This window comes from Loxodonta africana, chromosome X (assembly GCF_030014295.1).
Source record: "Loxodonta africana isolate mLoxAfr1 chromosome X, mLoxAfr1.hap2, whole genome shotgun sequence".
NCBI lineage: Eukaryota > Metazoa > Chordata > Mammalia > Proboscidea > Elephantidae > Loxodonta > Loxodonta africana.
Window position 1 is genome coordinate 140909522 of NC_087369.1, and position 273625 is coordinate 141183146.

General features: G+C 42.7%; 4 protein-coding genes, 1 non-coding gene and 1 pseudogene across 16 annotated transcripts; 5 read left to right on the forward strand and 1 right to left on the reverse strand.

The window, feature by feature from the left end:
- Window positions 1-12828: 12828 nt before the first annotated feature.
- PGRMC1 (progesterone receptor membrane component 1) lies at window positions 12829-22790 on the forward strand. Its single transcript, XM_064277534.1, has 3 exons — window positions 12829-13251; window positions 18243-18398; window positions 21547-22790. Exons 1-3 carry the CDS (start codon window positions 12924-12926, stop codon window positions 21648-21650), a joined length of 588 nt encoding a protein of 195 aa, XP_064133604.1. The 5' UTR covers window positions 12829-12923; the 3' UTR covers window positions 21651-22790.
- An 813-nt stretch (window positions 22791-23603) lies between these two features.
- Window positions 23604-147478, reverse strand: LOC100659932 (A-kinase anchor protein 17B). Of its 4 annotated transcripts, none has more exons than XM_064277531.1 (8): window positions 147308-147478; window positions 104178-104317; window positions 99234-99333; window positions 38971-39113; window positions 37075-37843; window positions 33404-33534; window positions 31331-31565; window positions 23604-29046 (listed from the first exon to the last, which is right to left on the reverse strand). In XM_064277531.1, exons 5-8 carry the CDS (start codon window positions 37825-37827, stop codon window positions 27400-27402), a joined length of 2766 nt encoding a protein of 921 aa, XP_064133601.1. In that variant the 5' UTR covers window positions 37828-37843; window positions 38971-39113; window positions 99234-99333; window positions 104178-104317; window positions 147308-147478; the 3' UTR covers window positions 23604-27399. The 4 variants fall into 4 exon arrangements, with proteins under 4 accessions (XP_064133601.1, XP_010592970.1, XP_064133602.1 ...); XM_010594668.3 differs by lacking the exon at window positions 147308-147478 and adding an exon at window positions 137925-139329; XM_064277532.1 differs by lacking the exon at window positions 147308-147478 and having other exon boundaries at window positions 104178-107325.
- TRNAT-AGU (transfer RNA threonine (anticodon AGU)) lies at window positions 139723-139796 on the forward strand. Its single transcript has one exon. It is a non-coding gene; the product is annotated as a tRNA-Thr (tRNA).
- A 167-nt stretch (window positions 147479-147645) lies between the features above and the next one.
- Window positions 147646-210492, forward strand: SLC25A43 (solute carrier family 25 member 43). Of its 9 annotated transcripts, none has more exons than XR_010319634.1 (6): window positions 147646-147920; window positions 156998-157239; window positions 161596-161768; window positions 162111-162199; window positions 190356-190490; window positions 191622-191732. XR_010319634.1 is itself a non-coding variant. In XM_064277535.1 (6 exons), the coding sequence occupies exons 2-6, from the start codon at window positions 156130-156132 to the stop codon at window positions 191820-191822; spliced, it is 837 nt and encodes a 278-aa protein (XP_064133605.1). In that variant the 5' UTR covers window positions 147973-148909; window positions 156076-156129; the 3' UTR covers window positions 191823-210492. The 9 variants fall into 9 exon arrangements, 7 of the variants coding, with proteins under 7 accessions (XP_003414834.1, XP_010592969.1, XP_064133606.1 ...); XR_010319635.1 differs by lacking the exon at window positions 191622-191732 and adding an exon at window positions 170468-170583 and having other exon boundaries at window positions 190356-190467; XM_064277535.1 differs by lacking the exons at window positions 147646-147920; window positions 162111-162199 and adding exons at window positions 147973-148909; window positions 156076-156215 and having other exon boundaries at window positions 191622-210492.
- A 720-nt stretch (window positions 210493-211212) lies between these two features.
- On the forward strand, window positions 211213-214065 carry SLC25A5 (solute carrier family 25 member 5). Its single transcript, XM_003414785.4, has 4 exons — window positions 211213-211434; window positions 212426-212912; window positions 213127-213267; window positions 213661-214065. Exons 1-4 carry the CDS (start codon window positions 211324-211326, stop codon window positions 213816-213818), a joined length of 897 nt encoding a protein of 298 aa, XP_003414833.1. The 5' UTR covers window positions 211213-211323; the 3' UTR covers window positions 213819-214065.
- A 26538-nt stretch (window positions 214066-240603) lies between these two features.
- Window positions 240604-241908, forward strand: LOC100659647 (small ribosomal subunit protein uS10-like; annotated as a pseudogene).
- Window positions 241909-273625: the final 31717 nt, after the last annotated feature.

Below are 273625 nucleotides of genomic sequence, written 5' to 3' on the forward strand. Positions count from 1 at the left end.
TTTTTTGGAAGTAGAGTGCCAGACCTTTCTTCCAAGGCACCTTGAGTGGACTCGAACTTTCAACCTTTTGGTTAGCAGCCCAGCAGGTTAACTGTTTACATTACCCAGGGACTCCTCTTAATCATATCTATGTGCAAGTAAACATGCTCTAGTGTTTGTTCTCTTTTAAAACCCCCTCCTTTGACCCCAAATCTTCCTTCTAGCTACTGTCACATTTTGCTGCTCCCCTATAAAACCAAACTTCTCAAAAGCATTGTTTATATGTATCCTTGCTTCCTACTCTCTCCCCCTAGGAAAATAAGCCACCCACCATTGGGCTTTTGCCCAGAACCACTCCTTCAAAACCATTCTTGTTAATGAGAGGGCTAATTTGCCCTATCCACCACAGCCCATACTCCTTTGGCTACTAAACATTCACCCGTACCCTTTTACCCAGTGTTACGGATTGAATTGTGTCCCCCAAAAAGATATCATGACTTCCTAACCCCTGTATCTATGAATGCGACCTTGTTTGGAAGTAGGTTCTTTCCTTGAAGATGTTATTGGTTAGGTTAAAATGAGGTCATACTGGAGCAGAAAAAGGAAAAAAAAAAACCTGTTGCAGGCCAGTCAATTGTAACTCATAGCAACCGTATAGAACAGAGTAGAACTGCCCCCATAGGGTTTCCAAGGAGCAGCTGGTAGATTTAAACTGCTGATCTTTTTGTTAGCAGCTGAGCTCTTAACCGCTGTGCCACCAGGGCTCCTACTGGAGCAGGGTAGGTCCTAATTCCATCTGCGTGGTATCTTATAAAAGGGGTGAACAGACAAGGAGACAGCGTCACACAGGTGGGATCACCTATACACCTCCAGAGGTATGTGCATATGTGCGTGTGTGTGTCTGTGTATCTGTTTGTGTGTCTATGGACACACCACAAACACAAGTAAACAGGGAAAATTTGTCCTTGACACATTACTGCCTGCCTCTCATTGGATGGTCCCCCATTTTGTTTAAATCCCCTGTCCCTGGGCTACTCCTAATTTTCCTAGGCTACAGAGAGTGCCCACTGTGTGTCCTGTAGAGCAGAATTTTCTCTGCTTTCACCCCTACTCACCAGCTCTCTTTTAGGTGACAACAGAGATGAATGGGTTAATAAGATAAAAGCAACCTACTGTTTCTTTAGCAAGCCACTGCGTTTCCTAGGCAACATAATGCTCTTGTTTCTCCTGTTTCCAAAAGCCCCTTTGGAGGGAATGGTGAAAACATTAACCTTGGCCAGCACTCAAGTCCCTACCCTCCTCCTCCCCCTTATCACTCTACTCTTCCAGCAGTTGACCTTGCCTCCTGCTTCGCAGAAAACAGTGAGGCCGTCAGGGGTGAACTCCGTCAGCCTTGAGGTCTTCACATCTCTCTCCCTCTCCTCTCAAAGGATGAGGTATAATCCCTTTGCCTGACCTTTTGATTTTATCCTGTCCTGTCTCATTTCAAGCCACAGGATCAGTTAATACCCCTTCTTCCCTGTATTTTCAACCTACTGGCTATGTTGCTGCATCCTCAATCTATTAGAGCTTTCAGAAAAACAAAAATCCAAGTCAAGAAATCCAACTTCCCTCTGTCCTCCACCTCCCCTTCAGTAGATCTTCTCGAAGTAATTGTTTGATCAATAGGCTTCCCTGATTCTAACATCTCCCTCACCCCCTACCTGCTGCCTTCAAGTCCGTTCCAACTCATACTGACCCTATAGGACAAAGTAGAACTGCCCCGTCGGGTTTCCAAAGCTGTAATTTTTACGGAAGCAAACTGACACATCTTTCTCCCATGGAGCAGCTGGTGGGTTTGAACCACTGACTTTTGGGTTAGCAGCCCAGCGCTTAACCATTGCTCTACCAGGGCTCCTTCTCCTCACACCCTAGGCTTCCATCCTTCTCAAGCCACACTAAAAGGGCTCTAGTGTAGGTAACTGTGGACCTCCTAACTGCCCAGTCCAACTTACTCTTTAGTCGTCATCGTTCTTGATTCCTTGGTAGCACTCAACACTCTGAATGTCTCCCTCTGGGAAACTCTCTCTTCCCAAACCACACTCACCTGGTTATCCTCCTACCGCCTAGTTGGTTTATTCTCAATATCCTTGGTGAGTTCCTCTTTCTAGCCCTACAATGTTAATATCCCTGAGATTTTATCTTGGCCTTCTTTTTCTCTTCTCAACCAGGCAAGTAATAGGAATGAGTAATGCAAGTACAGAAGGAGCCCTGGTGGCACAACAGCTAAGCGCTGGGCTGTTAACCACAAGGTTGGCAATTCAAACCCACCCAGCAGCTCTGCAGGAGGAAAACCTGATGATCTGCTTCTGTGAAGATTACAGCCAAGAAAACTCTACGGGATAGTTATACTCTGTCACATGGGGTCACTATGAGTCAGAATTGACTTGAGGGCACTCAGCAACAATGCAAGTACAGTGGATGTGTAACAGTATAGTATGTGCTGAAAAGTCACAAAGAAATATGTTATTTCCCTTTTTTCTTGAAACAGCAACCCTCTTCTCCATCTTTCATTTTCCACATGGGTTCAAAAAAAGATTTGACTATTTTCTTAACTCTAAAAAAATCAAACTAGTTGCTATTGAGTCGATTCTGACTCATTGAGACCCCATATGTGTCAAAATAGAACTGAGTGTGCTCCACAGGGGTTTCAATGGCTATGACCATTTGGAATTAGATTGCCAGGCCTTTCTTCTGAGGTGCTTCTGGTTGGACTCAAGCCTTCAACCTTTCAGTTAGCAGCCAAGTGCATTAACCATTTGCGCTACCCAGGGGCTTCCCTCTTAACTCTACTATTAACAAAAACAGAGAAAATATGATAAGACAGCTGATACTTGGTCTCAGTGTTAGGAATACAGTAGGGAGAAATAGGTCTCCTTTAGATGTGCCCTCTAAAGGAGGAAGCTGCTTTTCAGCTCTGGCCAATCATTGCCATGCAGGAATGTGATGCTACATCTTCCAAGTATAAAAGCAGTCAGGAATATGGATTTTGTCTTCATGTAAAGTACAAATTAAAAAAAAAATTACAGCCTTGGAAATCTATGGGGCCATTCTACTCTGTCCTATAGGTTCACTATGAATTTGAATTGACTTGATGGCAATGGATTAGGGGTAGGTGGATGGGGGAAATAGATGAAAATATTGGAAAACAATACTGATGGTTACACAACACGGTGAGTGTAGTTAATGTCACTGAATTGTGCACATAAAAAGAGTTGACATGGCAAATGTTTGTTCTATGTATTTCATCACAATAAGATTTTTTTTTTAATTTGATGGATTAAAAAAAAGAAATGTGAGTTTTGTGTAAAAATCTTTTTTTTTTGAATGTTGACAAGTAATACTTTTAAAAAATGTAAAATAATGTGAGGGTCAAATAAACACGCCTCCAAGCCCTTTTCTAGTCACCAGGGCCAACAATTTTCAACCTTGGCTTAGCACATTGTGCAATAAGTCTTGGAAAGGCCTCTGTGTTCTAATCTCCCTGCTGATCTGATTCAACACCAGTGATTTCAGCTGCCACCCACAGGCTGATACCACTTGTCTTTGCCTCTCCAGTCCAGACTTCTCTCCTGAGCTCCAAGTCCAAATTTTCCAACTGGACATGTGTCTTATATTCTTAGTGCTGCTACAACAGAAATACCACAAGTGGGTGGCCTTAACAAACAAAAATTAATTTTCTCACAGATTAGGAAGCTTGAAGTCTAAATTCAGGGTGTTGGCTCTAGGGGAAGGCTTTTTCTCTCTGCCAGCTCTGGGGAAGAATCTTTGTCTCTTTTCAGCTTCTGTTCATCAGTTTCTTGGCGATCTTCATGTGGCGTGGCACCTATCTTCCCCCATCTGTGCTTCCTTGCTTCTGTGTCTAATCTGCTATTTTATATCTCAAAAGTAATTGTCTTAAAACACACCCTACACTGACATTGCCTCATTAACATAACAAAGAAAAACCTATTCCCAAATGGGAGAAACCAAACCCACTGCCGTTGGCTTCAAACTCATAGGGACCCTATAGGACAGAGTAGAACTGCCCCATAGAGTTTCCAAGGAGCGCCTGGTAAATTTGAAGTACCGACCTTTTGGTTAGGAGCCATAGCACTTAACTACTACACCACCAGGGTTTCCTTCCACAAGTATAGGAGTTAGGATTTACAACATATATTTTTGACGGACACAGTTGAATCCATAACACCCATGTATGCCTCCTCTCAGGAGCCCCGGTGGCCCAATGGTTAAGTGCTCATCAGCGAACCAAAAGTTCAGGGGTTCAAACCCACCAGCTGCTCCATGGGAAAAAGATGTGGCAGTCTGCTTCTGCAAAGATTTATAACCTTGGAAACCCTATGGGACAGTTCTACTCTGTCCTATAGGGCCACTATGAGTCAGAATCACCTCAACGGCAACCAATTTTTTATACCTTCTCTCAGTGAGTGATACACCGGTCACCCAAGCAAAGGTTTTAGGTATAAATTGGATGTAGAGGGGATGGGAGAAGTAGAGGAGGAATCCCAAGCCTGGTCCCTTCTATCTCCTGAACATATATCCATCCCAGGAGCTGATTAACCATTAAGCAAGGTACGCACGGGCTTACTTGTATTCACTTACTAATCTGTAGTGCACAATTTTACATTGAAAAACAGGTGAAATTGTGCACTACAGATTAATAAGTAAGCCCGTGTGTACCTTGCTTATTGGGTAATCAGTCCCTGGATCCCTCAACTATGCCCTCATTATCACGATCTTGGTTTAAGCTTTCATTTTCTACTGCGGTGAAGCTCCTCACTGGTGCCCTTGCTCCAGTGTCTATTCCTCCAATGCATCCTCAGTGCTTCTACCAGCATGGTGGAGCCCTGGTGGTGCAGTGGTTAAGAGCTGTGGCTGCTAACCAAAAGAAAGGTCAGCAGTTCAAATCCACCAGTCGCTCCTTGGAAACCCTGTGGGGCAGTTCTACTCTGTCCTATACGGTCGCTATGAGTTAGAATCAACTCGATCAATGGCAACCAGTTTGGTTTTTGGGTTTTGCCAGCGTGGTACACACCCTACACTGACATTGCCATATTAGCATAACAAGCTTCATGTTATGTTAATGAGGCAAATATTAACACATTAACAAAAAGCAAAACTGATCTCATGTAAAGCACAGACTCTAGAGCCAGACTACCTGAGTTTAAATCCCAGCACTGTCTCTTACTAACTTTGGGCAAGTCACTTAACCTGTCTGTGTATCAGTTCCAACATCTATAAAAGAGGATGAGTAAAGTGTTTAAGAACAGTGCCAGGTATATCAAAAAAAACCTATTGCCAACTCATAGCGGCCCTGTAGGACAGAGTAAAACTGTCCCGTAGGATAAAAAAAAAAAATTTTTTTTTTTTTTTAATCTTTACAGACTCAGATCGCCACATCTTTCTTCCACGGAGTGGCTGGTGGGTTCCAACTGCCGACCTTTTGGTTAGCAGCTGAGTGATAAACCACTGTGCCACCAGGGCACCTGGCCTGGTATATCCCAGAAACCACCCAGTGCCGTCGGGTTGATTCCGACTCATAGCGACTCTATAGGACAGAGTAGAACTGCCCCACAGAGCTTCCAAGGAGTGCCTGGCGGTGGATATATAGCACTCAATAAACAAACATGTTGGAGCCCTGGTGGCACAGTGGTTAAGAGCTTGGCTGCTAACCAAAAGGTTGGCAGTTTGAATCCACCAGCTGCTCCTTGGAACCCTATGGGGGAGTTCTACTCTGTCCTATGAGTGTCTATAAGTCGCTATGAGTTGGAATTGGCTAGACGGCAGTGGGTAGGGTTTGATTTTTTTGTAAATAAACATGTTAGCTGTGATGTTGGACATGTCATTCCTAGCTTCAGTATGACTGGAGTGCTACAGTCACAACACAGCCTCAGCCAAGCCCCCAGAGAGCTCTGAGGCTAGGATGGCCCCTCAGAGTTGTCTCCAGTTGGGGCAAGGGTTACAGCCTTTATACTCCTGTATTGACTAGCCATTACATACGGGCTACCCTAAGAAGGAAGGAGCCCCAGTAGTGCAATGGTTAAGCACTTGGCTGCTAACTGAAAGGTCGGTGGTTTAAACCCACCAGTCACTCCGAGGGAGAAAAGACCTGGCGATCTGCTTCTATAAAAATTACAGCCTAGGAAACCCTATGGGGCAGCTCTACCCTGTCCTACAGGGTGGCTATGAGTTGGAATCGACTCAACTGATGGCATACAACAACCCTAAGAAGGGGATGTGATTTGGGGCTAGGAAGCTCTCTTCAACCCAATGCAGTCTCCGGAGAGGGATTCAGTTGAAAGCGGTGAGTCATCAACACTTTCAGCAGCTGAGCAAATGAGTGTTTCAGTCCTGAAGTCAGGAGGGAGGGTGAAATGTGGGTGGCACACCACAGCATCCACCACAGTTAAGTAACCCTTATAAGGACTTTAGACTTGATTTTATTGACAATGAGGAGTCATTAAAAGGTTTTCCCAGAATGGGACAGGCTGTTTCCCACCTCAGTGTTTCTCACCAGGATTGGAATCACATGGGGTGCTTGATCACTTGTTGGAGAGGCGGTGACATAGCTAGGGAACAGCACAGCACTCAAGCCAGACACACTGTATTCTCATTTGAACATTGCCACTTCCCAGCTGTGTGACAGTGGGCAAGTTCCTTAACATCTCTGTACCTAAGTTTCCTCAGCTGCACTGTGGGGTTGATATAACCAGCTGCCTCCTGATGTTTTGTGAAAAATACATGAGTTAATCCATATAAAGGGTTTAGAACATTGCCTGGCATATAAAAGTGCTCAAACAATGTTGTTTTTATTACATGCCGTCGAGTAGATGTTCAACTCATAGCAACCCCATGTGACAGAGTAGAACTGCTTCATAGGGTTTTCTAATCTGTAATCTTTACAGGAGCAGATCACCAGGTCTTTCTCCCACAGAGCTGCTGCGTGGGTTTCAACCACCAACCTTTCAGTTAGGATCTGAGAGCGTAACCATTGCACCACCAGGGCTCCTGCAAACGATGTTAGCTATTTCTAAAAATGCAGACTTTCAGGCTTTACCTTAGCCCTGCTGGATCAGAATCTTTAGCGGCTGATCCTAAGAATAGATGTTTTAATAAGTACCTCACCCCTCTGGATTATTCAGATCTTCACTGACGTTTAAGAATCATTGGTTTCCATGGATAACTCATCCTCTTCCTTATCTAGTTGTTGAGCAATTTTTAAGACTCAGCTCAAATGTCACTTCCTGTACGTAACCTTCCTGTGTCTCACCTCTCAGCCCCCCTTGCCCACCTTCCCCTCAGTGTGTACAGACCCCAACCACAGCATCTATAACTTTTTGACTATCTCCCCTTGCTAGTCTATAAGCTCCTTCCTTGAAAGGCGGAGACTTTGCACCCTAGCACCCAACAAAGAATCTAGCACAGAGCAAAAGCTCAAAAAAGATTGGCAAAATGGATATTAGATGGGGAGGCTCCTTTTGGGTCTCTTTAAAATCTCAGCATTAAGCACTGTTTTTTTACTCTAGTCCGTGAAATTGAAAATGTGGAACAATCTATTGCTCAAGACATTTTTAAAACCTTTTATTGCTTTTTACAGTAATAAAGTAATTTAAGTTTAAAATCACTCATAATCTCAACTGCCCAGAGGTAACCACTATTAACTTTTGGGTGTATTTCCTTAATTTTTTTCCCCTGTGCATGTGTATTTAACGTAACAGGTGACCACATTCAAAGTAATTCAATTCTACAAATATTTATTGAGCACCGACTGTATGTTAGACTGTATTCTAAGGGCAGGGGATACACCAGTGAAGAAAATATATAAAATCTCTTTTCCCATTAGAAGAGATAAGCAATTTTTAAAATGAGTAAATGATATTGTATATTAAAAAAAAACCAGGAAGCAGCAAATGTGGTGGAGAAAAATAAAGCCGAGAAGGGGGACAGGGGGTAGGGCAGTGATAATGCAAGTCATGAAAAAGTAAGGGAACGATCCATGAGAATATCTGGAGAACAGATTTCCCAATAGGAAGAATCACCAGTGCAGAGGCCCTGAGTTGGATATAAGCCTGGTTGTTCAAGGGACAGCAAGGAGGCCACTGTGGCTGGAGTAGAGTGACCCAGAGTGGTAGATGAGTTCCTAAAGGTAAGGGTGGGGTAAGTGTGGGTTGGGGAACTGCAGATCCTGTAGGCCACTTGTAAGGACTTAGGCTTTTACTCTGAGTGAGATGAAGATCATCTTTGGACAGTTGGGTGGTTTTCAGTCTTTTTTGCTGACATATATCATGTTCTGTGATTTTTCGACACTTATCTCTGGTCACATCTCTGAATAAAAAAAAAAATTTTTTTTTCTCTTAATACTTCCCTAGAAAACATGCCCTTTGGCAATTCTTTGGTCACAGGTTACAAATAATTTGAGGCTCTTGTTGTATATTGCCAGAGAGTATTCTAGAAACACTGTACCCAGTCACAACACAATTTTATAAAATAATATTTTATTGTGTTTTCAGAGCAAATTAAGGTTCTCGTTTAACAATTACTACACAAATTGTTCTGTGACATTGGTTACATTTTTCACATGTGTCAACATTCTCATTAATTACATTCTGGATGTTTTATTTCCATAATAATCTTTTTTTTAAAACTTACACAGTTTATTGTTACCTAACTTTTTTTCTAAATTTTATTTATTTTTTATTGTTGAGAATATACACAGCAAAAAAAAAATAGCAAAGCATACACCAGTTCAACAGTTTCTACCTGTACAATTCAGCTACATTGATTACATTCTTCGAGTTGTGCAACCATTCTCACCTTCCTTTTCCAAGGGGTTCCTCCCTCATTAACATAAACTCACTGTCCCTCTAAAGTTCCCATCTAATCTTTCCAGTTGCTGTTGTCAATTCGATCTTGTATAGATAGTTCTTAAAAGAGCGTAATGCTCAAGACAGAGCTTTGTTACTAGTTAAGCTGAACTATTGTTTGGTTTTAAGAAGATTTCAGGGGATATTTTCTATTTAAGGTTTAAATATTATCTCAGGGCAATAATTTCAGGTGTTCATTCAGCCTCCATGGTTCTAGAAAGTCTAGAGTCCACGAGAATTTGAAATTCTGTTCAGTAATGGTAGCCGGACACCATCCAGTTCTTCTGGTCTCATGGCAAAGGAGACAGTTGTTCATGGAGGCCATTAGCCACACATTCCATAACCTCCTCCTATTCCTGACTCTCCTTCTTCCTCTGTTGCTCCAGGGGAATAGAAACCAATTGTTGTGCCTTAGATAACCACTTGCAAGTTATTAAGAGCCCAGGCACTATGCAACAAACTAGGAGGTGGAACGGAAGCACTAAACATGTTATTAGGCCAATTAACTGGGATGTCCCATGAAACCATGACCCTAAACCTCTAAACCAAGGAATCAAATCCCATGAGGTGTTTGGTTGTACATAAGCAGCCTCAGCAGCTGTTCTTTCTTGTTTTTGTCATTGTCGTAAATATATCTATCACACAATTTGCCAATTCAACTTTTTACAAGTGTACAGCTTATTGACAGCAATTATAATCATCAGCTGTGCAACCCTACCCTTAAGCAATGCAATTTTTCCATCACCGTTAACCCCCTCCCCCTCCTCCCCCTCCCTTCTGACTCTGGTAACCACTAATAAACTTTGGTCTCTGTACATTTGCCTTTTGTTGTGTTTTTATGTAAGTGAGGTCATACAATATTTGTCCTTTTGTGATGGGCTCATTTCACTTAGCATAATGTTTTCAAGCTCCATCCATACTGTAGCACATATCGAGAGTTCATTCTCCTACTCGCTGAGTAGTATTCCATTGTATATATGTACCACATTTTGTTTATCCACTCATCTGTTGATGGGCATTTAGGTTGTTTCCCTGTTTTTGCTATTGTGAATAGTGCTGCAATGAACATTGGTGTACAAGTCTCTTTTTGGGTCTCTGCTTTCAAGTCTTTTGGGTATACACCTAGGAGTGAAATTGCCAGGTTCATTTTCTTTTTTTTTTTTCAGTTTAAACAAAAACTTATGCACTTACAAATCAAGCTGGTTATAAAACCTGTTGCCGTCAAGTTGATCCCAGCTCATAGCAACCCTACAAGACAGAGTAGAACTGCCCCATAGGGTTTTCTAAGCTGTAATCTTCATGGGAGTAGATTGCTAAGTCTTTCTCCAGTGGAGTGGCTGGTGAGTTAGCAGCCAAGCACTTAACCACTGCAACACCAGGGATCCTTTTAAGTTTGCTATAAACCCATTGCTATATTTTTATACAGTGGATTCTGACTCATAGCGACCCTATAGGACAGAGTAGAACTGCCCCATAGGGTTTCCAAGGAGCAGCTGGGGGATTCGAATTGTTGATCATTTGATCAGCAGCCTGAGTGCTTAACCACTTCACCACGAGGGCTCCACAAGTTTGTTATCGTGAACATGTATTATGGTTCTACATTTTTCAGAAAAGAAATAATAAACCATTTTTTCCCAAGGCTAAAAGTGACATGTGCCAAGTATTGAAAATGTAGAAAAGTATAAAGAAACTAACAGTCACAACAGTTAACATTTTAGCATGTTTCCTTTCAGGCTTCCTTTTATGTATTTTTTTCTACATAGTTGAGTTCAGACTGTATATAGCTTTGTTTCCTGCTTTTCTCTCTTAAAATAAAAACATAAGTATTTTCCCAAAACATGATGATATCTGGATAGCTGAACCATATGCCATTTTATGGTTTTATTACAATTCAAATAGATTAATTAATTTGGTATTTCATTAAAGTCGAACATTTAGGCTGTTTCCAGTTTCACTATATTAAAAATGATTCTCTAATAAGCATCTTAGTATGAAATCATTGTCAGCATTTCTAAGTGTTTCCTTGAGATGGATTCCTACAAGTGGAATTACTGGGTCAAAGAGTAGATTTCAAGAAGTGAGATTAATGGATAGAAAATATTTTTTATGGACAACAAAAGGTTTTACCAAGTTCTCTTCCCAACGGTATAGGAGCATCTCATCACTCTTGTCAGCATTGTATGCTACCTTTTCTTTCATCTTTCCTACTCTGATAGGTGAACGTGGTATCTTGATTTTTTTTTTCTATTACTAGCGAGACTGAACATTTTTCATAGGCTTATTCATCATTGTTAATCCCCTCGTTTGTACACTACCTCTTCCTATTTTTGCCCATTTATTGATTAAAATCTTATGAATTTCCTTATCAATTAAAAAGAGCTCCTAAAGGATATTAATCCTGTGTCATATTAGTTGCAAACGAAAATATTTTTTGCAAGTTTTTTTTTAAGTGTCTTGGCCATATACATTTTTTTAAAAAGATAGTTAGATTGTAACTACCGATGAATGCTCTCAGTTTGAGCTCTAGTTTCCCCATTGTTAAAGAGTTTTGACAAAAGATCTTGGAAGGGCCATTTCAGGGAATCCTAAATTTAGCTCTGTGAGAAAAACGTGTGGGCCCAATTTAAAGACTGTTTTGTTCATATGCACTTTAAAATCATTTAAGAAGATTGGGGGTGGGGGAATGGAAGAGTTTGTGCCAGAAATCTTTGGCCAAGTCAGGTTTTAGAATTTTGAGGTAAGAAAAGCCAGTTCTCTCTCCTCAAGTCTCCTGCGTATTGGGAGGGGGGGAGCAAATTATGTGCAGGCGAACAGAATCCTTGATGGAAAAGTACTGCTCTGGGCAGCAGATGTGTGCATGGCTTGGTTTTAATTATTTTTCTCCCTCTCTCTAGCCTTTCTTCCGCTCCCCTCCCCCTTCCACAATAAAGAGCTCGGCCAGGTTAAGGCTTTGGAGGGTAGAGACAATCCTTCCTCCACGGAAGCCTACTCACGCAAAGCCTGCTAGCAGGGTGAAATACCTAGGAAAGAATAGGAGGCCAAACCTAGGGTATTTCCAAACTGCCGCTTTCGTCTGGCCTCCAGCTCAGGGTTATTGTGACTGCCAACTGCCAAGGGGTAGCTCGACAGACTTCAAACAGAAGAACGTTGCCAAACAAAGAAACTTCGAACATTATTCTGGGCCAAAAAAAATTTTTAAAAGTGCAACAAGAGAATGTTGCTTGCTGATGCCTAGTGACCCAGCAAATCAGAGACTGCAAAAGGGTTTAGTTTTTTGAGAACAATCCCGAAGTAAATCGGTGATCCTATCCTTTTCCCCAGATATTGTGAGAGTTGCCAGAGGCCTGGGTGCTTTCAGCTGTCCCATTGGTGTCTACCCGCAGCATCTGGGGGTTGGGGTGCGTTGCATTCGCTCTAGGAGAGGGAATAGGGATCCCCAAGGAAAGAATGGGTAGGCGGAGTCTTTAAGGTGGAAAAAAGGAGCTCAAATTCTTGTTTTTAACAGGGCCTCGTGGCCCCCAGGGGTGGACGGGGTCTTGCGGGGGGTGCTAAGTCTGAAGCAGGAGACAAGCAGTCGGTGACTGGCGCGCAGCAGGTGGGGGAGGGGGCCTCGGACAGTGCACTGCCAAGCCCAAGCGGGTCTGTCAGCGAGGAGCAATGAGGGTGGCCTAGGAGGGCCTAGCTAGTGGCTGGAGGGGGAATGGCGTGAGGCTGGCGCAGGGAACTGCAGGTAGAAGGGAGGGGTGGGCTGCGCTCCGCGGCTGGGGAGTCAGCACTGGGCGGGCGGGGTGCAGGGGGAGGCCAGAGCCAGACGCAACATGGGGGAGCGAGGCCGGCTGCGCCCGGCGGGAGGAGGACGCGGGGGCGGGGCCTGAAGGTTCCGCCCCGCCGGCCCCGCCTCGCCCCGCCGGCCCCGCCTCCTCCCGCCGGCTCGCCGTCCTGCCGGCTAGCTCCCGCCGCCACTCGCTGGCTGAGAGGGAGGAGGAAGCGGTGAGTTCCGGAGCCGTGCCTAATCCCGGCCCAACCTTTGCTCCAGAGATCATGGCTGCCGAGGATGTGGCGGCGATGGGCGCGGACCCGAGCGAGCTGGAGGGCGGCGGCCTGCTGCACGAGATCTTCACCTCGCCCCTCAACCTGCTGCTACTCGGCCTCTGCATCTTCCTGCTCTACAAGATCGTGCGCGGGGACCAGCCGGCGGCCGGCAGCGACAGCGACGACGACGAGCCGCCCCCGCTGCCCCGCCTCAAGCGGCGCGACTTCACCCCGGCCGAGCTGCGGCGCTTCGACGGCGTCCAGGACCCACGTATACTGATGGCCATCAACGGCAAGGTGTTTGACGTGACCAAGGGCCGCAAGTTCTACGGGCCCGGTATGGCCGTGGGCGACTGCGGCGCCGAGACAAAAGAAAGGGGGGCCTCAGCGCGGGGCTGGGCACAGGGGAGGCGAGGGGGGCGAAGAGGGGCCGGGGGCGGAGAGCCGGGGGCCGGTCATTCCGACAGCCCCGTGGTGGTGGCGGGGCTGCGGTGCTCGAGGAGGGCTGCGGGCCTGGGGGGGGGGCGCAGATCCCCGGCCTGCGCTACCCGGTCATCGATCCGGGACGGAGGAAGAAAGCCAAGGCGCTTAAACCCGGGGTGGGTGGGACTGCGGTGCTGAAATGGCGGGGGGGGCGGGTAGGGGGCACATCAGAGCCCGGAGTGCGGGGGCAGTTTTCAAAGGTATCATGTTTGACGGTTCCTGGAAGGGGTAGTGGTGTTCGGCTCGAGAAAAGAAATAAGGGTGTCTCGAGGGAGCATGAGGGGCGGGGGGAGCGAGCGGAGGGAAGTCCAGGCTTGGAGACTAAGTGAAGGCCAATGACGCCAGAAGTAGCCATGGTGGAATGTGGGGGTGTGGAAGAAGGAAAGCGGAGATGGGATTAGCAGCAGGTAGAAGCATTGTGCTTGATGGTGAGTGATGTGCGGGTGCGGTGTGTGCCTGTTGAGTGTATGTGGTTTATTAGGTGTCTGTCCACGCGCGCAGTGTGGCATGTGTCAAGTATGTGTGTGGCATGTGTTTGGTGTGTGTGTGTGTGTGCGCGCGCGCGCGTGTGTGCTATGCGTGGTGGATGGAAAGGCGAGAAACTGGACAAGGGCAACTGCGTTGGGGGAAGTGAGCTGTTGAGGGAAGAATAAAGGCTAAGATGTGGACCGTGGTTTTGTGGCAAGATGATAAGGTAATACAGTGTTTAGTCTGAAGCAGGAGAGAAAGGGCTGTAAAAAATGGAGGGAGGAAGAAGTGGGAGGACCCTGAGAAACAAAAGGGGTCGGGCTAGGGGGGCTAGGAAGGCTGCTGGGTGGAAGAATTTCAGGAGAAACCAACCAGAGGGAAAATGAGGGATGGATGACTGCTGGGCTGTTGGAGTGAGCAGGTTTGAAGGGTTTCTTAGAGGTAAGATTTTTCCAAACCTTGTTGCGCATCACAATTACTTGATGAAAAATACAGATTCCTGGCCTAACCACCGTAACCACAGAACAGCCTTTGTGGGCGAGGTCCAAGAATCTGCATTTTCGCAGGCTCTCCCAGGCAAATTTGAGAAGCAGCCAGATTTGGAAAGTTCTGATTTATTATTTACAGAGGAGGAAAAAAAGATACTAGCTACTCCATTTGGACTCCAAAAAACTAGGGCTTCAAACCGGTTCGTTCTGGCTCAAACTCCTGCTGATAATTTACATTTTCACCCCAGATGTATCTACAGTTTAACAAGATCCGCAGGTGGTTCATATGTATAATAAATGTTGATAACCACTGCTCTATTGTGGTTTTCAGAATTGGTCCCCAACCAACAGCATTAGCATCACCTGAGAACTTGTTAGAAATGCAAATTATCAGCAGGGGTTTGAACCGGAACAAACCAGTTCGAAGCCCTGCTGAAAACAGGAACAGGTATTTCCACTTGATAGTGCTCTCTCCCCACTGACCCCTTAGTCGCCCAATCAGCCAATTAAAATCAGATGTGTAAAGGTTCTTGCGACACTTCCCACTTAGTAATTTTTCCTTGTGGACAATTTAGAATACCTACGTCCACAAGGCATGTAACTGTCAAAATAATTTGAATGGCATTCCTATATTATGTGCCACCTTTAGTGGTGCACTTAGAGGCTTTATCAGTGAACAATTATGTAAATATCTGTTGTTACTGAGCTATACTATGAAGTAGTCAAAACATGTGCTTGGGGCACTCTCAGTGATTGTAGTTTGCAAAGTCATTGTGAGATATGTAGGCCTGTGCACAGAGCACAAGACTGGAAATCAGGCAACCTGGGTTCTAGTCCTGGTCTATTCACTAACCAGCTGTCTGACCTTGTACAAAGCATTGTTTGTTTCTCTAGGCCTTAGTTTTCCCTTGGAAAAAATGATAGGAATGGCCCATTATGAGTCCTCTAAGTCTCCATCCTGCACTGTCATCCAGTAAGCCTGTGACTATATGACATCATGGAAGTGATGCTTCACATTATAAAGGAGTCCTGAAAATTACTCATTCAAGTGCCTACTGTTTTATGCCAGCCACTGTTGTAGGTGCTGGAAATATAGCAGCGAACAAAACACACAAATCCCTGCTCACGAAGCTTACATTCTAGGGAATATACATTGTGGTGAATGCTATGTATTCTCCAAAGACGTAATGCTCCCCTATACCTTGTTTATGTATTCTGTGAGGTTTCACCACATAATGACTATAATTTCTGAAATGGTGGGTTGAAACCAGTACACGTCGCCTATTTTCAAGCACTAGGTGCTACTGTTTTCACTGGAGGCGTATGTTTGTGGAGTATGTGTGAAGGTTTCTTTTTTTTTTACCTTCTGTAATGGAAACAGTACCACTTAATGATAATTAAAAACAACCATTTTCCTTTGGAATCTTAAAATTGATCATAAAATTTGTCTAATTATTAAAATATTTCTGGTGGATTGAAGTTTCAGGTGACCAGGTCATATTGAAACTTGATCTATTCTCACACATGGTATAGTGGTTACCCATGATACCTGGAAACCCTGGTGACGTAGTCCTTAAGAGTGACAACTGCTAATGAAAAGATTGGCAGTTCGAATCCACCAGGCGCTCCTTGGAAACTATGGGGCGGTTCTACCCTGTCCTGTAGGGTCACTATGAGTTGGAATCGACTCTACGGCAAAGGGTTTGGTTTTTTGTTTGTTTGGTACTCAATATACCTTTGGGGAAAGAATACATTATTTAAAGTGCACTGGGTTTTCTTCATTTTCTGGTCCAATATTTAAATAAGCCTAAACATCTACTTTTTAAAAGGAGCCCCCTGGTGGCGTAGTGGTTAAGTGTTACAGCTGCTAACCAAAAGGTAGACAGTTCGAATCCACCAGGCGCTCCTTGGAAACTCTGTGGGGCAGTTCTACTCTGTCCTGTAGGGTCGCTATGAGTCAGAATCCACTCGACGGCAATGGGGATTTTTTTGTTTGTTTCTGGTAGCACAGTGGTTAAGCACTTGGCTGCTAACCGAAAGTTCAGCAGTTCAAACCCACCAGCTGCTCCGAGGGAGAAAGATGTGGCAGTCTGCTTCTGGAAAGGTTACAGCCTTGTAAACCCTGTGAGGCAGTTCTACTCTATCCCAGTCACTATGAGTCAGACTCCATGGCAATGGGTTAAACATCTACTTTAAGTATAGTAAGTCCCCAGGTTAGGAAAGTTCTTCCACAACTGTACTTGCCCTTTAATATTATATAAATGTGCCCTCACTTTGAAATAATTGAACCAGTCCCTACTGCCAACAAATTCTTTATCACAGTGGCCTTCACTTGCTGCAAGTGCAGCTTTGACATCATTGAAAAGGCTTGGAGCCTTGCACTAAACCAAACCCAAACCCACTGCTATTGAGTTGGTTCCGACTCATGGGGACCCTGTAGGACAGGGTAGAACTGCCCCGTAGGGCTTCCAAGGCTGTTAATGTTTACAGAAGCAGACTGCCACATCTTTCTCCTGTGGAGCAGCCGGTGGGTTCAAACCAGTTACCTTTCAGTTAGCAGCCAAGCACTTAACCACTGCACCACCGGGAATCCTTCTTGCACTAAACCAAAAAAAGAAACCAACCCCACGGCCGTCAAGTCGATTCCGACTCATAACGACCCTATGGGACAGAGTAGAACTGCTGCATAGGGTTTTCAAGGAGTGGCTGTTGGATTCGAACTGCCGACCTTTTGGTTAGCAGCCAAAAGCTTAACCACTGTGCCACCAGGGGTCCTCTTGCACTACAAACAAAGAAACCAAATCCACTGTCATCTATTTGATTCCAACTCAGTTACCCCCTAGGGCTTCCAAGGCTGTAAGTCTTTATGGAAGCAGACTGCCACATCTTTCTCCCATGGAGCCACTGGTGATTTTGAAGTGTCAACGTTTCGGTTAGCAGTTAATCACTTTAACCACTGCTCCACCAGGGCTCCTTAAGTAAGTCTAAGTAAGAACACCTGTTCCACTTACCTACAAATTCTTAAAAAGACACCTGGGAACTGATCTTGTTCATAACCCGGGGACTGACTGTACCTGCAGAATGATCTACTGCCCTTGCACACATTCAGTACAACGTCTTATATATAGTTGCATTCTAATATTTTATAGAATTATTTAGGAGTATTAATTTGGCCTTTTTTCCATGAAAGTTTTAGTATTTTCTCTTCAAGGCCACCTAAAAAACAGTGAAGGCGCTGATCTCCTGTGCGCTCTCTTATTTATTGATAGTGAAGGTTGTGTAACATGTGGACAGATTTCTGAACCACTGATAATCTTAAAAAGTGATTTCTCTTGCCCATGTTAATGTTTAATTGAGTCTCGCAATCAACAATATAAGATACCTTTGACTCACTTTTTAAGAAATCAATACGTTTATGAGGAAATATCTTCATTTACTCATTCGTGCTTATTTTAAGAAACCATAACTCAAAAAAAAGAAACCATAACTCTCACTGGTGTAGCTCCAGTGACTAGAACAGAGCCAGGTTCAACGTCTTCACATCAAATTCTGGCCCATAGACTCAGTGTTATCTTGGTAAATCCCACCCTCAGGGAATAATCATTTATGACTTTTTACTAGCTATTTGAAAATCACAGAAGATTGAAGAAAATGTATAGCATTTTGGTTTCTTTTTAGTTATTTAAAAGGTAAATAGCAGCAGGTCTTTAAATGTCCATTATGTAATGACTAAGGTTTCAGTATCACTTACGGTTTCCGAACAGAATTGGATATTCAAAAAGGGGACTTTCTGGGTTGATGGGTAGAGAACCCAATTTCTGTGTATGAACCACACGAAAATTCACTGCCTAATAAAGAATCGCTGTTTCGTTTGGTTTTGTTTTTAAAGATGGGCCATACGGGGTCTTTGCCGGAAGAGATGCATCCAGGGGCCTTGCCACATTTTGCCTGGATAAGGAAGCACTGAAGGACGAGTATGACGACCTGTCTGACCTCACTCCTGCCCAGCAGGAGACCCTGAGTGACTGGGACTCTCAGTTCACTTGTAAGCGTTTTTTAAATTGTTCCAGGATCAAATTTCTACCAGTAATGGGGATTCACGGCGGTACAATAGTTATTGCTAAGCAGCCTGAAACCTGGGAACATTTTGATAGGCTCCAGAATGTTAGATGGATCAAGTTCATGGCTTGAAGTAATTGCAGCAGTGCTGAGTCACTTGCTATGATTGCATACCAATTTTTAGCTAGTTCTGAATTGAAACTTCGGTTTCTGTTTTTGTTGGTTAAAATTTTGAAGGTTTATATGGATTCCACACTAGTATTTGGTGCTTGGCGTGTAGTGGAAAGGACAGTGGCCATCTTGACTACAGAAAGAGGAGTTTTCATAAGTCCTCTCTTGTAGAACTTGCCGTTTAAAAGCAGCCCACATTTTTGTGGAAGAATGGAGACTTGTATTCTACAAAACAGCTTCTCTTTGAATCAAATTGAGCCTAACTGTAGGCCTCATAAAAATGATGCTTATGATCTGCCCAGCAACAGTGTTGTCTGCATTTAAAGAAAGAAAAAAGGAGACACTTGTTTCATGGCTCATGCTGTGGGCTCAGGTCTTTGGGGGGAAGTAAGGATGGGAAGTTCAACTCTGGAGAATTCAGGAATTGACTTCTGTCAAAGCTAAGTGTATAATTATTGCTTTGGCAATATTTTACTGCCAAGAATTTGAATGAAAATCTTTCCCAGCTTTTATAAAACAGTGTCCAAAGACAATGACCATTTCTGGGGGGGAAATTTTTCATTTAAAATGTAGTTGTTTTTTTCTGTTTGCTATGATGAGTTAAATATTACTGGCTCTTTTGGCTAAATCCATCCATTTTCTTTGAAAATAATGCTGACTTCAGAGAGTTCTGGGTTAATCATTATCCAGATGTGGCTCTACCTTTAGAGTCTGGCTCTCAGGCAGACTAAGTATAACTTTTAAATCTTGAGGCAAGTCTTTGTACTTTGAAAACATAATCCAGCTACCTAGCATAGTCCCTCATTTTTTGCATCCTAAGGATGCCTTTATAACAATGGATTTTTCTATGTGAAATAAGTGAGTTTATAATGTGTGATTTACAAAGCTCCATTTGCTAGGGCTTGCCTGCATTAATGTGAGAAAAAGTGTTTTTTTTTTTTCTTGCCCCAAATACTGTTGTGACACCTCAGCTACGGTCAAAGCCAGTGTGGATTCCCCTAAAGGCTGATTTCCCAGGCACCACTCAGCTTTTTCTCTTATTTGTCTTGCACAGTCCCAAGCACCCTAGGGACCTTTATAATAAGTTCAAATAGGGAAGTTCCCATTGTTCCCAATGATTATTTCACACAAAAGCAGCTCTGGTTACCTGGCTAGACAGGTTGGTTACTGCTCTAGTTCCTGCCCATATTAGAAAGAGGAGGTTCAGTCCTCTTGGCCTCTGGCATTGAGATGTTTAACCCTGTATTAGCTTGGCTGCAATAATGTGGTGTTTGGCTTACTCCATCCCGTCTCAAGTCTTGGGAAAAAAAGCACTATGCTTTTGCACACTTATGTCTGTTTTCTCCAACATCTCCAGTTCTCACCTGGTTCCTTTACCACTTTTTTTTCACTCTGCATAGGTTTTCTCTGTGTTGGGAGGGAAATTCTGTCTCCTGCTATCCTCTCCATCCACTAGACTATCATCATCCCTTCACTATCAAACAAACTTGTAGTAAGTTGTCCATAATCACTGCTTTATTTCCTCTCTATACCTTCCCTCCTATTTCCTACAGTATGGCCTTTGTCCCTACAATTCTGTTGAACTTTCTTTCTCAAAGGTTTCCAGGGGCCTGCTTCTTGTCAACACTGACTTCACTTCTCCAGTCCTTATTGTGGCTCTTTTGTCATGTTCCTCTCTAAAGTAGCTCCTTCTATGGGATCCCCAATACTTTCTTTATACACAACTCCTTTCATGATGCTGGTTGTTATCCCCTCAATGTGTCAGCTCTCCCCACTTCCTCCCTGGGATCCCATTTCCATTCGCCCAGGTTTCCTGCCTTCTGAACTTTGCTTTTGGGCAAATGCTTCCCTTTTGGTCTCACATGGTTGATTGTTCTGAGAAGCATGTTCCTTATGCGTATTATTGTTCACTTCATAGGCCTGTCTATTGTTTGGCTGAAAGGTGATCTCCAGGAGTAGGTTCACTTTCAGGTTTGAAGGGTGTCTGTCTACAGGCCATAGTCTCGGGAGTTCCACCAGCCTCTATCAGACCAGTAGGTCTGGTCTTTTTTAGGAATCTGAATTTTGTTCTATGTTTTTCTCCCACTTTGTCCATGACTTTTCACTGTGATCCCAGTCAGAGCGGTCGGTAGGCTAGCCAGGCACCATTATAAGGTCCCCATTTCTGTCTGGAATCTCGTTTTCTAAGCACCTCATTATGTCAGTTTTCCAGTCTTACATCCTTCCCTTTCCATTCCCAATGGGCACCATCCTTCTCCTGGCTTTGTTCTTTCATACCTGGATCTGCACAGTAGCTTCCTGGTCATGCTGCTCCTAGTTTCTTACTGTAATTTGCCTTGTGCACCCTGTTTTACTGTGTCATTCCTTTGTTCAGTGCCCTTTGCCACCTATAGGATAATAAGTCCAAACTCCTTAGGCTTTCTTTTCAGATACCTCATAATATTTCTCCATATTACTTAGTCAACCTTATCTCCTACTACTTCCAAATGGCAACTCTGTTCCTGTCAACTTGGTCTCTTGATTGCTCCCCGGGTGGGTTCAATCTTACCTGTATTCCTTTATACATGGTGTTTTCATCTCCTACAGATCTCTCCCTCCCTGAATCCTACAGTTTGCAAAGCTCAGCCTTAGTACCTATCTTTCTTCCACGGAGTGCTCTGCAGTTCTTCTAACTCAGAATGAACCCTTGCTCTTCTAAACATTTCTACACACAAACACGATTCATTTTGACTCACTGTCCAACATTGCTGCCTGTTTTATAGTCTGTCTGCTAAACAAAACTAATCCCCTGTGGGCAAGGACTATGTCATAAACCATCTTTGAATTCTTCAAAAAGCCCAGCACATTGCTGAGTATGTTGTAGGTCTCCAATAAATGCTTTAGAATGAAATTACTTAGAAGTAATTTTCTATAAAGCATGCGAATGACCATTTGTGGTGTTTTTTTCTCCCCTCTACCTCCAGTCAAGTATCATCACGTGGGCAAGCTGCTGAAGGAGGGGGAGGAGCCCACTGTGTATTCAGATGAAGAAGAACCAAAAGATGAGAATGATCGGAAAAATGATTAAAGCATTCGGTGGAAGCATATCTATTTTTGTATTTTGCAAAATCATTTGTAACATTCCAGTCTGTCCTTAAAGCATTGTGATTTCAACATTTAGATAAGTTTTGAACTTGCTGTGAATTTTTTAATTATTCGTAACATCACTAGTGGCACTGATAAAAGTAAGTTCTGTCTTAGAATATGCATGATAATGTTGATGTGTCACAGATCCAGAAAGTGAACGGTAGTGCTGTAATAAAAATGTTAATATTCTTCTACCTGTAGTTAGTATAGGCTAAATTAAAAAAATTTTTTTGACAGGTAAGACTTTCATAGTCCCAAAACAGGTAAAAATGTTAAATGTGCAAAGTCCTTTAAACACCAAGGACAAAGGACCAACTTTTAGTCATGATGTTCTTTAAAGAACTGTATTTTTCGATTGATGTAAACTGCATGATTTCTGTTATATCTACCTCTGAAGCAAATCTGCAGTGTTCCAAAGAATTTGATGTCGGTTCCTGAGAGCTGTCTGGTAACAAAACGGTATCACAAAGCTGGACTTATTTGGCAAAAGATATTTACTGTGTTTCTGGACTGCTTTGTATTAAAACAGGATCTGAACATACAAAGGAAAAGCTTAAAAAAAAAAAGCTGGCTTGCCTGCAAACCTAAATTTGTGAAGATTGTAGCACTGTCTTCCCAATTCCTGTGTTCATAGCGAGGTACTGGTTATTTTACACAATTCGAAGTGAGGGGGAGGCATACAGAACAGAAGGAGCCAGGTAGGTGTTCGCTCTCCTAAGAACCGTCATACATGGCCCCAAAGAACGAGGAGAAAACTGGAAACGTCACTAGCCAAGTGATTTTTAAAAATTATTCATAAGGTAACAGTCATTGCATTGTTACCAGACTAGCCACTGCAAAAACTAGTAGTCAAGTGTCTAAGTGTTTCATAATGTTTTTTTGTGTGTTAATACTACACTTAGCTTAAGTAGACTGTACAGTTGTATAAATTAGCAAAAGTATTATATGAACTAGTGAGATTTCAAACTCTTGTAGTTAAATAATCATTGTATTTTCTTGTGAACTGTGTTTAGTGGTTTTACCTCAAATCAGAAAATAAATGATGTGCTTTGGTGAGTTAATAAAATGGTTTTACCCAGTATAGTGTGGTGGGTTGTTTTATTTATTTTTTTACTTTAATCTAAAGAACCAGATTCGGTCATTTTACATTAGCTTAATAGGGTTTCACTTTTGAATACAAATTTGTTTTATTCCAAAAGAGACAAGGGAAGGAGCAAAAATTTGGAAACCTTGTACCACAAACCAAGTACGAGGTTGTCACATTAGGAACTACTGATTTTTTTTTTGTTGTTACTTATCAAATTCTGTCTTAAAATTGTAAATGGCAAACCACCATCTTGAGGTCTATAGCAAGGTCATTGAGGAGTAATTGTACTGAAGGCACTGTTACCAAGTGCTAAGAAAGGGTTTTGTTGGTTTTGTTTTAATGTCATGTCGGATCAGGGAAGTATCCAGGAATCTATGTATTAGCAAAGTCAGTTCACCTCATAGCAAAGGAGGACATCAGATTTGCATATGCAGTCATATAAACACAAGCAGCCTATTACCCTGAATATTAGCGTTCTGTTGTTTTACTGTTGAAATTGGCAGTGTTTTGTTACAAGAGATGTACTCTGAACAAAAGAAAGCGCAGTTTTCCATTTTTCTTGCCATCAAACCATACTGCATATTTTTTTTAAGTGTGCCTTTCTTCCTCACTAGGTTTCATTCAACAAATACTTGAGTGCCTATTTTGTGCCAGGCAACCTGTTAGGCCTTATGCTTTGGGGAAGGGGTCGGGGAGGGAAGTTGGGCCTGGTTATAGCCTGAAGTCTCATTTAGATGTGAAGATTAGGCTACTTCTTTTACAAAGTTAAACAGGTTTGTTTGCTGCCAAGAAGAAACATCCAGAGCCTTGTTACAGTTTCACTCCCGATAGCCTGATACCCATCCATTCAGAGATGAATCAATACTGTACTGATTCCATGTAAAGGGATATTACTATAAGCCCGAGTTTTGCTCTAAGAACTTCTCAAAACTAGCTAGCATACTCCTAAGCCATATGATGTAAAAGGTGCCACGCAAGAAGAGGCGGCAGTAGCGGTAAAACCGCTATAGTAGGTGGGGGTGTTCAGGTTAACATCTGTTTGTTCCCCACCTGCTTTCATCCAACCAGCTGCAGAGGTATTTTGTTCTCAGTACCAGCATGTTGTTCATAAGCGGCATTTTGCTACATGTGTTTTAGTATGTCTCCATATTTGTGGCTTCTCTGCATAATTTAACATTCACCTTATCCCAGAGGGCCAAGTTTATGCAAATCATAGATCCAGAACAAATATCCATACATTCCTTGCTGTTACAGAAGGAGCTCTTTGAACCCAACAGGGACCCTTTCAGCTCTAAAGTAACGAGATTTTAGTCTAAGGCACAGTGTGCCTTTGTAATGTAATGCTTAGAGGCAGTTTGCTGTACATTTCATGTGAAAATACAGTTAACTCTTGTATGGTCAAAGACTATTGAGGGCCCTAGCTTCTTGGACTAGATTCCCTATCCCACACCCATACTTTTATTTTGAATATAGTATAACTTTTAACACCACCTGGTGCTGGAGGGATGAGATAAAATTCAATCGAGTCCAATTTTCTACATTTTAAATAGTTCTGATAAAGCATTTGCTGACGGGAGGATAATCTTAAACCTAAATATCATGATTTCATTTATCCAAAACAAAAACAGATCTTCAGTTGCATGAACTCTGACAAAGTCAGTTTCCACAAACTGGCATCATAAAGGACAAAGCTGCACAGAAATGTCATATTAAAACTAGACACCAATATTTTCACAGAAGCTGTTACTGTGGGTGTGCGACGCTCTAGCCAATACATCCTAGCAAATGAACAAAGACTCGATACTCACTATAACAATTTTATTTTAATCTCTCTGAAAATTAAATATGTATTGTTTCGCTACCAATGCAAATGAGAGGGATCAGCGACGTCAGTGCAAAGCAGCATACTACAGGGTAGAAACTTTCACCCAAAAGTGGAATTACCAGCATTTATTGAAAAGTTAACGTTTGGAACAATCTTTTTAACAAATAAAAATACATCTATTTGGTTCTCGTTTTCAAAATTATCAGGTTATGTGGGTGGCTTACTACCTGAGAAATTGAACAAAAATACATGGACAGGTTTTTAGCTTTCTTAAAACACTATCAGCAGCGCATACAAAGAAAAACATGGAAAATACTTCAAAAGACAAAGTTTGAAGTTGAGGCCCTTACTTAACAAGACATAGAAGAAAAATAGGAGAAATTACTTTGCACCACTAAAGTAACAGCACAACAAAGGATAAAGACATTAATTACTAGAAAGTGGTTATAATACATTCAGTGCTATTCTATTCTTTATTGAGCCAGTCAATTGGAAAGTACAGGATAAGTTGTTCTCTTCCCCACTTAAGGCCCACTCAAAAAGAGGTTTACTCAAATCTAGACTGCATTACCACAAAACAGACATAATAACCCAAGGCTGTACAGAAAGTAAACAAAAAACCGGTATTTTTACTTTCTTCTGGCTCCCAGGACAGTATTTATTAAACAAAACAAAATTGTTATATGGAAGTGACTTAGCACCAGTTCTATTATACAAAAAAAAAAAAAAATTTGCACATGCTGTATTCTGCAATTTATTTTTTAGATCTGGTTACTGAGCAGCAAATTGTTTTTGTGTCTATAAACTGCAAAGAAAAAAAATACCAAATTACAGAAGAAATTGAGATTTATTTTGTCAAAGCAAGCATAGCTGCTTTCCATTACAAACCCATAATGTCCTTTGTCTCAATGGCATGAAACATGAAAAAAATTAAGAGGCAGATCATCACTGGAGGAGAATAATACCTAGTTACCGAAAGTTGTCTGACCAAATACAAGCTGTTAGTAGTTTAAAAGGCTACTCCGGAAAACAGTACTTTGAACATTAATAGTCATTGCTAGTCTTGAGAAAAGGCACTCACCCTGTGAGTGATTTTTCAAATTTGACAAGCCAAACCTGGCTTCAATGACAGAGTCACTGGCTTGCAAGTAGAATCGAACACAAGAGAGCCAACAAGTCATTCATTGGTCACTATCTCATTAATAATAAACACGATCTCCTATGTTATGGTCATTTCTGAACTTTACGTGCACGAACAGACCTCTATTAAGATGTGATTAGAAGAGATCAGTGAAACAACGTGTGGCTCTTCAGACAAATGATGAGATTTTGTAGCCCCTTGAGATACCAGGTTGCACAGGAGGCTAGTTATGAGCACTTGTCGTGGGACTGACTGGCACCCTACCTGGCTCTACCAGCTGGTACTTTATGACAGAATATCTAGTTAAGACTGTTTGGAATGCACCATGTCATATGAAAATGGCGCTTTGCGCTACTTCTGTGGATTAAAATAATCTTTTTCTGCTACAGACAGTCTCTAATCTCATTGATGTGTCTTCAATTGTCAGGTCAGGTAATAGATAGCTTTGTTGCAGGTAGAAAAAAAAAAGGGTCATCTACTGCCCCTGAGGTCCTAAATCCTGTGTAAGGCAGAATGAATCAGCCAAGCTTTCTACAGAACATGTACCACACTAAGATGTAAGTCTTTAAGAATCTATAAAATATCTCCATTTAAAAACATATTTAAGAAGTCCAAAACCAGCAGGTAGAAAGATAAATTGCTTATGTTGAGAGTTTACAAATCCTACATACAATATTTTTTTCCCCAGCTAGAAAACTAACTATAAGCTTTGCCCTTGACTCTTCCTAGCCCCATGGCATTATTGAGAATTAAGGAGGCACTTGTTACTGTTTTATAAAAGTCAGCTTGGGGATATTCAGTGACTTTTTACCAACCGATGTCACCCAACCCTGAGTCAAAGGATTACATAACCCGAAATGGAATACTGTCATGTCCTCTCTTCCCAAGTGCCATTATTGGTGCCTGAGGATCTTTCAATATTTCCTTTTGCAAATCCCACTGGTTAAGTCACTTCAATCCTTTTGCTTTTCTAGGATGGGAAGACATTGGGTTCTTCAAAAAACAACTCTGCTAATGATCTGCTATACATTTAAGCCTCAAGACTTTGTTTTCAAAAGAATAACTCTTTGAGTACTACGAACATATTAATAGGATAATTTCCTTCCGGTGGATGCTCATGAGACACTCTAATGTCATGAAGAAGTCTATTATATGTTCTTCTCTTATCTATAATTATTTGTAGATAAAAGTCAGTTAGGAAAGTTTGTTGTCGCACATGGTGCCTCTGACCAAATCACGGAACATAGAAAAAGATCCGTATTCGTTGCTCCTGCTACTAAATGATGACGTTATGACAGCTAAGGAGTCAGAGGGCTATCAACAACCCTCTCAGTGTTAATTTGCTCCTTCGCTGGCACCAAATTAAAGTTGCAGTTGAACTGTAGAAACGACTGTCCTTGGATCAAGAAGTTTTGCAAGCACATTGTTTTACCAAGCTTCAGAATCTGGATGCTTTGTATTGCCAAAGCTTGCCAACACACCTGCAGTAATTTTGAGACAAGGCATTGCATTTAACCTTGCTCAAGCTTTTAAATGTTTCTCTTTTGCTCTGTAGTTGCTAGCTAGATATTTGGTTTTAAGTTTTCTTCTTGCAAATTGTTTACTATGAAGAAGAGTGTTCCTGACCTAAGTGACCATCAAAACATTTGGAAATATAAAGAACTAGTGTAGTTGTTTCGTAAATAGCTTCCATAGTCAATGTCTTCCTGACTGTTATGTCTAATATAATAATTGCCAGAATTCAGCATGAAATCTTCAGAATTTCCATGTCTTTTAAGCCTTCTTTCGTCCTGGTTATATTTTGACTTCCAAGGAGTCTCTCTTCTTGTGTAAAAATCTCTTAAATAGAAAGTGTTAGCACTTTCTGATGACATTATTGGCACATGAGAGGGTCTGTAGTTCACTTTCTGGTCAAACGTGGTACCATTAAATCTCCTTCTCTTTCTTGTAATGTCCTCTAATAGATTGCTAGAACTGGACTTAGCATAGTAGCCTTCATCAAACAAGTATTTGGAGGCTGGCTTTCTCTTTTTGCTGTCGCTTCTCTTGTCTCTAATGGAACTGTCTTCACCCTCAAGCCATGAGCATCTCAGTTCATTTTTAGACTGCTTGCCTGGTTTTCTAAGCTTATATTTAGAGTGTTTTTTCTCACCATCCTGTTTACATTTTGAATACGAGGTCTGACCTGACCTAGTTTCTTCACCATCAGTGATGATTTCATCAGGGTCAAGAAGTCCTTTTTCTGGGGAGCTATGATATGCAGCCACAGAATTCTCTTGCTCCTCTTTGTTTACGCTGCTAAGGGTTTCGTTGAAGCATTCGGAATCACTACTGATTTCCTCTAAGACATCTTTCAATTCCAAAGCTAAGCCTACTGACCTGCCGGGTGAAGAAACTTGGCTTTTCTTTCTGGATTTCAGATCTTCGATCTGGTGATCGTGGGTCTCTTCCAAAAGATGGCTCTCTCCATCAGCTGGTGAAAGCTGATCGCCAGCCTCACTGACTGTATCCTTGAGATGGTTTTTAAAGTCCTTGGAACATTCTTTGGCATAGTCCACTTTTTCTCTTTCTTGTGGTTTATGGTCAGGATCTTGAGTACAAATCTTTGTCCGGTAATCATCTTCTTGAGTATGTTCTCTCCATTCCAGGTCTTGCATTGAGCTGAAACTGGTTAAGTGATGTCTACGTTTTCTCAAACTGATCTGAAATCCATTTCCCTTGGGATGGACAACCCTCTGCCACTGACATGTGCTTGTTACGTGACCTGGTTTTAGGAAGATACGGGCATATTTTGGAGTCTGATAATAGTTTAATAGATAGTCGATAAATTCATCGGTTTCATAGATCTTCTGTTTTCTACCACAGTCTCTCTCAAGTAATCCGGAAGAATCAAATTTATCAGAACTGTGACAATCTTCTTTCTCGAAAGACTGAGCTTCAATTGTTGTAATCTGCAAAGAATTCTGGTCAGGGATTAAACTGTGACTGTATCTCTCAGTTAAGAATTTTCTGGTTCTCTCTTTTCTAGTTGAATACCTTAATTTTTTCTTCCCTAGGCGGTGGGAAGATTTACGTAAGTGAGTCCCAGTTTTTTTCTTCATTTTTTGTTTTCGTTTATTGTCTGACTTGGCAACCTGATATTTTGGCATTTCCTCCTGATTTTGAAGATACTGTGTGTTTAACTCTTCTTTCTCCAGAGTTTCCAGTGTGTTCCCCAGAGCACGATCTTTCTCTGCTTCAGGGCTTGCAACATCTACCACCTGTGGGTTAAATTGTGTGGATCCCTTTAAAGAAAAAGGTTAAAAATCTCACATGAAAAACTAAACACATTAAAATTTTTCGGAGGAAGTTGGGCTCTCTGATATTGTTCTGAAGAGATTTCTAATAACACCTGGGATAGATCCAAATTAGGAACAACATTAACCAAAAACCTGTTGCTGTCGAGTCGATTCCGACTCCTAGCGACCCTACGGGACAGGGTAAAACTGCCCCATAGAGTTTCCAAGGAGCAACTGGCGGGTTTAAACTGCTGACCTTTTGATTAGCAGCTGGGCTCTTAACCACTGAGCTACCAAGGCTCCAGGAATAATACTGTGCTAGGAAATGGGAGGCACACAATTAGATGTCTTAGTCTAATATGCGCTGCTTTTACTATGCCTGTGCCCATCCTTACGCTAGAAGGCACCATGCCTTACGTGGCCTTCAAAGTTCATGACCTTTTCTTCATTGGTTCAAAAACTTCTGAGATCCTAATGTCCCAGGTATTGTGCTAGGGGCTGAGGATATGAAGAGGAATAAGAAACGATCTCTAGCCCTTCCAGAAAATTCTCATACAAGACTGATGGGAGAAATGTGTGGCATATCAGATGGAGTTGTCTAAAAGGATCAACTGGCTTAAAAGATAAGACGTCTTTCTGTTTTTCACTCCAGTCTCTCACTATGGATTGCAGGTGAGGAGTCTCTGAGTTCCACCTCCCCTCCCCATCTCAGTAAGAAGCAAGGCAGCAAGGAGAAAACGTGGCCATGACAGTGGTGCTCTCTGCTCTGCGTAACTGCTGGGCATGTAAAAGGTGCTGCCCACAAGCCTCGCCCTGCGGAGAGAGTTTGCCCTGTGCACCCACTGACACCTGATACAAATCAGGGCAGTGTTTGCCGATTACCTGGGATTCAAACCTGCAGACTGTGTAACAGGTATATTACTGGTGCCAAGAGTTAGGTGGCGCATACATTTAGAGACAAATTCTTTAAAAAGGAGTCACCCCTGGCAGTCATTAAGGTAAACTATAAAAGATCCAGCCAGCCTTGTTAAAAATGTAATTGTAAGATTTTTCTGATCCTGATTTTACTAAGTTTGATCGTCCACACTAATGAGTGATTTGTGTGTAATGCTTGTCCACACTACAGGCCCAGACTGCAAATGTACATAAATATCCACAAACTCTCTATAATCTATTAACTATATATAATATTAATTAAGTATCTATTAACTACCTAATACGAATGCCCTTCACTCTTCATATTTGAAGACAGTGACTGTGGATTTTTTAAATTAACACTTTGGGAGCCTTTTTGGCTTTTAATCTGGGGCAGCTGCAGAGTCTGGCTATATTAAGGCGCTCACTCAGTGGAAAAAAAACACCTTTCAAAAATGAAACTCTCCAAAGCAAACAATTGCTCTGTAATATGAGAAATTCCTTATCAGATCGTTTACAACTAGACTAAGATGAGTTGCTACACAAAGGTATCTGCTCAAGGCTCTTCCTTCTTATCCAAACCTGCTGTAGATGAATGGACAAGTAAGGTTACAGTGTGACAAACCTAACACTCACACCATCCATTTCTTCCCCCTGCTATTTTCTATTCCATGGATCAGAAACAGAAAAGTAGATACACTAACTAACTGCTCTGGGTAATAGCATCCAGAAGTTTAGAAACATAAAGTGTATGTGTTGGATGGCAGGGATGAGACACAACTCCTTTAGAGAATTTGGATACCCCTTTTATAAATCCATAATTGGGGTTATTACAGATTAGATTAGCCTATTTTAAAATAATCCCATGAGTATAATGGGTTTTCTGTGACCCTGATTTTAAATTAAAAAAAAAAACCACTGCCGTCAAGTCTATTCTGACTCATAGCGACCCTGTAGGACAGAGTAGAACTGCCCCATAGAGTTTCCAAGGAGCGCCTGGCGGATTTGAACTGCTGACCTTTTGGTTCGCAGCTGCAGCACTTAACCACTACGCCACCAGGGTTTCCCGATTTTAAAGAAGCCACTCATTAAGTATAAAGGTAATGTCTCAGAATGATAAACCAACTGCCTTCGGGTCAACTTTGACTCGTGGCAACCCCATGTGTGTGACGGTAGAGCTGTGCACCACAGAGTTTTCAATGGCTGATTTTTCAGAAGTAGACTGTCAGGTCTTTCTTTCAAGAAGCCTCTGGGTAGACTTGGGCCTCAAACCTTGAGGTTAACAGCTGAGCACGTTAACCACTTGCACCACCCAGGGACTTCTCAGAAAGGTTATACCTACCCAAACTCAACAACAATTGGGAAATGGGCTTACTGCAATTTTCTTCAGGAGTATGCGTAGCAACCGAAGGGCCTCAACACGCCTCAGAGCCAGCAGGTACTTCCTCTCCTTCCACTCCTCTGAGGAGTCAGGTTCCTGAGACACCTCAGCTTTGGCTTTGTCCTTCTGTTTCTTTCTCCGATGTCTGTCTCTTTCCTTCAAGACTCGCCTCCTGACCCTGGCCTTCCTCCTCTTTTCCTGGGTTTTCCTCTCCTCGTCTTTTCTTTTTCTGGAGAATGATTATGATTACCATAAACTATTCAGATGGTATTTATTAGATATTTGACCTCCACCCCCACCTTCCCCCACCCCGGCACCAGGGGAGTAGAGATGGTTTAGGTCTCCAGGAATCGACCACTGCTAACCCCAGGGCCTGGGACAGACAACTTATGATTAAAAAAAAAAAAAGGCAAACAATTTATGAGCAGGCCCTTTGCATCAGTCAAGGGGGAAAGACATATAATCTGATTTGGGCAAACAGAAGCATGTAAAGGAGACCTTATGCTGCAATGTTGTTGTTGTTATCTGCCGTCAAGTCAGCCCCCGACTCATGGTGACCTCATGCACAACAGAAGGAAACACTGCCTGGTCCTGTGCCAGCTCCGTGATCAGTTGTGGATCAGACCATTGCAATTCATAGGGTCTGAATTTCAGAAGTAGATTGCCAGGCCATTCTTCCTAGTCCATCTTAGTGTGAAAGCTTCACTGGAACCTGTTCAGCATCATAGCAGCACACAACCCTCCACTGACAGACAGGTGGTGGCTGCACATGAGGTGCATTGGCTGGGAATCGAACCCAGGTCTCTTGCAGAGATAGAGTATCAAAAGAAGTCGGCTACAGAATTCAAAGGAAAGGGCCTCTAGCCCCCACTTTCTCAAGCCACAAGCAGGAACCATTGGATCCAGCTTTCAAAGTGGTGATTTTATTTATTTGTTTATTTGTTTCTTTATTTATTTATTGACATCAAAACCTTCCGTGGGTTGGTTTCACACAGGCAAATAAAGATAGTCAAAGCACTCAGAACCTCTTAAGGGTGAGAACTGGTCCTTGGCACACATTACTTAACACAGTGTACTATCATAAAAACATGCTGGCCTAAAAGAATATGGGCTTTTTTGCTGCTGTTTTCTGAAAACTATAACTGCTGTGGTTAGGCCCTTACAGGAACATGGGGAGAGGGAAAGAAGGAACAATTACGTGAGGAGTTAGGACTTTAGCCAAAAGCCGAATGATTACCTAAACTGCATGTTCAGCCTAGAATTTTGGAGGTAATAGTTGTCTTGACTGGGCTCAAGCTCTAGCCAAGTTTCACAGACATGAATCTCAGGTAATTCCTGTCACCCCACCAGGCAAAAAAGTGAGAGGCATATGTAAGGGTACCCTTTATCTCCTTTTTGGAATCACTACAATTTACATGGAAAACTAGAAGAATAAACATGGAAGGGGAGGGGCCAGAAGGTAAAATTGGTTTTCAGAACCCTATAATTCTGGCCCATTTATATCCTCTTGGTAAGCCTTTGGCAATCCAATAGTCTTTTCTAGGCTCAAACCCCTAAACTGGGAAACAACTATAAACTTAAGAAATAAAGATGGAAGCTCCTTAAATTCACAGAAAGAACACAGGCCAAAAATGAAAATGGTCCCAACAAATTCATGCCTTCTTGCCTATGGGTTAGTTTGATTATTGACCATTAATGGAACGGAATTTTTTCCAGACCTAAATTTTTTTTTTTTTTACAGTGGTAGGCTAGAATCTCCACTGTAAAAGTTCCTGGTGTTTTTATCATTTCTTCCCAGACATTTTCATCTAGTCCCATCATTCCTTACCACTTGTTCCTCTAACCAACATATTTTGTTTGAAGTCTGCTGTTTTCAACTGTTTTGTCACTTTGGTTTTATAACAGCACAGTTGAAAGACTGTATATTTCAATGGAGTTTTCCAGTCTGGGCCAATTCTTGCACCTACCTCAATGTTATCTATCAAGTCTAGTCATTTACCCAAAAGGATAAAGCCATAAACCAAAAGAAAAAAAAAAAAACCTCTTCATTAAAGTTGGTCTCCTTACCTTTCAGCTTCTTCCTCTTCTCTCTTCTTTTCTTTTTTCCTTTCTTCCTCCAGCTCTTGTAGTTTTAGCCTTTCCTGATTCCTCCTTCTTATAGCTCCTTCACTGAAGTGTTTGGTTGTATCAAACATAACCTGCTCCAAAACAATTCAAAGTTTCACTAGAAAAGTTTGTCAGCTGGCCAAGTGTGTCCTAGGCCAGAAGGATAAAATGAAGATGGTATATGTCATTTCAAAATCAAGCGAATTCAAAATATCTTCTCCATCCCAGTACCCATACTGCTCCGTTGCTCGTCAGCCTCCTGCTGAACAGCACTTGTGAGCTCCAGGATGTTCTCTGGCAGAATCCTTGAGAAGCTCACTTCACATACAATCACAGGCAGCTTCACAGTGCCCTTACAGGCACAGGCTCTGAGAGACCTGAGTAAATCACCCCTGGTTTGTTATAAAAATCAACTGCGTTAAAGCATTTTTTTTTAATCACCAGAGGCAAAAACAGCCTAAAAGGGGGTGGGAGGAAGCAAGATGCAAGAAGACTGACCTAATGAGACATAAGATCTGGCTATCATGATTATTAAGCTACTGTTCAAATCTTGAAATAAAGTGAACATCTGATTGAGAATTACAAATAGACTTGCTTAAAAAAAAAAAAGAAGCAGAAGTAGCTATTTAAACATGCGCGGGAATGATAAACAACAACTCTGTCATCACGGTTACCTTTGGGTGGAATGTGACCAAAGGAGGAGTACGTCAAGGGGCTGATTCTCATCTTACTGGTAATGTTTTACTTTTTAAGCTGGGCAGTTATACACAGATGGTCATTAGAGTGTTTGCCGTATCTTAGCTCTGACTGACTAGCTCATGACTTTAAAACAATATTTTAACATAAGGAGCGTGTCATATGGAGTCCCTGGGTGGTACAAATGGTTAACGCCCTTGGCTGCTAACAGAAAGGTTGCAGATTTGAGTCTACCCAGAGGCACCTCAGAAGAAAGTCCTGGCAATCTACTTCCAAAAAATCAGCCATTGAAAATCCCATGGAGCACAGCTCTACTTTGACACACACAGGGCTGCCATGAGTCAGAGTTGACTCGACAGCAACTGGCACTGTAACTGGAAACTTCACATTCACAGGAAGCTACTGAAGCTCAAAGTCCGAATTAATGCTAAAGACTGATTTAGAGAAAAGAGAGGGTTTAGCTGCATCTTTTTTTCCACTGCTGGATAAAGACTTCAAGGGGTGATGACCAAAGCATTCAGATCAATGAAGTGATATAACTGGGTAAAAAACCAAACCTGTTGTCATGGAGTCAGTTCTGACTCATGGCAATCCCATGTGACAGAGTAGAACTTCTCCATAGGATTTTCTTGGTTGTAATCATTACAGAAGCAGATCGCCAGGCCTTTCTTCCAAGGCACCTCTGGGTGGGTTTGAACCACCAATGTTAGTAGCCAAGTGCAAACTGCTTGTGTCACCTAGGGACCCCATGACTGGATAGACAGGCTGATTTTGAAAATAAAGGATCCAACTTTGTTGACATTATATTTTAGCAACTTATTTGACAGACCACCTGAAAATACAGACTGTGATCCAAAGAGTAAAGAGGGAGTAAACAGCTCTTCTTGTGGTTTCAAACTGCACAAATCCCACTCAGCAACGTGTCAAATAGAATCAGCATATGAAATAGTTCCATAGAGGTCATGAAGAATCCTTTAAAGTCTTCAAGAAGTTTCAGTCAAATATTTCACAGGTGGAATAACTAGGGCTGTAAGAGATGATCTGACCCATTCTTTGTTTCCTTCTCTCTGACTGGATTAGGACCCTTAATCACACGTAGGACACAGGCTATGTTGCTGGTGATACTGCCTGTTTTCCAAAGGCAGTATCAGTGATGGTTCTTCTATTCATTTCAACCACATTTATACAACATTTACTCTAGACAACATCCAGTGCTAAGTACTGTGGGGAATACGGACATACTCCTTTCCCTCAAGGGGCTCATAGTATAGGAGAGGAGTTCAGCCATGTATATCAATAGCTTTAATACAGTAGACAATGTGAGAAATGCTAAAGGATAAGTAGGGACAAAGTGCTTTGGGAACACAGGGAAGAACTGAAGGGGGCAGGATTTCATGAAGATGGTAGCCTTGGACAATGGATAGGATTTCACCATCTGGAGATTGGGGTAGTAGGGAGATTCCAGGAAGAGGAAATATCAGGTGTAAAGAAAGACACAGCAGAGAAAGCCTGAGAAGCATTTGGAGATTAGTCAGTAATTCCACTTAGCTGGAGACTAAGGGGTGGGAAGAGGAGGTTGGGAGGAGAAAGTTCGAAAGGTAGGTTGGGGTAAGATTGTGGAGGACCATAAGTGCCCTGCTAAGGAGTTTCGACTTTATTCTACAAGCACTGACAATCTTTCTAGCAGTGCTGTTTTCTCAACACAAGGGCTTCTGAGTTCTTAAAAATCTGTCTTTCAAGCAAAGTCTTCCCCCCTCTGCTAACCCATACCCCAGGTATCAAAACCTGAAGCCCGTATGTCTTTTCTTTAACAAGAAAAGTTCCAAATGAAGAAACCAAAGCCACGATAACCAAGATTCACATCTCAGAAACAGATAATATAAGAGCTCAAGATGGTTATTAATACCTTACTAGTTATTATGCAATAAAGATCACTCATATATTCATATTATTCCTGGGTGTAGGGACAGAATGAGAAGGAAAAAAGAACAATTGCCACAGTTTATCACCTGATCTGTGGCCCTAAGATAGTCACATGGGTTGTGACCCCAAAAGTAAAGAGGAGAGAAACTGCATGTACCCCTCTCTCTCAGCAACTTGTCAAATAGAATAAGCATATGAGATAGCTCCATAGGGGCCACGAAGAATCCTTTAGTGCCCTCAAGAAGTTGGGGCAGAGTCCCAGGTTATAACAACCATTACTTTAAAACCACAACTAGCAGCATGCCTAACTGCAGAAGAACAAGTACTCAAATCAGGATATTGTTTTTCTTCTTAAACACTTACTTACTGTCATGGATTGAATTGTGTCCCCCCAAAATATCTGTCAACTTAGCTGGGCCATGAGTCCCCGTATTGTGTGACTGTCCACCATCTGATGTGATTTCCCTATGTGTTGTAAACCCTATCACTAGGATGAAATGGAATGCATTAGTGGCAGTTACATTGATGAGATCTACAAGATTAGAGTGTCTTAAGCCAATCCCTTTTGAGCTATAAAAAGAGAAGTAAGCAGAGAGACAGAGGGACCTCATACCACCAAGAAAGCAGAGCCAGGAGCAGAGCACGTCCTTTGGACCTGAGGTTCCCACGTTGAGATGCTCCCAGACCAAGAGAAGATTGATGGGAAGGACCTTCCTCCAGAGCCAACAGAGAAAGCAAGCCTTCCCCTGGAGCTGACATTCTAACTTTGGACTTGCAGCCTACTAGACAGTGAGAGAATAAATTTCTCTTTGTTAAAGCCATCCACTTGTGGCATTTCTGTTATAGCAGCACTAGATGACTAAGACACTTACTAATGACAACCCAAATCTTTACATTACCTATAGATCAGAGCTTAGTGGGATCCAGGGAAATTTATTCTAGTAGTTCCCTTCCAGCTTTTACTCAGGACCACCTGAACAGTAAAAATAAAAGCAACTCTGGCCACTTCTTACCTTAATGTTACATGCCAGAGCTTTCCCATCATCCCCTTTAAGCATTAACTTCATTCCTCGAAGGGACTCCATGGCTTTTACAAAGTCAGTTGACTCTTGATATTGTATAAAGGCCTCGAATGTCTGCAAGCCAAAGCTAAAATTTCCAAAGCTCCCACCAGTCATTACTTCTCTGTAGGGGTCAAGCATAGGAATATCCACATTCTTGATCTTCCCAAAACTTTCAAAGACGACACGAAGAATCTCTTCACATGGCTTCTCCCCACTGGAACCTTTAGGTGCAAACCACTTACAGGGCAAGCCTTGGAAATATATAGAATCTGGGCTTTTATCATGGTCCTGCTCTTCAGTCCCATCACTCAAAGAGGTCTCCTTTGCCTTGGGGAAATGTTCCCATTCTCCCTGGGCATCTGTAGCCACTACTTTTAAGTCGGTTTTCAAACCGTTCAGCTTGATGATTTTCCCATGTAACTTTGCCTTCAGGATCTGAACCAAACTTCGGGTTTCAGCCTCACCCTCGAATCGAATGAAGTCCTTGGTACTCTTGGAGAGCCGAACTGTGGTAAACTGGTCAGGACAAATCAGGCTTTTGAGCTGATCAAGAACTTCCCAGTTAGAGAAGGGTCTCACAGGTTCTGTACTCTCTGGGAGCAACACATTGATCATCAATTTTGCTATGGGCTTGAGGTAGAGGTGCTGAGCTGCACAGAGCTCTGTTGCCTCAGAGTTATCATACACCACTGTGACCGTCATGGTGGCCTCAGGATCTCTTAGAGAGCAAAAGAGAAAAATTTGATATAAATGGAGCAAAACACAGATTTGAATTTTGAAATGGTGCTAACATTGCTGGACTTATGCCAAATTCGTAGGGAAAAAGTATACTATTGGTAGAATTAAATTAATCTCTTCCATTTGTTTTGTCTGTTTTAGAGTTTTCAAAGAGTTTCCATATACTATGCCTCAGTTTCCTCAACTGTAAAATAGAGATAGTAGGGTTTCTGGAAGGATTAAATGAGTGAATGTGTGTGAAATCCCTAGAACAGTGCCTGACACATAGGAAGTTCTCAATAAACATAAGCTATGACTATTATTATTAGCAGTAATAGTGTTACTTTATCTCATTTGATTGATGAAGCAACCTGTGCATAGGTAGTTTCATGCCTGTTTTATAGTTGGGGAAATTCAGATAGATTCAAGAAAATTAAATGACTTGTCCATACAATAAGACCCCAAGATTCCAAGCCCCCAATCAATTGTACAATTATTCTCAAATGTAAAGTCCTATAAAAACCTGCTGGAGTGGTACAGAAACAGGGCAACGGTAAAATACACGTAGCACATTCATGAACACGCACCCAACTGATAGTTCTAACCCAGGCATGTGATTTAGTATCTTTTGTCTAGGTTGTTTTCAAGTCTTACATGGAAATAAACATCTACTCCTATTCCTCCAGTCTGCTGACTTTAACTAAATTGAACTCTAAGTTCAAGTGAGGAGGGGACAACCTCTTCTACTGATGACAGTGAATTTGCCCTCTACTTTGGAACTGGGAAAACTTCAAAACATGAATGCTTACTGGCATTTCATACTAACAAACTCTTTTGAGCTGTTTCAAGGTGACTAAGATCATTAACAGTGGGAATAAGGGGTTTCTGTTCCTATTTGCTTACTTAAAATATCATTTCCCAATAATGGAGTTTTTTTCTAAAAGTGGGTTTTGTTCAGAGTATATGTCACCTAAGTTGTTAAATGTTGTTAACTTCAGATTTAGACCCAAATATGTATGGCCAGATGTTGGAAATTCTAACACAAAATTTACTACTAAATCTTGGGTAACTTTTTAGGCACAGAATTCTTTAATAGCTGTCCCTGAAGGACAACTCAAGTCAACTTACCTTCAGGAGACAAGGATTGTATAGGCTTTTTAAAAGGTTATCAAAAGCAGTATCCTTAGATATTAGGTTCCAGAAATCCTTATATGATAGCAACACTGAACTAGGATGAGAATAAATGGGTTTTCCTTCTCCAAAAATATTATCTAAATAGCAAAATAAAGAAAAAAATCCAATTAGTTTGGTGTACTGAGCAATATAAATACGAACCAACACTAAGCTCCTTTAGGAGAAAAATAAATTTGATATTCAATAATGATATACTGAACTGAACGATTTACTGCCCGTAGGTACTTATTTATACAACCTAACTTAAAGCAACATCTTTTTAAAAACAGTCCAGAAAAAAAAAATTTAAGAGATAGAGCTAGCCACTACAAAGTAATCAGGATGTCAAGTTCTCCATTTAGTCCAGTGATACTGTCTTTGTTTCAACATTTTAGAATGCATCTCTTGGGTTGATTTCAAAGCCTGGATTACATTCTTTTAATCGGCCTCGGCTGAGGTCAACTTGTAAATTCTTTTATCATAGATTTGATATTTAGAAATCACCCAAAAATATTTAGAATCATGAATGCTGGATAGAATGAACGACTATAAAGAACAAACTGGTTTTCTTAATTGACTTATTATCCTCCTTAGATGGAAATTCCAAGACAGAGTCTAATTATTTTTTTTAATAATTTTTATTGTGCTTTATGTGAAAGTTTACAAATCAAGTCAGTCTCTCACACAAAAACCCATATACTCTAATTATTTTTTAAGTGAGTGGGTACATCATTGGAATGAGAATAGAGCACTAAAAGATGACAACTTTGAAGGATGACATTCATTTGACTGTTGTGGTAGAAAGACTGCAAAAGTGACCCTGATTCTCCCCCTTTCCATGTATCCACATCCTTTGCAGTGTAGCTTTGAGATATTCCTATCATGAGCTAGAGTCTATCTTTCCCCAGCCCTTGAATCTGGTCTGGCTTTTTTACTTGCTTGGGCCAACAGAACGAGGCAGAAACAGCAGAGAGACAGTTCTAATCCTAGGTTTCAAGCACCCCCGCTCTCCCTTGGGACCTGCCCACACTACAAAAACAAACCTGGGATAGCCTGCTGGATGATGAGAGACCACATGAATAAGAGCCCACTTGTCACAGATGAGCCATCCTAGACTGGTCAGCCCCAATAAACCCACCAACTGACCACCGACACAGGAGCAAGTCCAGCCAAGATCAGCTGAAACTGGCCAGATCAGCAGAACAGCCCCACCAACCTTGGAAGAAATAATAAATGGTGGTTGCTTAATTCATTAAGTGTTGGGATGGTTTGTTACGCAACAAGGCGAACTGATACAAACATCTAAATTTTAATTAGTTTCAAGATATAAAATTCCAATTCAATCGGTTTTACAAAAACAAATGAGAATTATGAAAACCAATTTCTGGGAGAATTGAAAAAACATGGCACCTTCATATCTCGCTAGAGATCACGTAAAATTACATCTTTTTTCTAGAATAATTTGGCAAAACAAACCAAGAATCATAAAAATAGTCACCCTCTTTGATCCAGTAATTTGCTCCACAAATTTATCCTAGGGAAATAGCTTAAAATAAGAAAAAAAAATGTATGAAGCTGCTGATTGTAGTGCCATTTTAACTACAATCTTATCAAGACTAAGTATACCTTGGAAGAAAGTTCAGAGATTGTGTTATGATGTTTTTGCCAAGCAGTTTTAAAAAATTTTTTTACTGATTTAATCAAACTCTTAATAGATTCATTTTTTAATCATTTAAAATTATGATTGCTATAAATGCATCTTATTTAAAACTTCAGTTTCTTGTTCCACTTAAGATTAAATTCACAATTACTATTAAAAATCATCAACTTTTTAAAACTAAATCTATGCTTCATATGTGTCACAAACAGCTAACACTTTATGGTGATTTCTACACAGTAAAACAAGTTTCTATAATTTAGCCATGCTTTCCTGAACTGTAATAAAGATTACTGGCAAATTTGGAAAGCAGTGAGTCAAATAGTATTTTACAGTATTTGGTGCACTGTATTTCTGACATTTTTAAAAAACTGGCTATTGCTTCCGTCCTGCACTGAAGCAAAAACAAGCAGTAAATTCTATACCAGGGGTCACAACTCAGATGACTACAGCAGGCAACAAGATGGTATCAGTAAGCAAAGAATACTGGGCAGAGACTGGGGACCCAGACAGTACATGTTCAGTCTAAAAAGGGTAACTGCTACTTAGCACCAGCTGCCATGAGGGAAGGAGGTTCTAGGAAGGCCAGATACCCCTATTATTCAAGAGGAGTTGGAAACCCAACCAGAATGTTCCTTAGAAGTAGGGATGGCAAGGCTTCCACATTCTTACTCTGATCATGTCATCAACAAAGACAAAAAACTAGAAAAGGAAATCATGTTTGGTAAAGTAGAAAGTCAATGAAAACAAGGGAAACTCTCAATGAGGTGGACTGATACAACCCCTGCAACAATGGACTCAAACATACCAACAATCATGAAGACAGCACAGGACCAGACAACATTTAGTTCTGTTATACATGAAGTCACCACGAGTCGGAGCCCAGGTGACAGCAACTAACAACAATAATGTGAAATCTGAGTTTTAGATGTTGGCTATCAATTCAAAAAAATTGAAAGCACTATGCGGGCCCCATTTGGCTTGCCATTCTATGACCTCTGTTCTAGAGTCTATTTTTTCACTGGCGCCTCTCCGGTGTTAGGACTCTAAACCTTAATTATGAAGCATTCAAGCTCTTTTCTGACATTCCCAAGAGAAATTGTTTTTAAAATAAAAAACACTAGTCTCCTTTAAAATCCTCACAACTCAAAGTCCTGTTTCTCAATAACAAGAACAATAAACTGAGACATTTGTTCTTCTCCTATCTTCCCCAATTGTTCACAGGTTTTAGCTCTTAAAATTATTCGCTTATGATGAATCACTTAAGATGAAATATTTTTATCTTGAAATAATCTCCCAAAATAGACAGCTAATTTTCAAACCTTATTTTTGAAAAAATTATTGAACAATAGGTAAATGTATAGAGACCAATATTCATTGGTGGTTACCTGGGGCGGGAGGGAAGAGGAAAGGGGGAGCCATTGTTTAGGAAGCAGAGGGTGTTTATGGTGATGGAAACTTTGGCAGTGATTATGGGTGGTGTTGCATAACATGATTAATGTAATTGATACCACTAAATTGCACACCTGAAAATACTGAATTGGAATGTTGTGTTATATAATTTTTACAACAGTAAAAAAATTTTATTAAGGACCTAATGGGTACCAAGTAGAAGGTTTTTTACGTATGTTAGGTCCTCAATGCTACAGCAATGTCATTGGCAACTTCTTGCAGGTCACTGAAGATGAACTAGCACAGTGCCTGGCACATGGATGCACAGTTATTCATTCTTTTTGTGAAGCTTCTTAAGTTTTTCCTCAAGCAAAAAAACACTAACAAAAAAAAATGAAAGAAAGAAGGAGGAGGAGAGAAAGGAGAAGAGGAGGGAGGGAGGGAGCAAGGTAAGAAAGGAAGAAAGAAAGGACATAAAAGGTAGATTTGTGTCTACCATCCTCACTATCTGTGACATGGAAGAATGTCCATGATACTTTTTTGAGGAAGAAATAAAAAGCAAAAGTAAATTATAGAATAATAATGTACAATATAACCCTGTTTTGCAAAAGTAATATAATACAGGTAATATAAACGTGCACACATACACACCTGCCTCCATATATAAAATCTGGAAAGGATGTACATCAAATTGTTAAGAGTATTTCCCCTGGGAAGTGGATTGGGAGTGCAGGAGAGGAATGGGAAAAAAAAGGAAGAAAAAAGAGGAAACACACAATGATAATGACAAACTATTAAAAGGAAGCAATTGACAACTGCTGACACAAACTTGCCCAGGAAAAGGGTCAAAGCAAATTAACACAGTAACAACTCCTTTCCTGCCACCAAAGACACGACTCTATCTGCCAGACTCTATCTGCCATCGTTGTAAATGCATATAGGTGACAGAACCTATAATCAAAGTTTGTGACTGAAGCCTGGGAGATTACAATAGGGCTTTGAATAACAAAGAAGAGTTTGGCAACTTTAATGCTAGCTACTTTTTTACACCATAGGCTGCAGAATTTATTTTTTTAAAACCGCTTTATTGATTTATAATTGATATAAATAAATTCCACGTTTAAAGCGTTCATTTTGGTAAGTTTTGATATACATACTGTCATGGATTGAATTGTGTCCCCCAGAAATATCTGTCAACTTGGCTAGGTCATGACTCCTTTGTATGATTGTGTGATTGTCTACCATTTTGTCTTCTGCTGTGATTTCTCTGTGTGTTGTAAATCCTATCACTATGATGTAATACGATGGATTAGTGGCAGTTAGATTGATGAGGTCTAAAAGATTAGATAGTGTCTTAAGCCAATCTCTTTTGAGATATAAAAGGGAGAAGCGAGCAGAGAGACGTGGGAACCTCATACCCCCAAGAAAGCAGTGCCAGGAACAGAGTGCATCCTTTGGATCCAGCGTCCCTGCACCTAAGAAGCTCCTAGTCTGGGAGAAGATTGATGAGAAAGCTGACACAGAAAGCCTTCCCCTGGAGCTGACACTCTGAATTTGGACTTTTAGCCTACTTTACTGTGAAGAAATAAATTTCTCTTTGTTAAAGCCATCCACTTGTGGTATTTCTGTTATAGTAGCACTAGATGCCTTAGACAGAATTTGGTACCAACAGAGTAGGGTGCTGCTCTAACAGATACCTAAAATGCGGAAGCCATTTTGAAGCTGTGAATGGATAGAGGAGCGACAGCGGCAGAGGACCAGCACAGCAGAGAACCTGCAGTGGCAGAAAAGCAGCAGCAGCAGCAGAACCAGGAGACCAGTGCAAGATGGCACTGGAGCCGACCCACGGAGTGAGAGAGCTCAGTGCCTGTGCGCAGCAGGCTTACCGGCAGAGTGGGGTGCCTCCAGGAACTTATCGGTGGAGCTGCTGCGCTTTGGAACACTTGCCCCAGCAGGGCAGATGCAGGTGTGAGGCCCGAGGGCCAAGAGACCAAGGAACCAGGAAGCAGAAGCTGAAGAGACAAGGAACATAGGAAGCCGAGCTGCCTCAGTCTCAAAAGGTATGGCCAGGACCTCTGGGGTTTCAAAGGGTGGAGCCATGGCCTCTGATGTTTCTAAGGGTGGAGTCACCACTCAGATGGACCAGGAGAATGGTGTGTCTAAAGATGAGGGAGCAGAGTTGCCGTCCCAGTGGGCCTGGGAGGCGGAGCTGAAGCCCAAGCCAAGGGGCCTCCACTCAGAATCTGGAAAATGTGGCCAACACCTAGAGTCTAAAGGGCAGGGCCATTGTGTAAATGGTCTCAGAGGAGACAGGTATTTGCAAAGCCTTGAGGGCTAATGTAATGTGTTCTAACTGACTTGCTTGGTGCCTGTTATGCCTTCTTTCTTTCCAATTTCTCCCATTTGTAATGGAAATGTCTAGCTTGTGCCTGTTCCACTACTGTACTTTGGAAGCAGATAACTTATACTTTGCATTTCACAGATGAAGAAAAAGTTTTGGATTTTGGACTTGGAATTGAATTAAGACTTTTGTTATGATATGATGGAGTGAATATGTTTTATGTGTGGCAAGGATGTGAATTTTGGGGGCCAAAGTGTGAAATGTCATGGATTGAACTGTGTCCCCCCAAAATATCTGTCAACTTTGGCTAGGTCATAATTCCCTTGTATGATTCTCTACCATTTTGTCTTCTGCTGTGATTTCGCTGTGTGTTGTAAATCCCATCACTATGATGTAATACACTGGATTAGCAGCAGTTACAATGATGAGGTCTAAAAAATTAGATAGTGTCTTAAGCCAATCTCTTTTGAGATATAAAAGAGAGAAGCAAGCAGAGAGATACAGGAACCTCATACCACCAAGAAAGCAGTGCCAGGAACACAGGGCTTCCTTTGGACCTGGGGTTCCTGTGCAAAGAAGCTTCTAGACAGGGGGAAGACTGATGAGAAGGCCAACACAGAGAGAAAGCCTTCCCCTGGAGCTGACGCCCTGAATTTGGACTTGGCTGTGAGAAAATAAATTTCTCTTTGTTAAAGCCATCCACTTGTGGTATTTCTGTTATAGCAGCACTAGATGACTAAGACACATACCCACTGTAAAACCATTCCACAATCAAGATATTGAACATATTCATCAGCCAGAAATGTGTACTGTGCTACTTCAAATTCTCTCTCTGTCTGCTTTCCTACCCCCACCCCTAATCCAGCAACCACTGATCTAGCTGCAGAAATTTTAAGTTATAACTGATTTATTTCATAACATAGCAAAAACAGGCAGATATTTCTGGAAAATACTCATGATTACATCCAATATTAAACTTTAACAGGTTCTTTCCTCTCAGTTAAATGAAAATACTGTCTCAACAGAAAGAGCCACATGAACCAGAGACTATATCATCCCGAGACCAGAAGAATGAGATGGCGCCTGGCTACAACCCATGACTGCCCTGACAGGGAACACAACAGAGAATCCCTGAGGGAGCAGAAGAGCAGTGGGTACAGACCTCAAATTCTCATAAAAAGACCAGACTTAATGGTCTGACTGAGACTAGAAGGACCCCAAAGGTCACAGTCCCCAGACCTTCTGTTAGCCCAAGACAGAAACCATTCCCAAAGCCAACTCTTCAGACAGGAATTGGACTGGACAATGGGATAGAAAATGATACTGGTGAAGAATGAGCTTCTTGGATCAAATAGACACATGAGACTATGCGGGCAGCTTCTGTCTGGAGGGGAGATGAGAGGGTAGAGGGGTTCAGAAGCTGGTGAAATGGATACAAAAAGAGAGAGTGGAGGGAGGGAGCGGGCTGTATCATTAGGGGGAGAGTAATTGGGAGTGTGTAGCAAGGTGTATATAAGTTTTTATGTGAGAGACTGACTTAATTTGTAAACTTTCACTTAAAGCACAATAAAAATTATTAAAAAAATACTGTCTCAACTCTAAACTTGTATGTACCAATCCTTGAATCCAGTTAAATCTGTATGAGGCCCTACTTTCCTCTTGAAAATAGATCTGAAAAGATCTGTTTTCCCCCACACACGATCCTTGCTTTTAACTAAGCCAAATAAACATATCCAAAAATATAAACCAAAAACAAGTAGAAGCACTGAGATAAGTTAGTAGGCTATAACTTAAAATTGATTCTTTAGAACCACTTCACCCCCACTAGGATAGCTATTATCAGAAAAATGAAAAACAGCAAGTGTTGGTGAGGATGTGGAGAAATCAGATCCTTCATCCATTGCTGTGAGAATGTAAAGTGGTACAGCTGCTATGGAAAGTTTGGCAGCCCCTCAAAAAGTTAAACAAAAAAATTACCATATGACTCAGCAATTTCTTGCCTAGGTATATACACAAAAGAATTGAGAGCAGGAATACAAACAGAAACCTGCACACCAACGTTCATTGCAGCATTATTCACAATAGCCAAAAAGTGAAAACAACCTAACTTTCCATCAACAGAAGAACGGATAAACAAAATGTGTTACATACGTACAATGAAATATCATTCAGCCACTAACAGAAATGAAGTCCTGATACATGCTACCACATGGATGAACCTTGAAAACATCATGCTGAGTAAAATAAGTCAGACACAAAAGGACAAGTATTGTATGATTCTGCTTATATGAAATACCTAGAATAGGCAAAAATGTATAGGGGCCAAAGTTTATCAGTGGTTATCAGGGACTGGAAGGAGGGGCAAATGGGGAGTTATTGCTTAAGGGGCACTGAGTTTCTGTGTGGATGATGAAAAACATGTGGAGACAAATAGTGGTGATGGTTGAACAATATGGTGAATATAATTAATGTCACTGAGTTGTACACTTAAAAGGGGTTAAAAAGTCAAAAGTTTTGTTACATATATTTTACCACAATAAAATTTTAAAAATTGATTTTTTTGAACAACCAAATTTGCCCTATAAATTCCTTTTTAATAGGTCTGTGCTTCAATTGACAATAATGGCATAATTCATTAATAAGTTTCTCATCACCTTCATATGTATAGGTTAATTTACTCAATTAAGGTTTATTAAGAGCCTAGGATAAACCAGAGAAGCCCTGGTGGCGCACTGGTTAAACACTCAGCTGCTAACAGAAAGGTAGGCCATTGGAACCCATCAGCCACTCCTTGGAAGAAAGGTGTGGCAGTCTGCTTCCATAAAGATTTATGGCCTTGAAAACCTATGGGGCAGTGTTACTCTGTCCTATAGCGTTGCTATAAGTTGGAATAGACTCAACAGCAATGGGTTTGGTTTGGTTTCGGGTTTAGTGTAAACCAAGCCCTGATGGCAAAGAATGTCGTGATCATGACCTCCAAAAATTATTAAAAAGTTGAATTTTAATAAAGATTTTAACTATTCTCATGTTCTCTTCCACCACATCTCCAACACACACACACACACACACAACATACATCTTTCTTCTAGCCTTGTGATTAAAAGCAACGCTACTAAGATGACTTATTCTTTATAGCTTTGCAGAGGGAAATGAGAGTGCCTCTAACTTTAAAACATTAGTTATTCAATAATGTTTACACAGTGTGCATTCCAGCAATATCTTGTGTACATAGCTTTATGAAGGTATTTCACTCAACATGCTCCCCATGCCAGAACATTTCCAGTAGATTCTCAGAGGACGTGGCTACTTTCTTTAGTCATCTGGCCACCCCATCTTCTTTGCCTCTCTAAAAAAAAAATTTTTTTTTCTATCTAGTAACAAAGCTGACTGAATAACAGCAGAATAAGAGAATAGAGAAAAAGAATGGGCCTGAGATGTTCTCACAAGCCTGCAGTGCAGACTCAAGCAATTCTGCACTGTCCACACCTGAAGTCACCCCAACACCTTCCTTCTCTCACTTCAAAAAGAAGATACTAAAGAGATCCATCTTATACAGCTCCGGTTTTTTGATCAGAAATACAAACTTAAAAGTTTATGACTTGAGTCATAAAGTATCCATCCACGCATTCTCTCTTGCTCTTTCTCACTCTAACATTTGCTGTCAGAGTGCTAGCAAGGCCACTCAAATGAGGTTCACTTTTTAAAAACAGTGGAAGGAAAGACCATTTGCACAATTCGGTATCCTCTTTCGAAGTAGATCTTTGCTGCCTTTCTTTATTTTCCTCCAGGCATTTGAATATAAAAGTCAGTCATGTTGAAAACATTTAAGATGTATAAAATGATACCAACATATTTATGGAAGCCAACAGGGCAGCCACAATTTATGTGTCAGTCCAACCTAGCCAATTTCCAATTTTTTGGCTAGCGCAAAATCCCAGTAAATCTTGACCAAATAGAAATATTCCTCGGCTTTTCAGTCAAGATGCCACGGATGAACATTCATGTGTTCTGACACATCATTAACCAGAACAACATTTTAAAAATGAGGCTGACCATATGCTGTGATGTCGTATAATTTAAAAATCACATCATTAAAATGAGCGGCACTCATTGTTGCAACAGTAGGAATACAGCCAATAGATGACCTTCCAAAGGACCAAATTCCCAAATTAAGATAGTCCGAAAGAGCTTCTTGGGGCACTAGGGACTTTCTGGATAGAGAGGGGCTTTTGGAGGTCCATAGCCATTCAGCAATAATGAATTTGTGACAATGAAATATTAGAGTCCGCCGTGAGTCAGAACTGACTCGACGGCAACTAACAGCAACAGTGAAAAAAAAAATTTCTTCTACCACCACTCAAAGAAAATCTGCTCTGATAGAGTTTAGTTGGGGAGGATACTGATCTGGAAATGAAGAAACTGAATGCATGTTAGTTCATCTCTTTGTGCAACTTTTTCTTTTCCCTATGTTCAAAGATCATATTAATGCTTACTTTATGAGATAATGTTTGTGAAAGCGAAGTGTTTTGAGCGTTTCTGAGGCTGACACTAAAGAAATGACCCTGCAGAAAGGTTTGTGTTAGCCCTTACTATGCAAAGGCATTTACATAACTCCGCATGCTAGCGTGTACAGGAGCCATTCCATAATTGCAAGGAAGGGAGCTATTTTCAAAATATGCACAGACCAGTCAGCAGACCCGTTTGACCAGTCTTTTGGGTTTTTGCCCCTTTTGCAGCACCAGGAACATTTTTAGTACAGCTCACCTCTCCTCAGATACTTCTGACCCCAACTAACCCAGGAAGGCTGCTTTATACTTTGGATCAATTTACCACAAAAAACCCACTGCCGTCGAGTCGATTCCAACTCCTAGTGACCCTATAGGACAGAGTAGAACTGCCCCATAGAGTTTCCAAGGAGCATCTGGCAGATTCAAACTGCCAACCCTTTGGTTAGCAGCCATAACACTTAACCACTATGCCACCAGGGTTTCCAATTTACCACGAGGCTACTAAATTATACTCACTGCTTCTTCTTCATAATATTAAAAAAAAAAAAAAAACTATCAGGGAGGGATTTAAAGGACTATATGGCTGAGTATCTTTCTTACTTTTGCCTCACTCATTGTATAATCAGAGTATTATTTGTGGGGAATGGATATCACGAAATCACCAGTGTTTTGTTGCTGAGTTTTATCTTCATGATATAAAAATTACGAGCAGAATTCCTGCCCACAAGTCGCCACCTACAGGGGAAAAGCAACCCTCACATGGGGCTGTGCTTTGCAATACTAAACAATTTCTGAGAGTAGCAGCATTCTTTTAAAAACCCCAAGGCAAACTTATTTGAATACATGCTGGCAGAATAGGATATTACCCAATACCTTATGCTGAAACTGAGATCAAGGGAGGCAAGATTAGAGAAACCACAATTTATGTAAACTCTTCATGATGGACCACTGTGGTGTTCCTACCCAGGAACGTTCTGCCAGAGAGAAAGAGGCACAAAATCAGAAGAAGATGTAATGATTAACAAAAAAAATAAAACAACTGTAAATGTAAATTTTTCAGCATGAGCAGCATGTGAACATTATACAGTTGTACTTATATACCATCATGATCTGGTTTTTCACCTGTTTTAATAATATTGGGAGTACCTGGGTGGTGCAAATGATTAACGCACTCAGCTGCTAACCAAAAGGTTGGAGGTTCGAGTCCACCCAGAGGTGTCTCAGAAGAAAGGCCTGGTGATCTACTTCCAAAAAATCAGCCACTGAAAACCCTATAGAGCCCAGTTCTACTCTGATACACGTGGCGTCATCATGAGTCGAAGTCAACTCAACGGCAATTGCTTTTGTTTTCGTCGTAATAATAATTCCAGATATTGATATGGTCAACATAGTTCTCATTTTCCATGGCTATTGCTTATAGAGAATTGCACTGTTACTATACACTTAGTTAGCTATTCCTCCTCTTTGGGCATTTGGGTTTTCCAAGTATTATTGGAAAGAGTACTATTCTTTCCAAAAGAGGAGTACTACTGCTCTATATTACTACTATAAGAAAGAGCGCTGCTGTGAAAATCTTTGTACAGAAATTTTATAATTATTTTCTCAACGTATATCACCAGTATGGTTCATTACATATCATCAAATTGTTCCCCTGAAAGGTTAAGTCAATATATCACGCCATCAGCACTACCAACACGCCTGATTCCCCGGCAGCCCTGCTCACATTGGGTCTTTACCATTTTTATTTAGTTCTGCTACTTTTATTAGTATATAATGGCAACTTAAAGTAGCTTTAATTTGCATTTAATTTTTATGTAGGCTGAAACTTCAGCCAAGCCTTACATTGATATCCAGCTTCTTATTCAACATCTCCAGTTGAATGTTTCATTGGTATCTCAACCTGAGAAGTGTACAAATGCAGCCCCCTAAATTTCTCCACCTCAATCTCGACCCCCAACCCCAGTGTTTCCCATCTCCCTAAGTAGAATCATCCTTCACACGACTGTTCAGGCTCAAAACCTAGGAGTTATTCCTCCCTTGCCCTCAGATTCGATCCTTCAGCCAGCCTTTCTGATTCCACCTCTACAACGCATTCCAAATCCATCCACTTCTCTCCATCTTCACTGCCGTCACCCAAGTCCAAGCCACCATCATCTCTTGCCCCGATTATTGCAACAGTCTCCTAACTAGTTAGTGTCTCTTCTTCCATCCCTGCCTCCATAAAATCTCTTCTACACAGTAGCCAGAGTGATTTTGTTTTTACCTTAAGTCAGGTCATATCACTCCTCTGTTCAAAACCTTCCAGTGGCTTCTATCGTGCTTTGAATAAAAACCTTCCAGTGGTTTCTATCATGCTTTGAATAAAATCCAAACTGCTTACCCTCAAAATATAGCCCGTGCCCACCTCTTTCATCTCACATTGTACTCTTCTGCCTTTGCTCTCACCATCTCCAGTCACACTGGCCTTTCAGCTGTTCCTCAAATATATCAGGTTCACTCCTACCTCAGGGCCTTTGCATTTGTGGTTCCCCCCTGTCTGGAGAGTCCTTCCCTCCCTAATCCCCCCCCCCCCCGCCCAGATATTCTCATGCGTGGCTCCTTCTCATTTTTCAAATTTAGCTTGAATGTCACCTCCTCAAAGAAGCTTTCTCTGAACACTCTCTGAGTAGCACTGTTCCCACCCGTTACTTTTCGGCATATCACCCTGCTTTACTTTTGCTGTAACACTGAAATTATCGTGCGTATTTCTTAACCTGTTCATTATCTGCCCCCTCCCCTACTAGTCTGTAAATTCCAAGAGGGCAGGGACTGCATCTATCAGGTTCACCGTTTTCTTTTCAGTGCCTAGAACAGTGACTGGTACACAGTAAAACCAAACCAAACCCGTTGCCAACGAGTCGATCTGACACAGTAAGAACTTAATAATGTCAAATCTTACCTAAAACAGGATTTGCTCATTAACTACAGTTAAAAGGTGTTGCTTGCATATTTAAAATACCAATAATAGCTTCTAAAGGCCAATACTGAAGTATTGATGACACAGATTTGCTTGTTCTTTGGACTCCTGGAGCTATTAACATTTATTAACTCAAGCACATCTATCAAGCCCCTACTTCCTTTAAGGCATATTGGGAGTTACAGTGATGAGTTACTCTGAAAGAACTGAGTTGAGAAAGAGAAAGAGTTTAAGACAACTAGCTGAAATCCAAGGAAGAAAATGGTGAATGCCATAAGGGAGGCATAGGATACTTGAGGCCACAAACAATAGTGATGTTAACATCCTTTCACTTGGAGTGTTCAAATTCCTGGAAATATGTTTCAGTGGCTTTCAAGTGTACCAAGACTACTCCCTTTGGGGATGTTGGGACATGCACAGGGACATTTGTAGTTGTCACAATAACTGGTGTAGGGGAGGGGCACGACAGCCATTTGGTAACCAGAGGGCCAGAGATGCTAAACATCTTGCAATGCCTAGACAGACCTTCCCACCCCAAATGCCAACACAGAAATGGCTTATACCTGCCCTTCTAGAACATATGGAGTGCTCGAAGGGATTTCCAGATTAACATTTTTAAAATGCTACTTTTTAGGTAGCCATTTCTGAGTTGTTTTGTCCATCATTTTGACCTAGATTTTATATCCACCAAGTATTCAGCAGAAAGAAAATCTGAGTCCAAGTGAAAGATGAAGGATGGAGAACAGCAAGGCCCACCAGAACGTCTCTTTTGGGCCCTAGCATAGCGGGCTTCAGAACTCCAGTCTAGAAGGAAGCTGCCACCTATGGATGATGCCCAGTCCCTGGCAATCAGCTCTTCCTTCCACAATGGTGTCCACGGCATCCCTGTGGGGTAAGATCATGTACATTCCCCAGACTTTCTGGGGCCATGAAAGCTGGATGAACCTCTGAAACTACTGCCCTGAGATAATCTTTAAACCTTAAACCTTCAATCCAAAATATCCCCTGAAGTTTTCTTTAAACCAGACAATAGTTTAGCTTAATTAGCAAAGACTATCTGGCTTGAGCTTTGTGCACAAATTGACAACAGCAACTTGAAAAGATTAGATAAGAAACTTAGGGGACAGTGAGTATGTTAATGGCAGAAGAACAATTCGGAAAAGGAGGGTAAGACTGAATTGTACATGCAGAAATTGTCGAATTGGTGTACGTTCTGCTGTATATATTGTTACTGCAGCGACAAAAAAATAAGATAATTATGTTTTTGAAAAGATTATTTGCATTCCACAGAAATGGTTCTGCTGCATGTCCAACAACCCCCTGGCTACATGGTAAGACCAGTAGCTGATCATGAAGTAGACTCTTCCCAGATGGTGGCTCGTTTCCCTAGAGGAGGGGCCAGGGGCCGATAGCATCAGGTAGGTCACAGGAATGAGGGCTGGAGGCTGGGCAGGACTGCGGGGAAGTGAAGCACGCAGACCCCAGCTAAAGGAGTCTGCGCTGCAAGGCATTGCCTTCCTCAGGTAGAACCCAGACCAGATCTTCTAACATTTCAAAAGAAGCTGGAAATCCTGATTTTTATTGAGATCTTCGTTGGCCCCTAATTCAGTTGCCTTTTCAAATATTGTGCAAGCTGAAATGCACCCACCTAGGGCAGAATTTGACCCAGGGTCCCTAGTTTGCTCCTTCTGCACACTAGACCCAGGAATCTGTTTGGTCACGTGCCTCTAGTGCTCCCTAAGGGTTCAGGCAATTCAAAAACAGAAGTTAAATATGCTGACAACTGGGCAAGGTTATCAAGGAAGAGTGAAACACCCACAGGAATGTCATGGATTGAATTGTGTCCCTCCAAAAATATGCGTCAACTTGGTTAGGCCAAGATTCCCAGTATCGTGTGGTTGTCCTCCATTTTGTGATTGTAATTTTACGTTAAGAGGATTAGGGTGGGGTTGTAACACCACCCTTACTCAGGTCACCTCCCTGACCCAATGTAAAGAGGGTTTCCCTGGGGTGCGGCCTGCACCACCTTTTACCTGAAGAGATAAAAGGAAAGAGAAGCAAGCAGAGAAATGGGGACCCTATACCACCAAGAAAGCAGCACCAGGAGCAGAGCACATCCTTTCGACACAGGGTTCTTGCACCTGAGAAGCTCCTCCACCAGGGGAAGACTGAGGACAAGGAATCTTCCTCCAGAGCAGACAGAGACAGAAAGCCGTCCCCTGGAGCCAACACCCTGAATTCGGACCTCTAGCCTACTAAAAAAAAAAATTTTTTTATAATGAGAAAATAAATTTCTCTTTGTTAAAGCCATCCACTTGTGGTATTTCTGTTGTAGCAGCACTAGATGACTAAAGACAGGCTCAGCAATTTGTATTGCTTTTATCATGCTCTTCCTTACCCCACAATTCTATTTATTGCTGCACCAAGTCACAAGTTCCCTTCAAGGCCCTCTGAACTATGATCCTACCCCACCTCATCATCAGCCTTATTTTTTCATCATGCCCCTGGGTCCTTGCCCTATTCTAGCTGGGTCTTCCTCGAGTTCCTTCAAACATATGACACCCTCAGCTAAATGCCCTCTCTCCCCATTTAAATTCTACCCATCCTTCAAGGCCTTGCTAACATCCCACCTTTTTTATGAAAACTCTGTGATAGTAAAAACCAAAGTGTTTTTGAGCTCAAGATCTGGTGTCAAGCAGACTTGGGTTCAAATCCCACCTCAGCCATTTACCAACTGGGCTTGTTACCCAACCTCTCTGAGCTTCAGAAGATGATAGTAGTGCCTATCTTAAAGAATTTTTGAGAGATTAAATGAAATGATTATGATAAAGCACTTAACCCCCAGTAAGTGCTCAATTAATGGGAGCTCAAAAAAAATTTTTTTTTTCATATTAGCAGTATGGCTACTCGATTTTCACTAACCTTCCTCTTCTGTAAGTGTTCCAGCCCTGACACTGTCTCTTCTGAGCAAAGCCCTACTGGATTCCACAGTGTGCACGGTGTGTTAGTCTGCCCCACCCCCCACTTGGCTTTAAAGCTTCTTAAAGTGCCAGGAGCATACTGGATACAACATAGAACCCACAGACCCAAGTGGACACTGTAGCAGAGAGTATGACAATTAACAGCACCTTGGCTCTGAAACAACACAGCAAAAGTCCCTCTCTCCACAAAGGTAGGAATGCAGACTGGAAGATAAAATGTATCCGCTCCGAGTGGCAGAGAGATGCCTCCAAGTGTGGAACAAGTCTTTCTCTGTCTCTGTCTCTCTCTCACTCACACATGCACACACACCACCTCCACTTTCCCTAACTTCTGTACCTCACCTTGCCTTCTGATGCTGAAGATGACACATGAAGCCACTCAAAGGCCACTGTTTTGCATGAGTATATGATGGGGAACCTGAAGAAATGGGCTACACTGCAGGTAGGATTGTTGGCTGGGATTAAATGGCAAGCCTGTGACTCATCACAGGAGCCTAGATGGTGTCTGCAAGCCCTGTCTCTCTCAGTGTTACTCTGCCTCAAGTCAGCCCTACCCATCTTCTGATGTGCTTGATTTCTGGATCCCCTAAGCCCCAGAGCCAGCAGGGCTTTTCCATTTGTCATTTAACAAGTGCCAAACAAGAGCCTTAGGAAAAAAAAAAAAAAAAAGAAACCTTTGTGGAGGTTACTCCATGTGCGAGGGCTCCTCCCCCCCACACACAAAAAATTAGGGCATACAAAAATGACTACTGGAATGCCACATTCCTTAAAAACCAAACGAACAAACAAACGAAAAACCAGAACTTGAGATGTCCCAACTATAACATCCCAAAGAGTGGTTTTCTCAGCATGAAGACCGAGTCCTACCAGCTGTGCTGTACAAGTGCACACTCTAAGTATAAGGTTTCAAGTTTGATCAGAGGCAGGCTGGAAAACAGGGCAAAATGAGCATGATCTTTGAGACCTTGTTCTCAATGTAGAAAAGACACAGAAAATGACAGGCCCAAGAGTTAATCAATCCTCCCATGCTGTGACCCAACCTTCCAATACAAGTCACCCCTCAGAGTTAGCATTCAAAAGTTCACCGGAAGAGGTGGGCGCAGGTGATGAGCTTTTAAGAAAATCTCAAAAAGCAGACCAAAAGTCAAGAAGGAGCGGGTTCCCAGAACCAAGTCTAAGCGATTACCCCGTGGGGACTGCAGATTCACTTACAGCACGAGACTCTCCAACTTGCTTCTTCCCCTCCCTCCGCTGCCCAACAACCCCAGTTCAGGACCCCGCGCCCCTCAAGAATTCTGGGTAAGCCCTGCTCTCCCAGTTAAACTGGAAATGGTCTTATTCAGCCGCGCTGAAAAACAGACCAGATTTACCTCAAGTAGAGACTACAGTCTCCTGACAAGTCCCCTAAGCCAAGGACAGGGTCACCGGGAGGCCAGGGCGGGGGGAACCGTGCTAATGATTAATTGGACGCGCAGCAGCCACAGCAGTGAGGAAGTCAACCGCCCGGGGCCCTTGGCGTGAGGATCAAGCACGAAAGGGCACCTCCAGTTCCCATTAGTAGGATGTCACCGCCAGCATACCCCAGGGGAATGCTTCGAGTGACCTCCGCCCGGAGCAGCTTCCAGTGAGTCCTCGAGCGGGTGACAGAGCGCCCCCTAGTGTGGCGTCAGGCCCGAAGGAGGCGTGTGGGGTCCAGGGTGAAAGGAGAGGACCTGGGAAGAGTCGAGGCGCATCTCTGGAAAACCTGATTCTGCTGGGGCTGACGGGGCGACCCGGGTCTACAGCGCATCCGCTCCCCAATGCCACCGAGGGAGCCGCGTGCCCCTCTGCGAGGCACCCACAGCTTCCGTAGGCCGGGGCGGGCAGCCCGCCGGTCGAGACGCAGCGGGACGTGGCTGCCTTCTCTGAGGGCAGAACGGAGGGCATTTACCGGGAGCCGAAGGCACCGTGGCGTCCCCACTCCAGGCTCCCCCCGCTGAGGTAGCGGAGATGCTGCCGCCGCCGCCGCCGCCGCCGCCTCCTCCTCCTCCTCAGCCGCCGCCGCCGCCTCCCTACAGCAGCCGCAGTCCTAACCCTCAGAGCTCCCTGTCGCTCCCTGCGACTGCTGCCCGTGAGGCGAGCTGTTGAACTGCTCGCGTTGAGCACACGGGGCGCAGAAGCGTCCCCACAGCATCCAAATCGCCGACGCAGGCGCGCACCCGGGCGCCCACGCCCGGTGCACCCCTGGCCTGCTGCGGCCCTGGCGAGCTCGCCGCGGCGGCCTTCGGGATCCTGGCTCGGGCTCCTGCTCACCCGCCCGCTCCCCGCGGTGGGCTCACGCCCGCCAATACCTCCCCCGTGGCTCCGCCCCCCTCGCTGCCATCCTTCAACTCGCCCGCAGGACCAATGGCAACAATGGGTTAGTCCCGCCCCCTGAATTTCCCCAGGGCCAATCGTCTTCTCCCGAGGAACCATTCAAATAACCCCGCCCCTCGCGTGCGCCAGAGCCCCGCCAAAGTTTTTCTGGCTGTTGTGGTCCTTCTTGACGATTCCAAGGCTCTGCCCCCTGACGAAGTTACAATGATTTAAAGACTGCAACTTACCTGATCTACCGACCTTCGTAGTACCTACTTCCGTTGGATGTTGTTGTTTTGTGCCATCGAGTGTATTCTAGTGACCTCAGGGGAGAGAGTAGAACTGCCCCATAGGGTTTCCTAGGCTGAATAATGAAGACTGAAGAATTGACGCCTTTGAATTATGGTGTTGGAGAAGAATATTGAATATACAATGGACTGCCAGAAGAACGAATAAATCTGTCTTGGGAGAAGTACAGCCACAATGCTCCTTAGAAGCAAGGATGGCGAGACTAAGTGTCGCATACTTTGGACATGTTATCAGGAGGGACCAGTCCCTGGAGAAGGACATCACTCTTGGTAAAGTAAAGGGTCAGCGAAGAAGAGGAAGACCCTCAGTGAGATGGATTGACAGTGGCTGCAGCAATGGGCTCAAACATAGCAACGATTGTGAGGTTGGCGCAGGACAGGACAGTGTTTCGTTGTTGTACTTGGGGTCCCTATGAGGCAGAATCTAACATGAACAACAATCTTTACAGGAGCAGATTACCAGGTCTTTCTCCTGAGGAGCTCCTGGGTGGGTTTGAACTGCCGACTTTTCTGTTAGCAACCAAGCACTTAACCTTTGCACACCAGGGCTCTTTTACTTTGCATAAATAGGTATTAAAAGGCCAAGGAGAGAGGTACAGTTGTCCCTCTCATCCCTGAGGCCAGACTGCTAAGAAATGCTCTCCCCCCCACCTCCAGCCAGAACATAGACATCACAGGGTCAGCAAGAACTTCCGAGGTCATCAACTGACTCTATCCATGCACTGGTTATTCGAGTCCCCTGTATAGGGTCCCTAAATAGGCTGAGTAGGCTAAGGCAATTTCCAGCAACAGGGACTCACTGACTCCTCTAAACGACCCTTAGGTCTCTACCTCTTGGCTTGAGGCTGAATGAAATCTGCCCCCTGGTAACTTCTGCCCCCTCGAGATCACACAAAGTCAGCTTTGTCCATCGTCCCCATGGTGGTCCAATGATTTGAAGACAACTCTTCTGGCCCCGCTGTTCACCCAAGCTCTGTTCTTCCAAAGACCTGGGTTCAAGGCTCTCCTCTGAGTTTACACCATTTCTTTTATATCCTTTGAAAGTAGAAGTCAGGATCTGAGTCTATCTCTTCTCCCCACTGGGGCTCAGACCATTCTGCACAGAGCAGACCAGGGCTGTTGTGTCCCTTGTCTAGATGCTAGGCTTTTCTATTCAAGCTCCCTAAGGTGCCATTTGCTTTCTTGACTGCCATATCACAGGCTGACTCATATTGGATTTACTGTCAACTCACCCCTGGGGTTATTTCTCACTGCTGCTGCTATCACAGACCCTGTTTTCTGTTTGGAGTCCCTGGGTAGCACAAACAGTTAAGAGCTGGGCTACTAACCAAAAGGTTGGCAGTTTGAATCCACTCAGAGGCACCTCAGAAGAAAGGCCTGGCAATCTGCTTTCAAAAGGTCACAGCCTTGAAAACCCTACAGAGCATCAATGGGGTCATCACGACTTGGAATCAACTCTGCGGCAACTGATTCATTGTTTTTTGTTTTGTTTTTACTTTCTATTTGTTTAGCTGGTAAGTTTCTTGTGTGTGTGTGTGAGTGTCCACACATACACCAGGTCACCTGGCCTACCTACACCCCCTCCTCATCCATTTTACACCAGAATCCAGAATTATCTTTAAAACACAAATATAATCATGTCACCACACCCCAGCAGCAAAGCCCACTCCAGCTGCAAATCCTTCTCTAACCTCCCCCACCCCCATTGCTTTCATGATAAGATCCAAAACTCATGACAGTGCATAGGAAGCCCTTGGTGATCTGGCCTCACCTGTCCAACCTCATTTCTGGCTGTTCCACCTCTATTACAGAACACACTACACTTCGTAAACTGACCTTCCTGTTTTTTCTCAAATGAGCATGGTCTCAGACACTTCCATGCCTCTTAGACAAAGTCTGAAATAACCTTCTTCTTAAACCCTCCTGGCCTAACTTACAAAGCACTAATATATTCATTTATTGAACAAGTATGTCATGAAAACTACTATGTGTCGAGTACTGGGGGTAAAAAAAATGTGTAAGATTTGACCCCTCCATCGAGGTGCTTCAGAGTGGGGATGTAATGATCCTGTTTCCATGCATATTGCCACACAGACATCAAGGCAGCTCATTGGAATCATTGGTTTGGATTTCAGATTCCTCCAAATAACTGATGGGAGAGGAGAAACTGAGACAGGGATTTTCTCCCTTGCTGAGTATCATTAAATAATATTCAAACCCATTCCATTAAGGTTGGCAGTTTGAAGGCCAGAGGTCATGACCGTTTTCCTTCATGTTTTGTTGTTGTTGTTGGGTGTCACCAAGTCCATTCCAACTCATAGCGACCCCATGCGACAGAGTAGAACTGCCCCATAGGGTTTCCTAGGTTGTAATCTGGACAGAAGCAGGTTGCCAGGTTTTTCTTCCGCAGAGCTGCTAAGTGGGTTTGAAACGCCAACCTTTCAGTTAACCAACTGAGCAACTCACCATCCTTCATGTTGACTTTAAAAAAGAGAAAACCAACTTTTTAAAGTGTACCATGTATGCGGGAGTATGTGCTTATTAGTGAGTGTGTTGGATTCTTTTTCCCTTTTAGTTTTCTTTTTTTAACGTCAGGATAGCAATCTGTAACATACTACAGGTAGTCCCTAACTTAGGAAGTCTTCAAGTTACAACAAACCACACTTACTATTATTTCTTTTACATCTTATCATTAGTAATACATACTATGTACAATGTTAAAATATATCTGTAAGTTTACATGTAATATTTCCAACCCCAAAAGACAAACACCAGATTTATAAAGGTACAGAAAATAAAAGGCAATAATAATGAAAAGTAAAAAAAAAAAAATGAGGTCTTCGATTTCCATCAGAAGCATATCATGACAGAGTCTTCGGAACGGAACCCTGTCATAATTTGGGGGCTACCTGTATATGTGTTGTTTCTGAGACTGAAGAGGATGCACATGGACAGGTCTGTATGTTGTAAAAATGAAGCAACTGGAATCACAATCACGGAATTTCAGTGTTAAAGGGGTCTTTTAAGTTAATTTAGTCAAACCCCACCCTAGATGCTTGAACTACTGTTTGGGCAGTTTTTCAGATTCTTTACAATGTTCTCAGCTCCCTGGCTCTACAAGGCTAAGTTCACTCCCTCCGGAGTGATTTGAGGGATGATCAGAATGCTTTCCTCCCCATTTTTTTTCTCTAGAGTTAGATCCTATCTCTTCAGGACCTCCTCTTTCAAAATGCAAATCCCACTTGGAAGAGCCTCATGTTAACATTTATTAGTTATTAACACCTAGCATAAGGAAAGCAGCATGAGTTAATGGGAACGTCTTTAAATCCCACTTGGAAGAGCCACATGTTAACATTTATTAGTTATTAACACCCAGCATAAGGAAAGCAGCATGAGTTAATGGGAACGTTTTTTAAGGTACCTGTGCCAAATTGCAGTTTTCAATGTGTTTTCACTAATTTTGTCATATTTAATCCTCACAGTAACCTGAGTTGTTGTTGTTAGATGCTGTCAAGTCCCGACTCTTGCAGACCCATTCACAACAGAACTAAACATTGCCCAGTCCTGCATCATTCCGATGATTGGTTGTGTTTTTCAATGCCTGATTTTTAGCAGTAGATTGCCAGGCCTTTCTTCCTGGTCTGTCATAGTCTGGAAGCTCTGCTGAAAGCTGTTCAGCATCATAGCAACACACAAGCCTCCACTGACAGACGGCTGGTAGCTGTACTTGAGGTGCATTGGCTGGAAATTGAACCCGGGTCTCCCGCACGGAAGGGCGAGAAGTCTACCACTGAACCACCACTGCCTCATGGTAACCTGAATAAATATCCTGATTTCCATTTTACAGGAGAGGAAGCTAAGACTCATCTAGGTGAAATCATTCCTTAGAATATTTGAATTCCAACCCTGCCATGAACCTTGGACAACTGACCATGCCACTCTAGGTCTCGGTTTCCCCATCAATAAAATCAGATGAGATGTTCTTCAAGGTTCCTTTCAACCCTGTCCATAACCCCTCCGCTCCTACTGGCTGATATCACGGCACCGGGGGGCTGGGCCTTCTAATGATGTCAGGAAACCACTCCGGCACTAGAGGTACTTTTTGGAAAAGACAAACTGATAGAATGCCAAAGCAGACAGCATGAAAACAGTGAATAGTAGAAGGAGGAAAATACGAGAAAGGAAAGACAAGAAGTCCTGAACCCCAAGCTCATCTACTCCCTAGGTCTATACTACAACCACTTTAATTCAAATTTTGAACTAAGAATTCCAACTTGTTTGCTTTAATGATTAGAGTCTTCTATGCAAATCTTAATTAAGGTCTGCTTTGGCAAAGTATTCGATCATAGTCAGACAATGATTATTGCAATAAATTCCATAAAGAAACTATTGTGTGTTTCCTGCCTGCTCCATATAGCAAAGTAGGCAGATAAGAAATTGCAGCCTAAGGAAGTCATTAGGAAGGAACGCCAACAGAGGAATGGATGCACTCTGATCATTTATGCCAGTCCAGAAGTGATATGCTCCCTCTCTGCCATTCAGTGATTGGAGGAGCACTGAGATACAGCTAATCTAATAACTATGCATTTGCTTAATCTTACTAAGAAAATACAGGATTTATGCCTAATATAAAAGGAATTTAAGATGCCAGGTGAAAAGTGGTGATCTTCAAACTGGTACACAAGAAACTGAAAGCTAATTCCTCAGATGATAAGCCTACTTAATAGTCTGTTCTTTTTGGAGTGATTAAAAGCATGTTTAATTACAGTAGGATCCGTTTTGGCTTACAGACATCTAATCAGTTTTTCAGTAAATGGCTGTAAAGTCTGAATAAATAACACTAACCTACTTCACCAAGTTCTTACAGGGATTAACTAATTGATTATAAAGGGCTTCAGGAAGTTTCTAAAACATTGGCCTAGGAATCTGGAGACCTAGATTTTAGTCCAGATTCTGCCTTCCATAGCTGTGTGGCCTTGAGTGATTCATCTAACTTCTCTGGGGCTCAGTTTCTCCATCTTTAAAATGAGGAGAAAATTAGCTAGATAATCTTTTTAAATAATATTTTATTGTGTTTTCGGTGAAGGTTTACACAGCAGCTTAAGTTCTCATTCAGTAATTTCTATACAAGTTGTTCAGTGACATTGGTTACAGTCTTCACAATGCGTGAACATTCTCATTATTTCCCTTCTGGTTATTTCATTTCCATTAATCTAGTTTCCCTGCCCCCTTACAGTCTCATCTTTGTTTTAAAATAATTGTTGATCATTTGGTCTCATAAAGGTAATTTTTCAAGGAAGCACAGTACTTACGGGTGATATTCATTATTTTTTTGAGCCAATGTGTTATTTAGCTACAAGGTGCCTGACCTCAGGTGTTTGTTTCAGTTCAAGGTTTGAAGAGTATCTCAGGGCAATAGTCTCTGGGAGTCCTCCAGTATCAATCAGTCCAGTAGATCTATTTTTCTGTTTTGTTTTGTTTTGGGAATTTGAGGTTCTGTTCCACATTTTTGTCTCATTCTACCAGGGTCCATCTATTGTGACCCTGATTAGAACAGTCGGCAGTGGTAGCTGGGCACCATCTAGTTCTTCTGGCATTGGGCTGCAGTTCACATAGACTATCTGTCCTGTAGACCATTTTCTTCTTTGAGTCTTTGATTTCCTTCTTTCTCTTTTGCTCCAGTGGGCTAGATAATCTTTAAATTAAAGGAGCCCTGGTGGCACAATGATTAAGTACTCAGCTGCTAACTGAAAGGTCAGCGGTTCGAACCCACCAGCCACTCTTTGGGGAAAATACCTGATGGTCTGCTCCTGCAAAGATTACAGCCTAGAAAACCCTATGCGGCAGTTCTACTTTGTCACATGGGGTCGTTATGAGTCAGAGTGGACTCAATTGCACCTAACAACAACAATCTTTAAATTATAATTTGGGTCTAACACTCTAATACTCTAGGACTCACTGTCATCTTATTCCTTTTTGTAGTAGCTTAAAAGAGTAATAATCTACTTTTGGTTTTCCTAAATTTATATTCCTGGAGAAGTTTCCAGAATGTTCTGCTGTTCCCCAGACTTGGCCATCCATTTAAGCATACCAACCCCAACAAAACTGTCCAAATATGAATAGAGCAAAATGTAATAAAGATACAAAAAGATAGAAAGAAAGTGGAATCTAGACTTTCATATTCGTGAACAAGTAAATGGAAGCCATTTCTTAGTAATTGCAGGCCTATACTTTCTTTTTCCCATCTTTTCTCCATGTTTTTCTTTTCTAAGGATTTCATTACTCTGCCTCTTCTCTAAAATGAATATGGGACCCTCATCACCAGCTCTAAAACACTATGACTATTTATAAGAGGACTTGAAAGAGACATTTTAAAAGGAAAAATGGTATTATATGAAAAGCAAAAAAAAAAAAAGGATACAAAATTGTATATACAATACAATCTCAACTAGGTTAAGAATACTAAAGACTGGATGGACATCTACCAAAAGGTTAAAAGTGCTGATCTCTGACTGGTAGGCTTAAGGGTGAGGTTTCCCCCTTCACTTTAGCTTTTTTTTTGTGTGTGTATGGTAAGATATATATAACAAAACATTTGCCATTTCAACTACTTTTACCTATACAGTTCAGTGACATTAATTATATTCATCATGTTGTTCAACCATCTCCATTATGTTTCAGAATTTTTCCATTACCCTTAACAGAAGCTCAGTGTCTCCTAAGCAATGAGTCCCCGTTTCACCCTCCCTCTAGCCCATTCCTGGTAACCATTAATAAACTTTGGTCTCTATGCATTTGCCTGCTCTAGATATTTCATACAAGTGGGATCATATAATATTTGTCCTTTTGTGTCTGACTTCTTTCACTCAGCGTGCTTTCAAGTTTCATTCATGTTGTAGCATCTATCAGGATTTCATTTCCCTTTGTGGCTGAAGAACACTCCATTGTATGCATGTACCACATGTTCTGTTTATCCATTCATCTGTTGATGGACATGCTGTTTCCATCTTTTGGCTATTGTGAATAGTGCTGTAATGACATTGGTGTACAAGTATCTGTTTGTGTTCCTGCTTTCAGGTCTTTTGGGTATATACCTAGGTAGGAAATTGCTGAGTCATATGGAAATTTTGTTTGTTTGCTTGTTTAGCTTTTCTGAGGAACCTCCAAACTGTCTTCCGCAGTGGCTGCACCAACTTACAATCTCACCAACAATGGATGAGAGTTCCAATTTCTCTACATCCTCTCCAATACTCGTTGTTTTCGATTTTTCTGATAATGTTGTTGTTGGGTACCATCGAGTCAATTCCAACTCATAGCAAACCCCTGTGACAGAGTAGAACTGCTCCATAGGGTTTTCTTGGCTGTAATCTTTATGGGAGCAGATCTCCAGGTCTTCCTTCCTAGGAGCCACTGGGTGGGTTCGAACTGCAAACCTTTTGGTTAGCAGTCGAGTGCTTAACCATTCGATGCCAGTCCCTCACATGAGGCTGCCCTCCACAGGGACACCCTCTCCCCCTACTGGACCTCAGACACTCTAGTCTGGGCCCCCACACCCTCCACCCTGCGTGCCTACCTTACTCTGCCTCTCCCAATGGCTTTAGGACTGGATTGTTGAGGAAGGGGAGGGGGAAAGGCAGGGTATGTGCATTTTTAATTTTGACATATATATTGCCAAATTGCCCTGCATAAAGCCTGTATCAATTTGTACTCTAGTAGTGATCTCTCTCTCTCACGAAGTGCTGGTTGGTTTTTCCTAGTACTCTTTCTAGGTCTCCTCCTGATAAAATGTCAAATGGTCCAATTCTTTTGAAAAACATCTGCTCGGTTTCTCTGTATTGAGATATCTAAATAGAGAGCATTTTCCCCTTGAAATGCAAATCCTCTCTTGCATGCTCACTGACAGTTAGGAGCGCACATTGTTGGTCAGTGAGTTGTAATGGAGAGAGCTGTAAAGAAGGGAAAAGGAGGTATTCATTTATAAAAAAGAGCAGTATGGTTTCCAACAGTTTGTGACAAGGATGGACATTTAAATTGTAGACCTGCGGCAACTTTTTCAAAAAGGGCTACCTTGCTCATTGCTAAGTTCTGGAATAATAAATATCAAGCTAAAAGGGGGCCATTCCTTTCTCAGCCCACCTTTTAGCTCTAGGGTTACAATTTGTGCAAATATGGGTGTTTACCTGGAGCTCTAGTTATTCTGGTATTTTTTTTTTGTCTCTCTTCTTTCAGGTAATACTTACAATTAACATTTATAAAGCACTTCATGAAACTCTGTTAACTCATTTAATCTTTACAACAGCATTATGAGTTCAGTATTTCTGCCCCTATCTCACACATGGAAACCCTGGTGGTGTAGTGGTTAAATGCTATGGCTGCTAACCCAAGGGTCGGCAGTTCAAATCCACCAGGCGCTCCTTGGAAACTCTATGGGGCAGTTCTACTCTGTCCTATAGGGTCGCTATGAGTCCGAATCGACTCGACGGCACTGGGTTTGGTTTTGGTTTGGTTATTTCACACATGAGAAAAAGTTGAACCCTCAGCTAGTCAATGACCAAGCTGGGGCTGCCAATCAAATCTTCCGACTCCAAACCCTGAAATCTTTCACTCCATTCTACTAGCTCTTTGCCGCCTGAGCCTGAAGATGTAAAAACCCCTGCTCAGCCTGGAAGACTGTATGCACCAGGACAAATCAGCACTTCAGAAGGGATTTGTACTCGTTTCCCTGCTGCTGTTTATTACGTCATTAAAATACAATTTAAAAAATGTGCCGGGGACATTGAAATTATTACTCTTGATAAAAAATAAATAAATTGATATATTAAGCAAGATATATATATATTTTTAAATCTCTACCACTAACACTATATTGGGAACTGGTTTTGTTGTTCGGTGGTAAACTTTATCTAAGAAGATAACCAGATGGCACTGAAACAAAGGAAATGTCCTTCAAAGGGAAGCTGGTGAAGTAAATTGCAGTATAAGGAAATACACATATGTTGTTGGGGGGTGTCACATCAATTCCAGCTCATAGGAACCCTATGTGACAGAACAGAACTGCCCTATAGGGTTTTCTTGACTGTAATCTTTACGGAAGTAGATCGCCAGGTTTCCTGTGGAGCTGCTGGGTGGGTTCAAACTGACAACCCTTTGGTTAGCAGCCCAGTGCTTACAATTGCATCACCAAAAACCAAACCCATTGCCATCCAGTCAATTCCATCTCATAACTACCCTATAGGAGAGAGAACGGCCCCATAGGGTTTCCAAGAAGCAGCCGGTAGATTCAAACTACCTACCTTTTGGTTAGCTGCCAAGCTCTTAACCACTGTGCCAAAAAAAAGGGCTCCATATATATGAGTGTGTGTGTGTATGTGTGTGTGTACATACACAGGAGCCTTGGTGGCACAGTGGTTAAGTGCTCAACTGCTAACCAAAAGGTTGGTGGTTCGAACCCATTCTATGGGAGAAAGATGTGGCATTTTTTTTCATCTTTTTTTTTTGTGGTAAAAATGTAAATAAAAAAACATTTACCAATTCAACAATCTGTACATGGACAACTCGGTAACGTTGATTACAATTTTCATGTTGTGCAACAATTGCCACTATTTTTTTCCGATGATTCATTCCACCACCATTAACATAATCTCAGTGCCCCCAAAACAATACCTCCCCTTCCCGCTTCTTCCCACCCCTGGTAACCACCGACAAGCTTTGGTTTCTATATATTTGCCTATTGCACACAAGCGAGATCAGACAATATCTGTCCTTTTGCAACTGACTTATTTCACTCAGCCTAAGGTTTTTAAGGTTCATCCATGTTGCGGCATGCATCAGGAATTCATTTCTCTTTATGGCAATAATTTAATCTTTGAATGTTGATTTCTCCCTGGGAACTTGATAACGGGAAAGATTTTAAATTCCAGTTTGGTCCACAGAATATTATTATGTATCGTTTTGGGTATTCCAAGGCTGCCAATACAAGGCCGCATTTGTGTGCAGCAGGAATCCTTTTCTGCTGATGTTTGTGCCTGCAAGGCTTTGTTGCAGCTGCTTTCCTGTGCTGAGGATGGAGATTTGGTATTCTCCTTGTAAAAATAAAATAAAATGGATATATACTAATTTTGTTAGCTTTTTATTTTTGGCCATTTAGTTTACTCGCAGAACTTCTGGTGCTTTACAGCAGACAAGAGAGATGGACATAATTTGGGTCACAGAATAGGGTGGATTTTCAGCCTTGGGTAGAGCTTTGTTTAGGAGCTAATTTAGTTCACATACTGTCCTTATCCATTTCGGGGCCTTCCGGGGCTAGTTCTCCACTGCCCATCAGTAGGCTCTGACAATACAGGAACATGTCCCTGCACTTAGGAGGGATCAGAAAGATGTGGCAATTTTTAAAGCATTTTCACATATATGATTTTATTTAGGATACATACACGCAACCCAAGGTAGTAAATATTATGCCTTTCTCATAGAGACCTTCAAACTGGGTTCCAACCTTCAAGTTACTTTTCAGCTTGCCCACCCTCCACACCTCACGCACCACAGCCACACCTTGAAGAAGAATGATCTCCACTCTCTCTCCCTTCCTGCCAGCAGGGCCTCCAGCTCCACTCTCTCACTCCCTTCTAATTAATGTACCGGTAACTAGGCATTGTGTTCTATAATCACAGGGTTTGTCAGTGAAATCAATAGTTGCCTCCCTTGTGTCGATGACATTTTAGCTCCATCAATCTCCCCGGAGCCCGGCAGCTTCTCTGAGCCAACAAAACTCCCAAGGTTATTAACATGTCCCTTTGCTCTCACTCATTTCCATGCATGCAAGTAAATGCGCAGATCCTCGATTCACATGATTACGTACACCCTGTCTGTGATTGGGTTGGGAAAATAGAGAGAAAATGACAATCAAATGCATATTTTTAATGGCTTTATCCAGGTATAATTTGCATGCCACAAAATTCACCATTCTAAGTGTAGAGTTCTATGATTTTTGGTAAGTGTATAGAGTTGTGCAACCTCAAATGTATATTTTTGCAGGAGGATCTTAAAACTCTAACTGAAAATATCCTAGATCATAACAGGTTTCTGATATGACTCAGTGTTTCTATTCTGACCTCAACTCCCCAGTCTAGTTCCTCCCCCACTCCTTCATGGAAGATTTCTAATTCTATTATTTCCTTAGAATCATAGCATGTCAGAGTTGGAAGGTCCCTTAGAAATTAACTAGAAATGAGGAAACTGAGATCCAGAAACGGCTCATGATTTGCCCAAAGTCATCGAACAGGTTAAAGGCAGAATCAGGACTCTTGTTCTAAGCCCAATACACCTCCCATTATAATACATAGCCTCTTTCCTCCAGCACTGCTAAAATATCCTCGAGATCAATAAATCAACCACTATCAATCAATTTCCCAGGTAAACCTGAAGACTTGATGAGGAAGCAAGCGCTTGGGTTGAGGGTGGGTCTAGAAAACAGGTAGGAAATACAAGCTCTTTTCCTTCATGTTCCTTCTGGGTAGGGGCGGATTAAGCAGTAAGCAAGGTATGCACAGGCTTACTTGTGTTTATTTACTAATCTGTAGTGCACAATTTCACATGCATTTCCTTACGTCTTTGATGAATCATAGCATGTCATAGCATAGCTCTGATGCGGTGAAAAACAGGTGAAATTGTGCACCACAGATGAGTAAGCACAAGTAAGCTGGTATGTACCTTGCTTATTGTGTAATCCATCCCTGCTTCTGAGTGAATTCCTTTCTTAGTATTCAGCACAAGTAACCAAGAAGATAGGGTCTTTTCTGTCAAGAGAAGGGCCTTATGGTTGCTAGTCAATAGTATCTGTCATTATTACTATTGCTCTTATCATTTATTCTATTTTCTCCAGCATATGTTAGCAAGACGTGAAGGTGGTATGAACTGGAGTAGACGAAACCACTGCTTCCTGCTTTTGCCAAAAATTGTGCTAAAATTAGCCCCCAGTCCCCATGGATTTGAGCCAGGGAAAAGCAATTTAGCTTCTCATCTTGTTTTTCTAGCAATCAGCCTGTAACAATTAAACAACTGGTGATAGAGAGAGACATGCACTTTGTATTTTTGTGTGAAGAGAACTGAAAATGCTCTCTATCACCAACTATGGTAGCGCTTGGCATCACCATAATAGCATAGTAGAAGGGGCCAGACCAGCAATTTTGAGGTGCTAAAGATGGCATTCTGAATTTAATTAAAAAACTCCAAAATGTTCAGATCAACATGGAATTACTGTCAATTATTTTCATACTTTTATTAAAAATCACACCTCCTCCTTAAAAAATAATTTATTCCCTTCTCCCCCCAGTAGTAATTCTTCTAAGAATGTACCCTAAGGAAAAGCAGAGATTTACGTATAAAGATATTCATTTTCTTATGAATGAAACCTTGGAAATAACTAGAAGCAATGGGGGTGATTAAATAAAATATGGATACTTCCATAAAAGGGAATGCAGTCCTTGAAACCAACTTGTCGATTTTTTAAAATAGGTTTATTGAGATATAATTCACATGCTATAAAGTTCACTCATTTAAAATGTAAAATTCAATGTTTTCTAGTTATATTTACACAGTGTGGAACCAACACCATAATCTAATTTTAGAACACTTTCATTATCCCGAAAAGAAACCTTGTACCCATTAGCAGTAACTCCTCAACCCCTCAATCTCCCGTCCCCTCAGCCCTAAGTAATCACTAATCTACTTTTTTCTCTGTATATTTGCCTATTCTGGACATTTCATATAAATTGAATCATAAATAATTTTAATGACATGGGAAAATGCTCATACTATTATGTAAAATGAAAAGTATATATTGTGCAATCCCAATGTGTATGTGTGTGTATGTGTACAAAAAAAAGGCCAGATAAAATTACATAGGTAGAACAGAATGGAGTATCCAATAGATATTCAAATATGTAGGAATTTAAAAATGATAAATATTATCTTCAATGAATTAAGAAAATGCAGTATATTTATTAAATGGCACTGATGTTATTGTCTGTCTAGAAGAACACAAAATTTTTACATCCTAGCTCACACCATACACAAAAATAAATTCCAGATAAATTAAAAATATAAATGTAAAATACAAAAAATAAAATAAAATTTTGGATAAAATTTAAAAGATTATTTATATACCTTGGGCTGAGGAGAGATTTTCTTTAAGCAAATCATGAAACCCAGAAGTCATAAAGGAAAATATTCACAAATTTGACTACACAAAAATTGTATATGGCATCTAAGATACTCTACTGGTCTCACCCCTTTGGGAACAAGGAAGAATGAAGAAAACCAAAGACACAAGGGAAAGATCTGTCCAAAGCACTAATGGACTACAACTACCACATCCTCCACCAGACTAAGTCCAGTACAACTAGATGGTGCCCAGCTACCACCACTGACTACTCTGACAGGGCTCACAATTCAGGGCCCCAGACAGAGCTAGAGAAAACGTAGAACAAAATTCAAACTCACAATAAAAGACCAGACTTGCTGCCCTGACAGAGACTGCAGAAACCCTGAGAGTATGGCTCCCGGACACCCTTTTAACTCAGTAATGAAGTCACTCCTGAGGTTCACCCTTCAGCCAAAGATTGGACAGGCCCATAAAACAAAATGAGATTGAAGGGGCACACCAGCCCAGGGGCAAGGACTAGAAGGCAGGAGGGGATAGGAAAGCTAGTAATAGTGAATCCAAGGTCAAGAAGGAAGAGTGTTGACATGTGGGGTTGTTAACCAACGTCATAAAACAATATGTGTACTAACTGTTTAATGAGAAGCCAGTTTGTTTTGTAAACCATCATCTAAAGTACAATTAAAAAAAAGAAATTGTACACGTCTATAGGGTTGCTATGAGTCAGAATCTACCTGAGGGCAGTGGGTTTTTTTTTTTTTTTTTGGTTATATGGCAAAAGGTCTAATGCCAGATAATAAACTGGGAGAAAAATGTACAATGCATAATTCAAAGAGCTAATACATCTAACATAAAAGAGCTATAAATTGACAAAAAAAAAATACAAATGGCCCAAAAGAAGTTTGGACAAAGGAAAGGCAATACATAGAAGACATGCAAATGAATACTAGACGTATGAAAAGACATTCAACTTTACAAGTGATAAAGGAAATGGAAATCAACACAATGAGATACCATTTTCCCCCATCGGACTAGCAAAACTGAAAAAGACTGATAACATCTAGTACCGACAAGGAGCCCTAGTGTTGCAGTGGTTAAGAACTCAGCTGCTAACCAAAGAGTTGGCAGTTCAAATCCACCAGCCACTCCTTGGAAACCTATGGGGCAGTTCTACCCCCATCACTATGAGTTGGAACCAACTCAATGGCACCTAACGACAACAGCGACAGTACTGACAAGCATGTAAGGACACAGGCATTCTCATACATAGTTGGTAGGAGAGTGAATTGTTACAACTTTTAGAAAACAGCCAGGCACTATTTATTAGCTTTTTTTTTTTTAAGCACATACTATTGGGGCTAGTAACCCTACGTTGGGAATCCATTCTATAGAAATGAAAGGACCAGTATATAAGGATATATATATATAAATGATTTTTGCAGGGATAGTCATGAAATATTAAGTGGAAAAAGGTAAGTTGCAGGGTAATGTGTATAGTATGATCCCATCTTTGTGCCAGGCACTGATCTTGGTATAGGCAATCTATGCCTGCTTTCAGTACTCCCAGTAACCTTTTCCATTGAGCTATTATTCCCACTCTCCAGAGGGGAAGCTGGGGCTCAGGGAAGTGAAGCAACTTGCTTTAGGTCTTATACACAGCTATCAAGTAAAACAGCCAGCATTCACATCCAGGTCCACCTGGCCTCCAAACCAAGATATCTGCCAAAAGTGAGAGCTTTCTGATTAGAATCCCTGAAACATCCTCAGTGAAGGTGAGGCTAATACTTTGACACATCATATTTAAGAGTATAAGATGAATTTATGTCCCAATGTAGGCGTGGAAGTTTATGGTGGTAGTATCGGGTGATAGAATAGTGCGGGGACTGGGTTGGGGGAACATGTAAAATTCATTTATTCATTCATCCAACAAATATTTATTAGCATTTATTATGTGACAGGCAACTTTTTAAAGCACTAGGGGTTCATCAACAAATAAAACAAACAAAAATTCCTCTCCTTGTGGAATTTACATGGGAGGGGTAAGGCAGGCAATAAACAAATCATTAACATATACAGTATGTGAGATGGTGAATAGTGCTACAGAGAAAAATAAAGCAGGGAGACCCAACAGATGGGCCCTGATCAAAGGAGGACAAGCATGGAACAGAACTTCAAACTCACGTGGAAACCAGACTTAATGGATTCAATGAGACCGGGGGAACCCCCAAATCTAATGCCGGGAAATAATCTTTAAGCCTTGAACCAAAACCATCCCAAGAAGCCATCATTAAACTAAATAGCAGTTTATCCCAATTCATAAAGAATTTTGACTCAAGCATAAAGAATTATCTACATATGTGTAAACTGGCAACAGTTAATATAAAGCACAGGTGGGAAATTTAAGGGGCAGAGAGCCTAAGTTTATGGTGATGAAACTGTATGGGTAGAGACAGTGAGAATGGTGACACAAAGTGAAGTATGTAACCAATGTTATTGAACTGTTCATGTAAAAATTGTGAATGAATGTATGTTTGTGTGTACTGCCACCAAAAAAGAAATAAAATATTTAAAAAATAAAGAAGCGAAGGACAAAAGGAGTTTAGAGGGTGTATTAAAATTTCAGAAATGGTGGCTAAAGAAGTACTTATTGAAAAGGAAAAGTTTAAGTAAAGATCTGAAGGAGAGGAGCCACGAGGGTATCTGGAGCAAGAGCATTCTAGCAAAGGGAAAAGTACAAAAGACCAGAGGTGAAAGCATATCTGTCATGTTCAAGGAGGACCAAGGAGGCCAGCAGGGCTGGGACTGAAGGAAGGAGGGGGAAGAGTTGTAGATGTTGTGGATGTTGAGATCAGAGAAGGAACTGGGTGCCAGACTACGTAGCGGCTTGCAGGCTGTGACTTTACTTCATCCTCAGAATAAGATGAAGAGCCATTGGAGAGTTACAAGAAGAGAAGTGACTGATCTGAAGTACATTTTAAAAAGATCACTACAGCTTCTGTGTTGAAAATAAACTTAAGGGAGGCAAGGATGGATGCAGGAAGACCAAATGTAATGAGTAAGGAGACAGATGATGATGGCTTAGATCAGGGTGGTAGCAGTGGAAGTGATGAGAAGTGCTTAGACTCTAAATATATGTTATAGGTAGAGTCAACAGGATTTGCTGATGGATTAGATGTGGGATGTGAGAGAATGATGACCTCCAGGTGTTTGCATAAGTAACAGGAAAATTGGAGAACTGACATCTTTGAATTATGGTGTTGGTGAAGAATATTGACTATACCACGGAGTGCCAAAAGAACGAACAAATCTGTCTCGGAAGAAGTACAGCAGGCATGCTCCTTAGAAGCAAAGATGGCGAGACTTCGTCTCATATGCTTTAGACATGTTATCAGGAGGGATCAGTCCCTGGAGAAGGACATCATGCTTAGTAAAATAGAGGCTCAGCGAAAAAGAAGAAGACCGTCAACAAGATGGATTGACACAGTGACTGCAACAATGGACTCAGAAATAGCAACAATTGTGAGGATGGCGCAGGACCGGGCAGTGTTTCGTTCTGTTGTAAATAGGGTCCCTGTGAGTTGGAAGTGACTTGACGGCACCTGACAACAATAACAACATTGACTGAGATGGAGAGGACTGTGGGAGGGGCAAGCTGTAGGTGGGGGAGACTAAAGACATGATGTTGGACATGCTAAGTATGAGATGCCTATGCAATACCTATATTTGTTTTCTATTGCTGCTTTAAAAATTACCACAAACTTAGAGACTTAAAACAACGTATATTATCATCTCTTAGTTTTCCCTAAGACAGGAGTATGGGCATGGCTTAGCTTGGTCTTAGCTAGGCATTGCTCACCTGAGGCTCAAAGTCTTCTTCCAAGACCATGTTGTTGTTAGCAGAATTCATTTCCTTAAAACTGTAGAACTCATGGCAGCTTGCTTCTTCAAGACCAACAAGAGAGAGTGGATCTCTGACCTCTGGACCCCCTTTTAAAGGGCTGATAAAGTCAGGCTTGCCCAGGATAATCTCCCATTTGATTAACTCAAAATTAAAGGGAAGGAGATTATACAAGGCATGTACACCAGCAGGCAGGAATCAAGGGGTCAATACTGTAATTCTGTCTACCACAACATCTAAGAGCAGATGTCAATTAGGCCATTGGATGTATGAGTCTGGAGTTCAGGGCAGAGGTCTGGGTTGAACATATATTTTGGGTGTCATCAACACACATTATTATTGTTGTTGGGTGTCACTGAGTTGGTTCTAACTCACAGCAACCCTGTGTACAACAGAATGAAACACTGCCAGGTCCTGCGCCCTCCTCATGATCTTTGTCAAGCTTGGGCTCATTGTTGGGGCCACTGTGTCAATCCACCTCATTGAGGGTCTTCCTCTTTTTCACTGACCTCCTATTTTACCAAGCATGATGTCCTTCTCCAGGGACTGGTCCCTCCTGATAACATGTCCAAAATATGTGAGATGTAGTCTCGCCATCCTGGCTTCTAAGGAGCATGCTAGCTGTACTTCTCCCAAGACAGATTTGTTCGTTCTTCCGGCAGGCCATGGTATAGTCAATGCACTTTGCCAACACCATAATTCAAAGGCATCAACTCTCCTTTGGTCTTCCTTATTCATTGTCCAAGCTTTCACATGCAAATGAGGTAATTGAAAATACCATGGCTTGGGTCAGGTGCACCTTAGTCCTCAAACTGACATCTTTGCTTCTGAACACTTTAAAAAGGTCTTTGCAGCAGATTTGCCCAATGCAACACATCATTTGATTTCTTGACTGCCATTTCCATAGGTGTTGATTGTGGATCCAAGTAAAATGAAATCCTTGACAACTTCAATATTTTCTCCATTTATCATGATGTGGCTTATGGTCCAGTTGTGAGGATTTTTGTTTTTGTTTTTGAAAAGACAAACAAAAACATCAACACATAGATGGTATTTAAAGCTACGAGATTGGATGGGGCCCGCAAAAGAGTGACTTAATAGAAAAGAGGTCTGAGGCCTGAGCTCTGGAGAACTCCAATGTTCAGAGTTTGGGGAGATTAGGAGGAAACAACAACAAACACTGAGAAGAAGCAACCAATTAGGCAGGAGAAAAACCAAGAGGGTATGATGTCCTGGAAGCCAAGTGAAGAAGGTATTTCAAGGAAAAGGAAGTTATCAACTATGTTAAATGCTTCTGAGAAGTCATGTAAGAAGATGACCCAGTATTGCCTATATTTTATGGGTTTTTTTAAATTAAACTTAGCAATAGGAAGTAGCCTTGATAAAAGCAGTTTAGGTGGAATGTTTGATGAGTTCAAGAGAGAAACTGGACATAGGCTCCTTATGTTTGTTTCTTACACAATGTCAAGGATTTTTAGTTGTTCTTAGTGAGAGGAATGGTGAAAAGTATACGTAGTCTATCTTCTTAAAAAGCAAAGATGTCACTTTGAGGACTAAAGGTGCACCTGACCCAAGCCATAGTGTTTTCAATCGCCTGATATGCATGTGAAAGCTGGAAAATGAATAAGTGAGACCGAAGAAGAATTGATGTCTTTGAAATGTGGTGTTGGCAAAGAATATTGAATATACCATGGACTGCCAAAAGAACGAACAAATCTGTCTTAGAAGAAGTACAACCAGAATGCTCCTTAGAAGCAAGGATGGCGAGATTGCATCTTACATACTTTGGACATGTGGTCAGGAGGGATTAGTCCCTGAAGAAGGACTTCATGCTTGGCAGAGTACAGGGTCAGCGGAAAAGAGGAAGCCCCTCAACGAGGTGGATTGACACAGTGGCTGCAACAATGAGCTCAAGCATAACAACGATTGTGAGGATGGCTCAGGACTGGGCAGTGTTTCTTTGTGTTGTACATCATTCTGTTGTACATGGGGTCGCTATGAGTCAGAACTGACTCGACAGCACCTAATAACAACAACATTTTCTTAGAAGCAGAGGTCCTAGACTTCCTTTTAAAATAAATTAATTCAAACAATATATGCCAAAGGTAAAAATACCTTCTTGTTTCTCAGTATTATTCATAATCAAGAAAATAGGTCCCCCTTAGGGCATGGGGATCTCTCTCTCTCTTTAAGGAAATATTACCCTTGGCTTTACTATCCCTTAATCAATTAGGAAACCCCAAATACACACATTAAAAGTGTTTTGAGCTGCTTGGGCTAGTTCCTATTCAGCAGTGTTTTTCAAATTGAGCCCTGCAGGGCACCTTCCTCAGAATTCTCTTGAGATGCTTATTAAAAATGCAGACGAGCCCTGACAGGGAACACAACAGAGAACCCCTGAGGGAGCAGGAGAGCAGTGGGATGCAGACCCCAAATTCTCATAAAAAGACCAGACTTAATGGTCTGACTGAGACTAGAAGGACCCCAGTGGTCATGGCCCCCAGACCTTCTGTTGGCCCAGGACAGGGACCATTCCCAAAGCCAACTCTTCAGACATGGATTGGACTGGACAATGGGTTGGAGAGGGATGCTGGTGAGGAGTGAGCTTCTTGGATCAGGTGGACACTTGAGACTACGCTGGCATCTCCTGTCTGGAGGGGAGATGGGAGGACGGAGGGGGTTAGAAGCTGGCAAAATGGCCATGAAAAGAGAGACTGGAAGGAGAGAGCGGGCTGACTCATTAGGGGGAGAGTAATTGGGAGTGTGTAGTAAGGTGTATATGGGTTTTTGTGTGAGAGACTGACTTGATTTGTAAACTTTCACTTAAAGCACAATGAAAATGAAAAAAAGAAAAAATGCAGATGACTGTGTCCTGGTCCACATCTGTTGAATCAGAGCCCAAGTTTGGAGACTTGGAACCTACATTTTAACAAGCAATCCCCCATCCCCAAGAGATTCTGGTATACCCTAACATTTAAGAACTACTGATTTAAGCCACTGATAAAATTGCTGAAACCAACTAGGCAAAAGAAAAAGCCTTGTAACAGGCCTGGAGACTGTCCTTTGGGAGCTTTCGGTCATTAATCAGAGCCCTCTGGTCAGACTTGATCTACCAGTTATTAATACCCATAATTGTCCTAGCAGCCAGTCTCTATTGTGCTGTTTTGCACAAATAATGTGAAAGTCTTCAGCTAGTGTTTTTCTAAATTTCATTTTCTATCTATTGCACTTCCCTGACCTATCATTCTAGAAACCCTACCAAAGAAGATAATGAAACTAGTGTGACAGGTTTTGTTCCCAGTGAACACTAGGGCCAGAGAACATAAACCATCCTTTTAAATAACCCATTTTAGATTGTCTTCTGGAATCAACATCAACTTTACAGACCCATCATTACACTTTCTCTCTTGTTTCCCTTTTGAAATTCATGATCACATTTGCCTATCTTCAGGCTTCTAGTATCTCTCCTAGTCTCCAAAGTGATGAAAATAAAAATAACCCCAGGAGTGGCTTAGAGGTCTCATTTGCAAGTTCTCCGAATACTCTGAGACATGTATTTTGTCCGGAACAGAGACTGAAACCTCGTTAAAACAATGAGACACCTTTGACAATCAATCACTTTACCCATCCTGGACTTTTCCATCTTTACCAATGTTTGGCATAGACTCCTGCTATTCAAAGTGTGGTTCAAGGACTAGCAGCATCAGCCTCACCTGGGAGCTTGTTAGGAATATAATTTGTTGGGCTTCACTCAGATCTAATGATTCAGAATCTCCATTTTAACAAAATCCCTGGTGACACATACCCAGTAAAAAACCCAGTGGTGTCGAGTCGATTCCGACTCATAGCGACCCTATAGGACAGAGTAGAACTAACCCATAGAGTTTCCAAGAGCACCTGGCGGATTCAAACTGCCGACCCTTTGGTTAGCAGCTGTAGCACTTAACCGCTACGTGTGACACATAGGCATGTTAAAGTTTGAGAAGCACTGGCCTAGACTTTTCAGTATGAAAATTTCTCCTTGTCAAAATACATAGGCCAAAAGTGGGAATGGAGTTATGCTCTATCTTCACCATCTATCAGTATCTCATTGTCAATTGTATCCCTTTCTTGATTATTTGGCTCCAAACCTAACTTTTAAAAAAAGCTCTTTATGTAGCGTTTATCATTCCTTGAAGGCCTCAGGTCAACCACTGATGTCTAGCTTCCTGGTCACTGTTTATGCCAGCTTCCTGCACTTATCATTGACTTACAGGGCTCCTTTCCAAGTTTAATCTGATAACAACTGAAGGTAAGGGGCCTTTCTTGGTCAAAGATCAGCAAGGCACAGTAATTCTCTGCACAGGGAAATCTGTTGGAGTCCAAGCAACAGACTACTCAGAAGGAGTTGCCATATCTCCCTCTCTCTCTCTCTCTGCATGGGCCCCGAAAAAACGCTAAATTAGCAAGAGGGTGCCTACAACTGACCGCTGGAGAATGTTGTTACTTATTCCTTTTGCTCTACAGTAATTTATATATGCTTACTAGATAAGCATATGTGGAATAGTAAGACCACACATCACTTTAAAGTACCCCACCCCAAAAAATCATATTGATTAAGGGCAGGATTGCACAACCAATTATTGTAATTGCTGTCAATAAGTTGTACACATGTAAAAGTTGAATTGGCAAAAGTTGTACAACATATATTTACAACAATGACCGAAAAAAAAGAGTAGCTGCTGAGGCTGCTTATGTACAACCGAACACCTTATGGGATTTGGTTCCTTGGTTTGGAGGCGTAGGGTCATGGTTTCATGGGACATCCCAGTTAATTGGACTAATAACATGTTTAGTGCTTCTGTTCTACCTCCTCATTCATTGTGTAGTGCCTGGGGGTCTTAAAAGCTTGCCAAACAGCCATCTAAGGCACAACAAAAAAAATTGGTCTCTATTTACCCGGAGCAACAGAAGAAGAAGGGGAGTCAAGAATAGGAAGAGATATGGAATGTGTGGTTAATTCCCTCCTTTGACACGAGAGCAGAAGAACTGGGTGGTGCCCGGCTACCGTTATAATCAAAGACTCCATAGAAGAATCCTGATCAGAAAAGGGAAAACACAGACCAGAATTTCAAATTCTCAAGGACTCCAGACTTCCTGGACTCATGAAGAGTGAATAAACCCCTGAAACTATTGCCCTGAGATAATCTTTAAACCTTCAACCCAAAATATCCCCTGAAGTCATGTTAAAACCAACCAATAGTTCAGCTCAACTAGTAACAAAGGTCTGTCTTGAGCATTATGCTCTTTTAAGAACCATCTACAGGGATCAAATTGACAACAGCAACTGGAAAGTAGATAGGCACCTTAGGGGGCAGTGAGTTTACATTAATGGGGGAGGAATATCTCAGAAAAGGAGGGTGAGGATGATTGCACAACTCAAAGAATGTAATCAATGTCATTGAATTATACATGTATAAACTGTTGAACTGGTGTATGTTTTGCCGTGTATATTCTCAACAATGACAAAAATAGAATAAATTATTTGAGAAAATAAAAAGAGCCTCACTCCACACCATTTATTTCTGGAAGTCCCACCCTGTTTTTCATATACTGCTCCAGTTTCAACTTCTCTATATCTTCTGCTCGCAAAGCTACTTACAGAAATCTGAATGCTTAGTGTCCATAATGAGATGCTAATGTCCATGCTAACAGTGTTTTTTATAGATCTTCCCAAAGCTTGGAGTGCCCAAGTGGTTCTGTATTAAACCAAGCAAACGAATAAACAAAAAAACCAAACCCACTGCCATCAAGTCAATTCCTACTCATAGCAACCCTATAGGACAGAGTAGAACTGTCCCATAAGGTTTCCAAGGCTGTTTTGGTTTTTAATCTTTATGGAAGCAGACTGCCACATCTTTTTCCTGTGGAGTGGCTGGTGGGTTCAAACCAACCTTTCTGTTAGCAGCCGAGCACTTTAACCACCGCTCCACCAGGGCTCCTGCTTCTGTACTAACCCCAGCTCCATCACCTGGGCCTTGAAACAGCTCTGTTTTTGCTCAGTATCCCAAAGTCTCCCCTGGGCAGGTTCTGCAACTTATGGTTCTCATTTGTATAAACCAGAGGAATTAAAGGTCTGGAAAAGGAATAGGTGCCATATCCCCTTGAAGTTCCCCTAATCTTTTTCTAGCCCTTCTCAACATCAAAAATTCTCTTCTCTCATAATTACAAAGCAAACAACCCACAAACAAACGCTGATGTGTGTTTGGGAGATAGGGAGGAGGAATAGAGATTGTATACTTTAGCAGTGACTGGACTCCAGTTCAGCCTGTCGAAATGCCCAGTTACGGGCAAGCCAGCACAACTTGTCCAAGGCAAGGTCATGGTAGCTCCATAGACACATCCAAACTCCCTGAGGGACCGAATTACTGGGCTGAGGGCTGTGGGGACCATGGTCTAGGGGAATATCTAGCTCAATTGGCATAACATGGCTTATAAAAAAATGTTCTACATTTTCACTTTGGTGAGTAATGTCTGGGGTCTTAAAAGCCTGTGAGCAGCCATCTGAGATACTCCACTGGTCTCACCCCTTAAGGACGAAGGGAGAATGAAGAAAACTAAAGATATAAGGGAAAGATTAGTCCAAAGAACTAATGGACCACATCTACCACGGCCTCCACCAGACTGAGTTCAGTACAACTAGATGGTGCCCAAATACCACCACTGACTGCTCTGACAGGGATCACATTAGAGGGTCCACTACAGAGCTGGAGAAAAATGTAGAACAAAATTCTAACTCAGAAGAAAATGACCAGACTTGCGGCCTGACAGACACTGGAGAAACCCTGAGAGTATGGCCCCTGGACACCCTTTTAGCTCAGTACTGAAGTCATTCCTGAGGTTCACCCTTCATCCAAAGATTAGACAGGCCCATAAAACTAAAGGGGCACAACAGCCCAGGGGCAAGGATTAGAAGGCAGGAGGGAACAGGAAAGCTGGTAACAGGGAGGCCAAGATCGAGAAGAGAGAGTTGACATGTCGTGGGGTTGTTAACCAATGTCATAAAACAATATGTGTACTTCTTAATAAGAAACTAGTTTGTTTCTGTAAACCTTCATCTAAAGTACAATAAAAAAAAAAGCCCATTTACACTACATTTGGTTAATTTCTAAACACTTAGGGAATTTCCCAGGTATCTCTGTATTATTGATTTCTAATGTAATTCCCTTATGGTCAGTGAACATACACTGTATTATTATAATCTTTTACATTTATTGACACTTCCTTCATGGTCCAGCATATGATCTATAATAATGAATGTTCCTCAGGCACTTGAACAGAATACTGGGTGGAAAGAATGTCAACTAATGACTAGTATTTCTATTGATTACTGACAGAAGAGTGTTAAAGTCTCCAAATATAATCATGGATTTGTCTATTTCTCCTTTCAATTCTATCTGGTTTTGATTCACGTATTTTGCAACTCTATTTTTAGGTGAATACATGTTTACGACTACTATGTCTTCTTATGAATTGACCCTGTTATCATTATGAAATGTCCCTCTGTATTTCTGGTAATGCTTCTTGTCTTGAAGTCTACTTTGATGTTAATATAGTCACTCCAGATTTCTTACGATTAGTATTAGGGTGGTGTGTTTTCCATCATCCTAGGTCTTTATACTTAAGGTGGATTTCTTACAGGCAGCATATGATTGGTCTTGCCTTTAAAAAAATTTTTTTTTGCAAGTCTGATAACTTCTGCCTTTCATTTGGAGTGTTTAGTACATTTATATAATTACTGATGTGGTTGTTTCTCAGTCTCCCATTTTGGTATTTGTTTTCTACTTGTCCCATCTATTCTTTGTTCCTTTTTCTTCCTTTTTATCCTTTTTTAAGAGTACAAGAATATTTTATTTTGGTCTTTTAGCCATATTTCTTATTTTGTGTTTTAGTAGTTGGTCTAGGGATTACAATATGCATCCATACTTTGAATTAATAACCATTTCACATATAATGTAGGAACCTTCTAACTGTATTTCCTTTTACCCCTCTCATTTCCATTGTGCTATTGTTGTCATGAATTTTTACTTCTACATAGATTATAGACCTCTCAATACATTATTATTTTTGCTTTAAACAGTCAATTGTCTTTTCAATACCTTAAGAAATGAGAAAAAAGTCTTTAATATTTACCTAGATATTTATCATTTCCAGCGTTTTTCATTCCTTCATATAGATCAGAATTTCTATCTGGTTTAATTTCTCTTAAGCTTATAGAATATACTTTAACATTTCTTACAGGGCGAGTCAGCTAGGGATGAATTATTTTTTGTTTCTTTGAATATGTCTTTATTTTACCATCATTTTTGAAAGATATTTTCATTAGTATAGAATTCTAGATTGTTGTGTTTTTTGTTTGTTTTGTTTTGTTTCTTTCAGCAGTTCAGAAATGTTCCGTTGCCTTCTGGTTTACATACCTTCTGATGAGAAGTATGCAGTAACTGTTATCTTTCTGTCTCTTCATGAAATGCATACTTTTTCTCTGGCTGCTTTTGAGATTTTCTTTTTACCACTGATTTGCCAAACATGTGTGTGTATGTGTATGAAATATGGTGCCTTACTGTGGTTTTTCTTTGCATTTATTCTGCTTGTCATTTTTTGATATCCCTGGATCTGTGGGTTGATAAATTTTTTCAACAAACTTGGAAAATTTTTAGTCATTAAAAAAAATGTTTTCTTCTATTTTCTCTCTTCTTTTGAGGACTCCACATAAATGTATGTTAGACTGCTCGATATATTCCCACAGGTCACTGAGGCTTCTTTTTAAAATTTTTTCATAACCATTTTATTGAGCTATTATTCACATACCACAAAATTCACCCATTTAAGGTGTAAAATTCAATAGTTTTTAGTATATTCAGAGTTGTGCAACCATCGCTACAATCAATTTTAGAACATTTTCACCACATAGAAAAGTAGCCTGTCAAGGTCATGGAAGCTCCATAGACACATCCAAACTCCCTGAGGGACCGAATTGCTAGGCTGAGGGCTGTGGGACTACAGTCTTGGGGAACATCTAGTTCAATTGGCATAACACAGTTTATAAAGAAAATGTTCTAGATTCTACTTTGGTGAGTAGTGTCTGGGGTCTTAAAAGCCTGTGAGGGGCTATCTAGGATACTCCACTAGTCTCACCCCTTTGGGACCAAGGAAGAATGAAGAAAACTAAAGATACAAGGGAAAGATTAGTCCAAAGGACTAATGGACCACATCTGCCATGGGCTCCACCAGAGTGAGCCCAGTAAAACTAGATTGTGCCCGGTTACCATCACTGACTGCACTGACAGGGATCACAATAGAGGGTCCTAGACAGAGCTGGAGAAAAATGTGGAACAAAATTCTAACTTAAAAAGAAAGACCAGACTTGCTGGCCTGACAGAGACTGAAGAAACCGTGAGAGTATGGCCCCCCAGACACCCTTCCAGCTCAGTACTGAAGTCGGGCCTGAGGTTCACCCTTTAGCCAAAGAATGGACAGGCCCATAAAACAAAATGAGACTAAAGGGGCACACCAGCTCAGGGGCAAGGACTAGAAGGCAGGAGGGGACAGGAAAGCTGGTAATAGGGAACCCAAGGCTGAGAAGGGCAAGTATTGACATGTCATGGGGTTGTTGACCAATGTCATAAAACAATATGTGTACTGTTTAATGAGAAACTAGTTTGTTCTGTAAACCTTCATAGAAAGTACAATAAAAAAAGAAAAAAAGTAGCCTGTGCCCTTTATCTATCACCACCCAACCCCCTCTTTTCCTCTAGCCCCTGGCAACCACTAATCTACTTGCTGTCTCTATGGATTTACATATTCTAGAAATTTCATATAAATGGAATCATATGTGATCTTTTATGACTGGCTTCCTTCACTTAGCTTAATGTTTTCAAAGTTCATCCATGTTGTAGCATGAATCAGAACTTCATTACTTTTTATGGCTGAATAATATTCCATTGCATAGATATACCACATTTGTTTATCCATTCATCTGTTTATGAGCACTTGAGGTGTCTCTAGCATTGGGCTATTGTGAATAATGCTGCAAGGAATATTGGTGTACAAGTATCTGTGTTTCTGCTTTCAAGTCTTTTGAGTATATACCTAGGGGTGAGATTGCTGGGTCATAGGGTAATTCTATGTTTAGTTTTTTGAAAAACTGCCAAACTGTTTTCCACAGCAGCTGCACTATTTTACATTCCCACCAGCAATGCACAAGGTTCTGGTTTCTCCACATTCTTGCTGACACTTGCTATTCTCTCTTTTTCTGATAATAGCTATCCTAGTAGGTGTGAGGTGGTAGGTTGTTGGGGTTTTTATTTGCATTTCCCTAATGACTAATGGGTATCTTTTCATGTGCTTATTGGCCATTTGTATATCTTCTTTGGAGAAATGTCTATTCAAGTCCTTTGGCCATTTTTAAATTGGGTTGTTTTCCTTTTTGTTGTTGAGTTATAGGAGTTTTTATATATTCTGGGTACTAAACTCTTCTCAGATATATGATTTTCAGAATATTTTCTTCCATTCTTTTGGCTGACTTTTCACTTTCTTAATAATGCAAGGGCCATGGCTGCCATTAGCACATGATACCTTCGTGCTAATTTGAAAAAGACACTCCTTCTCCAGACTGATACAACTCTATACCAGGGTGCATGGTATGGTAAGAATAGTGACAACTAGATTTCAGACCCCACTGACCTTCTTAGTCAGATTCCCTAGTGCAGTGAACAATCTGCACAATTGTACACAGCAGGCTTATAGGGATTCAACAATAAAAAAAGGGTCTTGTCACTCTCTGGGAGCAGTATAGATTTCACTCCCCCACAAGGCCTATAGGATGTCCACATTTGCCAAAGATCTTATCTAGCTATCTTCCTACAGTGTCTGGTCCACCTGCCCCTGTTCCATAAGTAGGGACTACTCCCTGGGCCCAATCACCTTCTCAGAGATAATGAGCCCTGTCGCCTTCACCTCTATAGAAAAGAAAAAAATACCTTCCTGTTTTTCACGCACATGCACTTGGTCTTTCACTATTCCTTACTAGACCCACCTGGACTCAACCCCATCTAGGACTCCGCCCTGCACCCTACACCCTTAGGATCCAATGCTGAAAAATGAGAAACCTGAAGACAAGATACAAGAGATTTTGAATGATGCCATTACCCCAGTACTGATCTTACCCCACCCCTCTTAGCAGACAGGGAGTGAAAGGCCAGAGGGCCATGCCCAACCCAGCTCATTCTTAAACAAGCTACGCTTGAGTTGCTTCCAACTCATGGCAACCCCATGTGTTGCAGAGTAGAACTACACCCCACAGGGTTTTCAAGGCTGTGACCTTTCAGAAGTAGATCAATAGACCTTTCTTCCAAGATGCCTCTGGGTGGATTCAAACTGCTAACCATTTGGTTAATAGCCCAGCACTTAACTGTTGCACAAACCAGAGACTCCTTGCTAATTCTTAGGCTGATCATACCACCCCCAAATAGATGGTTAACATCTATGGAGAGTGGCTTCCACATCTCTCTGCCTTGGCCAAAGACTACTATGTTCTTTTCACCTCATCCCCAGCCAGCTAAAGCAAAACCCAGTGAAGACAACCTTTGACGTTATTAAATAAAATATATAAACTCCCAGTCTAAAGCATTAGCATTTCCACTTTCACCAGCATTCAAGGCTTCCCCCCAAGAGTATTGGCAGGTAGCTAACTAAAACATGACCAAAAGGGCTCAACGGAGCAGACACTACCAGAGAAACAGCAGGTTCCTCCCAAGACAAATCCCAGATCTTCTGCTTAGAGCTACAGGAAAGAAACGCTAACAGATGAAACAAAGTAACAACTACAACCCAGCAGTGTTTCATCCCCTCTAAATCTACAAAGTTTCAAAAGTATGTCTGTCATGAAAGGACCCCTAGGGGGTAGAACTACCTTATAGGGTTTTCTTAGATGTAATCTTTTTTTTTTTAAATAATATTTTATTGTATTTTCAGTGAAGGTTTACATAGCAGTTTAGGTTACCATTCAACAATTCCTACACAAGTTGTTTAGTGACATTGGTTACATTCTTCACAATGCATGAACATTCTGCTTGTTATTTCTGTTCTGGTTGTTCCGTTTCCATTAATCTAGTTTCCCTGCCCCCTTACATTCTCACCTATGTTTTAAAGTAATTGCTGACTGGTCTCATATAGATGATTTTTTAAAAGAAGCATAGTAAGCACAGTACTTATGGGTGATATTCATTACTTTGTGAGCCAATCTGCTATTTAGCTACTAGGTGGCCTCAAGGGTTAGTTATGACTCAAGGATTGAAGAGTATCTCAGGGAAATAGTCTCAGGGAGTGCCTCAGTCTCAACTAGTCCAGTAGGTCTGTTTTATTTGGTTTTTTTTTTTTTTATAATTTGAGGTTCTGTTTCACATTTTCTCTCATGCTATTAGGTTTATTTATTGTGGCCCCGATTAGAATGGCCAGAAGTAGTAGCTGGGCACGATCTAGTTCTTCTGGTCTCAAGGTAGACAAGGTCATGGTTCATGTAGACTACTTGTTCTGTAGACTAGTTTCTTCTCTGAGTCTTTGGTTTCCTTCTTTCTCTTTTGCACTGGACAAGTAGAGACCAATAGTTGTATCTTATTAGTCATTGTTATTATTAGTCCATTGTGAGTCTATTTCTCATTCTGAAAATGGGAAGGTAAATAAAGGGAAAACCCTATGGGGAAGTTCTACTCTGTAACATGGTGTCACTATGAGATGGAATCAGCTTGACAGCACCCAAAAACAACAAGTGTTTCTTAAATAAAAAATAAAGTTGGAATGACAGAAATGTGCGCTAAGCAATAAATAAAATCCTAAAAATTTACAGCTGGCCGGTAAGACTTTGTCTCCCCATTCAGGGGAGAGACATACTCCTGCTATGCCACACTAGTGTTCTGGCCACTAGGATGTGACCTCTAGCATACAGAAGAGGTCCAGGAGCCTCACTGCTTTTCAAGTTAAGCTCATGTTCCCACAGGGGACCAAACTCCACTGTGGTCTAATGCAGATTTGCTCACTATCTGGCCAGAATATGCAGCAGAGAGGTGATTCTAACCAGCAGTAAATAACTTCCTTCTTGAGAGAGCCATGCATGCATATCTGCACAAAGATGTGCGGACAAAGATGTTCACGGCCACATTTCTTGTATAGTGAAAAACAGGAGCCAATCTAAACGGCGATTAATAGAGACTGGCTAACTGATAAAGGTTCAACCAAATGATAAAATACTTGTAGTTATTTGAAAGAAAGAGGATCACCAATACGTGTGCTGATACTGCTCACTGAGAAGAAAAAAGCTAGGAGCACAATAGTACAAATAATATGATTTCATCTGTGTATGTGTGTGTGTGTGTTTAAAGGGTTGCACATCTCATATGCTTGTATATAAAGCAAAAATTTATGGAAGGATAAATAAGAAAATGGTAACAAATGAAACTGAGGGTGACAGTGAAGGGAAGGGAGATTTTGCTGGTCAATTTTGGAGGTTTATTTATATTTTGGCTTATTTTCACGGTAAAAATAATTGTTTTGTTTTTCTGATTATATAAACAATAGATGTTTATTCTTTTTTCATTTTTTAACTTTTTATTTTGAGATAGTCATGGACTTACAAAAAAGTTGCAAAAATGGTACAAAAATTTCTCCTATATTCCCAGCTTCCCCAAATATTAACATCTTACATGTTGTTGTTGTTAGGTGCCATCGAGCTGGTTCTGACTCATAGCAACCCTATCTACACCAGAACAAAACACTGCCTGGTCGTATACCATTCTCACAATTGTTGCTGTGTTCATGCCCATTGTTACAGCCACTGTGTCAGTTCTTCTCATTGAAGGTCTTCCACTTTATCACTGACCCTCTACTTTACCAAGCATGATGTCTTTCTCCAGGGACTGATCCATCCTGATAACATGTCCAAAGTACGTGAGATGAACTCTCACCACCCTCGCTTCTAAGGAGCATTCTGGCTGCACTTCTTTCAAGAGAGATATGTTCATTCTTCTGGCAGTCCATATTCAATATTCTGCGCCAACACCCTAATTCAAATACATCCATTCTTCTTCGGTCTTCCGTATTCATTGTCCAGCTTTCCCATGCATATGAGGTGATTGAAAATACCATGGCTTGGGTCAGGTGCACCTTAGTCCTCAAAGTGATATTGCTGCTTTTGAACACTTTAAAGAGGTCTTTTGCAGCAGATTTGTCCAATGCAGTATGTCATTTGATTTATTGACTGTAGCTTCCACGGGTGTTGACTGTGGATCCAAGTAAAACAATATCCTTGACAATTTCAGTATTTTCTCCATTTATCATGATGTTGCTTTTTGGTCCAGTTGTGAGGATTTCTGTTTTCCTTATGTTGAAGTGCAATCCATACTAAAGCCTGTAGTCCTTGATTTTCATCAGTAAGTGCTTCAGATCCTCTTCACTTTGGGCAAGCAAGGTTGTGTTATCTGCATATCATGGGTTGTTAATGAGTCTTCTTCCAATCCTGATGCCACATTCTTCTTCATATAGTCCAGCTTCTCGGATTATTTGCTGAGCATACGGATTGAATAAGTATGGAGTCTTAGTTATCTAGTGCTGCTGTAACAGAAACACCACAAGTGGATGGCTTTAACAAAGAGAAGTTTATTTTCTCACAGTAAAGTAGGCTAAAAGTCTGAATTCAGGGTATCAGCTCCAGGGGAAGTCTTTCTCTCTTTGTAGGCCTTCTCATCAATCTTCCCCCAGACTAGGAGCTTCTCTGCACAGGGACCCCGGGTCCAAAGGATGCCCTCTGCTCCTGGCACTGCTTTCTTGGTGGTATGAGGTCCTCCACTCTCTGCTTGCTTCCCTTTCCTTTTATCTCTTAAGAGATAAAAGGTGGTGCATACCACACCCTAGCCAAACTCCCTTTACTTGGATCAGGTATGCAGCCTGGTAAGGGTATTACAATCCCATCCTAATTCTCTTTAACATAAAATTATAATCACAAAATGGAGAACAACCACAGAATGCTGGGAATCATGGCTTAACCAAATTGATACACAAATTTGGGGGGGGGGACGTAATTCAATCCATGACATTCCACCCTTTGGCCCCAAAGAATCACATCCTTGCAACATGCAAAACATATTCATCCCATCATATCATAGCAAAAGTCTTAACTCCAAGTCAAAAATCCAAAAATTCCTCTTCATCTGTGAAATCTAGAATACAAGTTATCTGCTTCCAAAGGTGTAATGGCAGAATAGGCACAAGCTAGACATTTCCATTACAAATGGGAAAAACTGGAGAAAAAGAAGGGATAACAGGTGCCAAGCCAGTCAGCAGAACACATTACATTATCCCTCAAGGCTTGAAAATAGTCTTCTGTTCTCTGAGACAATTTACACAATAGCCCTGCCCTCCAGACTCTAGGTATTGGCCACACTCTCCAGATTTTGAGTGGAGTCCCCTCAGCCCTGGGCTTCAGCTCCGCCTTCCAGGCCCACTGGGACAGCAACTCTGCTCCCTCGGCTTTAGGCGCACAATTCTCCTAGTCCATCTGAGTGAAAACCCCACCCTTAAAAACATCAGAGGCCATGGCTCCACCCTTTGAAACCCCAGAGGTCCAGGCCATACCTTTTGAGACTGAGGTGGCTCAGCTTCCTGTGTACCTTGTCTCTTCAGCTTCTGCTTCCTGGTTTCTTGGCTTCTCAGCTCCTTGGGCCTCACGCCTGCATCTGCTCTGCTGGGGCAAGTGTTCCAAAGCTCTGAAGCTCCACCGATAAGTGCCTGGAGGCACCCTACTCTGCCAGGAAGCCTCTTGCACACAGGCACTCAGCTCTCTTGCTCCATGGGTCAGCTCCAGCCCTGTCTGGCACTGGTCTCCTGGTTCTGCTGCTGTCGGTTTGCTGCTACTGCCGCCGGTGCTTTGCTGCTGTTTCTCACCATCTGCACCTTCTCTGATGTTAACAGTTTTCCTCACTTCCTTCTGAGTCTTCTATCCATTCAGTTTCAAAATCGCTTCTACATTTTAGGTATCTGTTAGAGTAGCACACCACTCTCCCGGTACCAAAACTTGTCTTAGTTATCTAGTGCTGCTATAACAGAAATGCCACAAGTGGATGGCTTTAACAAAGAGAAGTTTATTTTCTCACAGTAAAGTAGACTAAAAGTACAAATTCAGGGTATCAGCTCCAGGGGAAGGCTTTCTCTCTCTGTAGACCTTCTCAACAATCTTCCCCCAGACTAGGAGTTTCTCTGCACAGCACCCCAAGTCCATAGGATGCGCTCTGCTCCTGGCAATGCTTTCTTGGTGGTATGATGTCCCCCACTCTCTGCTTGCTTCTCTTTCCTTTTATCTCTTAAGATAAAAGGTGGTACAGCCCACGCCCTAGCCAAACTCCCATTACAATGGATCAGGGGTGTGACCTGGGTAAGGGTGTTACAATCCCACACTAATTCTCTTTAACATAAAATTACAATCACAAAATGGGGGACAACCACACAATACTGGGAATCATGGCCTAACCAAGTTGATACACAAATTTTTAGGGGGATATATTTCAATCCATAACATATGGTAAAAGGATACAACCCTGACACACACCTTTCCTGACTTTAAACCACGCAATATCCCCTTGTTCTGTTCGAATGACTACCTCTTGGTCTATGTACAGGTTCCATATGAGCATAATTCAGTGTTCTGGAATTCCCATTCTTCGCAATGTTATCCATAATTTGTTATGATCCATTCAGTCAAATGCCTTTTTTTTTTTAATTATGCTTTAGATAAAGGTTTACAGAACAAACTAGTTTCTTATGGAACAGTACACACATTGTTCTATGACATTGGTTAACAACCCCATGACATGTCAACACTCTCCCTTCTCAACCCTGGGTTCCCTATCACCAGCTTTCCTGTTCTCTCCTGCCTTCCAGTCCCTGCCCCGGGGCTGGTGCACCCCTTTAGTCTTTTTTTATTCCATGGGCCCATTCAATCTTTGGCTGAAGGGTGAACCTCAGGAGTGGCCTCATTACTGAGCTGAAAAAGTGTCTAGGGTCCATACTCTCAGGGTTTCTCCAGTCTCTGTCAGGCCAGCAAGTCTGGTCTTTCTTTTTAAGTTAGAATTTTGTTCTACATTTTTCTCCAGCTCTGTCTGGGACCCTCTATTGTAATCCCTGTCAGAGCAGTCAGTGGCAGTAGCCAGGCACCATCTCGCTGTTCTGGACTCAATCTGATAGAGGCCATGGTAGATGTGGTCCATTCGTCCTTTGGATTAATCTTTCCCTTATGTCTTTAGTTTTCTTCATTCTTCCTTGCTCCCAAAGGGGTGAGACCAGAGTACCCTAGATGGCTGCTCACAGGCTTTTAAGACCCCAGACACTACTCACCAAAGTAGAATGTAGAACATATTCTTTATAAACTATGTTATGCCGGTTGAGCTAGACATTCCCCAAGATCATGGTCCCCACAGCCCTCAGCCCAGCAATTTGGTCCCTCAGGGAGTTTGGATGTGTCTATGGAAAAAAACCATGACCTTGCCTTGTACAAGTTGTGCTGGCATTCCCAGTATTGTGTACTGTATTACCCTTTACCAAAGTTTCCATTTATCTATTGTCTATTAAGTGTTTTTCCATTCCTCCCCCCCCCAAAACCATCAAAGATTGTTTCTTTCTGTATGTAAACCTTTTCATGAGTATTTACAGTAGTGGTCTCATACAATATTTGTCCTTTTGTGATTGGCTTATTTCACTTAGCATAATGTCCTCCAGATTCATCCATGTTATGAGATGCTTCACAGATTCATCATTGTTCTTTATTGTTGCGTAATACTCCACCATGTGTATGTACCACAGTTTGTTTATCCATTCATCTGTTGATGGCCATCTAGGTTGTTTCCATCTTTTTGTTAATTGTGAACAATGCTGCAACGAACATGGGTGTGGACATGTCTGTCTGTGTGATGACTCTTACTTCTCTAGGATGTATTCCTAGGAGTGGAATTGCTGGATCATATGGTATTTCTGTTTCTAGCTTTCTAAGGAAGCACCATATCATTTTCCAAAATGGTTGTATCATTTTGCATTCCCACCAGCAGTGCATAAGTGTTCGGATTTCCCCGCAGCCTCTCCAACATCTGTTATTTCCTGTTTTATTGATCGTGCCAGTAATGCCAGGGTCGGGTGCCATCTCACTGTGGTTTTGATTTGCAAGTCAAATGCTTTTGTATAGTTAATAAAACACAGGTAAACATCTTTCTGGTATTCCCTTCTTTCAGCCAAGATCCATCTGACATCAGCAATGACATCCCTCATTCCACATCCTTTTCTGAATCCAGCTTGAATTTCTGGCTATTTCCTGTCAATGTACTGCTATAAGTGTTTTTGAATGATCTTCAGCAAAATTTTACTTGCATGTGATATTAATGATCTTGTTCAATAATTTCTGCAATCTGTTAGATAACTTGTCTTTGGCATGGGCACAGATATGGATCTCTTCCAGTTGGTTAGCCAGGTAGCTGTCTTCCAAATTTCTTGGCATAGACAAGTGAGTGTTTTTTGCATAGCATCTGTTTGTTGAAACATCTCAATTGGTATTCCATTAATTCCTGGAGCCTTGTTTTTCGCCAGTGTCAACAGTGAAACTTCTTCCTTCAATAGCATCAGCTCTTGATCATATGCTATCTCTTGAAATGGCTGAATGTCGACCAATTCTTTTTGGTACAGTCATTCTGTGTATTCCTTTCATCTTTTTTTGATGCTTCCTGCATCATTCAATATTTTGCCCACAGAATCCTTCAGTATTGCAACTCGAGGCTTGAATTTTTTCTTCAGTTCTTTCAGCTTGAGAAATGCCGAGCGTGTTCTTCCCTTTTGGTTTTCTATCTCCAGGTCTTTGCATATTTCATTATAATACTTTACTTTGAAATCTTCTGTTCAGCTCTATTACTTCATCATTTCTTCCATTTGATTTAGCTACTCTCTGTTCAAGGGCAAGTTCCAGAGTCTCTTCTGACATCTATTTTGGTCTTTTCTTTCTTTCCTGTCCTTTTAATGACCTCTTGCTTTCTTCACGTTTGATGTCCTTGATGTCATCCCACAACTTATCTGGTCTTCAGTCATTAGTGTCCAATGCATCAAATCTATTCTTTCGATGGTCTCTAAATTCAGGTGGGATATACTCAAGGTTGTACTTTGGCTCTTGTGGACTTGTTCTAATTTTCTTCAGCTTCAACTTGAAATTGCATATGAGCAATTGATGGTCTGTTCCACAGTTGGCCTCTGGCTTTGTTCTGTCTGATGGTATTGAGCTTTTCCATTGTCTCTTTCCACAAATATAATCAATTTGATTCCTATGCATTCGATTTGGCAAGGTCCACATGTATAGTCATGGTTTATGTTGTTAAAAAAAGATATTTCCAATGAATAGGTCGTTGGTCTTGCAAAATTCTCTCATGTGATCTGTGGCAACATTTCTATCATCAAGGCCATATTTTCCAACTACCGGTCCTTTTTGTTTCCAACTTTCTCGTTCTAATCACCGGCAAATACCAATGCATCCTGATTGCATGTTTGATCAATTTCAGACAGCAAAAGTTGGTAGAAAAAATCTTCAGTTTGTTCCTCTTTGACACTTAGTGGTTGGTGCATAAATCTGAATAATAGTCACATTAACTGGTCTTCCTTGTAGGCGTATGGATATTATCCTATCACTGATTGCATTGTACTTCAGGATAGATCTTGAAATGTTCTTTTTGATGATGAATGGAATGCCATTCCTCTTCAGTTTGTCATTCCCAGCATAGAAGACCATATCATTGATTGATTCAAAATGGCCAATACCAGTCCATTTCAGCTCGCTAATGCCTAGGATATCTATCTTCGAGCATTTGATTTCTTCTTCTTCTTTTTTTTTTTTTGACAACTTCCAATTTTCCTAGATTCATACTTCATACATTCTACATTCTGATTATTAAAGTATGTTTGCAGTTATTTCATTTCATTTTGAGTCATGCCATATCAGCAAATAACGGCCCAGAAAGCTTTACTCCATCCACGTCATTAAGATTGGCTCTACTTTGAGGAGGCAGCTCTTCTCCAGTCATGTTTTGACCTGAGGGGCTCATCTTTTGGCACTATGTCAGATAATGTTCTACTGCTATTCATAAGGTTTTTACTGGGCATTTTCTAGAAGTTGATTAACAGGTCCCTCTTCCTATTCTGTCTTAGTCTGGAGGCTCAGCTGAAACCTGTCCACCCTGCTGGTATTTGAAAACCGGTGGCATAGCTTCCAGCATCACAGCAACACGTAAACCATCAGAGTACAACAAACAGATGGAGGAGTAGTGGACCATCTTACGCAACCACATACAATTATCAAAACCAAGAAGTTAACATTGACATGATACTACTGACCAAACGAGATACCTTATGCAAGTGTTGTCAATTGTCCCACTAATATTCTTTTTCTGGTCCATAATTCAATCCATAATTTCATATTGTATTTAATTGTCCCTTTACCTGTTGCTGTCAAGTTGATTTCAACTCATAGTGACCCTATAGGACAGAGTAGAACTGCCTCATAGCGTTTCTTCTCCAATCTGCAACAGTTCATTGGTCTTCCTTTTTCATGACCTTAACATTTTTGAAGAATAACACCCAGTTACTTGTAGAATGTCTCTCGATTTGAGTTTGTCTGGTGTTTCCTCATGGTCGAATTCAGGTTATGGGTTTTGGGGAAGAAAACCATAGGAGTGATGCCATGTTCTTCTCGGTGCATACCAGGAGGTTGATGTTTTGGTTAAGGGATGTCTGCTGGGTTACTCCACTGTAAAGTAATTACTTTTTTCCTTTTGCAATTAACCAGGTATCTAATGGAGAGATAGCTTGAGAGTATGTAAATAATCTATTTCTCATCATATCTTGTCCATTAATTGTACCATCCATTAATGATTCTTCCTAACAATTATTACTGTGATATTTGTCAAGAGGTGATTTTCCATTTCCATCATTCCTTCTGCATCTATTCATTGGAACTGTACTGTAAGAAAGGCCTTTCCCTTGTCCCCTTACATATTAATTCAATTATTTATTTATATCAGCATGGACCTGCCAACAGAATGTATTGTTATACTTTTTAATGATACTCTATTATAAAATGATATCTGCGTTTGCATTTATCTAATTATATGTAAACAACTTTTCATGTTTAAGGGCCAGGACAGATAGATAGATAGAGACAGAGAATTGTCTGTGAATGTGTTTTCCCAATTTTCTATTGGATTTTTGGTCCTTTGACCATCAATCTTTTTTTCTGTAACCATCTACCTACCTACCAGTTGCCATCAAGTTGATTTCAATTCATGGTGACCCCATGTGCATTTATTTCCAAAACTTTTTCATCAATCCAAACAGTTGATCATCAATTTTTAAGAGTTCTTTATATATTGATAATTTCAGCCCTTTATCTGTGATAAAAGTTGCAAATATTTACTTCCATTTTATCTTTTTTTTTACTTTGATTATGGTGATGAGGGGGTTGCCATGCAATTTTTTTTATGTAGTCAAATTTGTCAATTTTTTTCTTTTATTGTCTCTAATTTGAGTGATGTTTAAAGAGCATTTCCATAATCCAAGGTTAAAGAGGAATTAATTCACCATTTAATATTTGTATGGCTTCATATTTTACATTTTCTCAAAAATGTGGTCTTTGGAATTCAGTCAATTGGCATAATATAGTTCTTAAAGTTTATGTTCTACCTCCCAGTATGATGTGTAGTGTCTGGGGTCTTAAAAGCTTATGAGCAGCCATCTAAGATACAACTATTGGTCTTTATTTGTCTGGAACAAAAAAGAAGGCAACCCAAGAATCAGAGAAGGAACTGGACTAGAAGACTAATTTTCTACATGAACCACTGCCTCCTCCACCTTGAGACCAGAAAAACTAGATAGTTCCTGGCTACCACTACTGAACGTTCTGATCAGGAACACAATAGATGGATCTTGATAAAAAGGGAGAAAAATGTGGAACAGAACTTCAAATTCTTAAAGAATCCAGACTGACTGGACCTGCTGAGGCTAGAGGAGCCCCTGGGACTATGGCCCTGAGTTACTCTTCAAACCTTGAATTGAAACTATTCCCTGAAGGCACCTTTAAACTAAGTAACACTTTAGCCCAAAGAATGATTGTCATTCTTGAGTATTGCATTTTAAAAATTATCTAAGACCAAAGGGTAAACAGATATTTTAAAGCAGAAATGAGAAGGTTGGGGGGTAGGGAGATTAAGTATATAGAACTGAAACAACTAGAACAAAAATAAGAAGAATATTGACACAATGGAAGAATGTAACCAATGTCACTAATCATTATGTCTAGAAACCATGGAATGGGGGCAGGTTTTGCTGTGTATATTTTCACCAAAAATAAAATTAAACATAAAAAAATGGTCTTTGCTGCAACTACCACACTTTCCACCAGACTGAGTCCAGCACAACTAGATGGTGCCCAGCTACCACCACCAACTGCTCTGACGGGGATCACAATAGAGGGTCCCTGACAGAGCTGGAGAAAAATGTAGAACGAAATTCAAACTCACAAAAAAAGACCACTGGTCTGACAGAGACTAAAGAAACCCCGATACCCTTTCAGCCCCCGGATACCGTTTCAGCTCATTAATGAAGTCACAACTGAGGTTCACCCTTCAGCGAAAGATTAGACAGGTCCATAAAACAAACAATAATACATGTAGCTCAACTATGTAAAGCAAAATTTAAAAAGTTAATAAAATAAAATTAAGATAGCTTAGAAAAGACCATGAGTGATAGAGACAGGTTAAATTCTGTTATTTGCTTAGCCAAGTCCCTTACCCTCTTTGAACCTCAGTTGAGATAATGATGCCTCACTCATTGTTTATTAGGAAACAAAATAAAATAATATACAAAAATGATATCATATTGTGCCTGGAGGTAATAAGCATTCAAAATTTGTAATTTATATATAAAGAACTTCCAAAGCTCAACAGCCAAAAAAAAAAAAAGCACAAACGGTCCAGTTAGTACATAGGCAAAAGACATGAAGACACATTTCATAGAAAAAGATATACAAATGACATATAAGCACATGAAAAACGTTCAATATCCTTAGTCATTAAAAACCAAAATACCAAACCCAGTGCCGTCGAGTCGATTCCGACTCATAGCAACCCTATAGGACAGAGTAGAACTGCCCCACAGAGTTTCTAAGGAACGCCTGGTGGATTCAAACTCCCAACCCTTTGGTTAGCAGCCGTAACACTTAACCACTGCACCACCAGGGTTTCCCTTAGGCGAACGTAAATAAGACCACAATGAGCTATCACTACACATCCATCGTAGTGACCCTATAGGACAGAGTAGAACTGCCCCATAGAGTTTCCAAGGAGCTCCTGGTGGATTCGAACTGCCGCCCTTTTCGTTAGCAGCTGAAGCTCTTAACCATTACACCACCTGGGTTTCAATACATCCATCAGAATGGTTTTAAATAAAAAACAGTGAGAATATCAAATGGTGGTCAGGATGGGGATAAGCTGAGTCACTTATACATTGCTGGTAGAAATATAAAATGGCACAGCCACTTTGGGAAACAACGTGGCCATTTCATAAAAAAAAAAAAAACCTAAATATTCTAGTGCCATACTGCCCAGCCATTGTACTCCTGTGTGTTTATCCCAGAGAAAAGAATACTTATATTAACACAGAAACCTATACAAGAATGATTATGGTAACTTTATTTGTAATATCCTAAAACTATAAACAATCCAGATGGCCTTCAACAAGTGACTGGTTCAATTGCAGTATATCTACACCATGGAATACTGCCAGGCAAAGAAAAGGAACAAACTATTGACACATGCAACAACCTGATCAATCTCCAGAAAATTATACCAAGTGAAAAACACTAATCCCAAAGGTTACATACTGGATTATCCTATTTGCAAACTTTCTTGAAATGGCCAGTTTATAGACAACAGACTAGTGGTTACAAGGGTTATATACAACGTGAGACGCAGGTGAGAAGTTGGTGTGACTATAAAAGGCAACATGAGGGATCCTTGTGGTGATGGAAATGTTCTGTATCTTGACTGTATCAATGTCAATATCCTGGTTGTAACATTGCCATATACCTTTGCAAGCTGATATCATTAGGAGGAACTGGGTAAAGGGTTCATGGGATGTCACTGTATTATTTCTTACAACTGCATATTACAACTACAATTATATCAAAATTAACCATTTAATTAAAAATTATTGATAAGTAAATATACATATATACTCTTTGGACACCTACTCTCTCCAAAACCCTCACAGAGGATCCTCATGGTCAAAACCACGTTCATAATAATACTATGAGGCTATTTGTTTTTTTCACTATGTTGACATTTATACTGATGGTGCAAAACCAAAGGTGGATAAAACTTCTGGCGCCTTAGCACAAATCAAGGAAGTGGTACCAACTGTACAGGCATTCATTGCATTCCTCATCCCCACACACTCACAGTAAACAAAGTCCTTGACGGAACAGTAAAAAATCATTTTATTAAATCTCAACCCCTGAGTACATTTTAAAAACTACTCCCTGTGCGATGAAATAGGAAGCATACATAAAGCATGGCTCTTACATACCACTGTATGATGGTCGTCTTGAGGAAAAGTACTTGGTGATTGTTGTGAGCTGAACTATTTAGTTTTTTCATGGAACACCATTTTTTTCTTGAAAGAATGACTGAAAGACAAACCATGGTTATTCAAATTTAGGCATCTGGCAGACACCTTATAAAAATGAACAAAGAGAGTCTGTCACTTAATACTTGACAGTATTTGCTACCAATAATTAAATTTGGGCTTTCAAGTAAAAATTCAAATTTTGGAAATCTGTATCCACCGCCATGAACTTGACAGCTTCCTGATGCTTAAAGACTCTTTTTCTTTTTGTCTAAAAAATTGATTTTTTTACCTTTCACATGTAAATATGTGACCTATCTGTAACTGACTTTTGTGTTTGGTGAGAAGTTGGATCAAGTTCCTTTTTTTTTTTCCATTTTTAAAAAGAATTTCTTTTATTTTTGTTGCTGTTTAAAGAATTTTCTGACGAGATCTGTGGTGATACTAAGAAATGTGACTTTCTGATAACATGTAGTAAAACCTGTCAACATTTGGAAGATCTGCATACCTCAGCAAAACAATAATTTCCAAAAGACCAATGCACAATGTTAAAAAAAAAGTCTAGTAAGGCTAAAAGATCCATTTAAAGAGCCAAATAGATTAACGGCTTTTTAAACCATTGTATTAAGGAATAATTGACATACGATAAACTGCACATATTTAAAGTGTACAACTTGATAAATTTTGACAAAGGTGTGGGCTTGTGAAACCAGCACCATGATCAAGATATGAGCATATTTAAGACCCCCCAAAGTTAGCTCACACCCCTTTGTAATCTCAGTCACCTCTTTCTCTTCCCCACACCATTCCCAGGCAACTACTAATCTGCTTTTTGTCGCTATAGACTAGTTTGTATTTTCTAGAATTTTGTATAGATAGAATCCACATCTGTGGAAAGAGATGATGGAAAAGCTCAATATCATCAGTCAGAACAAGGCCAGGGGGACGACTGCGGAACAGACCATCAATTGCTCATATGCAAGTTCAAGCTGAAACTGAAGAAAATCAGAGCAAGTCCATGAGAGCCAAAATATGACCTTGAGTATATCCCACCTAAATTTAGAGACCATCTCAAGAATAGATTTGATGCACTGAACACTAGTGACCAAAGACCAGACAAGTTGTGGAAGGACATCAAGGACATCATCCATGAAGAAAGCAAGAGGTCACTGAAAAGACAGGAAAGAAAGAAAAGACCAAGATGGATGTCAGAGGAGACTCTGAAACTTGCTCTTGAGCGTGGAGCAGCTAAAGCAAAAGGAAGAATTGATGAAGTAAAAGAACTGAACAGAAGATTTCAAAGGGCCTCTCAAGAAGACAAAGTAAAGTATTATAATGACACGTGCAAAGAGCTGGAGATGGAAAACCAAAAGGGAAGAACACACTCGGTGTTTCTCAAGCTGAAAGAACTGAAGAAAAAATTCAAGCCTCAAGTTGCAATAGTGAAGGATTCTATGGGAAAAATATTAAATGATGCAGGAAGCATCAAAAGAAGATGGAAGGAATACACAGAGTCATTATACCAAAAAGAATTAGTCGATATTCAACCATTTCAAGAGGTGGCATATGGTCAGGAACCGATGGTACTGAAGGAAGAGGTCCAAGCTGCTCTGAAGGCATTGGAGAAAAACAAGGCTCCAGGAATTGATGGAATATCAACTGAGATGTTTCAACAAACAGATGCAGCGCCAGAGGTGCTCACTTGTCTATGCCAAGAAATATGGAAGACAGCTTCCTGGCCAACTGACTGGAAGAGATCCATATTTATGCCTATTCCCAAGAAAGGTGATCCAGCCGAATGCGGAAATTATAGAACCATATCATTAATATCACAAGCAAGCAAAATTTTGCTGAAGATCATTCAAAAACGGCTGCAGCAGTATATCGACAGGGAACTGCCAGAAATTCAGGCCTGTTTCAGAAGAGGATGTGGAACCAGGGATATCATTGCTGATGTCAGATGGATCCTGGCTGAAAGCAGAGAATACCAAAAGGATGTTTACCTGTGTTTTATTGACTATGCAAAGGCATTCGACTGTGTGGATCATAACAAACTATGGATAACACTGCGAAGAATAGGAATTCCAGAACACTTAATTGTAATCATGAGGAACCTTTAGATAGAACAAGAGGCAGTTGTTCGGACAGAACAAGGGAATATTGATTGTTTTAAAGTCAGGAAAGGTGTGTGTCAGGGTTGTTTTCTTTCACCATACCTATTCAATCTGAATGCTGAGCAAATAATACGAGAAGCTGGACTATATGAAGAAGAACGGGGCATCAGGATTGGAGGAAAACTCATTAACAACCTGCATATGCAGATGACACAACCTTGCTTGCTGAAAGTGAAGAGGACTTGAAGCACTTAGTAATGAAGATCAAAGACCACAGCCTTCAGTATGGATTGCACCTCAACATAAAGAAAACAAAAATCCTCACAGCTGGACCAATGAGCAACATCACGATAAACGGAGAAAAGACTGAAGTTGTCAAGGATTTCATTTTACTTGGATCCACAATCAACAGCCGTGGAAGCAGCAGTCAAGAAATCAAAAGACACATTGCATTGGGCAAATCTGCTGCAAAGGACCTCTTCAAAGTGTTAAAGAGCAAAGATGTCACCCTGAAGACTAAGGTGCACCTGACCCAGGCCATGGTATTTTCAATCATCATATGCGTGTGAAAGCTGGACAATGAATAAGGAAGACCAAAGAAGTGTTGACGCCTTTGAATTGCGGTGTTGGCGAAGAATATTGAATATACCATGGACTGCCAAAAGAACGAACAAATTTGACTTGGAAGAAGTACAACCAGAATGCTCCTTAGAAGCAAGGATGGCGAGGCTGCGTCTTACATACTTTGGACATGTTGTCAGGAGGGATCAGTCCCCAGAGAAGGACATCATGCTTGGCAGAGTACAGGGTCAGCGGAAAAGAGGAAGACCCTCAACAAGGTGGATTGACACAGTGGCTGCAACAAGGAGCTCAAGCATAATGATGACTGTAAGGATGGCGCGGGACCGGGCAGTGTTTCGTTCTGTTGTGCACAGGGTCACTAAGAGTCGGAACCGACTCGACGGCACCTAACAACAACAACAGAATCATACATTATGTACTCTTTTTATCTAGCTTCTTTCACTCAGCATAACTATCTGAAGATTCATCCATGAGAGCCAAAATATGACCTTGAGTATATCCCACCTAAATTTAGAGACCATCTCAAGAATAGATTTGATGCATTGAACACTAGTGACCAAAGACCAGACAAGTTGTGGAATGACATCAAGGACATCATCCATGAAGAAAGCAAGAGGTCACTGAAACCCATAGGGTTTCCAAGGAGCAGCTGATGGATTGGAACTGCTGATCTTTTGGTTAGCAGCTGAGCTCTTAACCACTACGCCACCAGGGCTCCTTGTAAAGATTACAGCCTTCGAAACCCTATGGGGCAGTTCTACCCTGTCCTATAGGGTCGCTGTGAGTTGGAATCGACTTGATGACAATGGGTTTGGTTTTTGGTTTATGATTGCTGAGGTGGGTTTGCAGCAGTGCTTAAATGGGATAGTTATTTCTCACTAATGAGGGACCTTCCTGAGGCATTATTCAATGCCTGGTGAATTTTGAATTTTTCTGGTCTGCCTAGTGGGAACAAGCACTATTTGGGGCCCTGTGTTTAAGTGTAAGGCACCAAAAATAAAAAAAACCAAACAGGTTGCTGTCGAGTCTATTCCAACTCATAGTGACCCTAAAGGACAGAGTAGAACTGCCCCATAGGGTTTCCAAGGAGCAGCTGATGGATTCGAACCGGTGTCCTTTTGGTTAGCAGCCATAGCTCTTAACCACTATGCTACCAGGGTTTCCAGCAACCCTATACAAATCCAAAATTGTAATGTGCCGCCACAGTTTCCTAAGTGCAAAGCACTAAAAAAAAAAAATGTGCTGCCACAGTTTCCTAAGTGCAAAGCACTAAAAAAAAAAAAAAAAAGGCACAGTGCCCTCTAATCATTTCAGGTGGTTCTTTCCCCAGCCTCAGAGCAGGCTGCAAAAGGAATGGTGAGGAGAGCTACTTGACATCTCCGCTTGGCATCTCCAACTTAAAATGGTCCAAGCTGTACGCTTGATCTTTCCTCTCCCCCTCCCACCTCCATCCACCTGCTCCTCCTGCCATCTTCACCATCTCAGTAATGGTAACATCTGCCATCCTTCTTACGCCTCAGGCCCCAAACTTTGGAATTGTCCTAATGCCTCTCTTTCTGCCACACCCCATACCCAGTGCCACTTTGCTGTTGTTTGCTGTCCAGTCGGTTCTGACTCATAGCGACCCTATAGGACAGAGTAGAACTGCCCCATAGTGTTTCCTAGGTTGTAATCTCCATGGAAGCAGACCACCAGGTCTTTTCTCCTGAGGAGACGCTGGTGGCTTAGAACTACTGATCTTTCGACCTTTTGGTTAGCAGCCCAGCATTTAACCATTGTACCACCAAGGTTCCTTGGTGCCAGCTTTACTTGAAGCTAATGAAACTTTTAGCTTCAGGTCTCCTCACATTCCAAAACTCCTTCCAAGTCCCTGTAAAGGTCCCTAGGAATGTGTTAACACAGTCCTATATTTTTATAAAATTTGGACAAGGAAGATCTTTCAACTGTGGTCAGTTCAACTGCAGTCTCTCTCCACTTCTTTCCTTCTATCATATTGCCCCTCGTGTTGGGTGGTATTGGAGTCTTCATGTGCATTTCTGGGATCCAACTAAGATAAAATGGAGTTGGGGATACATTTAGCTGGGCTTTGGTGAGATTTAGGTGGTTTTCAGTCACTTCCTGTCATGCTGCCTGCTGTCCCAGGGCAGCATGGTACAGGGAAGGCCTGGTTTCCCGGAACATTCCTTTACACCCCACTGTCCTGACTTACCTGGTGTTGTGACAGAACAGCAGAGGACCAGAAGTCATACTGTGATGTGAATCCGTCCGATGGTACCTGGCACTGGTAGTATACAGGCAATTTGAAATGTACACAGCCAGAAGCTGGTCTGTGGAAAATTCTTCCAAATTCTAGAAATATAAGCAGAGAATTCGGTTTTTGTTGTTGTTGAGCATAGACACAGCAAAACATACACAAATTCAACAGTTTCTACATGTACAATTCAGTGACACTGATTACATTCTTCAAGTTGTACAAGCATTCTCACCCTCCTTTTCCAAATTGTTCCTCCCCCATTGACATAAACTCACTTTTCCCTAGGTTCCTATCTAATCTTTCAAGTTGCTGTTGTCAGTTTGATCCTGAGGATTTGGTTCTTATTGATGCCTAGATAAAATAGATTTTCTCTCCTGTTAAGAATATACTTGATGATGTAGCATACACAATTATAAATGCAGCATTGTTCTTCTTTTTTGATGGAAATCCTATTAAATAGAAATGATCAAAATTCCTACATTTGTAGGGCACAAACCTGTAGTAGTTCTACAAGCAACAAGTATGTGTGTGAAATAGCATGTTTTATGAATCCCAGTGGATCAAATCATGTCTTAGAGCATTTGACCCATCTTGTTCTGGCAAAGTCTGACTGTTGTGATTTTTTTCTTACTTCAAATACATATCTTTGTACTTAGTTTTACATTCTTTTTCTTAATTTTCCTTAAACAAGACCCCATGAATTATATAAGCTTCAAGTCCTACATGTAAGGTATGCTGCTATATGTGACCCCTCCCACCCTATATCCAATTATCAAGTCCAGATGGCTATACTGTCAAAATACATCCAGAACCCAACCCCTTCTCACCACCTCAACTGCTCCAACTCTGGCCCAAGCCACCATCATCTCTCACTTTGATTACTGTAATAGCCTTCTGACCATTATTCTTGCCCCGTACCCTTTTTTCACTACAACCTATTCTCAACACAGCAGCCAGAGGGATCCTTTTATAATATAAAGTTGATTATATAACTGCCAGTAACCAGTTGCTGTAGAGTTGACTCCGAGTCGTGAGAACCCCATGTGTTTCGGAGTAGAACTGTGCTCCATAGGTTTACAATGGTTGTAATCTTTTGGAAGTAGATCTCTAGACCTTTCTTCCAAGGTGCTTCTGGGTGGACTCCATCCTTCAACTTTTCAGTTAGCAGCCAAGAACCACTCAGGGACTCCAAATTACATAACTACTCTGCTCAAAACCCTCTAATAGTTTCACAGCTCACTCAGAGAAAACATCAAACTCCTTAAAATGGCCCACAACGCCCTTCATGATCTAGCATCCAGCTGTATCTTCAGCACCATCTCCTACTGTACTTCCCCTCGCTCATTCTACTTCAGCCATACGATCCTCCTTGCTGGTCCTCAAACACACCATGCAGGATCCCACCTCATAGATTTGTACTGACTGCTTCTTCTCCCTAGAATGTACTTCACCCAGATATCCACGTGGCTTAGACCCTCATCTCCTTCAAGTCTTTGCTTAAATATCACCCTCTCAATGAGGCCTATCTTAACCTACCCATTAAAGATTTCACCCAGCTACCCTCCTCTGAACTTTTGACCCCTCTTACCTTGCTCTCTACTTTTTCTTTATCCCATAGCCCTTATCACTTTATAAAACACTATGCAGTCTACTTATTATATTTATAATTTTCGTCTCTCTACCTCTCATAAACTGCAAGCTCTGCAAGCACAGGAATCTTTATTTTGTCCCTGCTGTATCCCTAATACTTAGAGTGATGCCTAGGACCTTATAGACCTTCAACTGATATTTGTTGGATGAATGAATGAATAAATGAATAAACAGTGGTCCAGACAGAGGAAAGAGCATATGCAAAGATCCAGAGATGAAAGAGTGTGTGCTCAAGCACAAAGATCAAAAAGGAGAGTGACCCAAGCTGAGCTTGCCAGGGCAGGCAGGAACCAGGTGGTGAAAGGGGCCTGTAGGCTACAGTAAGAACACCGAACTTTGCTGTTGTTGTTGTTAGTTGCCGTTGAGTCCTATGCCATCTTCATAATCTTTGATACATTTGAGCCCATTGTTGTAGCTATTGTCTCATGGAGGATTTCCCTTGTTTTTGCTGACCCTCCACTTCACCAAACACAATATCATTTTCTAGTGATTGGTCTTTCCTGATGACATGTCCAAAGTAAGCAAGATGAAGTCTTGCAAGGGAAATCCATTGAGAAGTTACAACCAAGCCCAGTGGTGTGATCATAGTTGGAAAAGATCATTGTAGTTGTGTGGGAAATGGATGGGGGGTGAGGGGACTGGAGGCAAACAGGTCAGTTAAGAGGCTACAGCAGTAGCCCAGGCAAGAGGTGATAGTGGCCAAGACTAGCTAAAGTGATGACAGTGGATATGAAGAGACAATAAAAATGCTTAGGAAGTAGAATCCAAAAGCTCTGATGATAAGCCAAAGGAAGAAGGGGTTTGATAAGAAGGAGATGATCATCTGTACTGACTGCTGCTGGGAGGTCAAGCTAACAAAAGCTGTTGGAAATTAGTGACAGGGAAATCACTGATGACCTTGTCAAGAACGTTTTCCGTGAAATGAAGATGACGAAAGTCACCGTGGAGTGCACTGATGAGTGATTAGGATGTAAGGAAACGGAGGTCACTATACATGCTACATAGGAGACCTGGTGGCATAGTGGTTAAGCGCTCAGCTGCTAACTAAAAGGTCATTGGTTCAAATCCACCAGCCACTCTGTAGAAGAAAGATATGGCCATCTGCTTTTGTAAAGATTACAGCCTTAGAAACCCTATGGGGCAGTTCTACTCTGTCCTACAGGGTCACTATGAGTCAGAATTGACTTGACAACAATGGGTTTGGTTTTTTGTTTTGTACATGTCCACAAAGCACCTGATACTGCCTTGCTTCTCAATTCATGCCAATTTCTTTCCTCCCTCCCTTCCCTGTATTATGATGTCAAGAGCTGCAAAGTATGGTTAAATAGTCAAACTGTAAGTAAAGAAAAAAAAATGTTAACCAATTAAAATGATATCATAAGTGGTTAAATATTTACTATTCCTTTGGCATCAAATTTCTCAAGGTAAAATATTAAATTCACATATGAGTAAGGAAAACAGCTGGTACTGAATATTTAGGCTCCCAGGAGAACACACTAATGAATCATTTGAAAAGCTGGACAGCTTCACATTTAATCTGTTTGAGGAAGAGGAACACAGTCTTTTCTGAATTATTTTAGACAATGAATATAAATTTCTGAATAGTCTGTTCCCAAAATGGAAACGGCCTTTTAAAATTATAATAGTAAATATTGGTTGTAAGAAATTCAGGCATTAACTGAGCGTGTAAAGAAGAAAGAGATGTTCACCCTCTAACTCAAATACTTATGCTAGCAGATAGGATTCATTCTTCATCCATTAATTCAACAGATATTTACTGAATGCTTGCTATGGGCCAAGCACATGTCTAGGGGCCGAGTACACACTAGTGAACAAAATAAAGTCCTTCCCAGTATGGTGTTTACTTCTAACTGGGGGAGAAGGAAAGTAAACAAATAACCAAGGAGGTACATATTATGTTAAAAATTTTTTTTTTATGGGAATAAATGATACATATAAAAGTAAGGCAGGGAAAGGAGATAACGAGTGCTGGGGATGTTGTCATTTTATATAAGGAAGGCTTCACTGATAAGGCGACATTTGAGCAGAGACTAGAAAGAAGCAGCAAACAAGTCATACAGCTATGTGGAGAAAGATCATTCCAGGCAGGGGCCATAAAAAAAGCAATGCCAATGTCCCAAAGCAGGAATATGTTTGGCATGCTCAAGGAACAGCGAAAAAGCCAGAACGGCTGGAATGGAGTAAACTAGAGCAGAGAAGTAGGAAAGAAGGTTAGAGAGGTAAGGAGAAGCACGGATCACATAGGGCTTTGGAGGCCATAGAAAGGACTTTGGATTCTATACTGTGTGAGGATGGAAACCAGTGGACAGTTTTGAGCCAAGGAGGAACATGGCATGACTAAGTTTAAAAGGGTCACTCTGACTTCTGTGGTGAGATTAGACTGAAGGAGGGTAATACAAGAAGCAGGAAGCAAAACTAGGAGGCTTTTGCAATAATCGAGGTGACAGAGGATGGTGGCTGGGACCAGGGTGGTAGCAGTGAAGATGGGGAGAAGCATTGGGGTTCTGCACATACATTAAAGGTAGAGCCAGCAGTATTTGCTGAAGGACTGGATATAGGTCCAGGGAGAGCTAGGCTTTGCGGAGACTGAAGTTCATACAATTTGGGGCCATGTTAAGAAGAATACCAAATGAGATACAAAAATGAATATATATTTAAAATGAGAAAATAAATCACAGCATATTATAAACTTATAATATCTGACAAATAATACAACCAGAAAATCTTGGAAAATAATATTTTAAGTAATTAACTTCCTGACAAACCCTATAAAACCTTTTTCCTGTACTGTTGATTGCAAATTCTTCATTCATCTCCCCCCACGATGATTTTGTAATATTTTCTCCAGAGAGAATAGAAAATTCAATCTTCCTCAAGCTTGGTTGATCAAAATTAGTGTTTTATTATTGACACTTTTTATTGTTTTTCATCATCGATAGTTTTTAATTGCCTTTGTGATCTGAATAAGTGTGTTTTGACACACTAGTCTTTCAGTTTATACATTTGGCTTCCACTAGGGTCCTTCCTTCCTATCAGATTTAAAATTTTGGTTCAACAAAAATTCTGAAAAGCAAATACAAAATGAATTTGAAAATAAGACATTTATAAGAGCAATCAAATATATTTAAAATTGACAGTGCAGCATACTGAGTTATGTATGTATGTAATTGTATAATCAAATCACTCTTAACACTTCATACATTGAATTATTGATTAATACGCTTCAGCTTTTTGTGATTGGAACACTTGTTTCCTCAGGCGATTTTGCTGTAAATCTCTGACAATTTTATGTGCTGTTTCATCTGAAACTACCAGATTTCATCAGAAGATGAGTCAGATCTCCTAAAACATAATCCAACCTGTTGAGATGCATAAAACATGCAACTTCATACACAGACAAAGCCACTATTTGCAATACTGCTACAGGCTTGCGCTCTGCAAACACAAGATTTCTGATAAATTCTATTTCACAAGACTTTTATAAAAATATTTTGAAATTCATGGTGTATTTATAATTGTGCATGTTGCATTACCATGTATATTAGTGACAGAAGAAAAGTCCCATCTGACTAGGCAGTACTGAATTCTTCATGTATAGTTTTACATGTCCAGTGAATGGAAGAATTTTCCACAGACTAGTTTCTCGCCCAGTACATTCCAAATCTCATTTCTCTTTCACTACACATACTTCCAACTCTGAGTGCTGTCGGATGCGTTAGTATCAAGATACGATCTCTGGCCCTGCTCCATTGGTCAGCACTGGTAGGAGTTTTCCTGGAGGCTATTGCTACAGGGGTGGCTTATAATGGCTTAACTCTACATGAAAGTGACCACAAGCCATGTAAATATATCTGATCAAACCCAAACTAAATGTAACCTCAATTCAACTACCCCTTTGCGTGACCCCAGAACTGTCCGCAGCCACTCCAGTGCCAACCCCGACATGAGGACAAATATGACAGAGGGGAAGTTGGAGTGGAACAAGACTGTTGTCTTAACTGATTGCAATTGAAACATTTTACTTTTGCAAATATTACAAAAGCATGTGATCCCACTGCTAGGCCTTATAAGGGGCCACTGCAAGTGAGGGGCTCTAACACTTAAATTCCATTAGCTTCATAGTAAATTTGGTATTAGAGGTGGAGTGTGAGAAGAAGAAAATTGAGAATGTTGCCATGGGTTTTAGCCTGAGAACCTGGGTGAGGGGAGTTACCATTTGCTAGGATGTAGAAGACTGGAGAGAAGGTTCAGAGGTAAAAATCAGAAGTTCGGGTTGGGACATGAGAAGTTTAAGATGACGTTTACACTGCTGGAGGTGCCTGGGTAGTGCAAACGGTTTGCACTTGACTACTAGAAGGCCTGGGGACCTGCTTCTGTAAAGATCACAACCAAGAAAACCCTATGGAGCAGTTCTACTCTGTGACACAAGGGTCGCCAGCAGTTGGAACCAACTCGACTGCAACGAGTTTTGTGTGTGTTTTTTTAAAGACAGCTGGAGTCCCTGAGTGGTGCAAACAGTTAACACACTCAGTGGCTAACTTAAAGGTTGGCTGGAGGTTCGAATCTACCCAGAAGCATCTCAAAAGAGAGGCCTGGTGATCTACCTCCAAAAAATCAGCCATCGAAAATCCTATGGAGCACAGCTCTACTCTGACACACATGCGGTTGCCATGAGTCAGGGTCGACTAAACCAATGGCAACTGGTTGTTTAACTTTGTTTTTTATTTATGATTATTATTACACAGCTAAGAGGAAATACAAAGTAGGCAACTGGATATATAAGTCTAGAGTTCAGGAAAAAGGATCCTGGCTAAAGAAGTAAACCAGAGAATCAATAGTACATGGGTTGTATTTGAAACCATGAGATTGGATATGAAGCCAGTATACAGAGAGAAAAGGAAAGGACCAGGGGTGGAGCTCTGGGACACCGTAAAGTTTAGAGGTTGAGGAAAGGAAGAGGGATGAATAAAGGAGAATGAGAAAAGGCAACCAGTCAGGTCGAAAGAAACTAGAAGAGTGTGGAGAAGCCAAGTGAAAAAGATGTTTCCAGGTGGAAGGGGTGATCAATTATTTCAAGTAATTCAGCATCATGGAAGTCCATGGCAACAGAGAAATTGCCAAGAGTTGGCTGGAGTGAGTCTGAGAATGGAAGGAGTAGACCTGGAGACTGTGATCATACATTGTGTTTTGAAATCTGCTTGTCTCAGTAACAGACCTTGGGATTTTTTACTATCAGCACATATAGATCTACTTCATTACTTTAAAAAGTTGCTTAGTGTAAGGAGTGCCATAATTTATTTATGAAGTTCCCTTTTGATGCACATTTAGCCTGTTACCTTCTTGACAATTATAAACAAGGCTGCAGCGAATATCTTTAAACATACATTTTTGTGCCTGTGTACAAAAATATCCTTCTAAGATATATTTCTGAATTCTGGAATTGCTAAATAAACAGTATGCACATTTCAGTTTTGACACGTTGCCAAATTGCCCTCCAAGAGATTTCATCGATTGACTTTCTCATCAAGAATGGATGAGAATGTCTTTTCCCCACACCTTTATAAGCACTCGATACTAATAATCTTTTAATCTGGGCCACCCTAATACGTTTTTAAAATAGTAATGTTATTTTAATTTGCATGTTTGTGATCGCCTGTGAAGCACAACGGCTCTTTCTATGTTTATTTCTGTTTGTTTTTCCTGTGTATCATGACTGGGTTCTTTGCTGTTTTTCTATTTGAGTGTGTGTCTTCTTTTTAATAAATTTGTTAGAACTATGGCATATATGTTGCAAATTTTTTTCCCCAATACGTTGTTTTACTTTTGACATTATTTATAGCGGAATCAACTCGACGGCACTGGGTTTGGGGTTTTTTTTATGGTGTTTTTATACAGAGTTTGGTTTTTTAAAATGTGGCCTCAGCTTTCACTCTTTTCTTTTAAAGGTTTATACCTATGGTGTCACATCTGATTGTTTTTTAACAAGAGTCACAGAAATAGCTTTTACGATTATTAACCCAAAGCTTAGAAAGAACATGTTCCCTTTTCATAGCTAATCAGACATCTGTAAAGGGGCCAAATTGCTCAAATTGGTGTGGTTTCTATCCCCTCCTTACCCCCAGCTTTAATCAAGGCACTTTTCTCTTTATATTATTGGCCAAAACTACTGCTTAATTGAGACTCCTGTGTATTTGATGAATGCTTCTGCGTATTTGGCCTGACAATGCCTAGGGACTAATGGGACCATGTGCTTCTCTAAGACCTCTGCAAACATGAATAAGACAGCCTATTATGGGCTTTTCCAGGCCTTTTGCAAAATATGACATTTATATCATGCAAATCACATCAAATGGTAGCAATACGGTTTTCTAGTTTTGAATACATTTCAGTTCATTCAATTTATAAAGCAGATTTGAAATAAAGTGATTCCATTCCAAAAATATTTTTTAATTGTGAGTTTTTTGAAAGATGTTTTTGGTGAGATGTTTTTGCCTTGCATGGCTTCGAAACACTATTGGCCCATTAATGAACCGGCTTCCACAGTTGTTCGAATACTGCAAGTTGAACTTACTTTTAATCTAAAAGCTGACGTAAGAGTTTTGAAATGAACTGAATTGTCCAAGTAATTTTCTTAATGACTGACAAGTCAAATCTCAAAAAGCTGTTCACTACCTACAGAATAAAGAGTTCTCAATTCTTGCTGCTTTCGTAAAGTAGTGCAGGTGTTTTGGAGGTAAATTTGAACTCAGTTAAGTATCCAAAGTAAGGAAAACCAAACAGAGCATCGGAACTTTAATTACTGAAAAACAGATTTATGAAATCTGTCAGATCAAAAAAAACCTGTTAAGTTGTTAAAATATCAATATGCAGAAATAGACATGTCAAGCATCCCTGTTAGGGAAGCAAAACAAGTAAAAAAAAATATGTACTATTTACATTTTTCCTCAGACTTTTTATCTGAGGTGACTGGTTATGAGATTATCACATAAGAGTTGACAGCCAGTTAGAATTTGTAATACTAGAAATTATCCCATTCACAATAGCAATAAAATGCATAAAATATCTAGGACTAAACAAGAAAAATGCAGGACCTCTTGAAGAAAACTATAAAACTATTAAGGAATATCAAATAAGACTTCAGTAAATGGAGACACATCTTGCTCTTAACAGGAAGGCTCGATATTATTAACAATGTTATTTCTCCATACGTTAATCTAGAAACCCAACACAAACACAATCAAAATTCCAAAAAGAATTTTTTTGATCCTTTTTAAAAAAAATTTTTTTGTGTGTGCTTTAGGTGAAAGTTTACAGCTTAAGTTAATTTCTCATACAAAAATTTATACACATATTGTTATGTGACATTAATTGTTATCCCTATAATGTGACAGCACACTCTCCCTTTCCACTCCGGGTTTCTTGCGTCCATTCAATCAGTTCCTGTCCCTTCCTGCCTTCTCATCCTGCCTCCAGACAGGAGCCGCCCATTTGGTCTCCTGTATCTGATTGAACTGGGAAGCACACTCTTCACGAGTATTATTTTATGTTTTATAGTCCAGTCTAAGGCTTTGACTGAAGAGTAGGCTTCAGGAATGGTTTTAGTTTTGGGCTAACAGAGAGTCCAGGGACCATGACCTCTGGGGTCTCTCCAGTCTCAGTCAGACCAGTAAGTATGGTCTTTTTACTAAAATTTGAGTTCTGCATTGCACTTTTCTCCTGCTCCATCAGGGACCCTCTGTTGTGCTCCCTGTCGGGGCAGTCACCGGTGGTAGCTGGGCACCATCTAGTTCTTCCAGTCTCAGGCTGATGGAGTCTCTGGTGGCCCTTTCTGTCTCTTGGGCTCATATTTTCCTTGTGTCTTAGGTGTTCTTCATTCTCCTTTGCTCCAAGTAGGTTGGGACCAATTGATGCATCTTAGATGGCCGCTCGCTTGTTTTTAAGACCCCAGACACCACTCACCAAAGTGGGATGCAGAGCGTTTTCTTAATAAACTTCGTTATGCCAATTGACCTAGATGTCCCCCCAAATCATGGTCCCCAGACCCCAGCCCCAGCTATTCTGTCTCTCAAAGTGTTTGGTTGCATTCAGGAAAGTTCTTAGCTTTTGCTTTAGTACAGTTGTGCAAAAAGAAATTTTTTGAAGAGAAAAATGAGGAATTTGACAAAATTATGATAAATTGCATTAAATCTTGGAAAAGAAGGGTAATAAGTGAGGATTAACTCTACCAGGTAATAAAATGTATTATAAAGCCATAATAATTAAAAGATTATGATACCCTTTGCCATGAGACCGGAAGAACTGGACGGTGCTCGGCTGCCATTACTGAACATTTTGATTGAAGATTCTATAGAAGAATTCTGATCAAAAGGGGGGAAATGTGGCACAGAATTTCAAAATCTCATAGAATCCTGACTTTTTTGGAACCACTGAGGCTAGATGAACCCCCAAAACTACCGCCCTGAGATAATCTTTAAACGTTAAACCAAAAATATCCCCCGAAGTCTTCTTTAAACCAAACAACAGTTTGGCCTAACTAGCAAAGAATGTCTGCCTTGAACATTGTGCCCTTTTAAGACCTATCTATATGTGATCAAGTTAACAATAGCAAGTCGAAAGATTAGATAGAAAACTTAGGGGGCAGTGAGTTTATGTTAATGGGAGAGGAACAACTCAGAAAAGGAATGATTACACAACTCCCCCTCCTTCCCGGGATCTAGTGTTGAGGCAGGTAACATAGCAGAAATATACCTATGTGACCAGCAAAATACTTTTTTTTTTTTTAACTACCAAGGCTCCATTTTGGACTCCATTTGCATTCCATTTTAGGCTGCTTGGTTTTGAGGTGCTTTACATACACATCAGTGCTTCCTGGTCTGAGTGAGAAAGCGTGTCCTGCCACAGCCTTTATAAAGGAGGGCAACAGGATTCTGCACCTGACCTCTCTAAACCCCTTGCTGTAAACCAGCCTTTGGCTGTCATGTGTGTGTCCTTGTTATTTTGTATCCTTGTGCTAAAATAAACTGTACATTTGTAAGCATTGCCATTTTGGGTCCTGTGAGTCTTCTTTAGCAGTTAAACCACGTTGGCCTGCTGCTGTTAATGCAATGGGCAACAGTCGTCCAGGAGAGTAGAAGAGTGAATAGACCATTAGTGGGGATAAGCTGGGGCAAATGGTGTAATAGATGTTTCTGTCCAGGTCACAATGATTCCTCCTAGAGAATTTCCATCTTCTATCTTCCCCGTTACAATCCAAAGAGTTTCAGGGATGAGCCCACAACCAACCAAAACCAAACCCATTGCCGTCGATTCAATTTTGACTCATAAAGACCCTAGAGGACAAAGTAGAATTGCCCCCATAGGGTTTCCAAGGCTGTAATCTTTATGGAAGCAGACTGCCAAATCTTGCTCCTGTGGAACAGCTGGTGGGTTCAAACCGCCAACCTTTAGGTTAGCAGACAAGCACTTAACCACTGTACCACCAGGGTTCCTTGGGCCCACAACAGCCATGTGTATTATTAAGTAACCCATATCTCCTGAATGTAACCTGTGAATGGATCAGAGGTGAACCCTTGACCTAAGATGAGCTTATCAGAATCTCTTCCAGTCTGAAATGTTGGAGTTTTGAATAGAGCTGACCTAAAACCTTAGTTGCTGAGCTATGGCATAGTCATCCTCCACCAGCAGGAGCAATTACCAGACAAAACTAATCCAGACAGACATGAATGAAGCAAATGCTCTGAAGGAAGCAGAGATGAGAGGTGGAAAGAAATTACTATTTGCCTTCCTCTCAACTTTTCCTCTCCAGATTCCAGCCTTTTTGAAGATTAAGCTCCATTTCAGACCTGGAGTACCAGAAAAATACTCCATATTCGTATTGTAAATTCCCTTTTTTTCTCATTAAGCTCATTTCAGTTAGCTTCTTTACCCATAGTCAAAGATCTTTAACTCACAAGGTGGATCCCTATCTCACTGCCTATACAAAATTACATTCCAGATGGACTTTAGATTTCAATCAGAAAATAAAACAACAGGGACGTAAAGGACTTACACAATGAAAACTATAAAACACTGCTGCAAGAGATTAAAGAAGACTTAAGTAAATGGAAAGATGTTCCATGTTCATGGATTGGAAGACTTAATATTGGCAAGATGTCAATACTAGCCAAAGCAATCTATAGATTCAACACAATCCTGATCAAAATTCCAACAGCCTTCTTTACAAAAAAGAAAAAGCAATCCTCAAATTTATATGGAATGGCTAGAGGCCTTGAATAGCTAAAACACTGTTGAAAGAGAAGAACAAAGTAGGAGGACTCACACTTCCTGATTTTAAAACATATCCCACCAGCCACTCCTTGGAAACCCTATGGAACAGTTCTACTCTGTCCTACAGCATCGCTATGAGTTGGAATCGACTCGATGACCATGGGTTTGGTTGAAGCCCTGGTGGCGCAGTGGCTAAGAGCCTGTCTGCTAACCAAAAGGTCAGCAGTTTGAATCCACCAGCTGCTCCTTGTAAACCCTGTGAGGCAGCTCTACTCTGCTCTATAGGGTTGTTATGAGTTAGAATTGACTCAACAGCAACAGGTTTGTTTTTTTAGATACAGCTACAATAATCAAAACAGCCTGGTACTGGAATAACAATAGACAAACAGACCAATGGAAAAGTATTGAGAGTCCAGAAATAAACCCACACATCTTTGGTCAACTATTTTTTGACAAGAGTGCTAAATCCATTTGCTGGGGAAAGAAGAGTCTTTTCAATAAATGGTATGGGAAAAATTGAATTTCCACATGTAGAAAAATGAAACAGGATCCACACCTCACACCATACGCAAAAACAAATTTAAAATGGGTTAAGAACCTAAATGTGCAAACTAAAACCATAAAAGTTTCAGAAGAACAAGGAGGGGCAGCGCTATCTGGCCTAGCTTTCAAAAATGGATTATCTAATATAATAACAAAAGCACAAACATATATATCTGACAAGAATCTAATAATCAAAATATATATAAAACTTTGACAAATTAACAACAAAAATACAAATGATCCAGTCATAAATGGGCAAAGGATTTGAACAGACATTTCACCAAAGAAGACATTCAAATGGCCACCAAACACAAGAAGAGATGTTAGTGTCATTAGTCATCAGAGAGATACAAATCAAAACCACAATAAGATACCATTTACTCCCACTAGGATGATGTGGGAAAATTGGAACTCTTATCCACTGCTGGTGGGAATGCAAAATGGTACGGCCGTTGTGCAAAAACAGTGTGGTGGTTCCTAAAAACACTAAAAATAGAACTACACATGACCCAGGAATTCCACTCCTAGGTATATACTCAAAAGACTTGAAAAAAAAAATCAAACCCAGTGCCATCGAGTCGATTCTGACTCATAACGACCCTATAGGACAGAGTAGAACTGCCCCATAGAGTTTCCAAGGAGTGCCTGGTGGATTCGAACTGCCAACCCTTTGGCTAGCAGCTGTAGCACTTAACCACTACGCCATCAGGGTTTCCAAGCAGAGACTCAAAAAGGGACTTGCACCCCAGTGTTCATTGTAGCACTATTCACAATAGCCAAAAGATGGAAACGACCTAAATGCCCATCAGCAGTGAATGAATAAACAAAATGCAGTACATACATACAATGGAATACTACTCAGCCAGGAGGAGAAATGAAGTCTTGATACATGTTACAATATGGATGGAACTGGAAGGCATTATGCTGAATGAAATAAGTCAATCACAAAATGACAAATATGGTATGACCTGACTTATGTAAAAAGACAAGAAAAGGCAAATATACGGAAAACAAAGTTTATCAGTGATTACTAGGGGTGGGAGGGAAGGGGAAAGGGTAGGTTAACGGTGGTGGAAACATCACACTGATTAAGGGTAGAGTTGCACAGTTGATTATTGTAATTGCTATTAATAAGTTGTACACCTGTAAAAAGTTGAATTGGCAAAAGTTGTGTGATAGATATATTAACAACAATGACAAAAAAAAGGTAGCTGCTGAGGCTGCTTATGTACAACCAAACACCTCATGGGATTTGGTTCCTTGGTTTGGAGGTTTAGGGTCATGGTTTCATGGGCCATCCCAATGAATCGGCCTAATAATGTGTTTAGTGCTTCTGTTCTACCTCCTAGTTCATTGTGTAGTGCCTGGGGTCTTAAAAGCTTGCAAGCAGTCATCCAAGGCACAATAAAAAACCGGTCTCTATTTACTTGGAGCAACAGAGGAAGAAGAGGAGTCAAAAATAGGAGGAGGACATGGAATGTGTGGCTAATTCCCTCCTTTACCACGAGGGCAGAAGAACTGGATCGTGCCTGGCTACCATTACTGAGCATTTTGATCAAAAGTTCCACAGAAGAATCCTAATCAAAAAAGGGAAAATGCAGAATGGAATTTCAAATTTTCAAGGACTCCAGACTTCCTGGAGCCATGAAGGTTGGCTAAACCCCTGAAGCTATTGCCCTGAGATCATCTTTAAACCTTAAACCAAAAATATCCCCTGAAGTCATCCTAAAACCAAACAATAGTTCAGCTCAACTAGTAACAAAGGTCTGTCTTGAGCATTGTGCTCTTTTAAGAACTACCTATACGGGATCAAATTGACAACAGTAACTGGAAAGATTAGATGGGAACGATTAGGGGCAGTGAGTTTATGTTAAGGAAGGAAGAATAACTCAGATAAAGAGGGTGATAATGGTTGCACGACTCAAAGGATGTAATCAATATCACTGAATGGTACATGTAGAAAATTGAATTGATGTATGTTTTGCTGTGTATTCTCAACAACAAAATTAATTTTAGAAAAAATAAAACAATACAGAAAGTAAAATAAAATATGGGGGGATTTTTTTTATAACCTTGGAATCCAGAAACCCAAAAGGAAAAGTTGCAAGCATTTGATTATATCAAATTTTAAAACTTGTGAACACCCAAAAAGCATCATAAACAAAGCCAAAAGGCATAAAATTGGGGAAAATATTTGTACCAACTATGACAAGCAAATTACTAATATTAGTAATATACAAAGTACTGTAACAAATCAATAAGAAATGATTAAAAAAGTAGAAAAATTGGCAAAGGACAAGAATTGGTAAATCACAGAAGACAAATTACAAATGGTCAATAAGCATATTAAAAAATGCTCAACCTGACCCTTAATTCAGACACAGAAATCAAAACTACAGGTCAGCAGTTATTAAAAAGCTTGGTAGTCCTAGTGCTGACAAGGTTAAGAAAAAACATGCACTCTCTCTTACCACTGGTACAATCTGGCAATATCAATCAAAATTTGAAATGCACAGTACCTCTGGACACCAGCAACTCCACTGTTAGGGATTTAACCCTACAGGAATAGTCAAATAATGTGTGTAACGCTGTATTATAAAGATGTTTATTATACATAGTTTGTAACAGTAAAATTTGAACACACCTAAATGTCTATCACAGGGCATTGCATTTTTTAAAAAATATCGTATGCCCACAGAGTAGAATGCTCTGCCACAGTTAAAAAGATTGAGGCAGTGCTATGTGTGCTGACATGGAAAGCTGCCCATGAGATATTTTAAGTAAAAAAAGCAAGCTGCAAATGATATGAATTGCATGATTCCATTTCTTTTAAGAGAGACAGAGAGAGACTCTGTCTCATAGATTACCACCCTGAACTGATAACCCACGTTACCTATGGGACACAACCTTGCTTGCTGAAAGCGAAGAGGACTTGAAGCACTTACTAATGAAGAGCAGATTACAGTCTACAGTATGGATTACACCTCAACATAAAGAAAACAAAAATCGTCACAACTGGACCAATAAGCAACGTCATGATAAACGGAGAAAAGATCGAAGTTGTCAAGGATTTCATTTTACTTGGATCCACAATCAACAGCCGTGGAAGCAGCAGTCAAGAAATCAAAAGACGCATTGCATTGGGCAAATCTGCTGCAAAGGAACTCTTCAAAGTGTTGAAGAGCAAAGATGTCACCCTGAAGACTAAGGTGCGCCTGACCCAAGCCATGGTATTTTCAATCGCATCATATGCATGTGAAAGCTGGACAATGAGTAAGGAAGACCGAAGAAGAGTTGACGCTTTTGAATTGTGGTGTTGGCGAAGAATATTGAATATACCATGGACTGCCAAAAGAACGAACAAATCCGTCTTAGAAGAAGTACAGCCAGAAAGCTCCTTAGAAGCAGGGATGGTGAGACTGTGTCTTACATACTTTGGACATGTTGCCAGGAGGGATCAGTCCCTGGAGAAGGACATCATGCTTGGCAGAGTACAGGGTCAGTGGAAAAGAGGAAGACCCTCAACAAGGTGGATTGACACACTGGCTGCAACAATGAGCTCAAGCATAACGACGATTGTGAGGATGGCGCAGGACTGGGCAGTGTTTCGTTCTGTTGTACATAGGGTTGCTATGAGTTGGAACCAATTCGATTGCACCTAACAACGACAAGTGGGTTAAAATTTTTAAGACATTTACTCATTTTTAAATAATAATTTGAAAATAAAACCTTTTTAGGCACTTCAGACAAAGATTAAACAAATAGACACATCATATTTTTAGATGGGAACACGCGACATGAAAATATGTCAGTGCTGTGTGTTAATTTATAAATTTAACATGATCCCAGTCAAAATGCCTGCTTTTGGAACTAGTGATGTTTATCTAATGTTTGTAAATAAGGAAGAACAACCAGGAAGCTGTTGAAAAAGTATAATAACAGGGCAAGGGGGCCTAGTCTTACTAAATATTAATGCGTATTACAAAACTACAATGAAGCAATGTGGTACTGGCACATGAATAGACAGATTCATGGAACAAAATAAAAAGTTCAGAGACAAAAATATACACAGGAATTTAGTATATGATGAAGGTGGCATTGTAAAAAATGGTAGCTATCGGGAACAAAATATAGTTGGATACATGTCTCGCATCATACACCAAAAGAAATTCCAGGTAGATCAACAATTTAAGTCTCAAAAATAAAATGCTAAAAACATTACAAAAATAGGAATTTTTAAAATACTCTGAATGGAAAGGTATAAGTATATACATGTCTATGTTTATATGTACACTTGTAAAGTTCTGTATGTTTATATATATTCCATGAGAGGTTATGAGCAGGAACTCTGAAGTCAGAACGCCAGGATTCAAATCCCAGCTCACCATTCGCTAATTATGTGGTCCTGGGACAAGTTAGTTCATCTCTCTGTGCTTCAGTTTCCTCCTCTGTAAAATGGGGACAGTAACAGTAACTTGAGGGAGCCTTGGTGGCACAGTTGTCAAGGGCGCAGGTACTAACCAAAAGGTCGGCAGTTCAAATCCAATAGCCACTCCTCGGAAACCATATCAGGCAGCTCGACTCTGTCCTTTAGAGTCACTGTAAGTCAGAATTGATTGGATGGTAATTTTTTTTTTAATAATAACTTATCTCATCAACTTATTGTGAGTCTTAAATGTGTTAATATAGCTCAAGCAATTAAAACAGCACCTGGCACATAGCAAGTACTCAGTAAATGTTAGCTATTATAATTACATTCATAGAATACCTCTTAAAGTTGCAAAATGAATGGGTAAGGTTGTTTATCTCTAGGCAAGACAAAATGGGTGGCTAGGGCACAGGACTGAAGGAGATAAACTTCACACTACCCTTTTTGGTACCCTTTGCATTTTGTTTGTGTTAAGTATTGCCTATTTTTAAACGTAATTTAATTGTATAGACAAAAACTAAAAACATTGGGTAGTTACAGTTTAATAACCCTCATAAAAATCATGGAAAGAGTCAGTAAGTTTCTAGTAGGCCTAACCCTAACATTTATGAGCTCAGAGACAAGAGTACAAATGGAGGCCCAACTATCATACTTTCACAAATTTGAAAGTTATAAAGTAAGCCTTAAATAAAATATATTCTAACTTCCTACTTTAACAAAATACCTTACTAATGATAAATAGAAAAATATGTGTAAATCGATGTTTTTTTCTTATATGCTTGAAAGTCAGCAAAATATCAACAACTAGTTGTAATTACAGGTAGTCCCCAACTTATGAAACACTTCCTAGCGACTGCCTTTTTTCTGGGGGGGGACATCTTATCAGTAGTAATATGTACTGTATACAATGTTGCAGTATGTAATTTGCTGGTATCACATCTGTAAGTTTACATGTAATGTTTCCAACCCCTAAAGACAAACAAAGATCAGATTTATAAAGATACTGATAATAAAAGGCAATAAGAATGAAAACTAGAAAACTGAAGTATTCAACTTACATCAGAGCCGACTTATGATGGAGTTGTCGGAATGGAGCCCTTTCATGAGTGGGAGACTACGTGTATCACACATGCCTGGGAGTTCTACTGATGGACCAGCAATGCTTGGATGAGTAATAAAAACATATATAATTCATAGTCTATTATATGTTTCTTCCAAATTTTTACCTAACTTCATTTTAGCTCAGGTACTAGGTATGCTGTTTTAATAAAGATTTTCACAAAATTTGTGTTCTATTGTCAATAAAGTCAAATCAGACCACTTTGCGTGAATCATTGTAGTTCTTGGATAATTTTTTAAATGAATTTCAATTTGGAGAAGCTTCTCTCTGCTGAGTCAGCAGGAACTGAACTTATCGACGATTCTTAGCACTGTACTTAGATTCAGAAATGAATCCTGAGTCTTACAGAACATGTTCAAACATCATAATGGGGTTATAGATGATAAAGCATCGCTATCAGAAAAAATACTACAAAAGGTTTGAATCTGGTGACATAAATCACCATTACTTATATCGTGATTATTACCATTTCTTAAACCAGTATCTAGTAATACTGAAGTAACACAAAGAATTGGCATCATTCTTCATGCATGTTAGAGCCTGTTGTTGTTTACTATAGAGTCCATTCCGACTCGTAGCGACCCAGAGTGACAGAGCAGAACTACCCCATAGGATTTCCTAGGCTAATCTTTACAGGAGCAAGTCGCCAGGTCTTTTCTCCCATAGAGCTGCTCAGTGGGTTCAAACCGCCAGCCTTTTTTGTTAGCAGCCCAGCACTTAATGGTTATGCCACCCAGGTTCCTATGTTATAGCTAGACCTACATATATACAAATTAAAGAGTAATATGAATTATCTGATATTGCAAAATGCTACTCAGCCACAATGTACAAACTATTGCAAATACCATGCTAATGCAAGAGTCCCTCTAAAACCTCAAATTGGAACAATCAACACTACTTGGAAATGATATCCCTTTTTGCAATAATCCATTTCATTCATACTACATGAGAGGAAAGTTTTACAAGTTATTTTACCTCAGGCACATCTGTACTCAAATCCTCCCCACATTCCAAAGCAGTGTCTGTCTCCAAAGCTGGCAGCGCCAACTCCCAACTCTTGGAAGCATATTGTGTCCATCTCTTTCCCAACTTCCCATTCAGTAACATCACATTGGCAGCTCAAAATGGGCCGTGGTGGGAGTATTTACAGCAGGGAAATCAGCAAATGCCACAAATCAGCATTTTTTTTTTTTCTGAAGAGCAGATTGTTAAACATTTACCTGCACGTGATTGCCAGCCTGTCTCCCCTTTACCAGCAGGTCCTGTGGTTTCCCAGGAGTATTTGTAAAGGTGCTTGGGCCATGCACCCATACTTCCTATCACACATGCTGCAGGCACCCCTAACCCACATGGCAGCATGTTCACTCCACTGGTGCCAGAAGGGAATTTGTGTTTATTGCCAACCACATCAATTCCTTCCCCAATCCAGCCGTGAGGAGGGGATCATCTTAGCTTTCCTGGGTCGCCACAGGGCCACCATTAACATTTACAGTGCTTTTGTGAACAAGAGAAAAAGTATCTTCTGAGCAACACAGCTCTGCAAGTCTTCAGCTTGGGAAACACAGCACAGGTTGGATTTCAGTTGCCACGGGTCCTTTTAGCTAAGAACATTTGTGCAGTACACAAACTACACTACCACACATGGTAGCCCTGGGTCCCAACCCTATCTCCAGCCTCAAGTTAATCAGATCAGTTGTAGGCTTGCAAGGTCAGCAACTGTAGCGAAGCCATCGAGTATTGCCCCTCGAAGCTTTCCCGGGACTGGGTCTGAAACAGAAGGTAATGTCTCCTTTATCTAGTGCTGCTGTAACAGAAATACCACAAGCAGGTGCTTTAACAAACAAATCTGTTTTCTCACAGTTTAGGAGGCTGGAAGTCTGAATTCAGGGTGCCAGCTCTAGGGGAAGACTCTCTGTCTGCTGTGGGGGAAGGTCCTTGTCTCTTCTGAGCTTCTGCTCCTGGGAGATCTTTATGTGGCTTGGCATCTCTCTTCCCGTCTCTGCTTGGCTAATCTCTTTATATTTTAAGACACACCCTACACTAATCCTGCCTCACTGACATAACAAAGATAAACCATTACAACACATATTTTTAGGGGACACAATTCAATCTGTAATAGGTTGCTTTACCCCATTTTGGGGATGAGCAGGCAACACCTCATAGTGTAGCTGCCAAGCTTTCCTTTCTCCTGTGGGACCTAGGAGTGTTTTGCCAATACTCCTCCCTGGTTCCATATTAGAGGCTGCTGGAGAAGAGCTGGGTGCTATTCATCTCCCATTCTGTAGGGCACAAAGACTCGAAGCCCTGGGTATTCTTGCAAGCTGCAGCTGTACGAAGCCAGGGCATTTTCCAGGTTGATGTCAAATTTTCCAGAATAGGAGTTAGAGGCAGGGCAGGAGATCCCAACAGTAGCTGTTATGGGCTACACAGAAGATTAAACCAAAAAACCAAACCCATTGCCATTGAGTCAATTCTGACTCATAGTGACCCTATAGGACAGAGTAGAACTGCCCCACAAGGTTCCCAAGGCTGTCATCTTTATGGAAGCAGAATGCCACATCTTTCTACCCCACAGCAGTTGGTGGGTTTGAGCTGCCGACCTTTTGGTTAGCAGCTGAGCGCTTAACCACTGCACCACCAGGGCTCCTTACACAGAAGATTACAGGGAGACTAGCCAGTAACAAAGGCTTCACCTGATCACAGGCCTTGAGGTACACCATGATAAACATCCTTCCCGTAAAAAACCCACTGCCATCGAGTTGATTCCGACTCACAGCGACCCTATAAGACAGAGTAGAACTGCCCCATAGGGTTTCTAAGGAGCGCCTGACAGATTCCAACTGCTGACACCTTGGTTAGCAGCCTCAGCTCTTAACCACTACGCCACTAAGATTTCCAAACATCTTTCCAGACTAAACTAAAAACCCAAAACATGAGCTCACTGTATAAGGGGGTGTTCTCCACTTCGCTCTTACAGGGGAAAGGAGTTGACACCAACAGTATAACATAAACTTCAGTTTCCTCTGCTTTTTGAAGGAACAGGTGTATTTGGATTATCAAATTTGCAGAACCCTTTGAATTCGACATTGGCAGATAATGTGTCAGTCATTTTTGTTTAACAAGCACCTTTTTGGCACTTACTATAAGGCAGGAACTCTTCTAAGTGCTTTATAAATTTCAGTCCACATAAGAATCCCATGAGGCAATTTCTATTATCATCCTTCCTCTTTAACAGTTGAAGAAGTAGAAGCACAGAAAGGTTAAGTAACTCACCCAAGGTCACACAGCTAGCAGAGTTTGAGCTCAAACTCAAGCAGTGTGGCTCCAGAGCCCATGTCCATACCTACGATATTACTTTGCCTCAGGGGAGAAAAACTTTAGAGCTAAAGACTGTCATGTCTTATGTAAGATATAAAATGTACGCAAAAGGCTATCAAAATTATAAATATTTGGCCCTAGAAACTCTCACATCTGCAATAAATATGAATACCAATGATTTTTTTTCAGCGATGTTGGAATTAGAGATAAACTGGAGGCCACCGAAATGCCTACCAATATGTAGTATATTCATGTTGTGGAATGCTAAGCAATCATTAAAAAGAATGAAGTCGATGTACTGACATGGAAAGATGTTCATGATACACTGCTAAACCCAAGAAAGCACACTGCAAAACAATAAATATAATGTAATCCCACTTATGAGATAAATATAATGTAATCCCATCAAGGCATCTCCACATATGAACACATATGTATGTAAACGTATGGCAAGTCAACGGGAAGTAAGCTGACTGAACTGTAACAGTGGTTCCCTATGAGGAGGGAGGTGCATGGAAGGTGCAGGTCGTGGGAGGGAGATAAATTTTGTTCTGTATACTTCTCTAGGAAACTCTGGTGGCGTAGTGGTTAAGTGCTACGGCTGCTAACCAAGAGGCCGGCAGTTCAAATCTGCCACGCACTCCTTGGAAACTCTATGGGGCAGTTCTACTCTGTCCTATAGGGTCGCTATGAGTCGGAATCAACTCGACAGCAGTGGGGTTTTATACTTCTCTAATGACTGAACCTTCCACGATGAGAATGTAATTCAAGCATTACCTGTGCGATTAAAAAAGACACAAACAAACTATATGAGATCAAATCAACAACAGCAACGTGAAAGGTTAAATAGGAAGTTTAGGGGGGCAGTGAGTTTATGTTTATGGGGGAAACAACTTGGAAAAGGAGGGTGAGAATGGTTGCACAACTTGAAGAATGTAACCAATGTCATTGAGTCGTAATGCAGGAATTGTCGAATTTGTGTATGTTCTGCTGTATATATTCTCAATAACAACAAAAAAAAAAAGACACAAACTAGCTCATAACTTTACTGCAAGAGCAGTTACCACAGCCTGCTTTCTTGTGACTGTTTGGGCAAACTGGACCCCAAGCAAAGTTTACAAATGAGTCTTCAGCAATTCATACAATCATATTATTCATTCATTCAACAAATATTTCTCGAGTCCCTGCTATATGCCAGGTGCTTGGTGCCCATTGGTGATGAACAGACAATGCTCCGATCCAAGGTGGCTCGCCCATTTAGTTGACTGCAGAGGCCAGACCAGGTGACCAAACCCCAGAAGCAGTTGATCTGGCCCTTTAGAAACCCTAATGAGCCATTGTGTAGGATTAATGGCTACTAATAAAATAAGAAGGAGCCCAGGTGGCGCACTGGTTAAGCATCCAGCTGCTAACAGAAAGGTCAGAGTAGTTCAAACCCACCAGCTGCTCTGTAAAGATCACAGCCTTGGAAACCCTACAGGGCAGTTCTACTCTGTACTATAGGGTTGCTATGAGTCAGAATCGACTCGACAGCACACGTCAACAATAAAATAAGTTTATGTCTATCACCATGATGTCCAAAAGTAAGAAAGAACAGGACGGAGGCAGAAAAAGTGAATCTAATGATACAAAAAGACAAAAGCAAGCAACTTTGGAAAAAATGTAACATGTGTCTCCTAAAACTTTTTGCCTAAAGCCTTTCTAGCTCTTGGAACCAACTGTGGAATCAACTCTACCCTCACTTGTCAGTTTTGCGCTGCCAAAGTGAAAGCTCACCCATGGAGCTCGGCTTTTTCCTCCTGTAGCATCACAGGCTGAGAGAGTGGAGGGTGACAGGGACAAATCCACATGGCCAGGGTGGGAAACTCAGGCACCATGCATTTGTGGCTAAAGATCTGAATCCTCCCTTCCTGGGAAGGACTGGGTTTTACGGGGCCGGGGCCAGAGCCAGAGCGTGATGCTTCTACCCAAGGCAGCATAAGCTGCCAAAAACCTAAAGGTTAAATCAAGTCGAAGCCCTTAGGAGCAAGCTGAGGTTTAAGCAGCAGGATGACCTGATGCAGGTTTACCTCCAAAGTTCTAGAGTAAGCCAAGAATTGGGCATGTCAGCTCGCCTGCCCCCGGCTCTCGGAGCTACTGAATTCCCTCCTCACATTCCCCTCTCTGTCCTCCCACATCCTTTGGACTCAATTCATGGAGTTGGCTTCCCTGCTAGAACCTTGGCTCTTCTCCACATAGCGTCTGGCTCTTGGCCTCAGGCTGCCTAAGGAAAAGTCCTGAGATAACCCAGCCCCTGGGACCCTGCTACCCAGAAGTCAAGCCTGTGGGCTGCACTCTCACCCTACTTGCCCTAGTCCTTTGGGTTGGGGGAGACCAGGACCCAGAACGTGGGCATTAGGATCTCACTAAAGGACCTCTGGCAAGGCCCTGTTGGAGCAGCTCTCCCTTTCCAATACTGCTGTTTGGTTGCAGCACTTGGCAGTTATACTTCTCAATATAAATTCCCAAATTGGTATTCTGGATTAGCAATCAACCACTTGTAAACTTAGGTAGGGAAATTCAGTCTCTAGACCTGAACACTCCTGGGGAAGCCAACAAGACAAGGTTTCTGAATCCTCAAATCTGAGAAACAGATCCTAGATTGTTTCAACAGCAGACCTGGGACCCCTGGGAGGCCCTGTCCACACAGCCAGCTGGTTTCTTTCTTCACCACCTTATCATTGCAACAAGCAGAGGCCAAGAGTTGATTCCAAAATGCAGGACCCTTTCCAGGAAGGTAGGTGTAAGGAAGGCTTCCAGGGAGGGTCCTTGGGCAAAGTATAAAGGGGGTGCAAGCATATGGTTGTGGTGGGCAAGAAGGAAGATGCAGAATAGTAGAGTAGTTAAGAATGTGGACTCTGCCTGTGTTTGCATCTCAGCACGGCCACTTACAAGCTGGGAGACTGTGGGCAAGTTAATTAAACTCTCTGAAGCTCCATTTCCTCATCTGTGAAATGGGATCATAATAACATTTACTGCATAGGATGGTTACAAGAATTAAATGAGCTAGGCTTAGCACAATGCCCAGCACATAATAAGCATTCAGCAAATGTCACCTATTCCTAGAAGAGAGAGTGAGGCTAAGGAGGTTCCAAGAGGTAGGAAGAAGAAAATGAGGGAGGAGAGAAAGATTTAAATATAAACTCTGCTTAATTTGCACTTTCTTCCTAGGGGCCAGCCTTCAGTATTTTACATGTCTAACCGGTAACATATTGGCATGCTTTCTACATTTCCCTGTCATTACGGACTTCCAGGCCCAGCTCTGTCCTTGTCTAGCTGTGTGACCTTGATCAAGTCTACTAATCTTTCTATGCCTCAATTTCTCCAAATGTAAAGCAGGGCGCTTCTTGTAGCAAAATGTTAAGGTCATTCCTATTCTACCATTCTGGTTCTATCTTACATGCTTGTCTTTTTCTTTGGGAAAGGTTTCCCCAAAACATGTCTATCTTATATCAAACTGTTTTTTCTAAGGACCCTACCTGCTTTCATGTCTCCATTTCTAATTAAAGAAAGCTTACACACAGCATTCTAATTCCTGATTTAGTCATTTCATTAAATGATAGAAATTAATGCATGGATATACCAAATATTCAGAAAATGTAAATGGCTAGAGGATTGCTATAGCAACATTCACAGTGATTAACATGTCTTAAGAAAGGTCGTGCATGTTTATCAACTCAATAGAACCATACAATTAAAATAATAAGAGAAAAATGTAGAACAAAATTCAAAATCACAGAAAAGACCAGATTTACTAGTCTGACAGAGACTAGAGGAACCTCCTAGATTATGGTCCCCAGACACCCTGCTAACTAAGAACTGAAGCCACCCCTGAAGTCTACCTTTCAGCCAAAGATTGGAAAGGCCTAGAAAACAAACAATAACACGTGTGAGGAACATGCTTCTTAGTTCAATCAAGTATAGGAGACCAAATGGGCAACACCTGCCCAAAAGCAACGATGAGAATGCAGGAAGGGACAGGAAGACTGGACAGATGGACACGGAGAACCCGGGGTGGAAAGGGAAAGGGGAGAGTGCTGACACATTGCGGGGACTGCAACTAATGTCACAAAACAATTCATGTATAAACTTCTAAAAGAGAAACTAATTTGTGCTGTAAACGTTCACCTCAGGCACAATAAAAATATTTTAAAAAGAATAAGTACCACGTTGGGGATATCAAATAAAGAACTACAGTATTGTCATTAGGTAGTTAGCAGTGTTCTCTCAAGCTTATTTGAGTGTTAGAAATTGATGTAATTTTATAGCTTTATACTTTAGATTTGAGATTTACAAGGGATTTAAACCATAAAGAAAATTGTTTTAAAATGTATCATGTGTTAGAAAAATGCTATAATACTTATGGTCCCATGTGAAGAAAATGAGCTGTAACTCATTACAAATCTTGAAGAATCTTTGAGACACTCATTTCTATCATCTTAATTTGTGCTTTCTACTTACCCTAAGGAGCACTGGTGGTGCAGTGGTTAAAGCACTCGGCTGCTAACCAAAAGGTTGGCGGTTTGAATCCACCAGTCGCTTTTCGGGAGAAAGATGTGGCAATTTGCTTCCGTAATGATTTACAGCCTTGGCAAGGTCATGGAAGCTCCAAAGACACATCCAAACTCCCTGAGGGATCAAATTATTGGCCTAAGCATTCTGGGGACATGTAGCTCAACTGGCATAACATCGTTTATAATGAAAATGTTCTAGATTCTACTTTGGTGAGTAGCGTCTGGTGTCTTAAAAGCCTGTAAGCAGCCGTCTAGGACACTCCACTGGTCTCACCCTTTTGGGAACAAGGAAGAATGAAGAAAACTAAAGATACAAGGGAAAGATTAGTCCAAAGGACTAATGGACCACATCAAACATGGCAGCCTCCACCAGACTGAGTCCGGTACAACTAGAGGGTGCCCAGCTACCACCACTGACTGCTCTGACTGGGATCACAATAGAATGTCCCAGACAGAGCTGGAGAAAAATGTAGAACAAAAGTCTAACTCAAAAAGAAAGACCAGGCTTGCTGGCCTGACAGAGACTGGAGAAACCCTGAGACTATGGCCCCCGGACACCCTTTCAGCTCAGTAATGAAGTCACTCCTGAGGTTCACCCTTCAGCCAAAGATTGGACAGGCCCATAAAACAAAACGAGACTAAATGGGCACAGCAGCCCACAGGCAAGGACGAGCAGGCAGGAGGGGAATTAAAAAAAAAAAAAAGAGTTCAGCTTGAGACATGATGAGTTAGAAATCTAGTAAACCTTCAAGTGGTGATGGCAAGTAGGCAATTGAATACCTAAGCTTAGAGCTCAGGGGAAGGTGTGGACTGGAGATAGAAATCTGAGAGTCATCAGTATAGGTGGTACTTAAAGCCATGGGACTAGAAGGGATTATGAAGGAAGTGAATGTAGATAAAGAGAAAAGGGTCAAGGACTGAGCCCTGGATTCTTCTGGAATTTAGAGATTAGAGGAGAAGGATCCAGCAGACCATACTTTCAAAAGTAAGTTTCAAGAAAGCAGGAGTGGCTAACTGTGTCAAATGCTGCTGAGTTATTAAGCAGGAGTGGAGAGGTTTCAATTAGATTTGTCAACACAAGAGTCATTGGGGACCTTGACAAGTGGACTTGACAGTGGACGACTGATGGGCACTCCAAAGAGGGCAGTTAGCTGACTTCGGGATCCACTGCAGCATGTGAACCAAAGCCATGCTCTTCCCAGGCAGCCTTCGGCCAATAGCTGAACACAGCGAGGATACTAGGATCTGGCTATTTCTGTCCACTGCAAGATTCCTCTGAAGGGCAATCTTGGGTCCAGAGCTCCTGTTGGGTTGGCCAAGACTAGGTCAGACCTGCATCTCATCAGGGGCTCTCCCTTTCCAATTCTGCTGCCTCTCCCCTTTCTGTTCACAAGTGTCCAATCTGCATCATAGTCTGAGGCATTTCCTTCCCAATCCTACTTCCTCCCCTACGATGGTTAAGGTTGTGTGTCAACTTGGCTGGGCCATGATTCTCAGTGATTTGGCAGTTATGAAATGATGTAGTTATCCTCCGTTTTGTGATATAATGTAATCACTCCCATGATGCAATCTGATGTGATCAGCCAATCAGTTGTAAGGGAGTTCCCTCGAGGGTGTGGCCTACATCCAATACATACAGACATTCTGGCAAAGCTCACTGGCTTTTGCTCACTCTGGATCCTGCATCCAGCTTGTCATCATCTAACCTCCAGTTCTGGGGACTTAAACCACTAGCCTGTTGTACTGCCTGCCGATCTTGGGATTTGTTGGCCTCTGCAGCCTCTGAGCCAGCAGACTGCGATCTGACCTGCTAATCTTTGGTTCATCAGCCCCTGCAGTTACGTGAGTTGGGAGAAGCCTGCAGTCTGACACCTGACTCACAGTCTTGGAACTTGGCAGCCTCTACAACCATGTGAGTCCTTTCCTTGAGATAATCCCTTTCTCTCTCTGTGTATACACACGTATATGTGTGTATGTGTATCTTGTTGTTGTTGTTAGGTGCTATTGAGTTGGTTCCGTCTCATAGTGACCCTATATACAACGGAACGAAACATTGCCCAGTTCTGTGTTATCCTCACAATAGTTGTGCTTGAGCCCATTGTTGCAGCTACTATGTCAATCCATCAAACCGAGCTTAAGACATCTCTTACCAAGAATGGTTCTAACCCATAACCCGTTGCCATCAAGTTGATTCCAATGCATAGCGACCCTATAGGAAAGAGTAGAACTGATCCATTGAGTTTCCAAGGAGTGCCTGGTGGATTCGAACTGCCAACCTTTTAGTTAGCAGCCATAGCTCTTAACCACCATGCTGCCACCAGGGTTGGTTCTTGAGAAACAAAATTGTAAGGATGAGTTTTCTAAACTGGTTCTCAATTCTGGTTAGTCTTAAAGATGTTAATGACTCTGCTTCCAATAGTAAAGAGGGCACTGGTAATCTATGCAGTGAGGTAGCAATAGAAAAACACAAAATATCACCAAGTATTGGTGAGTGGTGAGGCTCTGGGTGACTGCATGTCTGATACCTTTCTACGATTTTGTCAGAATGAGAAGTATAAGGAAACTGGTTGGTTAGTCCCACTTTCACTAGACAAAGTGGTGAAAGAAAAAGATGAGCTCAGGGCTTCAGAGTCACAGCTCAAGCACTGCATAAAGGACATCAAAGTTTCCACTTGTGCCCTGAAAGAAAGTCTTATTTCTTGTAGCAACGGAGCTAATTTTGCTGAAAACCAAACCCAAGGTCTTATTGTAAGAGTGGCTGAATCGCAACACCAACTGAATTCCCAACATCAAACAGTGTCTGAAGTTAAACTGAAGGCACTGATTGGGAAGAAATGGGATCCTGAAACTTGGAATGGGGACATACCGGCAGATAATCAGGAAGCTGGGGACACTGAGGCCCTAAATTCCATTGAATTATTCCTACAAGCAGAATCGGACCTCTCGCTCCCCTCTGAAGAGATCACTCCATCTTTGTCGGTTAACTATCCTCCCCAGTAAAACCATTAGCCCCTCCACCCCACCTGATGAGATTAACCCAGCTGTGTCTGAAGAGTCTTTGAGTCATTGCCTGGGGCATCACCTGAGGCAGATGTTTTATAAGACATTGCTGAATGTTCTCAGAACACACCCCCACAGCCCATTTTGGCTTCGAGACCTATAACTAGACTTAAGCCCCTGTGAGTCCCAAAAGGTGAAGTACAAAGTGTGACCCAGGAGGTACACTACAGTCCAAAAGAACTGCTTAACTTTTCTAATATGTACAAACAGAAACCTGGGGAATATGTGTAGGAATGGCTATTAAGGGTGTGGGATAATGGTGCAAGGAACATAAAGTCGAATCAGTCTGAGTTTATTGATATGGGCTCACTAAGCACAGAATCTTCATTCAATGTTTCAGCTCAAGAGGTCAGGAAAGGATCTAATAGTTTCTTTGTTTGGGCACTGAAGCATGGATTACACAGTGGCCTACACTAAATCAAGTTGAAGTACCAGACCTGCCTTGGTATACTGTGAAAGAAGGTATTCAAAGGCTTAGGGAAATTGGTATGTTAGAGTGAATTTATCAGGTAAGATCATAGATCCACACATGGAGTGCCCAGAGGACACACCTTTACTACAATGCCAAAAACTAAACCCGTTGCCACCAAGTCAATTCCGACTCATAGTGACCCCAGAGGACAGAGCAGAACTGCCCCATGGGGTTTCCAAGGGCCGGCTGGTGGATTTGAGCTACCAACCTTTTGATTAGCAGCTCCAATCAATTTGTGAAGGGAGCCCCAGCATCCCTGAAGACTGATGAGATCGCTATTTTATGTAAGTCAGATTTGAAAGTGGGAACTGCCCTAAGTGAATTAAGACACCTAACTACAGTGGGGCTGACTGGACCCTGTGGTGGTAGGGGCCAAGTGGCGGCACTCAGTCGACAAAGACAAGGTGGGCATGGTTACTGTAATAGACAGCACAGTCAAAGCAGTAATCAGAATAGTCTGATGCATATGAACTCATGGCATTGGCTACTTAGTTATGGTGTGCCGAGGAGTGAAATAGATAGGAAATCTACTAAATATTCACTGGATCTGTACAAGTGAAAGAATTCTAGGTCAGGTGAACAGCAGCCTAACTCAAGTCACCAAAACAGAAAGTCAAGGTCCCTCAACCAATTCCCAGACATGAGCCAGTTTACAAACCCACAACCCTTTGAATGAAGGGGAATCCAGGTCCCCTTGAGGAAGGGCCACACTACACCGCCAAAAATGTATACTGTTTATCTTTCTACCAGCCTTCCCCAAAGGGATCTACAGCCTTTTACAAGAGTGACTGTTCACTGGGGAAAAGGAAATAATCAGAATTTTCAGGAATTACTGGATACTGGCTCTGAACTGACACTAATTCCAGAAGACCCAAAATGTCACTGTGGCCCACCAATCAGAGTGGGGGCATACGGAGGTCAGGTTATTAATAGAGTCTTTGCTCAGGTTTGCCTCACAGTGGGTCCCCAGACCCATCCTGTAGTGATTTTCCCAAGTCCAGGATGCATAATTAGAATAGATATACTCAGCAACTGGCAGAAACCCCCATACTGGATCCCTGACAAGTGGAATAAGGGCAATTATGGTAGGAAAAGCCAAGTGGAAGCCATTAGAACTGCCTCTGCCTAGGAAAATAGTAAACCAAAAGCAATATACCACATTCCCGGAAGGATTGCAGAGATCACTGCTATCATCAAGGACTTGAAGGATGCAGGGATGGTGATTCCCACCATATCCCCATTCAACTCGCCTATTTGGCCTGTGCAAAAAACAGATGGATCTTGGAGAACGACAGTGGATTACTGTAAACTTAACCAGGTGGTGGCTCTGATTGCAGCTGTGTTTCTAGATGTGGTTTTATTGCTTGAGCAAATTAATACATCTCCTGGTACCTGGTATGCAGTTAGTGAGCTGGCTGATGCCTTGTTTCCAATTCCAGTTTCAAAGAAACACCAGAAGCAGTTTGCCTTCAGCTAACAAGGCCAGCAATACATCCTCACTGTCCTACCTCAGCGGTATATCAACTCTCCCACCCTATGTCATAACTTAGTCCACAGGGACCTTGGTCGCCTTTCCCTTCCACAAGACGCCACACTAGTCCATTACATTAATGATATTATGCTGATTGAACCTAGTAAGGAAAATTGATGTCAAGACACATGGAGATCTCCAAGGAACGCCAGGCCCACAGATGTTGAAATGAGACAAGAACCTTCCTCCAGAGCCAACAGAAAGAGCTGGCACCCTGAATTCAGACTTCTAGCCTCCTAAACTCTGAGAGAATAAATTTCTTTTTGTTAAAGCCATCCACTTGTGGTATTTCTGTTATAGCAGCACTAGATAACTAAGACATCCCCTTTTATATTTCACACGCAGTATCCCCAGTAAAGATGTCTCTGGGTAGTGCAAATGGTTAAGCTCTCAGTTGCTTACCAAAAGGTTGGTGGTTTGAGTCCACCCAAAGGCACCTTGGGAGAAAGTCCTGATAATCTGCTTCCAAAAGGTCACAGCCTTGAAAACCCAATGGATCAGTTATACTCTGCACACATGGGGTTGACTGGTATGGTACCCCCAATATACCTCTTGCAATCCTAACTCTGGCTTAGTGTCTGCTTTCATGAGGACCTGAACTGACACTGTTGGTACCAGGAGTGGTCTCAGGAAGCAGGTGTCAGGTGCGGTTTTAGCACTGAATCACTACCTAAAATGAAATGAGGACCTCATTCCAGGTGGTATGTGGGGCACAGTTAGTCCCTTGCACAAGACGGTGACCCCATTGCTAAAACTGTCACTAGTGGTTCCTTGAAAGAATTTCCTGATGAAAAACAAAAATGCTCTGGCAGGTGCAATGAATAGTACAAGTGGATAACATTGTATACAAAGACAGTGGAATTGGCTGGCTGTTATTAAGTCGCATTAGCAAAAACCTATGGAGGAATAATGAAACTGCTGAGGCCAGTTAATTGTTGAAAACTAAGTGTGAAGGCCAAAGGGCCTTTTTGGTAGCTTACCAAAGGGATCCTCATCTCCTTCAATGGGAGAGCAGAAAAACCTAAAGACCAAACTCAGAACGTAATATTTACAGTCACCAAGTATCATGGATTGAATTGTGTCCCCCCAAAAAATATGTGTCAGTTTGGCCAGGCCATGATTCCCGGTATTGTGTGATTGTCCACCATTTTATCATCTGATGTGATTTTCCTATGTGTTGTAAATTCTACCTCTGTGATACAGGATTAGAGGTAGTTATGATAATGAGGCAGGACTCAGTCTACAAGATTAGATTGTGTCTATAAGCCAATCTCTTTTGAGATATAAAAGAAAGAATCAAGTAGAGGGACATGGGGGATCTCACACCACCAAGAAACAAGAGACAGGAGAATGGTGTGTCCTTTGGACCTGGGGTCCCTTGCTGAGAAGCTCCTCAACCGGGGAAGATTGATGACAAGGACCTTCTCCCCAGGGCCCACAGAGAAAGCCTTCCCCTGGAGCTGGTACCCTGATTTCAGACTTCTAGCCTCCTAGACTGTGAAAGCATAAATTTCTCTTTGTTAAAGACATCTGCTTGTGGTGTTTCTGTTATAACAGCACTAGATAACTAAGACCCCAAGCTTTACAGATAACTGAATGCTCAGGTTGCCCTTCAAGGAAGAAACTGCCATATAACTGTGAGGACCGCACCTAGCAGACAGCCTCCAGCTGCAGCATGTTCTAAGATGTCTGCAGCATTCTTGACAAGGCCATGCTTTCCCGGGGCAGCCTCCAGCCAATGACTAAGCATGGTGAGAGTATTGGGGCCTGGTCATTTCTACTGAATGTAGCAGTCCTCTAACAGGCAGTCTTTGCTCAGAACTCCCCATTGGGTTGACCAAGACTTTGTCACATCTGCCTTACAGTCTAAAAAAAAGGCGTGTGTGAAAGGCAGTTCTGCCCAATTCTGCCTCCCCCGCTCCCTCACATGTGTCAGATCTACATTACGGTTTGAAGGCTTTCCCTGCTCATTCTTGCTCCCTGCCCTTTTATCTATCACAGGCAGTATCCTCAGTCAACATCTTGCATTCTCAACTCCATATTAGCATCTGCTTCCTGGAGGACCCAAATTGGCACAATTAGCCACTCACCACTGCCATCCACCTTGGGAAAATTCTCCAAAGACACTTAATCAAGAATTTCAAGAGTCTCTTCATTATGATCAAAATATTTTTAGCAAAATCTTCAGTTGAATTCACAACCAGGTAATTCAGACAATGAAAACCATTTAACACCCCAACCTCACAATCTCCATCTAAGTATGTGTGCTGCCGCTACATTTTTTGTAATCCTCACATTCAGTTTCTCTTGCGTGGTAGAACACTGGTGAAGTTTGCCAGAAGAGCATAAATTTGGGTTATTCAAAGCAAATCCTAATTGTGTTTATGATCATTCAGGACTGAAAGGTTTTTTTTTTTTCCAGAGAGACATAAGATTTTCCTTGAAACTCAATTAGTCAAGTGATGACTTTTCCTTAAGAAAGTCAGCGACTTCCTTGAGCAAAAGTAGTTATTTATAATTACTGTCCATCTCTTCATGAAGATGAAACAGAAAGTCCTGACCAGGACTGATAGGGGTTGAGCGCTTCTCTTAAATCTTCGTGGGTAGCTCAGAGGGAGAGGGCTTTCCGGGGAACAACAGTGAGTAGGTGTGTTAGTCAGGGTAGACTAGTCTCTGGTGTGGTAGCAAATCAACACTGAAATTTCAGTGACTTAACACAAAGGCTTATTTCTCACTCACACAAAGTCCCATAAGATTGTTTCTGTTCAGTAAAATCTCCTGGGTGGTTCCAGATTCCTTGCATTGTCCTCTGCCATCTCTGAATCATTTGCTTCTAGCTGTGCCAACAGCAGAGAGATCTAGAATAAACAATCATGAGGAATATTTTACAGGCCAGGTCCGGAAGTGGCATTTATCAATCCCACTACATTTCATTGGTCAGAATAAAATCACATGGCTCCACTTAGCAAAAGGAAACCTGGGAAATGTAGGGGAGCACATGGATACTGGTATGCAGTGTCTGCCCTAGTAGACTTGACTTGTGGTGTAACAGCTTGAACACATGAAGCAAGCCCTCCTGTTGGATTACCCATGGCTTTTACACCCTTCGTGCTGTATCCTGATACAACACCTTCAGTCTAAGTTATTGTCCTGAAGTCATCAGTAAGCTTCAAAACGGTCCCCATCTCAGTTAGTTGCACCACCATCCACTCATTTGCTCAAGTCAAAAATTTAGAAGTTATCCTTGTTTCCTCTATGTGGAAACTAGAAGGGAGCTAATGAGCCCTGTGCAGGAGTGATCACAGAGCAGGTTCCATGAATATAAGATATCAATTGGAAGGCATATTCCTACAGTGGACAGGTGATAGCATTACCTGTAAAGAGACTCTCATTAATTCCCTTTGCCATAATCTTATGCTCTAGACTAATTTCTCACTGTAACGTGATTGCCCATTAAGACTCATCTACAGGGAAGAAGCTGCCCTGATTACTCAATGTGAGTATTCAGGCCTGCTTAGCAATTATTTTTCTCACTGTCAGTTAATAAATAGACATTCTGGTCCATATATCGGTATCTCATGAGTTGGATCATTCATTCATTCCTATAACAAAAAAACCACACCCGTTGCCATGAAGTTGATTCCAACTCAGCAACCCTATAGGACAAAGCAGAACTGCCCAATAGGGTTTCCAAGGAGCGGCTGGTGGATCTGAACTGCCGACCTTTTGGTTAGCAGTATTTATTGAATGCCTACTAACTAGCCTATTACGTGCCATGGCACTGTTCTAGATGCCAGAAATATAAAAGCACACAAAACAGAATGTAATTCATGTCTCTGAACTGTACACTTAAAAAGGGCTAAAACGGCAAACTTTTTGTTATATATATTTCACCACAATTTTTTTTTAAAATATACAAAACAGACAAAAACCCCTTCCCTCATGGAGCTTATATTCTAGTGGGATAAACAGAGACAATTTGTTTCTTTTTTTTAAAAAAAAGGAAAGTACAGTGAAACCTGTGAGAGCCAGAACTCAATAGGACTGCCTTGTTTTTCCAGGTCTCGAGAGTTTTCTGCTTTGGCAGGATACAGTCTTACCACTTTTCTATTGCTCTCTATTAGAGGAAAGTATTTGCATTTTCCTTCTCTGACACGTTTCTGTCTTACACAGGTTCCATCTTTCACAGGTTTTACTGTATATAATATGTCAGATAGTGATAAATCCGATAAGGAAAAAAAAAGAAGGGAAAGGAGGTCAGGGTAGGGGTTACAATTTTAAATTGGGTTTTCAGGGAGGGCCTCACTGAAGACAATTTAGAAAAATCTGAAGAAGGTGAAGGAAGTGGCCAGACAAGACAGTTGGCAAAGAGCATTTCAGGCAGAAGAAACACCAAGTGCACTGACCTGAGGTAGAAGTGTTCCTGGCCTGTTTGTGGGTCAGCAGAAAGACCAGTGGGACTGAAGCACAGTGAAAGTAGTACAAGATGAGTCAGAGAGCAATGGGTGGAGCGGAAGGAAAGATTGTATAGGGTGTTGGCGCTGTGGCTTAGTTGGTTAAAGCATCTGTCTAGTAAACAGGAGAGCCTGGGTTCAAATCCCAGCAGTGCCTTTATAGAAACCCTAGTGGAGTAGTGGTTAAAGGCTATGTCTGTTAACCAAAAGGTCAGCAGTTTTGAACCCACCAGGCGCTCCTTAGAAACTCTATGGGGCAGTTCTACTCTATCCTATAGGGTCGTTATGAGTTGGAATCAATTTGACCGTGGTGGGTTTTTTTTGGGGGGGGGGGGTTGCTGAGCAATGTTAGGGTTTTGGATTTTACTCTGAGTGAGATGAGCAGCCACTGGAAGCTTCTGAGCAGAGAAGTGACATCATCGGCCTTTCTTTTTAGTCTATTTTTTAATTGTGGTAAATATCTAGGTAACATAACATTTGCCATTTTGACAATCTTCACACGTACAGTTCAGTGACATTATGTTCATCATGTTGTTCACCCACCACCCTTATCCGTCCCCAGATTATACCGTTACCCTTAACAGGAGCTCAGTGTCCTCTGTTAATGTTAAAATTTCCGCGATATTAAATTTGTGTACAAACTCATAAGCTTTATTTGTAATGTATAAATTAGAGAAGCATCTGGTCTGAAAGTCAGACAAGAGCTCCCAAGTGCAGTACAAAGTGGAAGGGTTTTTGTGAGCATAGACACACAGGAACAGGGAAACTACTCTGGGCAAATTTTGGATTGGCTGGTAGGCATTGTCCCTCCGTATTTGGAATTAAGGGGAAATTCTGAACCAGGTTAAACTGAGGAGGCAGGTTCTAATTGGTTAGCTTAGGTTTCCGTTCCCAGAGAATCAACTGATTGACTTGGGTTTAGGCTCCTGGGAAGGTCACGCATCCACAAGAAATAGAAACTTAGGTTTTGGTTTGCTAACGTGGGGCTTAGCATAAATGACTCCATTTTGGGCATATTTTTTTATAGTCAGGTTAAAGAGTCCTGGTGCCACAACGGTTAAGCGCTCAGCTGCTAACTGAAATGTCGGTGGTCTGAACCCACCAGCCACTCCTCCACTCCTCGAGAGAAAGCTGTGGCAGTCTGCTCCCATAAAGATTACAGCCTTGGAAACCCTACAGGGCAGTTCTATTCGTACTGGGGCAGTTCTACTCTGTCCTATAGGGTCCCTATGAGTCCAAATCAACTTGATGGCAACGGGTTTGGTTTTTGGTTTATAGTTTGGTTAAGGAGCCCTGGTAGTGCAATGGTTAAGCACTCAGCTGCTAACCAAAATTTACTCAGTCAGTGACTCCACAGAAGAAACACCTGGAGGTCTCTATAAAGATCAGAGCGTAGAAAACCCCATGGGGCAGTGCTGCTTTGTCACACGGGGTCACCATGAGTTGGAATCAACTCGATGGCACCCAGTAACAAGCCAGGTTATCATTCCTAAGCACTGAGTCCTCCTTTCCCCTCCCTCCTGCCTGCCACTGTTGATTTTCATTTTGAAAGGATCACTGACTGCTGAGCTCAGAACAGACTGTAGGAGGGCATGGTGGAAGCAGAGACACCTGTCAGGAGGCCATTTCAATAACAGAAGGGAGAGATGATACATTTTAAAAAGAAATGTCAAGCATGACTATAAAATTTGTGACCTGAGTTACTGTTACGGGTTGAACTGTGTCCCCCCACAATGTGTGTTCTAAATCATAACCCCTAGACCTGTGGTTATAGTCCCATTTGGGAACGGGTTTTCTTCGTTATGTCAAGAGGGTGTGTCAGTGTAAGGTGTGTTTTAAGCCAAACCCCTTTGAGATATAAAAAGAGCAGAGATGGGGGAAGATAGATGCCAAGTCATATGGACATCTCCAAGGAACCAGGAAACAGAAGCTGAAGAGACAAAGACCTTCCCCCAGAGCCAACACAGAGAAAGCCTTCCCCTAGGGCCAGCACCCTGAATTCGGATTTCTAACCTCCTAAACTGTGAGAGAATAAATTTCTGTTTGTGAAACCCATCCACTTATGGCATTTCTGTTACAGCAGCACTAGATAACTAAGACAGTTACCAAAAGAATGAAATTTCCATTTACTGGGATGAGGAAGACTAGGGCAGAGGCAAATCTGGTGGGGAAGCTCAGGCGTTTGGTTTGAGACACATTAGTCTTGATGCCCATTAAATATCCAAGTGGAGCTATTACGAAGGCAGCTGGGTATGAGAATCTGGAGTTGAAGGGGCAGTCTAGGCTGGAGATATACATTTGTGAGTCATCAGCACATGTTGTTGCTAGCTGCCATCAGGGTCAGATCCGACTCATGGCAACCCACGTACAACAGAACAAAACGCTGCCCAGTCCTGCATCATCTTCACCATGGTTGGTATGCTTGAGTCCGTTGCAGCATGCCACTGTGTATTTTGACTGCCTTCTAACCTCAGGGGCTCATCTTCCAGTGCTATATCGGGCAATATTCTGTTGTGATCCATAGGGTTTTCACTGGCTAATTTTCAGCAGTAGCCAGGACTTTCTTCCTAGCCTGTTTTAGTCTGGAAGTTCTGCTGAGACCTGTCCACCAGGGTGACCTTGCTGGTATGTGAAATACCGGTGGCATAGCTTCCAGCACCACAGCAACACACAAGCCACCACAGTAGGACAAACTGACAGGTGGTATCTAAATCCATGAGACTCGATGATAATACTATGTGAATCAGTGGAAATAGAGGAGAGGTTCAAAGCCTGAGACGGGAGCACTCTGATATTTAGGGGTCCTGGAGATAAGGAGGAACCAACAAAGGAGACTCAGAAGGAGTGTCCGCTGATTATCAAGAGTCAGCTCCCTGAGTCAGCTCACTGCAGGGTACACAGATAAAGCTGGATCTCTGGATCCACAAAGCTAAGGAATAGACAGTAACCCCAAAACCAAACCCCTTGTTATCAAGTTGATTCTGAGTTGAACTGCCCCATAGGGTTTCCAAGGCTGTCATCTTTATGAAAGCAGACTGCTACATCTTTCTCCTGCAGAGCAGCTTGGTGGGTTCAAACCGCTGACCTTTCGGTTAGCAGCCGAGGACTTAACCACTGCGCCACCAGGGCTCCTTGAATAGACAGTAGGGGCTGGCTAAGTACTCAGTCAGCCTTACCCCTTGACATCTTTTTAAATGCCGCAAGTCTCATGCAAATTATATACAAAATAGCAGCAGCACGGTAGTATTGTGGTCCATACGGCCAGTCTTTAGTTTGAGGACATTAAACACCAGAACCATGCTTGCAAGAGGAGCCCAGCCCTGTGACCCACAACCAGGCCCTCAGGCCCAACCTTGGAAAATAACCACCAGAGACATTTAAAACCACTCCCGGTGCCCCAGTGACAAAGAGCACTAAGGCTCGTTGCAGCCAGCTGCTGCTCATTGCTCAGGCCAACACCAGCTGACCCACAGGTAAAGGAATACTTTACACTACAACTGCTGGACCCTACTACCTGCAAGTTAGATGTTAACTAGTTGCCTTCGAGGCAACTCCGACTCATAGCAACCCCAGTGCGTCACAGTAGAACTACGTCCCACAGGGTTTTCAATGACTGGTTTTTCAGCAGTATATCAAGAGGTCTTTCTTCTGAGGCACCTCTGGGTGTACTCGAACCTCCAGCCTTTCAGTTAGCAGTCAGCTGCATTAATCACTTGCACCATCCAGGGACTCGGGTTAGAATTCCCAATTTGTGACAGGCTAAGTCCCAGTAATGGAGCCCCGGTGGCACAATGGTAAGCACTCGGCTACTAACCAAAAGCTCAGTGGTTCAAACCCACCAGCCACTCCGTGGGAAAAAGATCATGTGGCAGTCTGCTTCCATAAAGATTACAGCCTTGGAAACCCCGTGGGGCAGTTCTACTCTGTACTGAAGGGTCGCTATGAGTAGGAATCCACTTGACAGCAACAGGTTTGGTTTTTTGGTTTTAAGTCCCAGTAGCTTCAAACCCTCTCCTCAGGATGTTCCCTCTGTTCCCTGATGTTACTGAAACCTTGCCTGTCTGCTGACCCTTCTAAAAGTGCAGACTTTATTATTCTCTTGTCTCCCTACCATCAAGTGCCTCAGGGCAGGCCAGGAGGTGGAGCTGGAGCTCTCCTTGCTTTCCAAGGCCACTTTCTGATCATTGCTCCCCTCTCTCCGGAGAAATCTCTGGCTCCATCTTGGCTCACACCCTCCCCTCATTATCACCCTCCCCCCATCCTGGTGGCAGTCTACTGTCACCCTCCTGCTCACTGCCCTCATTTGCAAAGACTTCAGTTCTTGACTCACACAGCCTGTCCTCTTTATCCCAACTTATCCCATCATTCTCAGTGATTTCAGCATTCACGTGACCAATCACCCAGCACCCTAGCCTCTTGTTTCCTTTATCTGCCCATTGCCAACAAGCACTGTCATTTTGGGAAACACTTCACAACCCAGAGCACCAGTATGGAGCCTTGTATCCTGAAGGTCCATGCACATCAATGTATTATTTTCATCATACATCAACACGTGATTTCCTGAGCTGGCAACCCTTTAGTACACAAAGTATGTAAAAGTATGTACAATTTTGCTTAGGAATCAGGCCAGTGCGTCATTCTTTTCTGTTGTTTTCTGTTAAACTCATCATAGGTCAGTAGTTACAAATGGGATTTTAAACTGGAAATGGGTATGAAGATAAACCCCCACCAATGCAAAAATACATACACACAAGGTTATTAATTACAACATTGTAACTGAAATTTTAGAAACAACCTGAATTCTATATATAGTCTACATATACCAGAATGGTTGAATGTGGCATAGCCTCACAGCGGAATACTATGCAGCCATAAAAAGAGGGAAAATCTTTATGAACTGGTGTGGTGACTTCCAGACTACATTCTTCAGTGAAAACACAAAGTGCCAAAGATATACCTATAGAATGCTTCCTTTTAACGGAGTTCCAAATAGCCTGGTACTGGTACAATGACAGACACATCGACCAATGGAACAGAATTGAGAACCCAGATGTAAATCCTTTCACCTACAGTCACCTGATCTTTGAAAAAGGCCCAAAGTCCATTAAATGGGAAAGACAATCTCTTTAACAAATAGTGCTGGCAAAACTAGATGTCCATCTGTAAAAAATGAAACAGGACCCATACTTCACACCATACACAAAAACTAATTCAAAATGGATCAAAGACCTAAGTATAAAACCAAAAATTATAAAGATCATGGAAGAAAAAACAAGATCAACACTACCAAAAACCGAACCCATTGCCATTGTGTCGATTCTGACTCCTAGCAGCCCTACAGGGTCAACGCTAAGGGCCCTGATATACAGAATAAATAGGATACAAACCATAACTAATAATACACAAACACCAGAAGACAGACTACGTAACTGGGATCTTCTAAAAATTAAACATTTATGCTCATCCAAACATCTTGAGGGACCAAGTTACTGGGGTTGAGGGAACCATGGTCTCGGGGGAAATCTAGGTCTATCAGCATAACATAGTTCATAAAGAAAATGTTCTACATCCTACTTTGGTGAGTAGTGTCTGGGGTCTTAGAAGCTTGCATCTGGCCATCTAAGATACATCTATTGGTCCCATCCTGTCTGGAGCAAAGGAAGAATGAAGAAAACCAAAGACACAAGGAAAATATTAGTCCAAAGGTCTACTGGACCACAGGAACTACAGCCTCCACCAGCCTGAGCCCAGAAGAACTAGAAGAAGAAATACCTGGAGATCTCCTTCCATAAAGATCATAACCAAGAAAACCCTATGGGACAATTCTGCTCTGTTACATGGGGTCACTATGAGTCAGAATCGACTCAATGGCACCCAACAACAACAATAATGTGGTAGAGTGAACGGAAGCTCTGTAACCAGGCAAGCCCTCTCAGAGGAAATAACATTTAAGCTGAGCTCAGAATGCCAAGAAGGAGCCAGCTCTGCAAACATGTGGGGAAAGAACATTCCAGGCAGAGGGAGCAGCTAGAACAGTGGTTCTCAACAGGAATGGGGTCGCTTCCTAGGAGGCATTTTGGAAATTGGCGGCGGGGGTGGGGGGGGGACACTCTACTGGCATTTGGAGCCCTAGTGGATAAGAGCTACAGCAAGCTACAGCTGCTGAACAAAAGGTCGGCAGTTCAGATTCACCAGCTTCTCCTTGGAAACTCCATGGAGCAGTTCTGCTCTGTCCTATAGGGTCACTATGAGTCAGAACCAACTCGACTGCAACAGGTTTTGGTCACTGGCATTTAATGGGCATAAGCCAGGGATGCTACTGTAAGGCATAGTCCTGCCTCCTGCATGGCTTTCAAAGATCCCAACAAACATTCAGGTAGGTGGGAAACCTGTTTATAATGATCTGAGTTGAGAACTTAACTCTGCTTTACTCATAAATGCAAAATTTTTTTTTGCACTGTGTTTATTACACAGACTTTTTCAGGAATGCACGTACCACGTAAATAGAAGGAAGACTGTATTTTGTTTTAAGAACTTACTATTTCAAAAAAACCACTGGTGGCAAGACAATGTCACAGAAAACGCTGCACTCAATGGGGAATGCTTCAAGAGATAATATAGATGCTGGAAATTTTTTTAAATTGGTAATTCATGCCCATGGTTTAAAACAACAACAACAAATAGTACAAAAGCATGCACAATGAAAAGCCAATTTCCCTTCCATTGCTATTCTCAAAAGGAGCCCTGGTGACACAGTGGTAAAGTGTTCAGCTGCTAACTAAAAAGAAAGCCTCATATAAATGAATATATATTTGTCTGAGCACGAAAATAAAACACAAGGAACAATGCACACACCCACAACCACACCTTTAAAAAGCGAGACGGAGAAATCTGCAATTTCTTTAAGCTAATCAAAATCAAGGTCAAGTCACTCTTGGCCCTTCTTTGCCTCTATTTTCCTCTTAGCTGACAAAACCACTGAAGACGTCCCTACTCCAGTTATACTCTACAGTCCTAGTGAACCTGTACTGTAGCCTGTGGTGGATGTTGCCATTAAACCAAACTAGATCTGAATTCTCATAGTAGCTGTGTGACTTTGAGCAAGTCAGTCTCTCTGCATCTTGGTTTCCTCTTTTGCAAAATGAAATCTGATCACAGCTAACACATATACAGTGCTTGCGCGTACCAGCCATTGTTCGTTTAATCCGTACAACAACCCCTAAGGGGAAGACACTGTCGACTAGACGGCAATGGGTAGTGGTGGTTATAGATGACGCAGCTGACGCACAGACAGGCTGAGTGACTTACCCAAGACCACACAGCTAGTAAGCTGCAGAGCCATGATTCTAACGCAGGTTCCAGAGTCCAGGTTGTAACTACCACACCTACAGCCTCTCCAAAGGAGGACAATAACAATACATACGTACTAAGGGCTGCTGTATTGTGACTCATACCTGACAAGTGTCAGATGGGTAGCAGCCACGGTTGCTATAATTATAGAAAGTTTTTTTTTCCTTCTGCACTGCTAAACGTCCAAGGCTTTTTCATGGGGCACAAAAAAGAAGTTGGAGGTAAGGGAACACAAGCCAGGAGAGGAACAGGGAGAGATGGAAGGTGGAAAAAGAGAGAAAGGGCAAACAAGAGGAGAGACGGGGGCGCGCTGAATACTTAGGAAAAGTCTCGCTGGCCAGACCAGGTGAGAACATGGTGACTCTTTGTCATCTGAAAATCGAAACTCCCGGCTGGACAACTGAAACGCAGACGTTAAATCCACCAGGCCTCAACCCTCTGGGTGTTGGTCCTCAGCCCCACCCCCAGCACCCAGGCCCGGCTCGGTGTGGGCGGGGCCTCCCGTCGGTCCCGCGGATCCGTCCCACGCCGGGGCGGGCGAGGCCCGGCCCGACCCCTGGAGGCTCCCGCCTGCCCTGCCCTTCACCGGAGGCCCGGGAGGCCCAGGCCCGAGCCGCGCGCTCTGCCGGCTCGGCCCCAGAGGCCGGCGGAACGCGATGGCTACGTGGAGGCGGGACAGCCGGCTGACCGGCAGCCAACGGCTGCTGTGCGCCGGGCTGGCGGGGGCGCTCAGCCTCAGCCTCACCGCGCCCCTGGAGCTCGCCGCCGTGCTGGCCCAGGTCGGCGCCATGCGCGGCCACGCCCGGGGGCCGTGGGCCACTGGGCTCCAGGTGTGGCGAGCCGAGGGGCCGCGCGCCCTCTGGAAAGGGAACGGGGTGGCGTGCCTGCGCCTCTTCCCCTGCAGCGCAGTGCAGCTGGCCGCCTACCGCAAGTAAGAGCCGGGAGCTGGCGCGGGCGGGCGGGGCCGGGCGGAGCCAGAGTTCGGCGGCGGGGGGGTTCCGCTGGCCGACGCTGCCCTGCTTCGTAGGGCAGGGCCCTTTAGTGGGCTACAGCACCCTTCGGAATCACGTGGGAGCCCCTCGGAGCAGTTTGGCCCCCAAAGTGCAGTCCCAAGGTTTTGCAAGTTTTATGGGGATTTTGGCTGATAACCGAAAGGTGGGCGGCTCGAACCTATCTCTGCGGAAGAAAGTGGCAGTCTGCTTCCGGAAAGATTCCAAAACCAAACCAAACCGTTGCCTTGAGGTCGATTCTGACTCATAACGACCGTACAGGACAGAGTAGAACAGCCCCATAGGGTTTCCAAGGCTGTAAATCTTTACGGAAGAGGACTGCCACACCTTTCTCCTGCAGAGCGGCTGGCGGGTTCCAACCGCCAACCTTTCGGTTTGCAACCGAGTGCTTGAGCCGCTGCGCCACCATGGCTCCTCTTCCCTGAAAATTACAGCCTTGGAAACCCTGTAGGGAAGTTCTACTCTGTCCTATGGGGTCGCTATGTGTCAGAAGCCAGTTGATTTTGTTTGTTTAGGTGCGTGGTTTGAAGGAGCATTGGTGGTGCTGCAATAGTAAAGCGCTCAGCGGCTAACGGAGGCTTGAAACCACCTAGCGGCTCCTCGGGAGAAATACCTGGCCATCTACTCCCCAAATGATTACAGCCTAGAAAACCTTGTGGGGCAGTTTTGTTCTGTCATGTGGGGGTCGCTGTAAGTCAAAAATCAACTTGAGGGCACCTAACAACAGGTGCAGTTTTGTGGAACGCAATCCTGGCCCAGAGAGGCCTATGGGCTGGACAGCCTAAAAGGTAGAATGAGGGGAAAGGAGAGACAAGATCTCCAGAGAGATGGCTCCTAACCATTCCCATCTTCCACCAACTCGAAAAAGATGTGCCTTGGCCGGCTTAGGAGGAGAGAGATCCTTATGAAGGTATGTGTATGTATGTGCCTGGGTGACAAAAGGCACCAGAAGAAAATGCTTGGTAGGGGGGAAGGCCCAATCCCTTGGCACAAAAAGGCCACAGGTCTCTACCCCCCGCCCCCAAAATAACCAAAACCAAACCAGTTGTAGTGGAGTCAGTTCCAACTCATGACAACCCCATGTGGGTCAGGGTAGAACTGCGCTCCATAGGATTTTCAATGCCTGATTTTTCAGAAGTAGATCACCAGGCCTTTCTTCTGAGGTGTGCTTAACTGTTTGCCGCACCTAGGGACTCCTCTCTATCCTCCACCACCACCTAAATGAAGCTTGACTTAGGGGTCCGACAGGGGCTGCAGCTTCCCTCCCCAAGCTGCAAACCATCCCCTCAGTTTACTGTTTCACCCCTAACTGGCCACATTCTTTGGAAAAGATCTAAAAATGTATGAGCCTCAGGCTCCACCAGACTCAGTGTAGTAAAACTACATGGTGCCCAGCTATCACCACTGACTGCTCTGGCAGGGATCATAATAGAGGGTTCCCAGCAGAGCTGGAGAAAAATGTAAAACAAAATTCTAACTCAGAAAGAAAGACCAGACTTGCTGGCCTGACAGAGACTGGAGAAGCCCTGAGAGTATGGCCCCTTTGAGCTCAGTAATGACATCACTCCTGAGGTTCACCCTTCAGCCAAAGATTGAACAGGCCCATGGGACAAAACAAGACTAAAGGGGTGCACCAGCCCGGGGGCAGGGACTGGAAGGCCGGAGGGAACAGGAAAGCTGGTAATAGGGCACCCAGGGTTGAGAAGGGAGAGTGTTGACATGTCGTGGGGTTGTTAACCAATGTCCTAAAACAATATGTGTACTAACTGATGAGAAACTGTTCTGTAAACTTTCATCTAAAGTACAAAAAAAAAAGTATGAGCCTTAATAAAGCTTCTCTCAAAGCTCAGAGACTTGTGCATTTTGACTGAAAACAAAACCTAAAAGGATAAAAGTGTAGAGACTGAAAACAAAACCTAAAAGAATGAATTTTGACTGAAAACAAAACCTAAAAGAATGAAAGTGTAGAGACGTTTCTGTACTTGGGATGGTCCCTGTGTTCCTTATTCAGTAGACACAGTGCCAACTCTGAAGACTGGCCTTGCTTCTGAATTAGGCAAACAGCTCAGGGTTGGGAGAAGTAGTCTTAACAGTCAAAGGATTTTGCCTTTACACTTCTCTTTGGAGGCCAGAGCTGGAATGCCCATTTGGCAGCTCACAAGCCCAGTGGGACCATCCTTATCACTGACTCCTCTAGGCCAACACTATGCCTGAGAGTCAAGTTACCTTTCCTTCCTCTGAGTGGGGAAGGTAATATGGAATTTCTCTCAAGGCTGTCTTCCCTCTCCACCCTACCCCTCGCCCTCAGCAATATCTGGTCTGTAATCTGTAAACAGTACTCTGAGTTTTAATGACTCACTTGCTCTCCACTTCACCCCCTTCTCCACAAAACCAAACCAAACCAGTTGCCTTCCAGTCGATTCCTACTCATGGAGATCTATGGGTTTCAAGGCTGTGACCTTTCAGAAGCAAATCACCAGGCCTGTCTTCGAAGGTACCTCTGAATGGATTTGAACCACCAACCTTTGGGTTACCTATAGTCAAATACTTAACCCTTTGCAGCACCGAGGGAGTGCTCCACAAAGTGGTATGGAAATCTTCCTTTGGATAGGATATAATGTGTATTAGGGTGGGGGGGGGTGGGGGAGGCAACACTTTAAGACTGATTTAAGTATTGTGGCTTTTCTGCTAACCACCTAGTCTGTGTATATATGTTGGAAACCCTGGTGGCGTAGTGGTTAAGTGCTACAGCTGTGAACCAAAAGGTGGGCAGTTTGAATCCACCAGGCACTCCTTGGAAACTCTGTGGGGCAGTTCTACTCTGTCCTGTAGGGTCGCTATGAGTCGGAATTGACTCAATGGCAATGGATTTTATATATATATATATATATATAGTTGTTAGGTGCCACCGAGTTGGTTCCAACTCATAGCGACCCTACAGAGCAAAGTAGAACTGCTCCTTAGGGTTTCCAAGGAGTGGTTGGTGGATTTGAACTGCCGACCTTTTGGTTAGCAGCTGAGCTCCTAACCACTATACCACAGGGCTCCTGCACTGTCCCTATGATTGGTTGTGGATTGGACTATTGTGATCCATAGGGTTTTCATTGTCTAATTTTTGGAAGTAGATAGCCAGGCCTTTCTTCCTAGTCCATCTTAGTCTGGAAGCTCTGCTGAAACCTGTTCAACATCGTAGCACCACGGAAGCCTCCACAGACAGATGAGTGGTGACTACTCATGAGGTGCACTAGCCAGGAATGTACTTAGTATATGTACATCATTGGATTCTTACACCACGTGTCTCCTGCCCTATAAGGGCAGAGCCAGGAAGCATTATTATTATTCCCATTTTACAGGTGCAGAATTGGACTCAGACTGGTCACACCACTCATCAGTGACAGAGCTGAGCTCCGCCACCTGGCCTCCTGACCCCAAATCCCATTCTCTTTCTATTACTTTACATTGCCTTTCTCTCTCCATTCCTCCGATATTAATTTAGCAAGCCCTCATTAAGTATGCATTGCTTGCATGATGGGAGTCCCTGGGTGGTGCAAACAGTTAATCCACTCAGCTGCTAACCGAAAGGTTAGAGGTTCAAGTCCACTCTGAGGTGCCTTGGAAGAAAGGCCTGGCAATCTACTTTCTGAAAAAACAGCCATTGAAAACCCTGTGCAACACAGTTCTACTCTGACACACATGGGGTCACCATGAGTTAGAACCGACTCCACAGCAACAGGTTGTTTACTGGTGTGTATGATGCTGGGGACAAGGCAAAGATGAAAGGGCCATGGTCCGTATGCCCCAGGAACTTACAAGGTACCGGAAGAATGAAACCGGTGTGCCCGTAACCATAATACACAGGTGGGATATGATTGGCGTGGATAAAGTATCGCAGAAAGTTACACTCCTGATGCGGGATGAGGAGGAGGGAGGTGCAAAGACTGCCACGCCCACCAGTTGCTGGCAAGGTGATGCCGACTCACAGTGACCCCACGCGTTTCAGAGTAGAAAGCCCTCTACAGGGTTTTCATGGCTGTCTTAGTTTCTTAGTGCTGCTATAACAGAAATATCACAAGTGAGTGGCTTTAACAAACAAAGTTATTTTCTCACAGTTTAGGGAGCTAGATGTCCAAATTCAGGGCACCAGCTCTAGGGGAAGGCTTTTCTTTCTGTGTTGGCCCTGGGGGAAGGTCCTTGCCTCTTCAGCTTCTATTCCTTGGATCTTTGGTGGTCTTCATGTAGTATGGCATCTATCTTCCCCCATCTCTGCTCGATTCTCTGTCCTAATGTACTCTTTTTATGTCTCAGAGGTACCAAACCAACAACCCATTTCTGTCAAGTCGATTCTGACTAATAGTGACCCTATAGGACAGAATAGAACTGCCCCACAGGGTTTCCAAGGAGCGGCTGATGGATTTGAACTGCTGGCCTTTTGGTTAGCAGTTGAACTCTTAACCACTATGCCACCAGGGCTCCATCTCAAAGGTGACTGGTTTAAAACACACCCTCTGCTGATATGGCTACTCAACAAAGAAAACCCCATTCCTCAATGGGATTATAACCACAGGTAGGGGGGTTAAGATTTACAACACATATTTTGCGGGGGGACACAGTTCAGTCCATAACAATGGTTGTGACCATTTGGAAGCAGATCACTGCGCCTTTCTTCTGAGGCACCTCTGGGTGGGTTTAAAACCTCCAAACTTTCAACCCAGTGCTTAACCATTTGTACCACCCAGGAGGCTTCACAGAGGAGAAAAAATATTTGAGTTTGGCCTGAGAAGAATGAGTAGGTGTTTGCTGGGTGAAGATGGGGAGAGAGATTGCAGTTACATACTGAGCAAAGGTGCAGAGGCGGGCAGGCATTCAGCGTGACTGGAGCATAAGGTGTGTCTATGGTAGAGTGGGTAACACAGCCAGAAAAGCAGGTTGGAATGGGATCTTGGAGGGCTGGGTTAAGGAGTTTGGACTTTACTTGGTATGCAAGGGTAACTGTGGGAGATTTTTGAGCCAGGGGAGTGTGGGTGATCAAAGCAATTCAACAGGAATTATTGTCACCTGGTGGCAGGGTAGGATGACTAGAGAGAAGCCTGGGGGCAGCAAGACCAGTTAGGAACCTGTTGCACTAGTTGCAGCTGAGGGCGCCTGAAGTCGGGTGGTGACAGTGGGAGGGGAGAGGACAAGATGGGTGGGAAAGCAAGGACAGATAGTTACCCAGGCTAGGTTCACTAATAATTTTTTCCTGCAAGATCATTTTTTTTCCCCCAGAAACTAAAAGGGCATATTTTGGTGAATAGAGAGGCATAGTTGGAGCCCTGGTGGCACAGTGGTTAAGAGCTATGGCTGCAACCACAAAGCTGGCAGTTCAAATTCACCAGCCACTGCTTGGAAATCCTATGGGGCAGTTCTACTCTGTCCTATAGAGTTCTTATGAGTCAGAATTGACTCGATGGCAACGGGTTTGGTTTTTGGTTTGGGGTAAGGCATAGTTAGACGGAAAGCAAAGTGGTTGATTGATCACAGTGCCGAAGATGACACCTTTGGTCCATCGTTATGCTGATTCATTTCTACTCTGTCCTGACTGTGAATTTGCAAAACAGTTGACTGGAGTTAATGATACAGCCTATGGTCATGGATTTGAACATAGCATAAACATTCAGAATGTTCAAGGAATGGAGTGGGTAAATGACTTGTCTGCAAACACAGTTAGTGGCAATGCTAGAGCTTGAAACCAGATCTTCTGGTTTCCTACTCCAGGGCTCTGTCCAGGGGTTTGAACAAGAACGAACCTGTTCAGTCCAGTCTAAACCCCTGCTGAGAATTTGCATTTCTACCCCCGAGATACTGAATCAGAATCTACATCTTTTTTAAAATAATATTTTATTGTTTTCGGTGAAAGTTTACACAGCAAATTAGGTTCCCATTTGACAATTTCTACACTAATTGTTCAGTGCCGTTAGTTACATTTTTCACAATGTGTAACCATTCTCTTTAATTGCTCTCTGGTTATTTGGTTTCAAGTACTCTAGTTTCCCTGCTCCCTTTTCTTCTCATCTTTCCTTTAGAATAATTGTTGACCTTCTGGTCTTTTATAGATGTTTGTTTGTTTGTTTTATTGTATTTTAGATGAAGGTTTACGGAGGAAACTAGTTTCTCATTAAACAGTTAATACACAAATTGTTTTGTGACATTGGTTGACAACCCCACAACATGCCAACACTCTCCCCTTCTCAACCTTGGGTTCAGCATTACCAGCTTGCCTGTCTCCTCTTGGATTCCCATCTTTGCCCCTGAGCTGGTGTGCCCCTTTAGTCTCGCTTTGTTTTATGGGCCTGTCTAACCTTTGGCTGAAGGGTGAACTTCGGGAGTGACTTCATTACTGAGCCAGAAGGGTGTCCAAGGGCCATACTCTTGGGGTTTCTCTAGTCTCTGTCAGACAAGTAAGTCTGGTATTTTTTCATGAGTTAGAATTTTTTTCTAGCTCTGTCCGGGACCCTCTATTGTGATCCCTGTCAGAGCAGTTGGTGGTCGTGCCTGGGAAACATCTACTGGACTCAGTCTGGTAGTGGTAGATGTGGTCCATTAATCCTTTGGACTAATCTTTCACTTGTATCTTCAGTTTTCTTCATTCTTCCTTGCTCCCAAAGGGGTGAGATCAGTGGAGTATCTTAGATGGCCGCTCGAAAACTTTAAAGACTTCAGGTGCTACTCACCAAAGTAGAACGTAGAACGTTTTCTTTATAAACTATGTTATGCCAATTGAGCTAGATGTTCCCTGAGACCGTGGTCCCCACAGCCCTCAGCCCAGTAATTTGTTCCTTCAGAGAGCTTAAAACAGATCTTCTGGCTTCCTACTGTAGGGTTCTGTGCAGGGTTTGAACCAGAACAAACTGTTTTGTTCCTATCCAAGCCCCTGCTGAGAATTTGCATTTCTATCCCAGAGATACTGAATCAGAATCTACATTTTAACAAGACCCCCAGGTGATTCTTATGTATAATAAATTTTGGGAACCACTGCTCTACTAGTGGTTCTCAGAATCAGTCCCTAACCAGCCATATTAGCATCCCCTGGGAACTTGTTAGAATTGCAAATTCTCAGCAGGGATTCCAACTGGAACTAACCAGTTTGAAACCCTGGTTCTGTCCACCATTCCACAGCTGAAATATCTGCTCCGGACTTACTTGCCCTTTAATGTTATGTAAATTTGCCCTTATTTTGAAACAGTTGTCCTGCAACAGATTCTTGATCACAATGGCCTTCACTTGCTACATGTGCAGCTTTTAAATCATTGAAAAGGCTTCAAACCTTTTTTTGCACTAAAACCCGCTGCCACTGAGTCAATTCTGACTCTTAGCGACCCAATAGGATAAAGTGGAACTGCCCTATGGGGTTTCCAGGGAACAACTGGTAGATTCGAAATGCTGACCTTTTGGTTAGCAGCTGAGCACTTAACCACTGTGCCACCAGGACTCCTTTTCTTGCACTAAAGTAAGGCTCATTAAGAACCATATGCACCTATCCCAACTTACCTACAAATTCGACTTAGGGACATTCTTAGGAATAGATCTCATTCATACCCCAGGGACTGCCTGTACTTGCATTTAGGATCAAAAGTTTACTCAGAAGAGTCTATTAGGAACTAGGTTTTTGTAACAAATGAATAATACCTCATGGATGGTTTTCAAATGCATCAAATAGTAGATACCCCACAATTTGACTCCACAACCGATTGTCACCTCACGCACAGCCACCACTTGTTTGTCAGTGGAAGCTTGGGTGTTGCTATGATGCTGAACAAGTTTCAGTGGAGATTCTAGACTAAGACAGACTAGGAAGAAAGGCCTGGCAATCTACTTCTGAAAATCAGCTAATGAAAACCCTGTTGATCGCAAATGTCTGAACCCACTTACACAATTTATCCATTACCCCTACTAATGTTAGGTTGTTTGAGCTTTTTCGCATTTACAGTGTTGCAGTTAACGTCCTTTTATATGTCTTCATATGAACATGTACAAGAGTTTCTCTAGGGTATGCTCCTAGAAGTGGACTTTCTGGGGTGAAGGTAGGTGTCTTTTTAGTTTTACTAGATACTGCAAAGTGGCCATACCAATTTGCACTTGAACTGGCAGTGAATGAGAGTTCCTGTTTCCACACATCCTCACCATCACTTGATATCATCAGACTTTGTCATCTTTGCCAGTCTGCTGGTTGGACCATGGTATGTTGTAATTGTTTTGACTTGTCATTTCCCTGATAACTAGTGACGCGGAACGCCTTCTCTTATAGTCGTTAAACCAATACATTTTAAACACCTAATTACTAAGGGTGCTCAAAATTATTAATTCAAGCAATTGTATTCCTTTCAAGTTTCAACAGAACCAAAGGTGTACATTCCAGTTCAGTGTTGGGCAAGTACTTCTGTGTATTTACTCCTCACAGGCAAGCCAGAGTTGACAGTTATGCAGATAAAAGGAGAAAGGGCTAAAACTGAAGTGGGAAAGATTTAGGGTAGATATAAATAAGAAGGTTGGCCGTCTCTTCCTTAAAGCTAGTTAAAACCAAACCCGTTACCATCAAGTTGATTCTGACTCATGGTGAATCCATGTGTGTCAGAGTAGAACTAAGCTCCATAGAGTTTTCTTGGCTGTAATCTTTACAGAAGCAGATCACCAAGCCTTTGTGCTGCGGCACTGCTGGGTCAGTTTGAACTGTCCACCTTTTGGTTCATAGATAAGTGCAAACTGCTTGTGCCATCCAGGGACCTCATAGCTAACTAAACCAAAAAAACCCAAACCCGTTGCTATCAAGTCAATTCTGACTCATAGCATTATATAAATATAGTAGAATTAAATCTGTTGTTCATTGCTCCTAATACATTAATGTAGTAATTTTCACTTTGTAAAACACCTTAAAATGCTGGGAAATGTTGCAAGAAGCAGTGTTGAACACTCTAGCACAATCCATAACTGACTCCCTTGAGCTTTCCCCCTTTTCTCCCAGGTTTGTAATACTGTTCACAGACGACTTGGGCCGTATTTCCCAGTGGAGCTCCATCATGGCTGGGAGTCTTGCAGGCATGGTGTCCACCATTGTGACATACCCTACAGACCTCATCAAAACCCGGTTGATTGTACAGAACATGCTGGAACCATCTTATAAAGGCATCCTCCATGCTTTGGCTACTATTTATCAACAGGAAGGGTTCCTGGCCCTTTATCGAGGGGTTTCCCTCACTGTTTTAGGTAAGATGAAACTTCTCACCTTGTCCAAGAAAAGGCTATGTTCTTTGATATATATGAATGTATTATATACCTTTGTGACCAGTTAAATTGATTTACTGAGGTCAAGGTTGTATGGATTCAATCTACATAGAGCCAATTAGCTTCATTCTATTCCATAACCATATACCTCACTCCTAACTTTGGCTAGTCACAGCCCAGAGAGGGGAGTAGGGCAGAAACTGGAGATGCCTTAGTACAAACTGGAAGGAGCATGAGCCTAAACACTCCCTATCTGATTACAGGAAGAAGTCTTTAGTGTGTGTGTATGTCCCTTTGCTGGGGCTATACATACACATAGGTCACCAGGGATCCTCTAACTGCCAAATCAAGTAGACATTCAATCCTTTATCTGACCTTTGTTGCAGGATTTGATTAGACTGATCACCCCTTATGGAAACTTCTAGGACCCTACCACCTCTTGGGTGTCTTCCCACCTCTCTGGCAGCTTTCTCATCTGACTCCTGTGGTCCTCTAGTTCATCTAATGCTGCCAGCCCCCTACATATTGCCCTGAGCTCCTTCCTTAGCTTCCTTCTCACCCTCTACCGTAGCTTCCTTCTCACCCTGTATACCCTTCCTAGGTGGCCTCATCTAAGCTCATGGCTCAAACAAGCATCAGTATATTCTGATGACTCCCAATCTCTGTCTCTGTAACAACAACGACTAACATTTATTGGGTGCTTACTATGTGCTGGAAACCCTGGTGGTGCAGTGGTTAAGAGCTACTATGGCTGCTGACCAAAAGGTCGGCAGTCCAGATCCACCAGGCGCTCCTTGGAAACTCTATGGGGCAGTTCTACTCTATCCTATAGGGTCATTATGAGTTGGAATTGACTCAACGGCAGCACATCTAGTTTTTGGTTTACTATGTGCCAGGTACTTTGCTAAATGCTCCATATACAATCCCATTTAAGCCTCATTTTACAGATGAAGAAATAGATGCTTAGGGAAGCTAAGTGATTTGCCCAAGGTCACAGAGATAGAGAGTGGAAGAACCTAGCAATATGACTCCACAGCCCTCTGTCTTAACCACTGACTTATACCAGTTTCCAATAGCAGCATGAATATCTATCTGCTCTTGGACACCTTCATTGCCAGTTGCTGTGGAGCTGGTTCAGATTTATGGCAACCCCATGTCTGTGTCAAAACACAACTGTGTTCCATAGGATTTTCAATGGCTGATTTTTTGGAAGTAGATCACCAGGCCTTTCTTCCAAGGTGCCTCTGGATGGAGGCAAACCTCCAACCTTTTGGTTAGTAGCCAAACACATTAACCATTTGCACCACCCAGGTTCAAATTCCAGACCAAACCTGATGTCCTTGTTTGTCTCAAACCTGCTCTTCCTCCTGTATTCCCTAGTGAATGATACTCCCTTCCTTTCACCCAGTGGCTCAAGCCAGAAGAAACCCAGGAATCACTTCAGTTTTTGCTCCCACTCCATTCTCAATTCACACAGTCAAGTCCTGTCAATTTGACCTCTTAGCTCTCAAGTCTATCCCCGCTTCTCCATCCCCATCCCCTCTGCCTTAGGCAACGCTCTCATCATCTTTCCTCCAGACTCTGGTGAGGGGCTACTACCTGGCCCCTGCCAACCTGTCCTACCTCATTTCCTGCCATGTCTCCACAGGCACCCATGCTCCAGCCATACAGAAATACTTGCATTTCCTGGAAATAACACTCCCTTGCATAACTCCACACCTTTGTACATACTGATCCCTCTGCCAGAAATGCCTTTCCATTCTCTTGGTGTCTAATGAACTCCTACTCATTCCTCAAGACCCAGTTCAAAAGGTCTCTTCTGTGATGTCCTTCCTGATTCCCCAGGCAATATTAATCACTCTTCTCCTCCTGTACCTAAAGCACTTTATATAGCCCCCTATTATGGCACATATGAGGTGTCTTAGTCATCTACTGCTGCTATAACAGAAATTCCACAAGCAGATGGCTTTAACAAAGAGAAGTTTATTCACTCACAGCCCAGTAAGCTAGAAGTCTGAATTCAGGGTGTCAGCTCCAGGGGAAGGTTTTCTCTCTCTGTCGGCTGTGGAGGAAGGTCCTTGTCATCAGCCTTCCCTTGGTCTGGGAGCTTCTCAGCACAGGAACCCCAGGTCCAAAGGATGCGCTCTGCTCCCTGCACTGTTTTTTTGGTGGTGTAAGGTCCCCCACTCTCTGCTCCCCTTTGCTTTTATCTCTTGAGAGATAAAAGTTGGTGCAGGCCACACCTCAGGGAAACTCCCTTTACATTGGCTCAGGGATGTGACCTTAGTAAGGGTATTATAATCCAACCCTCATCCTCTTTAATATAATCTAATCTTGCCTCATTAACCACAAGCAGAGATTAGGATTTACAACACATAGGAAAATTACAATCGCAAAATGGAGGACAACCACACAATACTGGGAATCATGGCCTAACCAAGTTGACACATATTTTGTGGGGGACACAATTCAATCCATGATATCAGGGGTGCTATATTTGTTTTCCCTGGCTGTCTTCTCACTAGATAGTGAACGTTTCCAGGACAGCAATTAACCTACTTCTCTTTGTATTCCCAAACCCAAACAAACCCATTGCTGTTGAGTTGATTCCGACTCATAGCGACCCTATAGAACAGAGTAGAACTGCCCCATAGAGTTTCCAAGGAGCAGCTGGTGGATTCAAACTGCCAATCTTTTGGTTCACAGCCATAGCACTTAACCACTACGCCACCAGGGTTTCCTTTGTATTCCCAGCACATAGCAAAAGCTCCACAAATGTTTTCTGAATGAAGGTAAATTGGGGGGTAGGGAGAGTTGGAGAGTCATTTTTAATAAACATTTATTAAATAAGTATTACTTTTTTCCAAAGCTAGGCAGCCCACTTGTGTCATCCCTTCTTTTAAATCTCATTTTGAAGGAGAAATTCAGTCTCTATATAAACTTAAGATGGCTCCCAGAGTTTCTAGAAGTTTCTGAAAGTGCTACCTACTGCACTACTTGATTCACCATCTTTCCCTAGAAAGGTGATAATGCCACATAGTGTAAGGTCCACTGAGCCCTAATATAACTATGTCATTACCAAAGGTGAGGTCAGTTCAGCTCCCTCACTGCTGAGAACCTCTAACTATCCATTTTTCCCAAAATCCTTTCTTCCCAAATAGAGACCACTCCTGCCTAACCTCCAAAACTTGATTAGGTACTGTCCACTAAGTTTTGGGTTTTTTGTGTATGTGGGAGTGATTTTTTTTCAACATTTTATTTATTTATTTTATTAGTTTCAAACATACAGAAAAGTTAAAAGAATTGTAAGCACCCACATACCCACCAATTGGATCTTACAGTTAATATTTTGCTATATTTGCTTTGTCACCTATCTATCCATCTGTTCTCTCCTCTAGCCAATCACTGTTGTTGTTAGCTGCCATTGAGTCACCCCCGACTCATGGTGAACCCATGCAGAATGGAATGAAACCCTGCCCAGTCCTGTGCCATCCCCATGATGCATTGTGGATCAGACCTTTGTGATCCATCGGGTTGTCATTGGCTGATTTTTGGGAGTAGATTGCCAGGCCTTTCTTCTTAGTCTGCTTTAGTCCAGAAGCTCTGCTGAAACCCGTTCAGCATCGTAGCAACACACAAGCTTCCACTGACAGACGGCTGGTGGCTGCGCACAAGGTGCATTGGCCAGGAATCAAACCTGGGTCTCCCACGTGAAAGGCGAGAATTCTACCTGAACTACCAATGGCCCAGCCATTCAGTAGTCCATTTTATTTGTTTAATGATTTCAGGGTAAACTGCAAACATCAGTACGCTTTACCCCTAAACCCTTCAGCATGTGTATCATCAACTAGATTGTAATATTTGTGTATGATTATTTTTAAGTAAAATTTACAGTACAACGCACAAATCTTTAGTGAGACATTTGATGCATTCTAACAAATGACACAAATCCCTATCATAATATAGAGCATTATCATCATGCAAGAAAGTTCCCTCGTGTTCCTTCGGTTGGAATGATTTTTTTTTGTACTTCAAATGAAGGGTTGCAGAACAAACTAGTTTCTCATCAAACAGTACACACATTGTTGTATGACATTGGCTAACAACCCCACAAAATGTCAACACACTCCCTTCTCAACCCTGGGTTCCCTATTACCAGCTTTCCTGTTCCCTCCTGCCTTCCAGTCCCTGCCCCAGGGCTGGTTGGAGTGATTTTTAATAAGCTCAAGGCCCCACCTGTTTACTTTCCCTGGATTCCCCACAGAATTTAGGGTCTCCAAAAAAAAAAATTTTTTTTTTTTTAGACATAGGCAGCGTCTTCCTGGCCTTGTTTTGCAGGTGCTCTTCCATTCTCTGCTGGCTCCCTTCTTGTTTACATGAACCTAGAGAAAATCTGGAATGGACCCCGAGATCGGTTCTCTCTCCTCCAGAACTTTGCCAATGTCTGTCTGGCTGCTGCAGTGACGCAGACCCTCTCCTTTCCCTTTGACACGGTGAAGAGGAAGATGCAGGTGAGGAGTTGGGGAGGGGCGACGTGAAGCTTTTGTGGGTGGGTAGCAAGTACAAAGGACCCCAACCCTGAGTGATGCCGGGTTTCCAAGGAGATCGGGACTGCTTATACAAATACCACGCAAACTGCCACCCCCTACTTGCTGCTGCTAACCTCAAGCCTATTGGCTCTAGCCCAAGCCAAGCCACGCCCCCTCCCCCTCTCCAGGTGAGAGGCACTTTTCCTTCCTCTAATGTAATATGGCCCCCACCACCCATTACATTACATGTGGTTCTCCTTCCTCTAAGACCAACAGGAAGTAGAATGAGCCTGCTCACTTTAGCTCCCCTTGCTGCCTCAACAGCTGCACCTTACCTCAGTGAAACAGCCTGGAGAGATGGAAAATAATCTGGGAACTAGAGATATCAGGAAGGAGCCCTGGTGGTGCAAGGGGTAAGCACTTGGCTGCTAACCGAAAGGTCAGCAGTTTGAACTCATCCAGCAGCTCCACAGGAGAAAAGACCTGGTGATCTGCTCCCATAAAGATTAAAAAAAAACCACTGCCATCAAGTCAATTCTAACTCATACTGACCCTGTAGGACAGAGTAGAACACCCCCATAGGGTTTCCAAGGCTGTAAATCTTCACAGAAGCAGACTGTCACATCTTTCTCCCATGGAGTGGCTGGTGGGCTTGAACCACCCCGACCTTTCTATTAGCCACCAGGGCTCCTTATAAAGATTACAGTCCAGGAAACCCTATGGGGCAGTTCTCTGTCATATAGGGTCACTATGAGTCAGAATTGACTCAATGGCATAAGACAACAACAACATAAATATCAGTGGTTCAATAGTCCCTGATTCCTTGACTGAGGAAGTAACTGTCATTTCAAATGGGTCACTGTTACAGTGGGATTGGGCATGCATTTCCCTAATCATTACCTGGAAAAACTCCCGTTTTCTCTATAGACCATGGAGACAAAAGCCTGGTATCAGGGGCTCCAAAGTGAATAATTGGCTTAGCCTAGAATAAGACAATTTTGAGAAAAGAAAAATCAGATTGACTCAAATAAGGTTGGGGGGTTACAGCCCCATCTGTATAGTAGGGGCAGGGTTAGAGTCTAAACAGGGCTGCAACCTTGCTTTGTCCCTTAACCCTGCTAACTCTCCCTTCGCCTCCCTTAAAACTGGGCTTCCCCAGGCTTACTTGCCTCCTTGGCCTCTTCTGGGGGAAGTCTTGATTTATACAATTGATAAATTGTTTTATACACTCGATAAATCTTGATTTATACAATCGATAAATGCCACATCTTTCTCCCGCGGAGCAGCTGGTGGGTTCCAACTGCTGACCTTTCAATTAGAACCTGAGTGCTTAACCGCTGCGCCATCAGGACTCCTAGAGCCTGCTTAAAAAAATTTTTTTTTTTGCATGCTTATTTATAAAAACCATTCTTTCTCATTTTAAAAGTAATGCACATTAATTGTAGAAAATTTGGGAAATAAAAAAGTGCAAAAAAGAAAATACCCATAAAGCTAACACCCATGGATTATAATGATCAATAATTTTTCTTTTATGTATCTATATATATGTATTAATATAAATATATACAGTAAAACCTGAGAAAGCTGGAACCTATGTAAGGCGGAAACCCCATCGGAGAAGGAAAGCTCAAATATTTTCCACTAATAGAGAGCAGTGAAAAAGTGGTAAGACTGCACCATCAAAGGCGAAAAACTTGTGAGACCCAGCAAAACAAGGCAGTCCATTTGAGTTCCAGTTCTCACAGGTTTCACTGTATATAATACATGTATATGTAAGGTTATTTTTTACAAAATTTTGTTCATACTATATATAAAAATTAAGGAGCCCTGGTGACACAGTGTTTAAGGTGCTTGGTTGCAAATCAGGATGTTGGAGGTTTGAAACCACTGGTGGCTCCACAGGAGAAAGGTATGGCAGTCTGCTTCCGTAGAGATTTACAGACTTGGAAACCCTAGGGGGTCGGTCAGAGTCAGAATCGACTTGATGGCAGTGGAAATATATAAAAATTAGTATCTTGCTTTCAGTTTCCCTCTTTTTGAATATTTAGGCTGTTTCTAATTATTTAGTATAATTACATTACAAAGAACACTCTTCTATTTTTTCACATCTGTGATGATACCCTATTCCCAGAAATTGACTTGGGTCAGAAGATAGGAATAATTCCAAGGCTCTTAATACAAGTTGTACTCCAGAAAGGTGGTAACAGTTTACATTCCCACTGGCAGTAAGTGAGACTGGTTTAACTCCTATATTCCCATCAACATTAATTATTGTCACTATTTAAAATCACTGTGAACCTAATAGCTGAAAAATGGTATCATATTGTTTTAATTTTAATTTCATTGAGTATAAGTGGAGTTGCATATTTTCCATATATCAGTTGCCAATTTAGCTTTTTTTATTGATTAGTAAGAAGTCTATATATTAAGAATATTAACACTTTCCCATTGATATAGACAGGTAGGTAGTTAGATACCATCGTGCCAACTCCGACTCGTGAGCTTATGTACAACAGAACGAAATGTTGTCTGGTCCTTTGTCATCCTCATAATTGCCGACATGTTAGAGTCCATCATTGTGGCTATTGTGCCAATCCATCTCATTGAGGGTCTCTTTCGCCCTTACTGGCCCTCTACTTCACCAAACATGATGTCTTCCTTAACAGTGTATCCCTCCTGATGATGTGTCCAAAGCGAGCAAGTCAGACAATATTCTGTTGTGATCCACAAGATTTTGATAGGTTAATTTCCTGAAGTAGATCACCAGGCTTTTCTTCCTTTGTCATACATTGCACATATTTTGCACAGTTTAACATTGGCTTCTAATGCTGTTTATGTGTTGTTGTTGTACATATTTTTTAAATCTTTGTGCAATTATATCTATTACTTTTTCTTTGTTTCCAGACTTTGCTTTTCTGCCTAAAAAGCCTTCATATCCCACAATCATATGAATATTTACTTATGTGTTCTTTTAATGCTTCTCTGTTGTAATTTTTACATTTAACAGTTTAATACATTTAGAATTTATCTGAGTTAGGATGTCAGATAATGATCTAGCTATTAAAAAAGTGGTTTACCAGTTATTCAGGCACCAGTTTTTGAATAATCTTTCTTTTCCCCACTACTTTCTGATCCAACTTTTACCACACACTAAATGTTCAGATATTCTAGGGTTTATCTCTGAGCTGTGTGTTCTGTTATGTTGATCTGTCAGTCTGTTCTTAAGTCAGTACCACACTATTTCAATTATTATAGTTTTATAATACATTTTAATATCTGACAGGGCATGCACCTCCTCATTGGTCTTCTTTACAACATTTCCTTGATTATTTTCTTGGTTATCCTCATCCTCACTGATTATTCTTCTCATTTCCTTGATTATTGAACATTTCCTTGGTTATCCTCATCCTCATTGATTATTCTTCTCATTTCCTTGATTATTGAACATTTCCTTGGTTATCCTCATTCGTCCTGATTAACTTTACAATTAGCTTCTGATTTTGATTAGAATTCTGTCAAACCTATAAAATTGTAATAATTTTGTATAAAATATTCAATCTTTTATTCAGGAATATATTATATCCCTGCTTTAGTTTCAGTCTTCATGCATTAGGTTCAACAAGAGGAAAATGCCAATATTTGGCCTTCTTGACATACATAAATGACAATTTCCTATGGTTCAGCCCTTGGAAAAGTTGTTTTCCTCGTATAATAATTATACTCTTTTCTCAGAAAGATAACTTCTTTAAAAAAAGGGGGGGTGGAGTGGGAAGGAAGTATGGTATACTACAAGGATATTATTCATTTTATTTAAAATCCTGGCCCCCCAAATCTCACTTACTGTCAGGAATGAGAATAGGTTCTCACTGGTTGCTCATCAGAAAATGCATGAAACAAAGAATATCAGTGATCCATGCTTCGAGGATCACTTTTTGAAATAGTGGAGCCAGGGGCATCTCTCTAGCACTTTCCACCACCTCTTAGAACATCGCTCGAGGTGTGGTGAGCTCAGCTTCCTTCCTGCCCATAGCCAAAAACCAAATCCATTGCTGTTGAGTTGATTCCAACTCATAGCAGCCCTATAGGACGGAATGGAACTGCCCCACAGGGTTTCCAAGCTGTAATCTTCACGGAAGCAGACTGCCACATCTTTCTCCCCCAAAGCAGCTGGAGGGTTTGAACCACTGACCTTTCGGTTAGCAACCAAGAGCTTAACCACTGCACCACCAGAGCTCCTTCTGCGCATAACCAGCCCACCAAAACCAAACCCACTGCGTTTGAGTAGATTCTGACTCATAGTGATCCCATAAGGTTTCCAAGGCTGTAAACCTCTACAGAAGCATGCTGCCACATCTTTCTCCCCTAAAGTAGCTGGTGGATTCAAACCACCGACCTTTCAGTTAGCAGCCAAGTGCTTAGCCACTGCACCACCAGAGCTCCTTCTGCCCATAGCAAAAAAACCAGGGCTTTGAGCTGTGGGGGAAGGGGAGTCACATGCGAAACCGTTTCAGGTGAAGCTCAGTGACATCTAAACATGGGGGTGGGGATTTCAGTCTTCCCAATAAACTTTAAGCTTTCCTTTCTCCACCTGGGAGCTAGAACAGTGGCCTCCTCTGGGACGATCTAGCCAGCGCTACATTCTCCACTAGAATATATCCTTACCACAGTGATCTCCTACAAACTGGAGTAGGGTACACTGTTGCTGTTCGTTGCTGTTGAGTTGATTCTGACTCATAGCGACCACATGCGACAGAGTAGAGCGGCTGCATAGGGTTTCCTAAGCTATAATCTTTATGGCAGCAGATTTCCAGGTCTTTCTCCAACAGAGCCACTGCGTGGGCTTGAACGGCCAACCTTTCAGTGCTTAACCATTGTGCCACCAGGGCTCCTAAGATACACTAGAAGTGGATACTTAGGGGTAATATTGGTAACATTTTCTTGTGTACGGGGAGCCTTCTAGATAATGCACACACAGAGCTTTGAGAAAACTTTCAAATAAATGCAAAGTCATAATGTTAAAAAAAAAAAAACTCCAAAGAGGTTAATTGTGCTGTTTCCACAAAATATGATCAGCATCTAAGTATGAATAGTATCATAAGTGCCATCCAATCATAAAGGAAGTGAATTCCTAGGGTTTTGGTTAAAGTTTTCTTTTTTCAGGGGTTAATAAACATAATAATACCTTGTCCATCCTATATTTTGGAAAACTCCACCCCCAAGACAGAACCACAGGGCTGCCCTTAAATGCAAACATGGTATTGCTTTCTCTAACCATTAGATGGCGCTGTAGTCAGTAGCGCATACGTCAGCACTATGTGGGTATTCGAGCTTTGCAGTTCAGGGATCTCTCAGTCCAGTTAACAACCTCATGATCCCTGCTCAAAATACATCCATTTGGAGGATAAGGGGCCTAGAAACAACAAACTAACCCTAAATTCTGTTTCGTTTTCTGCAAAGCACACAATGCAAAATTCTCTGAGAGAGCTTTAAGGATAGTCTCCCCCCATGGGAGCAGGGTTTGCCAACAGAATTTGTAATGAGGGACCTTTGCAGAGCAACCAGGCTGCTCTGACGTAAGCACACTTAATGATAACATTTGCATTCCGTTGGCTTCCTTGTTGTACCGCCCTTCCGGAAGCAAATCAACATCAGGTGTCTTGGATAACCAGCTAGACAGGGAATGTTCTCAAGCCCCACCCTGACTGGCCACTTTGTCTGAATGCCTCACTCTCCTAATGTACTTTTATCCCCCCTGCGTGCGCGCGCGCACACACACACACACACACACACACACTGTGCCCATTTAATGCCACCTCAGGTTGGAACTGCTTTCAACACTAATGGCAATAATCACAAGTCTTGTTTAACCAGCTGCGCCCTTCCATCACCATACTTAGTTATTTTATTCCTTTTTCTTTTTCTTGCCTTGGCTTCTGGTTGGCTCCTAGAGAATGGGGAGGTAACATATGCATGTGCATGTTTTGGTAGAATGGTTTCTGGTGGGAAGGGGGTAGGGAAGTCAGCCCTGTGCACAAATGGAAGGAGTCATCCAAGCCCACCCTGCCTAAAATTGCCCTCTCCACACTTCAGTGCATTTTAGCTCAAGCTCTTCCAGGTAGGTCCTGGCCTTTTTATCTTTGTATCTTCAACACCTGGCCCAGTGCTGGCAGCACTTAGTGTATTAAGAGGACTTAAGACCCAGACCAAAACCCATGGCCATCGAGTTAATTCCGACTCATAGTGACCCTATGAGTTCTACTGTGTTTTCATAGGACAGAGTAGAACTGCCCCATAGGGTTTCCAAGGCTGTAATCTTTACTGAAACAAACTGCCACATCTTTCCCTTGCAGAGTGGCTGGTGGTTTCGATCCACTGACCTTTCAGTTAGCAGCAGAGTGCTTAACCACTGTTCCACCAGGCCTTCTAGAAGACATAGAAACCCGTTGCTGTTGAGTCAATTCCAGCTCATAGTGACCCTAGAGGAGGGGTAAATATTGAGAGAGATTGATTTATCTAATTAATCTGTGGGCCCCTCTTAAGGACGAGGGAGTCCTGAGAAAATGGTACCCTGGACAGGTGCATGTGGAGGAAAAAAGGAGACAATTTGGGAGACATTGCCAGACAGTCCAGGGAGCAGCCTAGAACGTGAGCGCCTGGGAGCCAAGCAGACCTCCGAAAGGCTCAGGGAGGAGGCACGCCTCACAACTCTGCCTGATACTCTCTCCTGCTGTCCGTATTAGGCGTCTCCATTTCCTCAAACATAAAACCAAGCTATCCGCCTGTTGCTTTATACCCCGGTGGACTTTGACCCATTCAAGGCTCGTCAGATAAGCAGGATTGGGCCAGGTCAGCATTTGAATTGAGAGCACAGATGATGAAGGACCAAAGGTGGTATCCCAGTGACACAGCTGACCAAGCAGAATATATATATGGTCAGTGAATGAACCGAGGCCCAAGCCTGCAGAGACAGAGATGCCAGATTGGACTGAAATGCTTAACACCTTGTGCTGCCTTTGCTGAACTGGACACGGGCACTTTGTTCATGAGCCCTCATAGAGCTCATCCCCTATCATGCTTTCTCGTGCTCAGCTCTGCATCTCCAGTTCTGACCATTCCCCAGAGCCCTGGTCCTACTTTTCCCACTGCCTGCTGGACATTGTCATTTGACTGTCATCTCTAAATTGTTATATATCAGACTGACTTACCCTGTTCCTAAAACTTTCTTTCTAGTTTTCCATTTTAATACCATCACTCCCTCAGTCACCCAGGCTAGAAATCTAGAAGTTGTCTTTGACTCTTCCTCTTCCCTCTCATCCAGGCAGCACTGAGCTCAGTTGGTTCTTCTTCACACCCCCCACCCTAGCCCCTGGTCCTTCCTTTTTTCACTGCCCCTACCCTAGTCTAGAACCTAGCTCATACCTAAGCTATTTCAGTAATCCTTTAATTGGTCTACAGGATTAATTTAAAAAATGAGCATAAGCATCGAGCACTAATATGTGCTAAGTGCTTTAAAATGTTCACTATCTCATTTAATCCCTACAAGGAAGGTACTGTTATTATCAACCCCATTTTACAGATGAGAACAATGAGGCACTGAAAGATTCTTTAACCTGCCCAAGTTTACCCATCCAGTAACTGAGCTAGGATTTAAGCCCAGGTAGCCTGTTTCCAAAGGAGCTCTGGTAGCACAATGGTTAAGCACTTGGCTGGTAACCGAAAGGTTGGTGATTCAAACCCACAGGCTGCTTTGTGGAAGAAAGACCTGGCAATCTGCTTCCATAAAGATTACAGTCATGAAAACTCTATGGGGCAGTTCTAATATATAACACATGGAGTCAGCCATGAGTCAGAATCGACTCTACAGCACCCAACAAGAACAGCCTATCTCCAGGGTCAAGACTCATTTCAACCCCTTCCAGCCCAGCACAGAGACTTCTGTCGAACTAATTTTCTTACAATCTGCCTGTGTTGTGTTCTTTTTTATTGCCCCTAGAGCATAAAGCCTGAGCCGCTTGGCCAGGCATGCAAACCTCACCAAGTTTACCACCCCCATTTCACAGACGCCCTCTATATCAGAAGTTACAAAACCAAATGCCTGCATCCATGGGACTAATAGCCCATGGAACCACAACCTATTCAAACCTGAGACGAGAAGAACTAGATGGTGCCCGACTACCACTACGGACTGTTCTGACCAGGGACACAATAGAAGGTCCTGAGTAGAACGGGAGAAAAATGTAGAACGAAACTCAAAATTCCTAAAAAAGGCCAGACCTACTGGACTGATAGAGTCTAGAGAAACCCATGAGACTATCACGCTCGGATATCCTTTGAACTTGGAATTGAAGCTATTTCTGTAGGTCACCTTTCGGCCAAATAATAGATTGGCTTATAAAATAAACAATATCACCCATGAGTAATGTGCTCCCTTAAACAGTTAACTAGATGAGACCAAATGGTCAACAGTTACCCAAAAGCAAAGATGATAAGACAAGGAGGGGAAGGGAAGCTATATCAATGGAAACAGAACAAACAGAATGGAAATAATGAGAATGCTGGCACACTGTAAAAATTGTAACCAATGGCACAGAACAATTTATTTACAAATTGTTAAAGGGGAACTTAATTTGCTGTGTAAACTTTCACCTAAAACAAAAAAAATTTTTTTTTAATGCCTGCAGCAAAATGAGAAGGCAGAGGGGGACAGGAGCTGGCTGAATGGACACGGGGAATACAGGGTGGACAGAAGGAGTGTGCTGTCTCATTAGGGGGAGAGCAGCTGGGAGTACATAGCAAGGTGTGTATAACTTTTTGTATGAGAGACTGACTTGATTTGTAATCTTTCGCTTAAAGCACAGTAAAAAAAAATGCCTGCAGTAAAAAAAAAATGTGTATAACTTTTTGTATGAGAGACTGACTTGATTTGTAATCTTTCGCTTAAAGCACAATAAAAAAAAATGCTTGCAGTAGTGACGCGAAAAAGAGAAGGGAAATCTAGATAACAGACATACGCCTCCAAAGAATATGCTTTCAAATATATTCTGAGCCATCACGGCTTTAGAAAACATTCTGGATAGCTGACCCTACAGTACTCTCCAAATGTGATCAGCATCTACATATGGATAGCAGAAAAAAATTGAGGGAGCCAGTGGAGGCTGTGGCCAGTTCCTTCGCCAATGGATGGGTGCCATGTAGAAATGCAGGCCCAGTTTTCAAGAGAAGCCTAAAATCCAGATTTTCCTGTAACATTTCCCAGTTGCTCAATGTTGGCAAATAAAAAAGTGCTAAATACTGGCTGGGCCAAACAAAAGATGCTTTTTTGTGACATCTGTGCTATTCAGCCTTCTAATTAAATCCACACTATCTGATTAGTTCCACCTCCCCAACTCCCCTAAGGATAAGTGTATTTCGCATTCGCAGTTGCCGGTTACCTCTGCCTAGAACACAGAGCCTCAGCTCCTTAAAAGTTCAACCGAGATTTGCCTCAGTGATGGATCTCTCTTCTGACCTACTCTAACACATATCTGTTGCTTTTGTTTGATGAAGAAAAAAAAAAAAAAGGCGGCTTTTCCCACCCCCAAGACAGCTGTGCTTTCTTAATGGATAAACACAGATGTTTTGCCTTTGTAGAGCCACAACAGGGGTGCTCCGGACCACTTCAGAGGAGAGTCTAGGGCAGGAGAAGCTGAGTTCACCAACAATGTGCTCTATCGATAATTGCAGATACTATCTTTGCTCTATCCTCCACCACTCCCACCCAAAGGGCACAGTTATTTTCTTTCAAGAGCTTTGTGAGTGAATCTGCCACCTCCACCACCACCGCCAGTTGCCATCAAGTCAGTTCTGACTCACGGCAACCCCACGTGTGTCAAAGTAGAACTGTGCTCCATAGGGCATTCAGTGGGTGATTTTTGGGAAGTAGATCACCAGGCCTTTCTTCTGAGGTGCCGCTGGGTGGATTCAAACCTCCAGCCTTTTACTTGGTAGCCAAGCGTGTTAACTGTTTGCACTACCAGGGACTCCACTTTTAAATGATACCGTTAGCCTGTCTGTACCTCTGATCCAGCCAATTTATTTTCCATGTCTCTTCTCCACATGCCTTGTCTTTACCCATCTCGGCACCATTGCTTTGCTGTTTCCTCACTATCAAAACCACCTCCTAGAGTCTTCTCTGTCCTTCCCACGCAGAGTCCTCTTCCCCTTCTGAATGCCCATAGCTCACTCTTGCTGTCACTCTCTTATGGCCCGTGTCACTTGTATTAGAATCATTTATATCCATTATTTCCTCTAGATCGCAAGCTCTTTGCTTATGGGAAGTGGAGTCTTATACATTTGTATATCCCTACAGCACCTTGATACTTGTTAAAAAATGAATGAAGCTCTGGGCTGGCTTTTAAGAGCTCACTGTTTGTGGGTACAGAATTGAACCTAAACTGCCACTGGGTGAACCCTGAGTCTGTGTGGCTATACCTACTCACGCTGAAGACAGGAAACCCAGGCTTGCCCCCTCTTCAGCCTGCTTCCCTAAGGGACCCTCTGCTTCTCCCCTATCGAAAATTGCCTATGCTCATCTCTCTGGTGATGCACGGTCTTCCATCTCCTACCGTAGCAGTCAGGCTCTGTGTAGCTCAACACAAACACCTGTTCACATTTCAAAATAGGCAAACATGCTAAAAGGACAGATCGGAAGGACACCATTTTGATCTACACTTTCCTCTTCATTCCAATCTCCTACCACTTTGCTTGGTGCCTGGTAATGCTTCACAAATCATGTTGTTGTTAATTGCCGTCGAGTCAGTTACAACTCATGGTGACCGCATGTGTACAGAGCAGAACTGCTCCACATGGTTGTTGTTGTTTTTGTTTTAAATAGAATTTTAATGTGTTTTCTGTGAAGGTTTACACAGCAGTTTAGGCTCCTGCTCAACAGTTTCTACACAAGTTATTCAGTGACATTGGTTACAGTCTTCACAATACATGAACATTCTCATTATTTCCATTCTAGTTGTTCTGTTTCCATTAATCTAGTTTCCCTGCCCCATTACATGCTCGTCTTTGTTTTTTTTTTAATTAATTTTTATTAAGCTTCAAGTGAACATTTACCATTCCAATCAGTCTGTCACATGTAAGTTTACATACATCTTACTCCCTTCTCCCACTTGCTCTCCCCCTATTGAGTCAGCCCTTTCAGTCTCTCGTTTCGTGCCAATTTTGCCGTCTTCCCTCTTTCTCTATCTTCCCATCCCCCCTCCAGTCAAGAGTTGCCAACACACTCTCCAGTGTCCACCTGATTTAATTAGCTCACTCTTCATCAGCATCTCTCTCCCCACCGCTGACCAGTCCCTTTCATGCCTGATGAGTTGTCTTCAGGGATGGTTCCTGTCCTGTGCCATCAGAAGGCCTGGGGAGCATTGCCTCCGGGATTCCTCTAGTCGCAGTCATACCATTAAGTATGGTCTTTTTGTGAGAATTTGGGGTCTGTATCCCATTGGTCTCCTGCTCCCTCTGGAGTTGTCTATTGTGCTCCCTGACAGGGCAGACATCGATTGTGGCCGGGCACCAACTAGTTCTTCTGGTCTCAGGATAACGTAGGTCTCTGGTTCATGTGGCCCTTTCTGTCTCTTGGGTTCTTAGTTGTCGTGTGACCTTGGTGTTCTTCCTTTGCCTTTGCTCCAGGTGGGTTGAGACCAATTGATGTATCTTAGATGGCCGCTTGTTGGCATTTAGGACCCCAGACGCCACATTTCAAAGTGGGATGCAGAATGTTTTCATAATAGAATTGTTTTGCCCATTGACTTAGAAATCCCCTCAAACCATGTTCCCCAGACCCCCGCCCTTGCTCCGCCGACCTTTGAAGCTTTCATTTTATCCCGGAAACCTCTTTGCTTTTAGTCCAGTCCAATTAGACTGACCTTCCTTGTATTGAGTGTTGTCTTTCCCTTCACCCAAAGCAGTTCTTATCTACTGATTGATCAATAAAAAACCCTCTCCCTCCCTCCCTCCCTCCCCCCTTTGTAACCACAAAAGTATGTGTTCTTCTCCGTTTTTTCTGTTTCTCAAGATCTTATAATAGAGGTCTTATACAATATTTGTCCTTTTGCCTCAGACTCATTTCACTCAGCATAATGCCTTCCAGATTCCTCCATGTTATGAAATGTTTCAGAAATTCGTCACTGTTCTTTATCGATGCGTAGTATTCCATTGTGTGAATATATACCACAATTTATTTACCCATTCATCCATTGATGGACACCTTGGTTGCTTCCAGCTTTTTGCTATTGTAAACAGAGCTGCAATAAACATGGGTATGCATATATCTGTTTGTGTGAAGGCTCTTGTATCTCTAGGGTATATTCCGAGGAGTGGGATTTCTGGGTTGTATGGTATTTCTATTTCTAACGGTTTAAGATAACGCCAGATGGATTTCCAAAGTGGTTGTACCATTTTACAATCCCACCAGCAGTGTATGAGAGTTCCAGTCTCTCCGCAGCCTCTCCAACATTTATTATTTTGTGTTTTTTGGATTCATGCCAGTCTAGTTGGTGTGAGATGGAATCTCATCGTACTTTTAATTTGCATTTCTCTAATGGCTAATGATCGGGAGCATTTTCTCATGTGTCTGTTGGCTGCCTGAATATCTTCTTTAGTGAAATGTGTGTTCATATCCTTTGCCCACTTCTTGATTGGGTTGTTTGTCTTTTTGTGGTTGAGTTTTGACAGAATCATGTAGATTTTAGAGATCAGGCGCTGGTCAGAGATGTCATAGCTGAATATTCTTTCCCAGTCTGTAGGTGGTCTTTTTACTCTTTTGGTGAAGTCTTTAGATGAGCATAGGTGTTTGATTTTTAGGAGCTCCCAGTTATCTGGTTTCTCTTCATCATTTTTGGTAATGTTTTGTATTCTGTTTACGCCCTGTATTAGGGCTCCTAGGGTTGTCCCTATTTTTTCTTCCATGATCTTTATCGTTTTAGTCTTTATGTTTAGGTCTTTGATCCACTTGGAGTTAGTTTTTGTGCATGGTGTGAGGTATGGGTCCTGTTTCATTCTTTTGCAAATGGATATCCAGTTATGCCAGCACCATTTGTTAAAAAGGCTATCATTTCCCCAATTGACTGACACTGGTCCTTTGTCAAATATCAGCTGCTCATACATGGATGGATTTATATCTGGGTTCTCAATTCTGTTCCATTGGTCTATGTGCCTGTTGTTGTACCAGTACCAGGCTGTTTTGACTACTGTAGCTGTATAATAGGTTCTGAAATCAGGTAGAGTGAGGCCTCCCACTTTCTTCTTCTTTTTCAGTAATGCTTTACTTATCCTCATCTTTGTTTTAAAGTAATTCTTGACTATTTGGTCTCGTATAGGTGGTTTTTTTAAAAGAAGCACAGTACTTTATCAGTAATATTAATTATTTTTTGAGCCAATCTGTTATTTAGCTACAAGGTGACCTCAGGGGTTAGTTTCTATTCAAGGTTTGATGAGTATCTCAGAGCAATAGTCTTGGGAGTCCTCCAGTTTCAACCAGTCTAGTAGGGCTGGGTTTTTTTTTTGTTTTGTTTTGTTTTGGTTTTTATTGTTGTTGTTGTTAGTTTTAGGAACTTGAGGTTCTGTTCCGTATTTTTCTCCTATTCTTTCAGGGTCTATCTATGTGGCCCTGATTAGAATGGTCGGTAGTGGTAGCCAGGCACCACCTAGTTCTTCTGGTCTCAGGGTAGATCCACAGTGTTTTCAAGGCTGTGACATTTCAGAAACAGATCACCAGGCGTGTCTTCCTACATACCTCTGGGTAGATTCGAACCTCCAGCCTTTTGGCTGGTGGTTGAGTGCTTAACTGTTCGTGCCACCCAGGGACAAATCATAGCATCATAGAGTTCATATTCATTAGTTTATTGATTTCAGTAATTGTGACTTTGATCTGAATGAATATATGTAAATATCTGTTCTTCCTTGGTGGGGAGGCTTATGACAAGGTTAAGGATGGGGACAAAATTGATCGGGGGAAATGATGAAAGGGAAAGCTTTTCTTGGGATTAAGAAATTATAATAATATAACTACCATTTATTGGTCACTTAATATTGTGCAAGGCATTTATTATCCCATTGCATTATTCCACTTAAACTCTTTATCAGACCTATAAAATAAGTACTATTATTGTTCCAGAGCCATGGTGGCATAGTGGTTAAGAGCTACAGCTGCTAATAAAAAGGTCAGCAGTTTGAATCCACCAGCCGCTCCTTGGAAACCCTATACGGCAGTTCTACCCTGTCCTATAGCGATGCTATGAGTTGGAATCCACTCGATGGCAACGGGTTTGGTTATTATTATTCCTGTTTTATAGATGAGGAAACAAGGCACAGAGAGATTAACTAACTTGTCCAACAGTCACAGAGCTAGTAAGTGGTGCAGCTGGGATTCAAACCTGGGTCTCTCATTAGGTCCATACTCTATCCATCAGGAGTACAGGAGCTTGTTCCCCGATGTCAGGTAATGAGTTTAAAAAAAATTTTTTTTTTCAATTTCCTTGCCGCTGATGTGGGAATGGAAGATGAAGGAAAGGAACACCTAACCCCAAGACTGGGAGCTCACAGCTTCGGTACAAGAGGAGCTGAGAAAGGCAGTAGTGCGCAAGCTCAGAAGCAGGCAGGCAAGAGCCGAGCACTTGAATCCCTGCGCCACCAGGGATCCTTTTTTTACACATAGCTGTTGCTTATTTGTCTTTGATGGTTGTGTTCATCTTGAGGCTTTCACAAGCAGTCTAGTTCCATGGTTAGGGTGTGGGCCCTGCCCCCTTATTCCCTCATGAACGTAGACAAGTTCTGTAACCTATCTGAGCCTCACCTTTCTCATCTGTAAAATGTGGGGATAAAAACAGTGCCTGCCTCATATATCTGCAGAGAACATTAAATTAGGTTAATGCATATACAGAGCCTGGCACGTAATAAATAGTAACACCTAGGTGCTATTTGTATTCTTGAAGCATCTCTTCAGAGTCTGTGGATGGCATTGGAAGGCCTGGTTTGAACCAGGCGTGTTTCTTTGTTCCCTATGATCGCTGTAGACATGCAAAGGAGCTGAGACCACAAAACTTCAAAAGACCCTCTATTTCTGTAGAGAATTGTGAGCAGGGATGGTTGGAGAGTTAATGATTTGTGTGGTGAGATTAACAAATATTTACCAAGAGGCCACCATGTGCAAGTGTACCATATGTCTATATATTCCTAGCCTTCAGAAAGCTGTCATCTCCCGCCCCCCCCCCACCGCCCCAGTTAAGGTAATACCCTAATAGTTGGCTGTTCACCTCTGGAGGAGCTGCTCACTTGCATCACAGTTGCTTTCTCTAGTTGTGCCTAACTTTTGGTTTCCCCTCCCCACCCCAGCTGCAGTTTCCGCACAGGACCTAACTCTTGGCTTTTTTCTCTGTCCAAGTGGAATACTAGTCTGCTGTGTGTTTGCTGGCTTCCCCCGGTGTTATCGCAGGCTTTCTGAGCAGCAAGCTGCTCCTGTGCCCTGCTGTTGAGGCACGAGACATTCACTCTGGCAGGGCAGTTCAGAGTAGCTTTTAAGCATTCTATGATTTTTTTTAATTTTTTATGCTGGGGGTAACTGCCTATATCCACTTGTGTGAACATCCCTGCCGTGGAGTCTACAGTACTTTCCAGGTGGGATTAGCACAGCTATTTGGGTCTTGGCTGCGCCAAGCAAAGCATGGGTCATGTGGCTCACAGGACATCAAAAAGGTCCTTCCGAATGACTTTTTTCATTTGCTTACTTGATTATTGGGGATTTGCCAAAAGGTCCCCAGGTGGTGCAAAAGGGTTGTGCTTGACTGCCCATGTAAAGATTGGCAGTTTGAACCCACCCAACAGCATCATAGAAGAAAGGCCTGGTGATCTGCTTCCATGAAGATTACAGACAAGAAAACCCTATCGAGCAGTTCTGCTCTGTAACACATGGTCGCCATGAGTTGGAATCAACTCGACGGCAGCAGGTTTTGGATTTGACCAAAAGACTATAGCCTCGTGCCACACCATGCATATATGTCCTTAGATGGTTATGGAATTGGATAGCTTGGTCTTTAGGTTGTATCTTCTACATTTACTGAAGATAAAAGTTGTTTTCAAATAACAAGCAAAAGGTTCTCAGGTCCTGTTTGCTCCACCTGGCAGACCCTTTTCTGCTCTTTATTTCTATCTATCCTTTTCTTTCTTTTGTCCCTCCTTAATGCTCTTTTAAAATTAAGCATTCTGTCTTTTTGAGTAGATAATACATGCACACAATATAAAATCCAAAAGGTGCCAGGAGGATACATTAAAAAGTAAGTCTCCCCAACTCGTGTCCCTTAGCCACCCACTTCTCCCAAGAGGCTACACTGTTGCTAACAGTTTCTTACCAGTGTCTTTTCAAAGGTGGTCTGTGCAGATACACACATAAGCATGCAAATTTTTAGGTCCTTCTTGATTTTAGATAAACAGCAGCATACTACATAGAGTTTTCTGTGCCCCTTCCCTCTTTTTTTTACCTGAGTATGTATCTTGAAGATGGCTGCATATCAATCCAGATGGAGCTGCCGCATATTTTTTAATCGTGGCGTAGAATATTCTATAGTATGATGCACTATTTCTTTAATCAGTCCGTTATCGGTGGACGTTTAGGTTATTTCTAAATGTTTGCTGTTACTAACAATGCTGCAGTAAATATCCTTGTAACTACATCATCTCACACATGTACAAATATATCTGTAGGATACATTCCTGTAGGTAGGATTGCTCCAGTCAAAGGGTATGTGCATTTTACATTTTTCTAAATATTATTCAATTCAATACTCATGGAAAGAACGAATAATCTAAAATGCCACCTCTGTTGAAATACTTCACAGAAACAATCAAGTACTTTGCTTTTTAATATTTGTTCTTCATTTTCATCTACTGCATGATTGTTTCTCTTTCCTTCAGTTAGGCATTGAGCACTTCCTCTCTGCAGGTATGTTGATAGGCTTTGGGGATAAAAACAGGAGCAAGACAGACATGGCCGCTGGCCTTATGGCAGTCTCAGAGATGGGGGGGAAGTACACAGTAAAGAAATAATATACATAAAGAAATAATTACACACTAAATTACTACAAATGGTGTCAAGTGCCATGAAGGAAAAATACAGGGTGGCCAAAAGTGTCCAGTAGGGTCCTGACCTAGTAGTTAGGGATCTAAGAAGACTTCCCTGAGGAAATCTTTATTCTGGTCAAGAAGAAAGATAGTGAAAAAGGATGTTGAAAGGACAGGTAAGGGCCAAATAGTAGAGGATTTTGAATTATGTTAAGAGATCTGAAAGTTTTTCTTTGGAAAACTTGATGAAGTTTTCTGAGCAAAGCAATGAAGCATCTAATTAATTTGGAATGGTACCTAGCTGGAATGTGGAAGACGGATTAGAGAGGGCAGAGACCTGAGGCTAGGAGACTGGTAAAGAAACTATTGCTTCCACTCAAGTGCGAGATGATGCAAGGTACTGGCAGTGGGGAAGTATCTGAAGCAGAGAATACAATGCAGGGGGTAGCAAGAGGTCAGACCAAGAGGTAGGCAGGAGGTCATGGAGAGCCTGGTAACCCTGAGACTAATGGGAACCCACTGAAGAGTTCAAGTCAAAAGAGTAACCTAATCAGATCATTCTGATTGCTCTTTGGGGAATAAGAGCAGGTTAGCTAGCTAGGAGCAGTTGTAGTAGAGGTGAAAGATGATGATGGTGGCTTGGACTAGGATGATGATAGTGGAAAGAGAGAAAAATAGATTTCGGACAACATTTTAAAGTCACTGGGACTTGTCGGTGGTGGATTAGATATTCAAAGGTGAGAGAAGGAGAGAACTTAAGGGTGAATCAGGCTTCTGTCTGAGTAAAAAGGTTGATGTTGGTGCTATTTACTGACATGAGGAAAACTGTAGAGTTGGAGTAGAGTAAAATCAAGAGTTCTGTTTGGGTCATGTAAAATTTGAGATGTTTATTTGACTTCTAAGTGGAGATGTCAAATAGGTAGTTGGTTACACGATCCTGTGGCTCAGAGGAAAGATAAATGCTAGAGATATAAATTTGGAAATCATTAGGCAAACAGAACAGAATGTAGGCCAGTGTGCTTGAAGTTTAGTGTGTGCGGAAGACAGTGACATAAAATGAGGTTGAAAAGGTGGCCAGGGACAGATCATGTAGGGTTTTGTATCTGCAAGTCATATGCTGGAGCCAGCTCCTACTGGCTCAGGAGAGCTGATTGTTAACTTTCAGAAAATTTGCAGGCTGGTGGACCTCACGGCTGGTGGCTTGAAATCAGCCATGGTGGGAGAATTTACACCATGGAAATTGGTAAAAGCTACAACTCAGGTCTTTTTTTTACCCAGAGAACCAGTTGTTAAACATTTACCACTACACTACTGCTCGTAGGCCACAGTAAGATGCTTGAATTTTATTGTAAGCATGATATAAAGCCATTAAAATATTTTAACTAGGAGAGTAAAAAGATCTGATTTCCTTTTTTAAAATACCACCCAGGCCAGAGTCTAAGTTAACGACACTGTCAATGAACTGTATGTGTAAAATTTTTTGAATGGGTGTATGTTTAGTTGTGTATATTTTCACACAAAAAAAAATCAGCCTAGCTACTGTAGAGTGGGAAGGTAAGGAGACCACTAAGGAAGCTGCTATGATGGTCCATGTGAGCAATGATGGTGGTGGCTTGGCAGTGGAAGTGAAGTAGAGAAATGTGAAAGATGGTTAAGGTCCTAAGAAACCTGAACCTGTTGCCGTCGAGTCAATTCCGACTCAGTAACGACCCTGTAGGACAGAGTAGAACTGCCCCATAGAGTTTCCAAGGACTGCCTGGTGGATTCCAACTGCTGACCTTTTGGTTAGCAGCTGTAGCTCTTAACCACTATGCTACCAGGGTTTCCAAAGACTGAATGTAAATGACCCTGTGTTTCATCACAAGTTGATTATAGTTGACTTATTATATAGGTAACTCATGCAACTTGGTTAGTGTCCTTTTTGTATTAGTTGTGGCAGAGGGCAACAGATTGCAGAATGATTACCTTGACACGTTAAAAAAAAATTTTTTTTCAGGGCTTTTTACAGTTTTGACCAGGAAGCAGCAGAAGATAAATCAATAATATTGTTTCATAGCAGAATTATAAGAGTAGTTTCCTGCATGAACATAATCTCTTTTCAATATTTCAGTCTTAAGTAGCAGGAGAAAGTTGAAGTCTTAGGATTAAGCAGATTTTTTAAGGGGAAAAAAGGCTTAATATTTGTTTCACAGCAGTATTTACCCACGAAGTGAGAAGGAAAGGAAGCCAAGGCTGAACAGTGCTGGGGTAAATATTTTAAAGGAAAACATTCAAACCCTGAAAACATAGGCTGAGTGAAATAAGTCCGACACAAAAGGACAAACATTGTGTGATCCCACGTATATGAACTACCCAGAATAGGCAAAATGCGTACAGACCAAAGTCCATTTGTGGTTACCAGGGAAAAGTCGGGGAGGGGGGCGGTGAATGAGGGGTATGCTTAAGGGGTACAGAGCTTTTGTTAAGGGTGAGGAAAAAACTTGAAAATGTATAATGCTGATTGTTGCACACATACTGAATGTAGATAATGTCACTGAATTGTCAAAGTAAAAATGGTTGAAACATTAGCTTGCATATATTTCACTACAATATAAATGAAAAAATAAAATAAAGGCATTCACCAAAGACCCCTGATCATTTTGGCTCCTGTAACTCCAGGCTGGGAGACCAGCTCGTCCATTTCATATTCTGTTTCTCATACCCTGGGACTGTGCTTGGTTGTTACTGTACCTCAAAGGGATGACCTAACACCAAAGTTTCACCCATCACCGTAATGAAGGACCCTGTACTATTTTTTTTTAATTATGGTAAAATATACACAACATAAAATTTACCATTTTAACCATTTTCAAGTGCACAATCCAGTGGCGTTAATCACGCTCACAATCTTTGTGCAACCCTCACCACTATTTGTTTCTAAAACTTTGCCATCACCAAAAATAGAAACTCTGTACCCATTAAGCAATAACTCCCCATCCCCCACTACCCCCTGACTGTGGTAGCCACCAATCTACTTTCTGTCTCTATGCACTTGTTTATTCTAGATATTTCATATAGATGGGATCATATAATATTTGTTCTTTTGTGTCTGGCTTATTTCAGTTGGAGCTCTGGTGGCACAGTGCTTAAAGCTCTCAGCTGCTAACCAAAAGGTTGGCAGTTCGAAACCACCAGCCACTCCTTAGGAGAAAGACGTGGCAGTCTGCTTCCATAAAGATTACAGCCTTGGAAACCCTATGGTGCAATTCTACTATGTCCCATATGGTCACTATGCGTCAGAATCAACTAGAAAGCAATGGGTTGGGTTTTGGTTTTGGTTTTATTTCACTTAGCATAATGTTTTCAAGGTTCATCCATCTCATACCATGTACTGGAACATCATTCCTTTATATGGTGGAATAATATTCCATTGTATGTATATACCACATTTGGTTTATCCATTTATCTGCTGGTGGACACTTAGGTTTTTTCTACCTTTTGTCTGTTGTGAACAGTGCTGCAACGAACATCGGTGTACAAGTATCTCAAGTATCTACTTGAGTTCCTACTTTCAGTTCATTTGGGTAAACAGTAGAATTGTTGGGTCATATGGTAACTCGAGGGCACTGGGCTTGCTTGGGCATGGTAACTCTGTGTTTAACTTTTTGAGGAGCCACCAAGCTGTTTTTCACAGTGGCTATACTATTTTACATTCCCACCAGGAATGGATAAGGGGTCCAGTTTCTCCACAACCTCACCAACACCTACTGTTTTCCGTATTTTTTTTTTTTATCATTGCCATTCTAAAGAATGTGAGGTGGTGTCTCATTTGCATCAGAATCAACTCCACAGCAACCCTCATGGCTAATACCGGAGCCCTGGTGGTGCAGTGGTTAAAACACTCGACTGCTAACCAAAAGGTCAGTGGCTAGGGACCACCAGTGGCTCCTCGGGAGGAAGATATGTCTGCTTCTGTAAAGATTTACAGCCTTGGAAACCCTATCGGGGCAGTTCTACTGTGTCCTGTAGGGTAGGTATGAGTCTGAATGAGCTTGACAGCAGTGAGTTTGGTTGCTTTTGGAATGGCTAAGGAGCCCTGGAGGCACAGTGGTTAAGAGCTCAGCTGCTAACCAAAAGATCGGCAGTTCAAATCCACCAGCCACTCCTTGAAAACCCTGTGGGGCAGTTCTACTCTGTCCTATAGGGTCGTTATGAGTTGGAATCGACTTGACAGTAATGGGTTTGTTTTTTTTTTTTTTAATGACGTTGAGCATCTTTTCATGTACTTGTTGGCCATTTGAACATCCTCTTTGGTGGAATGTCTGTTCAAATCCTCTGCCTGATTTTAACTGAGTTGTCTTTTTGTTGTTAGATTGTAGAAGTTTTATTTATTTATTTAATATTAGACCCTTATCAGATATATGGCTCCTGAAAATTTTCTCCCAATCTGTAGGTTCTCTTGGACTCTGTATTTTTAAAGCATACAATGTTGATCCTTCAAGGTGAATTAATGATAAACAATCATTAATATAAAGTAAAGAACTATGAAACCTCATTAATTTGCATGTCACTAATTTAAAATTGTAATAACCCATGGCTTAGTAAGCAAATTGGTAATGTCGTTCCTAGGTGCTGTCAAGTTGATTCTGAGTCATAGCAACCCTGTAGGACAGAGTAAAACTGCCCCAAAGCATTTCCTAGGCTGTAATCTTTATGGCCCCTACGTGTCTGTCAGTTTGTCGTATTGTGGGGGCTTGCATGTTGCTGTGATGCTGGAAGCTGTGCCACCAGTATTCAAATACCAGCAGGGTCACCCATGGAGCACAGGTTTCAGCTGAGCTTCCAAACTAAGACAGACTAGGAAGAAGGACCCGGCAGTCTACTTCTGAAAAGCATTAGCCAGTGAAAACTTTATGAATAGCAGCAGAACATTGTCTGATATAGTGCTGGAAGATGAGCTCCCCAGGTTGGAAGGCACTCAAAAGATGACTAGGGAAGAGCTGCCTCCTCAAAGTAGAGTAGACCTTAATGACGTGGATGCAGTAAAGCTTTCGGGACCTCCATTTGCTGATTTGGCACAACTCACAATGAGAAGAAACAGCTGCAAACATCCATTAATAATCAGAACCTGGAATGTACGAAGAATGAATCTAGGAAAATTGGAAATCGTCAAAAATGAAATGGAGCATACACACATTGATATCCTAGGCATTAGTGAGCTGAAATGGACTGGTATTGGCCATTCTGAATTGGATAATCATAGAGTCTACTATCCTGGGAATGACAACGTGAAGAGGAATGGTGTTGCATTCATCGTCAAAAAGAACATTTCAAGATCTATCCTGAAGTACAACGCTGTTAGTGATAGGATAATATCCATACGCCTACAAGGAAGACCAGTTAATACGACTATTATTCAAATTTATGCACCAACCACTAGGGCCAAAGATGAAGAAATACAAGATTTTTATCAGCTGCTGCAGTCTGAAATTGATTGAACATGCAATCAAGATGCTTTGATAATTACTGGTGATTGGAATGCGAAACTTGGAAACAAAGAAGTAGGATCAGTAGTTGGAAAATATGGCCTTGGTGATAGAAATGATGCCAGAGATCGAATGATAGAATTTTGCAAGACCAACGACTTCTTCATTGCAAGTACCTTCTTTCACCAACATAAATGGCGACTATACACATGGACTTCACCAGATGGAACACACAGAAATCAAATTGACTACATCTGTGGAAAGAGACAATGGAAAAGCTCAAAATCATCAGTCAGAACGAGGCCAGAGGCCGACTGTGGAACAGACCATCAATTCCTCATATGCAAGTTCAAGCTGACACTGAAGAAAATCAGAGCAAGTCCACGAGAGCCAAAATATGACCTTGAGTATATCCCACCTAAATTTAGAGACCATCTCAAGAATAGATTTGATGCACTGAACACTAGTGACCGAAGACCAGACGAGTTGTAGAATGACATCAAGGACGTCATCCATGAAGAAAGCAAGAGGTCACTGAAAAGGCAGGAAAGAAAGAAAAGACCAAGATGGATGTCAGAGGAGACTCTGAAACTTGCTCTTGAGCATCGAGGAGCTAAAGCAGAAAGAAGAATTAATGAAGTAAAAGAACTGAACAGAAGATTTCAAAGGGCCTCTCGAGAAGACAAAGTAAAGTATTATAATGACACGTGCAAAGAGCTGGAGATGGAAAACCAAAAGGGAAGAACACACTCGGTGTTTTTCAAGCTGAAAGAACTGAAGAAAAAATTCAAGCCTCCAGTTGCAATAGTGAAGGATTCTATGGGGAAAATATTAAACAATGCAGGAAGCATCAAAAGAAGATGGAAAGAATACACAGAGTCATTATACCCAAAAGAATTAGTCGATATTCAACCATTTCAAGAGGTGGCATATGATCAGGAACTGATGGTACTAAAGGAAGAAGTCCAAGCTGCTCTGAAGGCATTGGCGAAAAGCAAGGCTCCAGAATTGATGGAATATCAATTGAGATGTTTCAACAAACAGATGCAGCACTGGAGGTGCTCACTGGTCTATGCCAAGAATATGGAAGACAGCTTCCTGGCCAACTGACTGGAAGAGATCCATATTTATGCCTATTCCCAAGAAAGGTGATCCAACTGAATGTGGAAATTATCGAACAATATCATTAATATCACACGCAAGCAAAATTTTGCTGAAGATCATTCAAAAACAGCTGTAGCAGTATATCGACAGGGAACTGCCAGAAATTCAGGCTGGTTTCAGAAGAGGACGTGGAACCAGGGATATCATTGCTGATGTCAGATGGATCCTGGCTGAAAGCAGAGAATACCAGAAGGATGTTTACCAGTGTTTTATTGACTATGCAAAGGCATTCGACTGTGTGGATCATAGCAAACTATGGATAACATTGCGAAGAATGGGAATTCCAGAACACTTAATTGTGCTCTTGAGGAACTTTTACATAGATCAAGAGGCAGTTGTTCGGACAGAACAAGGGGATAATGATTGATTTAAAGTCAGGAAAGGTGTGCGTCAGGGTTGTATTCTTTCACCATACCTATTCAATCTATATGCTGAACAAATAATCTGAGAAGCTGGACTATATGAAGAAGAATGGGGCATCAGGATTGGAGGAAGACTCATTAACAACCTGTGTTATGCAGATGACACAACCTTGCTTGATGAAAGTGAAAAGGACTTGAAGCACATACTGATGAATATCAAAGACCACAGCCTTCAGTATGGATTACAGCTCAACATAAAGAAAACAAAAATCCTCACAACTGGACCAATGAGCAACATCATGATAAACAGAGAAAAGATTGAAGTTGTCAAGGATTTCATTTGACTTGGATCCACAATCAAGAGCCATGGAAGCAGCAGTCAAGAAATCAAAAGATGCATTGCGTTGGGTAAATCTGCTGCAAAGGACCTCTTCAAAGTGTTGAAGAGCAAAGATGTCACCTTGAAGACTAAGGTGCACCTGACCCAAGCCATGGTATTTTCAATCACATCATATTTATGTGAAAGCTGCACAGTGAATAAGGAAGACCAAAGAAGAATTGACGCCTTTGCATTGCAGTGTTGGGGAAGAATATTGAATATACCATGGACTGCCAGAAGAACGAACAAATCTGTCTTGGAAGAAGTGTGGCCAGAATGTTCCTTAGAGGCAAAGATGGCGAGACTGTGTCTTACATACTTTGGACATGTTGTCAGGAGGGATGAGTCCCTGGAGAAGGACATCATGCTTGGCAGAGTACACAGTCAGCGGAAAAGGGGAGGACCCTTAACCAGGTAGATTGACACAGCGGCTGCAACAATGAGCTCAAGCATAACAACGATTTTAAGGATGGTGCAGGACCGGGCAGTGTTTCATTCTGTTGTGCATAGGGTTGCTATGGGTCAGAACTGACTTGACAGCATCTAACAGCAACAATCTTTATGGGAGCGGATCGCCAGGTCTTTTCTACCGCAGAACTGCTGGTGAGTTTGAACAACCAACATTTTGGTTAGTAGCTGAGCACTTAACCATTATGCTACCAGGGCTCCTTTTAAGCAAATTAATAACGTACATACCACTATTGGGGGATATTTAAACTCTTTACCCAAAGAAGCTGCTTTTAAATCCTATTGGAATATCTATGCTAATAATAATGACTAACATTCCCGAACACTTATTATGTTCCTGGAACTCTGCGTTGACGTATTGAATTTTCACCGCAACTCTGAGATAGGTATTATAATCTCTGTTTTTGAAATAAGGAAATTGAATCTCAGAGAGGTTAAGAAACTTGCCTAAGATGACGTAGCTCCTGAGTGGAAGAGACAAAGATTCAAATCCAGGTGTCTGATGCCAAAGCCCATGCACATAAACTTTGTGTTCTGCCCAGGCTTCTACAGACCACTCAACTATGCTTGACGGTGAGGCCTGAAATGTTTCTCTACGAGCTTGCCCTTGCCCTTCATTAATACAGCTTCAGTTGAATATAATAAAATGGAATGTCTTTCAAACATTTCATAATTCAGGCATCACTAATATACATAAATCCCTCACACACACACACAAACATGCTAGTTGGAATTAGTGACGTTTTACTATATGGTTTATTGAGTGTCCTTATGGAGTCCCTGGTGGTACAAACAGTTAACATGATCAGCTGCTAACTGAAAGGTGGTTCCCATCCACCCAGAAGTGCCTTGGAAGAAAAGCTTGGTGATCTACTTCCCAAAACCCTTCTACTCTGCCATACATGGGGTTGTCACGAGTCGTAATCAACTTGATGGCAACTGGTTAACTCTAGAGAAAATAAAAGCAGGGAAAAGAATCAGTTAAGGGGAGTGATGGAGACGGATTGCTCACGAGTGGAGCAGTGAGTAGGAAGTGAGGAAGCGGAGTCAGCCAGAATAGACAACTATTTCAAGAAACACAAATGAAAAGGGAATGAGATGAATGGATAAACAAAATTGTGTTTCATCCACACAATGGAATACTGCTTAGCAGTGAAAAGAACAAACTATTGATAAACAAACAACATGGATGAATCTCAAAGGCATTATGCTGAGTGAAAGAAGCCAGTCTAAAAGGGTTGCATGCTATAGGCTTCCATTTATATGCTATTCTCAAAAGGCAAAGCTATAGGAATGGAGCACGGATCAGTGGTTGCCTGGGGGTGAGGGTGGGGGAGGGCTTGGCTACTAAGGGGCAGCACATGGGAACCTGGGGGCTGACATAATGGTTCTGTATCCTCAGTGTGGTGGTGGTTACGCAAATCTATGCATGTGTTAAAACTTATAGAGCTGTTATACCCCCTCCCCCCCCAAAAAAAGTCAATTTTACTGTCGAGTAATTTGGGAACAAGAGATTAGGCAGTATCTGAAGGGTAAAAAGTTAGGAATGGAGGCAGGAGATATATTTAAGAGGAGAAGGACATATGTTTATTCATTTGCTAAGGGAGAAATCAGTTCTCTTGGGAAGGGTGTCCAAGAGGAATTCAAAGGTGTGAGGTCCTGGGTACTAGTAGGAAGAAAAAGATGTTTGTGCAAAGAAGCCAAAGCTGAGACCTGGTAAAATCTGTGTTCCCTGTGAACTAGGAGGCAAGACCACCCTCCTATAGAGTGAAGGGAATGATTGTGGGGTGCAGGACTTTGAGCCACTGTGAGGAAGATGTCTTAGTTATCTAGTGCTGTTATAACAGAAATACCACAGTGGGTGGCTTTAACAAAGAGAAATTTATTTTCTCAGTTTAGGAGGCTAAGCTCTAGGGGATGGTGTTCTCTCTCTTGGCGTTCTCTCTCCCTCCTTCCCCCTCTCCCCGCCCCTTTCTCTCTCTCTCTCTCAACTCTGGGGGGAGGTCCTTGTCTCCTTTCAGCTTCTGTTTCTTGGCTCCTTGATGATGTTTATGTGGCATGGCCTCTGTCTTCCCCCATCTGTGCTTGTTTAATCTATTCCTTTTGTAACTCAAAAGAGATTGACTCAGACACCGTTAACATAACAAAGAAAACCCATTCCCAAATGGGATTATTTTTTTATAGGGGTTAGGATTTACAACACATATTTTGGGGAGACACAATTCAGTCCCTAACAAATGGGAAGGCTGGCTTCACAGTATGAGGGCCCAGGTGAGGAGAGAGACCATAAAGCTTTAGTGGCAGTGATCTGCCCTTCTGGGAATTTGTCTTCAGCAGCTTGAAGCAGAAAAGGGGTTTGTGGGGAATGGGAACCAGCTGAAGGACAAGGGGTAAGGATTTTGCAAGTAGGAGCACAAAAAAAGAGCTGCATGAGTGAAAAAGGGGACCGTGAACCAGCAGGGAAGTGGTGGCCTGGGAGATAAGGAGAGGGCAAGTGTATAGGGGGTTAATGATATGAGCTATTATGAATAATGAGAATAAGGAGGTGGGGGAGCTGGATGGATGAAGATACTGATCAGAACAGTTCTGAAAGTAAGATTTCAGAAGTGAACACATAGGACTAATAAGTAAGTGATTTGATATCTATTTGGAATACTTTCTACATAATGTATCAATTCCGACCACAGCGACCCTGTGTGACAGAGTAGACCTGCCCCTTAGGGTCTCCTAGGCTGAAATCTTTACGGGAGCAGATTGCCAGATCTTTCTCCTGCACAGCCACTTGGTGGGTTTGAACCGCCAACCTTTCGGTTAGCACCTGAGCACTTAACCATTGCACTAAGAGGTCACCTTTCCACGTAATAGTAATGGCAATATTAGCGTGTGTTTATTGATCCTTACTATGTGTCATGTAAAATTTTTTTTTTATGTGTCAGACACTGCTTGGTACTTTACATGCAGCGTCTCATTTAATTCTCACAACAGCCTTGTGAGGCAGGTACTACTCCCATTTTCTAAATAAGGGAACTGAGGCTCAAGAGGGTTAGGTAACTTGCCCAGGGTAACATGGCCAGTAAGTGAGGAGGCCAGGACTAGAGCCCAACTTGTCTGACTCCAGAGTTTATGGTGTTCTTACTGTTATACTAGACTGCCCCTTCCATGTGGGAAATCTTGGTTCCACAGCAACAGAATGCTACACTGGCCCCAAGTAGACACATCTTTCTCCCGCGGAGCCACTAGTGGTTTCAAACTGCTTGCCTTTCGGTTACCAGTCGATTGCTTTAACCACTGTGTCACCAGGGCTCCTTGTGAAGGGCATGGGGTGTGTTTATCATGCCCAGAAGGCATAGGTTGAGAGGTAATGTAAGTGTGAAATTGAGTTTATCCCAAATGGCTTCTTCTATCCAAGCAAAATAAAGCACAAATATGTGAATGGGGATGTCATGACTTTACTACATGTTAACATTCTAAGCCCATGGAACCAGAAGAACCCTGTGGCAGCCATTCTTTGCCATCGTTTTGGCCGGGAGCATAGCACCTAGAGTCCAGGCTTCAGACGCTGGCTACTTTGACTAGAATACTTATGTCCTGGTGACTAAATTGCCCGATCCCACCTTCCATTTCCTGCCAGGCTCATAGCCCCTATCTTCCCCACTGTGGAGGAGTAGATGTCCATTTCTCAGGAGCAGTGGACTGCTTCCGGCAGATTATAAAGACCCAAGGGATGCTGGGGCTCTGGAATGGATTGACAGCCAACTTACTGAAGGTGAGAGGGGTGGCCAGTCTCTACTGCTTCCCTGCGTCTTCCAGTTCCACCCTCTTCTTTTGTCATTGCCCCCCGCAGTTTTCTTGGAAACCCCCGCTCTGGCACCGATAGTAGCACTAAGCCCGTGAGAACAGCCTGGCCATCAGCCCTGGAGAGAAGAGACCATATACACTGTTGGTGTGTCTTCATACCCCATCCCAGAGGAACTGAGAATTGGTGTAGAGGCTCCTAACATAGGAATTCACAGACCCCTATGGGGAGCCTAAGCCCCCATCCTAAAGTTGTATGCAAAATGTGTGTGTTTGTGCATATGTGCATCTCTCTGTGGAAAGGGTCCATAGCTTTCATTGTGTTCCCAAAGAACTCCATGACCAATAAAAAGGTTAAGAGCTCATGCAGTAGTTGTCATATAAATGATTCTGAACCAGCGACAGAGTATCCAATAAGCAAGGTATGCACAGGCTTAATTGTGTTTACTTACTGATCCATAGTGCTACAGTGCACTACAGATTAGTAAGTAAACACAATTAAGCCTGTGTGTACCTTGCTTACTGGTTAATCCGCCCCTGTTCCGATCCAGGCAGGTATACGTTGATAGGCAATGTAGATGGCCTACATGCCTATTAACCCAGACCCAGTGCTTCCGCAGGGCAGACCCTTCAGTTGCCTTCATTCCTCTCCTACCACCCACACAGTGCCAGCTTTCACTTGACCATCTTCCCTGATTCCGCCAAGAATTACTATGTTGTCCTGTCCACAGTGTTCACCTCAGTTTGCCCTGATCCGAGTTGACTGCAGACACACTAATGTTTTCTCTTTAAGAATTATGTTCGTTCTTCAACTGGATTTTTTCAAACGATTTATTTCATTTTGTTGTTGTGTATACACTGCAGGACATACACCAATTCAACCATTTCAGCATGTACAATTCAGTGATGCTGGTTACATTCTTCCAGTTGTGTGACCATTCTCACCCTCCTTTCCTGAGTTGTTTTCTCTGCCATTAACATAAACTCACTGCCCCCTAAGCTTCCTATCTAACCTTTCAAGTTGCTGTCATCACCTTGATCCCATAGAGGTATCTTCAACTGGATTTTAACATGATTTTCATTTCTTTTTTTTTTTAAACAGATAGTTCCATATTTTGGAGTTATGTTTAGCACCTTTGAGTTCTGCAAGAGAATCTGTCTTTATCAAAATGGTTACATTGTGTCTCCTCTGAGTTATAAATTGACCCCTGGGGTGGATCAGAGTTTAAAGCCTCAGGAATTACGGGAATTAAAGAAGTTCTTCAAAACTAGAACACTAAAGTCTAAAAAACCAACTCTGTAAAACTGCGTGGACCTGGATGTGCACTGACTAAAGGTGTGTTGCAGGCACAGATGAGTGTAACCTCATAATTGTGCCTGTGCAGAGCGATGAGAGGGTCCTGCTGTCTGCTGCTCTTGGAAATGAGAAGGCTTAGCCTGACGCCATTGCTGAGCTCCAATGCAATGTCCCTGCAGACACCTGTCCCATGGGAAGGTTTCTCAGCACCACTGTTTCATGGTGACACTCCCCCACGATCTTATAACCAAAGCCTGGCAATAAGAAAATGTGCACTTTACATGCTGAGTAGAAGAAACTAGATGCCAAAGAAGGGGGCATTGCCATGACTCTCAAAGCAACCAGTCGAAGTGGCAGTAGCCGAGCAGATTCCACCTCATGAGCTCAGCTACCACCTGGTTTCACTCAGTTTGACCCAAGGCTTCACAATACAATTATTCGTGAATACAGTTGTTCTGGCTGCCTTCTGAGCGCACCTACCACAGTGTAAATTACGCTTTACCAGAAATGAAATGAAATGAAAGCTTTTTAACATTTAAAAGATCACTATTGCTGTAGAACCATCCTCTTGTTATTTAAATTTGAAACATCCCAGGCTTAGAGTCTTGTATTTCAGGAAGGCAGATTTGACCAAGACGGCTTAATTATGCCCCCCAAAACCATCTTCCAATTGAAGTCATGTAGAGTTCAAGCAAGGAGCCCTGGTGGCGCAATGGTGGCCCTCAGCTGCTAACCTAAAGGTCAGAGATTCAAACCCACCAGCCTCTCTGAGGGAAAAAAGACCTCGTGATTTGCTCCCATAAAGACTACAGCCTAGGAAACCCTATGGGGCAGTTCTACTCTGTCATACTGGGTCACTACGAGCCAGAATTCGCTTGAGGACACACAGCAAACAGTTCAAACAGCCTGGATTCTCTGCATTTTTAACTTGCATTGCAAGCCTATCCTGAAAATAAATTATTTAGATAAGTTATGCTCACAAGATGTCCCAGTTGCCTAGAAAGGATCAAATGGATCATTTGACACATATACCAAAAACAAAAGTAACTGAATAAAAGCACTTCAGGCTAATCATCTGCACTAGATTTTTTTTTTTTTTTGGTTTTGCCCGATGGTTACGTCTTACATTAAAAAAAAAATTGCCATCAAGTCTATTCCAACTCATGGCAACCCCATGTGTATCAGAATAGAACTGTGCTCCATAGGGTACTAGATTTTTTTTTAATCAAATTTCAGGATTATTCCACCGAATAGTGCCTTTCTATGGATTTGAAAAATATTAATATATCAGGTTGTCAATTTATATATATATAGAGAGAGAGAAAGGGTGTTTCAGTATGTTGAAAGTATTTTTCCTATTAAATTTATTTTTAAAGAAAAGTAACGTGTTGGTCATTTATTTCTAATTAGAGTTACAAGAACTATGGTTAAATACATACTGGCCAAGGTCTCTGAACTCTCAGAAGCTTGTCCTATTTAAATATACCAAACTAACTCATTTTTCCAGCTGCTGAGGGAGACTGTGTGTTTTATGGGGAATGGCAGTTAATCTTCTCACGAAAATCTCATCTCTAGCCCAGTCCATTAGAGTTCCAAACCCGTTGCCAGTCAAGTGGATTCCAGCTCATAGCAACCCTGTAGGACGGAGTCGAACTGCCTCCCTAGAGTTTCCAAGGCTGCCATCTTTGCGGAAGCAGACTGTCACGTCATTCTCCTATGGAGCAGCTGGTGGGTTCAAACCTCTGACCTTTCGGTTAGCATCTGAGCACTTTAACCATTGTGCCACCAGGGCTCTTTGTTAGAGTTCAGAGGGTGGCAAGTTCTTTACCCACGGTGAATAGTTAATGTGTGTTACTCTTTATTTGCCTTGAAATGTACAACTTTTTAGAAGGTTCTGAAAGCTGCAAAAAAATTTTTTTTTATTTTTACTAAATCTAAAAGCCTAACCAGGTTATTTATAGCATATTAATACATTCTATATATTCATCTACAAATACGATGAGATAGATAACCAAGCCCTTCCTAATGTTATATATAGGAATGTTTTCTGAGCTGCAGTTTTTATTTTTTCGATAAACTTAATGGGAAGAAGGATATGCCTCATTTTTCTAATTGCAAACAACTCTTTAAAACTGTAGCTCCGTTCCTAAAAGGCATGTGATTGGAGGTCTATGTGGGGAGTGCTCTGCTTTACGGCTGGGAGTGGGCGCCACACTGGACTACATACATTAGGAGAATTATAAAGAAGTGTGATACGGTACTTACCCAGGAGTCATTTACTGTCTTAAGGAACACAACCTGCCTACATGTGTGAAACAACTATGATTACAAAGCAAATACTAGCAAAGATATGATGGTATAGTATCGACTGATTACCAGATTGCCAAGGGGCTCAATATATATTTATTGAAGAGGAGTAGAGGGATTGTCACAGGTGAGAGGACTAGTAATGAGCAGGAGTTTGTGGAGGTAGTGAGTCTTGAGCTAAGTTTTGAAGGAAGTGAGGGGACATTAATTGGTTAAGAATAGGTTGCAGGGCGTTTCAGATTGAAGCAGGGCATATACAGTGTCACGGAAATGGAAGCAAACAAAAGGTGTTTGGGATAGAGTAAAAAGACTGGCTTCATGTTCACTCAACAACTGCTAGGCACTATGGATAAAGTACATAAGGCAGATAAAAGGAGCCCTAGTGGTGCAGTGGTTAAGCTCTTGGCTGCTAATGAAAAGGTTGTTGGTGCGAACCCGCCAGCCACTCCGAAAAAGCAAGATGTGGCAGTCTGCTTCTATAAGATTACAGCCTTGGAAACCCTATGGGGCAGTTCTACTCTGTCCTATAGGGTTGCTGGACTACTAACTGAAAGCTCGGTGGTTCAGACCCACCCAGAGGCACCTCAGAAGTAAGGCCCAGTGATCTGCTTCTGAAAGGTCGCAGCCTTGAAAATCCCATGAACCAGTTCTGCTCTGCAGACGTGGGATTGCCATGAGTCGGAATTAACTCAGTGGCAGCTAACAGTAACGAGGCAGATAAGGTCCTTGCCCTCACGGAGCTTACAGTCTCCTGAGGGCAGCAGTGAATAACAAACTAATCAGTAAGTTAGGTAATTATAGACTGTAATGTTATGAGGGAAATAAACAGGGTGCTTTGTTAGAGAATTAGGTGAGGATGAGGGAGATACTTTAAATCGGGGAACCAGGGAAGGTCTCCTTGGGAGGAGACCTTTGAGATGAGAGCTGAAGAATGAGAATGAGCCAGCCAGGCAGAGAATAGGGAGAAGACATTCCAAACAGAAGGAACAGCAAGTGCGAAAGTCTGGAAATGGAAAAGGGCTCGATGAACAGAAAGGAGGCAAGTGTAGCCAGAGTGTGATGAGTGAGGGAGAGATGAGTATGAGATGAGACTGGACAGAGAGCCAGATCATACATAGCCATATGGGCCAGACCAAGAAGTTAAGATTTTATTCTGGCACCTGATGACACAATGCTTAAATTGCTCAGCTCCTAATCGAAAGGTTGGCGGTTCAAATCTACCCAGCAGGCTCTGTGAGAGAAAGACCTGGGAATCTGCTCCTGTAAAGATTACAGTCTTGAAAATCTTATGGGGGCAGTTCTACTCTGTCACGTTGGGTCTACTCTGTCACATTGGGTCTACTCTGTCACGTTGGGTCTCTATGAGTCAGAATCAACTTGAAGGCACACAACAACAACAATATACATAACAGAACATTTGCTGATTCAACAATTTTTATATGTACAATTCAGTGACACTGATTACAATCTTCATGGTGTGCAACCATTGGCACTGTCCTTATTCCACTACCATTTACATAAAAGTAAAACCAGAAAACTCAGTGCCTCCTAAACAGTAAATCTCCCTTTCCCCCTCTCCCCCACCCCTGGTAACCACTAATAAGCTTTAGTTTCTATGTATTTGTCTCTTTCGTATAAGTGAGATCATAAGGTATTTGTCCTTTTGTGACTATTTCACTCAGCATAATATTTTCAAGGTTTATGTCGTGGCATGCATCACGACTTCATTTCTCAGATTTTATTCTAAATGCAGAGTAAAGTCATTGAAGGTTTCTAAGCAGAGAGGTGATACAACTTGATAGTCATTTTTAAAAAACCACTGTGGTTGCTGTGTGGATAATGGATTGGAGAGAAGCAAGCCTGTAATGGACAATATTACAGAAGGCCAAGCAACAAATAATGGTTGCCTGGATCAGAATTGGTGGCAAAAAAGATGGAGACAAGTGAATGAGTTCAAGACATTTTGGAGTTAGACTCAGCAGGATTTGCTGAGGGGATGAATGTAGGAAGTAGAAGAAAGGAAGGGATCCAGGACAGCACCTAGGTTTTTTGGCTTTTGACTTGGGTAACAAGGTAGATGATGTTGCCATTTGCTGATGTGGGGAAGACTATGGAGAGTCACAGTTTTGGTGGGAACATGCTCAATTTGAAATGCCTGTGAGACATCCAAGTAGAGAAGTCCAGTGGTCAGTCGGCTGGAGCATAGGTTCTCCGTGTCCAAACCGGTTATGGTAGGCAGAACAATGGTCCTCCAAAAATGTCCATTTCCTCATCCCCAGAACCTATGAATATGTTACCTCACATGGCCAAAGGGACTTTGCAGATGAGATTACATTAAAGACCTCAAAATGGGGAGATTATCCTGGATTATCTGGGTGGGCTCAATCTAATTACGTGAGTCCTTAAGAGTGACAGAGGAAGGCAGTAGAAGGGGTCAGAGAGATGCAAAGACAGAAGTAGAGGCAAGGAAAGTGAGGCATAAGAAGGACTCAGCTTGCCATTGCTGGCTTTGAAGACATTCCAGGAACATGCCCAGGAATGTGGGCAGCTTCTAAAAGCTGAGACCTGCCCTCAGCTGACAGCCAGCAAGGACATAGGGACCTCAGTTCTACAGCCACAAGAAACTGAATTCAATCAACAACCTAAAGGAGCAAGGAAACAGCTTTTCCCCTGAGAGCCTCCAGAAAGGAAGGCAACCCTACCGACATCTCGATTTTAGCCTGCTGCAACTCATGTCAGACTTCTGACCTCCAGAACTGTTAAGATAATAAATTCGTGTAGTTTTAAACCACTAATTTTGTGGTAATTTGTTACAACAGCAATAGAAAGCTAATACACCAGGATACTATTAATAGTTATGGTTCAGGATGTTGTTCTTGTTAGGTACCATCGAGTAAGTTCCGACTCATAGCAACCCTGGTACAACAGAACGAAACACTGCCCAGTCCTGCGCCATCCTCACAATCATTCTTATGCTTGAACCCACTGTCATGGCTTGAATTATGTCCCCCCAAAAACGTGTACATCAGTTTGGCTGGGCCATGACTTCTGGTATTGTGTGATTTTCCTACATATTGTAAATCCTGCCTCTATGGTGTTAATGAGGGAAGATGGGTGTCAGTTGTGTTAGTGAGGCAGGACTCAATCTATAAGATTGGACTGTGTCTTGAGGCAATCTCTTGAGATATAAAAGAGAGAAGCAAGCAGAGAGACAGGGGGAGCTCATAGCACCAAGAAAGCAGTGCTAGGAACAGAGTGGGTACTTTGGGCCCGGAGTCCCTGCATATAGTCTGGGGAAGATTGATGAGAAGGCCAACAGAGAGAGAAAGCCTTCCCCTGGAGGTAATGCCCTGAGTTTGGACTTTCAGCCTACTTTACTGTGAGGACCGCCACGTGTCTGTCAGTTTGCCGTTCTGTGGGGCTTGTGTGTTGCTATGATGCTGGAAGCTATGCCCAACCCAGTGCCGTCGAGTTGATTCCGACTCATAGCGACCCTATAGGAAAGAGTAGAACTGCCCTGTAGAGCTTCCAAGGAGTGCCTGGTGGATTCGAACTGCCAACCTTTTGGTTAGCAGCCATAGCACTTAACCCCTACACCACCAGGGTTTCCAGAAGCTATGCCACCAGTATTCAAATACCAGCAGAGTCTCCCATGGCAGACAGGTTTCAGCTGAGCTTCCAGACTAAAACAGACTAGGAAGAAGGACCCAGCAGTCTACTTCTGAAAAGAATTAGCCAGTGAAAACCTTATGAATAGCAGCAGAACATTGTCTGATATAGTGCTGGAAGATGCGCTCCCCAGGTTGGAAGGCATTCAAAGAACAAGGAGATACTGCATGGTTTAAAGTCCGGAAAGGTGTGCATCAGGGTTTTATCTTTTCCCCATACCTATTCAATCTGTATGCTGAGCAAATAATCCAAGAAGCTGGACTATATGAAGAAGAACGGGGCATCAGGATTGGAGGAAGACTTATTAACAGCCTGTGTTCCGCAGATGACACAAACTTGCTTGCTGAAAGTGAAGAGGACTTGAAGCACTTAAATGATGAAGATCAAGGACCATAGCCTTCAGTATGGATGACACATCAGCATAAAGAAAACAAAAATTCTCACAACTAGACCAATAAGCAACATCATGATAAACGGAGCAAAGATTGAGGTTGTCAAAGATTTCATTTTACTTGGATCCACAACACCCATGGAAGCAGCAGTCAGGAAATCAAAAGATGCATTGCATTGGGTAAATCAGCTGCAAAGGACCTCTTTAAAGTGTTGAAAACTAAAGATGTCGCCTTGGACATGTTGTCAGGAAAGATCAGTCCCTGAAGAAGAACGTCATGTTTGGTAGAGTGTCAGCAAAAGAGAGGAAGACTCAGCGAGATGAATTGACACAGTGGCTGCAACAATGTTATGCTGAAGTATAACAATGATTGTGAGGATGGTGCAGGACCAGGCAGTGTTTCATTCTGTGGTACATAGGGTCGCTATGAGTTGGAAGTGACTCGATGGCACCTAACAACCACTGTGAGGAAATAAATTTCTCTTTGTTAAAGCCATCCACTTGTGGTATTTCTGTTATAGCAGCTCTAGATAACTAAGACACCCAGTGTTGCAGCCACTGTGTCAATCCATCTTGTTCAGGATTTTCCTTTTTTGCTGACCCTCTACTTGACCAAGCATGATGTCCTTCTCCAGGGACTGATCCCTCCTGATAACGTGTCCAAAGTCTGTGAGACGTAGTTTTGCTATTCTCGGTTCTAAGGAGCATTTTGGTTGAACTTCTTCCGAGACAGATTTTTTTCATTCTTCTGGCAGTCCACGGTATATTCAATGTTCTTCGCCAACACCATAATTTATATCAGAATAAGAGGCATAAACCAGGACTGTCCTAAGCAAACCAAGACAAATCTGGAGTTAAGGGGAGAGGGGTAACCGGGTATAAAATTTCAGTTTCATAAGCAGACAGATGGCACCGAGGTACAGAATTGGACCACCAAAGTAGTGAATGGGAAGAAACTCTTGTGAGGGGGAGGCAACAAGAAATGACATCAAGGAAATGGTGGTTAAAGAAAGGCCTCAGGATACAGAGGAACCAGAACTCTCTTACTCTGCTGTTAGGAAGGCAAAATGGTACACTTTGGAAAACAGTGTGGCAATCCCTCACATGGTTAAACGTAGAGTTACCGTATGACCCAGCAATTCAATACTCTTACAGATATACTTCAGAGAAATGAAAACATGTGCACACAAATGTTCACAGCAGTATTATCCAAAATTGCCCAAAGATGGAAATAACCCAAATGTCTATTAACTGATGAATGGATAAAGAAAATGTGGTATATCCATACAATGGAATATTACTTAGCAACAGAAAGGAGTTAACTATTGATACATACAACATGGATGAATGTCAATTATGCTGAAAAAAGCTAATCCCCTCCCCAAAACAAAAGTACATACTGTATGATTCTATTTATAGAAAACTCTAGGAAATGAAAACTAAAGTGACAGAAGGAAGATCAGTGGTTACTTGCATATGGAGGGATGGAGAGGAGAGAAAGAAGCACAAGAAAGAAAATGTCGGAGGTTATGGATATGTTCACTATCTTAATTGTGGTGGTGGTGTCACAGGTGTTTTCGCACAGGTGTGAAACGTGTGATGGTTAATGTTATGTGTCAGTTTGGCTAGGCTATGATTCTCGGTAATTTGGCAGACATTGAATTGATTGCTCTTCCATACTGTAACATAATGTAGTCATCTCCATGATGAGATCTGATATAATGTAATCACCTCGACAATGAGGTCTGCTATGAGCAGCCAATCAGTTGAGAGTGGCGTTTCCTTGAGGACATATCCTGCCTCCAGTATATAAATAGATGTTACAGCAAGGCTCACTCTTGCTCTGGATCTTGCGTCCGACTCCTCATCTTCTGACCTCTGGATCTTGGGATGTGGGATGTGAGCCAGCAGCCTGCCGCCTGACCTGCAGATTTTGGGTTCGTGAGTCGGGAGACGCCTCCAGTCTGACTCCTGGCCCACAGATTTAGGATTTGCCAGTCTCCACAATTGTGTGATCCATTTCCTTGAATTAAATCTCTCTCTATGTGTTTATATTTACACATGTTTCACTGATTTTGCTCCTTCAGAGAACCCAGCCTAAGACAAGATATTTTCACATATGTAAAAATTTATCAGATTGTATACTTTTCAATATGTACAGTTTACTGTGTGCCAGTTATGCCTCAATAAGACTGTTGTGTTGTTTTTTTAAAGCAGTTACCCCAAGGATGGAATCTACCAAATGCTTTCTAAGCCTGCCAGAGTCCAGAAATAAAATCCTTCCACAAATTGGGTTGGGGGGTGGGTTGTTGTTGTTAGATGCCGTTGTGTCAATTCTGACTCATAGTGACCCTATGTACAACAGAACAAAACACCGTCCAGTCCTGCACCATCATCACAATCATTGCTATGTTTGAGCCCATTGTTGCAGCCACTGTGTCAATCCATCTCGTTGGGGGTCTTCCTCTTTTTCGCTGACCCTCTACCATGCATGGTGTCCTTCTCCAGGGACTGGTCCCTCCTGATAACATGTCCAAAGTACAGGAGACAAAGTCTGGCCATCCTTGCTTCTAAGGAGCATTCTGGCTGTACTTCTTCCAAGACAGATTTGTTCGTTCTTCTGGCAGTCCATGGTATATTCAATATTCTTGACCAACACCATGATTCAAAGGCGTCAGTTCTTCTTCATTCTTCCTTATTCATTCTCCAGCTTTCACATGCATGTGAGGCAATTGTTCAGGCGCACCTTAGTCCTCAAAGTGATGTTTTTGCTTTTTAACACTTTAAAGAGGTCTTTTGCAGCAGATTTGGGGTGGGGAGGGGGAGAAAAGACTTCAAAAGATAAGCTGAAGAATTTTGGTTTGATCTAATAAGCAAGGAGGAGTCACGAGTTTCTTGATCAACATAGGCAACGTGATGAAAACTGGATGTGAGCAAGATTGTTCCAGAAACTGGAGTAGTGAAGGACTAGAGGCAGGAAGACTGGCCCACAAACGATGAACCTTGTTCTCTCCTCAGTAATTACACTGTGCAAACACAACTGTGACATTACAGTCTTCCATATTGAAAATGTAAACCAGGTCTGAAAACTGAGAGTGCTTTTTCTTGGTACCTCTTAGGGCCTCAAATCTTGCTTATGTGGCTTCTGACACAGTCGACAAATTATAGGTAGGGTCTTTACCTGGGTACGTGGGACTGAGGACTGCCTAAGCAGGGTGGAGTTCATTGTTCATTAAAACTCAGAGTTGTTCAACCTAAGTTAGTGTTTTTCTTAATATTAATGAAAATCTAACACTTTCTGAATGCTCACTATGTCCCAGACTCTGTTCTATTCATCCATTATCTCATTTAATTGTCCCTACAATCCTTTGAGGTATGGGTACTATTATCCTTCCCATTTTACACCTGAATAAAATCACCTGTCCAGAAGTTAAACAATGTGCCCAAGGCTTGACAACTACCAAGTGGCAGAGCCAGTATTTCAACTCAAACAGTCTGACTCCAGAGCTCACCCTCTTAACCATTGGACTAAACTACTTCTCTCTATTTTGTCCCAGATTGCTAAAATCAGATGCTCAAGTCTATTCAATATTATATGTACAAAAGTATTAGAGCCACAGAATCTTAGGATTGGAAGGGGCCGTATAGTACTCTCTTCCCAGCCAACATAGCGATCTCCACAGTGTCCCTAACAAGTGGTTATTCCATCTCAACTTTTAACATTTCCAGTGACAAGAAGTTCACCACATCATAAAGCAACCCATTCCACCTCTAAGTCGCTCAGATTTTAGAAAGTTATTTCTTGTTGACTTAGAGTCAACCTTCCTGAAACTTCTACCAGCTGGTGTTAATTCCATACAGAATAAGTTTCTTCTACCTGACAGTTCTTCAGTTATGAAGACAGTTATGATGTCCCCCCTTCACCCAAATCTCCTTCCCAGTTAAATATCTCTCATTCATTCAGCCATTTCTTGTATGACATCACTTCACTTTCCTGATTGCATTTTTAAAATATGTTTCCGTTTGTCAAAGCCCTCTTAAACATGGCATTCAGAATTGAACACCAAATTCTATGGGCTGGCCACCAGAGACCTAAGTGAGACTGAAATGCCCCCTGATCTGTTCACTACCATTCTCATAGTCCAACTAAGACTCATGAGCATTTTTGGCACTGTCAACTCACAGTCAGTGAAGACCCTCAGTCCTTTTTCGCATGTTCTGCCATTAAGCTCTATCTTCTCATCCTTAAATGCCTTGCACTAAATAGAGCATTAGAACCTTTATTGTGGTACCTCCCATTTTATAAGCCTGGGTTTATTCTGGACTTTAGCCTTTATGACTCAGTTCCTAGAAATCCACGATACTCCTTGGTCTTTGCCCTTGGAAACCTAGCCCTCCTTCTGTCATCTATACACGTCCTTTTAAAATCTGAGCTCATCAGAGAATAATCCATAAGGACACTTTAGTTTATTAACTATCTCTCTCTCCCTTTTTAATTTCTCACTGGAATTTCTCCAAATTATACAGTTCTGAATTTTATTTTTGAAATCCCTCTTCCTTTGAGCTATCTTTCTCTTTTGGTGTTTGACCAGGCGGTCATACTTTTCTCTGGTCCTTTTGAAGTCTAAACCCCACCCCCAAACACACACACACACACCTACTTAATTAACCTATCTAACCATGCCATGCCCAACATTCTTTTGTGTAACAAATCCAGATGGCATGGTCACTGTCCCCAAGATTCTTGTCCCTTTCACCTTGCTAACCAGATCTTCTTTATTTATTGTCAGGATTAAGCCCAGTTTAGCGATTTCACCCCTAGCTTCTTCAGTCTTATGAGAGCTTAATTATCAGCAAGAGAGTCAAGAAGTATCAGATGGGTTGCTGTTAGAACAATAAAACTTCCAGCAGATATTCAGGTGGTTTATGTCTCTGATCACCGTTTCTTGCCTATGTGACAGTTTGATGAAACATTATTTATATCTTTTATCTATCTGGGCAGTGTCTTGTATACTTCCACAACTCCAGTCTCTTTCATTTCTTGTTTTCATTCTTTTTTTTTTATTGTGCTTTAAGTGAAAGTTTACAAATCCAGTCAGTCTCTCATACAAAAACTTATACACACCTCACTATGTAACCCTAGCTGCTGTCCCTCTCATGTGACAGCACACTCCTCCTCTCCCCTCCTTTTCAATCTTACTGAATACTTTCCACCATCTGGCCAATGAATTGTTTCATATACTACTACTCTTCCTCTCATATAGGGTACCTCTCTGGATCAGGTTCATCCTTCTTTTTCCAGATGCCAATCAGAAGTCCCATCCTACCAAGACTGAATGATGCCTATAAAACTGTTTTCCTCCTTGTATTAACATTTTACATTCACTTTATTACCCATATTCTGGGTGTTGGTACATAGATATCCAAGGCCCTAAGTATCATTTCTGACCCTCTTCCTTGTTTTTTCTTGAGCAATGCTAGGCATTGCCTTAGCATTAGTTCCTCTTTCTTTATTATACTTTCTTTCTACATAGCTTCCAGAAACACAATAGTTACTAGCACAGAGCCCCTACTACGCCTCACCGGAGGAATTTGTTTTTAATGAGTTGACCAGCCATATATCTCATCATCATCATCACTATCGATATTAGTATTATTCTCTATTTTCATGGGCTCTTGCTCCTGGTTCCTTTTCTTTCATTTTTTACTTAAAATTGAAATATATATATTTTATTGTATTCAGTGAATTAATTTCTTTTTTAACTTGCAGACTTATCAAAAAATAATATGAAGAATTTCCACATTATCTTTCCCTCAGCTTCTTCAAATGTTAACATCTTACATAACCACAGTAACTAAGACTAGTATTGGTACAATACTATTAACTAATCTACCAATCTTCCTCAGATATTGCCAGTTCTTTTGCCAATGTCCTTTTTTGGGGTCCAGGATCTAATCCAGAATCACACATGGCCTTTTGTGATCATGTCACCTTAAATCTGTGGCAGTTTTGCCATCTTTTTTTTTTTCTTTCATGGCCTTGACAGGTTTGTGTGTGTATGTGTGTGATAAAAATATACACAGCAAAAGATATTGACTTCGGAAATGTCTGACTTCTTGAAGTGTACATGATAATAGGCAAGCAGGGGAGGTCCAGCTCACAGTGGATTTAGCAGAATACCAAGCCAGGCCATGAAGTTGCTTTTAAATGGCCCATCTTGTATTTCATTTTCAATAAAACTACCCTTGATTCTACACCAAAGACTAAAAAAAAAAATTTTTTTTTTTTTTTAAGAAGGGATAAATTCTAACTTGATCATCTTTTTGTGGAGAGAGAAATCTGACAGAACAGTAAATGTGGAATGCTTAAACCGGTAAAAGAGTTCTGGGAGGGAATATAGTGGGGGCTTCACACTCAAAAGGAGCCCTGCTGGCACAGTGGTTAAGCGCTCAGCTGTTAACTGAAAGGTTGGCCGTTGTAACCCACCAGCCGCTCCACAGGAGAAAGATGAGGCAGCCTGTTTCCGTTACAGCCTTGGAAACCCTATGGGGCAGTTCTACCTGGTCCTACAGGGCCATTATGAGTCAGAATCCTTAATATTGTTAAGAATCCTTAACAATTGTTAACTCCTTAACAATGGGGCCGTGCTCAAAGGGAGCAGCAGATGTGGCAAGGTGTATCAAGGAGCAATTAGCATTTGAAAAAAATGCATTAAAAGGAATGTCAAGAATTCAAACAAGAAAGATTTTGCATTTTATTTTGAACTGGGTTAGAAAAACCACTTCCCCTCCAAATAAAATAACCTAAGGAGTTTTTTGCTGGAGCGGATGTTTCTCTCACCAGTAGAGGTAAAGGAGTGACTTTAATGTTCAGGGAATATACTTTACCATCCCCTTAAGCTGTAGTACTGCAAGGTCATTTCTGTATCCAGCTGCATCTCTGTTATAATAGGCTAATGAGAAATATAGCAGCCTCTCAATGGTACCGTTCGAAGATTTCTCGCCAAGTCCACAAAACTAGATTCAAAAGTGCTCTTCTTTGAACACCTGTCATTTGCGCTCGTCACTTTAGATTGTGGGGGTTCTTGGGAAAACTACCAAATTGTAAAGTATACTTGTAGAGGAAGGGTTGACAATCCTGGAGGAACCCTAACTGTAAGTTTCTCTAGATCCTTTAAAAAGGAGCCTTGGTGGCACACCAGTTAAGTGCTCAGCTGCTAATCTAAAAGCTGGCGGTTCGAACCTATCCAGCGGCTCTGCAGGAGAAAGATCTGGAGATGTGCTGCCGCACAGGTTACAGCCTAGAAAACTCCATGGGGCAATTCTACTCTGTCACATGGGGTGGCTGTGAATGAAAAATCGACTCAACAGCACCTAACAACAACTGGGTCCTTTAGCAGGCAGGTCTTTTCTGGAGGAGGTGGGAGAGGGCAGGAAAGAAAAATGAGGGATACGCCCAGTATGCCTTCAGCATGCAAGGGCCTGTGGCATTTTGTCTTTCAGAATCCTGAAGTGTGGCCATCTACACTTCAGCTGCAGTTGCAGTTTTCAGCAGTCATCCATATTTTTGGAAGCACTGTTGTGATTTCTTTAGCCATAGGATTTGTGATTACACTATCTGCTCCGGCTCTGAACCTCAGAGTGCATCACGCCAACCAATAAGTTTTGAAGGGCATGTGCGGTAAATGCAGACTAATTGGGTTTGGTAGACACTTCTCGATGGACCCAATGGCTGTCAATCTAATTTTATTGATTCCTCTAAATATTTCTGGAGTTCAGAAATCTACCCATTCCAAGAGTACTTTACCTGGGGTCCAGGGAGCCAAACGCCAGCCTAGCTCACACAGCCTCTTAACCCTTTCGGTACAACCTCTACATTTGGCTTCTAGCTAAAATCATTTCCCCACCCTCAACCCAGTCCTTTGGGCAGGGGTCCATTTACAGAAAATACCGCCTATGGCAATTAGGTTTTTTTTTTTTAATTGTGCTTTAGGTAAAAGTTTACAACTCAAGTTAGTTTCTCATACCAAAATTTATACACACATTATTATGTGACCCTAGTTGCAATCCCTGTAATGTGACAGCACACTCCCCCTTCCACTCTGGATTTCCCATGTCCATTCAACCAGCTCCTGTCCCTTTCTGCCTTCTCACCTCACCTCTGGACAGGAACTGCCTATTTAGTCCCACGTATCTACTTTTTTTTTTTTTATCTACTTGAGCTCCCCCACGTGTCTGTCAGTTTGTCATACTGTGGGGGCTTATGCGTTGCTGTGATGCTGGAAGCTATGCCACCAGTGTTCAGATACCAGCAGGGTCACCCATGGAGCACAGGTTTCAGCTGAGCTTCCAGACTAAGACAGACTAGGGTGAAGGACCCAGCAGTCTACTTCTGAAAATCATTAGCCAGTGAAAAACTTACAAATAGCAGCGGAACATTGATATAGTGCTGGAAGATGAGCCCCCCAGGTTGGAAGGCACTCAAAAGATGACTGGAGAAGAGCTGCCTCCTCAAAGTAGAGTCGACCTTAATGACGTGGATGGAGTCAAGCTTTCGGGACCTTCATTTGCTGATGTGGCATGACTCAAAATGAGAAGAAACAGCTGCAAACATCCATTAATAATCGGAACCTGGAATGTATGAAGTATGAATCTAGGAAAATTGGATATCATCAAAAATGAAATGGAACGCATAAACATCGATATCGTAGGCATTAGTGAGCTGAAATGGACTGGTATTGGCCATTTTGAATTGGACAATCATAGAGTCTACTATGCTGGGAATGACAACTCGAAGAGGAATGGTGTTGCATGCATTGTCAAAAAGAATGTTTCAAGATCTATCCTGAAGTACAACACTGTCAGTGATACGATAATATCCATACGCCTACAAGGAAGACCAGTTAATACGACTATTATTCAAATTTATGCACCAACCACTAGGGCCAAAGATAAAAAATTGAAGATTTTCATCAGCTGCTGCAGTCTGAAATTGATTGAACATGCAATCAAGATGTATTGATAATTACTGGTGATTGGAGTGCGAAAGTTGGAAACAAAGAAGTAGGATCAGTAGTTGGAAAATATGGCCCTGGTGATAGAAATAATGCCAGAGATCGAATGATAGAATTTTGCAAGACCAATGACTTCTTCATTGCAAATACCTTCTTTCACCAACATAAACGGCAACTCTACACATAGACCTCACCAGTAGGAACACACAGAAATCAAATTGACTACATCTGCGGAAAGAGATGATGGAAAAGCTCAATATCATCAGTCAGAACAAGACCAGGAGCCGACTGTGGAACAGACCATCAATTCCTCATATGCAAGTCCAAGCTGAAACTGAAGAAAATCAGAGCAAGTCCATGAGAGCCAAAATATGACCTTGAGTATATCCCACCTAAATTTAGAGACCATCTCAAGAATAGATTTGACGCATTGAACACTAATGACTGAAGACCAGATGAGTTGTGGAAGGACATCATCCATGAAGAAAGCGAGAGGTCACCGAAAAGACAGGAAAGAAAGAAAAGACCAAGATGGATGTCAGAGGAGACTCTGAAACTTGCTCTTGAGCGTGGAGCAGCTAAAGCAAAAGGAAGAATTGATGAAGTAAAAGAACTGAACAGAAGATTTCAAAGGGTGTCTGGAGAAGACAAAGTAAAGTATTATAATGACACGTGCAAAGAGCTGGAGATGGAAAACCAAAAGGGAAGAACACACTCGGTGTTTTTCAAGCTGAAAGAACTGAAGAAAAAATTCAAGCCTCGAGTTGCAATAGTGAAGGATTCTATGGGGAAAATATTAAATGATGCAGGAAGCATCAAAAGAAGATGGAAAGAATACACAGAGTCATTATACCCAAAAGAATTAGTCAATATTCAACCATTTCAAGAGATGGCATATGATCAGGAACTGATGGTACTGAAGGAAGAAGTCCAAGCTGCTCTGAAGGCATTGGTGAAAAACAAGCCTTCAGGAATTGATGGAATGAATATCAGTTGAGATGTTTCAACAAACAGATGCAGTGCTGGAGGTGCTCACTCGTCTATGCCAAGAAATATGGAAGACAGCTTCCTGGCCAACTGACTGGAAGAGATCCATATTTATGCCTATTCCCAAGAAAGGTGATCCAACCGAATGTGGAAATTATAGAACCATATCATTATCACACGCAAGCAAAATTTTGCTGAAGATCATTCAAAAACGGCTGAAATTCAGGCCAGTTTCAGAAGAGGACGTGGAACCAGGGATATCATTGCTGATGTCAGATGGATCCTGGCTGAAAGTAGAGAATACCAGAAGGATGTTTACCTGTGTTCTATTGACTATGCAAAGGCATTCGACTGTGTGGATCATAACAAACTATGGATAACACTGCAAAGAATGGGAATTCCAGAACACTTAATTGTGCTCTTGAGGAACCTTTACATAGATCAAGAGGCAGTTGTTTGGACAGAACAAGGGGATACTGATTGGTTTAAAGTCAGGAAAGGTGTGCATCAGGGTTGTATTCTTTCACCATACCTATTTAATTTGTATGCTGAACAAATAATCCAAGAAGCTGGACTGTATGAAGAAGAACGGGGCATCAGGATTGGAGGAGACTCATTAACAACCTGTATATGCAGATGACACAACCTTGCTTGCTGAAAGTGAAGAGGACTTGAAGCACTTAGTAATGAAGATCAAAGACCACAGCCTTCAGTATGGATTACAGCTCAACATAAAGAAAACAAAAATCCTCACAACTGGACCAATGAGCAGAACATCATTGTAAATGGAGAAAAGATTGAAGGATTTCAATTCAATTGTCAAGGATTTCATTTTACTTGGATCCACAATCAAGAGCCATGGAAGCAGCAGTCAAGATATCAAAAGATGCATTGCATTGGGCAAATCTGCTGCAAAAGACCTCTTCAAAGTGTTGAAGAGCAAAGATGTCACCCTGAAGACTAAGGTGCGCCTGCCCCAGGCCATGGTATTTTCAATTACATCATATGCATGTGAAAGCTGGACAATGAATAAAGAGGACCGAAGAAGATTTGATGCCTTTGAATTGTGGTGTTGGCAAAGAATATTGAGTATATACCATGGACTGTAATCTGTCTTGGAAGAACTGCAGCCAGAATGCTCCTTAGAGGCAAGGATGGCGAGACTGCGTCTTACATACTTTGGACATGTTGTCAGGAGGGATGAGTCCCTGGAGAAGGAGATCATGCTTGGCAGAGTACAGGGTCAGCGGAAAAGAGGGAGACCCTCAACGAGGTGGATTGACACAGTGGCTGCAACTATGAGCTCAAGCATAACAATGATTGTAAGGATGGCGTGGGACCAGGCAGTGTTTCGTTCTGTTGTGCACAGGGTCGCTATGAGTTGGAACCGACTCGACGGCACCTAACAACAACAACAACAATCTACTTGAGCTAAGAAGCACACTCTTCATGAGTAACATTTTATATTTTATAATCCAGTCTAATCTTTGTCTGAAGAGTTGGCTTCGGGAATGATTTTAGTTCTGGGTTAACAGAGAGTCCTGGGGTCAGGTCTTCTGGGGTTCCTCTAGTCTCAATCAGACCATTAAGTCCGATCTTTTTACTAGAATTTGAGTTCTGCACCCCACTTTTCTCCTGTTCCGTCAGGGACTCTCTCTTGTGTTCCCTGTCAGGGCAGTCATTGTAGGTAGCCAGGCACCATCTAGTTTTTCCGGTCTCAGGCTGGTGGAGTCTCTGGTTTATGTGGCCCTTTCTGTCTCTTGGGCTAATATTTTCCATGTGTCTTTGGTGTTCTTCATTCTTGTTTGCTACAGGTGTGTTGAGAATAATTGATGTGTCTTAGATGCTTGCTCGCTACCTTTTAAGACTGCAGATGCCACTCACCAAAGGGAAATTAGTTTTAAATGGTCGAATGATGTGCTACAAACTAGTGATGAAAACTGCCATGGCCAATAGAAACTGCTCCTTAGCGCCCCTCGTCAAGCAGTGTCCAGGGCACATGCCCTGCCTGCCATACCTTAATTACACCTCTGCCAGGCTTTGGGTTCTCCTGAGCCAATTTCTGGCAAGATCTTTGTTAAACTGTATTTGCAAACCAGGGTCTGGTACAAGCCGGCAGTGTTTCCACTCTGCTGTGACCGGTTACCCCAACCTCCTCTGGCTTCATTGGTGAAGCTCCATGGCAGGGCCAGGAATAGGGTGACGAGAGTGAGGCACTCACTTCAACACAAAATTTAAGGGGGGGGTGGCGAGCCAAAACAACTCGGTAATCAAGATAGATAATTTTTAATGCAGTATTAAAATTTTTTTTTTATTTTAAAGAATGAAAATTAATGCAGAACATTCGGGAATGGTTAAGGGTGATGAACAACATGATGGACATGTTTAACGGCACTGAACTGTACATGTGAAGAATGATGAAACGGCAAATGTTTTCTTACCTGTATACTTACCACAGTAATAAATGAATGCAAAAAATCCACGATTGAACATACTATCAAAATTGCAAATAAAGACAGGATCTGACCCTGCACTTGCATGTCCCTGCCTCACTTGCCTCCAATTAAGCTTTATTTTTAAAAACGCAGGTGATTGGCCCACCGGCCATAGATTGCTTATTGGAATTTTTTTTTAATATTGCTTTAAAGTACTATTTGTTGCGATTACTGAGTTTTTTGGCGCCCTCTTAAGTATTGTGTCTGAGACGAGTCCCTCACTCCCCTCACCCTGGTCTTGGCCCTGCTCCAGGGGGGTTTGTCCAAGCACACCGTGATCTCACCCTTTTTCCCCCCTTGAAGGGCCCGCCCCCTTCAGGCTCCAGCGCCCAGATCCTGGGTATTCCCTGGGCCCGCCCCGTCCTTCTGCCGGACCAGGTGCTGTGTCGGCCCAGAGCCGCGGGGAGAGCGGCGCCCTGGCGGGTCCCAGAGGTTCGGCCCTCTGCGCCCTGAGCCAATCAGCGGTGCTGCCGCCCCGAGCGCCGCGGCTCAGCTCCCGCTCGGGGCCCGCCCCCAACGCCGGCTGCCTTGGCGCCGGCTCTCCGTATATAAATCAGCCATTTGCTCTGCTCCGCCCCAAAGCCCCGGAGTCAAAGCCGGTTTGTGTCCCATTGCTGCTGTCGCCTGCCTTCTTTTTTTTCAACATGACAGATGCCGCTGTGTCCTTCGCGAAGGACTTCCTGGCAGGTGGAGTGGCTGCGGCCATCTCCAAGACCGCGGTAGCGCCCATCGAACGGGTCAAGCTCCTGCTGCAGGTAAGTCCAGGGGTCGCGAGCCCAACCAGGAAGTGGGGAGGGGTCGCGCACAAAGCCAGGGTCCCCAGGGGCGAAGGGGAGCCAACTCTAAAACGTGTCCGGGGAAGTGACGGGATGGGGCGGAGATCGCGACAAAGTCGGACCAAACGGCCAACACGAGGGACTTAAAGTTTAGGTGCCTAGGAAGGGCTCGGGATGGAGGGAGGGGAGGAAGGCCAGGCGCTCAGCATCCCGGATGCGGCAAGTTGCGAGCGACTATCTCCCCGGGCTTTGGGGTCAAGGGCGAAGCCTGAATGCAGGCGCGAGAAAGAGGAGCCCCGGGCCTTACGGAGGACCTCAAGGTTGCGGCAAGGAAATAACAGCCCGGGGGAGGCCAAGCCGGCCGGTCCCATGCCCCCCAACGTGGGTGGCGCGCAAACCTTGCCGGGCCGGAAGTCGGTGCCGGGAAGCGCGTGTGCTTCTACAACCTCCCCCGCGCAGCCGCCGCCTCCCGGCCAGCCATCCTACGCCTCGCCATTCTCCGCTCCGGCTCTAGAGGGAGCTCCTGGGTGAAAGTCGGGGTGGCGGCACAGTCGCTTCTAGGAGAGGAGCTGGGGCGGAGCAGGAGGGAGGCAGTGCAGGAGACCTGAGGTATAGGTCATCAAGGTGACCGCACCCTACCTTGGACTCAATGCCCGTGGAACCTGGGTCTGAGGTAATGACCTTTCTCTCAGATAGAAAGGTGACAGTCTTCTTGAGGGTGCACCCTCTCCACCCAAATGGGTGGAGGCTTAATGCCTGTAAGGGTGCATATCACCTCTTCCACCTGAGACAGCTTCAGGGCTTAGGAGGGTCCAACCTGTATGATACCCAAGGCTAGACTTGTTGCGGGGGCGCGGGGGGGGGGCGGGTAGCTAACCTTAAAGGACATTGATTGAGATGATATCTTCGCCTCCCTTTCAGCTTCTACATGGTTATAAATGTCCCTCTTGGCCCGCTTGTTCTCTCTCAGGTGCAGCATGCCAGCAAGCAAATCACTGCAGATAAGCAGTACAAGGGCATTATCGACTGTGTGGTCCGTATCCCCAAGGAGCAGGGAGTCCTGTCCTTCTGGCGTGGTAACCTGGTCAATGTCATCCGATACTTCCCCACCCAGGCTCTCAACTTTGCCTTCAAAGATAAATATAAGGAGATCTTCCTGGGTGGTGTGGACAAGCGGACCCAGTTTTGGCGCTACTTTGCAGGGAATCTGGCATCAGGTGGTGCTGCTGGGGCCACATCCTTGTGCTTTGTATACCCTCTTGATTTTGCTCGTACCCGTCTAGCAGCTGACGTGGGTAAAGCTGGTGCCGAAAGGGAATTCAAAGGCCTCGGTGACTGCCTGGCTAAGATCTACAAATCTGATGGGATTAAGGGCCTGTACCAAGGATTTAATGTGTCTGTGCAGGGTATTATCATCTACCGAGCTACCTACTTCGGTGTCTATGACACTGCAAAGGGTAAGTTTGCGATGTACTTTGAAGCTGCATTGTTAAGAGACCATTTATAAAAGATTGTTATGCCAGCCTAATTTTCCAGAGATTTTTTTTTTTAATTGCTTAAGAAAGCCAGGGTCATCCAGTGTAGAGATGAGGAAATGTTTGGGGGTTGTGGAAAACCACAACTAAGTAGAACTCTGCTTTTTGGTCAAAGTGTCTCCTTTCCTTTTCTCAGGAATGCTTCCAGATCCCAGGAATACTCACATCATCATCAGCTGGATGATAGCTCAGACCGTCACGTCCGTGGCTGGGTTGACTTCCTACCCATTTGACACTGTTCGTCGCCGCATGATGATGCAGTCAGGGCGCAAAGGAAGTAAGTTCCACCTGAGCAGGAGATAGTCAGAGACGTGGGCATGGGGCAAGCTGTGGCCACAAACTGGCAGTGCCTGACTTTAAAAATGGCAGTCTTTGGATCCTGGGTTGGGACTGATAGCTTCTGTGTCACAGCTGCCTTTGAGTAGGCTGTTAGATGACTATGAATGAGAGTGCTTAAATGGTCCTAGAGGTTAAGACCAATGGGTTGTTTGCATATCCCTATTTTCTAGTCACAGCATTAATAGTTGACGATTGCTCACGGGAATGTGTAAATGTTGGGTTTACAAAAATGGACACTAGCTTTTAGGGAGGCAGGGCTCCCTTCTTGTCCTACTGAGTTTTCGGCCTTTCATCTGCCCTCAGTCACCAATTCCATGTTTATTCTTTGCAGCTGATATCATGTACACAGGCACACTTGACTGCTGGAGGAAGATTGCTCGTGATGAAGGCGGCAAAGCTTTTTTCAAGGGCGCATGGTCCAATGTGCTCAGAGGCATGGGTGGTGCTTTTGTGCTTGTCTTGTATGATGAAATCAAGAAGTTCACATAAGTTTATTTCCTACTTTGTTTACCCCTGTGAACAGGCATATTGTGTTATATATAACATATCTTGAACATTCTTGACAGACTGTTGGCTGTCTATCAACAGCAACTATCTGCTGGTTGGAAATGGGAAGCAATAATATTCATCTGACCAGTTTTCTCTTAAAGTCATTTCTGTGTTGATGACGATGGGACTCAGTTCTGTTTTTTATTTCAGTCACTCCTGATAAATAAAAAGTTTGAAGAAATAAAAATATCTGAAATGCAGTTTTTGCTTGCTTGCAGTTTACTTTTACATACATGCTACAGCTATGGGTCTAAGCTTCTGGGATGAAGAGCTTTCTTTGAAAATCAATCCTCAGCCATCCATTTATCAAGGAATAACTTGGTGGTGTGACCTGTGAACACTCCCAATACATTAGCAAAATGAAATTGAGGCCCAGTGCATCCAAAAGGCACTGGCATGTTGCCTTTGGATTGGCATAGCTGAATGAGCTTTCTCCAAAAAGTACTGTGCCCCACCTTTCCTATTCCTGTGGTTATTAATCCAGAGATATAATATAGTTAACCAATTTTCATCCGGTTACCATCCGTCATCTTCGCCTGGCTCGAGCCATTCAGAGCAGAGGATTAGCACTTGCACTTACATAGTGCTGAGACTGCAGTGCTGTTGAAGATTATGGTGCGATTATGGCCCGACCTCAAAGCTCACTCTAAAAGAGAAACGGTAGCATTTGCATTTTGCTAAATGAGCCTAGTCAATGGAGGACGTATATCTTTATTTTAGATAAACATATCCAAATTTGGAGTCCGAGTGAATGTTTTTCAATTTCTGTAGCTCCTCATTAGTGCTCAGAAATCCAGTGGGTTTTGCCTGTAACATGAGATTTGTGTGAAGAGTAAAGCATCATGTCTGTCAAGCCACAACGTTAAAAGAAAATGATAGGCTAGGTGATGCGCGCGCACAAGTAAAACTCCTGAGGCCACAGCCCATACCCGGCATATATAAGGGCTGCTAACAGACTGGGTCTGCACTGCATGCATTAATGCTCAGGAGATCTCTTTAGTCCTAGAGGCTTTCTTTGTGTGCCAAGTACTGAATTGTGATATAGCTTAGTTAGTTCTGTTCTGGTGTCAGTTCTGGATTGAAAATCTGGACTCTGCCATTTACTAGCTGTGTGTGCTCTGTGAGGACCTTGGGCAAGTTAATTTCTCTAAACCTTAATGTTCCTCATCTATAAAATGAGGATAATAATAATGCCTGCCTCAGAGGGTTGCTGCAAAGATTAAATAATTTATGCAAGGCAGCTACCATAGAACCTGAAAGCATATACATAATATGTCCTCCATAAATGGTAACGACCATTATTAGATAGTTAAGATTTCAGGGGCTCTAGGGTTGCTACGAGTTGGAATCGACTCGACAGCAACGCGTTTGTTTTTTTTTTTCTTTGGTTAGAAGTTCTAGATTTGAATCCTGGCTCCGCTGCTTATTAGGAGCTCTGGTGGCACAGTGATTAAACAGTTCAGCTGCTAACAGAAAGGTAGGTGGTTTGAACCCACCAGCTGCTCCGTGGGAGAAAGCCGTGGCAGTCTCCTTCCGTAAAGATTACAGCCTTGAAAACCCTATGGGACAGTTCTGTTCTGTCCTATAGAGTTGCTATGAGTCAAAATTGACACGGTGGCAATGGGGTCTGCTGCTTATTAGCTGTATGACCTTGGGCAAGTCATTTAATCTCCCCGAGCCTCAGTTTCCTCATCTGTAGAGTGGGGATATAGTGGAGCTAGCCTTATTTCCTAGGGGTGTTGTAAGTGTTAAGATAAAACATGTACAGCAATTAGTATGTTGCCTGGCATCTAGTAAGCACTCCAGTGGAAGATTCTCCCATAATCAGGCACTCATTTTTGTTGAATGTTGATTTGCCAAAGTATAGCCCTACTCAAGGATGAATTCAAGCCTACTATTCTTTTTCTGCAACAGCCTAGATGCACAATATTGTGCAGAATTTATATAAAATAAACTTCCGCCTAGGTCTTTTTCAGATATAGACTTTTTTTTTCCTAAAAAGGGACAATAGGCTCTCCACTAAAGGCTGCAACCCACAATGCAAGAGGACCCAAGCCCCCTTTATGGTTATTACAATAGATGTGGACTCACTAAGCCTGGAGCTATTAAAATAAACCGAGGACCAGGCATTAATGATCAGAAAGCAAGAAGTGGTGCCTCCTACAATTGGGTGGCTGACATAGATGAGATTTTTTTGTTGTTGTTGTTGTTCTTTCCATTCTTGTTGTGCAATGATTTTTGAAATTTAATTTAAAGACAAAGTGGTTTTAATCTCTCCAAGCTGTGCTGGATAGTGCTATAGAATTCATTATGTCCATTATGCTCATCCGAACATCACATTGATGGTACACAATCTTAGCAACACCCTAATTTATGCCGTTGTTTTGTTACTATTCAACGCATAACAGGATCCGTAAAGCCTGATTCCAGGTGAGAGAGACAGAATACAGGTCAGCTCATGCACAGTCGCACTTCCTATTCCAGGGACCTCGCCACTCAGTCATTGGAGGCGGTGAGCTGCGGGTGCTCCGGACCTCTGGAGAAAGAACGAAGGGGTGTCTTCCCAGAGGGCCAGATTTTGTGGATGGTAAGTCATTTAAACCATTATTTCCTACTAAAAGAGATGCCGATATGTTATACAGTCTAGCTTCCAATTTGAATGCCTTTTTAAAACACAAACTGTATTGAGAGTTCTCGTGTACCGAGGACCTTTTCTGGCACTGCCCCCAGGCCCCTGGGGGAATCCATTCAGACTCTTCTGCCATTACGGAGACTTTGATTAGAAAAATTTGAAAAGTACTGCTGTACTATACAATAGATTCTCAGGCGTCAGTGTTACTGGGGTAAATTTCATTTCTCCCTTGAAGTTTGTGAGAACAGTATTTCTAATTTCTAATTTTTTTTAAGGTTTTTAATACAGTTCATATATGTACATGGTAATAAAACCCAAATAGTAAAGAAAAGATAGAAAATGAAAAGTCAACATCTCCCAGTCCAGCCTCTCCCATCCCTAGTCCTCTTCCTCAAAAATAATCATTATTAACAGTTTCTTGTATATCCCCCTCCCCCCCCCCACAAATGAATGCATAATTGTTGTAATGGTAACTGATTTGTTTTATCTCAGTTATATTCTGAACTCTTGGATTCAAAATGTATTGATTCTTATAGAACAATGTCAGCCGGTGGGGTACCAGAACTCACAGAAGCTGCCGGGAGGTGGGTGGGCAAGAGAGGGTAGCTTCTGGACTCAGAGCAAGGATTTCTCACTGCAGCCCTTTGTTAAAACCCTAAGCCAGACCAGGGGCCGAGGGGACGGGGAAACGGGGAGTTATTACTTAAAGGGTCTGCATTTCTGTTTAGGGACATGAAAAACGTTTGGAAATGGAGAGTGGGGATGGTTGCAGAACATGGCCAATGTGATTGATGGCACTGAATTGTACACTTAAAAATGGTTAAAATGGCAAGTATTAGATAAATTTTACCTTAATAAATTAAAAAAAAACCCTAAACCAGTACACTTTGCTTTTGGGTTTTAGCTTTGGTTGCTGAGTGACCTGGCGTAAGTCACTTCTACCATCAGAGCCTTAGTTTCCTCATCCATGACAAGAGGGGTTTGGGGAGAAGACAAACACTGAAGTCCCTTCCAATTTCAATATTCTCTGGCTCCACCATTTTTACAGAGAGTAGAACCCACGAAAGGACTGGAATAGATGATTTAATCCTGCCAGGGCACCTTTTTAAATATGTACCACAGTCGTAGGTGAATAGTGTCTGACTCAGAGGGCAGTCATTTGCAGACTGTGTGGGTGGCTTGGCATTGGCGAGTGAAATTACAAATGTAAAGATTTACATTAATTTTGGGACCACAAGGCTGAGCAACAAAATTGCAGCTTGGGGTTGGGGTCAAAGGTGATCTGATTTACCTCAAAATAATTAACATCTATCTTCTCAAAGCCTCGTCTTATTATGTGTAATGTGCACTTCGGTATGCAGGTTGAGATTTATTTGAGCAACAAATATTGGACACTGTCATTTCTGGACTCAAAAAATGCCTCATGTTCCACTCAAAATGTTTGGAGAAGCTTCCCTATCATTTCCCTCATTATTTGCTGGATGTGCAGGTGAACAAGGTCAGAGCCTCTGGTATCCCAGCAACAAATATAAACAGTGTTCAAGCGACAGATTGGATGGTTGCTTGCACTGGACTCTGTTGGGAGACAAAGTGGACTTATAGGGAAGAAGACTTAATTCGTGACTTTCCCATAAGGGTCAATCAAGAGGACAGTGGCCTTATTTTGATGGTGAACATCCATCCTGGGGTTTCATTTCCTGGGGCACCTCTTGTAAGGCAGGGAAGAAATTCGGCACTGTGGAGATTTAAGAGAACATGCGAGCCTGATCACATGCCATTTCTCCTTCTCTATTGCTTTCATTCCCAGAATGGAGATGGCTGTGGCAAAGTCTCTGCTAAACAGCTGTTGACTGATCAACTTCCAAGGGCCTTTTCTTTACTTAGTTCAAGAAGAAACGTTTGGGAGTGCAAAGGAGAACTCTTTGGTCTAAATGAGCTTCCACTGAATGCCCTGCTCGGCAGGGAGCAGAGCCCTCTCATGGGCGGAGGCAGATCTGCTGTGAAGCTAATGATGCTTCCCACCCACCCACCCACTGCACTGACCCCTGCCAAGCCCGGGGAGGGGCCCTGTATCAAGTCTTCACTTGGCCATATGGTTTTGTAAAAAATACCAAAAGTAAAATATTTTTGTAATCTTTTAAGAAAAGGACTCCCAAATGAAATAAGCTGATGCCCCCAGAAAGCCTGGCTCTGCTCCTGCTTATGGATGTGGAGTAGATGAAGGGGTTTGGGGCCAGCCCTTCAGGGCAGGACAGAGGCAGGGCCAAGGTCCGGGACTTCCTTATACCTGGTCTCACTCAGACCCTAGCACACGGCGCGCCATCGCCCTGCTCAGAACTCGCTCATGGGACTCTTGGGGGCTAGAAGTCTCATTTTCAAAGACCAAACTTTCTCACTTGAGAACTCTTCAACTTTTCCCTAACTGCTTTGTACCTCAGTTTCCCCATCTGGACTATGGGAATAACTAGGAATAGTATAAAGGCTACAGGGGTTAATATGTGTAAAGTGCTTAGAACAATGCCTAGCACCTGCTTTATACACTTCGGCTATTATTGAGACTTCTTATTTTATTGAAATGTTTTAAATTCTTTTCCTTTCATTCATGGGAGACTGGTGTAATGGATTTATCCCTCAACTACCGATTTTCTAGACCACTCTCAAGAAAATGCCACATGCACTATAGAAAGTGAAAGAAACACACAAACGACCCACAGAGAGAAGGAAAGGGTATAAAGAAAGAAAAGGACACTTTGGGAATGGACTGAATAGGAACACATGATTATAGTGATAATCCTGAGCTCTTACTCACCAATTATGAAAAGGGACAAAGGCCAAAAATAAATTCTGCCTGCCTCATACCCAGACTCCCTGCCCTGCTGGCCCAGGGGCACTATGTGACTGCCAGGGTTCCCCTTACAGCTGCCTTGGCTCTTGTAGTATTTCAAGGAATCCATGAGGTCCCCTTCCAGCCTGATTACCCAACTCTGTGACTTCCTTCCCTAGGGAAAGAAGCTGATGGGAAGAGACAAAGTACAACTGAGACTTTTAAAAGATCTCCTTTCACTTCTGTGATTAGGCGCAAGGGTCCAGGAGTCCCTTTATTATAAAAATTTGAGCCTTGTGGTCAGTTTACCCTAGAAACAAATGTCAGGGAGTAAAGGTACTCGGACTTCTGAGTAAAAGCATGTTGTTTGCCAATTAGGGTAGAAAGCTGGGAGTTTGGCACTGAAATGGTAAGCCACTTCAGCTCCATGCTTCTGTCTGCCTTGGGTCACATCACATCACTGGTTAGTGCTTTGGTTTGTCCACCAGGACAACTGGAAATCATTTCTTCTTGTTTGAGTTACAATAACATTTCTTAAGTCTTCTACTAGGGGCTGTAGTCTTTTGCAGAATTTCTAGAGCAGGACGGATTGAATTAAATTTATCCAGCTTCTGCTGATTAAATTAAGCAATCGATACAACCAGTGATTTCACTACAACTACAGAATCAGGACCATAGCTAATTATGTTGACCTCTGGTAGCACAGTGGTTAAGAGTTACAGCTGCTAACTAAAAGGTCAGCGGTTCGAATCCACCAGGTGCTCCTTGGAAACTGTATGGGGCAGTTCTACTCTGTCCTCTGGGGTCACTATGAGTTGGAATCGACTCGACGGGAACAGGTTTGGTTTTTGGTTTTGGTCTTCTATGCCAGATGTTGTGCTAAGCACTTTGAATGGATTAGTGTTCTTGATCCTCTCAACAGCCCTGAGAGGTGAGTAGTATTATCAACTCCATTTTACAGCCAATAAAACTGAGGCTTAGAGAGGTGAGACCACTGGCTCTGAGCTATCTGACTTGAAAGAAGGTTTCAAAGAGAATGTCAAGGTCACCCTGTCCAACTCGTTATTTTGGGTCATGAATAATATTAAAATATGAAAGCTGGGCTTTGGGCCCCTTAGTCGAAAGACAGTAGGGTACACCTCATCTTTGGCTACTCCTGCTAAAACATCATCTGCAATCCCAAACCAAGCCACTTGCTCTCCTCTGAACACACCGCTCATTTTCTGATTTCCGGGCTTTGTTGTACTCTTGCTTGCTGTCCCTGGCCTGTCCATCCCCACCTTTCTGCCAGGGCGTAGTTCTATTCAGACTTCAAGCCCTCCCTCAGATCACACTTCTCTGTGGGCCTTCCCAGACTTGTTGCTGTTGTCTCTAGACTTCTTTCAATTTACAGGTATTATTTTTTTTCAAATGACTACCATATTTTTATGCAAATAATGTGCATTATACTTTTTTAGCAAACTGCTCAACCCTACGTGTCATTTTCATAAGCACCATATACGAATATTTTTTACATGTTGCTGACTTCCATTTCAATTTTTTTTTTCTGTCCAATGGATTTAATGTTACTGGGATAAAACTGATCTCATGGAAGTTTCATTTAAGACAGGTATTTTCCTAAACCAAGTGCAACCAATGGTGAACTGAATGGGCTGGTGATGGAAATGGGAAACCATGTCGAAACCAGAGTATGAATGCACGAAGAGCTAGAAATTAGTGAGTAAGACATGATCCTAGGCCTAAAACTCCAAGAACAAGATGTCGTTTATATTTTATTGCTTCATAAATCTTAAACTGAGATGTAATTTTTGATAGTCAACGTCTTTGAAATCTACAAATAAAAGTTATCAGAAGAAATTGTGTTTTCATCTTAAATTCACTTCATCTTAAAAAAGGCCATTTTAGTTTATTCACTCATTATCATCATCAGTGGTTCTCCTCACAGAAAGGCCATTCCTTTCCATGAATTTAGAACTCCAGGTGAAACCTGCCTTGAAATCTGGGATTCCTTTCATGTGCCAGAAGCTTTGCTTTAATCTGAATTGCTACAGTAGAGACAGCTTGATTTTGTTCCCTTCAAGAAATAATCCACTCTTTCAAGTCGTTCTCCAGCTCAGGCCATTTTCCTTTGGGCCCATGACGGGCAGGTTTTCGAGGATTCATTCTGTCCAGCTCCTTTTTCTCCTTTCTCCATTCATGAATGGACGACTCTCCAGCCTTGAACTCTCTCACGGCTGCTCTGTTGCTTGTTTCTTCCGCCCTCTCAACCACTTTCAGTTTGAAGCTGGCAGTGTCGGACTTGCGTTTAATTCCTGCCATGATCTAAGATTTAGATTTATAAACTGAAAAGATGTGCACAATGTAATTGATAAGTGGCTGGTCTTTCTATCATGGTGGGAAGCATAGGACTAAGGTGACTTATCATTGATGAAATACATTGGCGCTAATAAGACATAATTAGACTATGAAATAAACAGACCGAACATAGCTTAATGGCTTCACTTAAGATGATCTAATAACGTTTGCACGTTCAGCTGTTGAGCCAAGAGCAATCATGTGCCAGTTTTGCTTTGTTTACTCCTCCAATTAAAACCCAGAGTCGGAAGACGACTGTGATCATTATGTCAATGCAGCTCGAATCAAGATTCCTATTGACAGCTACTCAATGCCATTTATGCCAGTGCAGGCTTCGCTTTGTTTACGCTTCCAATTGAAAGCACCTGCTTTATGGGCAGGCTTCAGTAGGTTCAAGGTTCCAGTTGATGACTCAAAAGCTATGGGGATATAATTATCAACTTAAATTAAAAGAAACAAACACACAGTTCCAACTGTTTGTTTTCTGATTATCAGGGTACTACCAAACTCAATCCATGACTTCTTGACCATGGCTTATACATTTAGTATGCAAATATGATCAAAAGTAACATTTTTCAGACTTTTGAATGAGGGTGAATGAAGCTGAAATCCACTTCTGGAAATGTCATGAGATTTGTGCAGTATATGCATGGGCACACTATGCCAGAATTTTTTCCATAATTTCATCATTTCTACACATTATATGTGTGTGCATGTTATTTATGTGGGAGTTCTATTTGCAAAAAAATTCGGTACCAATTTGTTGCTGTTAGGTGCTGCTTAATCGATTCTGACTCATAGCAACCCCATGTGACAGAGTAGAGCTGCCCAATAGGATTTTCCAGGCCAGGTCTTTCTTCCAAGAAGTTGATGGGTGGCTTCGAGCTGCCAACCTTTCGGTTAGTAGCTGAGCACTTAACCAATGTGCCACCAGGGCTCCTTGCCTCTGGACTTCTAAAGTAGTCTGTTTATGTCAGCTCCATTAAGGCAGGGATTTCTGTCTACTTCATTCATGGTTGTATCCCCAGTGCTTAGAACAGTGCCTGGCACATAGTAGGTGTTCAAGAAATACTTGTTAAATGAATGGAATACAATGTTTATTTCATGGTATGGTAACAAAGTGTTACTTGTCTGTCGCTGATGGGGGCTACGTCTTGCTCCTCTTTGCATTCCTAACATTGAGCATGGAATGGAACACATGGTGGGTGTGTGGTAAATGCCCCACTGGAAGGAGAAATGAATGAATGACATGCCATATTGTGGATATGTTCCTTTGGTCACTGATTGGCACAGATGAATTTTGGCTGGATCCAGCTCCTTGATACCTGGGAACAATTCTACAGTAATACATTGTACATGGCCTTTCTGACTTGCATGTGTGGTTTCCCCAGCCCCTTAGCTTAAGGGGAAGGATCTGGATACAACAGCAGTTTGGAAATTTCCTGGTTCCTGCACTGCTGCTACATTACCCACGCTAGAGAACTAGACAGCCAGGTCCTGGGGACACCCACCCCCCACATCTGGTGTGAAAAATAGATGACTCCACATCAAGCGCTCCTACCATTCTGTGAACATATGCTGGCCATTTGCTCACGAGCCCCTATCTTAGGCTGGGTTCCCTAGAGAAGCAAAACCAGTGAAGCATAGAGAGAAAGAGAGAGAAATTTATCTCTAGGAAATGGCTCATGCCATTGTAGAGGCTGGCAAGCCCCAAGTCCATGGGGCAGGCGTCAGGCTGGAGGCTTCTCCTGACTCACGTAGCTGTGGGGGCTGATAAACCCCAGATCAGCAAGTCAGACTGCAGGCTACTGGCTCAAGTCTCAAGAACCAGATGATGACGAGCCAGATGCAGGATCCAGAGCAAGCGAGTTTGCCAGGACATCCATGTATATATTGTATGCAGGCCACACCCCAAGGAAACTTCCCTTCCACCTCAATGGCTGATCACATCAGATCACATCATGGAGGATGACTACCTCATCACGTAACTGCCAAACCACATCATTACGTAACTGCCAAACTACTGAGAATCACAGCCTAGCCAAGTTGACACACAATCTTAACAATCACAGTTCCTAACACAGAGCCTTCCACACAGTAAGGACAAGATGGGTATCTTGTTGTGATGGTGACAATAACGAACACCGGCAGTCACACAAGATGACTCACGCCACTACAAAGGGAGAGGAGCAGGCATGTGACTGGGGCACCTGAGGACGCCGCCATCAGAGCTGTACCAACTGCACACCCACGAGATTGATTAGGGCTGATTAGACCAGACATGCTCTGGGGCTGGGGCCTAATGTTCCCAGTTCCCAAGACAATCCCAGCTACTGAAAGCAGGTAAGAACCCTAGAGTGAATGTGCCCTTATTTGACTTGCTCTGAAAGCAAGTGGGCTTTGTTCTGTCTCTCAGTGGGTGGGAAGCCCCTAGGGATGCACCAGGGGCTTGGTCTCTTACTGCTCAGTAATGACAACCACTGTCTTTCTTTGGGCTTTTGCTATGAGCCAGATACCCTTCTAAGTGTGTATGGATTTTATCCTTTAACCCTTACAGCAGCCTTATGATGCAGGTGCTATGGTTACCATTTTCCATATGAGGAAACTGAGGCACCTGGCAAGCCACATACAATACCTGCCACTGAAAAACCTGAAAGCAGAAGTCCCCCACTTAGAGAGGGCCTGGAAGCACTGAAGGGTACCTAGAAAATGACCAGGAAGACTCAGAGCAGGGAATGGTTCAAGCTGGGACATCCTTGGCCTATGTTTGAGGACTGTCCCAATGTCAACATCATAAGAGGCACTCGCTGTAGTGGTTAAGAACTTGTCTCTGCCCCTTTCCGGCTGTGAGACTGTAGGCAAGATACTAAGCTCTCCATGCCTCAGCTACTTCAGCTGTAAAATGGGGACAAGAAAAGGTCCTGCCTGGTACTGTAACAAAAAGCCAAACCAGTTGCTTTCAAGTGGACTCTGACTCATGGCAACCCCATGTGTTGCAGAGCACAACTGCTCCCCATAGGGTTTTCGATGGCTGATTTTTTGGGAGCAGATCACCAGGCAGTTCTTCTGAGGTGCCTCTGGGCGGGTTAGAACTGCTAACCTTTCAGCTAGTAGCTGAGCACCTAATGCTTTGCACTACCGAAGACTCCTTGCCTGGTATACCGTAAACTCATTGCCGTCGAGTCGATTCCGACTCATAGCGACCCTATAGGACAGGGTAGAACTGCCCCATAGAGTTTCCAAGGAGCGCCTGGCAGATTTGAACTGCCGACCCTTTGGTTAGCAGCCGTAGGTCTTAACCACTACGCCACCAGGGTTTCCTGTAGTGGAGATTAAATGAGTTAGTATCTCTGAGGTGATTGGAACAGAGCTTGGTGCAGAATATGTACTTGTTTGTTAAATGAACTCCGGGCTCTTTGAGAGGCCTGCCTCTTCCATTCAGGTGCCTCCTTTTTTCATGGGAAACTTTGTAGGGAGCATTCTCAGCCTGTCCGCTAAAATATTCTTCCCTGAGAAATGCCTCCGCCTCCACACGTGGACCTGAGGATAGCTTAGAGAGGAGAGGACTGGGCAGCAGCCACCGCTGTCGCCAGCCCACCGCCTCCTCCTGTCCACTGCGTTCAGGCAGGTCTTTAGGTGCCTCCTCGCAGCTGCCTGCAGAGGGCGCGTTCCTTCTCCCTGGGCCTGGGCCTGGGCGCTGCTGCTGGCTCTGCTTGGAGTGCTGAGACCTTTCTGGCGGCTGCCGCCCACCTGTCTCAGTTCAACTCACCTCCTCCAAGAAGCTTCCCCTGACCACGTCAGTCCCGCTTCCTCCTCTGAGCCCCCAAAGCGTCATCAAACCCAAAAAAGCCAAACTCATTGCCATCAAGTCGATTCCTACTCATAGCGACCTTATAGCACAGAGTAGAACTTCCTCATAGGGTTTCCTAGGCTGTAGATCTTTACGGAAGCGGACTGACACATCTCTCTCCTGTTGAGTAGCTGGTGGGTTCAAACTGCTGACCTTTTGGTTAGCAGCCAAGCGTTTAACCACTGCACCACCAGGGCTCCTCTGCTCTAGACCAGTGGTTCTCAAACTTTGGTGCATGTACGAATCACCTGGAGGCCTAGTCAGTACTGCGTAATTCAGAACTTGGATTTGAGCTGGCTGGTTCGCTAAGAAGCCCTGGTGGCACAGTGGTTAAGCGCTCAGCAACCGATGGAAAGGTAGGCAGTTTAAGCCCACCAGCTGCTCCGAGGGAGAAAGATGTGGTGGTCTGCTTCCTTAGAGATTACAGCCTTGGAAACTCTATGGGACAGTTCTACTCTGTCCGATAGGGTTGCGATGAGTCAGAATTGGCTCGATGGCAACAGGTTTGGTTTTTTTGGTTTGGTTCGCTAAGTGCGACAGATATATTGGACACGTCTTGGCTCTAAGACAATAGCATACCTTGTGTTTCTCCTGTGACTCTTCCCCGTCTCCGCAATCACACACACTCCCTGGCACAATGGTAGCCAGAGAGTATGTGGTCAGCAAGCACTTAACTTTTTTCCACTAGGCCTTGCTGTAACGGCCTCCAAAGGAGACTCTCAACTGCTCACAGAGCCCATCAGGGTGGCAGAGGAGACGCCTAGGAGGAGGCCTGCATGGCCTCAGTTGCCATTTTAAGCCTTCACTAAGCAGGTGGGATCGGTTTAGTCCACATCAGAAGGCTCTGCTTTGGTGCAGAGGAAACCTGTCTGCAGGGGAGTCCATTGATCTGCGAACGTTTGCTGAGCCTCAGCCTTGGCGCAGGCCCCTGTGCTGGGCACCAGGGATGAAGACGTATAAACAGGGCTCTTGCCCTCACAAGAGGGAGTCCCTGGGTGATGCAAATGGTTAATGTGCTCGGCTGCTTACCAAAAGGTGGGAGGTTCAAGTCCACCCAGAGGGAAGAAAGGCCTGGTGATCTACTTCTGAAAAACCAGCCATTGAAAACTCTATGTAGCACAGCTCTACTCTGACACACAGGGGTTGCCCTGTGTAAAAATGGCACGGGGGGGTGGCTTCTGACCTCCTCTAACTTCACAAGGGGGAGAGAGAGTCATTATCGGCATCAACAGCCCAAGGCTGATTGCTGTGAGGTGCAGGTCAGATATGCCTCCACCCTCCAACCTTTTTACCAGTTCTGACACCAGCCGCCCACTGCACTCTCTACCTCTCCGCTGGGCTCAATTATTCGTTGCGATGGCCACACAGAACTCACAGACAATATTCACAGTTCTGGGGTTTATTAGGGAAGTAGCAGGTAACAATTCAGGATACAGGTCTTTGATCAGGACAGCCTCTCCTCAGCCATGCCTGCAGGCAGGCCTCTCTCTGGCCTTTGGCCCCGTGGCTGGGCCTCTGCCCTGCTCGGGCAAGAGTTACAAAGCTTTTTAGCTCAGTCAGTAAGTGCCTGGAAACCCTGGTGGTGTAGTGGTTAAGAGCTACGGCTGCTAACCAAAACGTCAGCAGTTCGCATCCACCAGGAAACCCTATGGAGCAATTCTTCTCTGCCCTACAGGGTCACTGTAAATCAGAATCGACTTGACGGGAACAGGTCTGGTTTTTTGGTTTATATAAGTGTCCAGAGGCAGCCTACTCCACCAGTAAGCCTCAGCTGAAGGCGTTCAGCTCTCTCGCTCCATGGGTCTGCAAGCCTATCTCCGCTGACAAGCGGCTGGAGGCACCTCACCCCGTCAGCAGGCCTCCTGCCCCAAAGCACTCAGCTTTCTCTCTCTGTGGGCTGGGAAGCTCACTGCGCCATCTGCTGCCAGTCTCCTAGTTCTGCTGCCTCTGCTGCCACCGCTTCTTTGCCACCGCTTCTTGCTGTCTTGCTGCCTTCAGTGTACGGCTCTCACTCTGTCTCCCGGGTCTAGGAGGGTCTCACTCAGTTCAGGGATCCTGGGTCCAAAGGATATGCTCCACCCCCATCTCCTCTTCTTGGTAGTAGTCACGTCCCCCGCTTCCGCCTCTGGGATGGCTTATCTTAAGCCTAGAGGAATGGCAAAACAGACCAATCCCCTCGTTCGGTTCCATACACCTTATTTGCATGGTCCCACCCCCTTCACAAGAGTGCCATAAGCCTTATTTGCATTTTAGCAGGCTGTCCAATCCCCTTGGTGGGCCACAAGCACCTCATTTTCCTAGTCCCACCCAGTCATTTGACGGGAGTTACAAAAACTATGGCTAGAAGGGCCATATTAAGTAATTCACCACACCGCACTATGACTCAGAATCGACTTGATGGCAACTGGTTTAGGCCCTCAGAGGAGACAGTAGGAAAACTGGAAACAGCAAGAGTCAGAAAATCCTGATTCTATTTACACACTAGCTGTGTGACCTTGGGCATACCATGTTACTTTTCTGAGCCTCAGTTTCCTCATCTATATCTCTCAAAGGATCTGAAGTGGGGTGGAGGTAGTCAAAAAATACTGTAGCCAGATCTATAATGTTTTCTCTTTGATGAGGAGAAAATATTCAACTAATTAAGTAATTAAAATTATGTTTTGTTTAAGTTAAAAAAATAAAATGGGAGAGGTAACACGTTGCAACAATCAGATGGTATAATATTTATGAAAGTTCTTTATTAACCGAAAGAGGATCCACAAAGGCTTGTCATTTTTTCCATTGCTATTAGCAAAAAAAAAAAAAATTTTTTTTTTTAAGATACATATTACCAGTTCAATATCCAGTTGCTGTCAAGTCGATCCTGACTCATGGCAGCCCCATGTGTTGCAGGGTAGAACTGCACTCCATGGAGTTTTCAGTGGCTGATTTTTAGGAAGCAGCTCTACAGGCCTTTCTTCTGAGGTTCCTCTGGGTGGATTCAAACCACCAATCTTTTGGTTGACAGCTGAGCACTTAACCGTTTGCACCAACCAGGGACACCAAGATATACCGTAGGAACTCAGTAAATGTTTTTCAGGAAAATGAAGCTATTTCTTTTTTTTTTCTTTAAAAATTAATTTATATGTTGTGCTTTAAGTGAAAGTTTACAAATCAAGTCAGTCTCTCATACAAAAAGTTATATACGCCTTGCTGTGTACTCCTAGCTGCTCTCCTCCTGATTAAACAGCACATTCCTCCTCTCCACCCCGTGTCCATTCAACCAGCTCCTGTCCCCCTACTCCTTTTCATCTCACCTCCAAACAGGAGTTGCGCACATAGTCTCGTGTGTCTACTTGAGCCAAGAAGCTCATGCCTCACCAGTATCATTATCTATCTTATAGTCCGATCCAATCCCTGTCTGGAGAATTGGCTTCAGGAATGATTCCAATCTTGGGCTAACAAAGGGTCCAGGGACCATGACCTCCAGGGTCCCTCTAGTCTCAGTCAGACCATTAAGCCTGGTCTTTTTACGAGAATTTGAGATCTGCATCCCATTGTTCTCCTGCTCCATCAGGGATTCTCTGTGGTATTCCCTGTTAGGGCAGTGATCAGTGGTAGCCAGGCACCGTCTAGTTCTTCTGGCCTCACGCTGATGGAGTCTCTGGTTTATGTGCCCCTTTCTGTCTCTTGGGCTCATCTTTTTTGTTGTTTTGTTTTATATTATGTACAATTATTTTCCCTTTATTCTTTTTTTTTTTTTAACTTTTATTGAGCTAAAATGAAGCTATTTCTTGGTTGGCGAGGCAAACAGTCAAGTTAAGGTGACAGGATTCATATATGAAAGTTGAGGATGCAAGAACATCTGACACGTGTCAAATGAGTTGTTCAGACACTTGAGTTGTCCAGATGGTAATGTTGAATGAATTCAGAGAAGAGAGCAATCACTTTGGCCAGGTGCTCAGGAGCAGCTCCACCACAGAGACGAGACCTGAGATGGGCCTTGTGGATTGGACTGAAGTTTGGCAAAGAGGCGTATGGGAGACAATCGAGACAGAAGGAATGGCTTTAGTCAAGCTGCAGAGACAGGAAGGTTCACAACACAAATGGCTGAGGAATGGCAAGTGCCGGAAGGCAGGCACCTCTGATTATGTTCAATATTGTATCCCTGGTGCCTATCACAGTCCCTGGCACATAATTAAAAAAATACCAGTTGCCATCAAGTCAATTCTGACTCACGGGGACTCCATGTGTGTCAGAGTACAACTGTGTTCCAGAGGGTTTTCCTTTTTATTATTATTAATAATTTATTTTTGTTGTTGAAAATATACACGGCAGAACATACACCAATTCAACAACTTCTGTGTGTACAATTCAGTGACATTGATTACATTCAAGTTGTGCAACTGTTCTCACCCTCCTTTTCTGAGTTGTTCCTCCCCCATTAACATAACTCACTCACTGCACCCTAAGCTTCCTGTTTAACTTTTCAAGCTGCTTTGTTAATTTGATCCCATATAGATAATTCTTTAAAAGATCACAATGCTCAAGGCAGACATTCTTTACTAATTGAGTTAAATTATTGGTTGGTTTAAAGAAGACTTCAGGGGATATTTTTCGATTAAGGTTTAAGGTTTAAAGAGTATCTATGGGCAATAGTTTCAGAGGCTCGTCTAGCCTCAATGGCTCCAGAAAGTCCGGATTCCATTAAATTTGTACTTCTGTTCCACATTTTCCCCCTTTTGATCAGGATTCTTCTATAGAATCTTTGATCAAAATGTTTAGTAATGTAGCCCTCTGGGAAAGTTTTCAATGGCTGATTTTGGGGAAGCAGATCACCAGGACTTTCTTCTGTGGCACACAGCCTCTTTATTTTTTGTTGTTGTTGTTGTCGAGAATATACAGAGCAGAACATACACCAATACCACAATTTCTGCATATACAACATAGTAGGCTCTTAATAAATATTTATGGAGAGAAGGAAAAAAGGAAAGAGGGATGGGGGGAAAGGGAGGAACTGGCATATTCCTCAAATTTGGCAAAGTTGAAATCAAAGCTTCTGGCAAATCTCTAGAGACAAGCAGACAAAGAGAAACTTGAAGGACACAAATGCTTGAACCAAGAATACTGTCTTCCCCACTAGATTGTGAACTCCACGAAGGGTGGACCAGAGCCATGTCTGACTTATTCATCCCTACACATCCTTAGCGCCAAGAACAGTAACCAACACATAGAAAAAAAACTCAGTAAGTACGTGTTGACTGAGTGAGTGAGTGGATGGATGTGGCAGTCTGTGGAAAAGGCTCGGACTGTGGAGTCAGAAGGACCTGAGTTTGAGTCCGGGCTCTACCAGTTATTGCCTGAGTGGCCTCAGACAGGTTGCTTAACATCTCTGAGACTCATTTTCCCTCTTGTAAAATAATACCCACCCCCTAGGGTCCTCATGAAGATTAAATGACACATGTATAAAGTACCTCAAGGATGGTTGGCAACCACTGTGAGTATATCCCTTTTGCTGGAGTCGACTTCTTAGAGGAGCAGTGCTTTGTATACAGTAAGTTGGCGGTCGATATTTATTGACTGAGAGGAAGGTTGGAGACCTTGAACTTACTCCCCTCTAGGCAACAAGAAGCCTCATCTGCAAAGTAGGGTGTGGGATGATTAACCTGAATGTAGTGTGAGGGGTGGGTTGAAGTGGAGGAGGGGGAAGGAGAAGCAGGTATGGAGGCTATTGCAACAGTGAGGGAATTAGGACCATAGCTAAGGAGCCTAGGTGGTGCAGCAGTGGTGGTGCAGCAGTGGTGGCGCAGTAGTTAAAAGCTCGCTGCTAACCAAAAGGTCGGCAGTTCAAATCCACCAACTGCTCCTTGAAAACCCTACGGGGCAGTTCTACTCTGTCCTATAGGGTCCCTGTGAGTTGGAATCAACCTGATGGCAATGGGTTTTTTTTTTTTTTGGTACTAATCTAAGATGGTGGTGGTTCAAACCCACCCAGTGGCTCCGTGGGAGAAAGATCTGGCACTGCGCTTCCCTAAAGATTACAGCCAAGAAAACCCTATGGGGCAGTTCTACTCTATCACATGGGGTCGTCAGCAGTCAGAATTGACTCGAAGGCACCTAACAACAACAGGGCGATGGCAGTGGGGATGGAAAAAAGGGATGTGAGAAAAGGAATCAAAAGGACTTGTTCTTTTTAAAAGGAAACTGCTGGGAGTTGGCAGAAAATTTGAGAAAGTAAACAGGTATGAGCTGAGAAAGATGCAGAGAACTGCCAAGTGTGTGTTTGCCAAAGAGCAAGGAGCTGAACACTGCATGTGACCTCCAGTCACAGAAAAGAAGAACCCAGAAGACTCACAAGGGCTTTTGGCCACCCCTGATCAATGAAAGCCACAATGGCCATTTCCAAGACCCTGCAAGATTTTCAGGCAGTAGTATTTTCCCAGGAATTTTTGAGACTTGCATGTCTTTTCTTTTCTTTCGCTTCTCTCAAGATGTTAGAAAAGCTCAGTCCACAAGGGGGCAGATGATACCCAGCAGTCTAATTTTGATAGCAAAAAAAGTGATAGGAAAAGGCAGTCTTCCCTCACAGACACTCCAGCTGCCCAGAAGGCCAAGAATGGGATACGGTGTCATTCATTGTCCCTGCTTTATTAGCAGGATCTGCAGTGCCAGAGGTGTGCGAGTTGTGATGTGGCGATGAGGTGAGGACTGGGAAGTCGCACAGCCCGGGCCTGAGCACAGGGGACACCGGTTGTTGCTTAAACTGAGTGCTACCTCCTGCTTCTGGATGAAGGTTTGCAGAGCAAATTAGTTTCTCATTAAACAATTAATATACATATTGTTTTGTGACATTGGTTACCAACCCCATGACATGTCAACACTCTCCCCTTCTCGACCTTGGGTTCCCCAATTCCATTCGTCCAGCTTTCCTGTCCTCTCCTGCCTTCTCGTCCTTGCCCCTGGGCTGGTGTGCCCATTTAGTCTCGTATATGTGCTTGAGCTATGTGTGTTGTTTGTTTGAAGGGCCTGTCTAATCTTTGGTGGAAGGGTGAACCTCAGGAGAGACTTCAGTACTGAGCTAAAAGGGTATTTGGGGCCATATTCTCCGGGTTTCTCCAGTCTCTGTCAGGCCAGCAAGTCTGGTCTTCTCCTGTGAGTTAGGATTTCGTTCTACATTTTTCTCCAGCTCTGTCTGGGACCCTTTATTGTGATCCCTGTCAAAGCAGTTGGTGGTGGTAAACAGGTTCGGTTTTTGAAATGGTAGCTATAGTCTTTGTTAGGACCCTGGGTGATACAAGCAATTTGGATCGACTGGCTGCTAGCCTAAAGGTTGGTGGTTCAAACCCACCCAGCAGCTCCACAGAAGAAAGGCCTGGTGAATTGTTTCTGTTACGATTAGAGTCAAAAAAAAAAAAAAAAGACCTATGGGGCACTTCTACTCTGTAACAGGAGTCGGGGGCTGACGTAACAGCAGCTGACAACATAGTCCTTGTTATTGTTAGTAGAACATAAAAGCAATATAGTACATACTGAATATAGAAAAACCTTGGAAGACACAGTAGCAGGTGAGTAGTGAGTGTTGTTGTTAATTGCCACCAAGCCAGCTGCAGCTCATGGAGAACCCATGTACAACAGAATGAAACATTGCCCAGTCTTGCACCATCTTCACGATCAGTCATTGGTATGGTCGAGGCTATTCTTGCAGCCAGTGCGTATTTTGAGTGCCTTCCAACCTAGGGGGCTCATCTTCCAGCACTACAGCAGACGTTATTCTGTTCTGATCCATAGGGTTTCCACTGGCTAATTTTCAAGGTAGATCACCAGGTCTTTCTTCCTAGTCTTAGTCTGTCAGTTTGTTGTATGGTGGTGGCTTGCATGTTGCTATGATGCTGGAAGCTATCAAGGTGTTTCCAATACCAGCAGGGTCACCCATGGTGGACAGGTTTCAGCAGAGCTTCCAGACTAAGACAGACTAAAGGAGTGAGTAGGAGGTGGGTTTTACCATGACTTGTTGAAGGTGAAGACGCAGGAGTTGTGAAAGCGGGGTGGAAAGGGCATTCCAGGCAGGGAGAAAGAGGGGATACCTTCATGGCTGGCAAGTGAATTCACGTGGCGGGCCCACTGGGGCTGCACTGGCAAGGGTGGAGGCTGCTACCACAGGGCTAGAGGCTGCAGCCGCAGGACCGGCCATGCCAGGGAGGCTGGCTTGGCTCCTCATCTCAGCATTTAGGAAGCCAGGAATAGCAGGGAAAGAGTGCCTCCGGGTGATTGTTGGAGAAGTCTCTTGGTCTCCAGCCTCAGCATTTCTGAAGGAGAAGGCAAGTCCATGACAGCCAGCTGAGGAAAATGAGAGTCCCGGCGCTCCCTCTGTGGGTGGAGAGCCTGGGAGAATAAATCAAGAATATGAAATGAAGGAGTTGGGAAGATTCTTTGTTCTAGGCCCTGAATGTGTCTCTAGAATTCCAAGAAGATGATCCAGTGGGGCTCTGAAGCCAACTGCTACTCACAAAACCCTCAGCTCATGGCCAGTGCTATCAGTTGCAGAATGGTCACCCCCAGGCTTGTGCCCACAGCTCAGTGGCAGCATACTGCAATAAACTGAAAGAAGGCTCTTGACGTTTTTTAATCCCAAGGCCTAGTCTAAGGCTTACATTTCCAGGCGTATTTTATAAGCTTAACTTTCCCTGGTAGCAGATTGTTTTCGAGCCTAGCCCATTCTCTACTGGGCCCAGGGCCAGCAGAGCTGGGCTCATTTCCTGCCTGCCCAAATGGTATGCACCCATATAACCTTTGGTTACACAGGCTCTTGGAGGAAAGCCTTGGCCTCAATAGCCCGGAACAAGAGGTAATACAAAAGCCTTTTTTATATTTAGCTTTAGGATACCATAAGTGAGTTTTGGGCAGCACATTTCCCTTCCTAAATAGTTTGGATGAGGCTAAAAAAAAAAAAATCATGGGAGGCAATAGAGCACAGCGGTTACGGGCTTAGAACCACAGTCTGGTTTCCAGTCCAGTTATCACCATTTATTAGCTGTGCATCCCTCTGAGGCTCAGTTTCTTTGCCTGTAAGACACAAATAGCCAGAGGACCTTCCTCATTGGGAGGAAGTGAGAGCTGCATGAATATAACGCAGGTAAAGCACTTATAAGTGCTTTTTTTTTAAAGCACTTATAAGAAGTCTTGGTGCCACAACAGTTAAGCACTCAGTTTCAAACTGAAAAGTCGGTGGCTCGAACCCACCCAGCAGTTTCGTGGGAGAAAGACCTGGCCATCTGTTCCCTTAAACAGTACAGCCTAGGAAACCCTATAGGGCAATTCTGTCACATGAGGTTACTATGAGTTGGAATCAACTCGATGGCACCTAGAAACAACAGCAAAACACTTAGCCCAATACCTGACACATGGAAGCATTTAATAAAAGGTGGCTATAATATATTTTCTCTATTATAATTATTTCTGTCGCAAGGTGGTGCAGTTAATGCATTCGGCTGCTAACTGAAAGATTGGAAGTTCACCCAGATGCACCTCAGAAGAAAGGCCTGGCAATCTACTTCTGAAAAATCAGCCACTGAAAACCCTATGGAGCACAGTTCTACTCTGACACACATGGGTTCACTATGAATTGGAATCGACTTGACAGTAACCTTTTTTTTTTAATTATTATAATTACTGGGGGGCAGTGTTATTCAGTGGTAGAATTCTCAGCTTTCATGCAGGGTACCTGGGGCTCCATTCCTGCCCAATGTACCTTATACGCAGCCACCACCCATCTGTCAGTGGAGGCTTGAGTATTGCTATAATGCTGAACAGTTTTCAGCACTGCTTCCAGACTAAGACAGACTCGGAAGAAAGTCCTGCTGATCTACTTCTGAAAATCCTATAGATCACAACAGTCCCATTCCAAATCAGTCATGGGGATGGCGCAGGATTGGGCAAAGTTTAGTTCCACTGTGTGGGGGGTGGCCACGAGTTGGTAGCTAACAACAACATTGTAATTATTATTACATTATTTCCCCAGCAGAGCTGCTGGGCTTTGGAGGAAGCCATTAGGTACCTAGGAGAGCGGAGGGGAAGGCAGGGATATTATGAGGAAAAGTTGGATCAGGATTAAAAACTGGCAGCTTCTCCAACTCTTCAGGCATGGATTGGACTGGACAATGGGTTGGAGAGGGATGCTGGTGAGGAGTGAGCTTCTTGGATCAGATGGACACTTGAGACTATGTTGGCATCTCCTGCCTGGAGGGGAGATGAGAGGATAGAGGGGGTTAGAAGCTAGTGAAATGGACACAAAAAGAGAGAGTGGAGGGAGAGAGCGGGCTGTCTCATTACGGGGAGAGTAACTGGGAGTGTGTAGCAAGGTGTATACGGGTTTTTGTGTGAGAGACTGACTTGATTTGTAAACTTTCACTTATGGCACAATAAAAATTATTAAAAAAAAAACTGTCAGCTTCTAATTCAGAAAAAAACAATCCAAGCTAGAAAATTAAGTTATCTGCTTGTATACTGAAAACCACCAGAACCATATTTCTTGACCCTTGTTCTCAGGGTAGAAACCCTGGTGGCGTAGTGGTTAAGTGCTACGTCTGCTAACCAAAGGGTTGGCAGTTCAAATCCACCAGGTGCTCTTTGGAAACTCTATGGGGCAGTTCTACTCTGTCCTATAGGGTCGCTATGAGTTGGAATTGACTCCACGGCAACAGGTTTTTGTTCTTTTGATTTTTAAGGTTGTGCTAGTTCCTCAGCAGGTTTTACGAGAGTGAGCAGGTAGGTTGGCCCTCAACCAGCTGGAAGCAGAGCCTGTTGGGAAACACTATTCTTGTCTATGCCAGGGCATGCCTGGCTGGGGACGGGTGTGTCTTTGCAAGGTGAACAGCTGTTAACAACGCAGTCACCTCATCCTTGGGAGGGTAGGAGAAGGCTGAACCCTGTGGAAGGACAGAATCACTTCTGCCTTGGGCAGGTCTCACCTGCCTCTGCGTTCCTGTCGGCTTATACGTTTGCAGTATGTGAGCTGTTTGGGAAAAGACTAGAAAACATTCATAGTTTTTTCTAGCTAGGATATGATATCAAAAAAACCTCTTGGAAATAACTGTCATGGCTAAACTCTGACCCAAAGCAGGAAGACAAATTTGTAAATTCAATCTTTATGTCCTGGCTGTTGTCAAAACCCTAGTGCTTTAAGCACACCTTTGTGAGTGCATATCCTGCTGTTTGGAGCCCTGGTGGTTAGGCGTTCGGCTGCTAACCAACAGGTGGGCAGTTCAAATCCACCAGCTGCTCCTTGGATACCCTATGGGGCAGTTCTACTCTGTCCTATAGGGTTGCTATGAGTCAGAATTGACTCGAGGGCAAAGGGTCTGGTTTGTTTTTCTTGGTTTATCCTGCTGTTTACTACTCCATTTACCCATTTGTCTCTTCTTCTAACCCAAACATTTTTTTTTAATGATTAGCAAGTACAAAGACTGGCTACAAGAAGGAAAATATAGGTGGGTGTGCGTGAGGAGGTTAAAGAAGGTACTTTTTTTTATTATTGTACTTTAGATGAAGTTTTACAGAACAAACTCGTTTCTCATTAAACAGTTAGTACACGTATTGTTTTATGACACTGGTTAACAACCCCACGACATGTCAACACTCTCCCTTCTCAACCTCGGGTTCCATATTACCAGCTTTCCTGTCCGCTCCTGCTTTCTAGTCCTGGCCCAGGGGCTGGTGTGCCCCTTTAGTCTCATTTTGTTTTATGGGCCTGTCTGATCTTTGGCTGAAGGGTGAACCTGAAGAGTGGTCTCATTACTGAGCTGAAAGGGTGTCCGGGGGCCATACTCTTGGGGTGTCTCCATTCTCTGTTAGGCCAGCAAGTCCGGTCTTTCTTTTTGAGTTAGAATTTTGTTCTACATTTTTCTCCAGCTCTGTCCAGGACCCTCTATTGTGATCTCTGTCAGAGCAGTCAGTGGCAGTAGCTGGGTACCATCTAGTTGTGCTGTGCTCAGTCTGGTAGAGGCCATGGTAGATGTGGTCTATCAGTCCTTTGGACTAATCTTTCCCTTTTATCTTTAGTTTTCTTCATTCTTCCTTGCTCCCAAAGGGGTGATACCAGTGGGGTATCCTAGATGGCCACTCACAGGCTTTTTAGACCCCAGATGCTATTCACCAAAGTAGAATGTAGAACATTTTCTTTATAAATTATGTGATGCCAATTGAGGTAGATGTTTCTCAAGACCATGGTCCCCACAGCCCTCAGCCCAGCAATTTGGTCCCTCAGGGACCTTGGATGTGTCTATGGAGCTTCCATGACCTTGCCCAAACCGAACATTGTGAGGGCAGGGGCCATATCTTTGTCCTCCTAGGGTTTTTTGTGTGTATTTGTTTTTAATTACCTAATTTACTTTTTGAATAAGTAATATATGCCTCTGATACCAAATTCAGAAGGCATAAAGAGTGTACAGTAACAAGTTAGTCTCCCTCCCACCCCTGTTCCCTAACCGCCCACAGGTAATCTCTATTACCACATTCTGGTGCTCCCTTCTGGAACTATTCTGCATACATTCAAACATGTATTATTTTAGCACAAATGGTAGCATTCTTACTCATATTTGTATTCTCAGTGTCTAGCAGAGTGCCAAACACATAGGGCTTCAAAAGAAGTTTGTTGATTGAAAGTTTGTTTTTGCTCTAACTGACAACAGCACCTCAAAGATTACATATGAAGCTTAGGGGGCAGCATGTTTATGTCAGGGAGGGAGGAACAACTCAGAAAAGGAGGGTGAGAATGGTTGCACAACTCAAAGAATATAATCAATGCTACTGAATTGTACATGTAGAAACTGTTGAATTAGTATATGTTCTGCTGTGTATATTCTTAACAACAAAAGATAAAATAAATTTTCAGTAAGAAGGGAGAGTTGATATTGGCAGGCAACAAGCAGTGCCTGCAATAAGTAATAAAAGTAGTCTACATTTCTGATTATATTCTTAGGACAGATTCCTAGAAATGTGATTATTGAATCAAAAGACAAACATTTTTACACTAAATAAATTACTGTATGCCCCTCCTCAAAAAAAATTTTAAACAAGAAAGATTGTTTGTTGCCCTCATTTCAGCCATGGGTGTCTGAACTCTCTAGTTGAAATTTCTACATGCTTATCAAAATTTTACCTGTTTGGGCTTGCAGCTCTGGCTGTATTTTCTCAGGACTGAGAGTTACAAAAAGGCCACTGAGGCCTTACTTAATATAAACAAATCATTATCTTTCACAATACAACTCGAAGCAGCACCCTAATACACTAATTTCTTCCCCGTGCCGTCCAGTATGAAGTGAAAGCCTAACTGTGGCTCCTCTGTCAGCAGCTGTTCCCTGATGCTAGGGTTGAAGGGATTTTAGTGCCACTCCATATCTTTGTGGGGTCTGGAAACACACTCATCTCTGCACCCTCAGAATTCTGGCTCAGGAAATACAATGCAGGCGTTGCCGAACCACTGCGGTATGCCTCAGCCCCTGTCAGAGCTGGCTTTTCCAGAAACATCCAGATAGTGCCCTCATTGTCTTCTCTCTCTCTGAAACCCTGATGTGATGAGGGGACAGACCGAACTCCTGGTGGTACAGTGGTTAAGCGCTTGACTGCAAACCGAAAGCCGCTCCACAGGAGAAAGATGTGACAGTCTGCTTCAGTAAAGATTTACAGCCTTGGAAACTCTATGGGGCAGTTCTACTCTGTCCTTTAGGGTTGCTCTGAGTCGGAATTGGATTCAACGGTGATAGGTTTTGGTTTGAAGGAAGAAGGGAAAGGGAAAGAAAAAGGGTCACTCCTTGCCCTGCTCTGTTATCACAAGGCTCGCAAACCCAGGGAGGTGCCTCAGTTTCCTCATCTGTAAAATGGGTGCGGGGTGATAAGTGTACCTCCTTGTAAAGGATTGCTATGACAATTAAATTAGTTAATAGATTATAAAGCATTTGGAACAGTGCCTGGCATATAAAAAACAAACCCTATATAGGTGTTTTTAAATAAAAATAAAAATTCGATTGTGTTGGCAACTCTTGTCTGGAGGGGGGATGGGAGGATAGAGAGAGAGGGAAGCCGGCAAAATTGTCAAGAAAGGAGAGACTGAAAGGGCTGACTCAAGACGGGGAGAGTAAGTGGGAGTAGGGAGTGAGATGTATGTAAACTTATATGTGACAGACTGATTGGATTTGTAAACGTTCACTTGAAGCTTAATAAAAGTTATTATAAAAAAAAAAAAAATTCAAATATTAGTAGTTCCTGTGTTAGGGCCATTTCCCCTTGCCCCTTGGTTGTGAGTTTCAAGGCCTTCACTTACTGATCTTGGGTTCCTTGGTGCCTTTTTTTCCTCTTGGAGAAGAGCTGAACACTGTATTGTATGGTGAAGCTCTTACACAGAGAGGAAAAACTGAAGAATAGTCCATATATAGGCTAAAAATCCTATATAAGGGCAGGATTGTACAGGGTTGGTAGTTCGAACCCACCCAGCAGTTCCACAGGAGAAAGACCTGGCGATCTGCTCCCATGGAAACCCCAGAGGGCAGTTCTACTCTGTCACATGGGGTTGCTGAGTCAGAATTGAAGCAAAGGCACCTAACAACAACAACAACGAAGAGCTTATTACATGAACTTTTTCCTGGGGCTGCTCAGGGGGCCCCCACTCTGCCTCTGAAGAAAGGCTGAAGAGAGTTCCCCAGAGAGCTTCCCCAGTCCCTTCTGGAAGAATTGTGCTGCTGAGCTGGGTGAAATGCTCAGCCTCCCCAAAGCTGTGTGTGCTGCTATGGCAACGAGCCCCGTCCCTTCGGGGGGCCTACAGAGCAAGACAACAGCTTAGAATCCAGATCTTTGTCTCACAGTCATCAGAGGTCCTTCTGCCAGATTGGCCAGCTGGGCCTCAGAGAACAGAGGTGCCCTATGCTCTTCAAAGGGCTAGCTTTCCAATCTCGCTCCTCCTAGGCCTTCTCTCCAGGTGTCTCCTTTCTACATTACCCCGACAAAAGTATCATGCCTTCCAAGTGACCTAGCACCAGAAAGACTTCTGAAGTCAGCTCACCTAGCCCAGCGGCTTGTGAGGAGGAGGCTCTGGGGGAGGAGTCAGAGACTGTCTAAGAAGGCTTCAGAATGGGCCTGGGACATCCCTTAACGACCCTCACCCTCGGAGACTCATTGGGGTTGCAGCACCCATCCTTTATGAAAACCCTAATGACCCTGATCACATCCAGCTGCATTCCCTATGCCTTGTGATCAGGCAGGGCTGGGTCCATGTGTGCAGAACAGCAGGGGTTCAAAGGGCACACCACCCTGCTTCCCAGCTCTGCCGACACACAGTTTAGCACAGTTCTGTGGAAAGGGAAAATAAGACTATCCTTAACAACCAATATCCACATATGACTCATTCAGCAAATATTTGTTGAGTGCCTATGATGAACAAGGTCCTATGCCAAGTACGGAGGGGAATGGAGGTGGATATAAAGATGAACTAAATGGGGGCCGTGCCCTTAAGGAGTTTGTCCTCAACCAGAGAAACCAGTCATATAAGTGATTGGTTTATAATTTGAAACCAAACTTATTCATTGATTTGACAGTTGCCGAATACATACTCTGAGCCAGTAACTGTGCTAGGTGCTGGGGATACAGCAGGGAAGCAGAGAGAAAAGGCCCTACCTTAGTGGAATTTATACTCCAGTGGCAGATACTGGTCATTCAGTAGTAGAATTCTCATCTTCCAAGCGGGAGAGCCAAGTTCCATCCCCAGTCAATGCGCTGTATGCACAGCCACGACTTACCAGCAGAGGCTTGTGTCTTGCTATGATGCTGAACAGGTTTCAGCAGAGCTTCCAAACTAAGACAGGCTAGGAAGAAAGGCCTGCCAATCTAATTCTAAAAACCAGCCAACAAAATCCCTATGGATCACACTCTTTGAGGAAGATGCAGTCACCACTGCACAGGGTGCCCAGTACACCTGCTTCTGCTCCTGACTCACCGCCGTTCAAACTCACCAAGGAACAAGTCGGTCAAGAAGCCGCGCTGCAGTCATGGCTTTTAAGGACACTAGAAAGACACCCGTGGAATCAGAGATGGCCATCCACCAGATAAGAATTACTCTAACCACCCACAGTGTAAAATCCCTGGACAAGCTGTGTGTTGACTTGATTAGAGGCACAAAGAAGAACCTCAAAGTGAAGGGACCGGTTCAGATGCCTACCAAGGCTCTGAGAATCACTACAAAGAAAATTCCTTGTGGAGAAGGTTCTGAAACCTGAGATTGTTTCCAGATGAGAATCCACAAGCAACTCATCAACTTGCACAGTCCTTCCAAGATCATTAGGAGATCACTTCCATTAGTATTGAGCCAGGAGCAGAGACCGAAGTCACCATTGCAGATGATTAAATCAACTATTTTAATAAATTGACTATCAGTTGCTAAAAAAAAAAAAAACAACTCTACGATCATAGTGGTTAAGATCCACAACAGATCATGGGGATGGCGTAGGACTGGGCAGCATCCATTGCACGTGGGGTTGCCATGAGTTGGGGGCCGACTCTATGGCAGCTAACGACAACAACATATTTCAGTGAGGGAGGCAGAAAAGTAAGAAGACGATTACAATATGGTATGACAGGGGTTATGATTGGAGTCAGCAGACAGAGCTTTGGAAGCAAAGAGGGGCAATGCCTAACTGACACTTGGGAAACCTGCAAAGCTCCCTCAGGGAAGTTCCATCTAAGCCAAGACCCACAGATGCCACGTAGTATGGCTACCATGTGAATGGTGCCCCCTGAAGGATGAATAGGAATTAGCCAAAGGTAGTTAGGAGGTGTGGAGAACCGAAAGTGGTTCAAAATGGCTAGAATACAAAGGACAACTAGTAATGTGGATGGAGCGAGTTTGGGAGTAGGAAAATCATCAATTTCCAACTATCACTGTAAAGGTCGGGTCACACAAGAATCATCAAAGGTTGCAAAACTTTAGGGGGAATTTTACTGAAAAGCAGTAATTAAATTGCATAGTCTTAAAAGTGTCTTTGCACAGACTGCTTATTATTTTCAAGGGAGGGGAAAAAGTAGTTATACAGTAGAGAAATCGGGCACCACCTATACCTAGTGATCAAAATCTACGTCACAATGAGAGGCAGATGAATGCCAGATGAGACACAATATTAACCAAACAAGTTGCCATCAAGTTGGTTCCAACTCATGGCAACCCCATGTGTGTCAGAGTAGAGCTGTGCTCCATAGGGTTTTCAATGGTTGATCATTCAGAAGTAGATTTCCAGGTCTTTCCTCCAAGATGCCTCTGGGTGGACATGACCTCCAACCTTTCAGCTAGCAGCCAAGCACATTAACTATCTGCACCATCGGGGGATCCAAGACACCACGTCACCTACGCACTATTCCAGAAGAGCATGCATATCCCCAATGTAATCGTGAGGAAACATCACACAAACAACATGAGCAACATCCTGTTAACGAAATGTTAATAAAAGGGGGAACGGTAGTTTATAAAAATGTCAAAAAAGACAAAGAATGTGGTGGTGCAAAGGTTCCAGATTAAAGAAGGTTAAACAGAAAGAACTAAATGCAACAGCTGATCCTAGAAGTACTGGAGGGGAAAAATGTTCTAAAGGACATTAGATCAACTGACAAGATTGCAATACAGACAGACGATGTAACAACGTAACAATGTTAGATTTATACTATTGATAACTGCACTGTGGTTATGTAAGAGAATATTCCTGTTTTTAAGAAATACACACTGAAGTGTAGGGGTCAAGGGTCATGATGTATTCAACTTACTCTCAAATGGTTCAGAAAACACTATCATTTCATATACAACATGAACATATATATATGATATGTGTATACATACATAAATATAAGCTCCCTAGGTAGTATAAAACAGTTTGGCTTGGCAATTAACCAGAAGGTCAGTGGTTTGAATTCACCCAGTGGCACCACGGAAGAAAGGCCTGGCAATCTACTCCCCATAAGATTACAACTACTGAAAACCCTATGGAGCAGTTCTACTCTGAAATACATGGGGCCACCACGAGTCCAGATCGACTCAATGGCAACATTTTTTATACATGTATGTGTGTGTCTTGTTTTAGTTTCCATCAAGCTGATCCTGACTCATGGCGGCCCCATGTGTGCTCCATAGGGTTTTCAAGGCTATGACTTTTCAGAAGCAGATTGCCAGGCCTGTCTTCTGAGGTGTCTCTGGGTGGGTTCAAACCACCAGCTTTTCAGGTAATAGTCAAGAAGTTAACTGTTTGCACCATCCAGGGACTATATATATATATATCTTTATCTATTTATTTATACGTATATATAATTTATACATAAACTAACAAAAACCAAAGCCAGTGCCATCGAGGCAATTCCTATTCATAGCGACCCTATAGGACAGAGTAGAACTGCCCCATAGAGTTTCCAAGGAGCGCCTGGAGGATTCAAACTGCCGACCCTTTGGTTAGCAGCCGTAGCACTTAACCATTACGCCACCAGGGTTTCCAATTTATACATATGTGTATATATAGATAGAAAATACCCAAATGATAGAGTAAATGGCGTAAAATGTTAACAATAGCTGAATATGGGCAAAGGGTATTGTCTTAGTTATCTAGTGCTGCTATAACAGAAATACTACAAGTGGGTGGCTTTAACAAACAGAAATTTATTTTCTAATAGTTTAGGAGGCTTTTCGTCATAGGGTTTTCAAGGCTATGACTTTGAATGAACAAATCTGTCTTGGAAGAAGTACAACCAGAATGCTCCTTAGAAGAAAGGACAGCAAGACTGCGTCTTACATACTCTGGACATGTTGTTAGGAGGGATGACTCCCTGGAGAAGGACATCATGCTTGGCACAGTACAGAGGAAGACCCTCAATGAGGTAGATTGACACAGTGGCTGCAACAGTGGGCTCAAGCATAGCAACAATTGTGAGGATGGCGCAGGACCAGTGTTCGTTCTGTTGTGCATAGATAGGGTCGCTATGAGTTAGAACCAACACAACGACACCTAACAACAACAACAGTTTAGGAGGCTAGGGGTCTGCATGCAGGGTGCTGGCTCTAGAGGAAGGCTTTCTCTTTTTTCTCTGTCGGCTCTGGACGAAGGTCCTTGTCTCTTCTGAGTTTCTGCTCCTGGGCAATCTCCATTTGGCTTGGCATCTCTCTTCCCCTATCTGTTTCCTCCTTTGCTTGTTTAATCTCTTTTATACCTCAAAAAACAATGACTTAAGACACACCCTACACTAATCCTGTCTCATTAACATAACAAAGGCAACCAATTCCCAAGTGGGATTATAATCACATGAATAGAGTTTAGGATTTATAATAAATAATTTGGGAGGACATGATTCATCCATAACATTCCACACTTTGGCCCCCAAAATTCATATCTCTGCCACATGTAAAACACATTCACCCCATCACATCATTCCAAAAATCTTAAATCCAGTCCAAGTCCAAAATCTCATCTTCAGAATCATCTAAATCAAATATGAGTGAGGCTTTAGGCATATTCAATCCTGTGGCAAAATTCCTCTTCATCGGTGATAGTGTGAAATCTAGATTACAAGTTATCTGTTTCCAAAGCACGAAGGTCGGACCAGGCATTTCCATTAAAAATGGGAGAAATTGGAGGGAAAGAAAGAATAACAGACACCAAGCAAGTCCAAAACTCAGCAGAACAAAATTTCATTAGCTCTCAAGGCTTGAAAATAATTCTCTGAGACCATCCAGGTAATGGCCATGCCCTCCAGATTCTGACTGTTGGCCACGCCCTCTGGATCCTGGGTGAAGGCCCCTCAGCACCGGGCTTCAGCTTCTCCTTCCAGGCCCACTGGGATGGCAACTCTGCTCCCTAGGCTTTGGGCAGCCCCATTCTCCTAGTCCATCTGACTGGTGACCACTCCCCCACCCCGGTAGGCTCGCCATTCTTCTGCCCCTTGGACATGGCAGCCCTACCCCCTCAGCTTTGGGTGGTGGACTCATCCCCTTGGCGCACCTTAACGGCAGCCCCACACTCTGGAACCCAGGTGGCAAAGATCTGACTCTTTGAAACCTAGGAGGCTGTGGCCTCACTCTGAGATCCAGGAGACCGTGGCCCCACCGTTTGACACCAAGAAGGCCCTGCTTCCTGTGCTCCTTCCAACAGTTCTGCTGATCTCCTAACTGCCCCAGGTACAGTCCTTTTCTATTCTTGGAGGACAACAGATGTAGCTCCTTTGGCCTGTTTCCTGCCTGTAGAATTCCAAGAGGCAAACAGCATTCTTTCCTTTTGTTCTTTCTCTGTCCCCTTCGGTCTTAGCTGATAGGTTTTCTGCTGTGGTAGTTGGTTAGATCCATCAGTCACAGGCTGAACCTCTTTAACAAAAAGATTGTGTAGCCAGGTCCTGGGTGAAAATTCTAGGACACATGTCCTTAGTTTGTGCAACAGAATTTTCCAAATCTTTAAGTTCTGTTTTCATTTTGCACAGTCCATTTTTAAGTCCATCTCTTTCCTTTCACTTTTTACCATTAAGTAGCAAGGGGAAACCACACAGTCCCTTTAAGATCTTGCTTAGAAATCTCCTCAGCCAGATATCCAAGTTCATCATTTACAAGCTCTGCCTTCCACCAAACATTTAAACATAATTCAGACAAGTTCTTTGCCACTATGTAAAAAGCATCATCCTTCCCCCATTGCCCAATCCCACGTTCATCATTTCCTTTCAAAGCCTCACCAGAAGCACATTTAACATCCACATTTCTAGCAACATTCTGTTGCTGGCGCCATATGTGTTCTCTAAGACGACAGGGGCTTTAGAGCTCTCCTCACTTCTGAGCCCTTACCAGAATTGCCAACAGTCTCTTCAAGGCAATCCAGGCTTTTATTATTAGGTATCTTAAAACTATTCCAGCCTCTACCCCTTGCCCAATTCCAAAACTGCTTCTACATGTTCTGTGTTTGTTAGAGCAGCACCCCCTCTTCTCGGTACCAAATTCTGTCTTAGATTTTTGGTGCTGCCATAACAGAAATACTACAAGTGGGTGGCTTTAACAAGCAGAAATTTATTTTCTCACAATTTAGGTGGCTAAAAACCCCAGTGCCGTCGAGTCAATTCCGACTCATAGTGACCCTATAGGACAGAGTAGAACTGCCCCATAGAGTTTCCAAGGAGCACCTGGCGGATTCAAACTGCAGACCCTTTGGTTAGCAGCCGTAGCACTTAACCGCTGCACCACCAGGGTTTCCTTTAGGAGGCTAGAAGTCCAAATTCAGGGTGTCAGCTCTAGGGGAAGGCTTTCTCTCTACTGGCTCTGGGAGAAGGTCTTTGTCTCTTCTGAGCTTCTGCTCCTGAGTGATCTCTATGTGGTTTGATGTCTCTGTTACCCATCTCTGCTTCTTGCTTGCTTATTTAATCTCCTTCATATCTCAGAAGAGATTGACTCAAGACACATCTTTCACTAATCCTGTCTCATTAACATAACAAAGACAACGCATTCCCAAATGGGATTTTAACCACAGGCATAGAGGTTAGGATTTACAATATATAATTTTGGGGGAAAAATTGGAAACCCTGGTGGCATAGTGGTTAAGTGCTACGGCTGCTAACCAAAGGGTTGGCAGATCAAATCCGCCAGGCACTCCTTGGAAATTCTATGGGGCAGTTCTACTCTGTTCTATAGGGTCGCTATGAGTCGGAATCGACTCGATGGCACTGGGTTTGGTTTTGGTTTTTAATTCAATCCATAACAGGTATACAGATGTTCCTTGTACTATTTTTATTTTTGCAACATTCTGTAGGTGTGAAATTATTTCCAACTACACAGTTAAGAAAAAGAAAAAACATGACCATGGTTTAGGGTACTAAGGAGTGTGGGGTGTTGGGGGAGTGGTGAGAAATGAAAACAGGGGCTAGATCTTGAAGAGACATCATTGTCAGGAATTGGACTTTATCCTGAGGACAATTAGCTATACTGTACAAAACAGATATACTAAGAAAAAAACACCTGGCAGATTTGCACCACAGTGTTCACTCATGTTTTGTTTTTGAATGTATACCTTTTGGTATTTTACAGATTTTCTTCCATCTTCAGGTACAGTGTATAACAGGGCTAGGAGGAGGACGGTTAAAGACGTATCCACAAAAAGAATGCAGGGGGAGTACAGGGCCTTGGAAAGGAGGAAGCTCAAAGACAGAGAAAAGATGGGCACATTACAGGCTGAGCTGAAGGAGGCAGAACAGTCATTTTCTGATGCACCAACCACTAATACAAAAGATAAAGAAACAGAAGATTTTTACCAACTGCTGCAGCCTGAAATTGATCAAACATGCAATCAAAATGCATTAATAATTACCGGTGATTAGAACGGGAAAGTTGGAAACGAAGAAGGATTGGTAGCTGGAAAATAGGGCCTTGGTGATAGAAATGATGCTAGAGATTGCATGACAGAATTTTGCAAGACCAACAACTTCTTCATTGGAAATACCCTCCTTCAACAACATAAACAGCAGCTATACATGTGAACCTTGCCAGATGGAATACGCAGGAATCAAATCGACTACATCTGTGGAAACAGACAATGGAGAAGCTCAATATCATCAGTAAGAACAAGGCCAGGGGCTGACTGTGGAACAGACCATCAATTGCTCATATGCAATTTCAAGTTGAAACTGAAGAAAATTAGAACAAATCCATGAGAGACAAAGCACAACCTTGAATATATCCCGCTTGAATTTACAGACCATCTCAAGAATAGATTTGATGCATTCAACACTAATGACTGAAGACCAGATGAGTTGTGGAAATCAAGGACATCATACAGGAAGAAAGCAAAAGGTCACTGAAAAGGCAGGAGAGAAAGAAAAGACCAAAATGGATGTCAGAAGAGGCTCTGAAACTTGCTCTTGAATGTAGAGTAGCTAAAGCAAATGGAAGAAATGAAGTAAAATTGCTGAACAGATTTCAAAGGGCAGCCCGAGAAGACAAAGTATTATAATGAAATGTGAGAAGAACTGGAGATAGAAAACCAAAAGGGAAGAACATGCTCAGCATTTCTCAAGCTGAACGAACTAAAGAAAAAATTCAAGCCTCGAGTAGCAATATTGCAGGGTTCTATGGAACCCTGGTGGCACACTGGTTAAGAGCTCAGCTGTAAATCAGAAGGTTGGCAGTTCGATTCCACCAGCAGTTCTACTCTGTCCTATAGGGCCACTATGAGTCAGAACCGACTTGAGGGCAACAGGTTTATGGGCAAAAAATTGAACAATGCAGGAAGTATCAAAAGAAGATGGAAGGAATACACACAAGTAAAATTATGCTGAAAACAATTCAAAAACACTTCCAGCAGTACATCAACAGGGAACTGCCAGAAATTCAAGCCCGATTCAGAAGAGGACATGGAATGAGGGATATCACTGCTAATGTCAGAGGAATCTTAGCTGAAAGCAGGGAATACCAGAAAGATGTTTAGTGTGGTGTTTACCTGTGTTCTATTGACTATGCAAAGACATTCAACTGTGTGGATCATATCAAATTATGGATAACATTGAGAAAAATGGGAATTCCAGGCCACTTATTTGTGCTCATTTGGAACCCGTACATAGGCCAAGAGGAAATCGTTGGAACAGAACAATGGGATATTGAGTGGTTTAAAATTAGGAAAGGCGTATGTCAGGATTGTATCCTTTCACCATACTTATTTAATCTGTATGCTGAGCAAATAATCTGAGAAATTGGTCTAAATGAAGAAGAACAGGGCATCAGGATTTGAGGAAGACTCATTAACAACCTGCATTATGCAGATGACACAACCTTGCTTGCTGAAAGTGAAGAGGACTTGAAGCACTTACTGATGATCAAAGACTACAGCCTTCAGTACAGATTATACCTCAACATAAAGAAAACAAAACAAAACAAAAATCCTCACAACTGGACCAACAAGCAACATCCTGATAAACCAGAGAAAAAATTGGAGTTGTCGAGGATTTCATTTTACTTGGATCCACAATCAACACCCATGGAAGCAGCAGTCAAGAAACCAAATGACATATTGCATAGGGCAAATCTGCTGCAAAAGAAGTCTTTAAAGCGTTAAAAAGCGAAGATGTCACTTTGAGGACTAAGGTGCGCCTGACCCAAGCCATGGTGTTTTCCAATCACCTCATATGCATGCAAAAGCTGGACAATGAATAAGGAACACAGAAGATTTGACACCTTTGAATTATGGTGCTGTCGAAGAATATTGAATATACCATGGACTGCCGGAAGAACAAACAAATCTGTCTTGGAAGGAGTACAGCCAGAACGCTCATCAGAAGTGAGGACGGTAAGACTTCGTCTCACATACTTTGGACATGTTATCAGGAGGGACCAGTCCCTGGAGAAAGGGCATCATGTTTGGTAAAGTAGAGGGTCATCGAAAAAGAGGAAGACCCTCAACAAGATCGATTGACACAGTGGCTGCAACAATGGGCTCGAGCATAACAACAATTTTGAGGATGATGCAGGACCAGGCAGTGTTTCGTTCTGTTGTACACGGGGTCGCTATGAGTCAGAATCGGCTCGAGGGCACCTACCAACGTTACATTTGGAAGGAGCCCTGGTGGCACAGTGGTTAAGTGCTTGGCTGCTAAGCAAAAGGTTGGTGGTTTGAACCCATCAGCAGCTCTTCAGGAGAAAAGACCTGGCTGTCTGCTCCCGTAAAGATTACAGTGTAGAAAACCCTATGGGGCAGTTCTCCTCCGTCATATGGGGTTGCTGTGAGTCAGAATCGACTAGATGGCACACAAGAACAACAACATTATGTTTGGGCACCACTTTGCAGTATAGACACAAAAATGAATAGACTAAGGTGTGGTGAGAGGTCCCTGCCCAAGAAGTCTGGGCATGCAAACATCCTGGAGGACTGGTGGGGTAGTGTCCTGGAGATGTCAGAGGCATACTTCAGAGGGCTTGGACTTCAGCCTTGCCTTGCAGGACTGTGGAGTGTCTGGTGGGGCTTGTGGCTATAGCGTGCTGTTTCTCCAGCTGGCCTAGAGGGTGGGGAGTGGGAAGAGTGATGTGTTTTCTTTTGTAAAGCCTTACCACAGAAGGTGATAAGCCTCCTTCAGACTCCGCGAGGATCAGAACCCACCAAGAGGGGAAATATGGGGCTCATCCCTAGGTGGTGCAACGGTTAACCAGCTTGACGGTTAAACCAAAAGGTTGGACGTTCGAGTCCACCCAGAGATGCCTCAGAAGAAAGGCTTGGCTATCTCTTTCTGAGAAATCAGCCATTGAAAACCCTATTGAGCACAGTTCTACTCTGACACACATAGGGTCACTATGAGCAGGAGTTAACTGTAATGCAAGTGATTTGGTTTGGTTTGGATCACCTCTTTGGGTCAGAGGTCTCAGGTGGGAGAACAGGAGCCATTTCTCCAGACCCACTCCCATATTTCTTCTCCACAGTTTCTACCTCCCTCCTGCAAGGAAGATCTTAACACTCTCACTCTGGGAAAATTTGACAGCTCCACCCCTAGAGAGACTCTGGAGGGAAGTGCGCTCACTGTAGGAGAGCTTGAGGCTGAGCCCTCTCCCTCCCTCAGGGCAATTCCACCTTTAGGGTGGTGCGTCTTGGCCAGTACACTCAGGACCGTTCATTCAGAACTCAGCCCACCCATTTTCTGAAAGCCTCTTCCCCCAAATCCTGTGAATCCTCTGGCTGGCCCTGCGTACACGTGCACTACCTGGGTCTTCCCCCGACTCTTCATTGGTGCCAAAGCTTCCTTTTTACTTCACGTTTCTTCCTTTCTGCCAAGGAAAATTCAATATCAGCAGGGTAATCAGATAAGCTAGGTTCTGCTCAAGAATGAGCTAGCTAATATGTCAGTTCATGTCCCCAAAATGGACGGATATAAGGAAGGAGCCCTGGTGGCAGTGGTTAAAGCACTCGGCTCCTAACTGAAAGGTTGGCAGTTCCAGCAGTTTGAACCCACCCAGCTGCTCTGCAGGAGAAAGATGTGGCAGTCTGCTCCTGTAAAGGTTTACAGCCTTGGAAACCCTATGGGGCAGTTCTACTCTGCCCTATAGGGTTGCTATGAGTCAGAATTGACTCGATGGCAATGGGTTTGGTTTGGTTGGTTTTCAGGCACCTACAAGTTGGAGAAAAAGACATGTTTAGTCAGGCAGGCCTTCTGCCTGCTGCTGTGGGCACATCATTTGGGATTGGTTTATCATTTGGGGTTGAGAATGGATTGGGGGTTAGGGTAGGGATGATGGGGAAGCTGGAGGCAAGAAAGCTCAAGAGGTTATTGCAGCACTTTGAGAAGACAGTGGTGTGACCTAAAGTAGTGATACTGGACACAGGGCTGGGTTGACGAAGTGAAAATGTTAAGGCTAGAACAGGCCTGACTCGGGGACCAGACGTGTGGAGATGTGAGATGAGGGAGTGGCAGTGTCAATGAACCATGGGAAAGACAGACTGTGGGTTCGAGGGGGAAGGAAAGGATGAGTCTTGTTTGGGGAGATTAAATTTGAGTTGCCTGTGGGACATTCAATGGGCTGTCCAGGAGGCGCGTGGATGGCCGGGGGTAGGGGGCGGTAGAGCACAGGGGCTAGGGCACAGAAGCAAAGTCTGGCCTAGAAACAGTGTTCGTATTTTAAACACACACACAAACACCAGAACTTCCAATCTGGGCACGCTCAGAGGCTCATTCAGCCCAGGACATGTGGACAGAAGAAGTGGATGTAATCCTTAGAGACGCTCATGGAGTACACTTCCTGTATAGTGGTTTTACGTTTCCTTCAGAGCCATTATCTACAATCATAAGGACAATAGTAAAAGCGTTCCCAAACACTTTTTACTACTGAAAATCCAGAGTAATGCCTCTCCCCAGTCCTCATAGTAAGCCCCCCTCTTTTCAAACCCCTTGTGAATGGTGTAAGGAGCCCAGGTGGCATGGTAGTTAAGCACTCGGCTGCTAACCAAAAGGTCAGCGGTTCAAACCCATCAGCTGCTCCGAGGGAGAAGGATGTGGCAGTCTGCTTCTGTAAAAATGATAGCCTTGGAAACCCTATGGGGCAATAATAGTCTGTCCTGTAGGGTCACTAGGAATCGGAATTGACTGGATGGCAACAAGTTCGGTTTTGAGTTTTGGTTGGTTTGGGTTAGGAATGGTGTTGTCAGAAAGCATCTGCCGGAAGACATGTGTGAGTGCTGGTGAGTGCGTGTTGAGGGGCACTTGGCAGGGAGTGGACACTTGTAATTCTGTCGAGGTCTGATCCCTTTACAGAGCGTGCCTGCGCCCCTACCCTTGGTCAATCCCCATCTCATGTGTTACAGGCAGAGCAGCTGCCCTCTCAGCTGCACAGGCTGTTCTCAGGCTGATGCCAAGAGCAATCACTCCCCGTCAGTACTTCCGGCAGCCCCGGTAGGCAGGCATGGGGTGAAGCAGTGGAGGGGGGGGCAGGGGGCAGAGGTGACCTTTCCTCATAGGTTGGGAGAAAACACTTGGCGTCTGAACTTCCTGATCTCAGAACAGCTGGCCAGGAAAAACCTGTGTTGGGGAAGAAAGGTTGGTGAGATGCCTCTCTCCCCAAGTGTTAGCAATAATAAAGGACACTTTTTGTACAAGGTGACAAGAGGAGAGCTCCCGCACAGGACGCCACGCTGTGCTGTTTCACTAGAAGAACTCTTGAATGTCAGCCAGGCTTCTACTCATTGATTCAGTCAGTCACTGAGGGCTGGTCTGTGTACTAAGTGCTGGGCGGGGTGGGGCTGGGAACTGTGAACATGGAGAGCTGCCAGCCTAGGTGCAAACACAGAACATTCATTCATGCAGTGACATCAGAGCAGGTCCTCAAGTGCTACCTGCATCAGAACAGGTGGACCTGATAAGTTACCCAAGGGTTACCTGCAGAGCAGAGATAGTGCATGTGGCCCAGAAGGAGACAGGGTTCCTACGTGGCCTGCACACAGTGGATGGCCCAGGATACTGGGCTGGCTTTCTACCAGAGAGGGTCACATTCAGAACCTGACAACCTCTCCCAAGAGAGACGGCCAGCAAGAGGCCTAACCACAGAGCCAAATTCCCACTGCCATCCTCTCCTTCAACCCCAGCTGAAAAGGAAACAGGGCCCAAAATGTAGAATCTGGATTGCCTTCAGGAGAAGCTTCCAGGACTCTGGGTAAATCCTGGAGGCAGGAGAAAAGGGTTTGGCTCCTCTTCCCACCCTAATAGTCTCCAGTGTCACCAGCCTTACTGGAACGCCTCCAGCAATAAATTACAATGAGCCAGGAGTCAGGCCAACTGGACAGAGGGCTGAGCCAGAGCGTTCCTGTCCTCACTCTGCCATCCTTCCTCCTCCCCTCTGTCTTGAGTGGTTGCCAATGTGCCTTCCAGAGTTGCCTTCCAGAGTCACTGCAGGTGTCCCTGGCTCTCCTCCACCCCTGTCCAGGCAGAAAGAGGCCACCCACCCATGGAAAAGCCACTGGTGTCAATCTCACCCCTGCGCCCTTGTTCAAGGTGGCAGTAAGGCTTCCGTGCCAGCTAGGGTTAGCTAGAGAATCCAGGGGCTCCCCAACATGAATGAATGGCAACGGGGGGTTGGGTGGGAGTAGGGGTGAAGTCACTCAGGAGTTGGAATATAGTTAGGCCCAGGAGTGTGCTGAAGCTGGCTCCTTCTGGCCCATGAGAGCCGTTTGTTAACATTTTCAGAAATTTTCTGATCCAGTTGTTAAACACAGCTATTATTCTTATATTAACTTGCAATTAAATACATTCGATGAAAAACTAAGGTAGTAAATATTCAATACTCATCGGTTCCTAATGATCTTTACTACATTTTACTATTATCTGTGCTTTTGAGGTTATCTATGTCTATCGTATCTGCATGGTAGAAATACTGTATCATGGTGAGCTACTGTGCCCCTCTTCTCGACATCATATTGAAGTTGGCAGCTTGGAATCAACCATAGTGGGAGCACTTACAGCTTGGAAATCAGCAAATGCTACAAATTTGTTGATTATCTAACGTGTGATGGAACAGGTTAACAGTGCAGATTAAACTTAAAACTGCGTCATGTCTGTGGCTATTACATTGTGAATAATACCAAAAAAAAATGAGGAAGTAGCCTTCCCATATTTGAAAACCATCATTCTCTTCAGCAAAGAAGTCCCTGTCATCACTGACAAAGGAACGAAGCTCTGACATACGTCTTTGTTGTCTCACACGTGAACAAAAGCATCAACTAACATTCATGTCAGAACTACGTTCATTCGTCAGGTGCACCCACAAGCTGGCTACAGATAGAAGAGTTCAGCAAAAATCAATGAAAGCATTCCGTTAGAATCAGTCGGCTATCTGGAATTTACAGTAAATAATAGTGTATATGTTATTACTATTTGTAATCTGTGGGCTGTGCATAATAAACTTTTTTTTACATATATACATAAGTGGTGACGGTGGTGGTTCGTGGCGCAGGACCGAGCAGTGTTTTGTTCTGTTGTACACAGGGTCACTATGGGTCAGAACTGACTTGATGGAGCCTAACAACAATAATTGGTGGTTCAGTGGTAGAATTCTCACCTTCCATGCAAGAGACCTGGGTTCGATTCCCACAATGCACCTCACGTACAGCCACCACCTGCACGTTGCTATGATGCTGAACGAGTTTCAGCGGAGCTTCCAGACTAAGATGGACTAGGAAGAAAGGCCTGGTGACCTACTTCTGAAAATCAGGCAGTGAAAACCCTGTGGATCACAACTGTCCAATCAACAACCCATCATGGGGATCCACAGGACCAGGCAGTGTTTCATTCCAGGGGTCATCTTGACAGTGGCTAGCAGTAACAATGATAACACATGTATACAAGCATACATTTCCCCCCCAGAGAGCTGACTGTTAAACATTTACCAATACACCACTGCTTAAGTCCAGGGTTCAGAACTACTTTGGCACCAGAAACATAAGGTTCTAAGATGTGAAAAATACTCCCACCCTGACCAAAACCTGGTAAGGAATAGAAATGTTACTAAAAAAAAAAGGGCAAACAAAAGCCTTTGCTTGATCTCACTAGGCTGTAAACGCTGTGAAGATAGGGACTTTGCCTCTCATTGTGGTATTCCTGCTACTTAGTCAGCACCTGCCACATAGGAGGTGCTCAATAAATATTTCTTGAAAAAGTGAATGGCTCCTCTATGCTGACTAACTTTAACATCTTCCTCACAATATCACCCAGGGATGGCCCTGACTAGAGACACAGGCCTGTACTCATTATCCTAGAAATTCCCCTCCACAGGTTCCTTGCTCCACCCTCAGTCCTGCTCCAGCATGTCTTGTTGGTGTCTGACAGGAAGGCCCACTTCTTCCCTTCCTGGATATTAGCATCCAATTCGAACCTGACTGGGTCTCCAGAATTTGGCCTAGGCTAGCTTGGTGACTCTATTTCCTGCCCCTGGATCTGACAAACCACTTTGGTCTAGCTATCAACTATGCCTGTGTGAACAGAATTAAAAGAAATGAGGGGCAAGGGTAGGAAGAGCGAAGGAAATAAAAGCTCAGAAAAGCACAACCAAAATGGGAAACCAGTTGGTTTAGGGAAGAAAAGCATAGACCCAGCTCCCCGACTAGAAACCTATGGATCCAGTTTTCCAGTGCTGTAGTGCTTAAGAGCTATGGCTGCTAACCAAAAGGTTGGCAGTTCAAATCCACCAGGTGCTCTTTGGAAACACTATGGAGCAGTTCTACTCCGTCCCATAGGGTCACTATGATTCGGAATCGATTCGACGGCAACAAGTTTGGTCTGTTTTTTTTTTTCTTTACCTACCACTTAGTAGCTGTGAGACCTTGGAAAAGTCACTTTACCTCTCTGGTCGTCAGTCAGCTTATACAGAAAATTAACCTAGAAGATCTCCTTGGTTTCCTTCAGCTTCGCTGGTGTTGAGATCTACTGCTGACAAATATACCTGCAACCTGAGAGGAGAAGCAGGGGATTGTGACACACCAGAAGAAAGGCATCACCTGAAGCTTGACAGAGGTGTTTTAATAAAAGAATTTCTTTTAAGGAGGAAACAAAAAATGTGCGGAATAATGCCAAATTGGAGTCCTGGTGGTGCAATGGTTAAGAGTTTGGCTGCTAACCAAAAGGTCAGCAGTTCAAATCCACCAGGTGCTCCTTGGAAACCCGGTGGGGGGAGGGGACAGTTCTATTCTGTCCTATAAGGTTACTATGAGTTGGAATCGACTTGATGGCAATGGGTTTGGCTTTTGGGACGCCCATTGGTAAGGCAAACTGAAAACAAATACGGCAGCTTCTGAAGGACTTAGATAAATCCACAGCCGATAGTTTACTAAAGGGAGCTAGGATGATGTTCAGTTCCTCATAATACATGGTGCCCTTGAGTGAGTCAAAGAATCTGGAGGCTTACCCGCATTGTGGCATTTTTACGGTCTTGTGTTCTCATGTCCTTCAAACATCCTGGCTTGAGTTCTCACTACTGTACATGCATGCCCACACTTTTCTCCCATCCTGAAACCACTGCCCAAAGACAGGCAAGGTGATCTGTGAAATGAAGGCCCCTCAGCTTCCAGAGTACAGACAGAAAGCTTCCTCTAAGCCTCTCTTCTCCCTTGCTACTTTGCAGGGGAGAGGCAGACTGTGGGGCCTATGATTTTAGGAGCAGTCCGTGTCCCCATGCGCCACAGGGGCTTAACTCCTGACGCCTTGTTAGCCCTAGGCCTCTTGCTCTGCCTGCATTTTATGATACTCAGAATGACCCTGTGAAAATGATAAGGCTGGTATTTTTCCATCCTTGCCTCCATGCTGCAGATGTGAGTGCAGCCTTCCCTAATACAGTGTCTTCCTCTAGCTACTCCTCTTTCAGGAGGGGGGCAGTCGTGGTTCAGTGGTAGAATTTCTTGCTTTCCATGTGGGAGACCCAGGTTCGGTTCCCAGCCAATGCCCCTCCTGCATGGCCGCCACCCATCCATCAGGGGCCAACTAGACGGCAGGTAACAACTTCTCTGTTCAGAATGCCTCCAACTGCCTACCATTTTGAGTCCAAAATCATGACTTGATCTTCAAAGAGAAGCTATCAGTAACTGGGTATTTACTATGTGCCAGGCACTAAATCAAATCATGACAGGCCCTGTGCTTGGTATTAAGTCTAGGATAGGCACTCCACTCTTTGGCAAATGAAGGAGTAAATAAGTCCTCAAAACAACCCTGAAAAGCAGGTATTACTATGCCTCATTCTACCAGTTAGGAGGCTGAGGCTTAGGGAAATTAACTAAGTTGCCCAAGGTCACAGTCAATAAGAAGAGTCAAAATTCAAACCAGGACGATCTGATTCTAAATCCTGGCGACGCTGTACATATATGGCTTTTCAAGCTTCCCCTGAACCTCCCTCGCCCAGGACAGTTCTGGCCTAGCAGACACAGCCCTGTGGTGTTCAGGGTTCCAGCTATGCCTGTGGAGATGGCTGCAGCATTCCAGGCAGAGTTTGCAGGCACTGCCCTCTGCAAATGGCTCATCGTACCCTGAGGATTGGCAATATAATAACGGCTGCTCCTGGGAGCATCCACAGCCTTCCTGGATAAGCTCACCCTTGGCCAGCCACAACCTCTGTTACGTCTCTGGAGGAAGCACTTCCCGGAAGCTCTGGTAGTAGAACAATTTCCTCTTAGGGAGTTGCTGTGGAGCCAGGAACCAGGGCTGCTACTGCAGGGAACAGCTCCACCTCTCATTTGGCCCAGGTGCCTCCTAGGCCCCCACTCTGCTGCAGTGGAACCTACTGACCTCTTGTGGGCACAGTTGTAAATGCACTGTGGCTGGATGACCTTAAGAGGGCTCGGGCCTCAGTCAGCTGCCCTTCCAAAAGCAATGCTCCCACATCTTCCTGTTCACTGGAAGCCAGCTATCCCTACTGGGTTTGACTTACCTCTGACAACGCTGTAGTGGATAGGTCTCTTGATCCGCTCTGTACCCTCAGTTTCTTCGCCTGTAAAATGGGGATATAAAAAGACACCTGCCATGCTTTAAAAAATAAGAAAAAGCTCCTAAACCTTCATTTAAAGTACAACAAAAAATAAATAAATGAGAAAAAGCTTTAACTGGGGGGAAATGTATAAGGAAATTCAAGATGTCAAGGCCCCAGGTAGGTACTCCCAAAATACCTGGTACCTGACCAGAATTATTAGATATAATTTTTTTTACTGTTTTCTTGTGATAAAAGTATGAATAACAAAACATTTGCCAGTTCAACATTTTTTACAGGTACAGTTCAGTGACATGAAATACGTTTATCATGTTGTGGAACCATCACTGCTATCAGTTCCCAAACTTTTCCATCGCCCTTAACAGAAGCTCAGTGCTCCCTAAGATATGACTCCCCCTTCCTCCTGCCTCCCACCCTTGGTAACCACTAATAAACTTTGCCTATTTCATGTAAGCAGAATCATATAGTATTTGTCCTTTCGTGACTGGCTTATTTCACTCAGCAAAGTGGTTTCAAGGTTCATGCATGTCATAGCATGCATCAGGACTTCATTTCTTTGTTTCTTTTTTAAAAATATATTTGATTTTGCTGTTGAGAATATACACACAGCAGAACATATACCAACAATTTCTACCTGTATAATTCAGTGACATTGGTCACATTCTTTAAGTTGTGCAGCCATTCTCACCCTCCTTTTTTGAGTTGTTCCTCCCCCATTGATATAAACTCACTGCTTCCTAAGTTCCCTATCTTTCGAGTAGGACTTCATTTCTCTCCATAGTTGAGTGATATTCCATTGTATGGATATACTACATTAGATATTATTTAACAGTGTAATCAACCTTTTTCATGTCACAGCACACAAAGAAAATGATACTTGTCTAGCACACTGGGATAAAAAGGAAGAAGCTTCTTGTGGCCAGAGTTACCCCCAAGGCTGAGGGCATCTCTGTCTCAGCATTCCTGGCATCCTTTTGCAGCACCTGGGATGGGAAACCACCACTGTATATAAAAACCAAAGCCAAACCTGTTGCCATCGAGTTGATTTCGACTCATGCCCCATAGGGTTTCCAAGGAGCAGCACGGTAGATTCAAACTGCCGACCTTTTGGTTAAGCAGCCTGAGCTCTTAACCACTGTGCCGCCAGAGCTGTATATAAAAGTAGTGGCAAAAGCAGTGACGAGAACTGTCGGGATGTTCACAAGTTTCTTTTCTCTCTTTCCACAGAAGTCAGCCAGCAAAGGGTTTGGGTGGGCAGTTGTGCCTGTTAGAGACCCACAGCCCCCACAGACACAGGTGAGAATGGTCACTGAGCCCTGGGCAGGGGTCCCATGTGCCCAGCCCTGGCCACAAGGCAGAACTCCCCAGGCGCTGGTTCACTTGTGCTCCTCCCCTAAAGCAGAAAGGTAAAGAGATGGCAGCCACCCCACAGACATCTAGGCAATAGCAGAGTGCATTTGGGGATACTCTGGGTCCGTCAGAGGCCAGAGATAAGCTGTTTAGCCAAAGCCAAATTGTGAGGTAGGGACATGTGTGTCGTCTGCCCTCACACCTCGTGTTCCCTGCCCCTCCTGGGAGCCACTCCCACCTCATTCCCTCATTCATCCAGCAGGCAATGAGTGGCAAAGTCTGTGCCAGGTACTGGGATTACAGCATGGAACTGCTGGCTTCAGGGAAGTGTCTAGTAGAAAGGAAGGCATGAAAAGAGGCGCTGGGTAGGGTGTGGTAAATCCAACGGATGTTTGTAAAAGAGGAAGGGAAGTGCGAGGGCCTAAGTCAGTCTCAGAGCTTCAGGACAGTTTGCAGTGACACTTGAAGAATAAATGAGGAGCGGGGGAGGGGAGAGTGACTGGGGAGGTAGCAAGGCAGCTTTCCAGAGAGAAGGAACATGTACAAAAGGAGGCATTGAGACACAGGAGAATCAGTTTTATTCAAACAACTTCCAGAGTCCAGTTAGAATAAAAAGTGCTGGATGGGGGTGGGGAGCTCTGGTGGCACAGTGGTTAAGAGCTGCGGTGTGCTAGGCTGCTAACCAAAAGGTCAGCAGCTTGATTCCACCAGCTGCTCCTTGGAAACCCTATGGGGCAGTTCTAATCTGTCCTATAGAGTCGCTATGAGTTGGACTCGATGGTAACAGGTTACGTTTTTGGTTTTAGATGGGGGTGGGGAGGTATAGAGGGTGACAAAGCCAGTCAGGCAGGAGAGAGACCAGAAAGGTGCCAACAAAAGGAGTTTTTACTTCATTCTAAAGGCAAGACAAGGAACCTTTGTGGGGCAAACAGTTAAGTGCTTGGCTGCTTACTGAAAGGTTGGTGGTTCGAACCCACTCAGAGACTCCATGGGAGAAATACTTGGCAATCTGCTCCCTTAAAGATTGAAAAAAAAAACACCAAACCCAGTGCTGTCAAGTCGATTCCGACTCATAGCGACCCTATGGGACAGAGTAGAACTGCCCCATAGAGTTTCCAAGGAGCACCTGGTGGATTTGAACTGCCGACCCTTTGGTAAGCAGCTGTAGCACTTAACTACTACGCCACCAGGGTTTCCCCCTTAAAGATTGTTGTTGTTGTTGTTGTTAGGTGCTGTCAAGTCAGTTCTGACTCACAGTGACCCTATGCACAACAGAACGAAACACTGCCCGGTCCTGCGCCATCATTACAATCATTGTTATGCTTGAGCTCATTGTTGCAGCCACTGTGTCAATCCACCTCGCTGAGGGTCTTCCTCTTTTCCGCTGACCCTGTACTCTGCCAAGCATGATGTCCTTCTCCAGGGACTGATCCCTCCTGACAACATGTCCAAAGTATATAAGACGCAGTCTCGCCATCCTTGCCTCTAAGGAGCATTCTGGCCGCACTTCTTCCAAGACAGATTTGTTTGTTCTTTTGGCAGTCCACGGTATGTTCAATATTCTTCACCAATACCACAATTCAAAGGCATCAACTCTTCTTCCATCTTCTTTATTCATTGTCCAGCTTTCACATGCATATGATGTGACTGCAAATACCATGGCTTGGGTCAGGCCCACCTTAGTCTTCAGGGTGACATCTTTGCTCTTCAACACTTTGAAGAAGTCCTTTGCAGCAGATTTTCCCAATGCAGTGCGTCTTTTGATTTCTTGACTGCTGCTTCCATGGCTGTTGATTGTGGATCCAAGTAAAATGAAATCCTTGACAATGTCAATCTTTTCTCCATTTATCATGATGTTGCTCATTGGTCCAGTTGTGAGGATTTTTGTTTTCTTTCTGTTGAGGTGTAATCCATACTGAAGGCTGTGGTCTTTGATCTTCATTACTAAGTGCTTCAAGTCGTCTTCACTTTTAGCAAGCAAGGTTGTGTCATCTGCATAACGCAGGTTGTTAATGAGTCTTCCTCCAATCCTGATGCCCCGTTCTTCTTCATAAAGTCCAGCTTCCCGTATTATTTGCTCAGCCTACAGATTGAATAGGTATGGCGAAAGAATACAACCCTGACGCACACCTTTCCTGACTTTAAACCAATCAGTATCCCCTTGTTCTGTCCGAACAACTGCCTCTTGATCTACATAAAGGTTCCTCATGAGCACAATTAAGCGTTCTGGAATTCCCGTTCTTCACAATGTTATCCATAATTTGTTATGATCCACACAGTCAAATGCCTTTGCGTAGTCAATAAAACACAGGTAAACATCTTTCTGGTATTCTCTGCTTTCAGCCAGGATCCATCTGACATCGGCAATGATATCCCTGGTTCCACGTCCTCTTCTGAAACCAGCCTGAATTTCTGGCAGTTCCCTGTCACGTGTCTGTCAGTTTGTCGTACTGTGGGGGCTTGTGTGTTGCTGCGATGCTGGAAGCTATGCCACCGGTATTCAGATACCAGCAGGGTCACCCAAGGAGGACAGGTTTCAGCTGAGCTTCCAGACTAAGACAGACTAGGAAGAAGTACCCGGCAGTCTACTTCTGAAAAGAATTAGCCAGTGAAAACCTTAAAGATTACGGCCAAGAAAATCCTATGGGGCAGTTCTATTCTGTAATACATGGGGTCACTATGAGTCTGAATCAACTTGATAGCACCCAAGAACAAGCACAAAGGCAACAGGGGGCCACTGGGGCCTTTAGGGTCACTATGAGTCAGAACTGACTTAACAGCAATGGGTTTGGTGTTTAGTCGAGGCATTCTGAGCAGGGGAGGACCATGATCTGAATTAGTCTTAAGCAGGGCTTCCAATCTGTTTGGCCCAGTTTGAACCCTTGCTGAGAATTTGCATTTCTAACACGTTCCCTGCTGAGAGTTTACATTTCCACTCCAGGCATGCTGAATCCAGATCTACATTTTAACAAGATCCCCTGGTGATTCTTCAGTCCTGGGAACTTGTTAGAAATGCAAATTCTCAGCAGGGGTTCAAATCAGAAGAACCCACTTAAAGCCTGCTTTTAAGAAGAGCTTGGTTGCTAACCAAAAGGTCAGCAATGGGGCAGTTCTTCTCTGTCCTATAGGGTAGCTATGAGTTGGAATCGACTCCAGGGCAACAAGTTTGGCTTTTGGGTTTTGTTCTGGCAGCAGAGGGAAGAAGCAGGCTGTGGAGGCAGGGAGACTGCTGAGGAGGCTGTTGCAGTCAGTCAGTTTGCATGGATTCAAAGCCCAAACCAGGATATCGTCAACAAGGTTGTGAACAAGGGATTTGAGAACCATTACTTAAGCAAGGGGCCCTGGTGGTGCAGTGGTTAAGAGCTCAGCTGTCAACCAAAAGGTCAGCAGTTCAAATCCGCCAGCTGCTCCTTGGAAACCCTATGGGGCAGTTTTACTCTGTCCTATAGGGTTGCTACAAGTCTAAATCGACTCAATAGCAATGGGTTTTTGGTTACATAAGCAAAACCAAGAGAACTTGGTGGTTGTTGGGAAGTAGGAGATAAGGGACAGAGATGGTGCTAAGAGAAGCCCCAGTTTTCTGGTTTGACGAACTGGGTACATGGTGGTACCATCCACTGAAACTGGGAACACAGGGAGGAGGAGGGCCAGGGGACAGAAACGAGAGCCACATGTGGGACATGTAGGTGGGGATGGCTAATACTCGCTTGGATATAAAAGCGTTTCAATCCACAGAGAGGTCTGGGCTGGCAATTCGGGTTTGGGCATCTTCAGCATTTAGAGGGTAGCTGACAGCACACGGTCCCTAGTGAATGAGATAATAAGAGAGCTAAGGACAGAGCCCTGGAGATCACAAGCATCCAAGGAACGTAAAGAAAGTGAGAGAACCATGGGTCCCAGAAACGAAGGGAGGAGGGAATGGCTGTCAGTGCAGAAGCACCCGAACCAGATGCTGAGTCAATTCTGACTCGTAACGACCCTATCAGACAGAGTAGAACTGCCCCATAGGGTTTCCAAAGCTGTAATCTTCAGGGAGCAGACTGCCACATCCTTCTCCCATGGCGGGGCTGGTGGTTCAAACCCGACCTTGCGGTTACAGTGCTTAACCACTGCACCACCAGGGCTTCTTGTAGACATGCCAGGGAAGTCAAAGTGCAATGGGCTCGTTCAAGAAGCATAGGCTGTGAAGGGTAGGGAAGAACAGAAGCTATAAGGGGGCTCTGTTTCAAAGGAGATTTTTGTTGAAGGTGTTGTTCAAATTCGCATGCTAAGAGGAAGAGCCAATGGAGAAAGAGGGAGAGGCTGGTGCTACAGGAAAGGAGATAAGTGATGGAGTGGGTCCCAGAAGGTGAGAAGGACTAGACCTGAGCACACAGGGAGGTGGGTATTAGCCTTGGACAGGAGGCGGGAGGAGGAGGCAGGGGAGGAATATGTTGCACGTCAGGTTCCCTGGGAAGCCCACTCTGAGATGGAGATTAGCATGCAGGAGGTTTATTAGGGAGTGCGCTTGGGATCACCACCTGTGGAAGGGAAGGGATGGAAGCAGGATTGGGGGGAAGAAGACACTGAGCAGCAATGCACGTTCAACAAAGGCCTCAGCCGGCCCCATGGGAAGCTCTGAAGCTAGGAGTTGGGATAAGGAGGCCGAGCCTTTATGCTCCTGCAACAGTCATTCATTGGATGCAGGCTGCCGGCTGCCCTGGGAAGGGGGCATGCCCTTAGGCAAAATGGCTCGCTTCAACCGAGGCAATCCCCAAAAAGGTTTGCCAGCTCAGGGCTGTCTGTAAGCACTAAACCCTTCAGCCCTGAATGGAAATCAGGGAAGCTACAAAGCTGCAGTGTCCGCTCCAGAGACCAATTATGAAGCTACAAAGCTGCAGTGTCCGCTCCAGAGAGCAAGAGGGTGCTATTGCATTTGCGTTGAAGCTGTGGGACAGCAGGTGCAAGGCTGAGGGAGTTCATCTGTTGGGCTGAAATTTGCTCTGTGAATGGAAACAGTCATCTGCTGAAAAGGGGATGAGTGGTGGCTAGGGGGGTGGCTGCTACCAGACACTGAAAAGGAGCTGACCGGGGACATACAATAGGATTGACAAGTGCTGTTGGCAACTTAGCTGAAACTTGAGAACAAGTCATTTTAGCATGTCCAAACCATGTTCCAATTTCAAGGTGCCATCATCCTTGGCCCCTTGGATCTGACCTCTGTCCCTTGGATTTAGTTGTACAAGGAAATGTCTATATTATTTAGAGAACATTTTATGACACCGTGTTTCTAAACTCCCAAACTTTAGTATGTATAAGAGTTACTTTTCACCTAACTAGTTCCTAGACAAGACCTAAATTCAAAGATTTCCATATATCATTATTACTTTTGCTACAGCAATAGTGACTTTCGCGAATGGCAATGCTATTGCTAATGGTAAATAAAACTCTGGATATTACATGTTATAAACTGACTAGAAAACTTTCAGAGTTGGCAACAAAGAAGATAAACAGTGGTCTACAAGCAGATGAAGAATTACAAGAGTCAGGGTTAAACCTAATTAGTAGGTTAATATACGATGTAGAACATTACAAAGAAAACCCAATTATGAAGTTACAAAGGGAAAAATGCTGCCGTAACTACGGAATATTGAACAGGCGGTTCATCAGGTACTAACATTACAAAAGATAAGTACACTGCCCAATTAAACAGCTTTTTGGTTTTTCAATTCATGCAGAAATTATATGGCTGAACATTCAAAAACAATGTCTCCCTGTTCTCTCTGAGAAGAAAGGGTCCCCAGATGAGGGGGCGCAGTTATAATGAGAACTCACTGGGCTTAAAGCGTTGGGCTAGGCGACCGGCTGTGCGTTACTCATGCACCCAGCTTGTCATTCACGAGTAACTGTAAGTGAGTAGCAACAACTTTAGTAACTGGCAGTAGCGATATGATTCTTAGGGGAGAAAACTGAATATCCAATTCAAGAACAAAGTCAACATTTGTGCTGGGACCTCATCCTGCCTCCCTGCACAGATTTGCCACCCATTTTAACAGAGCCCTGGTGGCGCAGTGATAAAGAGTTCAGCTGCTAACGAAAAGGTCAGCAGTTGAAATCTACCAGCCACTCCTTGGAAACCCTATGAGGCAGTTCTACTCTGTCCTATAGGGTCACTATGGAGTTGAAATCGACTAGGTGGCAATAGGTTTGGTTTTTAGTTATACATTTTAACAAAGCCTTTGTTGCCCAAGCTAACAGGGCCTCTAACTGTAGAAATTTTAGAACACAAAGAATGGGGCAGACCTAACTATTTAGGAGGAATTACCTCATTACACCCTAAAATCACTCTAGGTACAAGGGGAGCCAGTCCTGTTTCCAGCCCTACCTCAGAGATGGAGATACCCACAGGCTCCAGGGCTAGATCACTCCCAGCAACTGTAACCTTACAGCTCTTTTCCGCCAGCCTGCCAGACTACAAGCACGAATTCCACAGGCTCCAATTACTGTTGCCCATATTGTACCCCTGCTCTCATAAAAACACACACTCAGTCACACAAACATGCACACAGAAAAGCACAGGTGATTTTTTTTCCCCTTAAAAAATTTTTTTTGTGGTAAAATATATAACACAAAATTGACCACTTTAACCATTTTTAAGAGTACAATTCAGTGACATTAATTCCACTCACCACACTGTGCAACTATCACCACTATTTCCAAAATTTTTCAACACCCCAAACAAAAACTCAACACCCCTCAACAGTAGCTCCCCATTCCTCTGCCTCCCTCCCCGCCTCTGTAACTACTAGCAAACTTTGTCTCTATGCACTTGCCCCTTCAAGGCATTTCATGTAAGTGAGATCATACAATATTTGTCTTTTTGTGTCTGACTTATTTCACATAGCATAAGGTTTTCAAGGTTCATCCATGTCATAAGCATGAGTCAGAACTTTATTTCTCTTTATGGCTGCGCAATATTCCATTGTATGTATGTACCACATTTTGTTTACCCATTCATCTATTGATGGACATTTAGGTTGTTTCCACCTTTTGGCTATCGTGAAGAGTGCTGCAATGAACATTGGTGGACAGGTTTCTGTTTGCGTTCCTGCCTTCACTTCTTCTGGGTGTATACCTAGGATTGGAATGCCTGGGTCACATGGTAATTCTATGTTCAACTTTTTGAGGAACCTCCAAGCTGTTTTCCACAGTGGCTACACCATTTTACATTCCTACCAGCAATGGATGAGGGTTCCAGTTTCTCCACAACCTCACCAATACTTATTGTTTTCCATTTTTTTGATCATTGCCGTTTTAATGGGGCGAGGTGATACCTCATTGTGGTTTTGATTTGTATCTCCCTAATGGCCCTTGAGGAAACCCTGATGGCGTAGTGGTTAAGTGCTACAGCTGCTAACCAAAGGGTCGGCAGTTTGAATCCACCAGGCGCTCCTTGGAAACCCTATAGGGCAGTTCTGCTCTGTCCTACAGGGTCACTATGAGTCGGAATCGACTCAATGGCAACAGGTTTGGTTTTCTGGTAATGGCTAATGAGAGGAGCCCTGGTGGCACAGTGATTAAGTGCTCTGCTGCTAACCAATAGGTCTGCGGTGGAAAGCCTCCAGCAGCTACGTGGGAGAAAGATGTGGCAGTCTGCTTCCATAAAGATTACAGCCTTGGAAACCGTATGAGACAATTCTACTCTGTCCTATAGAGTCACTATGAGTTGGAATTGACCAGATGGCAACTGGTATATACGTATATATATATATATAAAAATACATGTATGTGTGTAGATATATATTTATATATAAAACACCAAATGAGATCACTCTACATACTGTTCTGCAAAATGCTGTTTTTAGCCAACGATCTCCACATTTACATTTTAATAAATTTTATCTCATCTAATATTCCATATTTATATTTTCCAAATTGATCCCAAAATGACCCTTACAGCTGGTTTGTCCAAACCATTTACCCAATTCAGAACAAGGCACTGATGGTATCTGGTTGTTTTGAAAAGGAAAGGTTTTCTAATAATTATATCTGTCTTAAAATGGAAATGGCTGCTGTCTTAGGCTGGGTTCTCCAGAGAAGCAAAACCAGTGAAGCATGTGTGTTTGTGTGTGTGTACGTAGAGAGAGAGAGGGAGAGAGATTTATATCAAGGAAATGGCTCATGCAGTTGTAGAGGTTGTAAAGTCCCAAGTCCATGGGTCACGAGTCAGGCTGGCTGGCAGCTTCTCCTGACTCACATAGCTGGAGGGGCTGATGAACCCAAGATTGGCAGGTCAGATAGGAGGCTCCTGGATCAAGTCCCAGGAACCAGAGGTCAGAGGATGATGAGCTGGATGCAGGATCCAGAGTGAGTGAAAGGCAGAGAGCTTTGCCAGAAAGTCCATATATATTGGGCGCAGGCCACACCCCCAGGGAAACTCCCTTTCAGCTGATTGGCTGCTCATAGCACATCTCATCATGGAGGTGATTACATTAGGTCAGATCTTATCATGGAAGTGATTACATTATGTCAGATCTCATCATGAAGGTAACTGCATCATTACATAAATGCCAAACTACATTATAACTGCCAAACCACTGAGAATCAAAGCCCAGCCAAGTTGACACACAACCTTAACCAACAGAGCTGCCTTGGGAGTGTAAGTTTACCATGACTGGAGACTTCCAAGCAAAGGCTGGACCGGTGTGTGCCTGGGAGGCTACACAGGGAATTCCTGCATACGGGAGAAGGCTAGAGTACATAATCTTTAAGGTCTTTTCCAACCTTAAGTGATGATGATCCTGTGACCCTGAGTTTCTATAAATTCTATTACTGCACCACTTCTGCACGAGATCCCATTCCCTCCAGTGGTTCTCCTCTCTCCCCTGCATTATCAATTTTTACTTCTGTCTTGGCTTTTTTCTCATCAGCATCCAAATATGCTGTTATTTCTCCCATCTTAAAATGCCTAGTGTCAACCTCACCACCCCCTCCACATGCCACCCATTTCTCTCCTTCTCTTTTACAGCAAAACTCTCAAAGATGTCTATATTCTCTGCCTCCAAATCCTCTTCTCCCATTCTCTCCTAAACTCACTCCTGCCAGGCTTTCGTTCACACCACTCTATCGAAACTGCTTTTGTCGAGGTTCCCAATGACCTCCGTCTTCCTTTAAACATGTGTTGGGCATGTACCTATTTGCTTTCAGATCTTCTTCCCCTGCTGTGCTATATATAGCAGTCAACTACTTTTCCCAGGCTCCCTTCCTCTCTGACTTCCTGATAGGTTTGGCCAATGGGAATCACTGGCAGAAGACTGGAGAGCAGGAGGAGGAGAGACACCAGGGTATTTCTCTCCCTTTTGCTCCTATTCGGGCGTCATCTCCTCTGTGGCTCCCACTGGACAGCCCCTCCCTCCATGAACCAAGCTCCTGCTGGGCTGGCCTTCCTGCTTCTGCTGGGTAGCTTGGACCCTGGACGTGGGTAACACAACCTTCTACTTTTGTCCCTCCAGCTCTAGAGGTGAAGCAGCTTCTGGCTGTTGCTAAATCTCTGGGTTAATTCACCATCTGTTCTTTAGCTTCTCAGATCTTTCATCATATGAGTAACCACTCCCCTTGTTAAATTCTTTCTATTTAAATTCTGAGTGTAGTTTCTATTTTCTTGACTGGACTCTAATATAAAACCTTTGTTTGCATCTCTTAACTTCCAGGACTCCTCCAACTTACTGGCCACTCCTTCTCACTCTTCTTTGCTGATTTCTCCTCATCTCTTGACCGCTAAATGATGGAGAGCCCAGGCCTCAATCCTTGGGCCTCTTCTCTTTGCCTTGCTACCTCCTTGGCAATTTCCTCCTGTTATGTGACTTTAAGTAGCATCTATAAACAGAGGGAAACCCTGGTGGCGTAGTGGTTAAGTGCTACGGTTGCTAACCAAGAGGTCGGCAGTTCGAATCTACCAGGCACTCCTTGGAAACTCTATGGGGCAGTTCTACTCTGTCCTATAGGGTCGCTGTGAGTTGGAATCGACTCAACGGCAGTGGGGTTTTTTTTTTTGGTATAAACAGAGCCCTGATGGCACAGTGGTTAAGAGATTGACTGCTAACCAAAAGGTCAGCAGTTCAAATCCACCATCTGCTCCCTGGAAAACCTATGGAGCAGTTCTACTCTGTCCTGTAGGGTTGCTATGAGTAGGAATCAACTCAACGGCAACAGGTTTATACACACACACACACATATATGCTGAAAACCTCCCAATTTGTAACGGTAACTGGACCTCCCCAACTGAGCTCCAGACTACATATCCAAAGTGCCTATCTGACATCTCCACTTAAATAACCAGTAGGCATTTTAAACATGTCCATAACAGAGCTCTTGACTTCCCCATAAAGCTGTAAATAGCACTTCAATTCACCCTGTTACTCAAGCCAAACATTTTGGAGTTATCTTTGATACTCCCTCTTCCCCTCACCTCACACGTTCAATCCATCAGCTAGATGTGATAACACATCTCCAATCCATTCACTTTTCTCCAGCTCTACCTTTACTGCCTGGTCCAACCACTATCCTCTCTCACCTGGACCACTGCAATAGTCTCCAAATTGGTCTCCTGCTTCAATTCTTGCCTCTCAACAAGAAGCCATTCTCCGTATAGCAGCTAGAATGATTTTAAAACATAAATTATACCATCTTAATTCTCTGCTTAAAAGCCTCCAATAACTTCCCACTGTATTTTTAATATCCAAAATCCTATGCTGCCTGCAAGGCCCTATATGACCTGACTTCTGCTCACTCCTCTGACCTCACCTCTTGCCACTTGCCCACTCGCGCTCATGTACTAGTCTAGTCCCACTGGCGTTCTTTGTTCCTCCAACATGCTAAGCTTATTCCCTCCTTAGGGCCTTTGTACTTTCTACTGGCGTCTTCTGGGATGCTTTTCTCCCTGATCCTTGCATGGTTGGCTCATTCTCATCCTTCAGGACTTGTCTGGCTTAAATGTCCTCTCCTGAGAGCCCATCCCTGACTACTTGTCATTCTCTATCACGTCACACTATTTTATTTTATTGTGGTAAAATAAATATAACACCAAAGTTGCCATTTTAACCCTCCACTTCATGCTGTTTTAACTGACATTTTTCTTGTTCACTTGTTTGTCTGTCACTCCTGCCCCAAGAATGTGAGCTGCTATGTTTTCCACAATGTTCCCGGTTCCTAGCACAATGCCTGGCACATAAGAGTTACTCAATTTGTATGAGTTGAATGAATAAAAGGTAGTGGGTTAACTTTGAAAGGAAGAGGGTAGCCTCTTCCTCTGAGACTGGAAAGAGAAAAGGATAGGAGCAGATGCACGTAAGTGTTCCTTCTTTTCTTGTTGTCACAGGAGAGGGAAAACATCTGTTGAGATGGCTTATGGGGAGAGGTTAGGGGAAAGTGGTGAGGGCTCTAACTAGTTCCTGAGGGAACCCGGAGAGTTGCTGACCAAAAACACATAAACACACAGCAGAAGGACTGACTGGCTATTGTGAGAACCTATCTGACAATGGCACCATAAATTAATTCATGGTGTCAAACATCTACCCATCTACCAGATTTTCCTATAGACACTCAACTATTTGGGTAAAAGCTCAGAGAAAACAGATTGTAGGATTGATTCTAAATTGGGAATTTGCAGGGTAGATGCTATGGTATTAAAAGGAGGTAAGACTTACAGCATTATCAGAAAAAATGAAGTACATATGTATAAATGTAAACAAAATATGTCTAGGATCTACTTGCAAAAAACTATAAAATACTGATGAAACAAATAAAAAAAATCTAAATAAATGGAGAGATATACCATGTTCATGGGTTAGAAGACTCAGTATCATTAAGATGACAATTCTCCCCAATTTGATCTTTAGATTTTATACAATCCCAATCAAAATCCCAGCAAGAACTTTGGAGACACCAACAAACTGATTCTAAAATTTATATGGAAAGGCAAAGGAACTAGAACAGCCAAAACAACTCTAAAAAAGAACAATTTGGAGGACTCACATTACTCGATTTCAAAACTTACTGTAAAGCTACAATAATCAAGACAGTGTAGTACTTGCAAAAGGACAGACATATAGATCAATGGACAGAATAGAAAAAAGTCCAGAAATACAGACAACTGATTTTTTAAAAGATGGGAAGGCAATTCAGTGGAGAAAGGAAAGTCTTTTCAACAAATGGTGCTAGAAAAACTGGATATTCATATGCAAAAAGAAAAAAAGAACCTTACACATACCTCACTCAGACCAAAACCAACCCCACTGCCAGTGAGTTGATTCTGACTCATAATGACCCTATAGGACAGAGCAGAACTGCCCCCACAGGGTTCCCAAGATTGAAATCTTTATGGAAGCATATTGCCATATCTTTCTTCCACAAAGCAGCTTGTGAGTTTGCACCACTGACTTTTTGGTTAGCAGCTGAGCACTTAACCACTGTGCCACCAGGATTCCTTACATACCTCACACCATACACAAAAATTAACTCAAACTAGATCATTGACCTAAATATAAGATATGAAACGGAAGAAAATCTGCATGATCCTGGGTCAGGAAAGACACTATAGTGTTAAGAGAATGAAAAGACAAGACAGACTGGGAGATGTTTCAAATCACCTACCAGATAAAGGACTTGTATCTCGACTATATAAAGAGCTCTTAAAAGTTGATAAGAAAACAAAGAACCCAATTTTTAAAATGGGCAAAAGATCTGAACAAACATTTCACCAAAGAAGATACACAGATGGAAAATTAGCATAGAAAATGTATTCAACATCAGATGGAAAATTAGCATAGAAAAATATATTCAACATCATTTGTCATGAGGAAAATGTAAAGTTTTTTCAAACCACAAGATACCACTCAGAAACTGCCACAGATTGAAGGAGACTAAGGAGACAACGTGGGGTCCTGGATGGATCCTGGAAGAGAAAGAGGACATCAGTGGAAAGACTGGTGAAATCCAAATAAAGTCTATAGTTTAATATTATTGTACCAACGTTAATTTCTTAGTTTTGATGAATTTTCCATGGTTCTATAAGATGTTAACATTGGGGAAGCTGAACTAAGAACGTATGGGAACTCTCTTTGAAACTGTTCTGTAAATCTAAAATTATTCAAAAATAAAAAGTTAAAAAAAAAAGGAGTTAAGAGAGTTGAAGGTGGTAGTGAGAAGAATTCAGATAGCATATTTTCACAAATAACACGCGCATGTAAATAACATGACCACACACATATAACGCACGGAAATGAAGGAATTAAGTAAAAACATTTCTGGCGCAACACACCCACGCATATACTGTGCGTGTCTCATGACATTTCCAGAAGGGAATTTTGGCTTCACTCACCCGTCCTCCCATATTACAGGTAAATCATATCATACTGTTCATTTTCTTTCATTCTGTTCATTTTCTTTAATCTCCTGCTTATGTGTATAAAAATAGTCCAAAAATGTTACTTTTGATCATAATTGTGTAATAAGGTATAAACCATGGTCAAGAAGTCATGGATCGAGTTTGGTAGTCCCCCAGAAAATAAATAACTGAAACTATGAGTTTGTTTAAATTGGTAATTATAATGCATTAACAGTTAAATGCAAAAACCTTAAATTGCCTTAAGTGAAACCACTAGGTTATGTTAGGTCTGTTCTGCTTACTTCGTAGGTTAATTATGTCTTCTTAGTGTCAACTGAAGTCAGCAACATGTAAAAAAAATTGGCATAGTGCGCTTACAAAAATAACGCACGGGGGGTTGTGCAATTGGCAAAAAACATA

Excerpts from the sequence above, each read along its gene's own strand:
- PGRMC1 (XM_064277534.1), top strand. The coding sequence starts at position 12,924 with ATGGCTGCCGAGGATGTGGCGGCGATGGGCGCGGACCCGAGCGAGCTG. Across the intron at positions 13,252-18,242 it reads CCGCAAGTTCTACGGGCCCG|ATGGGCCATACGGGGTCTTT; the intron begins GTATGGCCGTGG and ends TTGTTTTTAAAG. Across the intron at positions 18,399-21,546 it reads CTGGGACTCTCAGTTCACTT|TCAAGTATCATCACGTGGGC; the intron begins GTAAGCGTTTTT and ends CTCTACCTCCAG.
- LOC100659932 (XM_064277531.1), bottom strand. The coding sequence starts at position 37,827 with ATGACGGTCACAGTGGTGTATGATAACTCTGAGGCAACAGAGCTCTGT. Across the intron at positions 33,535-37,074 it reads CTCTGGCATGTAACATTAAG|GTTATGTTTGATACAACCAA; the intron begins GTAAGAAGTGGC and ends GTTTTGGAGCAG. Across the intron at positions 31,566-33,403 it reads GAAGAGGAAGAAGCTGAAAG|AAAAAGAAAAGACGAGGAGA; the intron begins GTAAGGAGACCA and ends ATCATTCTCCAG.
- SLC25A43 (XM_003414786.4), top strand. The coding sequence starts at position 147,646 with ATGGCTACGTGGAGGCGGGACAGCCGGCTGACCGGCAGCCAACGGCTG. Across the intron at positions 147,921-156,997 it reads CAGCTGGCCGCCTACCGCAA|GTTTGTAATACTGTTCACAG; the intron begins GTAAGAGCCGGG and ends CTTTTCTCCCAG. Across the intron at positions 190,491-191,621 it reads TGACAGCCAACTTACTGAAG|ATAGTTCCATATTTTGGAGT; the intron begins GTGAGAGGGGTG and ends TTTTTTAAACAG.
- SLC25A5 (XM_003414785.4), top strand. The coding sequence starts at position 211,324 with ATGACAGATGCCGCTGTGTCCTTCGCGAAGGACTTCCTGGCAGGTGGA. Across the intron at positions 212,913-213,126 it reads TGTCTATGACACTGCAAAGG|GAATGCTTCCAGATCCCAGG; the intron begins GTAAGTTTGCGA and ends TCCTTTTCTCAG. Across the intron at positions 213,268-213,660 it reads GCAGTCAGGGCGCAAAGGAA|CTGATATCATGTACACAGGC; the intron begins GTAAGTTCCACC and ends TATTCTTTGCAG.